Source organism: Periophthalmus magnuspinnatus, chromosome 2 (assembly GCF_009829125.3).
Source record: "Periophthalmus magnuspinnatus isolate fPerMag1 chromosome 2, fPerMag1.2.pri, whole genome shotgun sequence".
In the NCBI taxonomy this organism is placed as follows: domain Eukaryota; kingdom Metazoa; phylum Chordata; class Actinopteri; order Gobiiformes; family Gobiidae; genus Periophthalmus; species Periophthalmus magnuspinnatus.
Window position 1 is genome coordinate 13,269,626 of NC_047127.1, and position 288,358 is coordinate 13,557,983.

At 39.5% G+C, this 288,358-nt stretch overlaps 9 protein-coding genes across 12 annotated transcripts; 3 read left to right on the forward strand and 6 right to left on the reverse strand.

The window, feature by feature from the left end:
• Positions 1-1,369: 1,369 nt before the first annotated feature.
• Positions 1,370-12,143, reverse strand: ccnt2b (cyclin T2b). Of its 3 annotated transcripts, XM_033979187.2 has the most exons (9): positions 11,889-12,143; positions 11,298-11,379; positions 11,100-11,228; positions 10,565-10,625; positions 8,236-8,298; positions 8,109-8,154; positions 5,374-5,537; positions 4,527-4,597; positions 1,370-3,087 (listed from the first exon to the last, which is right to left on the reverse strand). In XM_033979187.2, exons 1-9 carry the CDS (start codon positions 12,044-12,046, stop codon positions 2,164-2,166), a joined length of 1,698 nt encoding a protein of 565 aa, XP_033835078.1. In that variant the 5' UTR covers positions 12,047-12,143; the 3' UTR covers positions 1,370-2,163. The 3 variants fall into 3 exon arrangements, 2 of the variants coding, with proteins under 2 accessions (XP_033835078.1, XP_055083221.1); XR_004542292.2 differs by lacking the exons at positions 1,370-3,087; positions 4,527-4,597 and having other exon boundaries at positions 5,408-5,537; positions 7,812-8,154; positions 11,889-12,140; XM_055227246.1 differs by lacking the exons at positions 8,109-8,154; positions 8,236-8,298; positions 10,565-10,625; ... (1 more) ...; positions 11,298-11,379; positions 11,889-12,143 and adding an exon at positions 7,812-8,050.
• Positions 12,144-15,595: 3,452 nt separating this feature from the next.
• On the forward strand, positions 15,596-82,143 carry LOC117384630 (transmembrane protein 163-like). The gene is made up of 8 exons (XM_033981814.2): positions 15,596-15,974; positions 18,130-18,249; positions 36,396-36,439; positions 36,522-36,613; positions 50,472-50,568; positions 68,535-68,646; positions 74,077-74,218; positions 76,916-82,143. The coding sequence occupies exons 1-8, from the start codon at positions 15,725-15,727 to the stop codon at positions 76,974-76,976; spliced, it is 918 nt and encodes a 305-aa protein (XP_033837705.1). The 5' UTR covers positions 15,596-15,724; the 3' UTR covers positions 76,977-82,143.
• Positions 82,144-85,301: 3,158 nt separating this feature from the next.
• mgat5 (alpha-1,6-mannosylglycoprotein 6-beta-N-acetylglucosaminyltransferase) lies at positions 85,302-176,248 on the reverse strand. The gene is made up of 17 exons (XM_033977695.2): positions 176,072-176,248; positions 165,371-165,713; positions 162,393-162,557; positions 145,917-145,993; positions 141,737-141,826; positions 138,077-138,148; positions 131,818-131,979; positions 128,781-128,950; positions 127,850-127,984; positions 120,359-120,492; positions 110,143-110,276; positions 100,756-100,905; positions 92,741-92,887; positions 91,867-91,983; positions 88,828-88,902; positions 88,254-88,411; positions 85,302-85,981 (listed from the first exon to the last, which is right to left on the reverse strand). The coding sequence occupies exons 2-17, from the start codon at positions 165,609-165,611 to the stop codon at positions 85,783-85,785; spliced, it is 2,226 nt and encodes a 741-aa protein (XP_033833586.1). The 5' UTR covers positions 165,612-165,713; positions 176,072-176,248; the 3' UTR covers positions 85,302-85,782.
• A 3,719-nt stretch (positions 176,249-179,967) lies between these two features.
• On the reverse strand, positions 179,968-193,153 carry clic5a (chloride intracellular channel 5a). 2 transcript variants are annotated; one of them, XM_033977718.2, is made up of 7 exons: positions 192,899-193,153; positions 191,454-191,764; positions 185,040-185,149; positions 183,369-183,494; positions 183,181-183,287; positions 182,058-182,224; positions 179,968-181,092 (listed from the first exon to the last, which is right to left on the reverse strand). In XM_033977718.2, the coding sequence occupies exons 1-7, from the start codon at positions 193,098-193,100 to the stop codon at positions 180,928-180,930; spliced, it is 1,188 nt and encodes a 395-aa protein (XP_033833609.1). In that variant the 5' UTR covers positions 193,101-193,153; the 3' UTR covers positions 179,968-180,927. The 2 variants fall into 2 exon arrangements, with proteins under 2 accessions (XP_033833609.1, XP_033833613.1); XM_033977722.2 differs by lacking the exons at positions 191,454-191,764; positions 192,899-193,153 and adding an exon at positions 186,694-186,850.
• A 1,615-nt stretch (positions 193,154-194,768) lies between these two features.
• On the reverse strand, positions 194,769-199,902 carry LOC117381023 (ly6/PLAUR domain-containing protein 6-like). Its single transcript, XM_033977860.2, has 5 exons — positions 199,864-199,902; positions 197,788-197,919; positions 196,835-196,933; positions 196,108-196,238; positions 194,769-194,985 (listed from the first exon to the last, which is right to left on the reverse strand). The coding sequence occupies exons 2-5, from the start codon at positions 197,900-197,902 to the stop codon at positions 194,806-194,808; spliced, it is 525 nt and encodes a 174-aa protein (XP_033833751.1). The 5' UTR covers positions 197,903-197,919; positions 199,864-199,902; the 3' UTR covers positions 194,769-194,805.
• A 1,147-nt stretch (positions 199,903-201,049) lies between these two features.
• On the forward strand, positions 201,050-212,054 carry enpp4 (ectonucleotide pyrophosphatase/phosphodiesterase 4). Its single transcript, XM_033977707.2, has 8 exons — positions 201,050-201,193; positions 202,905-203,151; positions 203,890-204,183; positions 204,601-204,705; positions 205,704-205,902; positions 207,269-207,442; positions 207,873-208,142; positions 208,950-212,054. Exons 1-8 carry the CDS (start codon positions 201,174-201,176, stop codon positions 209,045-209,047), a joined length of 1,407 nt encoding a protein of 468 aa, XP_033833598.1. The 5' UTR covers positions 201,050-201,173; the 3' UTR covers positions 209,048-212,054.
• A 7,175-nt stretch (positions 212,055-219,229) lies between these two features.
• Positions 219,230-232,659, reverse strand: LOC117382949 (XK-related protein 6-like). The gene is made up of 5 exons (XM_033980197.2): positions 232,088-232,659; positions 225,098-225,294; positions 221,570-221,987; positions 220,153-220,441; positions 219,230-219,445 (listed from the first exon to the last, which is right to left on the reverse strand). Exons 1-5 carry the CDS (start codon positions 232,657-232,659, stop codon positions 219,230-219,232), a joined length of 1,692 nt encoding a protein of 563 aa, XP_033836088.1.
• Positions 232,660-242,990: 10,331 nt separating this feature from the next.
• On the forward strand, positions 242,991-251,563 carry gckr (glucokinase (hexokinase 4) regulator). Its single transcript, XM_055228729.1, has 19 exons — positions 242,991-243,101; positions 243,560-243,712; positions 243,778-243,846; positions 244,324-244,392; positions 244,477-244,550; positions 244,645-244,711; positions 244,797-244,850; positions 244,924-245,018; positions 245,651-245,756; positions 245,851-245,969; positions 248,173-248,271; positions 248,343-248,440; positions 248,546-248,622; positions 249,648-249,744; positions 250,053-250,156; positions 250,252-250,296; positions 251,019-251,162; positions 251,238-251,372; positions 251,438-251,563. Exons 1-19 carry the CDS (start codon positions 243,060-243,062, stop codon positions 251,561-251,563), a joined length of 1,773 nt encoding a protein of 590 aa, XP_055084704.1. The 5' UTR covers positions 242,991-243,059.
• Positions 251,564-254,190: 2,627 nt separating this feature from the next.
• Positions 254,191-269,351, reverse strand: rp1l1a (rp1 like 1a). The gene is made up of 9 exons (XM_055228736.1): positions 269,124-269,351; positions 267,633-268,025; positions 266,325-266,547; positions 263,414-265,399; positions 260,889-262,681; positions 259,654-260,469; positions 257,820-258,485; positions 255,408-255,785; positions 254,191-254,220 (listed from the first exon to the last, which is right to left on the reverse strand). The coding sequence occupies exons 1-8, from the start codon at positions 269,349-269,351 to the stop codon at positions 255,450-255,452; spliced, it is 6,441 nt and encodes a 2,146-aa protein (XP_055084711.1). The 3' UTR covers positions 254,191-254,220; positions 255,408-255,449.
• Between the last annotated feature and the right edge of the window lie 19,007 nt (positions 269,352-288,358).

Here is a 288,358-nt window from a genome sequence, read left to right on the forward strand (position 1 = left end):
ACTACGCTCAAGTTGGTTTTGGTTTAAGGTTGGTTCTTGTTGTAATTTTATATGAAATTTGCAAAGTCTTGCTCAAATATAAATGTTTAAAGTGGACAGCTAGTTTCTGAAATACTGATAATGTGATAAAAACCTTTATGCCGAATAGTAGGATACATCTGTGTTCATAAAAAATGGTCTTTTTGTCTCTCTAAATTAATTAAAACATTTGACATACAATCAGGGAAGTAAGTAATTGCAAGTACTCGCTTTACTGTAATAGTAAATAGTTATATATAATTAAAATGTAAAATTTAAAAGTGGTATTTTTAGTAGATTTTTAAAAGTGTACCTTTTTAATAATTTTTTCCTGTTCATAAAAATGGTCTTTTTAATAATAATAATGGCTTACACTTGTAATGCGCTTTTTCAAAGCCTCTCAAAGCACTACACTATAGTCATTATTCATTCATTTCCACACTTGGTGATGGTAAGCTACTATTGTAGACACAGCTGCCCTGGGGCAGACTGACGGAAGCGAGGCTGCACCGCACACACACCACTTTCATACTAGGCAATGTGGGTGAAGTGTCTTGATCCTCCGACCTTCGGGTTGGGGGACCAACACTTTAACCACTGAGCCACTGTCGCCCTCTTTAAACTAATTAACGCATGAAATACAATCGGGGAAGGGAACTAAGTCATTGCAAGTACTCTATTACTGTATTTTTTTTATATACAAAATTAAAATGGTATATTTAAAAGTGGTATTTTTTGTAGATTTTAAAACGTGCACCTTTACTGTTATTTATTATTACTATTTATTTATTTATTACTGTGTCCACATAATTGTAATTGGCTGGATTTTAAAACTGAGTTATTAGTACAATAGAATTTTTTATGACCGATCTAAAATGCAATTAAAATACTATTTCTTTCATGCCAACTTAATTTTGACAGCAGTACTTGTCACAAAATCTTGGTACTTTTTCTTAACTGAATACAATTAAATGCAAATAGTTTTTACAAACGTCTGTTCAAAGTAACCACTGTATTTGATCATTATTATCTTAACTTTTATGTGTGTTAGTATTATTCTGCGGAACATTTCAGGCAAAGCAATAACATCGCCATAGAGACAAGCAAGTAGTAAACCCTCTGTCAGAAAAGTTACATTGTGCGGCTTTAAAAACACTACATACACAGGTTTTAACATGTTTATCCAACCAGCTGCTTGTTGTGCACTACTTCATCAAGTAATTGAGCAACTCTTGTCCAATTTTCATAGGATTAAAATAAAGCTTTAGAATGCACCAAAATGAGTGATATGGGCAAAAGCACAACTGAATTAGGAAATACATCGAAAACACCACACACAGTCCAGATGTGATTTTGAAGAATTAATTTAACACCTTTATTTGGGCTTCCAATACACAAATCATCAACACAGTCTGCTGCAGAAGTCATGATACACTGAACTAATCGTATATACATCTTTATATTTTTGAGTTTTTTCGTAACATTATATTGAGTAGCAATTGACAAGATACGATTATTACAAGGCCTTTTATAGTTACGATTTCAGCCAAGAATTGAAATGCACTTTTTGTTGAGCTAAATGCAATGTCGTCTGCAGCCTTGGTAGTTTGCAATACTAGCTTGTATCGTATTGCCTATCCTGTAAAGATTTAAATAAAGCAGACTGTTTAGTTTCCACGGCAGGCGTTACAACTACAACTGCCCGCAATGATGACGGGTAAAACCAACCCAAAGAAGGAGGATTCTTCTTAATTAAAAAAGTTCAAGACCTGAGATTTTAGTGGAACGACTCGTACAAAAAACATACAGAGACTGCCTTGTAAACGCGCTGTGATACTCTAGCTATGACATCCCTTTCAAAACATGCACATTAAAATCAGGTTCAAAATGTTTTCAAAATCGCCAATTAGCATTTCTGCAAGTCTTTTTTTTTAAAGTTTCGTGTTACAAGCTAGTAGTAATACACAGCTCTATGCATATACATATATCGACAGCTTTTAACGAGAATCACCTTTTTCAAATTAAAATCAGTGCGCGTGGACACGACTGACACGAAATTCAAGATAACTTAAGACAAATAAAAATCTCTTTAATTCTATAAATCAATAATACCTTAAAATCTTATCAACACTGTGTTTTTGTGAGTTATAAGTTCATTCCTTGGGCACTTAGTAGAGAGTCCAGCATATCGAAAGTGTTTTTGTAATCAGTGTGTTGACCATTAGGAGGCAGAAGTCCGTTGGTTCCGTCATGTCCGTGATTTGCGTCGGAAAAATGGGAATTTATAGACGCTTTTGAACTCCGACTGCTTTTCGACGCGTGGTGATGGTTGTTATGGTTACCGCCGTCAACATGAGCCCTCTTCCTCGAAACGGCGCTCACGTCGGCCCCTTGTGGTCGTATTAAAGTGTCCATGGCGCCTCTCCCGTTCACTGCGTATTGGTGTGAATGTTTCGAATGTCGATGGTGATCTTTGTGTTTTTCCTTTGACTCTGAAGATACTTTAATTCGCATTTTTAGCTCCTCGTTTGACGCCGAGCCGTTTTCTGCGAAGTTGTGGGAGATTTTGGGCTTTTTGGAGCTGGATTTCTCCCGTCTGCCTTCTCCCGATTGCCCACTGGGGTGCGCCTGTGAGCGTTTCTTATGGTGGTGATGGTGGGATGTTGCTATGGGTGATAAGGCGGGGTACATTTCAGTTTCACTTTTTAAACCATTTTGCAGCGCTAGTTCGGGCGCGTGCTTCTCTCTGTACTTCTCAAGTGTCAACACCTTTTGCGGTCTAGAAAAAGTGGTTCCATTGGCTCCTAACTGTTGGTGTTTTGACGATTTTTCAGGTTTGATCAAAGTGAAGTCCGAGTGGAGCGGCTGGGAGAACTGCTCGTACCCACAAGCCTTTGCTGCGTCGCCGCTCATGGGTTGGTAGGAGGCGAAGGGGGCAGTTAAAGAGTTCAAGGAGTGCAAATCCGCGTCGGAAGTGGAGGGGAAGAAGGAGCTGGAGAGGCTGTCTAAAGAGGAGGCACTGTCCACTGACTGTCCATCGGTCTTTGGCTTCTTGGAATTTTGAAAGGCCTGGAAAACAGGTACATTAGATCTTTATGCCTGTAGTTAAAGGTGAAGCATTTAATGTTTATCATGTCTTTATTTATGCTTCTTTAAAAAGCTCCTATATTACACAAAATCAAGTCTTGTGAGCTGTAAGACATGTTAATAATTACGCCATTTTCTGATTTGTTTTTTCATCAAAAACAGACCTGGAGTTGTGTTTTGTTTTATTCACACATGTCTGAATAACCCTTTTTATTAGTCTGTCTACATTTCTAGCTCTGTTCCACCTTGTGATGTCATGAAGTGGTAGTTTAAGTTAACAGCTCCTTTTCCCTTAGTTCAGTAGACATTGGCAGTTCTAGGTCTGAAATCATCCAAATTATTCTAGTGAAGGTGTGTGGAGTTTAAAAAGACAGTGAAGCACTTCCTGTATTATCACATGACATCACAAGGTGAAACTGGTGTCCCAAGGTGTGTGTTAAATGTGTCTAAATAAAACAACTCCAGCTTTGTTTTTGATGAAAAAACACATCAGAAAATACCCCTTTAATGTTTTTTATTTTTTTACGCTGGCAGTTTAGTTAAGTTAAGCAACTCTGGAAAATAATTAGTAGTAAATTACATCATGTTTTTGTTTATGCTCGTTTTAAATGTGGAGGGTCTTGTTGTTTCCATGGAGATGTTACAGGCCCTTTTCACTGTTCCACACGTCTGAAGCTACACGAAGTAGCCAGGTCGATCTTCACTTATAGTTGCTTCAATCTATGCAGGTATGTAAAATATTATAGCTCGATAAGATCGCAATCTACTGATCTGCTACTGACAACATGTTAAGACCTTCATTGGAGATGCAGGTGTTTTTGGCTCTAAACTAAAGCTAACAAACTTAAGAAAACTAATAAGGAAATAACCCCACAAACGTTACCTTAATATGACTAATTTAATTTATGTTAGCATTAGCTTAGAGACAAGCACTGACCTTTATAAACACAAATATCTCTAAGGAAGATTCTAATCGTGTTAAAACCTAACTTTTAGCTTTCTGTTTTTTAGTGAGCGACTGCTAATACCAGTGAAGATCTGTACTTCTGAGTCACCTAGGAGTAGCCAGACGGTATGGTGAAAAGAGCCTGCTGCTTTGCTTGGAATGTCTCACAGTTTTACATTAATTTAAGCAGATTATGCCGTTACAGAGCAGGTCTGTATTTGTAAATACCATACTGAGGAACATTCTAAGCTAAATCATCTCCATGGAGAAAAGCAGGCAGACTCACATCTAGGGAAGTTACACAGTGCACCTTTAAAATGTGTTAAATATGAAAATTGAACAGTGAAATATGATTTGCTTAACTACTGCACAAATCCCATGATTTCAAAATGTCGTCTTAACTACAGGGTTGGCAGGTTTTCACTACATAAAATGTTTTTGTCAAAATGAACACTGTCCATAAGCACAGACTTACCCTCCAGTTTCGTATCCTCTTCAGTTTACTGGGCGTCCTCTCAAGGATTTGAAGAAATTCATGAGTGAGGTCTGAAACACAAAACAGGAAAATGAGGGACTAAACCAGAGACTACATCATACCTTTGATGAACTACAGAGTGTTAAAATAACACACATTGCACCATAGACCGCTTAATTTGTGCCGAGGGCAGGACTGAGGACGGTGCCACACTTCACATTAAACCTGATTACATTACAGCGTGTGGCTCGTCAATAAAAGGGTCGATCGATAGAGTCCCGTCAACACTGCACTAAATGAATGGGATCAAAGGGCGGCCATAGAAGACACTTGTGACTGGACATAATCAAATACATTTACTAGAGTAGCTAGAAATGAACAGCACTACTTCACTGTCACAATAACACATTTTGATGTGAAATACACTGAGACCTCATTCTGAATGAAACTCTGTAATTTAAATGGACAAATATCTGTGACTCATTGTGCCATCTACTTCAAATATTAAAAGTTTCCCACAAGTGCTCATGATACACATTGAATAAATTACAGCTCAATATTTGTCTCAATATTTATCTTGATTCATAAGTCAGTATAGTGATTTTTGTGACAGGCTGATAAATGGATACAAGTACAAATGTTATTAATAACTCTTGAATAACAAGTCCGGCGAGATCTTAAAAAGCCAGGCCCTACACACACACTGCTGTGGTCCATATAAATCATTAGAATAACCGGGTTACCTGAAGTATGGGTGATTAAAGGCCTACAGTACTGATGCCCTGCACATGGTCCCGTTAAAAAACCCTGAGGCCAAAAGCATCAGGACAGCGTTAAAGTGTCTCACCGTCCAGCAGCTGCAGATTGACGTTCCGATCGACATATTCCCACCAGTGCTTCCCGTCGGTGGACACAGGGATCTCCCAGTTGGACCATTTACAGGCCAGATGGATACACACACAGGCCACGATGGTGGGCCGGTACTGCAGGCAGAAGGTGGTCAGGTGCAAACTGCAACGGCAAGCAAGAGGGGAAAAACAGAGAGGGGGGAATTTAGATTTGGGTTTAAGTCACAACAGTTTATTTTACATCTAAGTTACTTTATTGTCATTTTAGAGTTACTAATATGTTTTCTATTTTTTTATTGCATTTGAATGCACCATGGGTTAAATGTGCATAATACAAACTTTCTGGTAGAGGGTCTGCCACCTGCTAGTCTCCATGGAGACATCGTTGCTTTCCCTGGAACGTTCCACAGTATCTATGATGTTAAAATTAACACCTGTAATTGTAGAAATACAGGATATGCACCAGTATTTAATTCAATACTGTGGAACCTTCCAAGCAAAGCAATAACATCCCTATACAGGAGCAGGTGACCCTTCTACCAGAAAAGTTGCAAAGTACAGCTTTTAATCATAATCTTAAAGTACAAAGTTCACGACACAGCCACACACCCTTACCTCACTCCTTTGGGAATTATAAATCTAGGTTTGGTTAAAATGTGTTCCTAAAATGTCTGCTTCATTCAAGGAGGTGGTTCTCAAAGATTCCATGTTTTGGAGTTTAAATACAGATTTCCGGATGCTAAAATACTGAAGGACTATAAGGCCTAGCACACTGACTACAAGTTGCTATAAGGTTTTCAAACTGTACTGATGCTGAAAAGATTAAATGCACTAACAAAATGTAAACAATTCCCCCCAAACATAGATGTAAACAGAAAAGCAAAGTAGCTGTTTCAGGTATGTGCGTAAGAATGAGGAAACAATACGATTATAAGGCCAAATAGTTTTCTAAAGTTAAATTTGTAGAATTAGAGCTTTAGCACACAAACTGTATTGCAAACACTCATAAGCCGCTGCACATGGGGTTACGGGACATGACCACTGCATCTACAAGTCATTTACCAGATCATTTTCCTTTCCAACAAGAGTTACTTGAATGAATTGAATTATCAGTTTAGAAGATGACTACATAAAATATATTCACATTTTTGGCAATACTTAACCACAAATGAAACTGAAATGGAAGAATCTGTCATATTGTCCTGAATCAACACATTTTATTTTAACGTCAAACTGAATGATGTCAAACGATAATGCACTTCTCATGTTAATCCATTCATTTCAGATTCAAACATTGGAAAACATTCTGCTTAAACTTGACCAAAGTCCTCCCTGTTCTCACTGACAAAGCTGTGATCAATATGCACACAGTTATGAAGAGTAACTAGGCCTGTCACGGTCATTTTAAGAGAGAAGTATACAGCCACTAAAAATATACTCCATTAAACTATAGTATTGAAACTACTGTCTGGACTGACACAATAACCTAAAGCGGATAATCCCACAATTGACCAACAGAGTTAAAAACAGGATCTGCAACAATAACTACAAACAATAAGCATCTACACAAGTCAGTGATTTATTATAACTATTTTCATAATTATATTGTACTACAGGAGAGTTTGCCACTAGTGCAAAGACGAGGCCATAACACCATAAATATTAAGCCACAAAAATATGAGATCGACCGATTTTTTTTTTTTCATGGCCGACGCAGGTTTCAGAATCTAGAGCAACTGATTACCTCTGCACAAATGTAATTTTAATTTACAACAAACTCACCTACAGCCCTTTTTATCACAGTCAACAGAACAATCATGTTTTGCATAATTACCTATTGTTTTCAAACTAAAATGTGTATTCTTTAGGCAGCAGGTCAGCTAAAACAAAATATCAGCCTGTGCTTGAAATTTTAAGGCAGATGGCGGATTCATCAAAAAAAGCAAATATTGGCCCGATATGAATCCATCTCTACCAAAAATACGATTCCATCCATCAAGGCTGCAGCTAATGGTTATTATAGTTGTCGACTAGTCAGCAATATTTTCAGGTTAGTTGACTAAAATGATTTCCTTTGCATATTTAAAAAAAAACATCTTTTCAACCGTATTATAAAGGTCAAATTGTGTTAATTGTCTTCTAGTCTTCTAGAGAAAAAGTTTATATTGATGATAAAAAAGGCCATTTAGTTTCAATAATTCCACTGTTTCATGCTCTAAAACGCCTTAAATCATGTGTTTTACAGTCTGTGGTTCAGATAACAACTAGCGACTAATAAAATGTTCATTATCGTGACAGGCCTAATCCCAACTAAAATTTTCTACAAACTACTGAAGTCCACACACTTGATGTTTGCAGTACAGTTTGTAAGCTTTTGAGGTTTCGGGGGAAAAAAGCAAAAAAGGAAAAAGTACAAGTGACTGTAGGCTATACTTACCGTTAGCTCTAAAAGTTTAAGAATCTTTAGCGGCAATCTATATTCAGGCTACCAATGTGTTTTCTTAGACATATGCACTCTGTACCAAACAATCTGGAGAGGTATAGCACCACTACACTGGACATGTGCGTTCCTCCCCTCTGCACCAACACTGAGCCCCTGTACACTACACCGCACAGCAGCCCGGCCAGTACTGCCCCAGCGGGGTTTCCAAGGCCTGGGCGCAAGGGCATTGGTCACAGGAGGGGGGAAGCTATAGTGTGCCAATACAGTGCAATAGAGGAACAGGATAATAACCTGTTGGTAGCCATGAAATAGGAAGTCTGTGCCAAATCCTTGCTTGCTGGAAAAGGAAGAAATACTCAAGGTTAGCACAGAAAGTTAACATTGTGTTAGCATTTTGGAGTAGAGATGAGTAAGTTACCTCGAACTAGCTGGGTACACCTCACCACATCTGTGTGAGGATGATCTACAGTAATTTCAAAACCTGAAATAAAGATTTAATTAGATTAAGGGAAAAAACCCATTAAAACCTGACTTCTACATCTGAGATGGCAGCGGGTCTTATTTCTTCTTTCAAGCTGGTTAAATCTGTCTTTGTGTAATTCCTCAGTCGCCCAGGTATGATCCACAGCAAAAGAAAATTTCTAATTCTATCAACTGGAAAAAAGTTTCAGAGTGAAGACTTTTCCAAGCGGCTTCTTCAGTTCTGGTCAGAATGCTGGTGGACACTGCCTTAAATCTGTCTGAAAAGAGATTGTCCTTTGGGTGAACCAGCTTCTGTCTTAAAGTGCTTCTAGGTTGGACATAGACAAAAAAAATTTTGTCTGAAAATCATCCAGAGGATGTAGGAACCACTTGTGTTGTAATGTTCAAATAACTCAGTTTATGCTGCAGTGGATGGTGTGAATCAAACAGCAGGTATTGGTTGGTGTGTGTCGGCTTTCTGAAGACTCCTACCTGGAGCCGGTGGTCCTCTCCTAAAGCTACTGCACAATTTAAGAAGGCCAATTTGTTCTCCTTGGCCTCTTCCCGTGTAAACTTGATGTTTGGATCCACGACATTAATCCCCTTTATGTCCAGTAAAGGGTTCCAGATCTTGAATTTAGTCCAGTTGTCATCCATGTATCGATACCAGTGCATGGGTGGAGTGCCTGGAAAGGAGGCCAATGCATTCCGTTTAAACTTATATAAATGTTAGCCATAATAGGAAAGACCGGTGAGCCCATGGCACAGCTGTGGATTTGCCTGTAGAAGTTTCCTCTGAACTGAAAATATTTGGTATTTAAACACATTTCCAAAAGCTTGCAGATCTGGTCAGGTGACAGTTTGGTTCTCCCTTTTAACTTAGTACCTTGCAGTAGTCTCCTCCTTGCTGCCTCTTTACTAATGCAAGGATCCAAGTAAAAAGAGAGATCACATCAAAGGAAATCATTGTCTCATCTGGATCATGTTGGAGATGCTTGACAGAGAACAAATTGGCTTCTTAGATTGTGCAGTAGCTATAGGAGGACCGGCAACTCCAGGTAGAAGTAATCACGAAGCCCACACACACCAACCAATACCTGCTTTTCGATTCATGCACCAACTACAACACAGGGCTCAAGTGGTGCCTACAAGCACAGAGGGTAAGAACAGCACATGCAGAAAGCCCTCTCTGCTTGAGGAGACCCAAAACAGGCCCTCTGATAGACGTAAGAGAGCTACACACAAAGAAATGTGATCTACTCCATTCAGTGTAGTGAAGACTGTAGTGAGTGTTATATTGGAGAAACAAAACAGCCACTCCAGAAGAGGTTGTACCAACACAATCGAGAGGGCAGCTCAGGACCCCAATCTTCTGTACATTTCCAGCTCAAAGCCACCAACCACTCCTTTGAAGATAGTGCGGTACAGCTCTTAGCCAAAGAAAATAAATACTTTGAGAGGGGAGTTCAAGAGGCTATTGTTGTTAGGAAAGATGATCCATCTTTGAACAGGAATGGAAGGCCTTAGACATCTACCTAGCTTCTGTTTATAACTCCATCCTCAAACCTAAATCTAAACAAGGAAAAGAACAGTGATAGCCAGTATGCTCATAGGTGTAAGAGCACCGATTAGGGACCTGAACGGTTATGCAAAATATGACTTGGGCACAGTTCACACTTTGTCGGTTATGCCTGTTGAACTACAAACAGAAACAGTAAAAAAAAAAAAAAAGGTGTTAGTTTCAGTGTACGTCTTCATTCTAAAACTTTTGTCCAGATGTCTTCACTCCAACAACAATTTGTCCAGTTGACAGATTTAATTTTCGCATTTGCTATGGATCAGACCTGGATGACTGAGGGATTACGCAGACATTTTGTCCAGATGACATAATTTTTCTTTTACTATTTAATTTTATCTTGTTTATTGATACTGTTGCAGTGACACTGCTGTATATTATTGTTAAATTCCATGTTTATCTCTGGAAACACAAATGTGGCAATGTACAATATGTATGAGCTTGAAATTCGACTATTAATAGAATTTACAAATGATTATATACAGAGATTGTGAATGCTTAAACTCACAAGTTAAGCCAATGTTAAACCAATAGAGACTTTCAAATTTTAAGGGTTCAAGTATTCTGACAATAGAGTTTGATAAATGCATTTACTAGGAGTGTCTCAGGAGCTGTGGCTTTACATTGTTTTGGGTGATCAGTTTCACAAATAGTTTGTTCTTGATCTCTATTATCACATAAATCACTGTGTATTTACTACAGAACTCACCCAGCGTCTGTAGCACTATAGTTTCCAGTGCCACTAGCTCTTGTGCCTGTTGTTGGAATGCCTAAAACAAACATGTTATTAGAAATAGCTTTTTACTTCATCAATTTCAACGCAGTGTTAAAACATTCAGAGCAGCCTTTGTTTTGACTTTAACTGAAAAAGCATTATTAATTCAGACTAGGGTGGCACAATTTAGGATAAATGTAATTGCCATTTTTATTTTTGCAATAAGATTTGCCATAAATTAAGTTAATATTTTAAAAAAATTAAATTAATATTTTGTTTATCGCAAAGTACATTGTATTATGTTGACAATAGCAGCCTTTGCAATTTGATAACTGCCAATTCAAAATGCTATTTTGACTTGATCATGAGATATTGTGCAACCCTAATTTGACCAAGAGCAATGCAACCCTTGGCATCAGATTATTTACTGGTTTAGTTACACGCTCTATACTCAAAAACAAGCCAAATTCCCACAGTCGCCATGTTGCCTTTAGTGTAACTCGATACCACACAACCATAGTATACTTACATTGCTCTTTACGTCTATGGGAGGCTCTTGTGGGTAAATGTAGGCATGTGCTATTTTAATAACATGTTCCAGTTTGCGGGGTTGTTCTTCTACTTTTGCTGCAAGGAATAACGTTGTTTGCGAAATGATCTGAAAAAGAAAAACATCTTAGATCTGGTACTAACGATAATGTCAACGGTAACTTTGGATATTACTTACATTTCTGTGGAATTTGGTGAACGAATGGATCATATAAAACCTATGCATATAAACTATAGCAGTGTTGATGATCAGCTGAGAGCTGGGGACGCAAAAGTTAAGGATTTTAACATGAAAAAATGGGCAAATGGTAGTGTCTAAAAACGTCAACTCGCTCAATTTAATGCTACGTAGACAGCTAAGCGTCTGCCATATTGACGAAAATAAAACCTTGACAAATACATCAGGTTAACAACAAAATAAAGGCTGAAAAATACAACTAAAGACACGATTTTAATGTTTAACAATTGATGCTTTTGGACATCATGAAACCTGTTTTATTTGAAGCGCCGCTAACAAAGAATATGCGCATGAACAAAAGCTAAGCTAGCCGCTAGGCCGCAAGACGTCGCCTAAATAAAAACCACAAAATAAACTAAATAGATTGACTTTTTTAGATTTTTGTTGTGGTACTAATTGCGCAGAAACGTCTAATTTATGAAACAGACTTGTATGTGATGATTGTGAGTATACATTTGAAGCTACACCGGCTGTTTTCTAAGCTAACGATGCTAACACCAGACAACCGCTTGTTTTTTCGCTAAGGGATACACGTTGAGCCTCTGGCCGATGTCCTGGATGAGGTTAGCGGCTTGCTGGCGGTACGAGAGCTCCCGGTCGGCCTCGATCCCGAAGCGGCGGGACGGCGTGTTGTCCAGCTGCTCCCGGGTGAAGAGCCATTTCGTGGAGGGTCCCCGGTGTACCGCCATTACGCTCCCACACAGCAGCAGCGCAGCCTCAGCAGCAGCCAAGCCCGACGGCACGGCTCCTGCACCGGGAGGGAGAGCGGGGGGAGCGGGGGAGAGAGGCCGGAAAGAGGAGAGCTGCGGCGGGACAGGCTGCGAGGCGTGCCCCCTGCTGGATGGAGAGAGAAATGCGCAGAATATGACCACGATTTGAATTTAAAATAATACAATTAAAATTTTAAAAAGTAATATAAACATTAAAAAAATAAATAATAATAATAATAATAATAATAATAATAATAATAATAATAATAATAGCTAAACACAATAAAATAATACAAACAATAATGAATATACCCTCAATGTTTAGATGTAGGCCTATGTCTATATACAGTTTATGTAATCACTGTTTTTATTTTAAACAAATCAAATAATTATAAAAATAATAATAATTATTATTATTATTATAAAAATGAAAGCGTACATGTGCACACAGATACAGAAATGTTTGGAATGCATAGAGTGAATACATATTTTTTAGCTGTATGCAAACTTATTTCTACATGGTGCTGTTTATTTAATCACTGTATTATGGTATTTTTCTCCAAAAATGTACCATGGGTTAAACACAGCAACAGTATTTTAAATGACTTATAGTTGATTGGAAACATTAAAGTAATATATAAAAGCCTACATGTACATAATGAATAGAGATTGCATGAATATGTTTGGATGAAGGCCTCTCTAAAGTAGCATATTTCTACATTGTACAGTTTATTTAATTTCTTTCTTTCTTTATTTTGGCAGGGACCATCATACAAAAGCACCAGACTACTGTTACTTTCCATTTGCAGTCCCTGGACAGATGAGCACACATTAAGATACATATTTTATTTTATTTATTTTTTATTTATTTTTTATTTATTTTAAAATTTGTATTACTATTTTTTTATTTTTTTATTTACTTATTTATTTTATTTAACAATCACTGTATTTTGAAATAACATTTGAAAAGTCAACTAAACCACAGGATGGAAGAAGAATGAGAAATGAAATGACATAAGGTACAACTAATTAACTGTAGGCTTGCTTTAGTTATGTATTTTGCCTATTTAGCTAGTTATGGAATTAGATTTATTGATTAAAAACATATACACTGGGTCGTTTGCAGTTCTCCACATCTACCACAAGATGGCGCCAGACACCGACACCAGAAGTTCCATTTGATTTTATCTCTCCCTCACTAATAATGCAAAATAACACAGACAGAATATGTGTCTCAGGCGGCTCGTGAGCAAATATAAGCTCAGAGAAGTCCTTTGTTGACGCAGAAAGCATCACGCAGGTCTATTTTAAACTGCATTTAACAAGAAGTTTCCAATACATGCTATTTTACAACACAGACTTCATTCAAAACCAATGTAGGTTATTGATTCATTCAGAAGACTTGGGCTACATGAATTTGGTGGTTTTAAATGTAGTGTTTGCAGAATCCCCATGGACCTGCCTTCAAATGTGAGCACAGCTGGCTCTTTCTCCGCGCGCTGATCCTTATCTAAAATGGACCCCCCTTTATTGTCAATGGGCCACCCCCGTCTCCTGCGCATTTGTTTTACGCAGTGGACAATGTTCCGATGCTGCTCTGGGTGTGTCCTAAGCAAAGAAAGAAGTGCTTCAAATGTGGACAAACGGTGACAGAGAGTACGTGAGGCGCATCAGTGTGGTGTTTTTTTTGCCATTTGCGTGTTGTACGTGACTCAGGTGACGGGACTTGGGCGGATGGGGCGGGTGGGGTGTCTCTTGGGACCCCCTGAGCGTCGAGAGGAGGATGCGCATGCGTGTGGTGGGGAGCAGGTCTCGTGAGCCCCGTCAGCAGTGTCATAATTAGAGCCCAGGTGCTAGAGTCTCACCGCGGTGTGAGCTGGGGGTTTCTTGTTCTTGTTGTTGGTTTGGTTTTTCAGCCTTGGCTCCACTGTGCGCAAAGTCTGCGTCAAGTTGGTGAACACACCCGAACGACTTCCTGTCTCTCAAAATGAAAATACTATCTGTCTAATCTTGCCTTATCTTATCTTATCTTATCTTATCTTATCTTTCTTATCTTATCTTTTGAAGTTTATTTTCTTACTAATATACATGCTTTCATCTCGATTCTCTCATACGCCTTTTCCCTATGGTGCAATTCAAATCTAGACTTTCACATCCAGGGCTGTGTCGTGAGGGCAGCAGTCTAAGCAGGGACTCTCAGACTTCCCTCACCCCAGACGCTTCCTCCAGCTCCTCCGGTGGGACCTCATGGTGTTCCCAGGCCAGCCGAGAGACATCCCCTCACAGTCCCTCCAGCTTCTCACGGGTTTCCTCCCCAGGGTGGCATCCAGAACAGACGCCCGAGCCACCTCAGCTGCTCCTTTTGACGTGGAGGAGCAGTGTCTCTACTCCAAGCTCCTCTAGACTTTTTCAACTGGGATAAAGACATAACATATCTTCCTCTGCTTTTTTAATAACATGGACACATATGGACACATAGCCTGTTGTTGTGCAGTGGACTGGCAAAGTCAACATTTTATGCATTGGCCCTGAACTCCGTCTTTAGATGGCTACCAAACTTGGGGGTAGCTTACAGGCCTAATATCTATGTAATCCTTCAGTCATTCAGGTATGATCCAGAGCAAAAGCCGAAGTTAACTCTGTCAACTGTACAAATCGTTGTAAGAGTTGAGATGTTTCGCTGCTCACCCAAGCCGCTTCTTCAGTTCTGGTCAGATTACTGCTGGACACTGCCTTATATCTGTCTGAAAGGAGGAGCTAACGACGCTGAAACTGTAAATGCCTATTGTTTACAGTTTCTACTTCTAGCCCTATTCAAACTTTAATGGCGCACACAAACATTCCCTTTGTTTTTGTTTGCTTTGTGTCTGAGCATGCGATTATTTATGGGGGGAAGATTATGTCTGAGGCTCCAACTCCTGTTTAAGGAAGGATTCTCTTTCCTAACAAAAATATATTCTTTAACTCCTCTCTCAAACATTCTTTCCTCTGGCTAAGATCTGAACTTCACTATCTTCAAAGGAGTGGTTAGTGTCTTTGAGATGTAAATGGACAGCAGACTGGGGTCCTGAGCTGCTCTCTCGACAGTGTTGGTACATTCTTTTATGGAGTAGCTGTTTAGTTTCTCTCACTGCACTCTTCACTACACTGAATGGAGTAGACTACATTCGTTTGTTTATGTCTCTTGGTTTTATTACTTCACACAGATATAAGGCAGTGTGCAGCAGTAATCTGACCAGAACTGAAGAAGCCGCTTGGATAAGCAGCAAAACAGCTTCACTCCTACAACTTTTTGTCCAGTTGACAAATTTCAGATGAAAATAAGTAATAAAAACTAATAGATTTTTGTCCAAGGGCTTAAACGTGACTGCAAAACCATGCTGTAATAAAATAATATTGGCGTTAAGGTTAAAAAAAAGTTGAGTCTGGGGCTTTTATTGTTGCGCCTCTGTGCGTTTCCGCCCTCCTCCTCTCTCCTTCTCTCACTTGACCATCTTGAGCGCCGCATCTTCGGACTCTTCCTCTCTCTCCTCTCTCTCTCCTCCGGGCGCGCTGCTGTCGTGAACGCTCGCACCTCGCATCCAGGTGTGACATCTTCCGAGTTCTTCTGCTCTGAAAAAAAAAAGAAAAAAAAAACTTTAAAAAAAAGAAACAAACATGACGGACTCGGGACTTCCTCCGGACCCTACTACCACCACAACTACCCCCATCCCCATCCCGGCAGAAGGAGGAGCGGCGCAGACGGCCACAGTCAACGGGCAGTGCGAACCAGCAGCGGATTCACTCACCCAAACAACCCAGCAACAGCAACCCGCCCAAGAGCACCCTCCACCGGGCACAGAAACTCAACCAGAGGGCTTCAACATGGACCAGGAGATGAAAATCACAGACAGTATTGAAGACAGTGGTAAGTAAGGCTTGCGTTTTGTCAAAGAAACATCCAAAGTTCTGTGCGTAAAAGACATGTTCCAGCTGGTTACTGGTGATGCTGCTCAAATCAGAGGATCTGATTGGCTGGATAAATGTGCTACAGACAGGCAGTACAGAGATGGAGCTAAACTTATTAATAAATCATAAGACTGGCTTTTTTTGGACGGAGGAAATCAGAGCGAGGAGAAGCCATTGGACATGACAGGTAGATCTACTGCTCCAACTGGAAACAATGAACTAGGAGGTGTAGGCTGTGTTGTCCTACATGGAGAGGCGGCACACTTAATCCCCCCCAAAATGAACAATATGATAGTTAATAATGAGCATTTCAGTTTAGTTTACTAATCTGGCAACCAAAATAATACATTGCAAATCCATCTGTAGGTAGATAGGCCTACTTAGAGTCTAATAGGGGGTATATAGTTCTACTTATAGTCACATAGGGTGTATATAGGCCTGCTTATGGTCAAATAGGGGGTGTATATACCTACTTATAGTTAAATAGTGGGTATATAGGCCTACTCACTGCCTAATAGGGGGTATATAGGCGTACATATAGTCTAATGGGGGTATATAGGCCTGCTTATAGTCAAATAGAGGATATATAGGTCTACTTATAGTCAAATAGGCTGTATATAGGCCTACATATGGTCTAATAGGGGATATATAGGCCTACATATGGTCTAATGGGGGGTATATAGACCTACTTATAGCCTAATAGGGCGTATATATGTCTACTTATAGTCAAATAGGGGCTATATAGACCTACTTATAGTCAAATTGAGTGTATATAGGCCTACTTATAGTCTAATAGGGTGTATATAGGCTTACATTTAGTCTAATAGGGGGTATATAGGCCTATATATGGTCTAATAGGGTGTATATAGACTTACTTTTAGTCTAATAGGGTGTATATAGGCCTATATATGGTCTAATAGGGTGTATATATGTCTACTTATCGTCAAATAGGGAGTGTATACTTGTATTTGGCAATAGCTTGGCAACATTGTAAGTAGGCTATAGTTAGTTTTTAGCACTTCATACTAATAATTATCCATTTTGTTCCGCCTATCCGGGGCCGGGTCGCAGGGGTAGCAGTCTAAGCAGGGACTATCAGACTTCCCGCACCCCAGACACTTCCTCCAGCTGCTACAGAGCGAGAGAAATAATCCCTCCAATATACAACACAGTATTATCTGGAAAAAACTGGTGTATAGGCTTTGTCAAACTGGTTATAACAAAAATATTCTGGTCAATATTCTGTTTCATAACATTAACACATGCAATTTTATCATTAGGCCGCTTTTCCCCTTGTTTTGAAACAGTTTTGTGACGTTATCGTTGGGGAAAGTTCCTTATAAATCAATGAAATAACTATTCTATAGCTTTGCTGTTCGTCACACAACCAGCCTCACTGCTGCCTCAAGTCACTCCCATGACACCACCATGTTCACTTTAATTACTCAACCTGTGCTATGTGGTTTATTTTTATACTCGGAAGAAGTGCCTATGCTTTTCCAGATCACAAATATTCCCATAATTTAGACGAAATCTACATCACTGCTTCCAAAATACGATTATACGATGTTTAATCAAAATTGTGCAACCGTGTAGGCAGACTGTTTTCAATTAGACTAATGCGTTTGAGCTAATAAGCGTGACAGATGGGACGTTACATTGTTGTAGACGCACATTTTTGGTGCTGTGATCACGTGACCAGTTTGGGAGGCAGGTATTGGACAGCTGTGTAGCCTCTGTGAATGTAAAACAAGCGGAGTAAAGCGTTACGTTCTGTAGAAAATCACAAATGTCTGAATGGCCCTGCTTGCAAGTACTGCGCTGATTGAATTTGGTGTTTCGTGTTTAGTTTTAGTCCCATTTAAGGGTTAATTTAGTTGGATTTGGTTTAGTTCTAGATCAGATTGGTTTGATCCTGCTTAGTTTTCACTTTAGACTTTTGTTTTTGTCCTAGTCCTGGTTTAGTCTCCAGTTTAGTCCCAATTTTGATGTGATGTTTAGATAGATAAAGACATTATTCCTCCAAATGGAAAGTATAGCCATAAAATATTGGTTCTCCGTCCATTTATCATTGCGAGATAGGTCCATTGTGTTTACTACCTTGTCATTTCCAGGTCTGTTGGAGAGCAGCATGCGTCTGAAGCCTCATGAAGCGCAGAGCTACAGGAAGAAGGCTCTGTGGGTGTCCTGGGTGTCCATCCTCATCACTATTATCTTGGCTATCGCTGCTTTCAGTAAGGAACACTTTACTTGTTACTTTTTTATTTATTTATTGAGAAATATCAGATGCAGAATGGTAATAATACAACAACTGTGACGACAGACTCTAGACAATTGTAAAGGATGGGATTGTGTGTGTATGTGTGTATATCTTGGGCAGAAATGTAACCTTGCATTGTGTTATGTTTGTATTGATTACCAATGTCACCGCCATCGATAAATCTATAAGTCACACATAGATACGCAGATAAAGTGACACCGTAGGCTGTATAAAGAAGTGGACTAAGTGAGCGTCACCCATAGTGTTCGGCTTCAGTCAAAAGGAGCTAACTGAGGCTAGCGGTTATACAGGCGAATTTGGAGCTGATTTGCACATTTGGAATTCCGTTGGCGAGTATCATAGCAACCAAAGAGCCAATCCGGAGACAGGGTGTTGAAGGTTAAAGGTTGAACGCTCCCTTCCCACCCGCACCACTAGTCTAGCAGGGAGCGGGCGCTTAGAAATGGGGAAAGAAGACGCCTGATTTGTCTGTTATTGTTGTAACGACTGACAGGTGCGACCAAAGAGATAGAACTCGGGGAACAGTTTAACAATGTTTATTTTACAGGTTTTAAATGAGCGAATGAAGGTAGATTGATCAGATAGTTGAGAGCGGGGTTGTTTGCAGTAATCCAGGAGTAGATTGTGGGCAGCGGGGTCAGAGATGAGGTGAACAGTACTGGTAGAGGTGAGCTGGGTCGGAAGGTGTGAGGTTCGTACCGGTCGTGAAGAGCTGGGTCGGAGACAGAGGAGCTGAGCGGGTCCAGGGAACGGGATACTGATACCCCCCTCACTGTCATTTCTGCCTCTGTACTTTTGTGTGTCATTTGTAGTGGTTCAAAGTACTAAGTAACACTTTCTATTGTGTTTCCAGTCTTGTGACACCATCTGCTCTTGTGGCTGTCAAACAATCTGGTTTATTATAGTACAAAACTTTATATGGGCTATTAAAAACTGATTCATGATTTGGAAAATAAACATAGTAAACTTGCAGTCAAACCAGGACACATCTTTTCCCATGTCATTTAGATTTCATAGCCTCCTCCTTCCATAAATTAGCATAACTTGGATTAAAATGCTTGTGTGTGTCTCTGTCTCTTTCTTTCTGTCTAGCGTTCAATACGACCTTTTGTTTTGCTGTGGTAACCGAGGCGTCCTGTTGCTCACTTCCTGTTCTGATTGGGGAACATATAGTTTCCGTTGTTTTAATGTGCGAGGTACATGTGACAGCTGCATACCAGCGCTTATCTATGGCCCATATAAAGTGTTCCTCTAAGCGGGGCTAGACAAACTGCAGCCAACTGTATTTCACAGGTCAACACATTTTAACTTTCTAGTTTAAAGGTTATTTCAGTTCTTTGTGTAGCTCAGAACACTGACAGTTCTACATCAATTGTAAAGAAGCTGTATCACAAGCATTGGAACATTTTTGAGACATTTTAACCTGCCTGTGGTGTTACCTCTGTGTCGCCCTGTGGGACATGGACAAAACATTCATAAAAATGATAATATGTCTGTAGTGCTACTTTAATAATTATGTAAGTGTCCCATCTTAAAGAACATCTTTTTAACAATTAGAACTGTATTTTTGGCACATGTTCAGAACTTTTTATAAAAGCTGATTTTTTTTACAAAAATAAGAATATGATCATTACTTCTTTTGACTAATTTAAACTTTTAACCCCAGAGCGCCTCCTGGTTTTTGTGTCTTGTGATTGTGTGATTGTGTGATTCTCTTGTAAGACTGCAGGGCACTATTACACTATTACAGTATTTATATGTTTTATGTCTTTGTAGTTGTGTCTAAGACCAGGCTAAAACCTGGTTTAGACCTGTCTTAGACCTGTCTTAGGTTTAGTCCTTGTTAAATCCTAGTTTAGTTCTGTCTAAACCAGGCTAACACCTGGCATAGTCCTGGTTTAGTCCTGACTTAGTACTGGTTTAGTCCTGGTTAAGTCCTAGTTAAGACCTAGCTCAGTCCTGCCTAAATCAGACTAATACCTGGTTTAGTCCTAGTTTAGTCCTGGCTTAATCCTAGTTTAGACACAGTTAAATAAATAACTAGTCCTGGCTGAGACTTGGTTTAGTTCTGGTTTAGCCCTGGATTAGTCTTAGTTAAGCCCTCGTTTATCCCTGTCTAAATCAGACTAACACCTGGTTTAGTTTATATCTGTCATGATAATCACTATATCGACTTATCGTTCAATATTTTTGGGGGGTCAGTATTAATCGTGTATACATTTTCTTTGCGCTACTGGTAGATTTTTGTAATTTTTTGGCTCTATGATGAGATTTGAGCTGTAAAAGGTTGAATTAATAACTTCTATGACTCATTATAGATGCAAATTAAAGTACTAAGGTGTTTCATTCTGCTGTTTATTATTGAAGCTCATGATTTTTTTAAATTGTAGATTGGTTTAGTCCTGGTCTAGTCCTGCTTTACTCTTGATTTATTCTTGCTTTAGTCCATGTTTGTCCTTAATCCTGCCCATTAGCAGACCCCTTGTGTTCGTATCTTCGCTCTGCACTCCGCACACAGCAGATGAAACAGAGTGGTCATGTGACACACCTGGGGCCTGCAGCATTGATGTGACTGCAGCACCTGCTCTGCTCCCCGTCTGTCCACTGTCCCCACAGCCAAGTGTACAAGCAATGACTGACGTTAGCATAGTTTAAGTGTGAGAATTTAAGAGCGCAGTGACAGATGGAGCTATACAGTCTGCAGTGTCTGTTTTACAGGCAGGAAACAATATTATACAACACTTAGACGTGTTATGGAGCTCTGGCTTCAGAATAACATCGGATGGTTACTGACCACTGCAGAGAAGCACTAAACCAGGACTAAATCAGGACTAAACCAGGTCTAAATGAGGACTAAACTAGGTCTAAACTAGGTCTAAACCAGGACTAAACCAGGACTAAACCAGGACTAAACCAGGTCTAAATGAGGACTAAACCAGATCCAAACTATGTCTAATTCAGGACTAAACCAAATCTAAACCAGGACTAGACCAGGTCTGAACAGGACTAAACCAGAACTAAATCAGGTCTAAATCAAGACTAAACCAGGACTAAACCAGATCTAAATCAAGACTAAACCAGATCCAAACTAGGTCTAAATCAGGACTAAACCAAATGTAAACCAGGACTAAACCAGGAGAACAAAACCAGGTCTAAACTAGGTCTAACCGAGGACTAAACCAGCCAGAGCAAGAACATCCCACTGTACTAAACCAGGACTAAACCAGGACTAAACCAGGACTAAACCAGGACCAAACCAGGTCTAAACCACCACTGCACACCAGGCCAAAAGAGCTGCACAAAACCAGGACTAAAACCCTACCAATTTCTGTTCAACTTTAAGAACAAACTGTTCTCTTGCTCCTGTCATATCTATATTATTATATAAAGTAGTTGCAGCAGCTAGTAGTATTATTACAACTTCTATTGGCAATATTGAAATATTTAATAACAGTAAACAGTAGTAGTAGGCCTAGTGGCAGTAGTGGTAGCCGTTGAAGTTGGCCTAGTAGAAGTAGTCGTAGTAGCAATCACTTCTTGCTCAACTAAACTGTACATTATTGGACTTTTATTTGTACTTTTACTGCGTGCAGCAAACAAAGGGAAAACTGACCCAAAAGACATACAAAATAACTGCAGTCTTGGGCATTAGGGTTAATTCCTCTCCATAGTGCTGGGATTGTGCGAGTCGTCTGGAGCACTGACTAATGCGGCCATCTGTGTGTTAGCATTAGCGCTGACAGCTAACAACCATTCAGCGAGCTAATTGGGCGTCTCCCTGTTCATTAAAGGAGTCACCAAGAGCTGCGTCGCTAAGCTAACACGCGGTACCTAGATAAATGTCACGACGGAAGAGTGGATTTAACCTTCAGAGTACAACAAGTTTGACAAATCATTGCTAAAGTTTTGACAACAACTATAGGAAAGAGTGTAGGTTTACAAGTAGGATATATGTGGTATATAATGAAGATGTCTAAACTAGGACAAAACCAGGATTAATTACCAATAAAATAAAGTAGGATTTAAGAACAAATGTAGGTCTAAACTATAGGACTAAACAAAGACTTAATCAGGACTAAATAAGGGACAAAACCAGGATTTAACCAGGTCTAAACCAGGAGTAAAGTATCACTAAAACAGGACTACATCAACGTAAAATGGATCATTGGAGGGAAAAACCAAGAATAACCAGAACTAAACCAAGACTTGCAGTTCTAAACCGGTTCAAGAACTTCGGACTTATCAACAACTAAACCAAATTGATGTAAGAACCAGGACAAGTGACTAACTAGGGCTAAAATATAAACAAAATTAAGTTTGCGTTCACTCTTGCACATTCACCACATCAAAATTAGGACTAAACCAGGACTACACCCAAAATTAAGAAAACTGTAGCAGCTGTAGGCTTGTATTAATAATAATAGTGGTAGTAATAGTAGTAGTAGTAGTAGTAGAAGTAGCAGTAATAAACTTGAGACTTCCATGTAGGACAATAGTACCAACCAGGTACCAAGTATAAACTGGACTAAATACTTTTGCACATACCACCGTCAGTACCTAGACCACAGCTTGCGCACCACCACTCATTAAAATAAAATTGATGTTTCAGTTTCGCGTTGTAGCTTCAGTGAGTTTTGCGTACTTTTCCGGTGTAGTTGTATTCTCTATAGAGACTGCTGAATCAAGGCTGGGCTCATTTAGAATTCAGGACACAGCCACAGCAGCTGCCTCCTCTGCATTGACGGAACAAAAAACAGGAACAAAACTAGTCCACAGACCCAAAAGAGACAGTTGGATGTATACGCTTGGACATAAAGGTGCACTATGGAACTTTTTTTCTGTTAGAGGGTCTCCATGTTGTTCCACAATACTTCAACTTTTGCATCTAGGATAATTAGAGGTGTTTTAATGCTAAAGAAATACATTGAAAACACATACATTCTTACTGTAGGAGTAGGCTCGTCACTCCGCAGATCTGACCTGTAATTTGTACTGCTTGTCTCCATGGAGATGGGTAAGTTTAATGCCATGGAACATTCCAGTGGAACATTCCAGGCAAAGCAATAACTTCACCATCCACTACATCCATTATAAAACATGAAAATGAATTGTAAGTTTTTGAAATCGGTAAGGGAGGGCATCTGGCTTTAGAGTAACTCAATATGCATATTATACACAATGTAAATTATACTATTTATTAAGGGCTTATATTACGCAATTTTCATTCACACACATTTAACACACAAACCCTGCATATTTATACATCTTCTCTCAAACTGAAAACACTCTGTTCCACCTTGTGATGTCATGAGGTAATACAGGAAGTGCTCCACTATGTTTTTAAACTCCATACACCTTCACTAGACTCATTTGGATCATTTCAGCCTTGGATTTATTAATTTCTACTGAGCTAAAGGTAAAAAAGTAGCTGTTAACTTGAAAACTAGCGCTTCATGACATCACAAGGTGGAACAGAGCGTTTCATTTTGAGCTTTGGAGATGTACAGACTAATAATAAAGTGTTACTCAAACATGTGTGAATGAAACAAAACACAACTCCAGCATTACAACATGACTTAAAGCTCACAAGAGTCCATTTTGTGTAATATAGGACTTTATATCCCATCTTTTGAATAGTAACAAATCTTCTAAATGTTGCCAGATAGAACTGTAGATTAAGATAAACGGCAGAAAAAGTAAACACCCCCTAGAGGTGGTTTAAGGAACTGCGTGAGACAGTTACTTGTACTGTCAGTGGTAACAAGATTCCTGTGATATGCATGAAGCGGAGTCTAATGCTCCACTTTTGGGCTTGGCGTCCTTTCTTCTCTTGTCAGGTGATTGTGTTTGGCCCTCTCCCCGCTGACACCACCCTCGCTTCCTTGGGAGCCAATTATCCGACGCCGGGCAGCACGCAATTTCTGCTTTCTGTGTTCCTAATGAAGGAGTTAGGGGATAGGAGATAGGAGATAGGAAAGGAGTGAGAGAGAGGGAGGAATCTGGAGATGGAGCATATTTGTGGATGGGGAGACCTAGTTTGGGATGCTGGGAACTGATTGGATAAGCAAAAAGTCAACATGCCCTTATAACGGTGCATTATGCAATACTGTGGTGGGGGGTTGGTTACCGTGGAGATGTTACTGCATTGCCTGTAATGTTCCACAGCACAGCATTCTTCTTGCATTTTTTTACTGATCAATAACGCCTTAAAAAACCTGCATCCTTACTATGAGCAGGGTTGCCTTTGGTTTAATTCTTCGCCCTGGAACATTCTAGGCAAAGCAGTAGCATCTCCCTGGAGACAACGAGATGATGCAACCTCCACCGGAAAAGTTCCCCATTACATCTTTAACCTAAGTATACTGTATGGTCTAATGCATGTGGAATAGCCTTTAAAATGTGTACTTCCTCAGTGCTGTTCTAGTAAAGATATCTTGTTTTATTTGAGTGCTATTTGTCTGCTATTTGCTTCGTTTCACCAGCTGTCACCGCTTGTTTACAGTACAATACATCAACAGACACTGAGGCGTGGACCATTATTTGAGAAGAAAGTTGGACGATTGTAGTGGCAGCCATCTTAGATTAAATGCTGTCAGAAAGAGGAGGGAAAGAAAAGCAGACAGATACCTGTACTTACGGACGCCGAGAGTTTAAGATGCCGTGAGCTGATTTGTGCTTTTTAAATTGGCTCCCTTGTGCACTGCAGTGTCAACTCTGCTCGACACTTTGTAGTTCCACTTTTGTTGGTAGTAGTAATGAGGTACATTTACTCTGTTACATTTACTTGAGTAATGTTTTATTTATGCAGGTAAACAGTACTCTTTAAAAGTCTTATGCTGCGTTCAGACCGCGGGGGCAAAAACGCGTCGGTTGCCTCCAGTCGGGCTCCTCCAGTCGGGCTCCTCCAGTCGGGCTCCTCCAGTCGGGCTCCTCCAGTCGGGCTCCTCCAGTTGGATTGCTCTAGTTAGACGCCTTTACATTTGAGGGCAGATGCATCCGCCGCGCATTAGAGACGCTGTGGATATACGTCAGGTGTCTTTTGCGGCGTTGCGGCGTGTCTGGGTCCATGACTAGTCTTTAAGTGCGCCCAGCATAATTAATACATCTCTGAAGCTTGGTCTCTGATTGGTGCATCAAATGACAAAAGTTCAGCTTTGTCATCTCTGAGGTTTGACACTTTGGACGCATGAACAGAGCGTCCAACGAGTGAACAGAGCGTCTAATGCATGAACGTTCAAGATGTGTCAGGTCAACGCCAGATTCGCCCGCTCTGATGCTTGGAAACGCGCCGCAGAAACACAGGATCGAAGACGCGCATCCACCATAGACTTTGCATGTAAACTCGACGGCCATGACACCCGGGTGTGAACACGGCATTAAAATGACAAATCTTTAATTATAATTCACTTTTTCAAATCTGTATGTCCTAATCTTTGGAAATACCTGAAATTTTAATGTTTTGTTGCTTTGTTTAATTATTTTTACATAAAACATTAAGATTTGGGGAGTGGCGTTATTCCTATATTAATTTTCTTGTTTTCTTGCCATGAAATTAGGGACTTTAAGCTCATAGAATTATTTAATATAACTTTAAAATCTGGCTACTTTGGCACAGTTTTGCATTCAGCATCATTTACAACTGTGGGTGAATTTTATCTTCTGTTCTAATGTGTTGTCACAGTACTAAAATTTCAAACTCGATTTTTGATACCAATGAATTCACTCAATATCGATACTGATACTGATACCACAATGAAGATAAAAACGCTCCTTTGTTAGTAATAGAATAACATTTTCATAAACAAAATGACAGTACTTTATTTATGTTATCATATGGTCTTATATTTGTTCTGATGAAGCTCAAAATTACACTAAAACTGTTCAGGGTAGTTTTGATATTAGTTTTAGTATCGATTAATTGCAGTTGGCTCCACATTTGACAAGAAACCTTAACATTTAAAAGGTATTGCGGCCGCCATTTTGGCTCGGACGGATCCATAAGTCTTCATTACATTTAGTCAATTTGTTCACAGGCTCCAATTAACAGAGTGGAGGTTCTTAAGTGCTTTCTGCATTGGAAACCGAGGACTTTAAGATGTGCTGTTGGTCACTTTTCGAGCATCAGTTTCCCCGCAGCAGTGCAGCTCGCCACATGTGATCAAATATTCTCTCATTTCGAATTCAAACACCATTTATTAGTGCTAGTTTCAGCTTTTTCTCATTTTTCTAGTGTTAAATGACCAGGGAGCCGATGCCTGGGGGTAGCAGCTGATTCTGATAACAGACTAAGGGAGATGCAGTGTTTACAAGGAATTGTGGGTAAAAATAGTCTTGGTCAGACCTGGTTCAGTGGCGATTTAGTCCTTGGCGAGTCCCGGTTTAGTTCTGTTTTAGACGTGATGGTTTAATGATGGTTTAGACCCTGTTTAGACCTGGTTTAGTCCTTATTTGGTCCTAATTAGGTCTAGTCTAGTTTAGTGCTAATTCTGGTCTGTTTAACCAGTATGTAGACCTGGTTTGAATGTAGTTGATTTAATCCTGTTTAGTCCTGGTTTAATCCTTGGTAATTTCTCTTATAAAACTGATTTATTCCTTGTTTAGTAGATTTAGTCCTGGTTAGAAGGGCCCTGTTTAGTTTTGGTTAACTTTGTTGCCATGTTACAGAGTCGGTTCAGTCCTAGCTTAGTCCTGGTTTAGTCTAGATGTAGGTCTTGTTTGGTCCTGGTCAAGATGCAGTTAGTCCTGCTTTAGTCCTGGTTAAGACCCTGTTTGTTGACATTTTATAGTCCTGGTTTAGTCCTGGTTAAGACCCTGTTTGTTGACATGTTATAGTCCTGGTTTAGTCCTGGTTAAGACCCTGCTTGTTGACATGTTATAGTACTGGTTTAGTCCTGCTTTAGTCCTGCTTTAGTCCTGGTTAAGACTTAGTTTGTTGACATGTTATAGTCCTGGTTTAGTCCTGGTTAAGACTCAGTTTGTTGACATGTTATAATCCTGGTTTAGTCCTGGTTAAGACCCTGTTTGTTGACATGTTATAGTCCTGGTTTAGTCCTGCTTTAGTCCTGGTTAAGACTTAGTTTGTTGACATGTTATAGTCCTGGTTTAGTCCTGGTTAAGACCCTGCTTGTTGACATGTTATAGTACTGGTTTAGTCCTGCTTTAGTCCTGCTTTAGTCCTGGTTAAGACTTAGTTTGTTGACATGTTATAGTCCTGGTTTAGTCCTGGTTAAGACTCAGTTTGTTGACATGTTATAATCCTGGTTTAGTCCTGGTTAAGACCCTGTTTGTTGACATGTTATAGTCCTGGTTTAGTCCTGCTTTAGTCCTGGTTAAGGCCTAGTTTGTTGACATGTTATAGTCCTGGTTTAGTCCTGGTTAAGACCCTGTTTGTTGACATGTTATAATCCTGGTTTAGTCCTGGTTAAGACCCTGTTTGTTGACATGTTATAGTCCTGGTTTAGTCCTGCTTTAGTCCTGGTTAAGGCCTAGTTTGTTGACATGTTATAGTCCTGGTTTAGTCCTGGTTAAGACCCTGTTTGTTGACATGTTATAGTCATGGTTTAGTCCTGGTTAAGACCCTGTTTGTTGACATGTTATAATCCTGGTTTAGTCCTGGTTAAGACCCTGTTTGTTGACATGTTATAGTCCTGGTTTAGTCCTGCTTTAGTCCTGGTTAAGACTTAGTTTGTTGACATGTTATAGTCCTGGTTTAGTCCTGGTTAAGACCCTGCTTGTTGACATGTTATAGTACTGGTTTAGTCCTGCTTTAGTCCTGCTTTAGTCCTGGTTAAGACTTAGTTTGTTGACATGTTATAGTCCTGGTTTAGTCCTGGTTAAGACTCAGTTTGTTGACATGTTATAATCCTGGTTTAGTCCTGGTTAAGACCCTGTTTGTTGACATGTTATAGTCCTGGTTTAGTCCTGCTTTAGTCCTGGTTAAGGCCTAGTTTGTTGACATGTTATAGTCCTGGTTTAGTCCTGGTTAAGACCCTGTTTGTTGACATGTTATAGTCATGGTTTAGTCCTGGTTAAGACCCTGTTTGTTGACATGTTATAATCCTGGTTTAGTCCTGGTTAAGACCCTGTTTGTTGACATGTTATAGTCCTGGTTTAGTCCTGGTTAAGACCCTGCTTGTTGACATGTTATAGTACTGGTTTAGTCCTGCTTTAGTCCTGGTTAAGACTTAGTTTGTTGACATGTTATAGTCCTGGTTTAGTCCTGGTTAAGACTCAGTTTGTTGACATGTTATAATCCTGGTTTAGTCCTGGTTAAGACCCTGTTTGTTGACATGTTATAGTCCTGGTTTAGTCCTGCTTTAGTCCTGGTTAAGGCCTAGTTTGTTGACATGTTATAGTCCTGGTTTAGTCCTGGTTAAGACCCTGTTTGTTGACATGTTATAGTCATGGTTTAGTCCTGGTTAAGACCCTGTTTGTTGACATGTTATAGTCCTGGTTTAGTCCTGGTTAAGGCCCAGTTTGTTGACATGTTATAGTCCTGGTTTAGTCCTGTTAAGACCCTGTTTGTTGACATGTTATAGTACTGGTTTAGTCCTGCTTTAGTCCTGGTTAAGGCCCAGTTTGTTGACATGTTATAGTCCTGGTTTAGTCCTGCTTTAGTCCTGGTTAAGGCCCAGTTTGTTGACATGTTATAGTACTGGTTTAGTCCTGGTTTAGTCCTGCTTTAGTCCTGGTTAAGACTCAGTTTGTTGACATGTTATAGTCCTGGTTTAGTCCTGTTAAGACCCTGTTTGTTGACATGTGTTGTGCAATTTCTAATAGTAAAAAACTAAAAAATATATGAAATCAATAGAAAAATTGTCTTGAATCAAAAAGTCAGATGTACTAAATTAATTGTGCACAATTGTCAAAGAGCTGTTGTCCCTAATAGAGTCGTCTCGCCCTCAGCTGATAAATGAACATATCTAGTCCCAGTGACTCCAGGCTGCTTGTGCTAACAAACAAGAGACATGCCTGTGCGTAACAACAGATAGTATCACAAAGATTTGGTCAAAGAGAAAAGAGATAGATAACATTACGTATCAATACATATAGGATTTAGAAATTAGGTCAAACAGATAGATGACAATACATAGCAATACATGTAAAAATTTAGAGCAAAGAATTCCATAACACATGTCATAGTCCTGGTTTAGTCCTGGTTAAGACCCAGTATGTTGACATGTTATACGTAGTCCTGGTTTAGCCCTGCTTTAGTCTTGCTTTAGTCCTGCTTTAGTCCTTGTTAAGCTTTATGTTAAAAAAGAAAGAACAGATCCGCACTTCAGTTCTTTGGAGCTCGCAATTTTGTATTATGTTAATAGCACCACACTGAGACGTTTCGAGGTCAAGTCCTTCTTCAGACATGAAAGATTCAGTTTCACACATGTTTTATACAAGCCCATGTATCCACCTGACCGATCATGTGACAGGAAAGCTAATGACTACACGTGACAGTTTGCAATAAATATATGACAGTTGTTCGATGGAATCCTATGAAAGAAAGTATAAACAGATGCTCACTAATGTCGTTAAAGTGGCGTGTTAGTTTACCACAGCTGAATACACTTCCTCTATGTACAGCTGATATACAAATATAACATACACAAGAGCACAATATTAGCACAAACACTACAGCAATGGACGTACTATTCGATTGGAGCGATGATGTCAACATTTAAGAGAGTCTCAGAAAGAGCCTCAAATCAAAGTCTTCATTGAGGCCTTTAGGAGCCAGGGACCCCAGAGTAAACATCCAAAAAGCTTCTCTTTTCAATAGAATGTACTTCCCATCGCCATGTCGGCTGGGTTGTTTTATCTGTTCATTGCCCACATATCTGAGGGATCTTACACTGTGTAGCTTTAGAGTAAAACGCACTGGGACGGGGCTTCTGCGGTCATTGTTTCAGATGTTGGATCTGTGTTCGCCGATTCTTGTTTTTGGTTTTCTAGTTGTTTTATGAAAGTATTGCCAAACCACATGGATATTTCAACATATAGGCGTTATTGTTGGATTTTCTAAGGTTTACCAGTCCTGGGATGGCGACTGTAAGAAGTGGGTGGTGGCATTTGGCTCAAGTTTGGAGGGCTCTTAGATGTGAAGCTACTCAAAGCTGGATCTGATTGTAATAAATGCTGGTGTTTTTCAGTGATTTTTACCATTTCCCCGCTGATGGGTGAGTATTGACGTGCGCATCGGATCTTTGAATCTGTTTTGTCGACTCTGGTACACTGGAGGCAACTCAGCTTGTGTTATATCATTCAAACAACTCCGGGCGTGGTGGTGCTATTAAAACAAAAACAAAAAACAAAAAAACAAAAAAAACACAAAACTGGGAGCTCGAAAGAACTGCAGTGCGGATCTGCTCTTTCTTTTCTATAATTTTTGTTTTTGGACCCAGCATGCAGTCGGAACTTTTATAGGATGTGCTTGTCTCTATCTGCCAGTACTAAGCGCTATGTTAGACCAGGTTTAATCTTGGTTTAGTCCTACTTAATTCCTACAAAACAAACCTGGTGAAGTTCTATCTTAGTCCTGGTTTAGTCCTTGTTTAGTCCTGGTTTAGTCCTGGTTTAGTCCTGGTTTAGCCCTGGTTGTTAAGGTCTATGTTAGACCAGGTGTAATCTTGGTTTAATTCTACTTAACTCTTACAAAACCAAGTTGGTGAAGTTTTATCTTAACCCTGGCTTAGTCCTGGTTTAGCCCTGGTTTAGTCCTGGTTTAATCCTTGTTTAGCCCTCTGTTAGACCAGGTTTAATCTTGGTTTAGTCCTTGTTTAGCCCTGGTCAAGATCTATGTGAGAACAGGTTTAATCTTGGTTTAGTTCTACTTAACTCCTACAAAACATAGCGGGTGAAGTTCTACCTTTATCCTGGTTTAGTCCTAGTTTAGTCCTGGTTTAGTCCTGGTTTATCACTGGTTGAGATCTATATTAGGCCAGGCTTAATCTTGGTTTAGTCCTACTTAAGTCCTACAAAGCAAAGCCGGTGAACTTCTATCTTAATCCTGGTTTAGTCTTGGTTGAGTCCTGGTTTAGTCCTGGTTTAGTCCTGTTTAGTCCTGTTTAGTCCTGGTTTAGTCCTGGTTTAGTCCTGGTTTATTCCTAGTTTAGTCCTGGTTTAGTCCTGGTTTAGTCCTGGTTTAGTTCTGGTTTAGTCCTAGTTTACTCCTGGTTTAGTCCTGGTTTAGTTCTGGTTTAGTCCTAGTTTATTCCTAGTTTAGTCCTGGTTTAGTCCCGGTTTAGTCCTAGTTTACTCCTGGTTTAGTCCTAGTTTAGTCCTGGTATAGTCCTGGTTTAGTCTTGGTTTAGTCCTGGTTTAGTCCTGGTTTAGTCCTGATTTAGTCCTGGTTTAGTCCTAGTGTACTCCTGGTTTAGTCCTGGTTTACTCCTGGTTTAGTCTTGGTTTAGTCCCAGTTTAGTCCTGGTTTAGTCCTAGTTTAGTCCTGGTTTAGTCCTGGTTTAGTCCTGGTTTCCTCCTGGTTTAGTCCTGGTTTAGTCCTGGTTTAGTCCTGGTTTATTCCTGGTTTAGTCTTGGTTTAGTGCCAGTTTAGTCCTGGTTATCAGACTTAATCAGAGGTTTAATCTGTCTAAAATCAGTTTCTATTCCATCATTTCCACTACACAACTCACAAACCGATATCTCCCGCTCATAACATCCCTTCATTGTAACACTAAGGCGCTATAGCAGTGGCACATATGCGTTTTTTATTTGTTGCTGCAAGGAATCGTGGGTAAATAGATGGTCGGAAGACACACACAGCGACACCACATATTGTCTAAGATCAGCATGCAGGCGAGCTGGTTGGACCCTTGTGCGTCTGAGCTAAAAATAAACTCGCAAAAGAGGAGAGAGAGGATTCCTTCTGTGTCTTCTCTGCATATGGCTTACTTGCTTTTGTGCAACCGTCTTCGTCTTTGAAATCTGTATAAAAACATAATTAGAATTCGCAGTATATTTATCATTTTTAGCTCTTCTGACAGGTTCAAAACAAATAGAAAAATATAGGCCATCAGTCTTAGGCGCTAATTAATTGCCGCCCTGTGTTTAGTTTGGCATTTGGCAGAAATCTTGAGGCACACTTCTATCCAAACACACATTTACATCCTCATTAGCATAGCGCCGCATGTAATTAAAAGCCAAAGTAGGATTCGGCTCATTGGGCGTGGTCTAAGTAAAGTCTAAAAGGAGACATGAAAGAAACTAGGGGTGTTATGCAATGAGAAGTAATACAAAGGGTTTGATACTGACCAGGACTAAGATAGGGCTAACCCAGGACTAAATCAGGTCTGAGCCAGGTCTAAACAAGGATTAAATCAAGTCTAAACCCCGGACTAAACCAGGACTAAACCAGGTCTTCTATAAAGCATGTCTGATAGATACAGGTCACTGCAGCAGACTCAGAATACCCCATAGCTGCACAAAACCAGATCTAAACCAGGACTAAAACTAGGAATAAAGAAGGACTAAACTAGGAACCAGGATTAAAACAGGACTAAAACAGGACTAAAACAGGACTAAAACAGGACTAGACCAGATCTAACCCTGGACCAAACTAGGACTAAACTAGAACAAAACCAGGACTAAACTAGGACTAAACCTGGCCTAAACTAGGACTGAACCAAGACTAAATCAGGACTAAACCAGGTCCAACCCCGGACTAAACCAGGACTAAACTAGGACTAAATCAGGACTAAACTAGGACTAAACCAGGACTAAACCAGGTCTAACCCAGGACTAAACTGGGACTAAACCAGGACTAAACTAGGACTAAACCAGGACTTAACCAGGTCTAACCCAGGACTAAACCAGGACTAAACTAGGACTAAACCTGGACTAAATCAGGTCTAACCCAGGACTACTATAAAGTATATCTGATAGACACAGGTTACTGCAGGCCTGGAATACTCCACAGAAAATGTACTAAACCAGGTCAAACCCAGGTCTAAATCAGGACTAAACCTGCTCCTTTTCACTTAAACTTTGAGAATTAAACGCTCACTTGCTGCTGAAAAGTTCATTGGTAAAGTAAAAATAAAACCATATTGCTCTGCTTCATGGGGCCTAAATGATATTCTTAAGTTTGTATATGACCTAGTGGAGCATTTATATTTACGAGGAAAAGTATTAAAAGAAAATTGTTCAGGTGGCGCTTGGATCTTGTCCTCACTTACCTTTGGAGTTAATGTTCCAGTTCAGTTTCAGTTGTTATAAATATCTCGACAAACTGGTGGTTGTAGTTTTAAATCCTCATTAATTACTTCATATTTCACTTGCAAAAAATATTATGACGAGTTTATATCAACCAAGTAGCCTATAGCACCACTTTTCTTTTCACCATAAGCCGTGCAAGTTTGAATAAGTAACTTCTTTGAGACATTACAGATGCAAACTAATGACTAAAGTGTTTCATTCTGTGGTTTACTTATTGCTGTGGCATAGATTAGTTTCAATATTATCGTTTATCATCTACATTTACTTCAACGATATATATCAGGACTTCAAAATGTGCTATCGTTTTGCCTGATTCGCTGCAGTAGCAAAAACTTTTCCCACAATGCAACCTTTTCTATGTGAAATTGATCCACCTGAGCGAGGGGGAAGTTACAACGACCTTTAGAAATGCGCTGTTTGCTTCACTGAAATGTCACAAGGATTTGAATTAAGATGTTTAATCTGTCACATTTTGTTAATAAGACACTGTACGAGGCTATACAAAGACATTTAAAAGTCCTGTTCTAGTTCTGCTCTCTTTCTGCCAGGTTAATAATACTCTATATACAGTATGTAACTTTTCGAGGGTTTGTCACCTGTCTCCATGGAGATGTCACGCTCATCACTATAAACACTTATCATTCAATATATAAAATCAAGAACAATATATTTTAGGGCTCAGTATTTATCATGTGCACTTTTTCTTTGCAGCAGTGGGGAGATTTTTTGCCATTTTTATCTAATAATGTAAGATTTGAGCTGTCAGAAGCAGAATAAATAATACTATACATATAAACTATAAATAATACTATATATATAAACTATAAATAATACTATATATATAAACTATAAATAATACTATATATATAAACTATAAATAATACTATATATATAAACTATAAATAATACTATATATATAAACTATAAATAATACTATATATATATAAAAACTATAAATAATACTATATATATAAAAACTATAAATAATACTATATATATAAACTATAAATAATACTATATATATATATATATATAAACTATAAATAATACTATATTGACTTATCGTTCAACACATAACAGATATAGAAAAATGGTTAACAGCACAAATGAGCTCACCTCTTGTACTTCCAGCTAAGTCACTTCTTTCTGGTCAGATTGTGTTAAAACAAAGCTCAGATTAGTATCAATGGATCAACATTTCCTGGGGGTGTGATGCTAACTGTAGGCACTGCTCTGTCTGAGGCTTTGTTACTCAAGTTAGACTTTAATTTGAGCTTTGTTTTAATAAATAATACATAACTGCTATGGCTAATTATCAGTTGATTGTGTCATGTATGTGCTGAGCTCAGCCTTTTTAATGATACTTTATTTTAAAAATGTGTTAATAGGATTATCCTGCTTTGTGACATTAAGTAGTTTCAGTATAATCATTTATCGCAATATTCCTCTGTAGCAATACATTGTGCTTCAAAATGTGTTACCATGACAGGCCTACCTGGAATGTTCCACAGTATGGCATTAAAGAAATCTACTTATATGGTTATATGTGCAGAGCAGGGCCGGCTCTAACCTGCTGAATTTGGGTGGGTAGACTGAAAATAGCTGGAGCCTGGTTCTAAATGTACTGAATACATTTAGAACCAGGCAGATACATGGTTTTAATTCCATATTTATTTATTTATTTGACTGGGACAGTGCATGCTAATGAACAGACATGATACAACATGAATGTACACACACCGGATTATAGCCAAACATTAATTTCCATCCACTATGTGTATTCCATACTGTTGAACATTCCAGGCAAACTGTTACCATCTCCATGGAGACAGGCAGGTGGCTGACTGACCCCATCAGTTACATTAAGTCTGTTTGTACTCTTGACAAATTGGCTTATCAGTACAAAACAAGCAAATTATGTCTATGGGAAAACAGTAAAATGCATGAATAGCAATAACACTGTGTCAATCAATGGGTCAGACAATAGACTGTTTAAACAGGAAAAAAAACATTGACCGATCTAAGCTTTGAAGAGAAGAAACAGCAAGAGAACATCTGATATTACAATATGGATTCTAACGCACGTGTGGTTACTGTAGCTGTTATCAATCATCCTGTGTTTTCTTATCTAATACTGCACTTGTTTGCTAAAGAATGTAATTTACTAATTTACTGTTTAAAAATCTGTGTTGCTGAAAATGTATTTTAAAACCACCGTATGTAACATTTGACCAAAGAAAATAGACTAAAAAAAAAGAATGTGTTTTTTCTTGTTTAATTTTGGTTGTTTGCTGCATTGCAAACTCCACAAACCTGACTCTTATTTGGTCTGAAGGAGGGTTCCTACTACTCCTGCTCGTTTCCATGGAAATGCTGTTCTTTTGCCAACAATATTCCACATTACGGCATAAAACCTGTCTATCTCATAGGCTTGTCACAATAAAAAATTTTGCGGTGCGATATTTTGGTGAAGGTAATATGGACGAGAAACGATTCCCTCCAAAACATTTCTATTTGTACTGTATTATTAATAAACATGAGCTGCTGTTATTCAACCCTCATCGGCGCAAATCTTCTGAAAAATCTACAAAACGTTTCTCACTAGTCTATAAATATCGACTGTCAGAATGATTGTTCCATGTGTCATGTCCTGAACGATAAATCGATACAGTGTTTATCATGACAGGTCTACTATCTCCGTGAAGAATGTTCCAAAGTGGTATTAACTTTCTATTTCCATGGAAACACGCAGTTGACGTTCCACCCAACGTTGCAGACAATCATTTTATGTCTCGACTGGCAACAATTACATTTGAATATTACATTTTTTTTTTACATTAATCACTACGTACTTTCTAATAACGTACTTTGTGTTGTGTTTACTTGCAGCCGTCTCAATCATGCGACATAGCGCTTCTGCTTTTGGATTTGCTGTAAGTACAATTATTTACACTAAAATCACTACTAAATCTAGTATTTGTTGTTGATTAATACAGTTTTATATTTTTTTTACAGTTTGATGCCATCCTGGACGTCCTCTCCTCCGTCATAGTGCTGTGGCGATACAGTAACGCAGCTGCAGTCCACTCCGCCCATCGGGAATACATGTGAGTCGTCCTTATACTAACTGATACTTTGTAGTGACATCACGCTGGGGGGGGGTTCTGTATGTATGTATAAGGCGGAATGTTCAGCGCTTACCATGGAGACACAATGCGCGAATTAGCAAACGTCCAATCATCCATCAGTTTTTGTCTGAGTTTGTCTGAGGTTGTGTCGCGGGGGCAGCAGTCTAAGCAGGGAATCGCGTACTTCCATCACCCCAGACACTTCTTCCCAGGCCGGTCAATTACCAAACGCTGTCGAAAATGTTTAAAGATAGTCTGAAACTCAAGAAAAATAAAAAATAAAAAATGTAAACAACACATTTTCAGGAGCTTGTGATCAATACAGATGTTCATGATGATCACTGTATCGACTTTTTCAACACATACAGATGGAACAGTCATTTTTGGGGCTCAATGTTTATAGTGGGCACTTTGTACTAGTAAGAAATATTTTGTTATTTTTCTGCACTGCAATGAGATTTGAGCTTTAGAAGGTCGAATACATAACTTCTATGACTCATTATAGACACAAACTAAATACTTAAGTGTTGCGCTCAGTTATTTATTGCATTCTGTTATTGCGGCTCATGTTTTGTTTTTGTTTTTTTCCATAATATTGTACATTTAGAATACTTTTTGGGGATAATTCTGCTTTATGGTTTGGTTTCAATATTATTATTTATCATAACTTCATAACTTACACTTCAAAATGTGTAATCGTGACAGGGATAGAGGGTGACTCACTGAAAAACTATTGGCTAACGCTAGCTAGCTTGTGACTGTAATGCTATTAGAGAGAGACTTGTTTACAGCCCAAATCACCTCTTGTAGTTCCAGCTGAGTCACTTCTTTCTGGTCAGACTGTCATCCACATTCCCTCGCAGTGTGTCGCTAACTAGAGGCACTGCTCTGTCTGAAGCTCTGTTACTCAAGTTAGACGTTAATTTGAGCCGTTATAGCACAATTTGACCACAAAGAACTGAATTTGATTGAACCACAGGTGAGATGCCTTCTGCTGTTAAACAAGTCCCTCTGAAATAACGTCAGAGTTACAAGAATTGAACATCTGGTTCAAACAAACTCAAGTTATATTAGATAATCGTGGACTAAACCAACACTTAACAAGGACTAAATAACAGTCTGTACTTTTTAAAGGCTCTAAATTACACAAAATAGACTCTTGTGAGCTTTAAGGCATGTTATAATGTTGTTACTTCCTCAAAAACAGACCTGGAGTTGTATTTTGTTTCATTCAGTCTGTCTACATTTCCAAAGCTCAAAATGCTCTGTTCCACCTTGTGATGTCATGAACTGGTCATTTTCAAGTTAACAGCTACATTTGACCTTTTGTTGAGTAGAGATTGGCAATTCCAGGGCTGAAATGATCCAAATGATTCTAGTGAAGGTGTGTGGAGTTTAAAAACACAGTGGAGCACTTCCTGTATTACCACATGATGACATCACAAGGTGGAACAGAGTGTTTTCTGTTTGAGAGAAGAACACAGCCTAAATATGCATGATTTGTGTTTTAAACATGTGTGAATGAAACAAAACGCAACTCCAGGTCTGTTTGCGACGAGGAAACAACATTATAACACAGATCAGAAAATAGCGTCATATGGGCCCTTTAAATCAGTTACTTTTCTTTTAATTTTGCATACATTTAAAGAAGCAGTAGGTAACATTTCAGCCTGTCTGCATCAAATGTCTGTACCTACTCCACTGTTTGAAAACCATGACGAGTGTGAAGAAATGCAGCACCTGTCTATTGTGTGGGAGTGTGCCTCAGTCCTGTGGGAGCAGAGGCAGACGACACTGCACTATCTTATCTGTTTACAGAAGAGAAAAGAGAAAGAGGAGAGAGGGGAAGAGAGAAGAGAGCAAGAGGGAGAGGAGAGGAGAGGAGAGGGTGGGCAAAGAAAGAAGGATAGAGGGAGATAGAGGGGGAGAGAGAGAAGGGAGAAGTAAAGATAGAGAGGTAGGAGCGAAAAGAAGAGAGAAGAGAAGCTGGAGGAAGAGACAAGAAGAGTTGAGAGAGATAGGGAGGAGGGGGGTGAAGGAGAGAGAGAAAGAGAGAGGCCAAAGAGGGACAGAGAGAGAGAGAGAAAGGGGGAGGGAAAAGAAGAAAGGGGAGGGAGTAGGAGAGGGGAAGAGAGAAGAGAGCGAGGGGGAGAGACAAGGAGAGTTGAGAGAGAGGGGAGGAAAGGAGAAGAAAGAAGAAAGAAGGATAGAGGGAGAGAGAAAAGGGAGAAGGGAAGATAGAGAGGTAGGAGTGAAAAGAAGAGAGAAGACAGCGAGAGGAAAAGACTAGAAGAGTTGAGAGAGATAGGGAGGAGGGGGGTGAAGGAGTGAGAAAAAGAGAGAGGCCAAAGAGGGACAGAGAGTGAGAAAGGGGGAGGGAAAAGAAGAAAGAGGAGAGAGTGGGAGAGGGGAAGAGAGCGAGAGGGAGAGACAAGGAGAGTTGGGAGAGAGGAGAGGGTGGTGAAGAAAGAAGGATAGAGGGGGAGAGAGAGAAGGAAGAAGTAAAGATAGAGAGATAGGAGCGAAAAGAAGAGAGAAGAGAAGCAAGAGGAAGAGACAAGAAGAGTTGAGAGAGGGAGGGGGTGAAGGAGTGAGAAAAAGAGAGAGGGAGAAGAGGGACAGAGAGAGAGAAAGGGGGAGGGAAAAGAAGAAAGAGGAGGGAGTGGGAGAGAGAAAGAGAGAAGACAGCGAGAGACAAGGAGAGTTGAGAGAGAGGAGAGGAGGGGTAAAGAAAGAAGGATAGAGGGAGAAAGAAAAGGGAGAAGGGAAGATAGAGAGGTAGGAGCGAAAAGAAAAGAGCGAGAGGAAGAGGCAAGAAGAGTTGAGAGGGGGGGTGAAGGAGAAAGAGGAAGAGAGAGGGATAAGAGGGACAGAGAGAGAGAAAGGGGGAGGTAAAAGAAGAAAGAGGAGAGAGTGGGAGAGGGGAAGAGAAAAGAGAGTGAAAGGGAGAGACAAGGAGAGTTGAGAGAGAGGGAGAGGGGGTGAAGAGAGAGAACGAGAGAGGCTGAAGAGGGACAGAGATAGAGAAAAAGGGGGAGAGAAAAGAAGAGACAGGAGAGGAGAGAGAGGGAGAGGGGAAGAGAGAAGAGAGCGAGGGGGAGAGACAAGGAGAGTTGAGAGAGAGGGGAGGAGAGGAGGAGTGAAGAAAGAAGAATAGAGTTAGATAGAGGGAGAAAGATAGAGAGGGAAAAAGGAAAGACAGAGGTAGGAGTGAAAAGAAGAGAGAAGAGAGCGAGAAGAAGAGATAAGGAGCGCTGAGAGAGAAAGGACGAGGGGGGTGGCGAACAAAGAAGGACAGAAGGAGAGAGAGAAAAGAAAAGGAATATAGGAAAGGAAAATAGAGAGGCAGGAGTGAAAAGAAGAGAGCGGGGAAGGGAGAAGAGAGCGAGACGAAGAGACAAGGAGAGCTGAGAGAGAGGGGAGGAGAGGGGGAGCGAAGAAAGAAGGACAGAGTTAGAGAGAGTGAAGGGAGAAAGAAAGATAGAGAGGTAGACCTGAAAAGAAGAGAGAGGGCGGAGGAGAGAGGCAGAGGACGTGACGAGGCGAAGGGAACAGAGAGAGGGAGGTTGAAGAGAGAGCAAGAGAGAAGGGGAGATAGGAAGAGAGGGTAAGAGAAAGGTAGAGGGAGGGCGGAGAAGAGAGGAAAGAGAGAGAGGCAGAAGAAGAAAAGAAAAAAGCGGAAGAGAGATAGAGGACAGAGAAAAAAGAAAGAGACAGACAGAGAGGTGGATCCAGGTCAGGTGCCTTTGTGCAGCCTGTGAATGGGACCCAAGGCTGCCAGGAGGAGCTGAACGAGAGAAAGACGGAGACACAGACGGAGACGGAGAGAGTGTGAAGGAGCGAAAAATACTTTAATGAAATCTGGAGTTATTGTCGACTTGTCTGTTTGGGTCTATTTATTTCAACTTGAATGTTGTGAAGGATAAAAACAGCTATGCTCATCCACGAAGTAGTCAGCCTTTCCCTCTTTTTTTCACAATTATTCTCTATGTTTTTTGCTGTAAAACCCCTCACCACACACTTTATACACTTTTCTCACACAGGCGTTAACATTTTCTCACATTTCTCTCTTGTTTAAACACTCTCAAAGTTCAAACCTTCGTAGGCGCCTTTGAACGTTTCATCGACATTGTGGGTTTTGTCGGGGGAGAAAACTTGCAAACGTACAGCACTTCAGAGTCACACTGCGATTCTCGAGTCCGTATCATCCGGGCTCATCCAGTCCCAACGTTCTGTGGATAGATGCTGTTTAAAAAGCATCCCACAATGAACCCATTAACAAAGTGAATTACAGCGAGGGTATGTTTTATTTACCAAGACCCGACTATATTTAGCCACTGACGTTACTATGCATTTTCCTGATTTGAATAATACATAACACGTAGGCCTATTGAAGCAACATGCAGTACAGGGCTAATGTGGTAATAACCGGCATCTAACTCTATTAAACGCCACATTTAGACTTTTGGTGCCATTTCATCCACTTGAATTGATTAAACATGAACAAAGACTTAATCAGATCGTTAATTAATGATTCCAGATTAGTGACTCTATTTAAGTGCGGCTATTTTACTTCTGTGGGGTATTAACTGCTAACACATAACGTATTTAAATCACCGTGTTGCCTTTTACTGTCTTAAGAATGATATATTCAACCAAAAACAATGAAAACAACACTTAAATTTTGGATGGGCTAAGTCTCCCCTCCCTTTGCTCTCTGCGCTAAGTCACTCCCCCTTCAGAGCACCATCACAACACAATCAGCGTGCATCCCAGTAATGAAACTACTGCAACATCGCATCAAGTTTGTGAAGTTGTAGTGTTCAGTTTTATAATATTTTTATATATTTATGGAGAATTGTCGTCCGGGAGCAGGGTTAAGGAGGAAACTTGTGGGCGGAGAAATGCACAAAATCTTGCAGCTAACCATAAGGAGGATTCGAATAGGGCGCGGGAGAGATCACTAAATTACTCAAACATGCATGGATGACATCTAAAACCCCTTCAGACACGTTTTTGATAAGGGAACAACGTTATAACATGATAAAAAGCTTCAAAAAGTTGATTTTGCATAATCCCTTGCTTGCGTAATACTCCCTCTTTAAGGTTAGGAGTTAAGGTTAGTCTGTTATTAAACCTGAATCTGACTTAAATGTGCACTATGTAACTTTTCCGGTTGGGCAGCGCTACTTGCTTGTTTCCATGGATATGTAACTTTTAATTTATTTGACTTATATTATTTTATGTACTGTACTAACATTAATTTGGGTAATTTTTTATTTTGCATATTACTTTGTACTTATTTTTTTTTATTATATTATGTTTGGATGAATTACATTTAAATTCTTCATAGTAACATTGGTTCCTATTTTTGTTGCAGTACAGCGCAATTGGGGAGCGCACCAATAAATGTAAAAAGTGTGAACGTGCACGGGGAGCTTATAATGTTCCACAGTATGACATTAAACCTGTCTTGCATTTATTCAATTATAAATGTAATGAACAGTTGTGAAAATTGCTTATAAACTCATCATGGTGAATAATTAGGATGCTCAGAATGGATAAGTGAGGAACAACTTTGGACCTCTGCAAACTGTTTAAAATGAACTCGTTGAGTAAAAATCAGGTGCAGTATAATTCAGTATAATTCAAGTGTACAGTCTAGAGTTGCTAATGCTAACGCCGTATGAGTTAGCTGGCTGTGTTTACTACATGCTAATCCCCGCTGTATAATATACCAGTGTGCTCCTCTCTGTCTCATTAGTGTTGATTTGAATGTAATCTCACCTTAATACCTCCTCCTCCTCTCCTCCATGTGAGCTCAATTAAACTCAGTCTGCAAACTTCAGGAGGGCACTTAGGGAATTACCGCGCCCGCCGTGACCAACCAACACGTCTATTTTTACTCTACAAATATACGAAAAATAAAGGAAATGAGATTGGAAACTACTCTTGAGGCACTATATTCAATCAACCTCTTTGATTATTTTGAGAAGAAAAAGTGGATTGGTTCATTTCAAACCGTTTTTACAGCCCTCGTGTTCCTAGCATCCTAAATATTCACCATGATGAGTTTATAAGCTTTCAAGAGCAGAGTTTTTTCTCTCGTTCCCTCTCTTTCCATCTCTCCCCTATTCTCTCGCTTTGGTCTCTCATTCTCTCCTCTCTCTCCCTCGTTCTCCCCCCTCCTCTCGCTTTCCCTTTCTCTCTCTTCTGTCCATCTCCTCCTTTCTCTCCTCCTTCATCTAATCTCTCTCGCTTTCTTTCCTTTTTTCTCTCCTGCCTCTCTCTCGTTCCCTTTCTCTCTCTCACCCCCTCCCTCTTCTCTACCCCCTCCATTCTCTCCCTTTCCTTTTTCCCTCCCCCTCCTCTCTCTACCACTTCACCACTTCTCTAACCCTCGCTCACTCCCCCACCCACTTTCTCTTGTTCCCTCTTTTTCTATCTCTCCCCTATTCTCTCTTTCTGCCCCTCTATCTCTCTCCTTCCCCCTTTCACCCGCTTTCTCCCCTCCATCCTCTTGCTTTCCCTCCCTTTCCCTCCTCTCTCTCTCGCTCTCTCCCTCTTCATCTAATCTCTCTCGCTCTCTTTCCTTCTTTCTCTGCTGCTCCTCTCTCTTTCCCTTTCTCTCTTTCTCTCTCTCACCCCCTCTCCTCTCTCTCCCTTTTCTTCTTCTCACCCCCCCTCTCTTCTCCCTCATCCTTCTCCCTTTCTCTCTCCCTCTCTTCTTTTCCTTCTTTTTTAGGTTCTATAGTAGTCCTCTCTTTCTGTCTCTCCCCTATTCTCTCGCTCTCCTTCCCCCTTTCTCCCTCTTTCTTGCCTCGATCCTCTCACTTTCTCTCCCTCTCCTCTTCTGTCCATCTCCTCCTCTCTTTCTCTCTCCCTGTCTCTCTTCATCTAATCTCTCTCGCTATCCTTCTTTCTCTCCCTCTCCTCTCTTTCTCTCTTTGTCTCTCACCCCCTCCTCTCTCTTGCTTTCCTTTTTCTCTCCCCTACTCTCTTTTCCACTTCACCACTTCTCTAACCCTCTCTCACTCCCCTACCTGCTTTCTCTCATTCCCTCTTTTTCTATCGCTCTCCTATTCTCTTCCTCTCCTCTCTCTCTACACCTATATCTCCCTCCTTCCCCCTTTCTCCCTCTTTCTCTCCTCCCTCCTCTCATTTTCCCTCTCTCTCTTCTGCCCATCTCCTCCTCTCTTTCTCTCTCTGTTCATCGAAACTCTTGCTCTTTCATTCTTTCTCCCCTATCATCACTCTTTCCCTTTCTCTTTCTCTCTCACCCCCTCCCTCTTCTCTACTCCCTCATCTCTCTCCCCCTCCTCTCTCTACCACTTCCCTCTCTCTACCACTTCACCACTTCTCTAACCCTCTCTCACTCCCCCACCCGTTTTCTCTTTTCCCCTCTTTTTCTATCTCTCCCCTATTCTCTCCCCTCTATCTCTCTGCTTCCCCCTTTCTCCCTCTTTCTCCCCTCCCTCCTCTCACTTTCCTTCCCGCTCTCTTCTGTCCATCTCCTCCTCCCTCTCTCTCTCTCCCTCTCTCCATCTAATCTCGCTTGCTCTCTTTCTTTCTTTCCCTTTCTCTCTCTCACCCTCTCCCTCTTTTTACCCCCTCCTCTCTCCCTTTCCTTTTTCTCTACTCCTCCTCTCTCTGCCACTTCACCACTTCTTTAACCCTCTCTCACCCGCTTTCTCTCCTTCACTCTCCCTCTTTCTCCCCCCTCCTCTCGCTTTCCCTCCCTCTCTCTTCTGTCCATCCTTCTCTTCTGTCCTCCTCTCTTTCTCTCTTTGTTCATCTAAACTCTTGTTCTCTTTCCTTCTTTCTCTCCTGCTCCTCTCTCTTTCATTTTCTCTCTGTCTCTCTCAACCCCTCCCTCTTCTCTACCCCCTCCACTCTCTCCCTTTCCTTTTTCTCTCCCCCTCCTCTCTCTACCACTTCACCACTTCTTTAACCCTCTCTCACTCCCCCACCCGCTTTCTCTTGTTCCCTCTTTTTCTATCTCCCCTATTCTCTCTTTCTGTCCTCTCTCTTTCTGCCCCTCTATCTCTCTCCTTCCCCCTTTCCCCCTCCCTCCTCTCACTTTCCCTCTCTCTCTTCTGTCCATCTCCTCCTCTCTCTCTCTCTCTCCCTCTTCATCTAATCTCTCTCGCTCTTTCCTTCTTTCTCTCCTGCTCCTCTCTCCCTTTTCTTCTTCTCACCCCCTCCTCTCTCTACCACTTCACCACTTCTCTAACCCTCTCTCACCCCCCCTCTCTTCTCCCTCATCCTTCTCCCTTTCTCTCTCCCTCTCTTCTTTTCCCTCTTTTTTAGGTTCTATAGTAGTCCTCTCTTTCTATCTCTCCCCTATTCTCTCGATCTCCTTCCCCCTTTCTCCCTCCTCTCTTCTCTTTCCCTCCCTCTCTCTTCTGTCCATCTCCTCCTCTCTACCTATCTCTCTTCATCTAATCTCTCTCGCTATCCTTCTTTCTCTCCCTCTCCTCTCTCTTTCCCTTTCTCTCTTTGTCTCTCACCCCCTCCTCTCTCTCGCTTTTCTTTTTCCCTCCCCCTTCCTCTCTTTTCCACTTCACCACTTCTCTAACCCTCTTTCCCCCACCCGTTTTCTCTCGTCCCTTCTTTTTCTATCTCTCCCCTATTCTCTCTTTCTGCCCCTCTTTCTCTCTCCTTCCCCCTTTCCCCCTCTTCATCTAATCTCTCTCTCTCGGTCTTTCCTTGTTTCTCTCCTGCTCCTCTCTCTTTCCCTTTCTCACTTTCTCTGTCACCCCCCTCCTTCTCTACTCCCTCATGTCTCTCCCTTTCTTTTCTCTCTCTACCACTTCTCCAACCGACCCTTCCCCCTCTTTCCTCTTCTCCCTCCTCCTCCCCACTTCCTCTCCCCCTCCCTCCCCCCCTCTCTCTCTTCCCTCTCTCCTTTTCCCTCTTTTTTAGTTTTCATAGTGGTCTATGTGTGTGTACTAGTCTATGTGTCTTATACTTGTTCAAATGAGAGTATAGTTCCTCTCCCACTGTCACATTATAAAGTGTGTGATTCCTGCTCGTTTGAACCTCTTCATATCTTTATATTTGTACATGACATTTACCACACAGATCACAGAACATTATAAATATAAATCAAGCGTATTAGACCTGTAACATCTCAAACAGCTCACTTTATCTCTCTTGTGTTAATTGCGATTGTTACTCCTGCCGTGTTTTCTCAATGGGACACAATGTACGAGTTCTATACAAACAACTTATCCACGCACGCACGACACATGAGACGACACGGACGCGTTTCCCTGCCTAAACCCGGCAACCCGAACGTACGCGGGCATGTACTTTACACGCGCGTTTCCATGGCAACGGGACTCACACACTGCCCCCCCGCGCTCTGTCCGTCCCTTTCTCTCCGTCTCCTCTCTCTTAGAACGTTTCGAGTTTGTTTACCCCACGCCAAAAGATGGAAAAGTAGCGCGGTAATATAACCGAGGGGGATCGATTCTGCTGTCGTGGTAAAATAAAATAAAAATAAAAAAAATAATAAAAATGGACATGTCTGTGTTTTGTTCGAAGGTGAAAAATAAATACAAAAAAAACAAAAACCCAACGAATTGAAATGTGGCGGTGGTAGTGATTGGGTGTTGCCATGGTAACAGGGCCCGGCGATGTCATAACAAGATGAATTGGGAAGTTTCTGTTACTGAGAGAGATAGCCGTAAAAGATATTTGATCTTAGTTTGGGTGGTATGCGTCTCTAACTTTACTGTTTCTATGAAGATCTTTGAATGTTTCACAGTATGGCTTTAAACTCATATATCTAGTTCATTATAAGTAGCTGTATTGTTCAAAAATACCTTCAAAAACATATTCTTACCATCAGCGGTGTCTATTCTTCACAGATTGGACCTGTAACTTAGCCTAATGGCATTTAGTCTCCATAGAGATTGAAACATTAAAAGCCATACTGTGTAGCATTCCAGTCAAATCAATAACATCTCCATGGAGACCAGACCAGATGACTAACAACGAGCAGCTTTAATAATGAGTCACTGTTGGTGGTTCTGTTGTGTTAATGCAAAAAGTTGTGAAGCTATCGGCGCCCCCTATGGACAGATGCACGTCACATTAGCGAATAGCGGATGTTTTTTTTCAGTTGTATCAAAAGGACTACGCAACTGTGTCAATTTCTACACGTATCACATTAAGAAAATTACACTGAAAAACAAAATAAGTACGTCACAGTGGGCGTGTACCGGTGGCAGTGAAAATGGGGACTGATCGGCAATATGGCGTCTTGAAAGTAAGTGATTAAAGATGGCTCAAACATGCATGAATCACTTCCAATACAACTTCGGCGGGTCAACAATGACACGGAAAAGTGATTTGGACTATTAGTCATACAACTATTTGCCACTATTGCTATTTTGCCTGGCGATTCCACAATGATGTATTTTTTTTTATACAGAATGTCATCAGTTTTGAGCCAGAGCCAAACATAATCGTCCAATCAGATTAGTTTTTTTACAGTGACGCATGTGTAACGAGCTCATTGGTCACAAAATTCCATTTCTCTCACCTTAGACTCGCAGGGGTGTGAACTCCATTTCACCGAAGGCCACATCAGCAAAATGGTTAAAAAAATATAACTGTGCAACTGTGTATCTCCTGATAAACTGACATTTTAAGACAGTCATACATTTTAATTAACCTTGTCACGGGCCACATAAAATGACGTGGCGGGCCGCATTTGGTCCCCGGGCCTTGAGTTTGACACATGTAACGTAGAGTTTACTGTTTTACTCTTTGATTTTGCAGAAAGACATGATGTTTTTCAGCCCTCTGTGATATTTTTTTCTTTCTCTGATTGGCTAATCCACCTGTCAATCATGCCCAGTGTCCAGACTCACTTGTTCTTAAAGTATTGGAGAAGTGTGTTTTCTGCATCCCAGGCAATTCGCTACCACTACTTCTACTATAATACTACTACTGCATAATAACAACGACACATATGAAGTAATGGTTAAATAAATAAACAACAAATTCTCCATCTAAAAACATTCAGCTTAGAATTTCAACTAAAAGTACCACACTGTTCTTACTGTTGGTACACAATGTGCTGTTTAAACCTGTCAGTGGTTCACATGAATAACACGAGGAGGGGGTGCTCAGCTGGGACAGAGGCAGAGTGCACCCCGTCCTTATATGGGCGTGCGTCCTGCTGCGGACTTCCTGGAGAGAGCTGCCCTGTGTTGCCGTGGTAACCTCATCCGCTCGAATTCCCGGGGGGACGAAGGATCAGACGGATACGCGAACACGGGCGGGATTATACAGGAGGGATGGGGGCACGGTTTAGTACGATTTGCAGTGTAGAGTTCACTTTGACCTACTGTTCAGATGTTGTTGTTTTTTTTTTGCTGTTTTGTTTGGGTGTGATTTTTATCCTCTTATGTAAGTTTGAATATTTCCTGGCTAGACTTTATGACAGATTATAATTATATTGCCTTTTTTTTTTTACTTTTATGTTCAGTGTCATGTGTCCCCGCAAACTAAAAATATCAAAATTTACATAATTTGGGTCGTTTTTTTTAGCAATTATAGTTTTCTTTAATGTCATTTGTGGTCCCAGTGAGATGAACAAACAAAATACAAAAATTACAAAAACAAAAGAATACAAAAGAATATTCGGAGTGCCACAAATGTGACACGTTTAAAGGTGCACTGTGTAACTTTTCATCACTTGATTGTTTCATCACTTGCTTGTTTCCATGATGACGTTATTGCTTTACCTGGATTTATACAGTTCTACTATATAATGTTAAACCTATTTATCTGTATGGGGACAGGCAGGTGACACTAATGGGCCAAGTTACTGGTCAGATCTGTTGATAGGCGAGCCAACTCACACTAAAAATGCATTACTTTGTGCAGTAAGATTGGGTTAGGAAGTGATAAACTAATACAAGAGAACATATTTTTAAAGGTCTAAACTAGATGTTTCATTAAAAATGGTGCTGTATTTTTCTATTTTGCAGATTCCATTCTATTACCTAAGAAATTACAACCTTTTCATTCTCATAATTGTCTCATATAATCCAGCCTAGACATGCTAATATCTTTTCAAACCAAACCACGCCGCTCCGTCCCATCCCCGTGCAGGAGTTAGCTAAAGCAGACGGGTTTTTGAAGCGTGACCCTGGACTCGTGCGACGCTGTTTACGGTCCCTCCGAGGGGTGTAATTGGGAACAGGTGTTTGGAGGACATCTGTCGAGGTTACACGGAACAGGACAGGTGCAGCTGCCACCCTCATCAGCTAATCTAATCAAAGGAAAGCACCGTTATCATCGCACGGGGAGACGGGCATGTATGGAGTCTGTAGTGTACCGGTATTAAAGGGTCTATATTACGCTATGTTTGATCTATGTTATAGTATTGTTTCCTCGTCGCAAACAGACCTGGAGTTGTGTTTTGTTTCATTCACAAACCCTGCATATTTAAGCTGAGTTCTTCTCTCAAACTGAAAACACACTGTTCTACCTTGTGATGTCATTAAGTGGTAATACAGTTTACAGTTTGTACAGTTCTTTTTAGCTGTGCATATGACTGAAAGATTTTTTATTCTGCACTTTTCTGTTTTAATGCAAATTTTATGATGATTATTTGTGATTATTTATGTTTTGATTTGTGTTTGAATTACTTTGTGTAGGAATTGCGCTATACAAATAAACCTGCCTTGCCTCACAGGAAGTGCTCCACTGTGTTTTTAAACTGCACATCTTCATTTTGATCATTTCAGCTCTGGATTTGTCTAACATTGAAGTTACAGCTATTGTTTTAGCCTCTGTTGGAGACGTTCTATTGACAATCTCAACTGTATAAAAGGTAAAACAGCTATATCCAGGAATATATGCAACGACGTAAGGTTATTCTAGAGTACTGAAGAGTAAAGCAGTTCAATTGAGGATAAAAATAACTGTTAACACCTTCAAGCTACCACTAGATGACATCACAAGGTGGAACAAAGCATTCTGAGGTTTGGAGATGTAGACAGACTGATAATAAAGTGTTACTCAAACATGTGTGAATGAAACAAAACACAACTCCAGGTCTGTTTTTGAGCAGCATTATAACATGACTAAAATCTCACATGAGTCAGTTTTGTGTAAAATAGGACCTTTAAAGTACTAGCACTGTAAGGAATAAGTACTGTTACTTGAGTAAAAGTTGTGGTTGCTCTTCCCTCTGTGAGTAAGTCTACAGTGACTTGAGCTTTATCTTAATACGAAATGATTTGAACATTTGTGTTTCTTTCCCTGCTCCTTCAGATATGATTTAGTTTTTCTCATGTTTCTATCCTCTAAAAACACCAGATTTTTTACATTGTTTAACTTTTATATACTTTTTTTTACTCATTCTTGAATCACTACTTTGTACTTTTACTTACACGTGCTTGTCTCCATGGAACTGTTATTGCTTTACTGTGAATGTTCATGGTATGGCATTAAACTCACCTATCTATGGAGTGGAGACAAGTTGAGGTAAGAGTCAGGTCTGTGGAGAGGCGAGCCCACTTACAGAAAGTTGATTTGGTTTGAAATGTATTTTTGAGCAGTAAAACACCTGTAATTGAATAAATACAAGATAGATACGTTTATTATTATACCATAGAAAATTCCAGGCAAAGCAGTAATATCTCCATGGAGACAAAACAGTGGCAGCCCCCCCTCCAGAAAAGTTACACAGAATACCTTTAAGTAAAACTGTTTTGAAATACTATTACATGAGTACACCATTTGGCTGCTCTAACATTGTTGTAACACTATGTCATCTTGATTATAATGTGTATACCTCTGTCTTCCTCAGAGCGTGCTGTGTACTCGGAGTGGTCTTCATTCTCTCCTCCCTGTGCATTATGGGTAAGGCCATCCATGATCTGGCCACCAAGCTGCTGCCTGAAGTGGTAAGAACGAAAGTATCACTATAACACATTATATTATGAATGATATGTATTTAAGTTACTGCGTTACTACATCAGAACTACAAGAGGAACAGGACTAAACTAAGTCTACATCAGGACTAAACCAGGACTAAACCAGGACTAAACCAGGACTAAACCAAGTCTACATCAGGACTAAACCAGGACTAAACCAGGACTAAACGAGGACTAAACCAAGTCTACATCAGGACTAAACGAGGACTAAACGAGGACTAAACCAGGACTAAACCAGGACTAAACCAGGACTAAACCAAGTCTACATCAGGACTAAACCAGGACTAAACCAGGACTAAACCAAGTCTACATCAGGACTAAACCAGGACTAAACCAGGACTAAACCAGGACTAAACCAGGACTAAACCAGGACTAAACCAGGACTAAACCAGGACTAAACCAAGTCTACATCAGGACTAAACCAGGACTAAACGAGGACTAAACGAGGACTAAACCAAGTCTACATCAGGACTAAACGAGGACTAAACCAGGACTAAACCAAGTCTACATCAGGACTAAACCAGGACTAAACCAGGACTAAACCAGGACTAAACCAAGTCTACATCAGGACTAAACCAGGACTAAACCAGGACTAAACCAGAACTAAACCAGGACTAAACCAGGACTAAACCAGGACTAAACCAGGACTAGAACAGGACCGTCCTGTTTTAAGACCAAACATTTGTCTGAAATCCGATTGAATTGTTTTTATATATAATTTTCTATTTTCTAATCGTGTCCCATTAAAGACAAAATGTGACTACATCTGCAACCTGTGCCTGCCAATATCAAGCATTTTCAAACAAGCTCAATGTTTTTTTTTGGATCTAAAAATATCTAATGGAAATCTGGACAGAGACAGTATGATATTCTTGTCTTATTTTCTAGTCCTTATAGTCTGGTCCTTTAGTCTTGGCTTTTCTAGTGCTGTTTTAGAGACAGTTTAGTTCTGGTTTAGTCTTAGCTAAATCTTGGTTTAGTCCTGATTTACTCTTAGCTTAGTCCTGGTTCAGTCCTGTGTTAAGTTTGGTTTAGTTCTGTTTTAGTCCTGTTTTAGTCTCATTTTACACCTGGGGTAGTCGTGTTCTAGACCTGGTTTAGTCCTGGTTTACTTCAAGATAAGAGCTGCTGTCGTCATTTAAAAGTACTTAATCAAGTCTTCATGTGGTATTGGTTTTCTTATAAGACCCTTATTAGTCCTGTTTTAGTCCTGTTTTAGTCCTGTTTTAAACCTGGTTTGGTCCTATTTTAGTCCTGTTTTAGACCTGGTTCAGTCCTGTTTTAGTCCTGGTTTAGTCATGCTTTAAACCTGGTTTAGACCTGGTTTAGACCTGGTTTAGACCTGGTTTAGTCCTGGTTTAGTCGTGTTTTAGTCCTGATTTAGACCTGTTTTAGTCCTGATTTAGACCTGTTTTAGACCTGGTTCAGTCCTGTTTTAGTCCTGGTTTAGTCCTGGTTTAGACCTGGTTTAGTCCTGGTTTAGTCCTGGTTTAGACCTGTTTTAGACCTGGTTCAGTCCTGTTTTAGTCCTGTTTCAGTCCTGTTTTAGTCCTGGTTTAGTCCTGCTTTAAACCTGGTTTAGTCCTGGTTTAGTCCTGGTTTAGACCTGGTTTAGTCCTGGTTTAGTCCTGGTTTAGTCGTGTTTTAGTCCTGATTTAGACCTGTTTTAGACCTGGTTCAGTCCTGTTTTAGTCCTGGTTTAGTCCTGGTTTAGACCTGGTTTAGTCCTGGTTTAGTCCTGGTTTAGACCTGTTTTAGACCTGGTTCAGTCCTGTTTTAGTCCTGGTTTAGTCCTGGTTTAGACCTATTTTAGACCTGGTTCAGTCCTGTTTTAGTCCTGTTTTAGACCTGCTTTAGACCTGTTTTAGACCTGGTTCAGTCCTGTTTTAGACCTGCTTTAGACCTGTTTTAGTCCTTGATTCCCTCTCCATCCTGGTCAGACATGGACAGATGACAGACAGTATCATTTTGTTTTTTTCGATGCCATGTCTGAAGTGGCAGCAGATCTGATGCGTGTTGTGCGGTGGGTGAGGTGCTTGGTTGCTATAGTCGCTCGAGTATTTTGGACTGAACAGATGGGAAATGCCATAGACTTCAGGCAGCCCAATTACCAACCAAGGCTGTGATTTGAGTCCACAATTAATTACACGCTAAAGATCCTCGCGGCTAATGGCACATAGAGGGAAATGAGAGAGAAATTTGCTTTTTTTTTTGGTAATAGCATTGTATTAAGGTCCGTGGGGCGGTCGTGACATCCCAGCAGTTGATGTTATAATCTAAAATGGAGGGCTAGAAATCTATGCGAGAGTTTTGGCAAGAATATTTAAACAGAAAATCCAAAAATATTATAAATTGCAGTAGTTTTTAATGATCATATTTCAGATTCAAACCCGCTGAGACTGATATGTGTCGAAACTGAAGACTCGCTCGTTATAACAGAGACGCAGATTGGAGGAGGGAGGATTTAAATAAGCCACACAGTCACATTTTTAACGTTTTATCGCAGCTTTGGGAGGTGTTTGTGCTGGCTCGCGGTTCCTTTTCCTCGTCACGCGTGAGGAAGTGAGGATGTGAGAATCCTGACGGTGATGTGTACACTGCAAAATAATGATGAATCAAAGGTCTTATATTACGCAAATCGGACTCTTGTGAGCTTTAAGTCATGTCCTAATGCTGTTACCTTCTCAAAAACAGACCTGGAGTTGTGTTTTGTTTCATTCACACATGTTTCAGTCTATATCTCCAAGCTCAAAATGCTCTGTTCCACCTTGTGATGCCATCAAGTGGTAGTTTTCAAGTTAACAGCTCCTTTTCCCTTTTGTTCAGTAGAGATTATTGATTCCAAGGCTGAAATGATTCAAATGATTCCAGTGAAGGTGTGTGGAGTTTAAAAAAACAGTGGAGCACTTCCTGTATTATGATGACATCACAAGGTGGAACAGGGTGTTTTCAGTTTGAGAGAAGAACTCAATACCTTGTTGACTGACTTTCCTACAAAGAAGCTACTTAGTGCTCCTTCAAACGGGATTATTTATCTTGATTCGGTACATTTTGAAATATTTTGTTAGCTTTGAATTATCGCAGAGCTGTAGTTATTTAGGTAACAATAGTGATTTGGAAACAGTTCTGAAATAAACTTTAAGCACATAACTGCAGTTTAGATGCTGTGAGATGCATGTGTTAGCGGTTCATATTTCAGTCGGCTCTCAAATGTTAATGCTGCAAATGTTCATGTGTAAAATGTGCTGTGTGAACTTGTGAACTTGAAAACAGAAATTACAAATCGAATCAGAATCGCTTAAGATGTCAGAAAACAACATCCTCAGTTTGCCTGTAATTCTGTAAAAAATACAACATAAAGAGTGACAGATGTGTTGAACAATTCTACATCAGGAGTCGGCAACCTACGGCTCCGGAGGTGCATGTGGCTCTTTCATCTTTATACAGCGGCTCCATGTGGCTCGGGAAAATAGTAATAGTATTTAAAAGTGCATTTTATGTGTGTTTTTTCTTTTTTTAAATTGTAGTTTAAATTTGAAGATTATTTTGATCTTGAAATATTAAAATTGAATTAGATTTTATTATTTTTTGTCACTCAAAAAGTGTCACACTCGCGGAAAATTGCAAAACCCTGTGCATTTAGGCTCCGTGATACACTCCCAAAGCTCAAAGGTGATATAAGGATGACGGCTCATGGCATTTTTTGTTTGCTACATGGATCATTTAAGATCAGCATTTTAATTCATTTGAAAGAGACCTGCAACTCACCATGTTTTATTTATTAAAAAAAAAAAATTAAGAGTTCAAAATGTTCAAAATTGTGCAGTACATACATAAAATGTAATATTCTCTGTAGCACTTCATGGATTTCATAAGCAACACACTATAGTTGTTTAGTATAAAGGTAAAAAAAACCCAAACATTATATACAGGGTTATTTTCATTTTAGATGTCTGAAGTATTTGCGGCTCCCAGTGTTCTCGGGTGTGGCTCTTTGGGTGTTAAAGGTCGCCTACCCCTGTTCTCCAGCTACTTTTTTTTAGCTCAGCAGCTCAGTTGGGCTTGTCCCATAAACTGTATAAAGAAGTGGACTAAGTGAGTGTGACGTCACCCATAGCGTTCAGCTCCAGTCAAATGAAGCTAATTGAGGCTAGCAATTATAGCGGCGAATTTGGAGCTGAGTTCCAGTTCCATATTGGGAATTCTGAGTGTGAGTATCATAGCAACCAAAGGGCCAATCGGGAGCAGGCTGTTAAAAGTAATGTCCCTTCCTCCCCACACCGCTGGTTCAACAACACTCTAAATCAGTCCTGTTGCTAATGCTAGCGGGAACGACCTCAAGGAAAGAAGGTGCCTGATTTGTCTTTTATTAATGTTTCTATTTTGATTCACAAACAAAATGGTGAACTAAAAACACCAGGATCATGTAGAGCGGGTTAATACAAACATTTAAGACGAAAATGACAAGTCTGACAGCAGCAGTTAGAGAGAGAGGGGCCACAATTTTCCAATGTAAAGTGAATTGGAACCAAAGTCGATGGAGCTGGAATCACGCACATGATCACTTCCTATTTGAAACGTGGCAGCTAGCAGGTTAGCCATGTCCATTTATATATATATACACAGTCTATGGTTTATCCCACAGATGAATGCTGTCACTGTGTCCTTGGGTAAGACACTCATCCCCCCTCGCCCCTAGTGTCTGTGTACACTGGTGTATGAATGTGTGTGAAGGGTGAGTGGTTCCTTGATGTAAAACGCTTTGAAATTGTTGTTTTAGAGATGTGCACAGTTAGAATCTCAAGTATATTGTAAATAAAGAGACGGAAACATCTAACGTAATCTTCCAACGGTATAAACTGGTTACAACTGTTCAAATCAAGATACTAAATTAAACCAAACTGAGCCATTTTAAGCGGTTTTGTTTTGCAGTGCGCGCGATGCTAGCATACAGAGGAAATGTGTTTGGCTGCTACATGAAGAATGTCACAAATCTCAGGTGTGAAGACTGGAGCGCTCGCACTTCCTGAAATAGATCTATCACTCGGTTGCCGGGCAATAATCGTCTCCGTAGAAAAGAGGCGGGGACTTGGATCTGTCATAATAAAGTAATGTGGAAGATGAGTAAAGATAGCTGCGGTGTTTTGATGAGATTTCTTAGTGGATTCGGGTTATTAAAGGTCTTATATTACGCAAAATTGACTCTCGTGAGCTTTAAGTCATGTTATAATGTTGTTACCTCCTCAAAAACGTACCTGAAGTTGTGTTTTGTTTCATTCACACATGTTTCTGTCTATATCTCCAAAGCTGAAAATGCCTTGTGATGTCATGAAGTGTTCGTTTTCAAGATAACAACTACATTTTACCTTTAGTTCAGTAGAGATTGACAATTCCAGGACTGAAATGATCCAAATGTTTCTAGTGAAGGTGTGTAGAATTTAAAAACACAGTGGAGCACTTCCTGTATTACCACATGATGACATCACAAGGTGGAACAGAGCATTTGAGCTTTGGAGAAATAGATTGAAACATGTGTGAATGAAACAAAACACAACTCCAGGTCTGTTTGTGATGAGGAAACAACATTATAAGCGCTTTAAGTAAAAGTATTCAATGTGTGTGTGCGACACTTTGAGAATCATAATTTAAAAAGTGTGAAAATAAAAATAAACAATGGTAGTAGCAGTGGAAATGTAGAGCAAAAATATTCAAATTATTCAGTTGATTGAGTTATGAGGGCAATAACTCTTCTGAAAATGTAAGTACACTCGTAATATTGCAATACATTTAAAACATTTGAGCTGAATTGTAGTCAGATCTTTAAATAGTACTGTAGTAGTAGTAGTAGTATTGATGGTAGTACTAAACGCATAGTGTTTTTTGCCCATTCAAAACGTCAATAGTTTCAAGGTTAGAACTGGGCTAAATACCAACATCATAACAGCTCCCTTAAATCTGTTATGTGTTGTTTTTTGTTTTTTTTGGCTTCGTTGGGTATTATCACCTGCTTATTTCCATGGGGATATACGTTTAATGCCATACTGTGAAATATCTCAGACAAAGCAATATCATATCCACAGAGACAAACACACAGGGGATCCTCCAGCAGAAAAGTTATATAGCGGATCTTTAAGCTGTTATTATTGCAAAGTGTCACCCACTCTAAGGCCTGAAAGATTTGGGGAAAATGTCTAACTGTGATTTTTCTGACAAGCATTGTGATTTATGCTTTTGTAATAGGATTCTGTTTAAAGTTGACATTTTAAACCAGAAGAACTGACAAAAAGACTGAAATACGAGCTGACAAACTAATACAAGAACGTGTTTGTACCATCGACTGTATATATAAACGGACATGGCTAACGTGTCCCCTCTCTCTGTAACTGCAGCTGTCATTCTCGTCATTTTGGTCTTAAAATGTTTGTATTAACTCTTTTTTATTTTGCTATTGCATCAGTAAACCAAGATATTGTTGTAACGCTGGGGGATCAAAGATATAGACTAGGGGGGAAAGTTTGACAGAGTTTATTACAAACAAGGAAATGTGAATGTTTGTTGACGGAGCAAGTAGTAGAGAGCTGGGTCGAAAGCTGACGTCTTCGAACCAGTCGTTGGAAGATAGGTCGGAGGCTGAGGTGTTTGTACCGGTTGTGCAGAGCTGGGTCGGAGTCGGAGGCGCAGGGTGGGTCCAAGAAACTCGATGACGGAGGATACACTGATGAATAAAACTGAAGGACGACATGACGATCTGGCAGACTGTGTAGAAATCCTCAGCCCCTTTGTACTCCTGAGGTGGAGGCTTGATTGCTGATGGGCAGCAGGTGTGTAGTGGGTGGTGCCAGAGTCTCCGCCCCCCGCTTCAGACAAGGACAGAGAAGGGAGGGGGGAAGACAGCACAGAAACACAGGGGCAGACTGGGATATTGACAGTGCACGGAAAACACAAAAAACCCAAATCGTGGCAGATTTTAACAGTAATAACAGACAAATCAGGCGCCTTCTTTCCCCGAGATCGCTCCTGCTAGCGTTAGCAACAGGTTTGATTGACGGTGTTGCTAAGCGAAGTGAAGGGGAGTTACTTTGAACAGCCTCGCTCCTGATTGGCTCTTTGGTTGCTATGATACTCGCAGTCGGAATTCCAAATATGCAACTCGGCTTCAAATTCGCCGCTATAACTGCTAGCCTCGATGTGTTTGATTTGATTGAAGCCAAACGCTACGGGTGACACCACACTCTTAGTCCACTTCTTTAAACAGTCTAAACTACAGGGTTAGCAGTTGTTTTTTTTTAATGCCGAATAATACTTAAAAAATGTCCGTCTTTGCGATTTGCTGATTGCGTCCATTCAAATTTTGATTCCGACGCGATTAATCTTGCGGCCCTAATTCGTGCGATTATATTTTGATTGAACCTATGCGTTTTCCTTTAGCAAAATCCAATAGTTTGATAGTGGGCTGTAATGAGCGCTCCAGTGTTGCAGTGGTGCGGCTCTGGCTTCACTATCACGGCTCAAATTGCCTCTCTGAGTGGCCCGGTCTCTATTAGTTTTGGAGAGCCTTATTGATTTATCGGCCCGGCTGTTTTCCATTCCTTCATCTTTGCTCGAGGCAGAGACAGACGGTGAGGTGAGACTCGACAACGCTCCATTTTTGTTTTATTTAAAGGAGCATTGTGTAACATTTTTGCCGCAGGGTTCACCACCTGCTCGGCTAGACAGAGATGTTATTGTTTTGCTGGTGTGTTCTAAAGTATGGGATTTAATAGAGCAGGGAGATGCGGCTTAAAAGTGTTATCGTGATATGCAAGTAGCGATGTTACATGTTATTTAATTCAAGTTTATTTCAAAAGCAAATTTAAAAGAAGAGCATAATCGAACCAAAACCAAAAAACAAATATACAGATCACATGATACATAGAAAAAGAACAATAAAATGCCAAGATACTCTGTCTAACTAGTATTAAATGCCAGGGAGAAGAGGGTGGTTTTCAGTCTTGTCTTGGAGAGTCTTAGGCCTATACTCCTATCTCCATGGAAACAAGCAGAAGAGCAAGTTACAGTTCTGGTCTATGGAGCGATGAATCATTCACGTGTTTTTCCAAGGCATTTTTGAGTAATGAAAACAGCTATAATTGAATAAACGTAAAGTAGTTTAATGGCAGACTGTGAAATATTCCAGGCAAGACTATAACATCTCCACGGAAACAAACAGGTAACGGACATCCCCACCAGAAAGGTTCCATAGTACACCTTTAAGTCTCGCTCTTCCTTTGGTGACGCAGAGTTAAAAATAGCTTCAGATCTTGTTACTGGTGGAAGTTGGAAATCGGGTCTACACTCTCTTCCTCTGCGCTATGAAAAGTTAATAAGGTAGTTAGGTATGCAGCGATGGAAAGAGGAGAGAAGAGATCCAAGATGGCCGACGTTACATTCTTTTTTTTTGACACTTGCCGTTGCTGGTCCTGCGAGGCCAATTAATGTCAGTTAGAAAGGAAATGCACGTCGTCTAAGAGGAGCAGACGAGGCCTAAGATCCCAAAAGGCTTTTTCATGTTTTAAATGAAATCTTAGGTCAGCAAATTAGCAGCTGTTTGGAGAGCACTAACCACAAACGAGAAAGAATTCGACAGCTGGAAAACAGGGATAATGCTATTTATCCGCTGTATGGTGCGAGAGTTGAGAATTGCCTCTATAAATGTTGATGCAGTTTTGAAAATGTTCGCCGTTTTAGGCAAATTAAGTAGCATTTTGGTGTAGACCGCAGACCAAAGTTTGACTATTTGTTTCCTATTCATATTAGCATGTGGTCATTTGTTTATATTAGAAATGACACTTCCAATCAGTTGTATTACACTATGTTGTTTATGTATTATTTTGAAGTAATTCTGATAAGGTAATCATTAATAATTATAGCTAGATTATAAGGATTTATATGGAACAACAGTGAGTGAGTGAGTTAGCTGAAGATTTTGTATTTTTTGGTATTTATATGTAAAAAGGCAGATTAAACTTACGATTTAGTGAGTTATAATACATTGTTTCGTAGTACTTTTCCTGCGTAAATAGTAGTTTTTGCATGAACTCCCCCTGCAGGTGTAGTCTTGTGAGTGCAGTCTGGCTCAGATACACACATAATCATTTTTTGATCTTTGGCCACGCCCCCGTTTTTGTCGACTAATCGATCGGCGGGACTTGTCTTTAGTCGCCTGCAGCCCTGATGCTTGATCAAAGGTTTCGGTGAATAGTTTTACATTTCAAATAAGATTATAAGATTATTCTACATTTTGAACTAGAACTAGATCAGAAAGCTGTTGCCGTATTTCTAAACACAACTTTATCTGTACATTCTCGTCTATTGGCGGTGTATAAAGTCCAATCCAAGGCCACACAAACATGACGGAAGGAAACATGTACAAATGGTTTGCCATAGCAGCACGCCTCAATGTGAAATGAACGTGATTCTTGGATTAGTTCAATTTCAAATGAATGCTAATGACGGCTTTGCATGCGTGTCGTGGACTGAATCCTGATTTTCAAACATAGCGTGCAAATGTTTTCGCAATTACAATCCTTTTTCCATAGTCTTGATTCATGAAGGTGCAAGATTTTGGAAAAAAAATCGAAACAATTTATTAGAGATTCAGTTCAAATTGCACTTTTTAAGCATGTCTAGAAGCATTAACATTTGAGAGAAGACTGAAATATGAACAGCTTGACTAATACAAGTAGGCCTGTCATGATAAATAGTATATCAACTTATCGTTCAATGTATATGGTAGATGGAACAAACATTTTCTTTTGTGTATGAACTACGATTAGATTAGAGCGAGTTTAATTCCGAACTTCTATGACTCATTATATATACAAAATAACTACTTAACTGTTGCATTCTGTTATTTATTCATTGCATCTCATATTTTTGAACAATTTTGTACATTTAGAATACTTTTTGTGGGATACTTTATGGTGCTTTATGGTTTGGTTTCCATATGATCGATTATCGCCTATATTTACTTCAGCAACATATCGCACCTAAAAATGTGTTATCGTGACTGGTCTAAATACAAGAATCCAATGCATTTCAGAACATGTTTGTAAAGGTCCAAACTACAGGGTGAATTATAATACTCCATAGACACGCAGGGGCTTCTTCTGGTTATCTGAGAGGTCCAAGGAGGAAGACAAGCAGGGCATGGCCTTAGTCATGTCCCAAGTTGAAATGGCCTCTAAAGCTGCTCGGGGTTTAGACGCCAGAGAAAAACATCTGCTCTAAGAACTCGAAGACCTGAGGAAGCTTCGAGAAAGAGACAAAGAACAGCACCAGGAGGAGAAGTTAAAGCTACTGAGGAAAACAAAGATGATTATTCTCACTCATAAAACTCAGATGGTACAAAAGGACAGAGCAACACAAGAACTCCAGACTGAGCTGGACAAAGTCAAACAGGAGAATGGACTTTTAGTGAAAGAGATAAATCAGCTTGTGGAAAAGCATGAGGAGGACAAGTTAAAGGTCCTGAAGAAAACAAAGCTGATTATTGAAGCTCATAACACTGAGATGGAGAGAGCGGACAGAACAATCCAGGAACTCCAAACTGAACTGGACCAAGTGAAGGAGGAGGGAGGAGGACTTAGAGACCAGAGAGATGAGCTGAAATATGAGCTTCACTCCAAAGATGGTGAGATTGAGGTCCTACAGAAACAAGTCGCAGACATTAAAGAGATGCTGGAGAAAATTAAAGAAGATTCCTGCCAAAAAGGCGAAGAGTGGGAGACGGAAAAGCAGAATTTTCAGAAGGAGGCTGCTGATCTCAAATACAAACTGCAGGAACAATCTTTGCAGAATACAGAACTGATGCACAGGTCCAAAGATTGGAGAAGGAGAAGGACACCATTTTGAGGACCTGTCAGGTGCTGAAGGACAATCTGAAAAGGTCACAGGACGAGCACTCCCTGCTGAAGGACAGATGTAATGCACTGGAGCAGGAGGCGGAGCAGGACAAACATGGCTGAGCTGATCTACAGGCGAACAATGCTGCCATTTTGAGAACCTGTGAGCAGCTTACGACAGAGCGCTCTCTACTGGAAGAGAGATGTAGTGCGCTAGAGCAGCTATTGAAGACGTCACAGGAAGAGCGCTCCCTGCTGTTCGAAAAGAACAGTGCGCTACAACAGGACGTGGAGCAGGAGAGACAAATCAAAAGTAAAATAGAGGAGGAGACGGCTGCCATTTTGAAGACTCATGAGCAGCTGAAGGTAGAGCATTCTCTGCAGGCTGAGAGGTGCAGTGAGCTGGAGCAAAATCTGAAGAGGGTAGAAGAACATCGCTCCCTGCTGGAGGAGATGAGCAGAGCACTAGAGCAGGAGCTGGTGAAAAAAAAGAGGAAGTGGTACAGGAGGCTTCTGTGCATCTAGACCCTCTCTCAACCCCCTGCACCGTTCTGCACATGAACAATAAAGCATAACAAAAAAAAGTATTGTTTTATTATTTGTATTATAAAAGACCACGATTTTCATTCACATTTAAATTATACAAATATTATATTACTATACTGCACTATAATTACTCCTGATGGGGACAGCCGGTATAATAATCAATAAATCAATAAACAGATACTAATCAATATTAAATACAGATTGACCAATATGGGTTTTTTCATGGCCGATGCTGATAACAAGTGTCTAGAATCCAGAGAAACCGATGGCCGATATTTTTTGGGCCGACATGTAGGTCACATTTTGTGCAGTTATCTCTTCGCACTAGTGTTCAAATAAAGCTTCACTCTTTAAGCAGCAGGTTGCGCAAAACTAAATATTGGCTTGTGCTGGATATTTAAGGGCACAAAAAAGTGCAAATATTGGCTGGATATATCAACCAATCGATACATTGATCTACCTCATAATAAACTATTATGAAAACAAGATACTAATTTGAAGTATCAATAATGAAAAAAACTAACAAATAACAAAACATACATAAATAAAATATGTAATGAAAACATAAATAAAATAAGTAATAAAAACATAAATAAAATAAGTAATAAAAAAGGAAAAAAAAATCTTTCTCTTAAAATGAGGGGAGCCAACACTGAACCCTGAGGTACACCTTATATTTAATAGCTCCATTTCTATGTTTACTCTACGCTCACCATCTGCACTAAATATTTCAAAGTAGGTCACACTCATCTAAACTGACCACTGCTCCTGAATGTCATGACTAATGTAGGACACAACCCTGATTTAATGTGGAAGTGGATCTCTGTCGTTAGTTTGGCTTAATGAGCTAATTAGCTAACGACACTGTAATTAAGTCATTTGGACTTAAAACAGGTGATTTACATTTGTACATGAAGGGGTCTTGTGAAATAGTTTGAAACATCACTGGGCATTGCTGATTTACTCTGTCCACAAAATTTGAAAATATATGAACTAATTATTAGAGTGAAAGTGTTTTGCCAAAAGTTATACACATTTTATCAGTAAAATAATCATACATTGGTGCGGGTTTACTTATGTTATGAAAGGTCGATATGACGTGTATAGATTCTCAGTAGTGCTGGTTTTAGTACTAGTTTGATCCAGGTTTGGGCCTGGTCTATACTCTTGGCTTTAGTTTAAATTAGATCTCCGGGTTTGGTAATTGTTAGTAGTAATATTGTCCTACATTAGTTCTAAGTCCTGGTTTAGTTCTGGATAAGTCCTGCATAAGTCTTGGTTTTAGTCCTGGTTAAGTTCTGGTTTAGTACTGGATAAGTCCTGGTTTAGGTCTGAATAAGTCCTGGTTTAGCCCTGGTTTAGTCCTGGATAAGTCCTAGTTTAGTTCTTATAAGTATACATTTTAATTACGCCCTAGTTTATTCTAGTCCCTGGTTTAGTCCTGGTTTTGTCATGGGTTTGTCCTGCTTCAGTCCTGGTTTAGTCCTGGTTTAGTCCTGCTTCAGTCCTGGTTTAGTCCTGGTTTAGTCCTGCTTCAGTCCTGGTTTAGTCCTGCTTCAGTCCTGCTTCAGTCCTGCTTCAGTCCTGGTTTAGTACTAGATAAATCCTGGTTTGGTCCTTATAAGTAGTTTTATTCCTGAATACATTTTGATTAAGCCCTGATTTATTCCTAAAGTTTAGTTCTGTTTAGTCCTGGTTCATTTGTTTAGTTCTTCTTTTGTCCTGGATTAGTTGCTGTTTTGATTGTTGTTTAGTCCTGGATAAGTCCTGGTTTAGTTCTGGTTTGGTCCTTGTAAGTAGTTTTATTCCTGAATACATTTTGATTAAGCCCTGGTTTGTTTTAGTCCTGGTTTAGTCCTGGTTTAGTTGATGTTTGGTTATCTTTTATTCCTGGATTAGCTCATGTTATGAAGAGAAGACATTTGTTTTATGGTCAGTCAGAATGAATATTTAAAATGATCAAATGTTTGTTGAAAATACCATAATAGAGCTTTAGTTCTGCAGTAAACCAAAGTTAGTTGAAACAGAAGAGCAGTGAATCCCAGTATCTCATATCTCAGGGAATCCCTCCAGTGACCATGTTATCTGCATTCAAAGTGGATTCAGGTTTGACGCATTGAGGGGGAGGGCTCTGACAGCAGCTTAAGCTCAAAACAAACCCACCCTCCCACCCTCTCTCTTGCTCCCCCTCCCCTCCTCTCCTCCACCTCTCTCTCTCTCTTTCTCTCTCTCTCTCACATACACACATATATATACTCTCTCCCTTTCCTCTCGCTTTTCCTCCCTCTCTTGTCACCAGCCTCTCACTTTCTCTTTTCCCTCTTTGTCTCTCCCCTATCCTCTCCTTTCTGTCTGTCCCTCTATTTCCCTCCTTCCTCCTCTTTCTCCCTCTCTACTTTCTCTTTTCCTCCCTGACTCTCCCCTCCATTTTTCTCCTCTCTCTCTCTTCTCTTTCTCTCGCTCTCCTCTCACTTCATCTAATCAATCTCCCTCTCTCCCTCCTTCTTTCTCTCCCGCCCCTCTCTCTACCCCCCTCTCTAACGTCTCTCTCTCTCTTACCCTTCTCTAATCCCCTCTCCTCTCTCTTTTCATCCTTCTGTCTACTCTCCATCTCCTCTCCTCTCTCTCTCTCTCTCTCCCCATTTCCTCTCTCTCCCTTTTCTCTCCTTTCTCTTCATCTAATCTCCCCCCCTCCTTCCTCTCCCACTCCTCTCTCCCTTTCTCTCTCTCCCTCTCTTCTCTCCTATTCCTCACTCTACTCCCTTTTTAACGCTCTCTCTTTCTCCCCCCTCCCTCTTTTCTAACCTACCCCCTCTCTCCCCTCTTTTCTCTACACCCTCTCTCAACTCTTTCTCGCTCTCCCTCTTCTCTCCTTTCCCTCTCTCCCCCTCTCTGTTTACCCCCTCTCTAACTGTTTCTCTCTCTCACACCCCTCCTCTCTCTACCCTTTCTCTTTCTCTCTCACCCCCTCCCACTTCTCTAACTCCCCCCTCTCTCCCTTTCCTCTTTCTCTCCCTTTCCTCTCGTCTCTAACCTTCCCCCCTCTCTTCCCTTTCCTGCTCCTCTCTCTCTCTTCCTCCTCCCTCTATCGCTCCTCTCTCTCTCGTCTAAATTGTGCGTGGCCTGGTCTGACATTTCTATCTGACAGAGAAACGCCTGAACAGAATATAAAGTGGGGTCTGGTTATCAGTATCCTTCATAATAGTGATGGTGGATTTGTCACTTGTTTGGGGCATTAGAGCGGCTCATATTAACAAAAGACAAACTATTATTATTATTATTATTATTATTATTATTATTATTATTATTATTATTATTATCCCAATGACCATCAGACCATATAATCAAATCAGATGTAGTTATTTATGCAAACTATCAAAAAGCTCCAAAAAGGGAAAATAAACAGTCAAACTAACCACAAAAGTGTAAAAATATCTCCTCATACTAGATAATAGAATGTGATTTTCCATTATATTCCATGTGTCTTATATCTGTGTACTCCCTCAGTGTCCAGTAGGTTCATAGTGGTCCATGGCTGTATACTAGTCTATGTGTCTTATACTTGTGAAAGATACAGCTCAAGATCACGCTCTCTCTCCATTTCCTCTCTCTTTTCCTCTCTCTTTTCCTCCCTCTCTTCTCACCAACCCACCTCACTTTCTCTCATTCCTTCTCTTTCTATCTCTCCCCTATTCTCTCCCGTTCCTCTTATTCCCTTTTCTCTCTGCTCCTCTTTCTCCCTCCTTCCTTTTCCGACACTTTCTGCCCATCTCCTCATCTCTTTCTCTCTCTGTTCATCTAATCTCTCTTCCTCTCTTTCCTTCTTTCTCTCCTCTCTCTCTCACCCCATCCATATTATCTACTCCCCTTCCCTTTAATTTTTCTCTCCCCTCCTCGCCCTACCACCTCTCTAACTCTCTCTCTCACACACCCTCCCTCTTCGCCCTCTTCCTCCCCACTTTCTCTCTCCCTCCCTCTGTTTCTTCCCTCTCTCCTTTTCCCTCTTTTTAAAGTTCCATAGTGGTCCATGGGTGTATACTAGTCTTATACTTTTATACTTGTTCTGATACAGCTCAAGATCACTGTTTCTCTCTCCCCTTCCTCTCTCTTTTGTTCCTCTCTTCTCACCACCCTCCCTCTCTTTCTCTCATTCCCTCTCTTTCTGTTCTCTCCCTCTCCCCCTTTCATGCTTTTTCTTTCCTCTCTATCTGCCCCTCTCCTTCCCTCCTTTCCCCTTTTCTCTCTCTCTCCCTCTCACTCTTCATCTAATCTCTCTTCCACTTCTCTCTCTCATCCCCTCCCTATTCTCTACCTCCCCTGTCTCTGACTTTCATTTTTCTCTCCACCTCCTCACTACCACCTCTCTAACCCTCTCTCTATCCCCCCTCTTCTCCCTCTTCATCTAATCTCTCTCCCTCTCTTTCCTTCTTTCTCTCCATCCAATATCCTCAATGTTCAAATTTTACATATCTTCAAAATCACAATTTCCGTCGACAGCGTGTAAAGACGTTACTCCTCCTGATCTGCAAATAGTTGAACATGAATGCGATTATATTTGATTAAGAGCGAGGCCAAACGGACTTAAAGCAAATCAACGAAATCTTTATGCAAATGGTCTGTTCTTTTACCGCAGCTACAAAGACGTTACATAAGTCATGATTCCTTTTGAAATGCTAATTACGATGCGAAAACTAAGCGTGAGTTGGTACCGTTTTGTTTTGTATTAGCTAATTACGAACTCGTCTTATTATTGGGACTACAGCCTTGTGTTTATATATAAAAGTTCCCCAGTGAGCGACTTGACTTGCGTCGTCGTCACTTTAAAGTAGCTTTTTGAGGCTCCAAGGCCGTGATGTAATATTTATACTGCCGCAGAGGCCTGAGAGCTATAGTCCCACCTGCTCCACACATCCAGGACCGGCGTAGCACGAGCATTTAGCCGCCAGGAAATCAAAAACGAGGAATCGATATACATTACAGGACGTTCTGAGGGGCGGAGGAACAGATTATGATAAGTTTTATAAATTGCGTGCAGTATACAGGCTTTGGGCGTCAGTGGAACTTGGAATTTTAAATCGAAAGTGAGAATTTTAGACTTTCCTCAGACTAAAAAGTACTTGTGCCTGATTTTTACAGTGTTAAAATAGCTGAAAAACAGAAGGACTTGCGGTGGTCCAAAGTTATTCTGCACATATGCATTCAGAACAGCCTAATGATTCTCTGAGTTCACTGAGTGCAATGAGTTTGCAACTAGCATGCTAACAGCGAATTTATGATTCTTGTGTGTGATGCAGACAGTGGACTTATTTTGACCTCAAGAGCTTATAAAATATATGGAAATAACTGGATACAGACACTTTAAGTAGGTCTAGTGGTTTAGTTGTAGTGTTGTCCTGGTTTAGAAATGGTTTATTCTTTGTTTAATCCTGGTTTAATCCTTGTTTAGTCCTGAATTAATCCTGGTTTAGCCCTGGTTTAGTCCCGGTGTAGCCGTGGTTTAGTCCTGGTTTAGCCCTGGTTTAGCCCTGGTTTAGTCCTGGTTTAGTCCTGCTTTAGTCCTGCTTTAGCCCTGCTTTAGCTCTGGTTTAGCCCTGGTTCGGTCCTGGTTTAGCCCTGATTTAGTCCTTGTTTAGTCCTGGTTTAGTCCGGGTTTAGTCCTGGTTTAGTCCTGGTTTATTCTTTGTTTAGCCCTGGTTTAGTCCTGGTTCGGCCCCGGTTTAGTCCTGGTTCAGTCCTACTTGAGTCCTGGTTTAGCCCTGGTTTAGTCCTGGTTTAGCCCTGGTTCAGTCCTGGTTTAGTCCTGGTTTAGTCCTAGTTTTGTCCTGGTTCAGTCCTGCTTTAGTCCTGGTTCAGTCCTGGTTTAGTCCTAGTTTAGTCCTGGTTCAGTCCTGCTTTAGTCCTAGTTTAGTCCTGGTTCAGTCCTGCTTTAGTCCTGGTTCAGTCCTGCTTTAGTCCTGGTTCAGTCCTGCTTTAGTCCTGGTTCAGTCCTGCTTTAGTCCTGGTTCAGTCCTGCTTTAGTCCTGGTTCAGTCCTGGTTTAGCCCTGGTTTAGTCCTGGTTTAGCCCTGATTTAGCCCTGGTTTAGCCCTGGTTTAGCCCTGATTTAGCCCTGGTTTAGCCCTGGTTTAGCCCTCGCTTGAACCTGCTTTAGTGTTGTTGTTGTTGGACATTGCACTTGTCCCATCTGCTCTACACACAGATCCCTCACACAGGACTTAGCTTAGCATTAGCATTTAGCTGGTAGGAAATCAAATGAGGAATCGATAAACATTACAGTGCATTTTAGAGGCTGAGGAACACATAATGGTAGTTTTGTGTTTAGTTATGTGAGGTATATAAAGAGATATCCATTTTAAGATAAGGGTTTAGGAGTTAGGTTATTTTTTAATTGTAATGTGTCTTCAAAATACAGTAGTTGCTCTAAAAGTCCATTGTGAGTTTTGAGATTCGAGAGTATGATGATATAATACACCCAGATTATACTGACCTTCTTCTCTTGTGTCTTTAGGATGACTTCCTGTTCAGCGTGTCCATCGTGAGCGGTTTGGTCTGCGTCATTTTGGCAATAATCAAGTTCATGCTCGGCAAAGTCCTGACGAGCCGAGCCCTGATCACTGACGGTGAGTGCGTCCACCTTCTACACGCACAAACAGCATCATTTAACGACTACATTTTACCCCGCGCCGCAACCGTTTTACAACAACCGAACCCGGGCCGAGCTCCTGAACCTGCAGATAGACACACAAACGGGATTTTCTCATTCTCAGCGTGTACTGCAGCAATGGAGACGATGATTAATGATGGTGTGCAGGTGCTGGGGGTTTATTAGATGGTGCGGATTCAGATCAGAGAGACTTTTTAGGTTTAAACCGACCGAGAACGTGTTGAGATAACGACATAACTTGACCATCATGTCCACTGCTTTTGTAATTAAGAATAAATCAGGATTACAATTGTTATCATTAAACGTCAGTCTGTATATTTAGCCTCGTTTTCACTTGGGGCTGCGTTGGACCAGGCCGGTTTAAGGCGCGATGCGGGTCTAGCGAGACACACCCGCGGGCGTGACGTAGCGCAGGACGGCTATAAAAACACCGGTGCTACACGAGCATCAACGCGGATCAACAACAGTACAACAAAGAGTTCGCGGCGGTTAGGACTGGACACTGGAGGACCTGCAGTACACCAGAAGTAGCGAACGTGACATTTCTCTGATAAACGACAGACATAAACATGAAATAATAGTATATCCAGCTGGTTTTTGTTTATCAATGCGAGCCACATATTACATTATACACTGCACATACTACATTTGCACGGCGTAGAGGTGTAGATACATGAAATAAACGTAAAAAACAATGTTAAACAGGAATTAGTTGATTGTTTACGTTAGCTTTAGCGTTAGCCTCGTCTCACAGCCGCAAACTTGGAATACTACATGTGTTTTTGTGTTTTGCTGAGATCACTCTTATAAAAGGATAATTCAGGCGCGATTTAGATTGTATATATAACGTTAATATTAGTTATGTTGAGGTGACATGAGTTGTTCACGTAGCAGAGCCCCGTGTAGCTGTACCGCCCCGTTTGATTTAAACTTGAGGGAAAGATACATCATGTTTATGGGGTTTAAAATCTAAATCTCACACACTGTTGCTTTACTCTGCAGATACAGGACACAGGTTTATTTTCAGCTGGTTTTTTGACATCATGTGAGAATAAATCAGTATTACAGTTGTTAGTAAAATGAATGAGATTTGACCATGTTTATTTCACATCGCACGACGCCTGCAGGTATTTTTGTCGAATATTTAAATCCTACACACCCCCTGCCCAGTGGTGGATGAACTACGCAATTTACAGATACAGAGGTAAAAGTGACTCAAGTAAAAGTAAAAGTATCTCATGAAAAAATCTACTTAAGTATTAAATAGGTACTTTTAGAGTAAAAAGTAAAAGTATGTCGCAAAAGTGCTGTTAATTTGTTTAAGTGTTAAATGTGGTGATATTGATTAACATGTTTTGATCAATGGTAACAATTTAAATACATTTTTTACTTTTCAGTTCTGTTGAAAATGTAGTGGAGTAAAAGTATCCGCTGTAAAATTGACTTAAGTAAAGTACAAATGCCTAAAAAAATCTACTTAAGTACAGTACTTTCCTTCTTTTACTTTGTTACCTTCCAGCACTGCCCCGACTTTATTTCTTTATATAGATGTGTGTGTGTTTGTGTGAGTGTGTGCGTGTGTTGGGGTGTGTGTGTCTATGTGTGTGTATGAAAAGAATGACCTGGTCCGTGCATAAATATCACACTTCATCATGAACTCATTTTCTTACTTTCATTTGCACAAATTGTGGATCATTTTGTGAAGCCCAGTTAAATGTCATTTGGAGAGTTCATTTTAAAATAAAGACACAGCTTAATGTGAGGGTCAGTCCAGCCACAAGAGCATGTGAGGTTTAGTCCTGGTTTAGTCCTGGTTTAGTCCTGGTTTAGTCCTGGTTTAGTCCTGGTTTAGACCTGGTTTAGTTCTAGTATAGCCCTGGTTTAGTTCTAGTATAGTGTTGGTTTAGTTCTAGTGTAGTCCTAGTTTAGTCCTGGTTTAGTCCTGGTTTAGTCCTAGTTTAGTCCTGGTTTAGTTCTCAATTAGTCCTGGTTTAGTTTTAGTGTAGTCCTGGTTTAGTTCTCGTGTAGTCCTGGTTGAGTCCTGGTTTAGTTCTAGTATAGTCCTGGTTTAGTTCTAGTGTAGTCCTGGTTTAGCCCTGGTTTAGTCTTGGTTTAGTTCTAGTGTAGTCCTAGTTTAGTCCTGGTTTAGTTCTAGTATAGCCCTGGTTTAGTTCTAGTATAGTGTTGGTTTAGTTCTAGTGTAGTCCTAGTTTAGTCCTGGTTTAGCCCCGGTTTAGTCTTGGTTTAGTTCTAGTGTAGTCCTAGTTTAGTCCTGGTTTAGTTCTAGTATAGTCCTGGTTTAGCCCTGGTTTAGTCCTGGTTTAGTTCTAGTATAGTCCTGGTTTAGTTCAAGTATAGTCCTGGTTTAGCCCTGGTTTAGTCCTGGTTTAGTTCTAGTATAGTCCTGGTTTAGTTCTAGTGTAGTCCCAGTTTAGTCCTGGTTTAGCCCTGGTTTAGTCTTGATTTAGTTCTAGTGTAGTCCTAGTTTAGTCCTGGTTTAGTTCTAGTATAGTCCTGGTTTAGCCCTGGTTTAGTCCTGGTTTAGTTCTAGTATAGTCCTGGTTTAGTTCTAGTGTAGTCCCAATTTAGTCCTGGTTTAGTTCTAGTGTAGTCCTAGTTTAGTCCTGGTTTAGTTCTAGTATAGTGTTGGTTTAGTTCTAGTAAAGTCCTGGTTTAGTTCTAGTGTAGTCCTGGTTTAGTCCTGGTTTAGTCCTGGTTTAGTCCTGGTTTCATTATGAAACTCTTCCTGATCTCTGTGTCTTGCTTCGTTCTGCTCACTGTGGAGCTGTGAAATTGGCAGGACTTTGTAAAACTTCGTCAGGCCTTTTAAAAAACTTCGTCAGGCTTTGTAAAAGTTGCTCGGGCTTTGTCACTGTCTCTGAACATTCCTCACATGATCCCGGCCTTAACTAGATTGTGGAAAATCACATTTCAACATGACCTTTTCAGTTCGCTCCCACTGTGTCACATGCTGCCAACAAAAACGACACTCACGAAGGAGAACGGAGCCACAGCGCCGTCAGCTAATGGATAAATACACACAAGTAGTTGCAGTTTTATGAAGTAGTAGTAGGAGTGGCCTGTGTCATGGTTTTGGCATTTAAAAAGTACCTCTCAGGGCCGAACATGATCATTAAACTAAAAGAAACGGCAAAGAAAAAAAACAAAAAAAAAACAACACTTGGGAATAGAGAAACCTCGAGGAGAACCACTATTACTACTATTACTACCAGTACTACTATTACTTAGGCCGGTCAGGATCACAAATTTTGAAGCACGATATGTCGCTAAGGAGATTTACTGCGATAAACGATAATATTGAAGCTACTTTAAGACACTGACACAAAACCAGTAAAGTAGATAATCCCAGCGAAAGCATTTTGTAAATCGACTGTATCGTTCAAAGCAGCTCAAATGTAACTGAACTACAACAAAAATACTCCAAAATCTCCCCATTACTGCAAACACAATATCCACACGATAAATGTTGAACAATATGTCGATGTAATAATTTATGTGACAGGCTCAGTGCTGCTACGTGTTTACTCTCATAAAAAGGCATTTAATCCTCCAAAATATTAACATAATTATAGATTTTTAAGTTCATACAGAGTTATCAAATGTGTTTAAAATGTGTTTCAGTATTTTCTACTTCCAGCTGTATTAAATATTAAAGGGGAAAAAATGTGATTGTGATTTTTCAGACAGTAATGTGACTGTGGACTGTGTTTGGTGTTTTTCAAAAAATTACAATTAGATTTGATGTTGATTACATTTTTTTAAACCAGGACTTGCTCAATATATGTTTTGATTAATTTGATTATAACATGTGACATTATTCTCCAGAGCTCCGCCTCCAAATGCTTCAGTCTTTACTCATGAGCAGCACTGTCAATATTAAATGTTAGTGTTGGGATTACTATGTTAGCAATTTGTGATTATTCAAAATTATTGACATAAAACGACTGTTAAATTGTTAAGTCGCACTAAGATCACTATTCCTCTAGTACAGGGCTGTTAAACTCACACTCACACTGGGACAAAATTAAAAACTAAGACAAATTCACAGGCCAGACTCAATATTTATTGAAAAATTGACTGTACTTGATATGTAATGCTTATGAGAAATTAAATATAAATAAAGAAACATGAGAAATTAAAGACACATCAGTAGTACTCATTTGTTATTTAAATAAATCAAATAAATTATGTCTCTCTCTGTAGCAATTAATTTGGCCGAGGTGACCAGTAGCTTGTTTGCTAATGAGTGTCAACAGAAAAGGAGGGGCACTTGCCGGAATCGACTGCAGCGCACTAGTAAAGCATTCTGGGATTTGTATTATTAGTGGTGCATGTGCAATATACCGGCGGTTCAGCTCTAATGCACATTGGATATGATCTCACGGGCCAAATATAATTACACCGCAGGCCAGATTTGGCCCCCCGGGCCTGAGTTTGACACATGTGATCTCGTACGTGACCATTCGACCCGTCACCATCATCACTGTGTCCACTTATCATTCTGTGTATGAAAGATGGAACAATATCGTTTGGGGGTCAGTATTTTTTCTTTGCACTGCAGGGAAATTGTTTTGTTTTGTTTTTTATTTTTATTTTGGATGTACGAAAAGATTTAAGCCATAAAAGTTTGAATAAGTAACTTGAATGTCTCATTACAGATGCAAACTAAAGCACTAAAGTGTTTCATTCTGCTGTTTATCTATTCCAGCTCATGATTTTTCACAGTATTATAGATTTAGAAAAGTTTTGTGCTTTAAATCTGCTCTGACATTGTAATATCAGTGGCATAAATTAGTTTCAACATTATCGTTTATCGTCTATATTTACTTCAGCGATATATCAAACTTCAAAACGTGTTATCGTGACAGGACTAGAGACCAGTTTTATGAAATTAAACTTTCTGAAACATAAACAGACAGATAAAGCAAATTGTTTAGGTTTCGGAACTGAAATGACACATTTTTGGCTTTTATATATATATACTTTTAGTTCTTATGATTACAATAATAATAATCAAGGCCACTGATTTACCAAGTAGTGTAATTTTAGTAAAAGACTGTGAAAGATTAAGACGGATGTGTAGAGCTGAACAATATGAGCAAAAGATCTAAATGGGATTTTTCAGACATTGTGATTAGATTTATGTTTTAATATTGGGATTCAGTTCAAAGTTCACATTTTAAACCAGAAGAATGAGCTAAAAGCCTGAAATCTGACCTGACAAACGAACACAAGACTCACATTTCAGGATTTCCGAGCGTGTTTGTGCAGATCTAAACTACAGCCTGTGCAGTTTTTATGCAAAGTTCATCTCGGGGCCACGTGATTTTTGCAGTAACTATTGTTTTACCTTTTGTTCGTGCAGGATTTAACTCTATGGTTGGAGGCATCATGGGCTTCTCCATCTTGATCAGCGCTGAGGTCTTCAAACACGAACCCAAAGTGTGGTACCTGGACGGGACAATAGGGGTCATCATTGGGCTCGTCATTCTGGCCTATGGAGTCAAGTGAGTAGTGATAGAAAATAGACATTTGACCTAACGTTACCTTAAAGTTTCACTCTGTAACTTTTCTGGTATGGGGTCCTGTGTTGTCAGGAGATGTCGTTGCTTTGCTTAGAATGTTTCGCAGTATAGCTTTAAACCTATATCTTGTATTTGCTCAATTGCGGGTGTGTTTATTACAAAAAAAGCGCAGTGAAAATAACACGTTTTTACTCTGAGTGAGGTCGCCTCTCCACAGAACGAACCCGTAACTCGGTTTGGCGGCAACGGCAGCGGCGTCAAACAATTAAATAATGTCATATTGTGGAACATTCTAGGCATCGCGATGACATCTCCAAGGAGACAACCAGATTGAGGATGCTTCGCCGGAAATGTTACGCAGTGTACTTTAACAAATCATCATCAACAGGACTGTAGATTGTGACATTATTTTAAATCTAATCATATTTCCTTTGAATACACTTCTAGACACTGTATCTGTCTTGCAATGATAAAGTCAAAAGTCCTCAAAATGGCGCCTGCAGCTAGCATAAGTTACATTTCAGTCCAGTATTATTGTAGATCGTGACATTATTTTAAATCCTATTATATTTCCTTCGAATACACTTCAAGACACTGTATCTATATTGCAATAGTGACGTCAGAAGTCCTCAAAATGGCGCCTGTAACTACCATAAGTTACATTGCAGTGAGTATTATTTTTGAGCGGAGGTTCTGTACAGTTTTATCTTTGACGGGAAAAAAAAATAAAAAAAATTGCACTCTGATTGCGAAACATTGCTTTACTCGGAACCAGTGTGAAACTTTTTAATGATATATTTTCCTCCTTTCATAACAAACTTGACAGTTGCCATAGCTACGAGCCAAAATAGACAATAAAAGCGTTCAACTTTAGGTAACACGGTGTAATGTTGTGCTGATGCTGACTGTGCGGTTTTAATACACGGGTTAGTTTATTTTAATGAGCGCGTTAAACAAACGTGATTCAATCTCCGGTTTAATTGTTGCTATGAGACGACAATAGTTTAGTTTGTCCCACTGTGGAACCTCACCTCAGTGATTAGCACCGAAACAAGTAACGATTCATAACATGGAGCGGGCTGGTCTGACTGTGTACTTTTACAACTCATAAGTACAAGTAGAGTATAACAGCAGACCAGAATACAGAAATATGTGATACTGCAGCAGCCAGTGGTAGAAGAAGTACTCAGTTGTGTTACTTAAGTTATAAGTTAATTTATACTCAAGTTAAAGTATCTAAAAATGTACTTAAAAAGTCAAAAGTTAAAGTATTGCGTATGTAGATTTGGAGGTCTTATAAAGCCTCAAATGTAGTGATTTTGATAAAGATTTGTCTGACTACTATTATCATACTACTTTTACTATTACTATTACTATTACTATTACTACTACTACTACTACTACTACTACTGCTGCTGCTAAAACTACTACTACTACTACTACTACTACTACTACTGCTGCTAAAACTACTACTACTACTATTAACACTGCTGTACTGTTACTTAAGTAAAAGTACAGATATAGGGGCAAAAAAACTTAAAGTAAAAGTAAAAGTATCTAAAAATGTAAAGGTCAAAAGTTTAAGTATTTCATGGAGAAGAAGTCTTATAAGGCTTCAAATGTAGTGATTTTGGTAAAGATTTGACTACTATTATCATACTACTACTACTGCTGCTGCTAAAACTACTACTACTACTACTACTACTACTACTACTGCTGCTAAAACTACTACTACTACTATTAACACTGCTGTACTGTTACTTAAGTAAAAGTACAGATATAGGGGCAAAAAAACTTAAAGTAAAAGTATCTAAAAATGTAAAGGTCAAAAGTTTAAGTATTTCATGGAGAAGAAGTCTTATAAGGCTTCAAATGTAGTGATTTTGGTAAAGATTTGACTACTATTATCATACTACTACTACTGCTGCTGCTAAAACTACTACTACTACTACTACTACTACTACTACTGCTGCTAAAACTACTACTACTACTATTAACACTGCTGTACTGTTACTTAAGTAAAAGTACAGATATAGGGGCAAAAAAAACTTAAAGTAAAAGTATCTAAAAATGTAAAGGTCAAAAGTTTAAGTATTTCATGGAGAAGAAGTCTTATAAGGCTTCAAATGTAGTGATTTTGGTAAAGATTTGACTACTATTATCATACTACTACTACTGCTGCTAAAACTACTACTACTGCTACTACTGCAACTACTGCTACTGCTAAAAATACTACTACTTCTCCTACCTATCCTACTGCTCCTCCTCCTCCTACTGCTAAAAGTACCTGTACTACTACTACTGCAACTACTACTATTGCTAAAAATACTACCACTACCTATCCTACTACTAGTACTACTACTGCTGAAACTACTCCTATTACTCCTTTTCCTGCTACTCCTCCTACTACTACTGCAGCTAAAACTGCTGCTAATTCTAATATACATCATTTCAGAAAACATTGCAAAAAATGTAAAAGCCTATTTTTAGGAAAGACAAACTAATATAACGATCACGTTTCACAGAAGTACAGTAGTATTTGCAGTTTTTATGAGTCAGAGTCATTTGTGGATAAAAACACGTTACTTCAGAAATCGTCGCCTTTGTGATTTGCAATTCAAATTTCAATTCGATTGCGATTAACCTTACAGCTAACCTAATATTTTGTTTTTCTCGTAGGCTTTTGAAGGATATGGTCCCACGTGTTCGGCAAACGAGGAACTACGAGCGTTTCGAGTGACAGATCCGCACTACGGAGACGACCAGAGGATCCAATATGGCCGCCAACGGAAACGGGGGGGGGGGGGACATTTTCAGCTCGTTGTCCCTGTGTGATTCTTCCAAAGACAATGCCAGTACGGCGACGCCAGTGTCTGTAAATGCCTCCTATTTAAACAAACGGACTGTGGACTCTTGGTTTTACAATAGTGTATATAAATATTTATCTGAATTATTTACGTCTAGAATTGAAAGTTTACTGTGAAGTTTTACGGGCACCCCCAAGAAAACATGGTAATAATCGAGCACATTTTTGTATCGGATGTACAATTTTGTCAACATTTAGGCACAAGTACGACGACGCTATGCTAGGACGTGTTACAAATCAAGTTGACAAATGTAGCCAATGTAGCAAGATTAGCGCGCTGAGCTTTTTCCTGCTTTTTGACACAATTTGGAAAGGTTTTACGATACAATTTGGCAACGCCCATTCCGCCTAAGGATCATGGGTGATGTTTAGAGTAGACTGTTATAGTAAGTACTGTATAAAACCTGTATCCCCAAAAGAGATGCCAAAAATCGTCGAAAAATGCCGCGAATCTGCTGTCCTGGAATAAGATGCCAAAAATCGTTGAAAAATGACGCAAATCAGGCAGGTCCCAATATATTGCTGCACCTACAAGTATAGTAACACTGGTTAGTATGAATGGTCCACATAATGAATAGGAAATGCAATTGTACTTACATGCTAGCGCCATCTGCTGTCTGTATGAGGGAACTGTTTACATATCTGTGAATAGAGTACGGAGAGTCAATATATATTTCGATATTGTACTGTGAACGATTCGACTCCAGCTGTATTTTTTGCAGTGATGATGATTAATAATAATAATAATAATGATAATATGTATTTGCAAGTACAATATTTGGTGGGGTCTAGTGAGCTACTGTAAACTGATACTCGTTACAATAACCTCAGATATGAGTGAGACCAAAATATCTTACAATCTCGTCAAAAGCACATTTAGGAAGGGGTAGTTTAGTTGTTTCAAGGGAAGGAAAGTTACATATGAGTGTTTGGTGGTTTAGTCCTGGTTTAGTCCTGGTTTAGTTCTGGTTCAGACCTGGTTCAAACCTAGGTTAGACCTGGTTTAGACCTGGTTTAGACCTAGTTTACACCTGGTTTAGTCCTGGTTTAGACCTGGTTTAGACCTGGTTTAGACCTGGTTTAGACCTGGTTTAGACCTGGTTTAAGCCTGGTTTAAGTCTGGTTTAGAGTTAGTTTAGACCTAGTTTAGACCTGGTTTATACCTGGTTTAGACCTGGTTTAGACCTAGTTTAGACCTGGTTTAGACCTGGTTTAAGTCTGGTTTAGAGTTAGTTTAGACCTGGTTTAGACCTGGTTTAGACCTGGTTTAGACCTGGTTTAAGCCTGGTTTAAGTCTGGTTTAGAGTTAGTTTAGACCTAGTTTAGACCTGGTTTAGACCTGGTTTAGACCTGGTTTAGACCTGGTTTAGACCTGGTTTAGACCTGGTTTAAGCCTGGTTTAAGTCTGGTTTAGAGTTAGTTTAGACCTGGTTTAGACCTGGTTTAGAGTTAGTTTAGACCTAGTTTAGACCTGGTTTAGACCTGGTTTAAGCCTGGTTTAGACCTGGTTTAAGCCTGGTTTAAGTCTGGTTTATACTTAGTTTAGACCTGTTTTAGACCTGGTTTAGACCTGGTTTAGACCTAGTTTAGACCTGGTTTAGACCTGGTTTAAGCCTGGTTTAAGTCTGGTTTAGAGTTAGTTTAGACCTAGTTTAGACCTGGTTTATACCTGGTTTAGACCTGGTTTAGACCTAGTTTAGACCTGGTTTAGACCTGGTTTAAGTCTGGTTTAGAGTTAGTTTAGACCTGGTTTAGACCTGGTTTAAGCCTGGTTTAGAGTTAGTTTAGACCTAGTTTAGACCTGGTTTAGACCTGGTTTAGACCTGGTTTAGACCTGGTTTAGACCTGGTTTAAGCCTGGTTTAAGTCTGGTTTAGAGTTAGTTTAGACCTGGTTTAGACCTGGTTTAGAGTTAGTTTAGACCTAGTTTAGACCTGGTTTAGACCTGGTTTAAGCCTGGTTTAAGTCTGGTTTATACTTAGTTTAGACCTGTTTTAGACCTGGTTTAGACCTGGTTTAGACCTAGTTTAGACCTGGTTTCGACCTGGTTTCGACCTGGTTTAAGCCTGGTTTAAGTCTGGTTTAGACTTAGTTTAGACCTGGTTTAGACCTGGTTTAGACCTGGTGTACACCTGGATTAGTCCTAGTTTAGTACCACTTAAGTCCTGCTTTCAGTCTTAGTTAATTCTTGCTTAGCTCTGGCTTCAATTCCACGTCCTGGTTTAGACCTCTGTCTTTGATGTAAACCCCTTTTTGTTTAGTCCTATAAATAGCTCTGTTAGACCTAATGTAGACCAGGTTTAGTACTACTGTAGTCCTGCTTCAGTCCCGGTCAATCCTATTTTAGTTCTGGCTTCAAAATTGATATTAGCCCTTGGAATAATCCCACTGTAGACATAATTTAGTCCTTTTAAAAACCTGGTTAAGTCCTTGTTTAGCCCCATAGTCGGCTCCTGCTTGAACCTGGTTCAGTTCTGCTTTAGTCCTCGTATGTCCCTGCTTTGGATCAAGTATAGTGTTGATCAGCCCAGGTTTAGTTCTGGCATGGTCCAAAGAATGTGTCCCTGTCTAAAATATTTCTACTGTAGCATGAGTTAGACCTGGTTTAGTCCTGGTTTAGTCCTTGCATAGTTTTGTCTTAGCTCCTGGCACATTGTAGATCAGTTTAGTCCTGGTTTAGACCTGGCTTAGTCCTGGTCTAGTCCTGTTTCCTTCCATAGCCTGTGTAGACACGTCAGCGAGCTTGCATTATGTTTATATTTGTACTTCCTGTATAAGCGGCTCTCTAAATGCCTGCCCACTCGCGCCAAACCAAAAAATCAATACCTCTGAAAGCTAAAGCTAAACAGGAGCGGCACCTTCTATATATTTCCAATTATTGCCGCTTCAGAAGACCCCAGGCACGCTACAAATTATGTCATGTTCAACCCAATTACTACACCCTGCCCCTTTAGTATTAGCACATGTCGCTACATATGAACTTGAACCAAGCACAGTTTTACATTTTTAACCTTCATGTTTGTATCGTAGCCTTTTAACAAAAAAACGAACCCGATTTATTATATATTTCTAGAGATTAATCGCTGAAACGCCCACCCCCCTCGCCGCGTAGGTTAGCACTTTGTAATTCCATGTTTTTAAAAGTCCATAAACGCCACTTGACCTGTTTTAATTACGTTCCAACACTAACTACTACTATTACCTCATTACTTTTAGCGTCATTCAGACTACTTCAATTTCCAACACACCAGCAGATACAGTTATAGCGCGCTCTGCTGATGGCGTCACGAACGGCACGCGCCAATTTAAAGCTGCAACATGTACGTGTGTTTTATAGGGTTGATTTGCCTCCTCTTGGTGGTTTCCATGGAGACGTTATTGCCGTTATTCACCGGGGGGGTTCCACAGCACGGCGTTAAACTCGTCCATCTGTGTTAAAATCCAATCGAAATATACGCGTCTTACATGTTCCTGTGCGTGCGCTCGCTTCTCTATAGATCTAAGCTGTATCTTGCGCCTCACGGAGATAGGGAAATTTAATGCCATGCTGTGGAACATTCTCGACGGAGTATCTAAGGATGATCGTGTTGTTTTTTTGACAGCTAAACTACCCCTGAAAGCTTAAAAAAAAGGGTCGTCATGTGGTTAAAAAGTACTCATTTCTCCCGGCATGTTCGTTTCGGTGTGTACACAGTGAGAGCAGTGTGGGAGTGCGAGGATAACGCTCTATTTAAGACAATACAATGTACAGTAATATACAAAAACGATCACACTTCACCCATACCGTTTCGTTTTGCCGTTTTTTTCATTCGCGCTTAACTCCAAAGCCTTAAGTCATCAGTGTTTTGAATGTACTTTTCAGGTCACCACTTGCATTACAGTGATACGACGGAATTTCAATGTTATTTTTTTTAGTTTTTATCAAAGTTCCGGTGCATGGCTGGACAGAAGCTACATTCAGACTTGAGTTTTTAAGATAATTTCGTGAGGGGTGAGAAACTGGACGTGTAGGTGATGTACGTTAACGGGATTGGCAATGGAGAATTATTACGCAAAACAATAGGATCGCCCAGTTATGTAAATAATTGAATAAACCAAGTGAATACCGGTGTATATATAATGTATTAGATTGATGTGTGTTTGAAACTGGGACATTGTAAAAGGTTTTTGACAAGTGTGACCAAAATTTGAAGAGTTATCAGAGGCGACCATGAGGTTTTGTCTGATCATGTAACAACTGAAACTGTAAAAATGTGTTGTGTCATATTTCTGTCCTTATTATTCTGTCCCTATTTTATGCTTAGTAAAATTTGAAATCTTAAGTAGCTTGAAATCCCGACATTTGCTTCGGATCAATGTATTTATCTGGATCAATGCGACACACTTAAAAACATTAACTGAGAATAAAAGCATTGTGTGACCTTAAATATTTCATATATTTCGACTTAAAATGTTAACTATTTGTCTTATATCCGAATAAAATAGTCAAATGGAAAAAAAGATGATACATTTAAAGCCACAGTATGTAATTTTTGCCAAAGAATAGGCTAAAATAAAAGCATGTTTCTCTTTTCGCTGTGTATATTGCACTGAAAAACATGTGTCCTTACTCTGAATAGGCTTGCATCTCCACAAACCTGACTCTTACTTGGCTTGGAGGTGGGCCTACACCTGCTTGTTTCCATGGAAATGCTGTTCCTTGGCTATAATATTCCACAGTATGGCATAAAATGCATCTATCTTCATGGAGAATGTTCTAAAGTTTGGTTTTAACTCTTTATTTCTATGGAATCATGCAGATGACGCACCGCCTCCAGAAAGTTACATACTGTACCTTTATTAAAGTTAAATGCTGATTATTTAAAGCACAAAAACAGCGAGAATGTTACTGTGAGCCTCTGGTTTCTCACCCCTCCTCCTGCACAGACGCACATAGACACAGGTGTAAATATAAAAGTGTATTGCTGTGATGTAAACAATGTTAAACAGAGCCTTTGTCACAGAAAAAATGTTTATTTAAAAATAAAGTTATATCCCTCGTACTGCTTTCGCCTCCTCCTTTTGGACTACAATCACACAACAGATGCAAGAGTCACATTAAAAAGCAGAGATTGGATGACCTTGAGTTTACAAATATATTTTTTCCTTTTTGTTTTTTTCTTACAACCGGCGATAAATGCGCAGATATGAGCGACGCGGCCATGGAAATCTCAATCTGAAAAATCAAATAAACAAAATGATAAGGCTTAGATGCACCGGAGTCACAGCTCATCTCAAAAACCAAAAGTGATTTGTGTTAAAGTCTGTGTCTCTATTAAACAATATGCACTTATGAACAATCAAAGGGTCTGGGCCTGAAATGGTATGTTTTAATTCAGGAAAAAACATGTTAAAGGAGCCATTTGTGGAAAAAGTGACTTACAGTAATGCCGAATTTGTTTTTAAATGAATTTTGTTGGATGAAAACCACAAGGAAACTGTCTGATTAAAATTATCTATTGTAAATTTGCGGGTTTTAATCAATTTTGTGTGCATTTTAAGATTTGAATATAGACAATTTCTTCATCCAGTCACAATTTGGACTTAGTTTTATTTAGTCCTGGTTTAGTACTTGGACTAAACGAGACTCAAATCTGTTCTGAACCAAGTCCAAACTAGAGCTAAGGTATTGTAATAATTTAATTTTGGTTTAGATCTAGTTTCATCCTGGTTTTAGTCCCAGATTGATCCTGGTTTTGTTTAGTCCCGGCTCAGACCCAGTTCTTCGTTTAGTTCAGTTTTAGACTTGGATTGTATCTCGAATCAATTATTTCGAACACAAACAACAACACAAACAAATCAACTGTAAAAAAAAAAGGCACGTCATATTTGAACAAACTAAAATTTGGCGATAGATTTGAGAAAAAAAAAAAAAAAAAAGTACAAAAATAAGGTGACGCTGTGAACACCCAAAACCCTAACACATTTTGGGTGAACTGAGATGAGACGAAAAAGCACAAAAAGTATCAGCTGGTGTTGACGAGTTTTCTGGATATGGTGAATTTAGAGGCAACAACGAGAGGAAGAGGAAGAAGAGCAAGTGTCGTTTTATAGTTCGATTTATAAACCCATTAATTAAGAAGTGAGAACAGCTCAAAATGCGTACAACTCCTATCTAATAACCTAAAGCCGTGCTGTTTACCGGGTTAATTTACACTATATTTTCAAAGTAACGCAGACCCTTTTAAAGAATATTGTCCTCTGAAGAACCTCAAACTCCCAAAACTCCAGGTCCCAAAGTACCCACCCTTTGCTTTGTCGACAGCGCTGCAAACCCTTGTCCTTCTCCCAACTGCTTTACCCATTGTTTCTCCCAAAGCAAAGGGTAAAGGCTATTTTCAAGAAACTAAAATGCAAAACAATTTCATTTGTTTTCGTTATTTCACATGTGTGTTCATTCCATAGACTGTATATACATAAACTTCTTCACTTCTTATATACAGTCAATGGTTCATTCATAGTTTTGACGCTTTCAGTGAGACTTTACAATGGAAATAAAGAAGAAACAAATAAAAAAGTTCAAGCTTTTGACTGGGCAGCTCACAACTCCATTATGGATTTTTAAAGAAACATTCGTCGCTAGTTTTAGGTTAGCGTTTGGTTATTTATCGCTTGAATGAGCTCATCTTACGTTCCCAAGATGCATCTACACACTGGTACATACATCTAGATTTGCCATGACGAAAGTTGCCATGACAACCACTCTAAAACTCTAATAAACTTCCTCTCATTATTGTCCAAATTCAAACACTGACAAATATAAACTTCCTTTGCCCGATATTTTTACATTTTGTATTCCCTTAAATTACTCTCCATAAATAAACTTTATAAAACAAGAAAAAAAAAGGCAACCCTTCTATAAATAAAAAACAGATTTCCAGCAAAACAGAAAGGCTTGTGTACAAAATAAATACAAAATTCAAAACAATATGAACAATAATAATACAGTGTTATCAATAGTTTTAGATTAGCGTAGTAGTGCAATTCCCATTCACCACAACGAACACGTTTTCTTCGTAAATCCGCAGGCAAATTAACATCCCAACAAAAATGAGGAAGTACAAAGTAGCATGGTCCGAAGTTGGTAGAGTAGTATTCCGTTGCAGTTCATTGATGTGTAGGTTTCGTAACTGTTGAAAAATGCCACAATAAATCCAATAACTTTTAGCTCTACGCACAAATGCCAAGCTAGCTACGTTCTCTATATGTAAATGTGCGCGAACGTTGAACAGCTCCCCCTACTGGCCTTTTTTCCCCCGTAGACGAGCGTCTTCTTGTTCGCAATAAATAACCTTTAAAAATGTCTCTTAAAACGTGTGCAAATCAGGTCTGGGTGTATGGAAATCTGCTTTTTCTAAGTCGACACAAAATGTTTTCTCCATAAAAATCTAGACTTTCGTTGAAGTTTTGTACAGTGTAAAACATGGATCGCAACACGGTTTAATGGACCAGATAACCCCAGCGTACAAGGACCTGCTCGTCATGTTCAGCTAGATCACAAAAATGGATTTATTTTTCATTACAAAAACACTGCACATGATGGCAAAGTGTTAAGTTATGTTAGAATTTGGTGTTTTGGTTTAGAACTATCCAATCAGAAAGCAAAATGAGCCTCACATGAGTCTCTCATTTGGGTTGCCAGTTTCAATGCTAAACTCCAGTTGATTTAAACCTAAAAGCTTCTCTCTGATTTCAATCCTCACTAAACTCCAAAACCTGCAGCCAATCATCAATCAGTGCCTTTACTGCTGCAACATATGCTGCAAAACAGTTTAAGGATCTGACAACCCAGGTTCAGATGTGATTGTGGTACCTTTTTCAAAACTGTAAGTGCTTAGGCTACATACACTTCCTTTAAATCAGGAGTCTCAAACTCGCGGCCTGGGGGCCAATTGCGGCCCGCGAGATGATATTTTTTGGCCCGCAGGACGATGTATATCCATAAAATCCACAAGAAATGGCATTTTTCCTCATGTAGGTTGAAAAGAGCGATGACTTTTGATAAAATTTTAACAAAGCTTTTTTTGTGGAATACCTGGTCATACCCAGACTCTGCCTCCTGCGGCCCCCGGCTAATTTGAGTTTGAGACCCCTGCTTTAAATGTTGAGTTTTCAGTGTATTTATTCTTCCTGTGTAGATATGCTTTACAAAATATGATGCTACTCAGGCTGTACTTCCTCAATACATTTTGATCCCGATGTTTGAACAGGGCCTAATTTAGTGATACTTAAGTGTATGCTGGGGTTATGGGCTCATCATCGTGCCAGTCCAGTGCAAACCTACCTAATATACAACATAGCCTCAGATTGACAGAGCTGGAGTTGAACTTGGGGCCTTACGCAGGGATGAGACGCTGCAGCGCTGGCTTGATTTTGCCTAAACAAAAAAAAGCAGTCACTATATGAACCACTTCACTGTTCTACAAAGTCTGTGTCGATTCAAGTATTCTGAGATGTTGCTGCAGCGCCCCCTTCTGTCCAAACGCAGTCACTGACCCCCTTTTTTGCGTAATGTTCTTTTTCCTTCCAGCAGCTTGAAAAAACAATAAATATGAGAGCGTGTATAAGTCATGTCTCTAAACGCACACCGCTCGATAGCTGCGCCTCCGCCTGGTGGTGAGTGTTTGGTACTGCGCCGGCTGCTATAGGCAATCCTTGCACAGCGCCACCTGGCCCTTCTTGTAGTCACGACAGGGGCAGACGCGTTTCAGAGTGGGGTGAGCGCCCGCACAGCTGAACAGGAGGAGGTCCGATTGGAAAATGCAGTGTCGACGAGCCTCGCTGTACGCCGGGACCACTGTGTCAGCGCTGGACTCCACCGTCAGACAGTCCAGACCATATCTGCAGAGTACACAAAGAGGTTAGCTTATTTTATTTTATTTTTTTTATTTCAACAAAAAATAGTCAGGAGCTGGACCAGAACTTCACCTGGAACAAATCCTAATCATCACCAATGCCAACACCACATCAAAAATAGAACAAAAACCTAAAACTAAAACAAGGCCAGGACTAAACCAGGATTTCATTTCAAGTTTTTGGTCTTTTTAGTATAATTTCTTTATCTTCTCGTTTTAAAAATCATTCTGTGAAGCACCTGAATATATATAAAGTGAATTATTATCAAAGGTGTATTGTGTAACGTTTCAGACAGATTGGAGTGTGCTACTTGCTTGTGTCCTTAGAGATTTTATTCCTTTGTCTAAAGTGTTTCAGAGTCTGGCTTTAAACTTATGTAGTCCATGGTGACAATCAGGCCACGTCACAGGTCAGATCTGTGGAGAGGTGATCCTGCTCACAGTTAGAATGAATGTTTTCAAGGTGTCTGTGTAATCCCTCAGTTGTCCAGGGATGATCCAGAGCATAAGAAAAATTAAACTCTGTCAACTGGACAAAAAGTTTTGACCTAGCCAACAAGCAGGTGTGTTAGCTTCAGCGTCGTTAGCTCCTCCTTTCAGACACATATAAAGCAGTGTCCAGCAGTAATCTGACCAGAACTGAAGAAGTCAAACGTCTTCACTCTAAATCTTTAGTCCTGTTGACAGAATAGATTTTTTTTCTACTTATAATCAAATAAATGCAAGTGCACCTGCCACCAGAAAGATTACGTTTTTCACCTTTAATTTATTAATGTATTTCATCATAAACGTATTCAATTGTTTTAAAATCTAATTAATGCCCAGTATCAAATGACAGGACAAAAAACAAAAAAAAACCAAAAAACAATAGGCCGCATGTGCATAATTTGAAATCTTAAAACAACTCACAATGGAGAGCAAAATTAGCAAAACAGTCATATAGTTATAAAAAAAAACAAAAAACTATTCAAATGTGTGTTATGAAACAAACCCTTTATGTTATGCTGTAATTTCAGATAATTCACACTTTCACATTATTTGAACATAGTCATTTTCAAACTTACTTCTCCAAAGAACTGAAAAGTACCAACTTCCAATGATGCATGATGTATATATATATGTGTATTTGAGCTGAGTTCTGTTTTGGCAGTGTACTCCAAACTACGTAGGAGTAAGTCAATAAAGGCGAGACTACAGCTCCTGAGTGTGGAGGAGGCCTGACCCTGCTCCTGGGTAAAACACGCACAGAGTTTTACAGTGCGGGGGCTGGTTTTTCACAACAGGAAAACAGACTGCACTGAACCGTCGATATGTGTCACGCCTCAAATACATAACTCAATGTATCGTGTTGTAATTGTGTTTATGGTATCACTGGGAAACAGCAGACCTCAGACTTCAATGGTCCAGAAATCAACCTACTGGTCACTTTATGTACAAATGCAAATGTAAATAAACAAACCTGAAATTAATACCTTCATTAGAGCAATACATGATTTGGTTTAGAGCTACAAGTCCTAAGTGCAATAATTCTAATTTAAAATGAAGAAATCAGACTTCTCTGGTTAAATAAAGGTAAAAAAAAAGAAAAAGAAAAAAAAGAAACACACACTCACACCGAAAACTGTAATAGATGGAGACAAATACCTGTGTATCCTTGTTGTACTGTGCCAGTCCATTAATTTTACTGCACAAACACTGCCCCCTGGTGTTATGACCTATTCTCTGCGGTCCATTGCACACTGCATGATGTGAGTGTTAAATGCAGTAACTCAAGTCGGCTTTAAAGCGCCATCTACTGGTCACGAGCTCAATGAAAGATAACAGGGTTTGTACAATGTCTTCTAATGTTTCTGATAATACTTAAAAACTGATTATTGCAATATTTCCTGGTTGGACATGGGCAGCAGATGCGATATACGCAGAGGTAATTCTGTAACAGTTACCTAGCAACCATAGCGTTTACATATCTAAATTACACAATGGTTAAGATTAGACTAGTACAAATAAATAAGAACACCTTTATTTTGTTTAAATAAATGTTTTAAGTATCAGAAAAATTCCTTCCTTGTGTAAACTGTCTGCACTTTGGATGAAATTTGATGATTCGTTTTAGAAATCAGTGCTACTTCCTGTATTTTTGTACTTTTCTCAGTTTTTTTCCACTTAACTGATGTAAAACTATTATATTTAGCACAGGTACTATCCGACCAAACCAAGTCATAACTAGAAAAACATGAAACACTTTCGACGGCACTAACCTGGCGAGATCCTTGTCTTTGTTGAGGTGCTGGAAAAAGGAGGGTTCACAGATGAGCTGCTCCTCCTGACACACCTGTTTACACGAGCGTCCAGGGTCGGCCATTTTGACCTGGAGCGCGCCCAGAGGAGGCCACATCACCTGACCATGACAGAAGTCCTGCGGAGAGAGGGGGGATCACATTTACTGTATAATAAGTGTTTCAAAGATATATTTAACAAGACTATGTAACATTCTGGAGGTGGCTCGTCACCTGCATCATTCCATGGAAATAGAAAGTTAAAACTATACTTTGTAACATTCTCAGTGGAAATAGATGCATTTTATGGCATACTGTGGAATATTATAGCTAAAGAAACAACATTTCCATTAAACAAGCAGGAAATACAGGTCAGGTTTGTGGAGATGCAAGCCCACTCACAGTAAAGACTCATGTTTTCAGTGCATCAGGCAGCTTATACATGAGATATAGATATATTTAGTCATATTTTACTTTACTTTACTTATACTTATCATATTGTTTGCCATGACGACAGACTGAAATAAATAAATGCTGTTTATATCTAAAGTAATACCTGGTTTTCGATGAAGGCGTTGACCCTCTGCAGCATCCCCTCACAGGTGAACTCATACGGCAGGTACGGCTCAATCTGAACGAGACACAACGCACAATGTGGATTTTCAACACATAATGAAGCAGTAAAGTAGGATTAAACCAGGGCTAGACCATGGAAACCAAGATTAAACAAACATTAACCAGGGTGAGTTGAACCGGGAACAAGAACAAGTCAGGAGCTAGACCAGAACTAAACCCGGACTAAAACAGCAATTCAGCATGTACATATAAATCTGGACTCCTGACTGTCACTGACGCACCGCAACACACCAACACTGGGACAGACGGAAATATGCCAGAACTAAACCAGGACTAAAGCAGAACTGAACCAGAACTGAGCCGGGGCCAAAGTTAAACCAGGACTAAACTAGAGACTAAACCTCATATGATCTTGTGGCTGGACTGATACCGGACTAAACTAGAGCTAAACAAAGACTAAATCAAAACCAAACCAGGACTTAAATAGGACAAGTTAGAACTAAGCCCGGACTAAACTAATGCTAAACCAGATCTAAACCAAGACTAGAGTCAAACCAGGACTAAACTAAGAATAAAACAGGACTAAACTAGGACTAAACCAGGACTAAACCAAATCTAAACCACGACTAAACCAGGACTGCATCAGATCTAAACCAGATCTAAACCAGGACTAAACCACGACTAAACCAGGACTGCATCAGATCTAAACCAGGACTAGAGTCAAACCAGGACTAGAGTCAAACCAGGACTAGAGTCAAACCAGGACTAAACCAGGACTAAACCAGGACTAAACCAGGACTAAACCAGGACTAAACCAGGACTAAACCAGGACTAAACCAGGACTAAACCAGGACTAAACCAGGACTAAACCTATGGAGTGAAACACCTTGTGCAGCTTAAGTTGTATTTTAAATGTGCTATATAAATAAAATTGAATTAAATCAGCAGTTCTAAAACCAGATCTAAACAAGGACTAAACCAGATACAACTAGAACTAAACTAGGACCAATCGAGATGAGGACTGAACTGGGACCAAACCGGGACCAAACCCGCACTACAGTACAGTGCACATACAGCACGTTACATAAGAGCTGGTGAAATATTAGCCTGGCGTGCTCTTTGTACCAGAGCCATAGGACCTGACTGTAGAGACCTGCATCAGCCAAAGACAGACTTCAAACAAGACACACAAGAACGGCTTTGTGTAAGTCCAAGTCTGCTGAGGAGGACTTATGGAGGAGAGAAAAGAGGGAGAGGAGGATGGAGAGAAGAGGGCAAGAGAGAGAGAGACTGAGAGAGCGAGGAGGACAGAGAAGGAACGAGAGAGAGGGGAAAAGAGAGAACTAGAGAGAACAATGGTATATGAGAGGGAAGGAATGAGGGAGAGAGAGATGAAAGAGTAGAGAGAGATACTTCAGAAGGGAGACAGAGAGAGAGAGAGACCGAGGTGGAAAGAGCATGACAAGAGAGAGGGGGGAGACTAAGGTGGGAGAGAGGAAGGAGTGAGGGATGGACAAAAGAGTAAGAAGAGAGAGGGAGAGAAAGAAATAGAGGAGAGAGATGAGGGAAAGGGGGAGAGTGAGGAGAGATGAAAGATGGGGATAGGGAGGCAAAAGAGGAGGAGGGAGGCAGAGTAAGAACAGAGGAAGAGGGTGAGACAGCGAGTGAGTGAGGAGGGCAGAGATGGAGCAAGAGAGAGACAGAGGGGAAAGAGAACTAGAAAGAAACGAATGGTATATGAGAGGGAAGGAATGAGGGAGAAAGACATGAAAAAGTAAATGGGAGGTGGGAGGGAGAGGAGGAAGGAGACGGATAGGTAAAAAGAGGGGTGGGGATAGAGAGATACTTCAAAAGGGAGACGGGGGAGAGAGCATGACGAGAGAGAGGAGGGCGACTAAGGTGGGAGAGGAGAGAGTGAGGGATGGACGAAAGAGTAAGACAAGAGAGCAGGAGAGAAAGAAATAGAGAAGAGAAAGAGAGAGAGCCAGAGAGAGATAAGGGAGAAAGGGAGAGTGACAGGAGAGAGATGAAAGATGGAGATAGGGAATGGAAGAGAGACAAAAGTGGAGGAGGGAGGTAGAGTATGAATAGAGGGAGACAAAATAAGAGGGAGAGAGAGAGCGGGAGGAGGAGAGGAGGGTGAGAGAGAGTAAGAGGGCACACAGCCAAAGCATATGAGTCTCCACGGGCCTGTCCAGTGAACAAAGGCTTTGTCCTGAACTACAACGGCACAAGGTCCCACACTGGAGTTTAATATGCACAGTGTCACGATGGAATACACTGACTAATGACATCTGACCAGTCCAGACATCTCTCTGAACACAAAAGAAAAGACAAACTTGATAATAGAATCTTGACTATTCATTTTCAGACAGAACCGGCGCTAAACCAGAACTGTGAAATAAAAACCAGGGCTTAAAAAAACGTGAAAAAAAACAGGACTAGTTCATTGTAAACCGTTTGATGCGGTCTAAAGTTATTCCTCATTTAACCTTATGCATCCTGAGCATCCTAAGTATTCACCATGATGAGTTTATAAGCACTTTTCACAGCTTTCAGAGACCAAAGCAAAGATTGGACAATAAAATCCTATATAATAATAATTAGATGCAGATAGTACACAGCAGACAAGAGCTCCTTATACAATATTTCTGTACTGGAGCAAGATGATTTTTGCTCAAATACATAGGGAAAACCCCCCCAAAATCAGGCATTTAAGTAGGACTAAACAAAAACTAAACCAGGATGAAACTGGGAAAGCGTATGCATCATATTACTCAAAGGTTAATACCAAGATAAAACTGAAATCTACACTAAAACTAAACTAAAGATGCCGATATTAAATCTAATGCACGAGTAGGTACTGTAGCATATCTATGGGTTTGAGAATAATAAAAAATAGCACCAAATCATAACATTCTATCTTTTGAATGGTGAAAAGTCCTCAAAATGGCACCTATAAACAGCAACCTGAAACCTCTGATAATGATTTGTATCAAAACATGTCTTAAACCCTGACCTTTTGGTTGAGTATGGAGCGAATGGCCCGCTCCACTTCTCCTGGTTTCTCAATGTCCACGGTCCAGACGTGAGGAGGGCCGATGTACACTTCTGCGTAGGGATGCTGGGACGTCAACTGTAATAACATGAAGATAAGACCGTGAAAACAATACATATGCAATCAAAACTATCAAAATCAAAAAAGGATTGAACAAGTATATCGTTTTGGAATACTCCTCAGAACTAGTACAAGACCACATGATAGTATTAGTTACATATTATTAAAACATAGTATTTTCATTTTGTTCATTGTGACAGTAGGGATTTCACAATATCAAAGTTTAGTGTTGTTATTATTTTGAGAAGAAATACACAAATCAATTACAATTATTCACAATTACGGACACCACGACCAAACAGAAGTCAAATGTTTACGTCTCTTTATTAATTTAGTCTAATATAGCACCATTACTTTATGTCATAAGACTCATGAATCAAACCTTCTGAATCATAGTGATAATTAATTAATGTGGCATGAATCACTTTACCCTGTACTTTTTTACTTTTTGGGAGTTTAGATGAAGTGGTCTTACGATTATAACGTTTTCCACAGGTTTATACTGAGACTATGGTGGCACAGGTAAGTCTTGTATTAATAAGTGTACAGAATAAATTTTTTAGAGTAAATATGTCGCTTATTACCTCTAAAAAAAGGACTGGTTAAAGATTAAATAATGTTACTTCTATACATTTATCATAACACCACTGTTTGGTAACGTTTGACTATGGCATTAGACAGGTACCATAGTCTCCTGTGTTACTGGGAAACACATGGGGAGTTCAGGGAGTAGTTTTGCACCTAAGAGCAGAGATAGAGTACATTTATGTCTCACCTCTCTCAGGGTGGGCTTGCCTTTGAAGAAGTCTGTGTTCTTGCTGCTTTTCGGTGGGTTGAATTTGGGGTTGAGGAAAGCGCAGCCGTTAGCGATGGCCTCTAGCGGAGCGGGACCCTCGTAAGGGAAGGAGAGGCCCACGAACAACTGAGAAATAAAGACAGATGTATACATTTACGTCATGCCATATGAGTACACGGATAAATAATACAATACACGGCAAATATACGACTATAAAAACACTAATAATGCTGTTAGATCCTGAAAGTTTGGTCGTATTCAGTTTCTGTTTACACTGAGTTGTGCTTTTGTAGGTGAAGTCTTGCAGGAGCAGGCTTGCATCTCCACAAACCTGACTCTTATTTAGCCTGGAGGAGGAGGAGGCCCTGCTCGTTTCCATGGAAATCGTGTTCCTTTGTTATAATCTTCCACAGTACAACATAAAACCTATCTATCTAATGTTCTAAACAATGGTTCTAACTTAACTCTATTTCCATGGAAACACACTTCCCTTGACAAACGACAAAACTCCAACAAAAGCCAGCGCTGCGTGGAAGTCACTGAACAAAGTTTGTGCCAGTTGCTGAGGGCTGCAGTTAGTTTCAAAACAAACTTACCAAACTACCTTTTCATCAGCACAAAATAAAGCAGAGGAAGCAGTTCTGACTTTATAGAAGCGTTCTAAAACAGCAGGGAGGGACGCTACAGGATACGAGCGAGAGAGGGAATATCCAGCGGACTTAATGGAGGTGTACGACATGGACTTGTGTATGAAGAAGGGAGGAGGGGTGGAATAACAGGTCAGAGAGGAGAGCAAATATTTGTGAGCGGGCCACGACGAGAAGGAGCTTGTACAGAGAGAGAAGAGAGAAGGAAGGGAGAGAGAAGAGAGGGAGAAAAAGAGGGAGAGAGGGGTGATAAAAGAGTCATGAGAGAGGGGGAAGGAGGAAGGATGAGGAGAGCGGAGAGAGAAAGAGAGAGGGGATGGGGTGAGAGGGGGGAGATAAGAGAGTGAAGAGGGTGTGAAAGGAGAGAAAAAAGAAAAATAGGAAGGAGAGAGAGCGAAAGAGAGAGGGAAAGCAAGGGAGAGGGAGGGAGGTCTAGTTCTCCGTGGTCACTTGGCCCGCGCACAATGAACCGTCTGTTTGTGATCACAGAACAGCGAGGGCCCATACACTTTTGTCCTCCGCACAACGCCACAATACAGCTTCAATGAACACTTATTATCATTAAACCCACTCACGCCGCGTGTGCCACGGCCTGCAGGGGGCAGCACACACGGCTTTAGGAAAAGATGTGAGGGAATTCAATGATAAGGCGTGGATATAAAGACTTAAAAATACAATTATGGCTATTAAACAAACAGTAGTGCGGTTATGACCAGAGGGGGCAGTATTGTACATGGTTTAATCGTTTGTATACTCTATGTCAGAGGTACCACATAAAAATATTTGGCCTTCCAAGTGTCACTAGATCCCAACCAGGTCTAAACCAGGACTATTCTAGGTCTAAAGAATGGCTAAATAAGATCTAAAATAGGAATAGACAACTGTTATACGTATAAACATGGACTAACCCACATGAGGACAAAAATATGGAGACACACACTCGAAACCCAGCAAATATTTGAACTACAAATGAAGCCGTGGATTAACCTTTACTACTACAAATACAGTTTTCTTGGTAGTCGATTAGAAAGCAATAAATTTTTTTCGATTAGTCAAATGATAAGGTTGACATATGGTGAGTGAACCTTTCTAAACAAACAAAGCGTAGTATTGACATTTTGATTTCATATTGACGTTGTGTTGGTTATAAAAAGCTCTGTGTATTTAAGAGGCTGTATAATCCAGATAACGACGGATTTTATAGTCCCCATTATTTGATAAAGCTTTGCAGCCCTAAACTATTCACTAAATTTAGTAACATTATTGAAATCACAAGTGCCAATTTTGCAGTTTGTTCAGGTACAAAAAAAGCTATTGTCATGAAAAGCACAGTGTATTTGTACCAGCAGGTGGCAGCAGAGCCTATGGTTTTTTCCACTATGAGGGTTTGTGTGAAAGCTCCTGTGAGTGAATGCAACTGCTCCTTAAGGCTGAGAAAAAGACAACCACTATTTATAGGGAAGAGAGAGAGAGGGAGAGGAGGGAGAAGAGGAGAGGGGAAAGCAGAGGAGAGAGAGGGAGAGAAGAGGGAGAGAGGGGAGAGAGGAGTGAGGGAAAGGGAGAGGAGAGAGAAAGAGGAGAAGGGAAAGAAGAGGAGAGAGGGAGAGGAGAGAGACAAAGAGAGAGAGAGCGAGATAGGGAGAGCAAGGGAAAGGGAGAGGAGAGAGGAAGAGAAGGGAAAGAAGAGGAGAGAGAGGGAGAGGGCAACTGGGAAGGGTAGAGAAGAGTGAGAGGAGAGAGGAAGAGAGGGGTGAAAGAAGAGGAGAGAGAGGGAGAGGAGAGGAGAGAGAGAGAAAGAGAGAGCAAGATAGAGAGAAAAAGGCGAGGGAGAGGAGAGCGAGGGAAAGGGAGAGGAGAGAGAAAGAGGAGAAGGGAAAGAAGAGGAGAAGGGAAAGAAGAGGAGAGAGAGGGAGAGGGCAATTGGGGAGGGTAGAGAAGAGCGAGGGAGAGGGAGAGGAAAGAAGAGGAGATAGGGAGAGGAGAGGAGAAGAGAGCGTGGGACAGGAGAGAGAAAGAGGAAAGGGAAAGGAGAGGAGAAAGAGGGAGAGAAGAACGGAGGGGATAGCGAGGGAGAGGAGAGAGAAAGAGGGGAGGGGAAAGGAGAGAGAGGGAGGGGAGAGGAGGTGAGAAGACAAGAGACACTGGGAGAGGAGAGAGAGTGAGATAGAGGCTGAGAATGAGTTACTTCAGCTGCACTACGTAAATCCACACTAGAAATCAATGGGTGTTTTATAAGAGGCTGCGCGGTTACTTCACTGTCTGTGTTTGAGAGTAGGACGTTTGAGACACAAGGGGCATTTAGTGAACGTTAAATCAACAATTAAACCAGACAATGTGAGGTTTGGTTTGTCCAGAATGCATTTAACAACAACAAAGACTGGATGGTTAAAGGTGCACTATAACTTTTGTGCTCGTTTCCATAGAGATGTCATTGCTTTGCCTGGAATGTTCCGCAGTATGGCATGAAATTGTTCCATCTAGCATGTATTCAATGACAAGTGTTACTATTGTTAAAAAAAAACTTGATCTAGTGTCATCAGTGGAGATAGAAATGTTAAAAGCCATACTGTGGAACATTCTAGACAAAGCAATATCACAGTGCACCTCAAGGTTTTAGTAATTGCGTTTTGAAAAGGCAAACCATTTGATTATTGTTTAAGTATATGTTATTTTACTACGTTTAAGAGTTGTAAACATGCAGCTAATTCCCATTTAAAACTAATTATAATGCTGTTTAACGAGTTTGCTGCGGGCACCATTTTGAGGACTTTTCACCCGACGTCATTGCTTTTTACCATTTAAAGGACACGAGGTCTAGTTTTAAGAGATAAGAGCGAACAGCTATTTCTCCTACAGCGGGGAAATACCAGTGTTGCAAGGCAGAGTGCAAGAAGGGAACATGAACGGACTCAAAGATCAAGATGAAAAAATATTAGAAAATAGACTCTCTGCCAGGACAACAGTCTGAATTTTGTATAATTCTGAAGTGCATGTGTAGCAAGTCTATTCAGGCAATCTTTGAATCACAATTTGGTGTATACACTGGGATTGTTAAAAGTATCGATAAAAAAAAAGTATCAAAACTAGATAATCGTTTGAGCAATATCGATACTAAAAAAAAAGTCACATTCATAAGACAGAAATGAAGCTTTCCAGAATAGCTTTAGACCAGGAGTGTCCAAACAAAGCTGAGGGCCGATTGAGGACCATAGACTGATCGTGAATACAGTGAATACTTCAAATCTGTGTTATTATTACAAGTTAGACTGAACCACTAGACTTTTACTCATGCTTACATCCTCAATGGGACGCATGAAATATTTGCTATGGCCTTGTTAAAGTAGATTTTCAGAAATGTACAGTAAAATGTAGTCTATAAAATAATATGGGCCAATTCACCTGGAAGCTTGAGGGCCAAGAAAAATTGGTCTGAGGGCCGCATTTGTTCTCCGGGCCACAGTTTGGACAGGCCTGATTTAGAATGATCTTGAGCTGTTTCAGAACAAGTATAAGACAAATAGACTACTATACGCCCATGGAACCTACTGGACACTGAGGGATTACACAGATGTCCTTATATCTGTGTGGACATGGAAATATTAAAGAAAGTACTACCATTTAATGCTGAAAATCACATTGTACTGGCTAAAGAAAGAGTGTTTTTTTTATACCATCATCGTGGGATTGCATTCGGTATTCAGCATCAAGCCGATTCCTTAGTAACGAAATTGAGTTTGAAACGTTAGTATCGCGTCAACACTAGCGTTGCCAATCATTTTAATCTAGAACAAACACAGTTGATGGCGGAAATCATTAAAGTGAAGTGAATTTGAATACAAGAAGTGGTTGACACAGATCAGTGCTGTAACATCCTCTTTCTTTCATGGTTTGAATGTAAAACGTGTCACACAAGTTAAACACTGGCAGCACATTCTGATAAGTTCATTAGACCGGCTTTCGCATTCCAGCGTTTTCGTTTTATGCTAATTGAGCTGCCACTTAAAAGCGGCGCGTTCAGTCAGACGGCCCTGGTATGTGCATAGATTATGATTTATGAAACCTGAGGAGATAAAAAATAAAGTTTGGAGTCGGGCTGCGGTTAGTCACAATCTAATGGATATTACCGTTTGAATGGCGGCTGTTGGCAAAAAAAGCAAGGACTGTTTATTCAGGTTATATAATTTCCTCTGCGGAGAACTACTAAACTACTCTACATTCGGTTTCGAGTATAAACGTCCTAACCCTAAATTTAACACCTCTGCAAACATGTTCTGAAATGCACAGGAGTCTTGTGTTAGCGTAGCAGCCCCATGTTTCAGTTTTCACGTTTAACACGTCGCACTGTGGACTGAATCTTGATTTTAAAAAAATAATACAATGCAAATCTGATCTAATACTTCAAAGATTTCAATCGTTTTAACCCTAACCCGAGTAGGAAGTTGTATAACGCGATTACATGAAAATTTAAGCCGGCATTTCAAGCCGAGAAGCTCCAAACTGAAACAAAGTAATCCAAAAACAAAGGCATTTTTGTTCAGTATTCTGTTTGCAAACTCGATACCAGAACTTTGACGGGAATTTTCGACCGTATGGCATTAAATCCCCGTGAAAACAAGAAGGTGAGGCTGCAGGGAAAGTTACAGGTCTGATCTGTGGGCAGGCTAGCTCTCTCACAACAAGAACGCATGCATTTCAAGGTATTTTCTTCTTTCTTCTTCTTTCTGCAACTGAATAAATGTATAAATGTCATATATTTCAGTTTGATGCCATACTTTGAAACGTTACGGGCAAAGCAATAACATCACCATGGCGACAAGTAGACGGCGTACCCTCCACATAAGGACTATATTAGAAACAGGAAATCTGGCTTGATCAATGCCCTGTTCACCTCACAAAACAAAAAGCTATTTAAGGAAATCTAAAAAACACCAGAGCAAAAATAAAGACATATCCAACGTGAGTAAGCAGCTTGACTCCTTTGCAAGTATTTCTATGACGCCGGTTCAACCCCATGAGACCAATTAGCTCAGAATGCGTGTATGTGTGAGCGCGCGCGCGCGTGTGTGTGTGTGTGAAACAGCGAGGGGGAAAAAGACTAACTCCCCACGGTTTAAACGCCTCTGCAGCTAAAGTGTTGTTATGTTGTGGGAATGAACAGCATATCAACAGTACTCAAGGAGGGTTGTGGATCTCAAAGGTATAGCCACTCAGATTCCACTATGGTTAACTATCTGTGTGTTATGTGCTGCTAAAATGACAAATCTATCATACCTTTTGGACGCTTAAAGTATCTTCGTGTGGCTTTATTCTACTGCTGTTACTACTTAGGAAACGGGGGTGACCGGGCTGCAGAAAAGAAATTGTTGCTCGACTAAAGACATGTCCTGTTGATCGATTAGTTGACTAAAAAGGGGGCGTGGCAAAAGCTTTCAAAACGATTAAACATTTCTATGCATCTGATCCAAACTGCACTTACAAGACTACACCTGCAGGGGGAGCGCATGCAGAAAAAAAGTGCTAGGAAACAATGAAGAAGAACTTATGAATCATTTATATGAAGAATTTATGAATCATTTTTATGAGGAACTTATGAATCAGGAGTTTAATCTGTGTTTTTTTTACATAGAAATACGAAAAGTTCCAAATATTCTGCTCACTCGCTCACTTCTCCTTTCTGCCATCGACCCGTTAATCGACTAAATGACAAAACGCCTATAACTGCTACTGGGTGAAATGTCCAGCCCGATGACACAACGTCACTACGCACAGGTCTAAACTGGAATGGAACCTGTCACTTCTATGTGTGTTAACGTCGTGGTGGTACGAAAATTGGATTTGGGTCAAAGACGATGATAGAATTGCATGTAAAGTTGTATAACGCGAGCCCCTGTTGACGTGGTTTATTAGGATTAGTTGCTAAGAGAAATGAAGCCTCGGGTCAGGACGTAACCAATGAGAGTAGAGGTCACTCATCTGTGTATTACGAAGTTTACTGCCGTCAAAGCGTGTTGCCATAGTTTGAATTTTATATCAGCGCTAACTCTGTGCAATAAGGATTAACCTGCCATGAGCCGCCAGGTTTGATTTTTCATATTTTCAATTGTTTTAAATGATATTCAAACAAAATAGGATGTGTAGAAAGGATGTATTGTTATGTAGAAGTGAGTGATATATTGTCTGAATGTAGTAATGGCACTGGACATACATTAGATCTACGGTGGGTAAAGTATATCTGGCGTAAAACAAAAGTGCATAGAACAGGTTAGACCACACATTTCACAAACATGTAGCTAACATATTATAATTGTACATCCTGGTTGGACACAGCAGCAGTAATAACATGTAGAGGTAATTCCATAATTGTTACCTAGCAACCATAATGGTAAACACGTGTCTAATTTACACAGTAGTTATGAGGTAACGCTTAAAAATACACAACAAGTACAACAACACCTTTATTTTGATCCATGAATGTTTATATTGTCAGAAAAATAGCTTCCTTGCACATACATTTTGCTGTTGATGACTTTCTCAACTTTTTTCCCACAATCTGCCTCTTAACTGATGTAAAACTATGACAAATATTTAGCACATATTTAGGTACTCTCCCATCAATGCAAGTCATAATTACAAAAACATTAAAACCTGTCATATGCACTTTCAGTCAGCTCAAGTTCCTCAGGTTAACATAACTTTTTAATATATTTACCACATATTTAAGGGAACCTTTGTAAAAAATACAAAACATAAATACAAAACACTGTCATTAAAATGGGTCAGTTCAAAACAGCCCTGAGCATGCTGTTTATGGGTCTCCACTATGGGCTTTTTCTGCACACGTCTAAATGAGACATGAAAACACAAAACGCTTATTATTTTTAAGAACTGTTTGTGCAGCTCTGTGGATTTTTATTGGGTCAAATTAGGGCTCCGATTTTGGAAAAATTTGATTTTCCTGCGATTAGATAAGTGATATATGTTTAAAAAGTCGGGTTCTGTTCAGAGACACATTGTAAAGACCTTCAGGACCATTATCGTTAGAGAGAAGACCGATGTATGGACTGATAAACTAATACAAGTCTCACATATATGTCAGAACATGTCTGTAGCGCCCAAACTAAAGGTGCAACTACATTTTAATTTAAAAAGTCACAATATTTTGTTCTTTGTAGACGACACTCTATAATCTAAATAATTACAGACTTGATTAACTGTGCCAACTCACACTGCCATTTCAATCTGACTGATATATTATGCAGCCCTAGGTCAAAAGTCTTCAAAATAGCGCCTGTAATAGGTAAAAGTAATAAATCAGAAGCACGCAGGTGTTTTTGGTGCTTGTCTCACCTTAGTCTCTCGCAGTAGAAACTGCAGGTCTCTGCCGCTCAGGATGCCGTGGTTCTTGACGTAGCTCGGCAGGTGGATGGTACTGGTCCCGTGCACTGTGGCGTGGACGTCCATGTAGCTGTGGATGATGTCCAGATACTTCTTCTTGTCCTGCAAAAACAAGAGAAAAGGATAAGTTAATACAATATTCAAATACATTTGGGAAACACACTACAGACTACACACTGTTTCCAATAAGGCATTTCTGCACTTGAGCGCCCTCTGCTGTCAGCAACTGGAATAAACAAACTAAACAATTGAAGTCATTTTTCTCTGTGAATAATATACTAAAAGAGCCATGAGTTTGTTGTGAGCCCAGTTAGACCGCCAAATGTGGCCAGTGATGGTTTATGGGCTTAAAACTAAGTCTGGAGTTTTATCTATGACGCAACTAAACAGGCAAAATGCGAACTGAGCGTTTTTGAGGCTCAGAGAAGACGACTTTCAATTTATGGATTGTAATTACGCAGCAATGACAGTTAATGTTGTAGCTGTATGAGACTTTGGTATAGTTATATTCATTTCAAAACACATGTTTAAACACACCTTTCTTTCACATTTTTACATCAAAAGCCTTTTTCAATGCAAAAAAAAAAAAAAAAAAAAAAATTGTCTACCCACACACACTCATTTGTCAGATGGCCTGGTGAACTTTTGCCTCTGTGTACCTGTCTGACCATCTGCCAACCATCACAGCCAGGTTAAAAATAGGCACAACACACACACACGTTTACTTTAGGTATTGATTTGGGCCATCATGTCCTTTATTTAAGACACAATTCCACCTCATTCACACTGGACAAGTAGAGCTAAAACAGAGAACGTCAAATAGGACAGACTGAATTATTGAATAGATACCAGTTATTTCTAAATGACTTAATGTCCTTTAATGTAGTTCTATTACTTTTATCATGACTGACTATACCTGTGTCCTGTACTTTACACTTGTACCACACAGGGGGGTAGAATGATGCCACCAGACCAAGTTCCTCAAATCTGTGGAATGGAAAGTCTGCCTGAAGTAAAAATGTATCCCAGCCGAAGAAATTATATCTCCGTGGAGACGAGCAGGTGACATAATGCGGCTTTAACACTGCAGTGATTCTTAGGAGAGTGAGTGTGCCTATCCCGTCTCAGTAAAGACACCTGTGACTGAAAAACTGCAAGATGCCAAACCGTTGAGCATTTCAGGCAAGGAAATGATATCTCCACGGAGACAAGCGGGTGGCACAGTGCGGCTTTAACACTACGGTTATTGTTAGGCGAGTGTGAATGTGTCTATCTCCTCTCGCCTATTCCTCCCGGCTCTTACATTTCAGGTAGCGCTCGTCGTGGTCTCCGGGGGCTGCCTATCAGATGCCTGGGGCCGGGCAGCTGTAACTAAAGAAGCCCCAGTGTGGATGTCCGTGTGCAGAGAGCCACAGGACAGGGGCCTAATTAGACGCTGAAATCTCTACCTCCTAATCTCCTCACTGCAGGGATTTACACTGGACAGCGTGAAGGGTTTAGGACCAAGACAGGTGACCAAATATGAGGATTAGCGTCGTCGAAAAGTATCAAAAACCGGATACTAAAACTGGACACTCATTTGAGCAAGTATCGATTCTAAAAAAGTCACATTCACGGGACAGAAATTAACCTTTCCTGAATATGTTTAGAATGACCTTGAAGAGAATAGCCTGGACTATATTTAATGGAAATCTCTAGTCTCTAGTAGTGGCAGTAATAGTAGTAATAACAGTAGTAGTAGTAATAATCATAATAGTAGTAGCATGAGCAGTCGTAGTAGCAGTAGTCATAATAATAATAGCAGTAGTAGTAGCATTAGTAGCAGTAGTAGTAGCATTAATAGTAGCAGTAGTCAGTAGTAGTAAGTAGTAGCAAGTAGTAGCACCAGTAGTAGTAGTACCAGTTGTAGTAGCATTGGTAGTAGTAGTAGTAGTAGTAGTAGTAGCAGTAGTGGCAGTGGTACCAGTAGTAGCAGTAGTAGTAGTGATTTTGAGTGCAGACCCTGAAGCAGCTGCCACACAAAGCTTCACGGTCACAGGACACGATGGACAGATGCTCCACTTCACAGAGTACATAGACAGTAGAGGAGAGGGAGGAAAGGGAGGAGAGGGAGTAGAGGGAGGAGAGAGGAGGAGAGGGAGGAGAGGGTTGGGAAGAAAAACATGACATCATTTACAAATGAATAAACTGGTAACAGGTGAATGGACTGCAGTGGATTAAAGACACGCTCTGCACTAAAAAACGAAATGATCCGTCTTTGATATTACACACTTGATTTTAACACCTTGTGATTGGTTGATTCATTTATTTATTTATTCAGCATTCAATGTCAGTCCAAATTATGTTTTTGAATTTACATTTAAAGCTGTGGTATGTAACCTTTTAGCCAAAACGCTTAGAAAAACATGTGTCCTTACTGGGATTGCACTCGCATCTCCACAAACCTGACTCTTATTTGGCCTGAAGACTGACCTCTCCTGCTGGTTTCCGTGGAAATGTTGTTCAATAAACGTACCGACTTCCATGGAGAACGTTCCGTACGGTTTTAACACTGTATTTCCACGCCACCTACAGAAACTTGGATGCAGTACGTTTAAATTAACACAATTTACTTGGACGCTGGGGTCTATTTGAAGCCTTTAGCGTTTCTGTTACGTCAGCTAGCATAACATGAGACACTGCGTGCTCTGTGACATCCTGCTAGCTCGACATCTTTGGACAAACCGATGCCTCTGTGTCCACAATGGGGAGTGTGTGTGGGGCCTATCGAGTAGCATTAGCTCCCATAGTGATAAAAGAGGTGCGGTGCCAAAAGGCCTGATTAAAGGGGGGGAGGTGGTGCGTTTTATGACCTTGTAAATCACAGGAAATTTGTAAACGCTGCCGAGGAGTGGGAGCAGACTGAAGCATGTGAGCGGGAGGGAGTGCAGAATATAGAAGAGGTCTGTAATTTAAACGGGAATTCGAAATCGCCCTGAGAAAAAGAGTCATGCGCTGGGCAGGGGCCGTGCTGCGAGGGCTGATGGGAGATTTGAGCGTTTCAGCGTTTTATTTTGACAGGTAGCAGAAATAGAAGGACCTAGGGGAATGTGCGGGGTTTACAGTAGATTTCGACAATATAACCTGGAGCTACCACTTAAAGGCCCATGTACCCAATTTCTCCCAAGTATCTGAGCAAAATGTGTCTTGCCCCAGTACGGATATATTCTACAAACAGCTGAGGTCAAAATACGTCCACTGCGTTCTGTAAATATAAACAGTTTTTTTGTCCAATAATCAGAAAGTGCACGCTTAGCATGCAAGTCCTGGTGTAGTATTGGTTTAGTCTTGGTTTAGCTCTTGTGTAGTCCTACTTTAGTCATGGTTGATCCAGTTTTAGTCTTGTTTTTGTCTTGGTGTAAAATCCTAGTATAATCCTTGTTTAGTCCTGGTTTAGTCCTTGGTTAGTTCTGGTTTAGACCTGGGTCAGCCTTGTGTGACAGTTAATGCCAAAGTCATCCATGTAGGAGTGGGATTATGTTTCCAGTTAAAAATGTTCCTACTTGACAGAATTGTGATATTTTTGAACCTTTATCAAAATTCAGAGAGGTGCTCCACTTTTCACTCCCACGACCCTCAGCTCAGACATCAAACACACCGTGATATGGGACATTACCCATCGCTCCAATATCATTCCAGCACAGCTTCAGCATGGCTCCAACACCGCTCCAACACCGCTCCAACACAGCCCCAACACAGCCCCAACACAGCCCCAACACAGCCCCAACACAGCCCCAACACAGCTCCAACACAGCCCCAACACAGCCCCAACACAGCCCCAACACAGCCCCAACACAGCCCCAACACAGCCCCAACACAGCCCCAACACAGCCCCAACACAGCCCCAACACAGCCCCAACACAGCTCCAACACAGCTCCAACACAGCCCCAACACAGCCCCAACACAGCCCCAACACAGCCCCAACACAGCTCCAACACCGCTCCAACACCGCTCCAACACCGCCACAACACCGCCACAATACCACCCCAACACCGCCCCAACACCGCCACAATACCACCCCAACACCGCTCCAACACAGCCCCAACACCGCTCCAACACAGCCCCAACACCGCTCCAATACAGCCCCAACACCGCCACAACACAGCCCCAACACCGCTCCAACACAGCCACAACACATAGAAGTAGTAGTTGTAGAAGAAGTGGTAGTAATTAAATCGATTTAAAAATACAACTCTAGAGCAAGGACTAAACCAGGATGAATCTAAAACTAAACCAGAACTAAAATATATAGTAGAATATAGTATAAGTAGCAGTAGTAGTAGTAGCAGTTATTGCCCTTACTAAACCAGGTTTAAAAAAATGATAAGAACTATGCCAGATCTAAACCAAGGCGAAGCTTGGGGCCGACTAAAATCAAGAGGTGGAGATGGTAGTAAAAGTAGTAGTGGAATCTAAGTATAGATAGTATAGAGGTATTTGTGTAGTAGCAGAAGCAGTGGTAGTACTTAGAAGCCTAAATGACCTTGTACTTGAATAGGTTAACTTGTTGTTAACTTGTTAATAACCAGAACTAAAGTCTAGATACACGAATGACCCAAACTAAAATAAAACGTTAGTGGCTTGTAGGTTGTGGCTTTCATTTTAGATTTTCTGGAACACACATTATCCGCAAATTGCACAGAACCAGGTCAGAGCAGAAACGAAACTGAGCGTGGTCGCAGAGGGCGTGTGGCGTCATAAACAAAAACGTCATAAACCAGCTGAATGGGGCAGGAAACTTCTGTTCACATCCTCCTCCAACTTCCAAGAAACAAAAAAATAACCTCAAGAGGGCTGTCGGATTATGGAGAGAAAGTTAGAATTATAATCACAGATATTTTAGTAACAATTCAAGTCCTGATTTCAAATGAATGTTAAAATTAGCCAGTAGAATAAAAATAAATAGACTTTTCAAGTATTAGTCAGATAGAGTTTAGTTTTCCCTAAATTTCACAATGTTTGAAATTAACTGGACCAATCCCAGCAATTGCAATTAGAATCAAATTAATTTCGTGGCCACACATAAAAATAAATCTTTATTTTAGCGTAGTCTTTTAGGAAACTTAACCACTTTAAGCTGATATACAGTTACATTTTTTTACATTTTAAAATCAACTACAGGACATCAGTTGCGTGTAGTCAATCAGGAAATGAACTTGCACTTCTATCTTGTCGGGCGACTGAATACTTGAAGTACTTCCCATCATAGAAAGCACATATTTTGCATACAAGTCTATACAACGGGACTTTAGTTACTCTTAAAGTTTCCGAATGACCTCAGGTCTTCACCACATCCTGTACTGAAATGTTTTTCACATCCTCTTAAAAATAAAAGGTTTTCTATAGCCCGTAACAATAGAAGAGTCATTTGAAAGTGCTATACGTCGCAAGTATTTTTAATCAGTCATCATAATGCAGTGTCTGAGCGCTGACTCATTCTCGCACCATTGTATTCATTCTATGCATTGTTAGATTGACAACCTCAGACTATACCTGGCAACACCTTTTCAGTCTGTGGAGGCCCAAAGACAAGGCTATACATTACTTATCCGTATAAGTAATGTATGTTATGTTAGGTTAGGTTATACGTCGCTTTTTAACGTCTGTCTAAAGAAATAATATACTATGATTACCCACAATGCCGCGCAGAGAGCACACACTTAGGCCTTTGAAATGGTATAAAACGAGAAATCGGCTGGGGTTTAGTTGCGTGGCAGCCAAGATGATATGATTTTCTTGTACTTTGCGATGTTCTGATGGGCGTGACTGACAGGCGGATTGACCAATCAGAGAAACGTGTGGTCTGTTAAGGTTGAAACAAACATGGCTGCTTATGAGTGCACAATCGATTAGCTAAACGCTGTTAAACTGAGATGAGACAAGTTGATTTGGACTAAACCAGATTTAAACCAGGAGTTGCGTGATACTGGAAAATTTGACAATGTGTGATATGGTTGTTAAGACAGTAACTCAGGTGGTAGTGTTTGTCCACTGATCCGAAGGTTGAGAGAAGTTATTGATTTTTTGTGTTAAATGGCACTGATTAAATTGATTGTTTATGTTCAGAAAATCCAAACTTAAACCGAAAGCCATTTTATTTTGTATCTGAAAAGACTAAATCAAACCTAAACGAGATCGAACAATATAAGGCAGAAAATCATGAGCAATTTGTCCCCATCCCCTTTTAATTAATTATTGAAAATACACTCGATATTTTAATTTTGCAAATCTCCAAAGCATCAACTGCGATACTATGCATCTCCTGGCTCTAGTATGGACGATGAGCAGCCAGTCTTTTCTACATTGTGTGAATTCGGAAGGGTACCACGGAGCTTAAAAACCAACAGAACTAAATCTATCACTTCCAATACCTGAATTGAAGATGAGGTTGGGGCTTAGATTGTTGATTCTGCACAAATCTGCTGTTTCCTAGTCCTTTTTTTCCCCTTCCTTTTGTTTGTTTTTGACCTGAATGAAGCATGCATTTCTCTGATTGGTTAATCCACCTGTCAATCACGCCCTCTAGAATCGGGGTGTCAAAACGATTGGTTTTGGCTGGACAAAATACCACTTTATACTCTAAAATATAAAATCTTACAGCGTTTTTGTATGGAACGAGGTGAACGGCTTTAAACCACTATCCAGGTTGTAAATAATATTGAGTGAAGTGTTCCTGTCTGAACTGTTACTGTGACTCTGGTTTATTGTGTTGAACTGAAGCCAAAACTGAACCGTAATAATGATAATATACGATCAGAGGTCAGATCCACTGACTCGTAGGTTGGCGGTGCGACTCCAGCTCCCGCAAACGACCCCCCCCCCCCTTCGCCCCCAGTGTGTGCGTACACTGGTGTATGAACGTGTGTGTGACTGTGTGAGTGGTTCCTTGATGTAAAGTGCCGTGAAGATGGAAAAGCGCTATATAAAAATGTGTCCGTTTACCATGTGACCAAGAACTACAAACATTTCAGTTATAATAAAACAAAATAAGGAAAATCATTCATAATTTTATATAATTTAAAGTATTCTTTTAAAAACATTTTGTCAGATGGCGAACCTCGGTGTGTTATTGCGATATATTGAGTATATTGCAATATCGCTACAAACCGCGATTAATTTTGGTCTAAATCAGAAGAACTAAAACAGGAAAAGATAACGACACGACACAAATAATAAAAGACGTTCATTTAAAAATATAATGTTGGGATATCGTTAGGGCTGCGCAGTGGATCAAATTTAAAATAGTGATTTCGGTGATTACGCTAAAATGCTAAAATGTTGCGATATTCTTGTAGTTTCACCTTACTTCACCCGCTGTAACCATGACGTGCTGAAAGGCTATATTTGACATTCAAAACCAGTGTCTCGCTTCCTTCTCACATAAACTCAGCCCGACTACACTGTGCATATCCATTTGAATGCAAGGGCCATTAACATTACCAGCACTGGCGATCAAGAATATATAAATGCAGAAAAGATAACCTTATACTGTGGAACATTCCAAACAAAGCAATAACACCAGAAAAGTTACATAGAACAGGTTTAAGTCTTAGGTTTGGGTTGTCAAAAGTATCGAAAATCAGATACTAATCAATACCTGGATGACTGAGGGGTTACACAGACATAAGTAAAACAAAGTAGTACCATTTAATGTTGACAATCACATTCTATTGTCTAAATAAAGAGTGTTTTTTATTATCGTCGTGGTATCAGAATCGGTATCGTGTATCGAGTCTATTCCTTAGTATCAAAATCAACAACACTAATTGATATAACTTTCAAAGAGAGACAAAATTGCACAGCCATGTTTCTATTTTAAATACTGACTTCATATATTTACATATCAAGCCTGTTAAGCAAAGAGGAAGAGGCACAAAAAAAAGAGAAACCACAGGATGTTAAAAGGAGGAGAGGAGGCTCGTTATCGCACGGCCTCAAAAAGTCCCTTAATTAAAAGCAGAAGGTAATGGAGAAAGAGAGAGGCTGATTAGCGGCTAATGCTACATGCTGTGAGCTGTCCCTTTGACTGCGGGCATTAGAAAGCTACGGCAAAGTAATACATGCTGGGACTGGGACTTCCAATGTGATTTTCGGAACTTGTGTTGTAGTTTTTTAAAAAATGTTCTATATTTTACCTGCTTTTGTTGTATGTTTTAACTAAAGGTGAATATTTTGTATCTTTGCGTGGCCAGTCGACAACATCTTTACAAGGAGAATGTCCGAAAATATCATGGAACGGTTCATTTAAGAGATGGAGATGTTAGTGCTTTGCCTGGAATGTTCCACAGTATAGCATTAAACTTATCTGCACAGAGACACGCAGGTGACAGGTCAAATCAGTAGAGACGTCAATGCATGTTTTAGTTTTTTTTAATTAAATGCCTGTAACTGAATAAATGTAGAACAGATAGGTTTAATGCCATCTAGCGGAACATTCCAGGTAACACCAAACCATCTCAGAAAAGTTACATAGTGCACCTTTAAATTCCATTCACAAAGAGACTGTTCTATTATATTTTCTGGCATATTCTTGTAAAGATAAGGAGGGCTTTGGTTGACTGGCCGTGCGAAACTACCCCATTTTCAAAGCACTCCGCGGCATAAAACCCTTTGAGGAACACTAAAAAATCTAAAAAGTTTCAGCGAGAAAGTTAATCGGACTCTGGTTTAGCAGCTCAAATTCAGCTTATCGCCCTCTCTCTCACTTTTAATATATTCAAATGTATGCCCACACTGCGGCAGAAGGGCCCAGGGATTACAGGATCCTACACAAAAACAACTTGGAGACTTTGGACAGATTTGCACATTGTTTGCGAGCCCTGGATACTTGGATTATTTCACAAGACTTCGCGGACTTAAAGCTGACACAATTTCTGGATTTCTCTCAGCACGATGTAAAATGTAGGAGAGGTAGTCAAACGTGGTTAAAGGTATCGCATCTAGCAATATACATCTCATAGTACTTTATCACATTTTAAAGGTACACTGAGGAACGTTTGTGGTAGAAGTAGAAGTGCTGCATTGTCTCCATGGAGATGTTCTTATTTTTACTTGTTTTCAGTTTCATAGGAAAGAGGTAATCTATGGAAGTTACTCTGTTAGTGGTCATAAAACATAACATTATCCCTGCAAAGGATTATGGTCAATGTAGTTCATTTGTTTTTTTTTCCCATTTCACTGAAACAAAATAATGTAATGTAAAAATCAACATATTCCGTGATTATTTGTATGGTTTCTTTACTTCTACCTCATTCTGTACAAGCACAAGAGCTAAATATGACCCTGCGCGGCCTCCGTACCTTCCAGAAGTTGTCGACTTTTCCGTAGACGAGGGACTGGTTCTGTCTCTTAATGTCGTCGATGTGCTTGATGTCGCTGGCGTTCAGATGCTGCTCCACCACGAAGCCCAGGAAGCTGTTGTCTGGAGTGTGAGCTACAGAGAGGGACAAAACAGAGATTAGAACCAAAATAAACAAGATAAAACCCCGATAGTTTAACCCAGAGCTGGAAACAGGTCAGAATTCTATGGTAGAATTCGCCGTTTAACATCAGATTACAGATGTGTTGACCTGGTTTAAGGTTAATATCTCTGTAATTACTGGACCTATCCATGTGAAACTAAAACTGGCACAAACCTTCTTCTCTGCTATCATAAATAAACAAAAGTGAAATTATTATTCCACTATTCCAATCCCAAACACAGTACTTTCTGTCACACCACAAAATAATCTCAACAATCTTCACCAATGCTTTAATTCACAAGGTATGTTTTCTAAAAGATGTCCTTCCTCACACAGCCTCGCAAGAATAATGTGTGGCTTGATTTGTTAAAGCGTTTAATAGATCATTTTGGAGCTGCATCAGTCTCACGGCACAGTTCTGCGCTCCTTTTTTGTCCAGTGATGGTTGCTATGGAAACGTGAAGATGAACGGGTCAAGAACAGACACTGCAGTAAAAAACAAAAAAAACAACAACTTTTAACTCGCTGCCATCTGCTTTTCACAGCAAATGGTTTGACAAGTACTAGATGTGTGGTTTTAAAATAGGGGACAAAAATTAATTATAGAAACAAAACCAAAAAAAACCCAAACCGCTATTTCAATTCACAAAGGCTGCGATGTCCTCTGCAAAGAACACAATACGCAGACTTAACAGGGTCTTGTTCTGTATAAAACCTGCCACATCTGTAGTTTAGACCTCCACCAACATGTTCTAAAATGCATGAGATTCTTGGAATGTTCCACAGTATGGCATTACATTGATTATACGTGTTATTAGTGTTAAAAGAAAGAAAAACTGGAAAAAAACACAAAAAAACCCACACGCTCTCTTGCTGTGAGTGGGCTCGCTTCTCCACAAACCTGACCGGTAACTAGCCTGGTTGCGTCGCCCGCTTGTCTCCGTGGAGATGGATCACCGATGACACAAGCGGGTGGCAGAAAAGTTACACTGTTCATCTTTAATTGCAAAATCATTATGAGCCAATAAAAGGCATGAAAAGTGACAGATTTTTTTGTTTTTTATCTCACAAACCTATGACTAATAATCACACGTATAAAAGTACTTTGATATTAACACAAAAATTAACTGTGTTTTAACTGCCAAAGCACAAACGCACAGTGAGAGCGAGCGGAGACGCGCTGCTGAGACCTGTGCGGTTAAAGTCTTTACCCGATGGGGATTCTGTGGTCAGCGCCCATTAAACTAAACCACTATGTCTGATACAAGTAATTATGTTCATTTGTCTGGCTGAAGGGTCAAACAGAGGGGGAGGGCATCTGCTTGTAAGCCAAACAATGAGACTCTATTCAGAACAAATTTGGAACAGATACGACACTGCCTGAGGTTAAGAATAAACACTGCACACAAAACGTAGAAATACAATAGGCCCGCAGGTGTAGGAGCTATACGGTTAAACAATAGCGGGAAAATATCAAATTGCAATTTTCTGACAAGTATTGTGAGTAGATTTATGGTTATGCATTATGTTTTGGATCGTGCTTCAAGTTTATATTTTACAAAGGAGAATTGGCATTTTAAAGTAGATTGAGATATGGTAAAATGAACTGAAGAAGCGGTGAATGAACAGGGAATCGTCTTCACTCCTACGACGTTTTGTCCAGTTGACAGATTTAACTTTGGCTTTTATGGATCAGACCTGAACGACTGAGGGGTTACACAGACTGAAATATGAACTGATTAACTAATACGAGAATCTGTACATTTCAGAACGTGTTTGCAGAGTCCTTTAGCACAGGGTTCGCAGTGTTGGACTAGATGATTTGTTGTTTGCTTAATTACTGCAGTCAGATTTGCCCATGTTCCTCTATACTGTATTGAACTATTTTGTAATCTGACTAGCAATAATATCATCTATGACAGTTTTTCATTTAGTATACTGTGTTATGTAATGATTTTGAGACAGCAACAGTCAGCAGTTGGAGTAGAACTAAAGATAGACGATTTTTGCACTTCTTAGCGTATCGGTTATCGACCTTCAATCTCCATTTGGTTTGTGTGCACCAACTGTCTAAACATGTGTATAAAGCTTCATTTGAACGCTTTAGTCCAATGAGAATACTGCACAAAACGTGACGACAGCCCTCTGATCCAGTTTGTATTAAAACATGCATTCAAATTATAAACTTTGGGGGAGATTATCTAAATCGACTCCACGAATTGGCATAAAAATATCGGCGGATCTCATCGGTTGATCTCTAGGTAGAACGACTCAAAAGTGGTTCATGCAAAAATGTAATGTACCAAATCATTTCATCATCATGGTTAAAAGGTATATGGTTTATGCCATACTGTGGAATATTATAGCCAAATGAACAACATTTCCATGGAGACAAGCAGGAGGACACTCTCCTCCAGACCATGTAAAACTGTAAGACTCAAGTTTGTCAAACACGCTAAAAATAAAGATTGTGTTTATAGTGCTGACAAACCTATCAAAATGAAAAAAAAAAACAAAAAAACTCCAATTTAGTCCAATTTTCAGCTAAAAAGTTACATACTGTGGCGTTAACAGTAAGCTGAAATGTGCTTTAAATTTGATATAATGCAATATATTTAAAATACATCTATAATGAAGCCTTTGGTGATATAGTTCCTTAAAAGTAGGCCAAAACTAAATATTGGATCTGACAACTGAATTTCCTTATGTGCCGTCAGTACTATGCAATGTCAAAGTCCTATTATTTTAACACGCCATGAAGCGACATAAATACACTCATTCATAACAACACATGGAAATACTAGAGGCCCCATGTGTAAGCCTTTACCATTAAGAGTATTATATAAGACGGATGACATCGTGCGATGGAGATTCTCACATGGCTTTTGTTTATTTTTACTCCAGGAGGTTGGACGGTGGATTCTCCCATTTTTAAATGTGCTCCTCATCTCCTAATTCAAACCACATGCGTTTTGTTTTTCACTACAGAGCAATGGTAAAAGCATTAAGATGGAAGAAAAATATGCCTTGGAGATAGAGATAGTCGCTGAAGGAGTATATGTACAGGCTTAACACAACTGTTTACTGAAGTAACACCGGAAGCCGTAGTATCTTATTAAGCACTAATTAAGTTAAAGGAGACATGTTATTTTAACATGTCGTTATAACGTCGTTCCCTCATCAAAAACATGCCTGAAAGCTTTTTTTTTTAATGTCATCCATGCATGAGAAATCTTGCAATCTGTCCCAGGCCCTATTTAAAAAAAGGCGGTTAGCGTCAAAGACAAAATTGAAAGTAATCAAAAATGTTATATGTTGTTTTTGGTGAATAGTATTTTTGGAACAACAAAAAGCAACATGGTGATCTAAATATGTCACCTCATACAAGTGTAATACTGCCTCTTTAAGTTCACTTTGGAGATGTGATTCCCTGCTGAAAATGGCAATGCTGCCAATTTGTTTTTTCGCGATGCTTAACTCCCTACTGTTGCCAGCAGGGTGCGCCAGACACCTTATTCAAGCTTTGTGTGTGAAGATTAACGTTATATTAAGAGTACATTGCAAACTTTTTTGATTGATGACTAACGGCTTGTCTCCATGGACATGCAATTGTTTGCCTGAAATGTTTCATAGTGTGGCATTAAATGGATCTATATAGCATTTATAATAAATGGTATATAAAAGTATATCACACTATGGAACATTCAAGGCAAAGCAATAACATCGTCCTAGATACACACAGGTGCCACAGGTGGTGTCCCAAATGTTTTGAATAGCTCTTATTCCTATAGAGCAGCACAAAAAGATTTTATGGATAAAGATGAGACGATTACAGGAAAAGATTGAATAAAAGACTGTATGTCTTGAAAGTTTGTAACAATAAAAAAGTATGCTACTGTAACTTAAGCAACTTTTGTTTTATTATGTAAGACGCAAGCCTGGGAAAAAACAGAGCTAAAGACAAAACCAGGTCTAAAACTGGGTCAATGTCAGGATCCATGAACAGATGTTTTATAAATGTGACTTTCATTTACTCACACAATCAAACTGTCCAAATCAGATGTGGGTAGTACTCAGTTACACTTTTTAATACAATTACTTCAGTTTTAGTTTTGTTAATCAATAGAAATAGTTCTCAAATAGGACTAAAAGTTTTGCTTACTCTTCCAAAGTCTATGAGGGACAGACGATTAACGATTAATATTATAAAAATACGACTACCATTAGTTGATTATTGGTTGATTACTCGCTGCAGCCCTCGTTGACAATAATAAATCACCTTGTTTCCTACACGGCTATTTCAGATAGAATCTTGTTTTTCCCGTTTTTGTGTCCCTGCCTTTGAATGTGCCAGGTTTTGTGCAAACACCAGTCCAACAGTGTGAGCTACAGTATGTTAGCACTTAGCACATATTTGCTTTGTCCTTAGCTGTCACTCTCTCTCCTTCACCAAACTGTCCACTCCTAATGTCTCTCGTCAATCACACCTGTATTTACAATGGCCCAACAAACAGTTGAGCAAGACAAAGTCTACACTGGTGTCTATTGGCTTTCTAAGGTCATTGGAATTTATATTTGGGTCAGAAGTTAAAATACATTATATAAGAAGCCTTGCTGTAGTGGCACATTGAAATGTTAGTGTGCCAAGGAGCTCGTCAATGACACATTTTGCCAAACCGAAATTTTGTCAGTAAAAAGGAACTTATCAAAGGAGATAACATATATTAAAGTGAGCAAGTATACTGATCATGTTGATTAATAATATTTATATGGACTTAAGAGGTTAAACATTGCTTAGGTCCTCTCATAAAAACATGAAAAACATTTGCAGTGGTCCAAAGTTATTCCTCATTTCATGCTTTCAGACCATCCTAATTATCCATATCAGATTTTACTTAATAACATCCCCTTGAATATAAGAAATAAAATAGGGTGACATCTCATATTAAACTAAATATTTGTGATTTTGTCATTTGTTGCTTGTTTAAATGACGCAAATGAAATGTATTGTAAGGAAGAAAAAAAAAAGATCTTTCAACGTAGCATTTACTATAGTGACCCAATGTAATTATCCAGGTTTGGGACCGACACAAAGGCTGCCTCTATCCCTACAACAACTCAGGTAGTGCCATTATCACCAAATCAAATCACTATTATTGAACCATTTGTACCAAGTAAAACAAGCCTAACCATCTTTATTCTCAGATCCATATCCGGGACAACAGGGCACCCAAATATGATTAGTATTAGAGTATTAGATTACAGCCCTATAGAAAAAGCACTACAGAGGAGCATGTCCAGAGCCTATGGCACACACAGCTGGCAGAAGATGGACGAACTGTATTGATTTTAAACACTAATAAAGATGTAAAAATACTTAAGTGAATGGGAGAGACAGGGATGTTATCAGGCAATAGTCCGGGTCAGTTACAAGGTCGGTAATGGCCATCCCTGCCCATTAATCATCATTACTGGAGACTACAGGACAAAGCCAAGTGAATTATAAGAGCAGCACAAGCATTTCCTTGTTTTGTTTATAAGTTTCAAGTGCTCTGTGTAATGGGACAAGTAATGACAGGGAATCATTAACTGGCATGATTAAAATACATTTAAGTGCATTAAAATAGTTTCGGAAATGGGGATAATACAGGAATTAACAGGGTATTTTCATGGTAATTGTATTTATCAAACATGATGGTGTCACAAACATGGACAGTGTCATCCCTCTTTTGTCCAGGACTGGTCCAAAGTAGAAAAGGCTTTCTCATGATGCTATAAAACACTCAAAAGCATCCATCCATCTGTCCATCCATCTAAACTGGTCCTAACATTATGACATTGTGGTGTCCTTTAATTTTACAACCAAAGGACACGGTGGCTGCAGTTACATACACACTCAAAATTGGATTATTATCATAGACTGGACTAAGTGAGTGTGACGTCTTCACATCTACAACGATTTGTCCAGTTGATAGATTTAAACTTCGTCTTTTGCTGTGGATCAGACCCGGACGACTAAGGGAATACGCAGAAATCCAGAGCGAGGTCATCGAAGGTAACGATTCTTCCCGCTGCACCGCTCGTTTAGCAGGGGATGGGCACTTAGCAATGCTGTCAATCAAACCTGTTGCTAACGCTAGCGGGAGTGACCTCAGGGAAAGAAGACGCCTGATTTGTCTGTTATTAATGTTCATATCTTGAATCACAGACAAAATTGTGAACTAAAAACACCAGGATCATGTAGAGCGGGTTAATACGAACATTTTAAGACAACCTGATGAGTCTGACAGCAGCAGTTACAGAGAGAGGGGCGACAGCTTTTCAATGTAAAGTGAATTGAAGCCTGAGTTGGTGGAGCTGGAAGCGCACCCATGATCACTTCGTATTTGGAACGTGGCGGCTAGTGTGTTAGCAACATCCTTTTATAAAGCCACTACGATTTTTATCAGATTTTTGTAGATTTAAGTTTATTAAACAGACACGTAAACAGCAAAATTATCCATAATTTCTTTCTGATCATGGCCCCTCTGATACTCACATGACATTTGGCAGTTTGCACGTTATTTAAAACTCCAGAAATCGGATTATAATCAGATTTTGGTGCGCATGTGAACATAGCCACCGTCTCCACTGTATCCCACAACCACCTTCTAAACAAGAGGAACGCCAACCACTCTGCCGCTGCTCCCTTATTTATGCTCTACCGGTTATACCAAGCCAATCCCATCCAGCTGAATCGTTGCCCGGTAATTAACTGTGTGCATCTGATAACTATAGAAAGGGCACTGCTGTATTTCATTATTAACGACCGGTGGAGCTAAACAGTGGCAGGTGTGGGCCCATTCAAACACACACATGCAGAGGAGGAAACCCTGTCCTGTCTGAATCACAGATAAATGAGGTCAATTTGAACCGGTGTTGTCTCATTGGAACAGGGCCACATGCTGCTCCTGTTGCCCGCAGTCACTGATTCATCGTACAAATTTTAACACAAAAGACAGGCGATAAAAGACAAGTGTGTGCTAGTGAAATTAAGAAAGTAAAACATCATGGTTAGGGTGTGTGGGATCATGCGGTCTATTGTTTTATAGGGTACAGTTACGACGCAAAGGTTCACGAGTAAGTCACTTTTTCTGGGCGAGGACTGCTTGTCTCTAGGTTATATTACGTTAAATAACTAAAATAAATAAATCGCAGAAGGAACCGATACTTATTCAAACCTGTACAGCTCAAATCTTTTCACTTTTTCTCTTGTTACAACTAAAATAACAAAATCTCCCCATGTTTCCAAAGAAAAATTTAGTCGATATACTAATTATTGCGACTGTTATTGCTTGGCCAAGAATGTTCCACAGTATAGCACTGAACTATCTATTGATCTGTTTCCATAGGGACAAGCATGTGATAAGAAAGAGTGATTTTCAAGTTTGTGTTTTATCTTGTTTCAGGGTTTGTTTTTTTTGCAATAAAACAACTGTTGAACTGTTAACTGAATAAAGCGCAGTGACATTACCATGGCAACAGACACCTCACCTAAGCAGAAAAGTTACACTGTGCAACTTTAACCTGGTTTACATAACCCGGCATACTGACAATCACCTCATAGCTCACAAACATACACTGCCTGGCCAAAAAAAATAAAAGAAGTCGGCACCAAAAAAAAGGTCACACATTCTAATATTTGGTTGTTCCGCCTTTAGGTTTGATTACAGCACATATTCGCTGTGACATTGTTTCGATTTCACTTCTGCAATGTCACAAGACTTATTTCCATCTAGTGTTGCATTAATTTTTCACCAAGATGTTGCATTGATGGTGGTAGAGTCTGACGCTGCACAAAGCCTTCTCCAGCACATACCAAAGATTCTCAATGGGGTTAAGGTCTGGACTCTGTGGTGGACAATCCATGTGTGAAAATGATGTTTCATGCTCCTGAACCACTCTGTCACAATTTGATGGATCCATTGCTGGAATAACCTGGTCATTCAGTATATTCAGGTGTCAGCTGACCTCATTCTTTGACCACAGACTGTTGCTGAACCAACCGGAGGAGGAAAGAACCTATTTGCTTAGTTAAATCCTGGTGGCAATGTTTTTAGTGTATTTATTATAGCTAAACAACAACTAGTACTTTCTGTATAGCTCAAAGACAACAGTCAAACTACAAAGGGCTAAAATATAACTAGAATGGTGATTTTAGCAGAAACAATACAAACAAAGCTCATTAAACTGCATGTACTCTTCTGTCAGTAATATTATAAGTTGTGTAGCTATAGCGTGTCCACATATTGAGAATAACATGTCTTGAACCACCCAGAGGTTGTAACCCGCTGCCTGAGAGCCGTGTAGTACAATCCCAACAGCTAGTCTTTCAGCTCCCCTGCGGTTGGAAGTGATGCCTCTGGTTTTAACAGAAAGCCAAAGCTGATATCCATCTAACCTGCACGCTCTTAAGGCCATGGTACGAGAGAGACAGACACCGTCCCGAGCACAAAGGGGCTATTGATAAGTACCAGGATCCCGGACACGCTGGGAATCACCCCGCTGAAGGGACTATCGGGATAACATTTCACATTCTCTGAGCTAAAGGGAGAAGGTCAACCCTCAGGAGAGAGAGGAGAGGGGAGAGGTGCTATGGGGGATTCACCACAATACATGTGCGCGGGGATACTCGTGTTCAGAGAGGACGGTATGAAAAAGAGCTTTTTCTTTGCATTGATCGATGACAGTTTCAACTCAAAATTCATTCCACAAACAATATAGACCACTACAATTACTACTACTGTAACTACAACTGCTAATACTACAGCTACAACTATCACCCAGTACTTGAGTGATGACAAACCATTTCCAAACCATAACCTCAACACAATAGATGCAATGTAACGTGCAAATTCTTGTACTTTGTAAGATTTATATTGTGTAAGAAATTTCGTACTAATGAGCTACGGTGTCCAAATAATAATAAAGCCCTAGTGAATTCAACAAGTTTGTCTAATTCCAAGTAATTAGCAAAGTCGAGGTGCTCTGAAGAAAACAAATACTGTTAAAAATCATACAACTATCTATAAATGCAGGTGACACGGTTAACTGAGATTCAGGAGCAGGACCACGCGTCATCCTCCTCCTCCTCCTCCTGCTCCTCCTGCTCCTCCTGCTCCTCTCTGGCGAACCGCAGCTCACCTCAACCACGCCTCTAATTACCCAGAAGCCCTAGTTACACGAGCCTATCCTGGCAACACCGTCAGTCTCCGCTTTCTCGACCCCCTCCCTCCCATCTCGTGTCTCTTGTTCATCTTTCTGCCCGAAGACCTCTCTCCCCAGCCTCCACGTCTATCCATACCTGCAATATAAATATCTTTATCGTACACTATTGTTGTGGCGTGGTTCTGAATGTCAAAATAAAAAGAGTTCAAAGCTGTGACGGCTGCAGCAGGAGCAGTCCACATAACACCCTCATGTCCTACTTTTATAATCACTCAAAATGGACACTTTACTCTGGCCCATTACTTTGGCTTTAATCTGCCTGATGACTTTCCATTAAAAGCAACACGCTGGATTTACGACGACTTGTATATCTCACATTGTGTATTTATCTGGGACATAAAATCATTTGTAGCATTGTGTAAACCTGCAGATGCATCTTTGTTATTGCATTTTTACTTATTAGTCTAATCTGACGCGCTGACGTCAAACTTGAAATGAATAGAAAAAAATATCTGCGACATTTTAATAGCAGATTACACAGAGCAAAATATGTTATTACGCAAGTTTTTTTTTTTTGAGCAGATACCGATATCTAGTACTTGCTCTGGTTTGGTCTTTCTGTTGTGGCCAATGCCGATATTTGCCGATATTAATCCTTTAAAATCAAGTTACAGTAAAATATAGTATTGAGAAAAAAATATTTGTGCTACATTTTTGATATCGGACCAGCACCAATACCTGTAAGAACCATCTACATCACCGATACCACCGATATCTAAATGCTATCCATAGACTCACTTATTCCACGTCTTCATACGGTCTACGATGTTTTCCCAAGTGTACTTACGAAACATGGTGTTGAACTGTTGGGGGTTGAGGTTCCACTTGCCCCACGGCGTCTTGTGACCTTTGGATTGGGCGTAGTGGGCGTGGTTAAACTCTGGTTCTGTCCCAAAGGAGTCCAGCACTCGCAGCATGCACCTACAGCAAAACAAGAAGACACGGTAGTTTTATATATCCAACGATAACGCCGGCTTTTATACTTTACAACTTACACCCACTTTAAAATCAATAAAACCTTAACAGCTGCAATAAATCAGGTTTAAACAAACATATATAAGTCTGAACAAATAGAGTCACTGAATACAAGATGAAGAGATGGCACCTATTCACGAAAATCACTGTGCGGGGACTGTCGAAAGTATCAAAAATCAGATGCTAATCCATGGTAAAATAGTATTGAAACTAGATACTCATTTGAACAAGTATCGATGCTAAAAAGTCACATGCTAAAAGAACAAGTATAAGACACAGACTAGTACACACAGATATAAGGTCAAATGGGAATAGAAAAGAAATTTAATGTTGAGAATCATATTCTATTGTCCAAATAAATGGTGCTTTTTATTATCATCGTGGTATCGGTATTAAGTATCGAAATCAAGTTGTTATTTAGTATCGTGACAACACTAATGGGACACTTCCATACATCTGCTAATACAGTATCTTCAGCTAACAACAAAAAGCAATGTATGTAATCATAAGGAAGATCTTAGTAGTTAGAAAACATGTTCACAGAATCTCACCCCGCAAAAGTTTTCGTTTTACTATTTTTAATACTTTAATTATGTTGATTTCATAAATGTTTTGCTCTTCGTTATTATAATGTCATTTGTGAGCAAAGCAATTTCCCTCATGGATCATTAAGGTTTGTTGGAAACTTGCATTGAACTTCATTATTTAATTGTATTATATTGCCATTATGTCAACAGACAAATATTAAACAGTGTCTGAATAATTACATAACTCATGAACATGTCAATATTTCAACTTGGCAATTCTGTCTTAATTCCAGTAGTGCACGGTGACTTTTATGAGGAGGCCGCAGACGTGGGATGGACATCAATATTTAGTCAATATTAATTTAATAGCAACATTTTTTATACAAACTACATTGCGAATGAGTAAATGTATTTATACTGGCATTTAAATGTATATATACTGAGTCATTTGGGGTCAAACTAGAGAAGCCCAGGCCTACATCATTTATTCATATTTCTATATCTTGGACTGGTCAGACAGGGGCACTGGTCAGACAGGGACACTGGTCCACCCCAGCCACTCCTCCGCTCAGTCCGAATCCTCCATTTCACACAAACTAGCCCTGTCTGTATTTCTAACCAGCATCTAATCATTACAAACGTGACGCTACAATACTGACTTGTTGCTAATTGCTATTTTAGTCCCTTGTGTGGAAAGTTGGCGCTGCAGTTGTCGTCTCCTGCTGCACATGTGAACTTACTGGAAATCTGCTCACATATTTGATTCCTCCAGATTACTCTATGGGGTTTCTTCAGCACGGTTTGAGCCGGCTGTACACATGTGTAAGCCTCTAAAACAACCTGCTGGCCTCTCCGGTTGTAAAAGCTGTGGCAGAGTAAGGCACGACATGGCCGAACAACAACAGAACAACACATGTGAACGACACAGGCGAAGCATGGTAACTGCAGTGTGCTCAGTGGCCAGTAGGGTGTACTGATGGACATCATGACTTCAAACATGCTTCCAACAGGCTGAAGTGAAGGGAAATTGAGATTATTTGGATATATTTCAAAACTATTACATTTTTGACATGCAGTGATTTTAGATTTGATTAGACAAGCACTGTTTGCCAGAATTACCCTGACCTCACACAACTGACCGCACACCATTGCCTGATTCCCAGAACTTGATTTGCAGCTCCTTACTGGTTCTGGTAAATGTTTGCATATGGCCTACAGTTTTTGTATCACATTGCACCTGGACAATGTTGCATGGTAATTCAGTGCCATTTACTGGAGTGACATTAAAGTAATCAAGTCTAAAGCACACATACTGGTAAACATCTACATTGTCCTCTGTGGTTGGAAGGGCATCTGGTCTAAAAAAAGATTGCAATGTGACACGTTTACTGTAGCAACCATACATATAAAAACTATAGTTGCCAAAGTAATAAAATAAATCTCTTCTTGTTATATCAAATCTGTTTTAATGACTCTTCAGCAGGACGTTCTATTCTTAGAAGTTAAAGTTGCACTGCGCAACTTTTCTGGTGGAGAGTCTGCAGCTTGCTCGTCTCTGTGACCGAATGTTCCACACATTCCATGCATTACACTAATCGCCTGGAGATAGAGAAGTGGAGCCAACAGGCCAAGTTACAGGTCAGATCTGTTGAGAGGTGACCCAGATCAGAGTAAGAATACATGTTTTTAAAGGTAATTTTGAGCAATTACAACACATGTAATTGAATAAATGCAAGCCCCACCTCCCTTCTCTCTCCTCCCTCCCCTCTTTCTCTCTGCTTCCTCCCCGCTCTTCCTCTCCCTCTAAGCTCTCTCTGTCTCTCTCTCCTCCCTCCCCTCTCTACCTCTCCCTCTCTCTCTTCTATCTCTCCTCTTCTCCCTCTGTCTCTCCCCCCCTCTCTACCTTTCCTCCCTCCCCTCTTCTCCTCCCCCTCTCTGCCTCTCCTCCCTCCCCTCTCTACCTCTCCTCCTTTCCCTCTCTTCTACCTCTCCTCTTCTCCCACTCTCTTCTACCTCTCCCCTTCTCCCACTCTCTTCTACCTCTACTTCTCTCTATCTCTCTCTCTGCCTCTCCTCCCTCCCCTCTCTCTGTCTCTCTCTCCTCCCTCCCCTCTCTACCTCTCCCTCTCTCTTCTACCTCTCCTCTTCTCCCTCTCCTTCTCTCTCTCTGTCTCTCCCTTCCCTCTCCTCCCTCCTCTCTCTCCCTCTCCTCTCCTCTCCTCCCTCCTCCCTCCTCTCTCTACCTCTCCTCCCTCCTCTCCCTCTCTCTCTCTTCTACCTCTGCTGTGGTACAGATGTTGCCCTGCTGTCATTAGGCCGCATGCTTTTCCCTGACAGAGCACTGAGATGGAAACTCCTCACACAAACGCAAACAGCAGCCCGAGCCCCGTCTCCTCAGCCCTGGTACCTCCTCCAGACGGGACGCTAGCAAAACACGGCTAATGCCACTCAATGCAATGTGAATCAACCTGGACACAGCACATGAACAGTATTACGCCAGATAAAGTGCATCAGTTGGAATAAAAAGGCGTAAATAAGGTTAAACCAATAGAAAACCAGCTCTAAATTACATCTATAGATATTCCAAGCGAAGATCTTAACCAGGTCTAGTCCAGATCTAAACCAGGACCAGGAAAACTGTGGCGGTCACATATTTCCAGAGCCGTGATGGTTTGACAATGGTAGAAAGGAAAACACATTAAAACAGCACTTTGAGATTTGAGATGCTTCAACTCAACCTTAACCAACTTCCAAGGAACAAAAATCCATTTGCATTTCATATCCTGTTAGCCTTCAAGTCCTCTGAATCTTACACTGAACAGCCAAAATATTCCCAGATGTCCTATTAGTTAACCGTTATGAAAAGTGTAAGAATCTTTCCAGAGAAGAAGAATCTTTCTGTACGAGATTGAGACAAAGCAGATGGGATCACACACGCACAACTGATAACCAGGTTTATGCAAAAACGGCTTTAATACGGTCCTTATATTTGAGCTAATTACATTTTAAATCAATTGTGAGAGATACGAAATGCAGCGGTGTATTAGCCATTAGTGTTGTGACGATACTAACATTTCAAACTCAATTTCGATACCAATGAATAGACTCGATGTGTCTTATACTTGTTCTGACACAGCTCAACATCATTCTAAAGCTATTCTGGAAAGGTTCATTTCTGTCCTGTGAAAGTGGCGTTTTTAGTTTCAATTCCTGTTCAAACAAATGTCTAGTTTTGATACTAGTTTTAGCATCTGATTTTTAGCCCACGCAGAATGAAAGTGCGTTATTAGGAGATTTCCCTAGTTTCCCGAAATAGCACCAGCAAATTTGTAGCTATAAAAATCTTATTGGACTTGCTACTGCCTAATGAATTTTATGAGTGATATTGTCCCTCCGAAATGGTCTTTTGAGATAATTAAGTTTAACACATGTACCGCTAATTTATTCAGAAGAAACTGTGAGCAAGCTGACACATTTAGAAAGAGGAAACAACAAAAAAGAGGTGAAAGGCTGTGGCGAAACACCTTGAACCATGAAATGTCATATGTGGTAATGAAAAACAGAAGTTCTCTCATCTTTTATAATAGAGAAGCAACTTCAGCAATCAACTGTATTTAAATCAAATGCAGTTATTGTATTTTAATGACGTTGAGTGAGAATAGCTTCAGATTTGCTGTTTATAATATATATGGTTGAACGGATGATGGTTATTATTATTTTTATTATTGACACCTGCTCAAACGACTATCTACTTTCAATCGTTTCAGTATCAATTAATATCACATTTTAAACGCTTTTGACAACTACGTAACCTACATACTTGATTCATTTGCAGCCCGTGTGAGTACTAGCGCTGTAAACTGTGCTAGTGGAATACTCCTGACATATTTCTGGTGCTTCGCTAATGCAGATAAAAGTGCGGCGCCTCAACCCAATTATGTTTGAGCATGAAAGGATTAAATGCGATGGAACAATGAGGCAACTCAGACGAGAGTTAACAGCCTCGAAAAACAAAGCGCCGAGCATGTCCCATACAAATAAGGCGGCGAGAGTTTACGCTGCAAAAAGCTATAGACGCTAATTATACAAGACGGAAAAACATAATAGACTGATACTATATGTCATTATCTGCAAGCGATCGCAAAAATAATGCAATATTAAGTGTTCAAATACTGTTAAATAAAGGTACGCTGTGTAACTTTTACGCTGGGGGTGTGGTACGCGCTTGTCTCCGTAGGGATGCTATTGCTTTGCCAGGAATGCTACACAGTATGAAATTAAACACATCAATTGGACATTTATTCTACCACTGAACTGTTTTTATTCTGCAAAAACACAATGACGTACAGCGTTTTTATGGCAGGCACCTCGGTTTTCCACAGATGTGACCTGTAACTTCACCTGGCGGGGTTGTCGCGACGGAGCTAGATAAACTTTTAATGCCATTTTGTTGAACGTTGCGGGTAAAGTGGTAACATCTCTACATGGAGATGAGAAGGCGACATCGTGCACTTGTTTCAAAGATATTAACAGGCAGTTAGACTTTGACATCAGGTTTTAAGAATTTAATCATAGTTGTAGTATCCAAAAACTACTGCAAATATGATTTTAAAATGACCACTTATTATTTTAGGTTCAGTGTCTTGTGTCAGCGACATAAAGTTTCAATATTATCGTTATATAGTGCTTCAAAAAGTGTTGTCATGACAGGCCTAGATTCAGGTTGTTTTATTTTTCTATTTACACAATGTGACTAAAGCCAAGACTTCAACAGAACTGGTGCTAACACATTTTGCTAAAAGTTGGATGTATGAGAAACAGGATAAGGGAATATGTCCGTGGGGCTTCTTCTCAATGTGAAAAATAAAACCTCGAGAAGATTGGGATGGCTTTGCACGGGGAATAGGGGGATTTCGGTGGTTTAAGGCAACAAAGGCAATTGAAGACAAACATAATAAGAGACTTTGGGAGAGGGGGACCGGGAGCGGAAATAACAGCCAGAAAATGGATGGAGGGCGTCCTGGAGGAGGTGCTGTGGAAGTGTTTAGATGGATCTGAGCGCTTAGATTCAACAATGGGAAAGCAAGGGTCCACTGTAAAATGCTTAAGTATCATGATACAGTCGTTACAGTACAGTACAGTACAGTCGTTTGCAAATAAAATCAAAAAGTGAATGGAAAGTTTCTTACATTTTTGAATTCGAGCATCCATCAGAAAATACTGGGGCTATGGATGTTGCAACAGGTCTAACCCCAGATCTAAACCAGCTCTTAATTAGGTCTAAACCAGGATCCAAATCAGTGTTTCAGCCACCTCTAAATCAGTACTAAACCAGGTCTCAATCGAGTCTAAACCAGCTCTAAACCACTCAGTTGTTTTTTGGGTTTAAATCAGAATCTAAGACAGTACTAAACCAGGTCTGAAACAAGATTTTAGAAAGTTCTTAGAGAGGTCAAAACCAAAACCTAAGGCAGACCTAAACTAGAACTAAGCCAGGACCAAACCAGGGTCTAAACCACTTCTATACCAGGTTTAAACCAGGAACTAAAGTAGTAAACCAGGTCTGAACCGTGACCTAAGCCACTGCAAAGAAAGAGCTAAGAACAATTCCAAACGAAAACTTTCTACAAACAAGGTCTAATTTAGCTGAGATCTCAACCATGACCTGGGAAATGCATTGGCCTTGGCTTTGACAATGGCAGAAAGGAAAATGCATAAAAATAGCACCTGGACATTGCATTATGTTACAAATGAAACAACTTCCCAACTTCCTACAACTGACGGTCTTCCAAAGAAAAACTGGTGACAAGTCTAAGGAACGGGAAGACTGGGTAGACTGGGTAGGCGTATTGTTCCTTTTCTTTCCTGCTTAGAAACAAAAATGAAAACAAAAACCAGGAAGGCCTAGTGTGTAGTCGGTAACAGAAGCAAGGGGCAGCGTAAGGTCAACTGGACAGTGAATGCATCATTACAACAGATAAAGGTACGCTAGGACTGAGAGGTTAACTCAACTACAACGTCACCATTCTTTTTCATTATTAGCATTTTTGTTGAGCGCATTTGTATTGGAGAATGAAAGATTATTAATCACATTTTATTACAGTTGGCTGCAAATTGGTGCATTTTATGAATAATAGGAATGTCAATCAATTTTAAGTGGCCAAGTTTTTGGTAAATCGCATTTTTATATAGCGCTTTTCCACTTTCAAGGCACTCAAAAGGCTTTACATCAAGGAACCACTCACCCATTCACACGCACATTCATACACCAGTGTACACAGACACACAGCACAATGGCTTCAGCCCCAGAAAGGTTACATAGTGCACCTTTAATGCTGAAGTCTAATGAAGTGTGTGATCGGTATTTGAGACTTTAAATCTCATATAAGATAAGACATTCATAGTTGTAGGATAATATTGTGACTGCTCTGTGTGTGTGTGCAGTTTAATTGTGACTAATGCGTACTACATAATTTATATTTTTAGGAGTTGCAAAAGTAAATTGAATTCTGTTAGCTGAACAAAAGATTTTAAAAGCGAATACGTTTCATCACTAATCCCTGTGGTTTTATCAGTTCTGACAGGGTTTTGTAAGTCATTGTTTTATATCTGTCTGAGGGGAGGAGCTGATGACACTGAACCTAACACATCCAGCTGTTTACACTAAGAAGTATCTGTTAAAACATCGGTCCAGACTGAACTTGACTTTCTTTTGTGATAGAGCCGTCCTCCTGATTTATTGTGCAGGCATGTTTTAGGTACGGAAGGTCACTTACTGGTAGTGGACCCAGGACGGACCGAGTGTCTTCTTAAACTGTGTTAGTCCCACTATGTCGATGTAGATGAGCTCCACGATTTTGTCTCCTTGAGTGGGACAACTGGACTTGTTTCCCATCACCTTACGCATGATCCTGCACAAAAATATTTCAGACTCAGAACTCATGAAACATGAACAATTAAACCCAAGTAAGCAAGCTTTGTAGATGGGTAGATCATTGCAATCAAGTGCAAAATAAAAAGTACATTAACCTTGAAATAAGGTTTCGCCCTGGTTTAGCCCTGGTTTAGCCCTGGTTTAGCCCTGGTTTAGCCCTGGTTTAGCCCTGGTTTAGCCCTGGTTTAGCCCTGGTTTAGCCCTGGTTTAGCCCTGGTTTAGCCCTGGTTTAGCCCTGGTTTAGCCCTGGTTTAGCCCTGGTTTAGCCCTGGTTTAGCCCTGGTTTAGCCCTGGTTTAGCCCTGGTTTAGCCCTGGTTTAGCCCTGGTTTAGCCCTGGTTTAGTCCTGGTTTAGCCCTGGTTTAGCCCTGGTTTAGTCCTGGTTTAGTCCTGGTTTAGTCCTGGTTTAGCCCTGGTTTAGCCCTGGTTTAGCCCTGGTTTAGCCCTGGTTTAGTCCTGGTTTAGCCCTGGTTTAGCCCTGGTTTAGCCCTGGTTTAGCCCTGGTTTAGTCCTGGTTTAGTCCTGGTTTAGTCCTGGTTTAGCCCTGGTTTAGCCCTGGTTTAGCCCTGGTTTAGTCCTGGTTTAGCCCTGGTTTAGCCCTGGTTTAGCCCTGGTTTAGCCCTGGTTTAGCCCTGGTTTAGCCCTGGTTTAGCCCTGGTTTAGTGCTGGTTTAGTCCTGGTCTCATACACATGGGCAGCTACATAAATCAGGTCACCATAAAAGATTTTAGGATCATGGCTGATGGAGAGGGATGTATCTGGTCAGTCACTCACTCTTTGAGCTCTGCGATGGAGGCGGAGATGCGCACGTCGTGGCCGAGCAGATACAGGGTGGTGATGAGGTCGCTCCACTGCACCAGCTCACCCAAAGGACCCCCACTAAAGGCGTTCTCCGCAATCTTAAAGCCCGACTCTTTGGTCAGGAGCCCCAGGTGGACCAGGATCTAATGGATGAGAGAGAACAAAAGTCCAAAAATATTATTAAATGGAAGGATTATGCAAGACACAGGTGTAGTTAGTTAGTGTTACGATTTTACAGGCCAATTTTGGATGGTAAAAAAGTTGTAAAAGGTCAGTTTTATTTGGAGCTTTTCCCTCCTTGGTCACTCAAGTCTCAAAGCATTTATTTAATTTATTTATAACAAGAACAGTGCATATTAAGAGGCTAGTTTCCAGCTATATTCCTTTGCCAGAAAGCACTGTGGAAAGAGTTATGCCTCTGTCCAAACCGAGACGTAACTGTTAAAAGTCGAGATAGAGCAGCAGCAAAAGCAAAGATTAATATTCAACATGTTTTTCATATAATAAAGTAACATTTATTTTGGCCCAGAACATGCATATAATTGTTAGAGGACCAGGAAGTAATGCTGGTCTGCTGTTAGCATGCTAGTTGTTGTTAGCATTACCGTGATGGCCAAACTCTCTGGCCTTTGAAAACTCGGAAAAGCACTTATAAACACATCGTGGTGAATAACTAGGATGTTAGGATTGCATTAGTAAAGTGAAGGATAACTATAGAATAAATTAGATTTTTTTTTTAAATAAAATAAGATGATAATAAAATAAGAAAAAAGAAATAAGAAAATAAGAAAAAATATAAATAATAAATAAGAAAAAAAAAAATCAGGTAAAAAAACCAAAAACAAAACAAAAAACGCCTTTAAGATAACATTCACACATTATCAACACAGGCACTAAAAATCAGTGTATGCAGATGAAAGTATTTTGCCCAAGGACACAGTGGCAGCATACATTGTTAGAAGCAGTCTTTACAGATTTGCCAACATTTGCATTGCGCTTGAATGTATTTAACAATCATGCTACAGGACACAAAGCAATAACCTTCTTCCCTTTGGACTTCTCCTATTTTAGATATACACAACCATCAGGCCTGTTCTGATACAACTGTTGCCATTTCTCCAGGCTCGGAAGTGGCGAAAAAAGATATTTTTTACCCTCACTTGTGTCTCGTACTGAATTGTGCTGCAACATTGTCCAAATACCTAAAATCCGACGGGAACAATGTGCGAAGGTGGTGCAAAAACAGTAAAGAGCTGGAGTTATGATTTATTTGAAATGGGAACACAACGTCCCACAGAGCGCAGAACAAATGCAAGCGCTTGTTTGAAGGTGACAACGATTTCTATAGCTGGCACTTGACACGTATCCTTTTGAGAATATAGACAAAATATCAGATATGGAAATAAAAACCATGCATCCAGGCTTATGCTGTGCTTGTTCGACAGTGAAAGGTTAAATTAGACAGAGATGGATAGATACAAGGCCCTGTTCATTTCCTCTGCCTTGTGGTGTCGCGGGTTCTGAATTATTCACAAGCAGGGCGAAGCAGCCGCTCATTATTCAGCAGATATAGAGAAAGTACTACAGACACGGAATAACGCGAAATCCATGCCACGTTTGTCCCATTGGGGCATCCTTACCTCCGCTTGGAAGACGCCCAAATACGATTAGAGTGACAAAAGCCCTTCATCATATATCTATAAAGACGTTAAGTGTTGGGTTTTCTCAAGGTAGTTAATGGTTATGGTCGTTATTACCTTGGCTGGAGTTCAGTATAAGGCCGTATAAAGTAAAACGATATATGGAAATGTAAAGTTTTGTTGCTAATAATAAACGTCTTGAGATGATTTGATGGCGCAGTTAAGATTACACATTAAGGGGCTCGTGTCACAAACTGTAGTGTTGTCACGATGCTAAAGATTTAAAACTCTATTTTGATACTACGGAAAAAGCTGTAATTGAATACATGCAAGGACCTATTATACTATACTATACCTATATATACTATACTATACTATACCCCAAACTCTAAAATTTATGTTGACTTCTACTGTCTTATTAATGTAATTTTATACAGTGTTGATACTTATAAAATAGTATAATATTATTTATTTAGATATGATTTATTAATTTTATATATTTATTTAGATTATGATTTATTTATTTTATATAATTATTTAGATTATTATTTATTACATTTTATTTATTTATTTAGATTATTATTTATTTATTTATTTTGATTATTATTTTGATTATTTATTTTATTTAGATTAGTTATGAATTTATTTATTTATGTAATTATTATTATTATTATCATCATCAATTAATATGGGGTTAGGTTTAGGGTTTTAGGCATTTTACGTTTCAAATTTGGACGTCATACTGATTCTATATGGTAAAAGATAACCTCATTGGATCAATACAACTAAAACAATTGAACTTTTTGTGTTGTCTTGCCTTGTTTGGACTGTGTACTTGATAGTAACAAACAGTAACAGTTTACTGTAAAACTGAAACCTCCTCCTCCTTTATGTCTATGTTTATATCACACATGTTCATCGAGGCGTCCGGTCCAAATATCACGCAAATGCCAGGGTGTTTAAGTGGCGTAACCAGGAAGTCGATTGCAAACACTGAACCAACGTTGTGTTATTGCCTATAAACCTAAACCTAATTGCCTAATAAACAATTGATAAGAAAAGTACAAAAAGTGGAACTTAAGAAAAGTACAAAAATACAGGAAGTAGCGCTGAGTTCTACAACAGAATCTGCATCTGTCACCACTGAGCACTCCATCCAAAATTCTCAGTTTAAACCTTCATTTAATAATTACCTATACATATGTCACATCTGCTGGCTCTGTTCAATCAGGAAGTTAAATGATAAGCTTTACCAAAATAAAAACAAAACAGAAAAATAGGCAAGTTTTTTTAGTTAAATATGTTAATTGTGTTTAGTGAAATGAAATGTACATTATTGTGATGTATCTTTGAGCCCCTGTAGTACCCACCTTCTTGCGTCGCCTCTTGGTCAGGTTCTGTTTGTGGGCCAGAGAGCGGATGGCGCTGACCCAGGGCTCGGCCATTCGTTTGATCCTCAGCATCATCCAGCGAAACTCCTCCCTCTGAGACATGACGCGGTACAGCTCATCGAAACTCGTCCGGACCTCTGCCTACAAAAACAAAAAATTACAAACTCTTACTGAAGTTACTGAACATTTTGAGTTTGAGGAAATATTTTTTAATCTCTGAATTACATTATAACTATGTTAATTCATATTTTAAATCACAGACTATACTATGTTCAGTTATAACTTGATATAAAGTGCAAATAAACCAGAGCTGCACGCTGCTCCTCATGTGGACTCACACATACAGCACTGTAGATCAAAGGCAGCGCTGCAGAGCACGTGTTTTTTGTTTAGTCTTTTATTACACAGTTACCTGAGCAGAGGAGGATTATGGCCAACTTTACGTGGACTCGTTTGGCTGCATCTTCATGCATACATGTGTGGATGCACGCTCCACACTGGATTTTTACTTCACCACATTTACTTGAGAATTACACTTTTACCAGGACTGAGGAGGAGGAGGATTTTGGCGGCGTTTGGTTCATATTATGTGTTTGGCTTCAGCTTTATGAGAACACTGCAGATTATTACTACACACTTTGACTCTGGGACTCTGTAAAGGCCCCGCACTGGAGACTTGATGTGATTTCATGGTGTTCTGCTCCTCTGTTTTACAGATAAGGTGATAAACTGTGCTGTGTGTGGACACATGTAGGACTATGTTAAAACATGGGTGTTGTTTGTGCCATTCGTTTGTGGAGAGAACAGTCGTGATGCGTGAGCACCTGTGCTGCTGATACATCAGTGTGCTCTATGTATGGGCTGATTTAAAGCCAAGGAACTGAACAAATATATGTTTTCCAGTACCAGTACTTACCAAAAGCAGAGGGGACAGCAGAGGGGACAGCAGAGGGGACAGCAGAGGGGACAGCAGAGGGGACAGCAGAGGGGACAGCAAAGGGGACAGCAAAGGGGACAGCAAAGGGGACAGCAGAGGGGACAGCAGAGGGGACAGCAGAGGGGACAGCAGAGGGGACAGCGAGGAGGAGTAGACCCAGAGTGGGGACATGCAAACAGACAAGGAAGAGGGGAAGTTTTGTAGGTTTAACATTATGTCTAAGAGTCCTAATCCTCTTGGAGTCAGATCACAACAGCTCTGTCTTGTTCACTTTGTAAAATGAAGCCCTGTTCCGCTTTGGGGACATTTCAGGACATTTCGGGCTCTATGACCGGATGAGCTTAAGTGCCTCTAAGTTGAAAGAAGGTGGTAAACTTCTGCTCTTCCTGGCGGTACACTAGTGTGCCCTTGTGCCGCGCAGCCACATACACATGAAAGTGATTCTGAGCGTCCTGTCTGCACGTGCCTTTACACACAAACATATCTGTGGGATAGTGTCATGCAGGTGTTCCTTATAGTGGTCCAATCTCTGCTGTTTGCCCTGTTGTCATCTTAAAAATGCACCATGACAGAGAATCAGGTGTTTCAGATCGTGTCAGGCATTTGTCTTCCCATAATTCTGAGTAACAATGTGCCTGATTGGATGAAAAGAGTTAATAATATGTTAATTTGTATAATATGTTAGATTATATTTTACAGTCTCAACAGCTTCAGGAGCTTTTCCAATAGAATGAAATACATTACAATACATTTATTAAGAAAACTGCACTGGATTGATAGCCCTTTTTGGACACACACCATATTCATAGATAGGCAAAGTGGGAAAATGTCTTGCCCAAGGACACAACAGCCAAATTGCAGCAGTACCAAACTATTCCTGGTTTAGTACTGCTTTACTTGGCCATTTTCCTCTCTATGTATTACACTGTTACCTTTTTCATTGTAAAACTTGTCTGTACTAAACTTGAAGAGCTTATCCTTGTTGTTGTGTTTATGTGTTTAACATCTGGAGAGAAGCTACAGTAAAATGTCATTGTACAAACAACAAACTCTTGAGATTTAACCACGGGACATAAACATCAAGGTGCATATTGTAAATGTTTAATATGGAAACACAAACTGGAGGCTATTTACTGCAAATACCTCATTTACAGCCTGGATTAGACTGTAAACAAGGCCATGCTCTATAGATTTAATAGTTGACTTAATGTTATAGGGGAAACAATGAGGGCATTTTTTACCAATGGGCATTTTAGGGAGGGGAGTGTTATGCATGTCTTTGGATAATTACCCAACACAGAAACACTGGCCACGTTATTAGTCAATATTATTATATATTTTCCAAGAGTTTCCAAGAACCGCCAATGCATGGACATAGTGAAGGGTATGTTTACTCTTTAAAATCGGGACTTAACTGGAACCAGGGCTAAAACAGGACCAAACCAAGACTAAATTAGGACTAAACCAAGCTCAAACCAGGACAAGTATGGACTAAAACTGTACTAGAATTGAAGTAACTGGGTCAAAACGAGATAAAAAAGGACACTACTTAAGCGGGACTGTATGATTAATGAAATTGATTTAAATAAATTTTAAAAGTGAAAATAAAAAATACCACCAGCTTGTTCTAGCGCTATAGTTTGAGAAGTAAGTTGTGCGAAAAAAGGCCCATGTTTGTACCTTACACAAATATTATGGACTGAGCCGATGCGCCAATATTGAGAAATATACTATTCAAATACACAAGGTCTGCAATATTAAACACACAAAAAACATGAGGATTTTCCAAGGACGAGCCTGTGCACTGCAGTCAGGAGAGAGGGAGAGAGATAGAGGGAGGAAGGGAAGAGGAGGGGAGGAGGGAGAGAGGAGGAGAGACAGAGGGAGAGAGGGTAAGAGACAGAGAGAGGGGAAAAAAGGGACAGGGGTAAGAGACCGCGGGAGAGAGAGCGAGGGTGACGTAAAGGACAGAAGAGACAGGGAGGGTGAGAGAGAGAAGGGGAAGAGAAGGAGAGTGGGGAAAGGACAGCAGAAGGAGAGAGGAACTGTTGAGAGGGAAGAAAGCGACAAATAGATAGGTTGGATAAATAGATAGATAGACGGATAGATAGGGGGCATGGGAAGGGGAATTGTGGAGAAAGGAGAGACTAGATCGATAAATAGGAAGAAAGGGGCAGAGAGAGAGTGTGACTGAGAGAGACGGGGGTAAAAAGAACGAGAGCGGTGAATAGATGGATGGATGGATGGATAGGGAGCGGGAACAGTTAAAGAGATAGAGGGGAACGGGAGAGAGAAGCTAAAGAATAGGAGCGACAGAGAGGGAGTGAGAGGAATTGTGGATGGAGAGGAGGAGGAGAAAGATGGAGGTGGAGAGAAAAAGAGGAGAGAGAGGAAGAATCAGAAATAGAGGAGGAAGAAGAGACTTAAGTGGAAATGGAGGCTAATAAATAGATAGACAACAAGGGATAGAATAGAGAGGTAGAGTTCGGGGAGATAGGAGAGCTTAGATAGATGGGAAAGAGTGAGTGAATGGGGGGTTTAAAGCAAAATGAGAGAAAAGACGAGATAAATGGACAGAGAGAAGGAAGATAAACAGATAGAAAGAATCGTGGAGAGGCAGAGAAAGATAGAAAGGGACAGGCAGAGGAAACCGACAGCAGCCCAAAGCGCTGTGCTGTTACGAGCCGCTAACGCGATGAAACAAGGCTGTAGCGTAGCATTAGCATTAGCATCCCTCACCGCGACGACAAGAAATCACTGAACAGACTCGGCCATTTAAAATCAGGCAGGAATTAAAATGTGGAACGCCTGTCAAACACATCTGAGCCAGAGCTGTGGTCACATCAGGCCAGAGGACCAGAACGAGAGATTTATACAGAGCCAACAGCAGCGTGGAGAGAGGGAGGGAGAGGGGGAGGAAAGAGGAGGAGAAGAGAGGCAGAGACAGGGATCAAGTAGAGAGAAAGCAAGGATGAGAGAGAGGGAGTGACGGGAGGAAGAAGAGGAGAGAGGAGGAGAGGTACAGAGAGGGATGGAGGACAAAAAGAGAGATGTAAAGAGAGAAAGGGGGGATAAAGTGAGGGAGAAGAGAAGAGACAGAGGAGAGACAGGGAGGGAGACTGAGGGACAGAAGGAGGAGAAAGAGATGGGGGTGAAGGAGAGAGGGAGGGCAGAGAGGAGAGTTTGAAAGAGAGAGGGAGGCGGGAGAGGAGAGAGAGGTGAGGTTGAAGGAGAGAGGGAGGAGAGAGGTGAGGTTGAAGGAGAGAGGGAGGAGAGAGAGGAGATAGAGGTGAGGTTGAAGGAGAGAGAGGGGAGAGAGGCGAGGTTAAAGGAGAGGGGGAGGGGAGAGAGGAGAGAGGTGAGGTTAAAGGAGAGAGGGAGGAGAGAGGAGAGAGAGCTGAGGTTGAAGGAGAGAGAGAGGAGAGAAAGGAAAGAGAGGCAAGGTTAAAGGAGAGCGGGAGGGGAGAGAGGAGAAAGAAAAAAAGTGGAGGGAAAGAGATGGGGAAGGAGGTAAAGAGAGGGAGGACAGAGGAGAAAATGGAGAATGAAGGGATAGAGAGACAGAGAGCGAAGAAAGATAAAGAAAGAGGGAGAAAGAGGGACAGAAAGAGCAGTTAAGGACAAAGAGAGCGAGAGAGGATATAGAGAGAGGGACAGAACGAACAGAGTAAAGACGGAGGAGGGAGGAGAGGGAAAGAAAGCGAGGAGTGAAGGAAAGGGTGGAGTAGAGAGGAGGAGGAGAGGACACTGCTCCCGCGGGCCACAGACTTCCTCTTTGACAAACAGTTAGCAGCCACATCTGGTGTAAGCTATCGAGTTAGCATCCAAGATTGAGCACCAAATTAGCTGAAATAATAACATGACTCCGCAGCGTTCCTCTGTCGCGTGTAACGTGTCTCTACATCTCGTCTCAGAACAAATGCCACGGCAAAACATTTACTCCACGAATCATCTGTAAACATAACCATGGAAAGGGTGCTTGAACATCAAAGTTTATAGTGATTATAGTTTGATTTGCGAATAGTGTTTTCAGGAGCACGTTCTAATGTCCAGAATCAGTAACGTTTGAGAGAAGACTTGATATATGAAGTAATAAACTAATAAATGTGTTTCAGAGCATGTTTGAAGCGGTCGAAACTACAGGGTTCATATGTTTTAGATAAAAGCTTCTTCTCTAAAATCAAATTAACTGCACTTTGGTGATTTCACAACAGACCATTCACATTGGAGTTCTGATTCATTTGAGATCCCGTGCAGCCCGGTGTGAAGCTGTTCTGGTGGTGCAATGTTTGCCAAATAAACAGAGGTCACAAAAGTATTTAACTTCAAACCAGTGACAGCACCGCGCGCACGCTATTGACGATAGTGTAAAGCGGTGATGACGAGGAGACGCGCCACACCCGAACAGAAGAGACACACGAGGGCTCGGCAAACAGTTGGATAACGGCTGACTCTTTGCCCGTCATAAAAGTAGAGCTGTAGATAGTGAAAAGACATGTCCTGCAGGTCGACTGGTTGACTAAAAAGGGAGCGTGGCAAAAGCTTTCAAAACTATTTAACGTATTTCTGTGTATTTGATCTAAAGTGACTCACGAGACAACACCTGCAGGAGGAGTTCATGCAGAAATAGCTATTGATGTAGAAGAAAAGTACTAGGAAACGTATTTATAAAAACAGTTTAATCTGCGTTTTTACATATAAATACCAAAAAAAACACTAAATCTTTAGCTAACTTACTCAGTTCTCGTTTCTGCTGTTGTCCCATCTAAATCAACTAATACATATTTTGGTCATCTAAGTCACTGCTGACCGATTAATCGACTAAAGAACAAAAGGCCTAGAAACCTACATAGAACAAAAACAAATTATCTTTAGCTTAGACCTCCACCAAGGCACTGACACAGTACATATAACTGGCTGCAAACAAATACATCTTTTAAAGCCTTTTCCATCAAGGGATCATAAAAATGTTACACTTTACTGCACAAATAGAAGATACTGAAACTAAGGATGCAATATTGGCGCATTTTTAACACTATTAAATCAGTTTTACAGTAGATGTATATTAATGATCATTTTGCTCTGGCTCTGTCTATCCAACCGGAAATAATTAGTCTTAATCAGATTTACATGACAATAGTGATGGTACTTGATGCTTAATGGGAGTTGTGTACATGACACTTGGACGTCATTACTAATCCATTTGTTTTAGGAGTGAGAATGTCGTCTTATTTCTAAACGGTCAGGCTAAATACAAGTGTCCATTGTGTTTATTTTATTGACTAAACTGCTTTTCTTTACCTGTGCCCTCCGGTCCGACTCCTCGTTCAGGATCTTGAGTCTCCAAGGCAGACGAGGACACCAATTCTCCACCTTTAAAACATGAAACAGAAGAAAAGATTATCCGATTTCTGTAGTTGTCTGGTTGTTCATAACAGCGAAATCTGATTTGAGTAATCTGATTTCCCTCTGATGATGTATCATGTTGAGTTATTACATTACCAGTATGTAGATCTGAGGGAGTTACCATTGGACCTGGTTTATCTGTTATTATTCATATTTTTTATCTAACTAAAATGACAAGTGAACCTATTTTTATGCCTATGTTTTTTTTTCACAGTCCCTTTTGTATCCAGCACTAACTACACAACAATACGCCCTCAAACTGAGCCGAAATCCCAGAAGTTGAGTAGCATCTTGTCTCATGACTTGCTGCAGATGACACTGTATTACCATTATGAAAACCCTCTGAAAAGTCCATGAGGTTTTTGTTGCATAAGGAGTTGTTCTCGCTGCAGCTGCTTCACACAAAAAAAATACATGCATGTCGCTATGGCAACCGTGTGGTCATGTGACGAGAGGAGAGCAGACAGCTGTGAGGTTTCAAACGAGGCATCTGAACTAAATTATTACCAAAAAAATATGTTTGTTTTGGGGTTTTTTAAATACATTTTTGGACTTTATATTTCAATCATATGACGTTGATCCACTAAATATTTGCAGTGAATGTCCTGTCAATATGTGCTATCAAAACTAGAGAAAATAACATGCTTAAAAGGTGCACTATGTAACTTTTCTGGATGGAGGCTCTGCTACCTGCTTGTCCGATAGAGATGTCATTGCTGTTGCTCATAATGTTCCACAGTAGAGACTTAAATGCCCTTTATCTTGCATCGATTTAATTAAAAATGTTTTTGTAGCTAAAAAAAACCTTTCAAAATATTACATTCTTGCCTCTCCACAGCTTTGACTCGTAACTTGGCTTGTTGGCATCGGTCATCCAGCTTAATGCCTTACTGTGGAGCATTCCAGATAAGCCAATAAGATCGCTACAGGGACAAGCACGCAAAGTTACATAGTGCATCTTTATTTCTGACATTTTAGGCTGTATTTTTTTAACAGCTGTATTGTCCAGGTCGTATTTTTTTCAGTTATATTCTGAGTTTTAAAAATGTGTGATGAGGAAAACATAGAACTCATAAAAGCAGATGTACCAATATATTCCACTCGCAGGATCTTTTTGGATAAGATTTTTGGATACGGTTTTCAGTCTTATAAGGACTTGTACTTCGGCTCAATTAAAATCACTGTCAAACAATAACTAATAACTACAGTTTGTGCAACATTCAACAGTAGCTTTCACACATGTTCCTCTTCTGTGCAGTCTTATTTATGGCTGGTTTCTATGTGAGATTGTTGACATGTTTGTTTTATAAGTGTCGTATCGAGGTCAGTGTGGACTAAAGTCTCCTAATGGGTCCCTCTGTTGTCCGTATACCTCCATTTCCCGTCCTATACTCGCGCACAGAGCCTCCCCGCTGGATCCCATCTGAACTGCAAAGCTTTCAGTTCATATACAATATTCATGCCACACAACTGACCACTCAAAAGCCCCAAACACTTTACAAAGTTTTACGCAGTGAGGAAAATAACATTACTCCTTTTGTGGCACAAAAGGTATATATCTGTTTGAAAAGAATGGCTTTATAACGACAATTTTACTTTAGACTGAGCAAATAAAACCAGCGCTGAAATGTGCAACTGTCCAATTTTCGTCTTTGTGCTAGTCCCAAGTCTTGATAAATGGACAGGGAGGGCATCTGACGTAATACACACTATTTATTTATTAGGAAATACAGTTCATTGTGGACAGTTTTGAGCCGATCGCCATTAAAAGTAGTTACAGCTGAAGTGGTTGAATGTTGCAATGTTTAGATATTTTGTGGCTTTTTAAAGGTGCACTATGTAACTTTTCTGGTGAGGAAATTTGCCACCTGCTTGTCACCATGGAGATATTATTGCTCATGTCATCAAAGTATCTTCAATCTTGCATTTACTCAGTTACGTTGCACAAAAATAAAGAGAAAATCCTGCATTCTTACTTTGAGCATGGGTTGTTTCTCCATAGATCTGACCTGTAACTTGGTCTGCTGGAGTCACCTGCTTGTCTCTATGGAAATCGGCTTAATGCCATACTGTGAAACATTCCATGCAATGCAATAACATCTCCATGGAGACAAGCAAGTGTAGACCAATACCAGAAAAGTTGCATAGTGTAAAAAAATAATAATTATAATCCGAACACATGCTACAGGAGTTGGGCAGTTGACCCAAAAAAGCCACAGGACAGAAGTGCCTTTAGCCATTATATTCTCCATCAAATAAAAAAAATAATCCATGAGGTTTACCAGTCTGCGGCTATAAATATTAATATGATCGATGTTAAGACCTTTGGCAATGTTCAAAAATAAAACCTGAAGTGAAAGCCTCGCCGTGGTAACAGTAAAGCGCTTATATGTTGCCGTGTCAATAATACATGAACATCAGCTATAGACAAGAAGTGAGTGGAGGAGGAGGAGGAGGAGGAGGTGGAGTAGGAGCAGGAGGGCAGGAGTTGTACATCTCCTGCATCGTTACATTATCTATTTAACAAGTACCTCAGATGACTTGTTCTGTTGACTCATTGTGCTTCAGAGCCGCAGTGTGGTTGTGTTAAATGCAGAGCTCGGTGTTTCTGTGTTGTCATCACTCACGCAGGATAAGAAGTCGGTCACAAGTGTCAGAGCAGGCATGTTCATTTTACAACTATATATTCATTGTATATATATGATGAATTATGTTGGATTAAAAGGTGCACTACGCAACTATTAATTCAGAATGTATTTATTCACTGTCAGGCGTTTTTATTGCTCGATAGCACCTTGGAAATTATACATTCTCCACAGACCTGACCTACAAGTTGGCCTGCTCGTGTCCATGGAGATAGATAAGCTTAATGCAATTCTGTACAATACTCTTGGCAAAGCAATAACTTTATCTAGGTAAACAGATGTCAAGTAGCAAGAGCTTCACTAGAAAAAAGATAACCACAAGTTGAAGGTAAAACACATGTAGTAAGGCTCAGGGTTAATACCAGGACTAGATTTGGACTAAACTATGTCTAAGTTAGAAATAAGATGGACTTAAAGATGGACTTAAAGATGGACTTAAAGATGGACTTAAAGATGGACTTAAAGATGGACTTAAAGATGGACTTAAAGATGGACTTAAAGATGGACTTAAAGATGGACTTTAACTGGACTTTAACTGGACTTTAACTGGACTTTAACTGGACTTTAACTGGACTTTAACTGGACTTTAACTGGACTTCAACATGGACTTCAACATGGACTTCAACATGGACTTCAACATGGACTTCAACATGGACTTTAACTGGACTTTAACTGGACTTAAATATGGACTTTCACTGGACTTACACAGTGTGATTTTTTGGGATGATTTTATCCGTTTATAATTTGTTTACAAGTCATACGTTTATCTGAAAAAAAAAACACCAAGTATTTGTCATTAATCTAACACATTTTATATAATCCACTCTGTCTTCATTACTGTCCACACTCCCTTATACACTGGTTCTATATTTAGAGCTAGCACATGAGCATGTTAGCTTGTAGCACTCACCTCACTGAGATAGATGAAGAAGGAGCAGGTGGACCCATCGACTCCATAATTACCATAACAAGCATCAGAGCGCCACATCTCCTTCATCCACTGCAAATCAACAGGAAAAACACATTAGCAAATACACTCAATGAAGACACAGGGAAGAGGCAGGTCATTTTGATTAGTCTCATACTGAACAGGGCTGTAAAAGTATCGAAAATCAGATAATAATCGGTGCTAAAATAGTGTCGAAACTAGACATACTCATTTGAGCAGGTATCGATACTAAAAAAGTCACATTCACAAGACAGTAATGAACCTTTCCTCATCGTGGTATCAGAATCGGTCTTGGATATCAAATCTTTTCCTTAGTATTGTTTGAAATTGTACCACTACTGAAGCAAGTTTATAGTAATGTTGTGTATAAATGTCCTGTTTAATGATTTGAGGAAATGATCAGAAATGAAAATTCCAAAACACAACCATAACAAAAAACAAAAATATGTTTTCTAAAGTAAAATCTGGTATAAATTGATTAAGACGGCACTATATAATATCCCAGTGTGGGCCAGTTGTTGTACTCATAAAAAACTAATCAGTTTACTTTTATAAATATTGCGAGATATTTTGTTATTTCAGACTTTAAAGCCTCAGTACGTAGCTTTTTAGCCATAAATAGACTAAAATTAGGTTGTTTTGTTTTTTTATTGGACTGAAAAACGTAAAAAAAAAAACACGCATCCTTCCTGTGAGCGGGCTTGCATCTCCACACACCTGACTCTTATATGTCCCGCTTATCTCCATGGAAATGCTGTTCCTTATCTGTAGTGTTCCACAGTATGGCATAATCCGTATTTATATCCACGGAAAATGGTTCAAAATATGGTTTTAAGTTTCCATCGCGCGTGTGACGTTCCACCTCCAGAAAGTTACGTAATATTGCTTTAAGCTTTGACAAGAAAAGACGTGATCAGCTGTCAATCTCCCTTCAAACAAAAAAACACCCCAAAGTCAAGGATAACTCTCTTCTTTATTTTAGAACAGCAGTCTCCTGGGGCGCGCTCATTTCCACATTAGACGTTCGTTTCATCCGTTCCTTATTTATTTCACACTGACATAAGCTTCAGATTCTTTGCAGTTGATTTGGCAGAGGCCGGATCTTTGTTTGTTTTTAAAGGACAATCTTTGCGGCCCGAAGACGACGAGATCCCTGGCCTAAATCCTTGAAAATCCAATACTAAAATGCCCCCGTGATATTGCGCCTCCAGGAAATAGATTGTTGTGCTTGGCTGGTTTATTACGATGACCAAACACAACAGGCTCAGTATTACATTTGACAGATTTGTTGTGAGGGTTTGTCCGATGTAATAAGAAACGTTTGGGTCATTTTTTTTTATTCGGTTGCGAAATTGCTTTGCATGAAACACATTTGAAAATAAGTGCTAGACAGACTGTTCTAGCACTGGAAATGTGTACAAAATTATTGACCCCAAAAGTGATTGTTCCGTCTGTCCTGCACTGAACGATAAGTCCCTATAGTATTTACCGTGACAGGGCTCGTTCCCCCGCATGCTCGTCTTGTCGTTGCTTTGGAAACACGCGTGCAACGGCGCCTGGCCAAGATACTAGTCGGATCTGTTGGAAGGTAGATCCCCCGGTATCTATTCCTGTTTTGCGAGGTATGTTTGAGAAACACCTGTGGTTACATAAAGAGATACGTGTACAAAGACGGCAGACCATCCTTCTACTGAGCGGGAACCTTGTGAATGTGAACTTGCAGCATTTTGTGTTTTGAGTCATGTCTAAAAGCTAGAACAGCGTGTGAACTGGCAGGATTGTCATAGCTTTATGTAATCTAGAGGAGTTTCAGTTATATTTGCGCAACAAATACAGTAGAAGAAGTTAAATAGTAGACGTCTGAATGCCCGAAAAGGTGTGATCTTCCCCTTCTTAACCAGCTCATGATAAAATATAAATGACAAAAAAAGATAGGATTTGATAGTACAAGTATTATTTAAATAAAATGACAGTAGAAAAGACTTTAATAGATTACACTTTGTGACCTTTGTGAGTAAAAGAAAAATGCACAAACATGTCTTTCAGATTTGAGCATCTGGGACAGCACTGTACAAACATTTTTATGATTATTACCTCCACAACGAGGAAAACTAGACTGAATCAAAAAGCAGTTTCACAGATCAAGATACAACGTTCTCCCATAAGATAGATGGAAAAAAATGGCACTTTGACCTATCTGATAATGTACAAATGAGTGAAAGAATAATGCCTAAAAGAGTCATTCAAATTTGAGTGTAAAGCAGTAGGTAATATACACGACATGGAAAACTAGACCAATTCCAACTGGAAGGTCATTCTCCCATAAGATACAGCTTGGTTTTAATGTCAACAGTTTGTGTACTTTCTAGGTCATTTGCTGGATTTTGATTTTCGGAATAGACTCGATCCTCAATACTGATTCCGATACCACAATGATAACTAAAACATTCTTACTTTAGGCAACAGAATGTAATTTTCTACATTAAATCCCAGTACTTCCTTTTATATTCCCATGTGTCTTATATCTGTGTAATCCCTCAGTCGTCCAGGTAGTTTCCATAGTGGTCCATGGGTGTATACTTGTCCACGTGGTCTTGTCAAGATCACTCTGTCCGTTGAATATAACCATTTAAGCATCGATACCTGCTCAAATGAGTGTCTAGTTTTTTGGTACTAGTTTTAGTATTGATGAGTATCTGATTTTCCCTACTCCATAACAAGAAAAACTAAACTAAATCAAAACAGTAATAACAGAGAACGAGATAAACCTGAATGTTTTAATGTCAAGCGTATGTTGTGATCGTTGTTTGGTTATGTAAACAGTAAAACTTCCCCTTCGCTGCGTTCGCTCTCCTGTCGCAGCAGTTGAAAGAGTCCATTGTTTAGTCCTGGACTGTGTTGTACATGTGTGTGCGCTGTGGGGAGGGTGGAGGAGTGAGTGGAGAGAGAGATACAGGCCTATCATCAAAACGCACACAGCCACACACAACACACAAGGTTAAAAATGTACAGTACGGGACTTTCTAGAGCTGGAAAGTCACCTGCATGATTGCTTGGAAAGAAAAGTTGTCTCGGTAACAAATTTTGAAGTAAATACAGGCGGTAAACGATAAACCCAAGAGCAGGTTTAAACCACATACATTTTAAATCTACAATACTGTTAAAAACAATCATGAGCTGCGATAAATAAACAGCAAAATGGAACACTTTAGTACTTAGTTTGTATCTGTAATGAGTCATAGTTATTAATCCAACCTTTCACATCTTAAATCTTATCGCACTGCCAAAAAATAGCCCAACACTTCTTAGTAGAAAAAAAATTATAATAAAAGTTACAGTTCCATCTTTCATGTATTGAATGATAAGTCCATAAAGTGATTATCGTGACAGGCCAATCTACAAGAAGTGTTCTGCTCTGTTTTACCAAGATCTGATCCTCTGCCAGACAGACTTTAAACTGTACTTGAATAATGTGATGACCTCACGTGAATGGCACCTATGTGTTTGTGAGGGCTGTGAGCTCTCACAAGCTGCTCTGCTCCCCTTTCTGTTCCAAAACACTGAAATTAAAGCTGCAGGAGGTGATGTTGTCCTGCTCTGCGCATGGATGAGGCCGAGTGGGTGGGATTTCACTCACAGCACATGAACCAAAAACACTGGTTATGGTTCAGGTAGGTCACTCATATGGGACTCTTTTTTTAGGGCTGAATGATTTGGGGGAAAAAAATATTTACCTGGGATTTTTTTTTTGACAAGTATTGAGATTATATTTTATGTTTTAATAATTGTCAATTTTTTTTTACATGCGAACGTTGAACTAACTAATGCAAGAATCACATTTCATGTACATGTTTGTACAGATATAAACTACAAGGTTAGCAGTTTTGTGCAGAATGAGAGGATGTTTTGTTGTTTGTGGAGGAAATTATGATGCTTAAAATACTGCAGCCTTTGCGATCTTACCTTATTCTTTTTCAAATCAGCTGACGACATGTCCATTTTTACAACATGATAGATTGTGATTTCGATTCAGCTTTAATTAACCTTACAGCCCTAATAACCAGGGCTAGATCACAGATTGATTTTATAACGTCATATCACTCCTCACTAGATTTATGTGCCTTGTGTCGGTGTGGCTCACCTTGAGCTTGCTCTCGCAGTGAGGGAATCCATCCAGCGGGGGCAGCTCACACTTCTCCTGCGCTCCACTCAGCAGGTCTGATAAAAACAGAGCAAGAGACGCAAAATCGATCAGGTCAACAGCAGAGAGACGAGGCCGCTGTCTCCACATAGACTTACATAGAAAACACATTTAACAAGCTAAAACCAGTGAGCGTGATGCTAGACACTTTAAACTGTCCATATTATGCTATTTCTGATCTATGTTCTAATGCAGGGGTGGCGAACACGCGGCTCACAAGCCGCATGCGGCTCTCTGCCAATAGGAATGCGGCTCTTTGCCTCATCATATTTTCTATATACTGCGGCTCTTTGCATCGTTTCATGTTTCACTTATTTTTCTCTCTCTTAAAACACATTCAAATCCATCAGGGCTTATTACAACAAACAATATTTAAAAACTGATTTATCAGCTTTTTTTACGCTGCGTCTGACACGTGACCGCTGGTCATCTGCGCGGGTTACGTCTAATGCCGTGAAAATAAGTAAACACTTCATGCACGTGCAGACTGTTACCCTTGTCGTCAAAATGGCAAAATGCAAAACTAAACGAAAATATGAGGATGAACACGGGACATTTCTGGAAGAATGGGAAGATGCTTACTTTTTTTATTGAACAGAATGGCAAATCACTCTGTTTAATCTGCAATACTACAATATCACATTTCAAGGCTTCAAATCTTCAGCGTCATTTTAGCCTCTCCAGGCTCATATGGACAAGGAATTTGCCAAAGGTTCTGAACTACGCAAGCACAAACTGAGCACCTTGAAAAGCCAGGTAAAAAAACTGTCTCAAATGTTTCAGCAATTGAACAAGCATGGAGAAACTGACACTGGCATCCTATAAAGTGGCGTGGAAGATTGCCCGTGCTAAAAAAACGTACAGCGAAGGAGAGTTTTTAAAACAGTGTTTTGCGGATGTAATTGAAAACTTGGCTCCAGATAATACAGAATCCCACTGAGATTATCATCCCATCACTCCAACAAGGTAAGAAAATCTGTGATGTAGTTTGGAAATAACACCTGACTTATGCTTGTGTTAATATTTTAATAAGATAAGATAAGCCTTTATTAGTCCCACAGTGGGGAAATTCCAGTATTGCACCGCACAGTTAAAGAACAGAAGGGAAATGGTACATGCAATAAAACAAAAATAGATAAATAGCTTAGAATAATAAAAAAATAGACTTAAAAAATAAACAAAAAAGATTCCATCAGTTTATATTATACAGGCCCTACATTTGTTCCTGAAGTGTGTTCAGTAGTTGTGTGTGTCAGAGAGAGACAGAGATGAAGATAAAGAGAAAATGTGTGTGTTTGTTTGATAGAGCGAGAGAAAGAGATGCCTGTGTGTGTGTGTGTGTGTGTGTGTTCGTGTGTATGTGGGGGTATCTGACCTCTGGGGTAGGTGCTGTGTTAACTCTGGCTAAGCTGCATTTGATGTGTGTGTTGAGGGTGGACACTTATCTTGAAATGAACAGAAGTACAATGCTTGCTGTTGTTTTGTAAGGAGAGGAGTGTTTTATGGGAAGTAATGTGTGTGTGTGTCTGTGTCTGTCTGTCTTGGCAGGTCAGTGTGTCGTGTGGCTCTTTGACTCTTACGGTTGAAAATTTTGGCTCTTTGTACCCAACTTGTTCGCCACTCCTGTTCTAATGTTTCCTCATCACAAACATCCCTGGAGTTGTGTTTTATTTCATTCACACACGTTTAACACACAAACCCTGCATATTTAGGCCGAGTTCTTCTCTCAAACACAAAAAACCCACCTTCTATCTTGTGATGTCATATGGTAATACAGGAAGTGCTCCATAAACAGAATCATTTTGGATCATTTCAGCTGTGGAATTGCCAATTTCCTGAACAAAAGAGTAGCTGTTAACTTGAAAACTACCACCGCACGTTCCAAATAGCAAGTGAGCATGGGCGCGTTTCTGGCTCCATTGACTCTGGCTCCAATTCCCTTTCTACTGAAAAACTGTTGCCCTTCTCTCCGTAACTGCTGCTGTCAGGCTTATTATTTTGGTCTTGAAATGTTCATGTTAATCCACGGAATGTGATCCTGGTGTTTTTATTTCACTATGAACATTAATAAACAGACAAATCAGGCGCCTTATTTCTCTGACATTGCTCCTACAAGTGTTGCTAAGCGCCCACTCCCTGCTAAACCGGCGGTGAGGGCAGGAAGGGTTCTCTTCAACAACCCTGCTCAGGATGGGCTCTTTGGTTGGTAGGATACTAGGCTGCAAATTGGCTCCTGTAACCTTAATGAGCTTCATTTGACTGGAGCCGAACTCTGTGGGTGATGTCACTCTCACTTAGTCCACTTCTTTATACAGTCTATGGTTTTAGGCAATATACGAAATGTTATAAAAAGATAAATGTAATATACATGATTTATGCATGTTATAAGCAAGTTAAACAAAATATACACAGCAAAACAAGCATGTATTATAAACTTAACAAGGTCTTAATTAAAAATAAACTGGGACTAAACCGAGACTTAACCAGGACTAAACCAGGACTAAACCAGGACTAAACCAGGACTAAACTAGGTCTTCAAACTGGCACAAAGTTAGGTCTAAAGACAGACTACACTACAGTTAATTATTTATTGTCCATGCCATTCCATTTTGTTGGTCCTGTAAAAAAATACAAGGACTGAAACTAGTTCTGAACCAGGATTCTACATGGAACTAAACCAGGACCAAACCAGGTCTCAACAAAGACTAGACTATGCCGACACTAAACTAGGTATCAACTAGGGCTGTTAACCAGAACTTAACCAGGTCCAAAGTGACAGCAAACCAGCATTGTGAAGCATTAAAACCAGGTGTACTTAATAATAAGGCCACTGAGTAACCGTTTTCTAGTGAAGACACTTACAGGAGGATTAACACTTCCACAAACACTTGTACACATAGAAGGCTGTGGTTTTCAGAAGAATACAGAGGCCTTGTTTATGACTGGAAAGTGGCGCTATTACAACACAATGCTAAGCAATAAAAGGCAAACAATAGCACTAATTTCACCCAAGTGTTTGTCTTGCCTGCTCATAATTACACCACAGGGTAAGGGCCAGAGTAATTATACATTCAAAAGGTGTCATTAGCATGCTAGCATTCCATTTAGTCTCATATGTAATTAAAAGTGTGATTAAGTGGAACGGCTGGCTCGCTTTAGAAATTGACTGGGTATGTGTCACAAGTAGACTTTTCTATTGTATCAACTATTAATTAATCTTAAGGGAAACTTTTGCATATTCTGTTTGTATTACTTATTAACTGAAGTTATGGTATAGTTCTGTGCAAGCAAAAGTACTTCTACTAATAAACAAGCTCGCTATTAACATCTATGGTGCGATTGCTACTACTACAACCACAGGCTGTATATAGAAATGTATAAAGCTGATCATGGGCCTGCTTCTGGCTCCATCACTTTATATTGAAAAACTGTCGCCTTTCTCTCTGTAAATGCTACTGTCAGGCTCGTTGTTAGATCTAGTACTAGCAGTCGTAAATAGTACTAGTAGTAGTATCTCCCGCTCTCAAAAGCCAACTCAAAAGGCACTTATTTGATCCAGCGTGTTACGATGCAGTAGTTTTTAATGGGCTGCTATGACCACGACATTGATGTATTATCTCTGTTGTAATTGTGTGTTATTTTTATGACTTTTAACTTCGTGTTGTAAAGCGCTTTGTCAATTCCTCGTCTGTGAAAGGTGCTATATAAACAAACGTTGCTCTCTTGCTAGTATTAGTAGTATTGTAGTAGCACCATGATGTTCCCAAGGGTCAAAACTTGTCTAAATTACACAATAGTTAGGGTTAGACTAATAAATAATAATAATACTTTTGTTTTATATTATTACGATTATTAAAGCTGCCAAAAAAAAGTCTTCCATGTGAATATATCGTCTCGGCTTTTTGGTTAGAATTTCCTGCATTAATGGCATACGTATGGGGTATTCCAACTCTACTTCCTGTATTTTTGAACCTTAACTGCTACATATTTATCATAGTATTACATCACAGGCCCTATCGCAACAAACCAACTGATAATGACCAAAACATGCTAACCTTTCACGTGCACTTTGAGAGCTAGTGTAGCCTTTATTACATTACAGTTAGGGATCAGCGGTAGATTGCGGTTTCACCTTTGCCTCCGTAATCTGCCCTCTTCAAACAACTAAACCCACAAAGGTACGCCGGGACATATTCAAAACCATTTTCATTTCTGCGGGCTAAATCTCCCGGCTTTATTATCCCAGAAGCCAATAATACATTTGCGATTATGGGTTGCAGAGCTGGTTTGACTTTGACTTTAAGAGCACCTTTATGATACGGTTTCGTTCGGGATGTTGGCGTCATCGTTGCCACGCGCTGACCTCTCGGAATAAATAATGCATGGAGACAGTGAAAAGATGAAAGCAGGAAGCAGAGAGCATGCTGGGTAGTGAGAGGGCTGTGGGTGGGGTTTTCCCGTTGAAAGTCAATGGTACTTCAATTTCCTACAGGACTGGCCTCGGACGGCTTATGTTAAACGCCGATTTTATTTGATCATATTTTAATCATGAAACGCATTAGTGAGGAAATGAATTGGCTGTTGGGGGCTTTTTAAAATTCTGTCGATTCATAATTCAATTTTGACTTCGAATCACTCAAAATGTCACACATACATTTGAGTAATATTGGTTAAAACTGCTGCACGTTGGTCTGGATCACTCCGAAGAATAGCAGCTGTTAAATATTACCTACTTTATGATACTACGACCTAATACTTCACTGGGATACTTATGTGCAGCAATAAACCAGATCGAATACTGAAGCTCATAAATTCAATGAAAAGATTTTTTTATTATCTAAACCAGTTTTTATAATCTGCAGAGTCTTTTTTTAAAACATTATATCACAGAAGTATTGTTCAAAGGTACTCAGCTCTAGTTATGTCTGTACTGTGATCAAGATCAAATTGAAATGACGTACTTCTTTTGTAAGGTTTAAATAAAATGTAAAACATGTAAAAAGTAGACCTGTACTTTTGTCTACGCCAACTCACTGTGTTTTGTTGCTTGTAAATATGTCACTGTGAAGCCATTTCTCTGCCCTGTGACTTGATTTAATAGGATTAGCAACATATACAAGTATTGCTTCGGCCTTTTCCTTTTTTGGTTTAAAAGAAAGTGTTTATATGCTGCAAATAACAACAGAAAAATGATATTAATCAAGTATCAATCAATATTTACGTGTTGAAAAAATAAGATGGAGCAATGTCATATGCAGGGATGGGTAGTACTAACATTTACGTTAACTTTTGAAAGAAATTGTACTTTTCGGAGTGCTTTTCTAGCAGCATACTTTTATTTACTACTTGAGTAATATTTACTGAAAACAGTACTCTCATTTAAAGGTTTTGGTGACGCTTTCAACTGTAAGTCTGCAAGTGACAAAAGCTTTATGTCGACAATATGAAGTGAGGACCATTGTGTTTTTTGCAGTGCTTCTTTAGATATTATGCAGTTTTTCTCATATTTGTGTCTATCTTTTGAAAGTAATAAATTTTGTGGATTATTTAACGTTTTGTGTGTTTGTGTTTTTTGGTGTTATGTCCTGACAGTTACTCTTTAACTCTCTCCTCTACCCCCCTCTGGTCATATATAAGCGGTACTAAAACATGCATGATTTGGGGCTGTAGCGTTCCCCAGGTCTCACACGTCTCACCGTTGCGTCTGACTTGCACACAGCTCATCAGTGCGTCGGCTGCTCTGTTCAGACCCTTGACTCAGAAAAAGCCGCAGTATTATTTTCCTCATTGATTTTGTTTATTTGCGCTGTCGGCCCCGCTCTGCTCAACTGTTATAAGCCTTGTGTTTTTCAGGTGAGAGAGCAGAGAAGAAAACACATTTTACCAACACATTTTGGCTTCCTTCGCTTGGCACAGTCAAATGGAGAGATAAGAGCGAGGCAATGGCATGTGTCAGAATCCGAAGTCTAAACAACAGATGGAAGCAGCGGGATGCAAGTCGGAAGAACAAGGAGCGTCGGATCAATGTGACTGGATTCTGCTAAAGCTTATCGTCGTGTAAGATGGAGACAGAAGTACATATACATATTTAATTAAAAACAAAGGGACATTACAAGAGCGCTGTGTAAACTGTGTTCAGCTGTGTTACCATAGCAGCATTTCAATTCAACTGAAATACTAAATAAAGGCTTGACACTTAACGCCACATTATGTTTTTATAGAGTATATAGTTTCTTTAAAAGGCACAGTATGTAACTTTTTGAAGGCAGCACGTGGACAGCATGATTCAAAGGAAAAAGAAAGTTAAAACTATAAAAACATTCTCCTTGGGGATAGACAAGTTTTATGCCATACTGTGGAATTTAATAGCCAAAGGAACAACATTTCCATGGAAATAAGCAGGAGACAGCCATCCTCTGCGCCAAATCAGTCAGGTCTGAGAAAATGCGAGCCGGCTCACAGTAAGGACACACACAACCGAATTGTCAAAATACACTTACATTTTAGTTCATTTTGGCATCAAAGTTACATACTGTGGCTTTAATAATACCATGTGGTCTTAAACCATTTCTGATAAAAAAAATCTCATATTTAAGTGGATTTTCAGTATTGATTCTTCTTCAAAGTATCTAGTTTCAATACTAATACTGATATCGATAGACTTTTGGGTCTAGAAGCACACTAAGCAGCTGCTTAGGGCCCTGAGGCCACAAGAGGGCCCCCAAAAGCCCAGACATTTATATTTAAAATAATATAATATATCAAGTTTTATTGGACATGGGGCTTGTGTGTTTGCAGCATCCTAAATACAATTTTTTTAGCAAAATATCTACTGCTGCTACATTTGTTTTTTACCTGGGCAGAGGTGAGGGCAGCTATGTGTTTACACCGGTGCAAGGACCCGACATCAAGTAAATGTAAGCCCACTGTTGCCAACTGGAACACATTAAAATCCACCAGAAACGAAGAAAAAATGTCTAGAATTTTAAAACTCTTGACCCCTCTTACATGTTTGTGTTCTGTTCTTGTGACTATAGTAGCTGTGACATTCTGGATGTTTTCAGTCTGATGTTGGTCAAGGTGATGAGAGCAGAGTCATAATGTGTCAGATGTGAATCACCAATAGCTGAGCCAGGAGGCATCCACTGTCCGGGGCCCCAGAGACAAATTCAGCTTAGGGCCTCGTGAAAGCTAGAGCCGGCCCTGCTGACTGCCCTTCTGCTATGGCACTGCTGATTAAGACGCCCACTGCTCCTGACAGGCTGCCCGAGTGCCACTGAAGGGTGGATTTAGCCTTGGACTAATCAAAATGACCTAAAGCATAACATTTAAAATCTAACTTTTGAACTGTACAACAAAGAACAAAAAGGCTGGCATGATATGAGCTTAATCCCCAACAGATGTAGATTTGATTGGCAAGTTTGAGCAATGACTCTAGGAAAGTCATAGAAATATGCAGTTAAAGCTGCCACAGAAAACAGCATTGGAGTGAGAGGCTGACAGTCCGACCGCTCAGAGCCCTAAGAGTGTTCTGGCCTGTCCCGTGGCTAAGTCCCAGCAGGAAGGAATATTTTGGAATATTTCAGCGATGACATCAGTGGAGAGTGGATCCATATATAGGTCTATGGACATGCTGGACTTTTTTATGTTGGAACAGAAACATAACTATTGCACTTTTCAAGAAAATCATTTGAACCGTGACCCGCCCTTTAGAAGCAAACAGCAAATCCAATATATAAAGTAAGTTTCTAAAATGCTACAGAGATTAAAATCAAGTGAAAACAAGTTCAGAGACAATAAAATCTAAGTAAGTTTTAAAAGTTGCACCATCTGGCCAAATTATAGCTCAGATCTGTGGAAAGGCAAGCCCACTCACAGTCACAGTCTTTGTTTTTGCAATTTAACACATGTAATGAAATAAATACAACACAGACTAGTTGCATGTCACACTGTGGAGCATTCAGGCAAGCAATAACATCTCCATGGAGACAAGCAGGTGGAGGACCCCTGACAGAAATGTTACATGGTGCACCGTAAAGTTAAAAAAACATCCAAAAGATTGTGAAAATAAAAGTGTGTCTTGTATAGTATATAGCACACTAATTGTTTCCCAATACATTACAACAGGACAATGTCAAATACGAAATTACTTTAGTGTTTTCCAAAATCAAGTTGATAAAGTTCATTAAAAGTCAGACAAATAGACCAATGGGGTTTCAAGGTTTTCAATTCAAATGGCACATATATATTCAGCTATTCTTGTGTATTTATTATTTACTTTACTAAAAAGGGTTATTAAATAAACTGGACCAAGGTGAACCAACCAGGATCAGCTTGGATCAGATTTGGTCTTGGCACATGCATTGGCAGATTCCGTATTAATATGGAACTTGAACTGGGCTATTTCAGGAAGATTCAAGGCTACCTGAAATCTGAACCAGTTTACATGTACTATGACAGAACTAGAACTAAACCAGCTCTAAACTAACTCAACTCAAGAACTGGACTAGGTCTTAAGAAAAAATGTATATGAGTTAGTACTAGGACAAAGTGTAAAAGTGTTTTTCTACTGCCAGTCCCACACCCATGTCAAATATTTACATCCACTGATGCAAGGTGCAGATTAAAAGACACTGGTTCAGTGTTAGACTCCAGAACAATTCACCATCAGGTCCATAAGGTTTAGCAGTGATGTAACAGTGTGTGGTTGGTTTTATAAACAATATAAACTGGGATAATGGATCTAATCATCAAAACAAACACAAGCTTCAATATTTGTCATTTTTGTTACTATATAATACAAGACAAAATAACAAACAGGGATTACTAGGCTTCAGGTGGCATTTCTTTCAATAAGACGGAAACGATTGGTATTGATTAAATTTGTTTATATCACCTATACCTGAATTTTTTTTTTTTTTATGTATTAGAGAAAAATGTGTCTAAGCAGCTCTTGAGGTCAAAATACGTCCACTGTGCACAATGTACTGCATCTAATTATAAAGTGTTTTATTATCAGAGAATCAGGAAGTGCATGTTAACATGCCACTTATCGTTAGCTTTACCGTGACGGCAAAATGCTGCTCTGGTCTCAGAGTTGTGAAAAAACTCATTGTGGTGAATAATTAGGATGCTCTGAATAACTCTGGACCACTGCAAGCTGTTTGAAATGAAAGAGTTGTGTTTTTCACATTTTTGAAGACAGTAAAAATCAGGAACAGCACCTTTATGGCCAGGTTTGTGCATTTTCTTTTAAAATACTTGTCAAGCACATACCGTATAGTTGATTCAGGGATTGTTACCGTGTACAACAGTTGCTGAGATCCTAGAGAAGTTGTTTACTTTCTGGAGGTGGCACGTCTCCAGCAAGATTCCACAGAAATACAAAGTGAAAACTTTGGATCATTCTCCCTGGAGGTAGATACGATTTATGCCTTACTCTGAAAGATTACTGATACTTTACACAGTAACTTCGCTGGGGGTGTCCTGCATGGATTTCTGCGGTGGAATGTTCAGCAGTTACCACGGTGACACAATGCTCACATTAGCAAACACTGGCAAAAAAGTCAAAAAATACAAAAAAGATTTAAAAAACACATTTTCAGGAGCACGTGATCCATCCGAGCATTCACGTTCCTGTTCAGGTATTTGACTTTCAACAAAAAGCTGAGAGTGACTCACTGAAAAACTATTGGCTAATGCTAGCTAGCTTGTGACTGTTATTGAATGTTATTAGAGAGGGATGAATGTTATTCGAGAGGGAATTGTTTAATAGCATAAACCAGCTCTCCTATTGTAGTTCCAGCTACGTCAGCCCTTTCTGGTCAGATTGTGCTAAAACAAAACTCAGATTAAAGTCTAACAAAGTTTCAGACAAGATTTCCCTGGAAACAAGCAGGAGAAAGCGAAGACCATGTAAGAGTCAGGTTTGTGCAGATGCACACGGGAAAAAAAACTGATAAAACGTTACATACTGTGTCTTTAATAGCATCATAATGGACTTTGTCAGTAAATGATCTGTTAGTAGTTATGTGGACCTCCGTGTGAGAGAGTGACTTCACCGTATCCCTCCCTTGTATAATCTGAGAGCAGCCCTTCATTCTCTCCACGCTGCCCATTGTTTTTCAGTTAAAGCACTTGTGTTGTGTACGCCCCGGTCGCGCCGCAGTTTGAAACCATCCATCATCGAGAGGAGCGGAGTGCCCCGAGAAAGTCCAATCACACAGCTGTCATTCACTGTGAGAATGCCAAACGCCTGCCCACGTTTAATCAGGCACAAGAAGAAGCTGCTGCCATACACCGGCTAAATATAGCTCTCTTTATACTGGGGCAGCACACGTATCGCATTCAAATCGAAATCGCAATTTGAATGGGCACAGACAAAACTGCAGCTTTTGCGATGTGCTAAGTACCATAATTTCCTCCGCTAACAAAATCTCCGGTGTTACTCTGCATAAAACGGATCACCCTGTAGTTCAGATCTGTACAAACGTGTTCTGAAATGTCCCGGTGTGTCAGATGCCCTCCCTGTGTCTCCACGCTGTCTCATTCTGCATACAAACTGCTCACCCTGTAGTTTAGATCAGTACAAACGTGCTCTGAAATGTGATTCTTGTATTAGTTTGTCAGCTCATATTTCAGTCTTTTTGTCATTTCTTCTGGATGTGTTTAAAATGTGAACTTTGAACAAAATCTTATTATTAAAACAAATCGCAATGCTTGTCAGAAAAAAAAAAATTATAATAAAATCACAGACATTTTTCCCCACACTGTTCAGCCCCGCCTCACACTAGAGCTGCACAATGTCTCACAAAAATATATATACTGCCAGTTTTTGGAAAAGTATCGTGATAAGATTAACCATTTTGTGTTTTAATAGTGGGATTTATTCAAAGTGGACATTTTAACATTTGACAGGCTGAATGATGAGCTGATGTCACATATTGTTGTGCAGCTCTGGTTGTATCATGCTCACGTCATGCTCCGTCAGACACAGGGCTGGGAACATACAATAGAGTTATTTACTCTACAAACACACATGGCCATTGGAAAAAGCAGGTAGACACACGGCCTGGGGATTTAACTGATACTGAATGAGGGAAACAATGATCATTTCAGATAAGATAGTTTTGTTAGCAATACACTTCTGAATTTTAAGATTTATTTATTTAAAAGGTGTGCTGTGTAACTTCTTCATGAATATGTTATTGCTTTGCCTAGAATGTTCCACAATATGGCATTAAACTAATTTATAGAGACCACTAGGCTAAGTTACAGGCCAGGTCTGTGAAGAGGCGATCCTGTTCACAGTAAGAATGCATGGTTTTCCAAGGCATTTCTGAACAATAAAAACATTTGTAATTGTATAAATAAAGACTGAAGCAAGTGTTTGAACCGATATGTTCACTCCATGCTCCTTTAGGTAAAAAAAATAATAATAATAATAATAAAAACAAAATAATAATAATAATACAGATTTGTTAACACCTAACAGCAATTTAATATTGAAAAATAAGATATATCAAATGAAACAACAAATAAAATAGACAGATTAAACTGGTGAATCATGTTTGACCTGCTTTGTTACACAGAAATACCATAAAATACCAAAGCCTGAGACAGAGCAGTGCCTACAGTTAGCGTAACACCCCCGGGGAATATTGATGACATCAGCTGCAAAGCATCAACCGCCAAAGGAACAACACTTCCATGGAAACCAGGAGGAGAAACAGAAGGCCATGTAAGAGTCAGGTTTGTGCAGATGCAAGCCCACTCAGTGTAGGGACGACAACACAGAGGGGAAAAAATTAATTAAAAATGTGATAAAAAGTTACACGTTGTGGCTTTAATAGCGTCATAATGGACTTAACGACAGGCCTATAGTATTGATGTGAGAAAGTGCATCAGTGGTTTTGTGCGGAGGGGGGAGCTCGTTTCCTCGTCTTATGACCTCGTGTGTAATGAGGGCTGAGATGGAGAGGAAGTTCTATCATATTTGCCCTGAGAACAGACATTACACAGTTTTTGTATGTAAAACTTTTCAAAATTAAAAATAAAATCCATTGCTAGATACAATGCTAATGCTGTAGTTACCAATATAAACATGTAAACATTATTTAGCATGTTTTATGAGGTAAGTGTTTGTATTTTCCCACGTTTTAACACACTAAGGTTAAGATAGCAGATCGGACCACCACTTCCTGTTGTGTTTTCTGGCCGTTTCCATGGAGTCGGTTGAGGGTGAGAGAAACCGGTCGACCTTGAGGCTTTCGTTTCAAAGACACAGAGATCGTTTTTCACTGTCGATGGAGATACAGATCCATAAAGACTGAACACTCTCTCTCTTTACCAGAAAACTGCAACTCAATATCACACGGCTCTGGCTGCTGTTTAAGACTGAAGGATTTATAGATCCAATAAACCGTCAATGCTAATAACTTTATAACTTAATATCTGACTGGATGTTCAGTTCAGTACATTTAAAATTAGAAAAGGTGCACTATATAACTTTTCTAGTGGAGAATCTGCCATCAGTTTGTCTCTGTGGAAATAGAAATAGATGTATTGCTCTGTATGGAATGTTCAACAATGTGGTTAGACTTATTTATCGCCATGGAGACAAGCAGGTAGGTTTGATAAAAGTTTTGAAAAACAGATACTAATTGATACTAAAACTAGTATCAAAATTAGATACTCATTTGAACAAGTATCGATCTAAAAAACGGGTAGGTCCAGGTATCGCGACTACACTACAAGCAGGTGACGGCACCAGGTGAAGTTAAAGGTCAGATCTGGGGAGAGGCGAGCCCATGTCGGTGTAGAGGCACAGGGATCGTTCTGTAGTTTTTCATTGTTGGTTACAGTGATACAGTCTGGTTAAAGGCAGCGTCCAGCAAAATTCAAAGCAGAGTCAAGTGAGTAGTGATGTCTCGTGCAGAGTCTCGCGCAGAGTCTAACGAGATGAGATTGCACCACGGTTTTTGTCCTACTAGTAGAGTCAGGGGTTAAACATTCTATAGAAAAGAAATTTAAAGTCAAGTCGAACAAGCTGAGTGTTTTACAAAGTGTGATAAGAGGGGCTACAGATAACCAAACAGATAACCAGTATGACCAAAACATAGCTGTTATCTTCCCTTAGTGTGATATTTGACCACGGCTGCATGGGAAACAGAACGTTTTGCACCTTTGTAAGAAAGTACGCAATGTATTTCATTTGTATATTGTCCACACCCACTCATAGTGTTTTTCAAGCAAGAGATTGTTGAATTCTGGACAACTGAGGGATTACATATAGATATCTTTATTCCAGGTATTTCTGAGCATTCAGAATCTTAGTAAGTGAAGAAATGCTGGATAGATAATGTTAATTAACTGTAATGTCATACTCTGAAACATCCCATAATTTCTACACATTGCCTACAACAGCCATAATCAAGTTTTATAGCTGCAGTAAACTAAAATTCTTGGTTGACTAAAAAGATGTCCTGCAGATCGATTAGTCGACTAAAAACTACGTATCTGTATGTACCTGACCTAAAGTGCACTCACAAGACTACACCTGCAGGGGGAGCCCATGCACAAACAACTATTTATGCAGAAAAAGTAGGAAACAATGTATTTATATAAAGACAGATTAAACTTCAGATAACTCTCTCACTCACTTCTGCTTTCTGCTGTTGTCCTCTGTTAATCTTTATCATCTAAATATAATAATTAACACAAGTTTTGGTCGACTGAGACACCATTGAGCGATGAAGTAACTAAAGCCCTATAGCCCCACAGGTTTTGGTGTAAAAAATAAGAATACACATATAACATTTGAAGCATTACATCTTCAAGTCCTCTTCGATATGGGACTAAGGAAGCAAAAGCCCGCCACGGATGGTCTATTTTGGGAGTAAACATTTCGAAGCTACCATTTGATGGAGAAATAGAGATGGAGCTGAGCAGATGTGCACTTTTCTATCTGTGCTCTGTTGAACCAGGCGTGTTCCCATCATGCACTGCTCGGATTCTTATCTCTGTAATTGGCTTGAGTCGTGCTGGGGTGGGGCTGCCACCCACTTCCTGAGATAGGATGCACTGAGGTCCATGGTCTGTGAGGGGTTCTACAGCAAAGAGACTATGGCCATGGGTTTCAGAGTGATGAAAAATTATGCCAGTTGCTATGGTAATACTACCCCATAGTAATTAACAATTCAAAACAAAAATAACATTCAAATATTATATCTTTTGAATGGTGAAAACTCCTAAAAATGTCACCAATATCAGGAAGCTGAACTGAATGCCTCAAAAAAAGGTTTAGGAGTTGTGTTGCATCAATACTAAAATACAGATCCCAAGAAAAAAACACAATACTTGATATCAACAATATCACAACGATAATTCAACACTATTTTACTATATAACAGAACTGTATAGGACGAAACTACTACTAAACTCAGCCCCACTATCCATAGAGCTGACCTGTAACTTGGCCTGGTAGCATCTCCAATTGTTTATAAGAAAAAACACGACAAAAAACACTCAAGAGGACTTAACCAGGGCTAAACCAGGGCTAAACCAGGGCTAAACCAGGGCTAAACCAGGGCTAAACCAGAGCTAAACCAGAGCTAAACCAGAGCTAAACCAGAGCTAAACCAGAGCTAAACCAGGACCAAGCCAGGGCTAAACCAGGGCTAAACCAGAGCTAAACCAGAGCTAAACCAGAGCTAAACCAGAGCTAAACCAGGACTAAACCAAGACCAAGCCAGGGCCAAACCAGAGCTAAACCAGGGCTAAACCAGGGCTAAACCAGGGCTAAACCAGGGCTAAACCAGGGCTAAACCAGAGCTAAACCAGGACCAAGCCAGGGCTAAACCAGAGCTAAACCAGAGCTAAACCAGAGCTAAACAAGGACTAAGCCAGGGCTAAACCAGGGCTAAACCAGGGCTAAACCAGGGCGCATTTTTATGGTTTTACAAAAGGCATTACAGTCATAACTTGGTGTGGGTTGTCAGAGCCTTAACCTGCAGATAAAGGACAGATACAGTTATCCTGATAATTACAGATTGATGATTGGCTGCTGGTGCTGGATTTTATGTAGTGACGATTCAGATCAGAGAGAGGCCTTTTAGGTTCAAAACAACAGTGAAACTGGCAACCCAAATGTGAGACGCGTGTGAGGTTCGCTCTGCTTTCTGTCCAATGTTTTTGTAATGAATAAATCAGCATCAGTATTACTTCTTATCAGTAAAAGCTATATTTGATTTGAACATGTTTATCTCGTATATGGGGACGCAGTTGGGTCGTGTTTATGGAATTTAAAAATCTAAATCTTGCATACTGTCCCTTTAAGATCCAAGAATGACTTTTCAATGAGCCAAATGCATCAGAGGAAAAGCTGGCAGCAAAATCAATGGAAACCAATATAAGGGTCACGCAGTGTGAGCAGGGGGCTGAATCATGTCTGAGGATGTGGTCTACTCGAGACAAATGCCTTAAGTGTGAAAGATTATCAGAGATCACACGCATTATCAAGTCATGGAAACTACAGAAGCATTAAGGTGAATACAGGTGAATACATTTTGGGTATGTGTTACTAAACCATAACATGTTTTCAGTTAGATTAATAGTAAACCAATGGAGATTTGAAGATGTTAGCTACTGGGGTTAGCATTTTTAGCATCGCTTTTTGTATTGTATGGTTGTGGCTAATGCAATAAAGGTGTTAGATTTCTCCAAATGTTCAAGCTTTTCTAAACGTGTTGCAGGAATTTGAGAATGCTGCTAATACAGGGCAGTAGTACTATAATTGTTGCTACGTTTTTGCCTTCCAACCAGAAGATCTCAGGTTGAAATCTCGCTTCAAAATGGTGTCCTCTGTTCGCCCGTAGCTCCCGCTCTAGTCACAGTGAAACACTTAAACCCAAAAACAAAGCTCAAATCAACAAAAAGAATAAGTGGAAACTGTCGGTAGTTTATGGAGGAATGTTTGGAAGCAGCTGGACTTGGCCACAGAATCCGGCATGAGCCCAAAATGAACAAACAAATGAAAAAACAAAACATGCTGCTGGAGTTATTAAAGATTCATTAAGTCATTTCTCTAGCGGGGACATCAAGATTACTTGCTGTTGCGATCTAAATAGGAAGCGAGCAGGATAGACGCGTTTCCAGGTGCATCGACTCTGGCTCCAATTCACTTTCTATTGAAAAACTGTCGCCCATTTCTCTGTAACTGCTGCTGTCAGACTCGTCATTTTGGTCTTAACATTTCCGTAGTAACCCGCTCTACATGATCCTGGTATTTTTATTAAACCTATGATACGGGCGGAAAGGGGCGTTACCTTCAACATCCTCGCTCCGGATTGACTGTTTGGTTGCTATGACACTGCACCTTTAATTCGTGTAATCAATAGTACATTTGAATGGACTTACCTGCCACATTGACTTTCTCTGGATTGGTGGCGCTTGGAGTTGCTGTGCTGGTTCCATTGGTCAGGTTTCCCCCCGTCCCGTTGTAGATGTTTTCAACCTTGGATTCGAGTTTACCCAACCTCTGCATAATGTTATCCAAGAGCACTGCCAGGGTCTTCTTCAAGTCTACAAGGACACGACAGAATAAATACGCAAAATCAGGTCGAAAACAGGATGGAAACAAGAATAACACAGGACTAACACAGGACTGAAATGGGAGTAAACCAGGACTAAACCAGGACTAAACCAGGACTAAACCAGGACTAAACCAGGACTAAACCAGGACTAAACCAGGACTGAACCAGGGCTGAACTACAACTAAACCAGGACTAAACCAGGGCTGAACTACAACTAAACCAGGACTAAACCAGGGCTGAACCAGGGCTGAACCAGGGCTGAACCAGGGCTGAACCAGGGCTGAACCAGGGCTGAACCAGGGCTGAACCAGGGCTGAACCAGGGCTGAACCAGGGCTGAACCAGGGCTGAACCAGGGCTGAACCAGGGCTGAACCAGGGCTGAACCAGGGCTGAACCAGGGCTGAACCAGGGCTGAACTTGAACTAAACCAGGACTAAACCAGGACTGAGCCAGGGCTGAGCCAGGGCTGAGCCAGGGCTGAGCCAGGGCTGAGCCAGGGCTGAGCCAGGGCTGAGCCAGGGCTGAGCCAGGGCTGAGCCAGGGCTGAGCCAGGGCTGAGCCAGGACTGAACCAGGACTGAACCAGGACTGAACCAGGACTGAACCAGGACTGAACCAGGACTGAACCAGGACTGAACCAGGGCTGAACCAGGGCTGAACCAGGGCTGAACCAGGGCTGAACCAGAACAAAACCTGGACTAAACCTGGACTAAACCTGGACTAAACCAGGACTAAACCAAGTAATAACGCAGGACTCAACAAGGACAAAACCTGTATAAAATCAGGAATTAACCAACAATAACACAGGACTAACGAGGGTCTAAAACCAGACTAATCCAGGATTACACTCAGACAAAGCCAAGTCTAATACTGGACTAGACTAGGTCCAAAGAAAGCATCTAGCCCTAAAGAATTGAAACAGTGTAAAGAGAGTGTGCAATTGAATAGTACTACATACTCCCGTGTAGACCTCCAAGTACAGCAGAGCAGATGACTGAATTTTAAACAAATCAAGATCAAGTGTTTTCATATCTTCAATGATCAGCTCGGGGCTTCTTTGAGAGGTCCACAGCCAATTCTCTGTCACTAAGAGCATGTGCTTTGGAGCAGAGTTCAGACTCTGGAGGAAAACATTTGAGTATTTTTTCTGTTAAATTTTATGTCATGTCTGTGTTGTTTATGTTCATGAAATCAAAACTGTCAGAAAAGATCAAAACAGATCTGACTGACACTGCCCTACTTTACGGTATGATTTTAAATGCAACAGTGAGGGAAGTTCATGGTTATATTTACAGTTTTCTACCTTTAGGTGATAAAAATGCCTGTCTACCACTTCCTGATAACTTCTGGCATAGTTTAGCCACCTACAACAAAGTCATTACTCAGATCAGTGGCAGCATTGTATTATCTGAAGAAGGTAACCTGTTTTCTAAGGCTAAGGAGGCCCGAGGAGTGGTGGGTTGACAAAATTTTGGACCCCTACAGAACCTATTGGGACGACTGAAGGATTACACAGATATAAGGCCACATGAGAATATAAAAGAAATGGGGTTTGAAATGAGAAATGTGCAGTGAATGTGCATGTTTCACTGAAGCAGCAATCATGGGGGAGAAGTTAAAGGAATCATAATTGAAAATCTGGTTGGACAATATAAAAAAAAAAAATTAATTAAATAAAAAAAAAAAAAAAATCCTCATATTGATGAATCTTTAATTTTGATTTTTGTTTTTATTTTGACTTACTAAAAACAAATTAGTGTTTGCCATTCAACACAAAACATAGTTAAACAGTATTTCTCAAAACTGAACCAAACTACAACCCAGTCTAGTTTATATCATGGTTTTCATGCTGCTTCCCAACTAACAATATATTATTTAGGTGTGAAAATGTGACTATACAGTAAGCCGTTTATTTTTATAATTTAATTCACTTTTTAGCAGCATTTAGTCTGGTTTACAAATTCACTAATCAAATATTTTGGTTTATAAAATATACTGTCCAAGCCTAGTCTCGCTGTTTAATCTAAAATAACACAATGTTTGTGGTTGAATGGAGTAATATTTGTGATCACAATTCAAATTGAAATCATCACTGACATAAATAGATTTAAATGAGACTGGCCTGTGATCGGAGCAAGTGCTTTGATTTTTGCCATTTCACTTATTTATTTTAGCAGCACTTAGGTTGGTTTATAAATAACAATCCAATATTCAAATATTTCATATGCCCCAAACAACTTTTACTTTGATCTAATGCGGTTGATAAAATATATTGCCTAACGCTGGTTTCTCTGTTTAATCTGCACGATCTTTACTGTATCCAGTTGTTTCTGGAGGCATTACAGAACAATCAATTCCAATCTCAAGTTTCTAATGAAGCCTCCCATTGAGCCAAACACAGCTCTATTAAAGGCACCAATAACTTATCGATGTGTCTTCAGCCTGTGCTACAGCGATATATGCCATTATAGAGCAGAGCAGCTGTTTCTCCTCTGGTCTCTGCTCTGTATTCAGTTACGGGGCATTTCCGTCGGCTAAAACATTATGGATTCTTTTGAACGTATCCATATCTGAGACTTGTTACTCAGAATAAAAGCCTGGATTATTTGGTCCAACTGGGGATTTAATAAAATATGAAATTGTGATCAAGATTAGATTTGAAATTTGAGAAATGGAGGAACAAATGTGACCAGTTTTTGTAGCAGTGATTAAAAGTATATATTGTTAATGTTCAGAAACTGGCATGTATTTTCAGTCATAAAAAGTCCTGTAATTGAACAAACACAAGTGTCCCACACCCACCGTATGCCGTCATGCTGCCGACATAAGGCCCGTCCATCACGCTCTGGTTCTCCTCGGCCAGCGCTTTGATGTAACGTTTGCTCAGGTCTAGTATCTGCTGCTGTAACTCCGCGCTGCTCTCGTGAGTCACCCTCTGCTGGATGGTGAAGTGGAGCAACATCATGCCCCAGATGAAGCCGAAGATGACCAGGAAGAAGCCCAATTTCTGGGACGAGAGCTTCCACAGAAAAGGGGTGGCCATGGTTCTCACTGAGCGGAGATCAGGAGTTCAGAAGGGACATGGTGTAAAGGGTTGGGCTGGTTTTCTCCTTGAACGCATCCTCCCGACACACACGAGTCCAACCTGAAAGACGAGAAGGACAGTCATTACAAAACCAGTCCTACCGGTACGTTGAATAAAAGTGTGACTAGATTTGAGATCGACTGAAATAATAACTGACAAACGAATACAATAACCTCATTTCAGAACGTGTTCGTACAGATCTAAACTACAGTACTACCAGTTTTACGCAGAATAAGACAGGAGATTTTGTTTGTTGAGGAAATGATGGTACTTCAAAAACGGCAGCTTTGTGATTTGCCAATTGTGTCAAATCAAACTGCAATTTTGGTGCGATTTGCGATTATTATTGCATACGTGAAAAACATCAGCTTTATTTTAAGACTGAGATAAGGTTAAGATTAAGGTAGAGCTTATTGCGCATCTAGGAAAAACTGTCCTCTGCGTTTGACCCGTCCTTCAATGTCACTGGGGCAACCTGTCGATGATCCTGAGGTAGGACATATTTTGCATGTTTTGGGTTGATGGGAGAAACCATAGTGCTTGGAGAAAACATCTTTTTAATGCTGTAATTTTCACCCAAAAACTTTGAGATAATGAAACCCAGGATTTTTGTATATGGCCACATGGTAATATAAAAGAAAAATTACTTCTATTTTGTCTATATAAAGAGCGTTTTATTATCATTGTGGTATCGGGATCGGTTCTGAGTGTCGAGTCTATTCCTTAACGGCAATTACAAGTTTGAAATTTTAGCATCGTGACAACTTCCAAAAATCCAGTCCGCAGCCCGTTCATTCATAAAAGCGTTGAGTTTCGTCAGATATCAAACAGGTCTCCACTTGAAATGAGCTCGACTTCTATGGCTCCCATTGTGCAATAAATACGCAACACAACCTAAAGATATGATGAACTGCGACAGCTTGGTGAGTTCGTTTAAAGGTATAGTATGTAACTTTCTGAAGAAGGAATGAATGTGACCTGCATGACTTTGACACATTTTCCATGGAGATAGATAAGCTTTACGCCATACTGTGGAATATTAGAGCTAATATTTCCATGGAGACCAAAATAAGAGTCACGTTTGTGGAGAAGCAAGCCTGCTCAGGACATAAGAACATGCGTTTTTCTATGTTTGCAATAAACACAACCAAAATGGGGGAAAAAAACGTTAATTTTTGTCTATTTTATGGCCTTAAACGTTACATACTGTGGCTTTAAATAGATGATTATTTCAGGACCTTTGCACTGCTTTCCGGTCGGCTGCGTGTAGTGTCTGAACGCTTGTGTTTGTTGCCGGCGCCCTACAGCAGCGGTATCCAGTGCACTCGGTTTAATTGTTAAGCAGGTGTCACTTACAATGCTCTTATTATCAACTTAAGTACACTTTATATTTGAGCTTGGGTGGCTTTGTAGTGCAATAAAAGGACGTTTGGCCCCAAGTAACACAATCGGACAGCAACAAATATATCAAATATACCCTCGAACATATCACACGTTCAAATATTTGCTTTGGTAGTACAATATGTCATGTTGATATGGATACAGTTGACAGGATACTAACATTTAATACTTGATGTGGACGTCTCAGTTCTCGATAACGATTTTGATATCACGATGGGACTGGAAATAAAATATCTAACTGTGCTTCTTCTGACAAGCATTGAGATCAAATTTGCTACTTCGGTTTTCTGTTCAAAGTTTACCTAAACACGTCCAGGAAAATGGGCAAAAAGACTGAAATGTGAACAGATAAACTAACACGAGAGTCACATTTCAGAACATGTTTCTACAGATCTAAACTACAGGGTTTGGTTTTTACGCAGGAGAAGGCGACAGGAGATGTTTTAATTGCGTTCCGTTCAAATTCCAATTACTCTTGCAGCCCAAGTTATACAAGTTTTAACAGAAGACCGTACTAAAACTCTTCTTGAAAACACCTAATATTGTCCATTGTAAATTTCAGTATAAACGCTCGTTCAAATGAGCTTCAACACTAGGTTTTGTATTGAATCTTTATGAATTTTAGAGTGGGGCGTATTCCCGATGGCTTGTCCAAGTCTTTCCGCGCTGGCTGTACGAGTGCGTGCGTGCCACCGGGTCATTGGATCATGATGTAAATAGATTATAGAAACGGCGAATGGATTTAGCCTGAACAGTGACTGGCATCATTGTCTCCGTAATTGTGTAGTGGCTTTAATATTCATCAGTGCCGTCCTAAGCGCGTAGCCTTTGCCCTGGATCTGAGGAGAGCGAGCGGGCCAGATGGTCCACAAGTGACTCTAGACCTGCAGGTACGATGAAATAACATGGCGTAATGTGGAATATTAATAACAGTGGTGATCTTTCTCTTTACTGCGGTTTCAGTATGACATAAAGGGGGGTCAAACTCAACTTCACCGAGGGCCACATCAGCAAAATGGTTCATCTCAAATTTGCAAAGATATAAAAAAATATGTCTGTGTAACTGTGTAACCGACATTTTAAGACAGTCATACATTTAAATTTACCTTGTTGCGGGCTGTATTTAAAAAAATGACATGGCGGGCCGCATTTGGCCCCCGGGCCTTGACTTTGACACATGTGCAGTATGTTGAATAAATAAGTATTGAGAGTTGAATTTGATGATTATTTGTGATTATTTATGTTTTGATTTGTTGTATCGTGATTTTAATGTCTTTCTTATTCTGTAAATCACTTTGAATTACCTTGTGTATATATTGTGCTGTACCGTGGTCCCTCGTTTATCTCGGGGGTTACGTTCTAAAAATACCCCGCGAAGTATCAGCTTTATTTTTTACAATTATTCTATGTTTTGCAGCTGTAAAACCCCTCACCACACACTTTATACACTTTTCTCACACAGGCATTAACATTTTTGCACATTTCTCTCTTGTTTAAACACTCTCAAAGTTCAAACCTTCGTATATTATATCCCCTGCAGAAAGCTACACTATGGAACTTTACTGGTGGAAGGCATAGCTGTATTGTTCTGCCTGGAATGTTCCACAATAATACGTTTAAGTAATGTGTTATTGTGTTTTTATTGCCTAAACACCTGGTGGTGACAGCATCTGCTCTCATGCCATACTGTGGGATATTCCTGGCAAAGCAACACCTTCGCCATAAAAGTTACAAAGTCCATCTTTAACCAGGATTAAAAAGGAGATTAACCCGGACAAGCTGGACGAAAACTAGGTCTAGCCAAAGTGAAATGTGTTTTATGGGCTGAGGTGAAGTAGCTTGTTCAGTCCACAGCTGCAGGTTGAAAAAGGATCCTTGAGAGCTGAGGAGCATGGAGATTCTGGATATAGCCTCGCTCATTAAATATTGATCAGGCCTGAAAAAGTATCCATTTTGTCCTGGATAAAAACGCCTCAACTTCTCACATTCAGGTGGCTCAAGATTTAGCCGAGTGTGGCCTGGTTTTTCTACAAAAAAAAAAAAAAAAAAGAAGATTTCAAAACACAATATCGAAAATTGCAAGCTGAGTAACTTCCTGTAATGTGTCATTTGTGGTAGAATTATTGTTGTTAACTTGCAAATTTTAGTTAAAAATACTTGATCACTTGTGTTTTCCTTTTTGATATTTCTCATAAAATCAAGACAATGTTCATAGACGTGCTTAGAGTGATGAAATAAAGTGGTTATCCTCTCGTTTGTGGGCAAAGGTTTGACCCACTGCACCACCTATTTTGCATGTTTTACTGATGATATGAAACAAACCTTCTCTGTAGTCTCTGGTCTGGTCCACGGTCTAGTCCCACAGTCTAGTCCCACAGTCTAGTCCCACAGTCTAGTCCCACAGTCTAGTCCCACAGTCTAGTCCCACAGTCTAGTCCCAATCCAGTCCACGGTCTAGCCCCAATCCAGTCCACGGTCTAGTCCACGGTCTAGTCCACGGTCTAGTCCACGGTCTAGTCCCAATCCAGTCCACGGTCTAGTCCACGGTCTAGTCCCAATCCAGTCCACGGTCTAGCCCCAATCCAGTCCACGGTCTAGTCCACGGTCTAGTCCCAATCCAGTCCACGGTCTAGTCCACGGTCTAGTCCACGGTCTAGTCCACGGTCTAGTCCACGGTCTAGTCCATGGTCTAGTCCACGGTCTAGTCCACGGTCTAGTCCACGGTCTAGTCCCAATCCAGGTCACGGTCTAGTCCACGGTCTAGTCCCAATCCAGTCCACGGTCTAGTCCACGGTCTAGTCCCAATCCAGTCCACGGTCTAGTCCCAATCCAGTCCACGGTCTAGCCCCAATCCAGTCCACGGTCTAGCCCCAATCCAGTCCACGGTCTAGCCCCAATCCAGTCCACGGTCTAGCCCCAATCCAGTCCACGGTCTAGTCCTCGGTCTGTTCCCTCCTCTACTCCCCCGCTCTGGTCCCAAACCTGAGACCCTGATCATGTGTTGCTGCCATGGCGACTCCTGTGACTGTGCATCTTAATGGACTCCTTCACACTAACTCCTCCTCTCAATTATTTATCAGCCCCTGAGGAGACACCAGCACTGCAAAAAATTAAAAAAATACATAACAAATCATAAAAAAAGGACATATACTGGACGCCGAATATGAAGAGGATGCAGCAACTTTTATGTTTGTAGATTAAAGTTCAACCAGCTGAAGAAACTTGCGGCGCTAACTCAAGAGTTTCCCGGTGTTTTGTTCAAACGACGGTGGCATAAATACTTTCTAGATGAATACGTTTTTAGAGTTGAATGTCACTCTTGGCCTGTATTTCATATTTAAGCAGTTTTTTTATGTATGTGACAATCCAAGGAGCTGTAATAAAGCCCCGCCCAGTCGTGCTCAGTTTTGAATCGGTGTGATAGTGTGAAACAGGATGGATGAAGTGATGAAATAACGAGGAGATGAGGCGACACAATAAAAAGCAGCAGTGTGTCTCTGGTGAAGAGTTTAACGGTCACACTGGGACTGGGCCTCGGCGCTCGACAGATAAAACATGACCACGACCTGGACACAAACAACACGGAGCTGAACGGTGACCACGAACCTCTGGAGTAAAAAGGAAAAGTCACAATATAAGTGGAATATATTGTGACTTTTATTTACTAAAAACGGTCCTATATTATGCAAAATAGATTCTTAGGAGCTTTGAACCATGTTATAATGTTGTTATGTGATAAAAAACATACCAGGAGTTGTGTTTTGTTTCATTCACACAAGTTTGAGTAACAATTTATTATTAGTCTATCTACATTTCCCCTTGTGATGTCATGAAGTGGTAGTTTTCACGTTTGCAGCTCCTTTTACCTTTAGCTCAGTAGAGATTGACAATTCCAGGGCTGAAATTGTTAAAATGATTCTAGCAAAGGTGTGTGGAGTTTAAAAACACAGTGGAGCACTTCCTGTATTATCACATGGTGACATCACAAGGTGGAACAGAGTGTTTTCAGTTTGAGAGAAGAACTCAGCCTAAATCTGCAGGGTTTGTGTGTTAAACATGTGTGAATGAAACAAAACACAACTCCAGATAAGTTTTTACAAAATAAATCAGAAAACAGCAGAATAATAATAATAAAATTGCATTATTCTTCTATAGTGCTGCTCCTGGTTTGCGATTTTGAGCATTATTCATTCACTCCACACTCATTCAGACTAGTCAAAGTGGGTGAAGTGTCTTGCCTAAGGACACAGCAGCAGTTTTTACCCCACTCTGCTCTGTTTCCGAGGTGAGACGAGATCAGGCTTTGACAAGAAAGTGATGTTATATTTACAATTTACCTATGGAAAAATAAATTGAATAGACATTCTGTGGTTAAAGATTCTCTCACTCGCATTTCCAAAATTCACAAAACATTTGCAAAACACGACACAACATTGACATCTATTTAAACGAGATGCAAACGACCGAACCCCAGGTCAGTACGGAAGTTTTTCAGTTTAAATACACGATGTAAATAAAAAGACACGAGTGACGCAACGTATTCAAATCGAGATATTTAACCACGAACAACTCAGGAAGACGGAGGGCAAGTGTGGAGTTGGACAGTTCAAACGATGTCACGATATGTCGCTACAGAGATATACTGCGAAAAAAAACATAATACTGAGACCACTGATACAACAACAACGCGGGATAGTGCCGGTAAAAGTATTTTAAATTGGCTTTAACATTAAGTTGCATGAGGTGCGAGTTAGTTTTTCCACCCTGTACAGCTCAAATCTTATAATTTAACAGCAAAAATACCACATTGTACACATGATAAAGTACTGGGCCACAAAATATATAGTTCCGGCGTCATATACTGAGCGATAAGTGGATGTAGTGATGATCATGACAGGCGTAGTTAAAATAAAACAATGGAATCTCCTGCAGAAACATGACTGTACCCGGAGACGACAGGACGGAGGAGCAGCCGAAAGGAATTGTCTCAGCTGTTTTAAAAGGAAAATAAACACGCTGAATTTGAACGCAAACTCGGCCGACCGATCGAGAGTCCGCTGGTCCGAGGAGTTTTGCTTATATAAACATATGAAGGTGTGCTGGAAACTCCACCCTGTCCCTGCGTTGCGTAACACGTGGCCTAAATATCTCCATTATCACTGTGGAGTTCTAATGTAAGACGTCATGATCCACTCTGAAGGCGTCTCAGAGGAGGGTCCCCCGGCCGCTCGTCTCCATGGAGATGTTATTGCTTTGCCTGAAATGTTCCCAAGTATGAAGAAAAGCAGGTGACGCTACCGGGCCAGGTCAGATCTGTGGAGAGGTGAATTCAGTCATAGCCTAAATGCATTTTCAACATGGGACTGGACCGGGACTAAACCGGGACTGGACCGGGACTGGACCGGGACTGGACCGGGACTAAACCGGGATTGGACCGGGACTAAACCGGGACTGGACCGGGACTGGACCGGGACTGGACCGGGACTGGACCAGGACTGGACCAGGACTAAACCAAAACTAGAACAGGACTAGACCAGGACTGGAAGAGGACTAAACCAGGACTAAACCAGGACTAAACCAGAGCTAGAACAGGACTAAATCAGGACTGAAACAGGACAAAACCAGGAATAGAACAGCACTAAATCAGGACTAAATCAGGACTAAATCAGGACTAAATCAGGACTAAATCAGGACTAAATCAGGACTAAATCAGGACTAAATCAGGACTAAATCAGGACTAGAACAGGACTAGAACAGGACTAGAACAGGACTAGAAGAGGACTAGAACAGGACTAGAACAGGACTAAATCAGGACTAAATCAGGACTAAATCAGGACTAGAACAGGACTAGAACAGGACTAGAATAGGACTAAATCAGGACTAGAACAGGACTAGAACAGGACTAGAACAGGACTAAACCAATTCCACATCAAGATTAAACTGAACAACAACCAGACCCAAACCATGACAGCTGAAGTACTATCGCACAGGCACCTACTCTATTAAAATCTGAGGCGTGTACTCAGATGAGCTATACAGGCAGTGCCACGGCCGTTATGCAAGAAACAGTTTAATAGTTAATTGGCTAATCTGTGGGCATGTTTGCATCAGTCTAAATTGGTAATGCCTGGAGACCTTGAAATGCCATTAAGTATTTGCTAAAGTTCATATCCTTCTTTAGCCCAAAAATCTCTCAAAGTATGTCCCCAACGGCTCTAATTCCCAAGTGGTATGAGGAAGATTAGTGAGGTGGAAATGCCAACAGCAAGCTGCCTGGACTGCTGCAGCTAAAGACGTTTTAAAACTCAAATTCGACTAAATCTCAGAGCCTGGCATTAAATAACGCTCCCAATCACATCACATTAGGGATCGCTGGCTGTGGAAAGGCAGCAATTTTTGGCTTAGCGATCGGTAATCAAATCCACCGCGCGGATAGCAGCGAGGTGTGTGTGGTTAGGGGCGAAACAAGAGTCCTTTAATAGAGAAAGGCCAAAGGTTCCACACTGCTGCGTGCCAACCGTCCCCGAGCCAAGCCCACGGACAAAAACTACATTTAATCAGTTATATTTATTCAACTCAATCCCAAAACGTTACATTAGGGAAGAATCTCAACACAGATATTTTGTGCTAAGTTTCAGGTGGAACGTTTAACAGTTTCTCCTCCTGCATTTGACCCATTTTTCACTGCTGCTGGGGCAACCATCCGGGACCAATCTGAACATTTTCTATGAAGAATTAACTAATATAACAGTAAAAGTATCAAGAGAGGAAGAAATAAGGACAATATTAGAGGCGTAACAAGTTTATAGGTTGCCATGGCAGCGCTGAAGGATTGGTCAATTACAGAGGACAATTTTCCCTCCCATTTAAACATTTCTAATGGCCATTAAAGGCACATTAACTGCAGTGTGATGCCTTTTATTATAGACGAATACTTTTGAAGCAACAGTGAAAGTTCGTGTTGGTGCTAAAACATTCAAACAGACAAAAAGTCACTAAAGGAATTAACACCACATACATGACGACAAGTAGAAGGGAATATAGAGACGGAATCAGAACTGGGACTAAACCAGGAACTAGGACTGGAACCAGGACGAGACCAAGACGAGACCAAGACGAGACCAAGAGGAGACCAAGAGGAGACCAAGACGAGACCAGGACTAGACCAGGACTAGACCAGGACTAGACCAGGACTAGACCAGGACTAGAGCAAGACTAGACCAAGACTAGACCAAGACTAGACCAAGACTAGACCAAGACTAGACCAAGACTAGACCAAGACTAGACCAAGACTAGACCAAGACTAGACCAAGACTAGACCAAGACTAGAGCAAGACCAGAAAATGACTAAATCAGGACTAAACAAGGACAAGATCGGGGCTAAACCAAGACTATAAAAGGACTAAACCTGAACTAAACCAAGTCTAGACCAGGGCTAAATCAGGACTAAACCAAGACTAGAACAGGACTAAACCAAGACTTGAACAGGACTAAACCAAGACTTGAACAGGACTAAACCAAGACTTGAACAGGACTAAACCAAGACTAGAACAGGACTAAACCAAGACTAGAACAGGACTAGAACAGGACTAAACCAAGACTAGAACAGGACTAAACCAAGACTAGAACAGGACTAAACCAAGACTAGAACAGGACTAAACCGAGTCTAGAACAGGACTAAACCGAGTCTAGAACAGGACTAAACTGAGACTAGAACAGGACTAAACCGAGGCTAGAACAGGACTAAACCAAGACTAGAACAGGACTAAACTGAGACTAGAACAGGACTAAACCGAGGCTAGAACAGGACTAAACCGAGACTAGAACAGGACTAATCCAAGACTAGAACAGGATTAATCCAGGACTAAACCAACTCCACATCAGGACCAAACTGGACAATAACCAGACCCAAACCATGACAGTTAAAGTTCTACTGCACAGACTCTACTTCTTTGTGCAAACCCCACAAGAAGCAACCTAAACACACCACCACACAGCCACTATTTGGCCACAGACGCACGCCAGCAAATCTCCCTTAACCCACAATTTATAATCTAGAGACCTCCAGGTTTTAAAAAAATCCACTGAAAGACCCCTTTATACCGGCGAGGAAGAGGAGGAGGAGAAAGAAGTGGAGGAGAGGAGGAGGAGAGGAGGGGAGTCAATGCGTCACCTCTGGATGGTCAATCAGCCTTGTACACAGAAGCATTTCAAGAGGATATTAAACTGGTAAATGTCCTTGTAGTAAGAAAATGAATCTTGTAAACACAGCATGCAAACTGTCAAAGTGAAAGAATGAAGTTTAAGCACAGATTTGTTTGAGAATAGTCAAGTTTAACAGATTTTGGTTCAAGTTCAGCACAGGATAAACCACTAACTAACCTCACCAGCTCCTAACTTTGACACTTTAGCTTCGATTTAACCAAGCCATCCGTGTCCACAGACAGCTGCTTAGACCCACAGTTATTACAGTTTAATTGCACACTAGCATCTCCAAGAAAACACCTCCAAACGCAGAGTGATGGCACAGTTACTAAAATGTGGATTTACGCGTTGCGCATGGACACACCGTTACCAAAGCTATTCCCCCGGTAAGAGCCAAGTTTTATTTATTCACGTGACAAGATTTCAGTCGTAATTACCCCCCTGCTACTGTAAAATAAGCGTGGCTACTGTGTAATAACAGGGGGACTCATGCGCCCTCAGCTGCGCCTCATCACGCTCCCCAAACGAGCAGCTAGCACTAACGTTAGCTTTTCCCCGCTGTTTCACATCATATAAGCTGCTAGCCGTGTCGTAGCCGTTTGGTCTTAACAGTAGGCCTTTTTAGCATTGTTTTGAGCTTTAAAATAGCTAGCTTTGCCGTTTTCCAGCCGCGATATCCTCATGACAACAAAACGCACAGGAGCGCTACCGCCGCAATGACCACAGTCTACGCTGCGTCTCATCGCTGGAGCTTCAACAATAGCAGGAAAAAAACGCGTCCAGCGGCGTCAAAACGTAAAATCATGACTTACCGAGGCTCTGGTATAGAAAGGACGTGTAGGATTCGCGAATGCCCGGGTAAATGTGTGGAAATATCCGCTAGAGGAGACGGGGAAAGGCGTCGAGGTGTTGGAAAAGGACAGGAGCGGTGAGATTGTTCCAGGCGGAGAGCACGAGTGTAATGTACTGCCCACTCGACACGCGCAGGGGCCGGAAACATGTTAGAGACCCGCGTCAAAACGAGAAATGTAATGTACTGCACGCTCGATACAGTACAGGGACCGGCAACATGTTAGAGACACTTACGAAAACGAAAAATTTAATGTACTGCACGCTCGATACACGCAGGGCTCGGCAACATGTTAGAGACACGTATAAAAACGAAAAATGAATGCGTTATTCCAAGGACATCTGCAGTTTCTTTATTATTTTTTTCATTCTGCGCTCTTCTGTTTTAATGTTAATTATTTATGATAATTATTTGTGATTATTTATGTTTTGGTTTGTGTGATTTTAATGTCGTTCTTATTCTGTAAAGCACTTTGGATTCCTTTGTGTACAAATTGTGCTGTACAAATCAAATAAACTTCCCTTGCTTTGCCTTAAACTTCACATATTTTGGCTTTGTTTTAATAAGTTTCATATACAGCTGTCAACAAAAAATAAATAAAATCGTAAGCTGATTTAATTAGTCTAATTAGTAACTTAAAGCTACAGTATGTAACTTTTCAGCCAAATTCCAATGCAGCTCTAAAATAAAAGCATTTGTTTCTTCACTTTGGTTGTTTGTTGTATTGAAAAATCTCTGAGCAGGCTTGCCTCTTCACAAATCTGACTCTTGACCTGGAGGAAGGCCACCTCCTGCTATTCTTCATGGAATGTTGTTTCTTTGGCTTTCCACAGTATGGCACAAGACTCATCTATCTCTATTGGGAATGTTCCAAAGTGTGGTTTTAACCTTCTATTTTCATGGAATCAAGCAGGTGACATGGCACCTCAAGAAAGTTACATACTGTACATTTAAAGAGATTAGGGGCTTGTTTGGTATGATAATTTGCTTCTGGGGGACAGCTGAAATAATAGACATTTCTTCAAGGTCCTTAAAAAGCTTCTTCTAAAAACCTCTGCGTATTCACGTTTTAAATAATTAATATTACATTTGTCTGCCTCTTCCTGTACCCACTTTTTATTTACTCTATCCTGTTTTGTTAGGCTACATGTTATATAAGTGCAAAATAAATAAATATATAAATAAATACAACTGATAGTATTTGTTAGAGTGTACAAAAATATCAAAAAAAGAAAGAAAGAAAGAAATTCTTTATATATAAAAAATATATGTAATAATAAAGGTGAGGAAAAAGCAGTCGGTCCCTAACTGCATGCTCCTGAGGCTGACCTTGTAAATCCTGTAGCACTTACGCCATCTGCTGGCAGTGTTTAGTAAATACAGTTTAGTCCGGAATTTCTTGGAAAAAAAAACAAAACAAAAAACATTTTTTGTTAGTTACGTTTGATCGATTTCTTTTCATTCACACAGTGGAGTTCAACAGTGACCGCCTGCTCCAGTTCCATAAGTAAATTTTCCATTGATTTATTTTCGGTGGACTTTTCGAAAAATGTAAGAGTTTAAATACGTCGCCAGGGCAACCAGTCACGTGCTGATTCATATCATAATCTGCCGTTTGAAAAGCAACATTCAGCACAACGCTTTAATAACTCGGCGATTTATAAAGTTTCAGAAACAGATTTTAAATACAATGATAGGTCTTGTGGTCATTAGTCACCAGAAAGATGATTAGCCCTGAGCAAACTTTAGAACTTTTAATCTTTTTTTTTCTTTTTTTTCTCGAAAGTGTATGGTGGAAATTAATGAGAAATTTAATTCCGGGAGCTCCAGAGTCCTACGCTGTTTGTATATTTTACATGATAAATTCCATTTTTATTCCACATTTTGCAATCTCAATAATGTAAACTTATTTATGTATTTATTTAATTAATTATTTATTTATTTATTTTATTATTATTATTATTTTTATTTTATTTTTTACCTTGCTCTTAATTTATTCTGTATAAAGTATAAGACTGACAATAACCTCTTAGTTCAATTCATATAAGGACATTTTACCAAGTCTAAACTGGAGCCAGATTTGGTAGAAAAGCCAATATTATACTCAACTAAGAGAACATTACTTCAAAATAATCTTACTCAAGTAGAAGTACAAAGTAGTGGTCCAAGAAATGACTTGTACAAGTGTAAAAAAGTATTTGGGAAAACTATTAACTCAAGTAAGAATAGCTTAAAGAGTAACTGTTGGGATGTAACGTCTGGTTTATAATTTGAAGTTCATGTAATTTGAAGGACAAAATATTAACAAATGCAAAAAAAATCTGATATTTTTAAAGGATGGATAGAAAAATAAGACAAACTAAATCATACCTGACATAAAGCTTTTGTCACTTTAGACTTAATCACAGTGAGAAGGAACCAAAATGTTTACTCAAATAAGAGTACTGTTACTTCATTGAAAAAATACTCAAGTAGGAGTAAAAGTATGCTGTTAGAAAAGTACTCTGAAAAGTACAACTCTACCCACCTCTGACTGGAGCAACAACAACAACAACAACAACAACAACAACAGTAAGTCCTACATTTACTCAATACTTCGTAAATACAATAATACAAATATGTGAGAAAATAGATTTATTACGCAAATAATCATCATGTACACAACAGCTTCATGGTTCTATCATTGCAGATTTCGAAAAGCGTGTTTTACACAGTGTTCTGATATCAGCCAGGTACCTGTCTATTATTCATAAGTTACCTTTTACATCCAAGTTACATTTAAACATATATAATTTACAGGCTACGGGCTAATATAGAAAGTAGGCTATTCCCAAAACAGCATCATACAGCATTTGTTAAACACATCATTAAAGAAGCATTTTAAATTCACAGAAATCTGATTATTGCAGCAAAGATTATAAAATGAGCTATAGACAGAGGTGGAGGAAGTACTCAATTTTGTTACTTAAAATTTTACTTTAAGAGTAAAAAGTAAAAGTATTAAATGTAGGGGTGTGGATTAAAAATGAGATATATTTTGGTCAACAGGAGTAGTACAAATCAATTTTATTTTGTTTACTCAAAGCCTAAGTTTGAACTCTGAATGTTAAAAATAACCCCTCAAATCACATGAAAAGTACTTTTTAACTTTTCAGTCCTGTTCAAAAATGTAGTGGAGTAGAAAGTACAGATAGTAAGTAAAAAGTACCCACTGTAAAGCGTACTTAAGTAAAGTACAGATACCTAAAAAGTCCAGTACTTTACTACTTGTACTTCATTACCGTCCACCTCTGGCTATAGACACACAAAAATAACTGTGAAGTGTCCAATATAAGATGAATGACTTTGGCTAAGCCGGATATATTCAACAACTGCAGCTCTGCAATTCAGAATACAACCAATATATCACAGCAACAAGGGAATTACAAGTCTGCAGTACTGAGGAGAAATATGTTTGTTTAGGGCAGTACAGAGTAAATGGACTATGGAGGAAGAGAGAGAGGAAAAAAAACTGGATTTTTAACCATTTTACAGTGATATAAATGAGTTTTGAGACAATATTGAAAGGCTACTAATAGTGTTGTCAAAAAAAGTAGAATTGGAAAAGTATCGATATGAAAATTAATAAAAATAGGACAAATTTTGATCGTTCCTGAAAGTTTTAGAATGATTTGGATCTACAGTGTATCCGGACAATTACAAGGCCACGTAATATTATTTTTAAAACTTCTGAAACTCCTTTATGAATTATTTTGATCTGAAAATGTCCATCTATAAAACCAAAAAATACTATTATTATTATTATTATTATTATTATTATTATTATTATTATTATTATTGTTATTATTATTATTGTGGAAATCGGAAAGCCAACCCAAAACCTTCTGGCTATAAGGCTGGACTGAACCAAGTCTATATTTGGACCAGAAAAGAAGAAGTATGAACGCACCCTAAGACAAAAAATAAAATGTTCCAGTGGTCATCTTTAAAGTGTGTATGACAGGTTAGACTATTCATTTCATTAAAACATATCTGACATAATTACAGTATAATTAAGATTTTACTAAATATCTTGCCTATTTCTTTCTTTCTATTTCTGTTACCTAGTAACCATAATGAAAACAAGGGCCAAAACCTGTCTATATCCCACAGTAGTTTAATTAGAGTAATACAAATGAATGACAACACTTTTATTTTGTTAAATGAAGGTTTAATTCTGTTACTGTTGTTGTATTTTTGTACTTTTCTTCTCAACTTTTTTCACAACTGATGATAAATGTTTAGTACTATCCCACCAAACCAAGTCATTAGAAAAACATGAAAATCTGCCATTTGCACTTTAAATTCATTCTTGTTGTGGTTTAGACTCTTGTGTACTCCATTACTTGGTTTGGTGGGATAGTACCTGTGCTAAATATCTGTCATACACATCACTTTAGTGGCAATTTGTAAAAAAAAAGTTGAAAAATACAGGAAGTAGCAGCGAGTACCTCTACTTTTTCTGACAGTTTAAACCTTCATTTAACAGAATAAAGGTGTTGTTATTTATTTGTATTAGTCTGATCATAACTATTGTGTAATTTAGACACGTTTTGGCCCTTGTTTACATTATGGTTGCTAGGTAACAGTTATGAAATTACCTTTACATATGTCACATCTGCTGCCTGTGTCCAACCAGGAAGTAAAACGATAAACTTCACCAAAAGAACTACAACAAACTGGACTGGATTTTTCGTTAAATTTGAATATAACGGAATTTTCTATGTTTTAGTGAAGACGTGTGGTCTAAAATGTCGTACGCCCTGTATTGAATCCTCATTATTTCCCCAGCCTCTTGGCCACGTCCTTGTAGGCCAGTTCTATCTCTGCGTCCGCGGGACATGTGTTGGTGAACTCGTCTCGGCTGTTGGCGTTGCTAAGGTAACGCAGCACCCCTCTGAACTCGGACGGGATGGTGTAGTTTCTGTATTTCTTCGCCACGACCTAAAAATAAATAAATGGATAAAAGGATTAGCCAAAACATTCAGATGACTTGTGTGTTGTATTAAAGATGGAAACTAATGTGGCCTCCTTAGATTGATACACCACAAGAGCTGAATTATGACAGGTCTAAACCAGGACTAAACCAAGTCTAAACTAGGACCAAATCAGGACTAAACCAAGTCTAAACTAGGACCAAATCAGGACTAAACCAAGTCTAAACTAGGACCAAATCAGGACTAAACCAAGTCTAAACTAGGACCAAATCAGGACTAAACCAAGTCTAAACCAGGACCAAATCAGGAACAAATCAGGACTAAACTACATCTAAGCCAGGACTAAAGCAGGACTAAATCAAGTCTAAACTAGGACCAAATCAGGACTAAACCAAGTCTAAACCAGGACCAAATCAGGACTAAACCAAGTCTAAACCAGGACCAGGACTAAACCAAGTCTAAACCAGGACCAAATCAGGACCAAATCAAAACTAAACCACATCTAAACCAGGACTAAAGCAGAACTAAATCAAGTCTAAACCAGGACCAAATCAGGACTAAACCGAGTCTAAACCAGGATCAAATCAGGACTAAACCAAATCTAAACCAGATCTAAAGCACCTCTAATAGATACTGATTATTGCAAACCAGGAACACCCCACAAGAGCCAAACTAACGTAGGACTAAACCAGGACCAACCCAGGTCTAAGCGCAGTCTAAACCAGTACTAAATCAGGTCTAATGCAAATCTAACCAGGACTAAACATGGTCTAAAGAGCTTCTGACAGATATGGATTACTGAAAACTAGGAACACTCCACAAGACTATCCTAGGACTAAACCAGGACTAAACCAGGACTAAACCAGGACTAAACCAAGACTAAACCAGGACTAAACCAGGACTAAACCAGGACTAAACCAGGACTAAACCAGAACTAAACCAGGACTAGAATAGGAAATCTGAGTGTTTCACCTTGAGCACATGGAGTTTAGGGAGGAGGTTGCAGTCTGCCAAAGTGAGGTCATCTCCGTCCAGGAATTTTCGATTGGATTCGCGACCGCAATCGTCCTCATCGGGAAGAGGACTGATCAGATACTCATCCAGTTTAGCCAGCTCCTTGTTCAGACTTTTCTCCAAAGCTAAACAAAAACAGAACGGAGTTACACACAGAACCAGGATCAAGTTGACCAAGTTTCAAGCTATTCTTTTTACATTTATTATAATTAAAATAGATACAAATCATTAAGTAAAAGTACAGATACAGGAGCAAAAAAAATACTCAAGTAAAGGGATCACATGAAAAAAATCGACTTAAGTAGAAGTATTAAAGTACCTGTTTAAAAATGTACTTAAAGAGTAAAAAGTAGTGTTGTTAATTTGTTAAAATGTTAAAAGTAGTGATTTTGATTAAAAAATTAGACAGATTAGATTAAATTAGATCACTTTCTTAATTTTTCTCATTAATTTTGTGTATTTATTTTTGTTCGCTCAAAGACAAAGCTTGAACTTGAAAACTTTAGTCAGGATGTTACTACGAATATGATAAAAATATCCCCTCAAATCACATGAAAAGTACTTTTTATTTTTCAGTTCTGTTCAAAAATGTAGTGGAGTTGAAAGTACAGATACTGCTCTCCAATGTAGTGAAGTAAAAGTAAAAAGTATCCACTGTAAAATCTACTTAAATAAAGTACAGATACCTACAAATTTTACAGTACAGTACTTTTTACTTGCACTTTGTTACATTCCACCACTGGAATTAAACATATCTATCTAAGAAAACAAGCAGGTAACACAAGTTTTTTCTCAATAAAAATATTATTGAACAAATGTACGATATGTAGGTTCAGTACCAAAAGGTGAAACTGTCCAGGCAAAGAAATGAACCACTGAAAAATATATCTTACTCAAGTAGTACTGCGGAGTACAGTTACAATCACTGCCACTCCGCTCATATCCCCCACAACAGATACAGTCACTAATGCTACTACTCCAAATGCTACTGCTGTCATTACTGTTTCTACTGCAACTACCACTACTACTACCACCGCAACTGTACTACTACCACAACTACTACTATTACTGATTACTTTACCTTTGTGCTTATCGGGCCGAGTATTTTTGACATACGCTGAGAATTTTGCAAAGACATCAATCCCCGCTGAGTTGGATTCCCTGTTTCTTGCTGCCAGTCTTGGATACCTGAGGAAAACATAAGCGATCAGCAATACCTTTTCGTATAGTACATAGTTCCTGCTTTACTATTGTGTACTTGAGGCGTACTTTGGTGGAGCCAGCATGGTCTCCAGATACTCCTCGATCTTGTTGACATCAGTGAGGACCTCTCCCTGGAACGTGAGGAACGGAGGGTGTGTGCCTGGGGCCAGGTTGTGCAGGTCTGCTGGTTTTCTGTTGGCAAGAAAATGAAGTATTATGTATAGATTGTGGTTTGATATAAGCTCAGACTTGAACTAGCAACCCAGATAGTGAGTACCCCTGTATATTATCCTGAATACCTTTTGTACAGCATTATTTTGTAGAGTAAACATAGAGTACATTTTCTATATTTATCTGAGCAAAAAACAATGTAGTAGCTCAGTTGGTTGACCACTGAAACACAGGTTGGCGGTGCGATTCCAGCTCCCACAGATGCAGGCTGTTGTTGTGTCCTTGGGCAAGACACCCATATCCTCCCCAAGGTCTGCGTCTGACCATTTACCACCTTCAAGGCACTCAAAGAAAGCGCTTTACATCAAGGAAACACTCACACATTCATACACCAGTGTACGCAGACGCTGGAGGGGGAGGTGGGTTAAGTGTCTTGCCCAAGGACACAACGACAGCATTCATGTGTGGGAGCTGGAATCGCACCGCCAACCTGTGGGCCAGTGGATGTGACCCTGGATGCATTGAGAACCTTATACTTATCAAGGGAAGAATATGCACTACACGTTTGCATTATATAGTATAGTATTGCCCCCATTGCAGTTTAATGAGGAGATACCCAATATAAATTTCAATAATAATAATAATAATAATAATGCTAATAATAATAATAATAATAATGTTAAAAAAAAACATTTTTAAGACAATAGAATGTAATTTTCAACACAAAATAATTGTCTTTTCTTTATTTTACCATGTGGTCTTGTACTGTTTCTGGCAAAGATCAATCAACTTCCAGGAATGTCCTGTTTATTTATTCATATTTATATTCAAATGAGTATCTAGATTCAATACCAGTTGCAGTATTGATTCGTGTATGATTTTCGATACTTCTGACAGCCCTAATCTGTATGAAGAAGTGGACTAAGTTCGGCTCCAGTCAAATGAAGCTCATCGAGGCTAGTAGTTATAGCGGAGAATATGGAGTCGAGTTCCACATTCTGAATACCGACAGTGAATATCATAGCAACTAAAGAGCCAAAGAACGAGGATGTTAAAGGTAACGCCACTAGGTTCCCGTCCACGCCACTGGTTTAGCAGGGAGCCGGCGCTTAGCAACGCTGTCAATCAAACCTGTTGCTAACGCTAGAAGGAGCGACCTCGGAGAAAGAAGACACATGATTTGTCTGATATTAATGTTCATATGTTGAATCATGGACAAAATAGCGAAATAAAAACAGCAGAATCACGTGGAGCAGGTTAATACGAAACATTTTAAATTAAAAAATGACGAGGCTCACTGCAGCAGTTACAGAGAGAGGCGTGACAGTTTGTCCACGTAAACCAGGTTAGCTATGTCCATTTAAATAATCAATCTGCGTCTGTAATCTACAAAAACACACGGCTCATATGACCTGTGACCTGTATTGTCCAGCTAACAGCCCCGACCCGGTTAAATCACAGCATCGTTTGACCTTAACGCCGCTTCCTCTATAGGTAACATAAGCTCGTGTAAGTGCCGCTGGCCTCTCCGGTGTGTCCCCTGTAACTCGATGAGTGCTCTGTCACCTTTTCAGGTCGACCGTGGTGACGTTGAACACGACCCCTTTAAGCCACAGGATCATGAAGAGACGCTGAGAGAAGGGACAGTTTCCGATGCTCTCTCCATCGCTTCCTGCCTGAAAACGACAACATAAACAAACAACGAACATGAGGTTATTTTTTTCGTTATATTTTAGCACAGTTTGTCTTGCCCCAGTACAGATATAGTGCTTATAAACTCATCACGGTGAGTAGTTAGGATGGTCAGAACGCATTAGTTAAGTGACAATTTGGACATTACAATGATACAACCTCAACAGGTCCAGGTATGGGGTTATTTAAATATACATGCATTAAAATAGGAGCAAGACAAGTAAGTACCAAGCTAACAAACAAATAAATAAGTATGCTAGGTCCACAGAAATCAAAGCAAAAAAGTTCTTAAGAAAAAGTACTACTAAAATTCACTATTTTTACTTACTTTTCATACTCCACTACTATGGCAAACGGTCAGTGTTTGCATTTTTATATAACGCTTTTCTACTTTCAACCCACTCTTACATCAAGGAAACACACACACGTTCATACACCAGTGTCTTGCCCAACGACACAACAACAGCGTTCATCTGTGGGACCTGGAATCGCACCGGCAACCTGTGGGTCAGCGAATTTAACCGCTCAACCGATGATGTTTATGTTTAAGAGCGGGATCCGAACAGTGGACATTAGAAACACCTGTATAACTTACTACTTCCTCTACTACTACTACTACTACTCCTCTTTCTATTACTACTACTATTACAACCAGTAGTTTTTTCTTACTACTAATACTTCCTCTACTACTATTTCTGCATCTAATTATTCATGGCGACTGCTTTATATATGTAGAAACTAACTGCACGTCAGCAAAAAAACAAAAAAACAAAAATACTTTCCAGAGATACTACTTAAACTTCATATTATTCTGTACCACCTTGAAAACAATTAAAAAACACATGTACTTTTCACCTCAGATTTTGTGCAGTTACTCATCTACGAACATGAAAACCTAGCGCTACTACTACTACTACTACTCCTACTACCACTGAAGTACTTTGTTAATATTATGATGACATTACTTATATGTAGAATCTCATTGTTGTGCGTACACAGTTGCAATGGGAGACTGTAATGAGATCCCACGTCCAACATGAATAATCCACAACGCTTCCATTAGCCGCTTCACTGCACATTCTGATATTTGCTTTGGGTTTTGTATCAAACTGTCGACGCACAACTTCACAAAATCTACAGTAACGCTACAGACTGATTAGAAACTTCATTATTAATATTTATCATCATATAAGCGGTTTTAATGTCAGTTTTTTATGCTAATTTGATGTAGTTATGGTTCGTGTTGTGGTAGCGTGAGGTGTTTGGGTTTATAAAGTATCAATATTAACGCATTGATCATAAGTTATTGATAAGGAGAGAGAAAAGGAGGGATTTGAGTGCGCACGTGGGTGTCAGGTTAACACATGGAAAATCGGCAACAACAACAAGGCATGTGTCTTAAAGGGCCACCAACCAAAACAAACACAACTTGAGTTATAACAGAGTCTTAATAATCGAGGAAGGAGTGTCATTTTAAAGCTAAAACTGCACAGAGTTCAGAATTTTAAAAAACTAAATAAAATCCCACCTTCACAAACAGTTCGATTTCTGGATCCTTGTCGCCAGTATCCGTCATGGTTTAAAATCTAAATCCTCAAAATGAATCTAAAAGAAAGTCCGGACCAGGTCTAGTCCAGTTGGTTCCATAGTAGCAGCAGCAAGTCCTGGTTTAGTTCTGGTGTAGTCCCAGGCCACTAAGAGTGTGAGTGTGAAGTGTGACCCGGGTGCAACTTGTACCACAGTGGGGCGTGACTGGACAAAAATAAACCCCAAGAAGAGGGAGAGAGAGGGGGGAGAGAGGGGGAGAGGAGAGAGGGAGGGAGGTGGGGAGAAAGAGAGGGAGAGGTGACAGAAAGAGGAGAGAGGGGGAGAACAGAGAGGAGGGAGGAGAGAGAGAGGAGAGAGGAGGGTGAGGGAGGAGAGGGAGAGAGAGAAGGGAGGAAGGTGGGGAGAGAAGGAGAGAGGGTTCGGATAGAGGAAGAAAGAGAGAGGTGGGTGAGGGAGGACAGAGAGGGGGAGAGTGAGGAAAGGGGGGGGAGAAAGAGAGAGAGAGGAGACAGAAAGAGGAGAGAGGGGGAGAAGAGAGAGGAGGGAGGAGAGGAGGAGAAGAGAGAGTAGAGAGAGGAGGGTGAGGGAGGAGAGGGAGAGAGAAGGGAGGAAGGTGGGGAGAAAGAGAGGGTGAGAAGGGAAGAGGATTCGGAGAGAGGAAGAAAGAGAGAGGTGGGTGAGGGAGGACAGAGAGGGGGAGAGTGAGGAAAGAGGAAGAGAGGAGGGGGGAGTGGGAGGGAGGTGGGGAGAAAGAGAGGGAGAGAAGAAGACAGAAAGAGGGAGGGAGGGGGAGAAGAGAGAGAGGAGGGTGAGGGAGGAGAGAGGGAGAAGAGAGGAGGGAGGGAGGAAGGTGGGGAGAAAGAGAGGGAGAGAGGGCTCGGAGAGAGGAAGAAAGAGAGGTGGGTGAGGGAAGACAGAGAGAGGGTGAGTGAGGATAGAGGAAGGGAGGAGAGGGAGGGAGGTGGGGAGAAAAGGTGAGGGAGAAGAGAGTGAGGGAGGAAGGTGAGGAGAAAGAGGAAGAGAAGGAGACAGAGGGAGGAGAGAGTGAGGAGAGAGGGGGAAAGAGAGAGAGGTGGGTGAGGGAGGACAGAGAAGGGGAGAGAGGAAGGGTGGAGAGGGGGGAGAAGGAGGAGACAAAGGAAAGAGAGAGGGGGGAGAAGAGAGAAGACAGAGGAGAGAGGGGAAGAAGAGAGAGAAAGGTTAGGGAGAAGAGAGAGGAGGGGTTAGGGAGGAGAGAGGGAGAAGAGAGGAGGGAGGGAGGTGGGGAGAAAGAGAGGGAGAGAAGGAGATAGAGGGAGGAGAGAGGGTTAGGAGAAAGGAGGGAGGAGAGAAGAGGGGAGTGGGGAGAAAGAGAGGGAAAGAAGGAGAGGGAGAAAGAGAGGGGAGGGTAGGTGGACGAGAGGAAGGGGGAGAGGTGGGGAGAAAGAGAGGGATGGAGGAGAGAGAGGGAAAAGAGAGGAGAAAGGGAGGTAGGTGGGGCAGAGGGAAAGAAGGAGAGGTGGAAAAGAGAGGAGGAAGAAAGAGAGAGGGGGTGAGAGAAGAGAGAGGGAGAGGTGGAGTGGTGGGGAGAAAGAGCAGGAGAGAAGGGGGAGGGAGGAGAGAGGGAAAGAAGAGAGGAGGGAGGAGAGGGGGAAACAGGGTGGAGGGTGAGGAAAGAGACAGATAAGGAAGGGGAAGAGGAGGGAAGAGTGGAAGATGAGAGGTAAGGGGAAGAGAGCGTGGCAGAGAGAGAGGTAGATGAGATAGAGAAACAAGAGTTGACAAAGAGTGAAAGAGGGAGAGAGGCAGTGGAAGAGAGGTAGAGAGAGGGGGGAAAGAGAGAAATAGGAGGGTGAGACGAAGTCAAAGAGAGAGAAGACAGGAAGAGAGGTGAGAGGAAGACAGAGAGAAGCAAGGGGGTAGAAGAAGAGAGGAGAGATAGAGAAGGGAGGTAGAGAGGAGAGATAAAGAAGGGAGGGAGAGAGGAAAGATAGAGAAGGGAGGGAGAGCGGAGAGATAGAGAAGGGAGGTAGAGAGGAGAGATAGAGAAGAGAGGAATAGAGGAGAGATAGAGGGTGTGCCCCAGACGACAGAACCAGTTGACTTTGAATCATGGAGAGTCACTTGGAGCGAACAGCGTCATGTAAAGTTCAAGTGTCCATGATGTGTGTGAGTGGAGCAGGAAAAGCTTTACTCAGACCTAAAGTCATATCTGAGCGGGTCATCGCTTATTGTCAAGTCTGAAATGAAGTAATGGGACATGGATGACATCGTGTGAACTCATTTTTTTAAATGTCTAGCCCAGAAATAGCATAATCGAGACTGCGCTAACACAGATCAGAAATAAATAAAGTAACAAAAGCACAAAACAAACCTCACGAATACAATTTTGACTTAAAGCAGATTTACTGTGGTGTTTCACTGTCATATCTGTTCAGCTGTATAATGTCATAGATAACTGTTTATCTCAGTTATATTAGGCAATTGTCAACTGAATCAGCAAATTAAATAACATTCAGAACTGTAAGAATGATGTATGGAAAAATAAATAAATAAATAAATAAATAAATAAATAATTAATAAATAAATAAAATTGTTTAATTAAATATTAATGATAAAAAATTACTTTTTATACTCAAAACTAATTGTAAAAATAACCTTGTTTGAGATGCCATTATTGTAACTTGAGTGTACAGGATGTCCATAAAGTCTCTATAATTTTAAAATTTTATTACAACAGCAATTGATAAGATATCCTAATTACATTTGTTCTGCTGTATTCACTGGTTATAAAAGTTTTTAATCACATTGCATTTTTGGTCAATTATTGGTCCTTTTTTCTTCCACGAGAAATCAATTACTGCAAACGTCTACCTTGACCTTTTGACTAAACACGTGGTGCCAAAGCTGCAAAACCTTTAACCAACCAGCATTTTCCAGCAGATGGTCCCACCGCACTGGGGTCTGCATGTTTGTGAGTCCTCAATCAAACATTTCCAGACAGATTGATTGAAGGGATGGACCAATTCCGTGACCACCAAATTCACTAAATATCACACCTCTGGATTTCTTTCTGTGGGGCTATGTTAAAGATTATTGAACAAAGATACGAGACATTACTGAACTAAAGCGAAAGATACAGATGCGATTGAACCATTGATGAGGCTCTGCTACAGCGAACACGGCAAGAAATCGAATACCATCTTGATGTACTTCATGTGACTAATGGTGCGCACATAGAGGTGTATTAAACTCTGGAAACCACTGAGCACAATAGAACAAAAGTCTGATTAAGATATGTTATCAGTGGCCTTTGTAATACATGCTTTAAAGTGTAAAGAGACTTTATGGACACCCTGTATATAAAAAAAATGGACAATTGAATGCAGCATAACGCAACTTTTAAAAATACATTCCTATCTCCACCTGTGTCCAGTTTACACCCACAGACAATCACAGCCAATCTGGAATCAAAGTGTGAGATTTATGACCTCACTTTATAACTTATGGACCTTGGATTCTGTCATGCATTCACATAATACACAGTGAGCTCGCAGATTAGCGTCCAGGGCTATAGGGTAAGCTGTGAGTGAGTACTGGACAGTAACAGGCACATGCTAGTTAATCACAAGGACATGCAAAAGGAACCATCCCATCACTGACTAGCGAGTGGTCTATTTATATTCAGACAGGAACTAAGCCCCCACCCTGTCCCGTGATAGCCCCTCCCACCTGTGAAGCTTGGACTAAAATAGAGTGGAGGTTCCCAAACTGTGGTACAAGTACAGCGAATGATAAATGGGAATGACCTGGTGCATTTTGCGTTCTAATGTCCGGGCTTGGACCTAGTTTAGATCTAATTCAGATTTGGTTAAGTCTCTGTTTTGTTCTGGTTTGTCAGATTTGGTTTAGTCCCGTTTTTTTTTTACATCTTTTATCCTCCAATTGAAGTCGTCTAATGATATTTTTTTGTCTCATGTTTATGAAAAGAAATGATAATACCAATTGTACATGACAGTAAAAACTAAACTCTTTTACAGACAAGTGGAGGTTAATTTGTGCATTTGTTTTCAGTGAGTTCAGTTAAAAATCTACGCACGGCATTCATGATTTTAGCGTTTTATCTACGACACAGGTAGGGCTCTTACATGCACTGCACCGTGATACACCGTCTCCGATGAAAACGATCAGATCTTAATAAGTAATTAAATGGAAACACTGACTGATGAAATACGCGCATTGTGACAGGGATGATGCAATTTGTTGGTTCACATTTTCACCCCCTCATTATTAACTCATTATTCACACTCGTTATTGTGTCATATAAGCGGCCTGCACGGTTTAAAATGTACTGCAGTCAGAACTGGAAAAACAGTTGCCAGAGTCTTAAACTGCAGATAGAGGACACATGTTTTCTCAGTCTCAGAACCTACAGAATTCACTCACTCACTGGTTCATGATTGGCTGTAGGTGCTGGGGTTTACTGAGTGACCATTCAGAACAGAGAGAGGAATTTTAGGTTTAAATTGACTGGATTTCAGCTTTGGAACTGGCAACGCAAATGAGAGACTGATTATAACAGCATTACGATTGTTATCAGTAAAAGCAATATTAGATTGGAACGTGTTTATCTTGCTAGGTCACAGCTAGGTCACGTTTACAAAATTTAAAGTCAAAATCTGTCTCTGTCTCTTTAAAAGTTGCACATTAGGAGGACTGAAGTGAACTGCAAGCGACTCTTAAAAAGTAGACAAATCTCACCTTTGTATAGAGTGTGATTTGGAGGTCGGTGTCTGGCTCCTGTGTAGTCTCTTGCTCTTTCTCTGAAGCCGATGAAGAGGAGGATGAGGATGAAGACCTGCGGGACATTTCCCCTGTATTCACCTCGTCGTGGCCCTTGTGCTCCCAGGACAGATCCAAGTTGGCTGCCTCTTTCTCCAGCTCTTCCTCCTCCTCCTTGGTCCACTCCTCTATCCCCAGGTCCTTCGTCTCTTCTCCTGCCTCTGACTTGGAAGATGAGGATGAGGAGGATGAGGAGGATGAAGATGAGGAGGCACTGTCCCGTCTCCGGTCTAAGGGGAGCAGAGGGAGATGGATTCAGTTGTTTTGTTTTTAAAAGAGGAGCCAGCTGAGGTGGCTCGGGCATCTGTTCAGGATGCCTCTTTGACGCCTCCCTAGGGATGTGTTTCGGGAATGTTCCATCGGGAGGAGGCCCCGGGGAAGAGGGACCCCAGCGACTGGCCTGGGAACGCCTTGGGGTCCCACCGGAGGAGCTGGAGGATGTGTCTGGGGTGAGGGAAGTCTGGGAGTCCCTGCTTACACTGCTGCCCCCGCGACCCAGCTCCACATAAGTAGAAGAAAATGGATGGATGGATATACAAAAATGAAAAATACATTTAAGTATGTAAAATGAGTGCATTAAAGCCACAGTAACTTTTACCCACATTTTTTTTTTAAAATTGCACTGAAAAACTATGCATCCTTACCATAGACTGTATATAAATGGACATAGCTAACATGCTAGCCGCCGTGTTCCAAATACGAAATGCTCATGGGCGCTGCAGTGAGCCTCGACATTTTGGTCTTAAAATGTTTGTATTAACCGCTCTACATGATCCTGGTCTTTTGATTTCACTATTGTGTCCGTAAATCAAGATATGAACATTAATAAGAGACAAATCACTTCTTTCCTAGAGGTCATTCCCGCTAGCATTAGCAACAGGTTTGATTGACAGTGTTACTAAGCACTTGCTCCCTGCTAAACCAGCGGTGTGGGCGGGAAGGGGCGTTACTTTCAACAACCTCGCTCCAGATTGGCTCTTTGGCTGCTATGATACTCGTGATTGAAATTCCAAATATGAAATTGCTCCAAATTATAACTGCTAGCCTCAATGAGCTTCATGACTGGAGCCGAACGCTATGGGTGATATCACAATCTCTTAGTCCACTTCTTTATACAGTCTGTGGTCCTTAATCTGAGCGGGCTTGCATCTCCTCAAGCCTGACCTGGCCACCTCCTGCATGTTTCTATGGAGATTTGTTCCGAAGTATGGCTTTAACTTTCTATTTCTATGCACTTCTGTGAGACTTTGGATGGAAAGAGAAATAGAACTTTCCATCAGTTTTGTTTCATGTGGATAGACAAAGTAATTACAGAGATATTAGCCATAAAAAAGGTCAACAAATGTGCGGTTTTGTCTACATACCTGTGACTGGGGGCTGGGGCGGGGGTAGCGATGGGGGGTCCGGTATCCCAATATGGCGTCCTGTGTTCTCATAGCGAACTCCCATATCGTTTGCCTCTTCATAGACAGGATCGTAGACGCCAGAACTGTGCTCCAGAGACACATCGTAAGTCGCCTCCGCTGTGGTCAAGTCGTCCGGGTTCTCGTACATGGTGTCGGCCATCTTGGGAAGGTCAAACAGGGAAGGTAGAGGTGCAGACGGTGAAGGGTGTGATAGCCAAGGTGGAGTGGTAATAGTGCCAGCGGTGCCTACCTTATCAAAGATGACTCTCCAGGAGGACTTTGAACAGGGATCAACCATGACAAAGAGATAGAGGGGGATTCTTAAAGGAGAACGCAGGATAAAGGTTCATGGAATGCTAGTGCAGGTTACGCTAGTATAAGTTCAGTATAAACATTACACTTTTATGTTTGTTTTTGTTCATTCTAAATAAAATATATATATATATTTGATCATCGTAGAAAATTCTGATGTAACAGTAGGAACATAAGGAGGAGGAGAGCGCAAAAGAAACAGTAAAACGCCTTAGTATCAGTGCTACGCTCTTTGTACTTCTGCCTCATCAGGATGAAATTAAGATTAAATAAATAACTCATATCAAAAAGTTTAGGTAATGGTTGTTTTAGTGATGGTATAGCAGTTGAAATAGTAGTAGTAGTAGTAGTCATAGTAGTAGTAGTCATAGTAGTAGTACTCGTAGTAGTAGTAGCAGTAGTAGTAGTAGTAGTAATAATAGTAGCATAATATCTATAATTGGTGGTAGGTAACTGGAGTTAAATGGTAGTAGTTTTAATAATGGTTAAAACAGTAGTAGTAGTAATAGTAGTTGTAGTAGTAGTAGTAGTAGCAGCAGCATTAATAGTAGTAACAGTGGTATTAGTAGTAGTAGTAGTAGCAGTAGTAGCAATAGTAGTATTAGTAGTAGTAGTGGTAGTAGTAATAGTAGTAGTATTAGTAGTAGAAGTAGTTATTGTAGCATAATATCTATAACTGGAGATAATTGGTGGTAGTTTTAGTGATGGTTATAGCAGTTAAAATAGTAGTAGCAGTAGTAGTAGTAGTAGTATTAGTAGTTGTTGTTTTCTAGTCTCTTTAAAAAACAATATTTTTCTATAGTGATTGGATACAGTTCTTTAAGTGTTCCAGTCCATATGCAGATTGAGTAAAATGCCAAAAAAGTACCTACAAATCAAATATCAGACAACTATTAAAAGTACTGGTACCTAGGCCACAAAAAATAACAAAATGAACCTAAGTTTTACTCATATTATGAAGTCTCCCTAACTCCAAAACTCTCAGCAGAGCAGATCAGAACATGCACAAAAGGTTTAACAGGTGTATTTGATTAACCTTGTATAGATAGTAAAAGTAGTAAAAGAGGAGCGGCTCTCATAAACCTGAGAGAGTGACTGAGGCTGAGATTCAAAGAGATTACAAGACTGAAGCAACAATAAAACTTCATCTGAAACGTCAACAAATAGGAGCTGTAATATATAACTGGCATTTACGACCATATTAACTCCACACCTGGTTTGACTGCCCTCTAGAGGTCATACGCGTAATAGCAGAAGTGGAATCTCTTTAAATTTGTCAAATATAACAAGTTTACTTTTCAATTCTTGCTCGAAAAATAATAAAAAATACATAAACGTTTTAAGAAGCACATCTAAAATTGCTTGGGATTTAAAGAGAATAGTACAGATAGTTCAATAAGAATACTTAAAAGTTACATACCGAGACATATTAAAATTGCATGAAAGTCCAACTCATAAATATTAAATGCTATTAGAGTAAAAAAAAGTCATTATTCTAGTTAAAATTGGGGTGTAAACATGTTAAGTACGTTATATATATTCTCTTTTGCTCTTCAGTCTCTTGTAAATGTCCAAAGGCTGATTAAAATAATGACACTATTGCTGGTTAAAATTGCAGGAGAGAGTTTGTTGCTAGCGCCGCGCAGAGGAGAAGTGGAGGAGAAAATGGCGTTGCTTTCATTTCGTGGGACCCAGAGGTTACAGATGTTCCCCTCACAGCACGAAGAGCAAACCTTGGAAAATGAAATTAAAGTTAGTTACGTTTCAATGCAAGATTTTGTGTCTGGACATAAAAAAACAAAAACAAAACCTCTCCCATGTATTTGAGCAATATTTGTACAGATATATTGTGTAAGCAGCTGTTGAAATCAAAATAAGTCTTCTGTATCTAATTATAAGGTTTTATTGTCAAAGAATCAGGAAGTGTGTGTTAGCATGCTAGTTGTTTTTAGCTGTACAGTTCTGTTTTTCACATTTTTAAGACAGTAAAAATCGGGTACAGCACCTTTACACTGATAGGAAACATATCTTTTATATAATGTTGTATAATAAGGTTTAATAAAACATTTATTTAAGGAGACATGGAAGTAATTAATAACTTTTATAGAATAGTTAGTTAGTTAGTTAGTTAATAGATGTTTCCTCATCACAAACAGACCTGGAGTTGTGTTTTGTTTCAGGCTGAGTTCTTCTCTCAACCAGAAAACACTGTTCCACCTTGTGATGTCATCATGTGGTGATACAGGAAGTGCTCCACTGTGTTTTGAAACTCCACACACCTTCACGAGAATCATTTGGATCATTTCTGGATTTGCCAATCTCTACTGAACTAAGGGTAAAAGGAGCTGTTAAACTTGAAAACTACCACTTCATGACATCACAAGGTGGAACAGAGCATTCTGAGCTTTAGAGATGTACAGACTAATAATAAAGTGTTACTCAAACATGTGTGAATGAAACAAAACACAACTCCAGGTCTGTTTTTGAGGAGGGAACAGTTTTATAACATTTCTTAAAGCTCACAAAACCTTTACTAAACATTTTCAACAGATTTCAGTTAATTACGATGCAAATTGAAGGTACATTTTGTCACGTATTTGGTAATAACAATGAGAGTAGTAATAATACAGTATTTCTAATGATAAAGTATTGCCAGAAATCATAGTCACATTTGGTCATTTGTAATGTTTGAAGTACAAATGATGAGATGAGACAATAAGAATGGCACCTGTTCTTCTTATCTTCTTACATGTGTGTGTGTGTGTGTGTGTGTGTGTGTATGGGTAGGTAAGTAATTAAACAAAAGAAATAAGAGGGATATAGTATAATCCCTTGAGTGTTATGTTTGGACTGACCTGCTGTTCATTTTGAGTGAGGGGAGCACAGCCAGTGAAGCGGCACTCGTCCAAACTGGCACAGCGTTTGGATACAGACAAACTGTTACCCGCAGAGTCCATGACATGAAGAGTATAGCAGTATCTGGTCTCTGGAAACATACATTAAACCTTATCAAAAATGTAAAATGAACAGGGGTGGAAGAAGTACTCATTTTGTTACTTAAGTAAAAGTAAACAAATAAATTAAAAATAAAAATAAAAATAAAAGCACATGAAAAAATCAGCTCATTAAAGTATTAAAGTACCTGTTTAAAAATGTACCTAAAGAGTAAAAAGTAAAAGTATTTTGTGCAGTTTTATGAGGCCCTATAAAGCTTCAAATGTAGTGATTTTTATAAAGATTTGTGCTGAATTTGGTTCAGCAGAAACAACTGAATTAATTTCTTTTTTCTATCTGAGTTTATCTGTAATTTTTTTGTTTGCTCAAATTACAAAGTTGTTAAAAATAAACCCTCAAGCAATAATATAAAATACTTGTACTTTTCAGTCTTGTTTGAAAACGTAGTGGAGTAGAAAGTACAGATACTGCTCTCAAATGTAGTGAAGTAAAAGTAAAAAGTATCCACTGTAAAAAGTACTTAAGTAAAGTACAGATACCTAAACCTTTTGCTACCTTTGCTCTGTTACGTTCCACCACTGCAAATGAATACTGTAAATACAAGAATGGAGTTAATATTTGTTTAACCTTTGGGGCAGTAGAGATCAGGGGCCCAGCGGTTGCAGTCGTAGTTGTCTCTGGCTTCTTGGCAGGTGAAGCACTTGAACCCGCCGGGATGGGGAGTGGCTGAGGGTAACAAAAACGACTAGATAAACATAAAAATGAAACATGACAGAACGTAACACTATAAAACGCTATTCAAGATGTGACACTGTGTACTCAATTTTAAAGGTATACTACATAACTTGCTCGTCTCCATGGTGATGTTATTGTTTAGCTGTGCATATGACTGAAAGGTTTGTATTCTGTACTCTTTTTCAGTTAATTTTCTGATGATTATTCACATTTGCATTTGTTGTATTGTGATTTTAATGTTTTTCTTATTCTGTAAACCACTTTGAATGACTTTGTTTACGAATTGTCCTATACAAATAAACTTGCCTTACCTCATTGCTTTGCCTGGAATAGTCCACAGTATGGCATTAAACATATCTATTTCCATGGAGATGTCCAGGTGGTGCAACCAGGCCAAGTTACAAGTCAAAGATATATATTTTTTAAGGCAGTAAAGGCAATGAAACACATGTAATTGAATAAATGCAATAGGCAATAGGTTATATTGCCATATTGTGGAACATTACAGCGAAACTAATAATAAACCAATAAAAGTTATATAGTACCTTTAAGCCATGTTACATATTTAAGTTACTGATTAGTCTATATTCACATACAATAAGTTCTGCAGTATTGTAAATTAGCATTCAAGCTATAACCAGGCATTAGCATCTGTCCCTGTACTAGCACTGTCCCTGTACAAAAGCATAAACTAAACTAGATTTGCTTATTTGAAAGTGTTTCTGACCTTTTTTCACCATTTGCATCTGTTGTGTCTCATATATAGTATTTTTAACGCGAGTCTGCACATAAAATTGCAAACCAGTTACTCTCCAGGGACATGGAGAGTTTGTGTGAGTTCGTACTTGAGGGATGTAAGTGAACGATGTCTTTTGTGGTGAAGTCCCGAGCTTCAGTGTTCTTGATCCATTTGGTCAGAGTGGACAGCAGCAGGACACAAGCCACCGGCCAACACGGCATTCTGGCACTTCCAAACACTAAAGGAAAGCATATCCACGTGATAAAAAATAACATAAAGACAAGAGAGATCATGTTTAATATGCAATAGTACCATTTTTTGTCTCAAATCTGACTTGATGGTGCTTATTTATATTTTAAAGGGCCCATATGATGCCATTTTCTGATCTGTATTATAAAGTTGTTTCCTCATCACAAACAGACCTGGAGTTGTGTTTTGTTTCATGTACACGTTTAACACACAAACTCTGCATATTTAGACTGAGTTCTTCTCTCAAGCAGAAAACACTCTGTTCCACCTTGTGATGTCATCATGTGGTAATACAGGAAGTGCTTCACTGTGTTTTTAAACTCCACACACCTTCACTAGAATCATTTGGATAATTTCAGCCCTGGAATTGCCAATCTTTACTGAACTAAAGGTAAAAGGAGCTCTTAACTTGCAAACTACCACTTCATGACATCACAAGGTGGAACAGAGCATTTTGAGCTTTGGAGTTGTAGATGAACAATAAACCAACAATGTGTGAATAAAATAAAACACAACTCAAGGTATGTTTTTAATGAGGTAACATTATAACATGACCAAAAGCTCACAAGAATTTTTTTGTGTAATATAGGAGCTTTAAGTCACAGCACGTTTTAATTTAAAATATGATTAAGCATTCAATTTCAATATATTGTGTAGCTCTTATTACCCTAAGCCACACACAACCTCACTACACAGACAAGGATTAGGACACAAGTGAGCATTGTCAGTGGTAGGAAATGGACCCGGTTACTGGACAAAAATATCTACCAAATTAACACATTTAATATTATTAGAAGCAATTTCCTATTCTGCTCAGGAAACAATGCACATTCTTTAAGCAACCAATAGTTGGCAGCAAAGACTACATGTCAAATAACAGGAGCAGATTGCACACACGGATAGACATGCACGTTATTGGGGCGTGGATAATGCAAAGAAAACTATCATTTAGGAGCACACAGCGCCCCCGGGACACGACACATAATATGAAAAAATGAAGCATCTCCCGTTAACGCATGAGATCTGCACTGGTCCCAGTTCAGAGGCAAACCAGGTCACTGGGTTTGGCCCATATTAACTCCATACATCTATGTCAGAGGAGCCGTAGTAACCTTCCACACTACTCCACTAATGGGCAGTCTCTAAGGATGCATCGTAACAGCATGAAAAATAGTCTAGCTTATTATAGTCAATTCAATTCAATGTTATTTACGCAGCACATTTAAAATACAACTTAAATTGGCCAAAGGGCTTGATGTAAAGACAAAAAAAGCAGATATAGCCTGCATATAATAGAACACCTAGGCAAAGAACAATAAAAAAATAAAACAATAAAACAATAAAACACCAAGATATCCTGCCTAGCTGCAAGAAGAGAAATTATAAATATATTTGCTGTGGATTTTTGTAAACAAATATTCAAAGAGTAAAATATTGTAGTTTTTAGTATTATTCCGAAGTCCTAAATCTCATATATTAGTTGATTTATAGGCAAACTGTATTCAGTATCAGTGTTACCATATTTATGTTGTATGGTCTATTCTCAATATCTTGACTAAATCCAACTGGAGAAAAAAGTATCCATATTCTAACATGTATAGTACTGTAATTTTGATTTTATTTTAGTTAAGATAGTCTTATTAACGTTTTGGTGTTATATAGTCTACAACATGGATTTATTTAAATATATATATATATATATATATATATATATATATATATATATATATATATATATATATATATATATATATATATATATATATATATATATATATATTCTAAAATAGCTACACTAAAATTCCAGTGTGGTTTGGATTGAATTAAATTAACAAAAATGTGGCCTTGCTAATCCAGTCTGCTACTTGTGTTAATTAAGCTCCTTACAGTGGCTTGGCTGTTGCATGGCTCTACTGTATAAAAGTGAGATTACCTTTGAACCAGAGTTTAGACCAGGACCTCAAGAGCCGGATTAGCCCCAAAATCAGAGCCTTTCAATGGGGGAGCCTTTATTAAGACCTGGCTTCACTCACAACCAAGTTCCCTCTTCAGATCCTGGGGTAATTGAAAGGAGAGCAAAAGTAAAAGACTAAATCCTTCCATGACAACAGTGAAATAGGTTAATTAAAATGTGATGAAGGCATGCGTTATATACCCCCCAAAAATAAAAAGAAACTAAAAATTACAATTACAAGATATTAGCAAACCAGACACTTATTAATAGTTGATAAGGTTGTGTCTATTTCTAGTTGCAATTTGCAGTCTATCCAATTACGCACGTTGCGCACAGAAGCCAAATGGTTTTACGCACATGAATAGCCTGATAATTAATGTCTAATGTCAATAGTTGATGCTGTAAAGTGATGTTTTTTTCCCCCTCAAAATGCATTAAATTTGGTGTTGTTTACATGCTGCAAATCTATAAACCATGCAGCTCTAATTAATCATTATGAAAGAAGTGGGCAAAATGCGCATACAGGTTTATATGACGATTTACATAAAAAACACAACGTAGGCTATAATAAGGTGCAACGTATACAATCAAAAATAAACTTGCCTGATTTTATGCGGCTGGTTTGGGTGGATTGCCAAAAAAAAACTGTCGCGTGGAAGTGGTAGTGGTCCTGACTCCTTTCAAGTCTGCAACGGATTGTGCTTCTAAAATACTCCTAAAAATATAATTACATGTGTTTGATCTGTGTTCTTTTAGCGTCAAATCTCCCTCACAAAATATCGATTTCAATGCATCGCACTGAGAGAGCATAAAACATTGATTTCTGCATTAAAAGCCACTAAATAATTCAATATTCTTATTAGACCCGCCTCCAACCAGTTTTGTACACGTTGATTGGCTGCGGGAGCTGTCAATCATGTTCGCACGTTAGGCGTTTGCTTAGTTAAGGTACTTTAACGAGAGCGGTCATTGTTTCAAAATAAAATACAAATGTTAATGCTTATTGTTTGATTTTACTTGATATTGTTGGAATATGAATAGATTAAAATTAAATATATTTAATTTATACAGCATAAAGTTTGTGTAAATACCCATAAAATTAAACTTGGTGCGTTAATGTTTGACAAACCGGAAATTCAAAATACTAACCGGAAATTATTGTTACATAGTTGGTTCGCTTGATAGCGCTTCTTTCTCGGTTCTTGTTGAGGAAGTTCATTGACAATGACGTGAAAAAAGCAGTAGCGAAACTGTAGAATTGTTGAAGACGGCTAGTTTGGAGGACTTTAATGCTCTATCCCATTAACAGGTGAGAATATAAGCGCGAGTGTTGCTATATGCTACTAAAATTAGCTAAACATGCTAAAAGTGTCCAGTCGCAGCAGGTGCTAACAGTTTGTTTACATCACTAATATAGACAAATCAATAATCACTAATTCTTAAGGCATCAACAGTCGTATTAGATCGATTTTTCTGCAAATATGATTATGTGCAGCAAAATCGAAATTCATTAATAATAATATGATTTAATGACTTCCTGTAATTTGTTGTTGAAAGCTGCAGCTGCTGTATCTGCGTCATGTCATTGTTATAAAGGGAGAGTTTTTTCTTTTTTTAAATAGATTTGAAACGACCAAACAAAGTATTATTAGTTGCAATAGAGGAGATAAACTTGTAAAATCCATGTAATGATATGTACATTATAATAAACCTACTATTACAAATTAAAATCTCCTTATTAAGTTGGATATCCAGTAGTATGGTTGCTTTAAGTTTTTCTTTTGTATTCTCAGTATTATCAGGCAAGTTATTAGATTAATATGGTGGACCTTTACTGAATGTGTCATACCTGTTTTTGTGTTTTCAGTTCTTATTAATCTAACCCACGTTTTATAGAAATTGTATTATAACACACAGTGGGAATGTTCTCTATTTCAAAACCTACCTTGTGATTTTTAGCCATCACAAAATCACAATATTGGCAAAACTGGAAAATACGCAACTACCATTTAGACCTTGTTTGGGTAAAACTAGGTTGCTTAGTTATATTGCCTTGACTACTATGTTGTATTTGAAAATCGCTTTGTTTATTTATTTATTTATTTATTTGTTGGACAAGAGAAGCACGCAGCTGTCATATCGGGTAACCCAAAACATTTTTGAGGAAATTACCCGTTCATTTTAGTCGTCATTCAAAACCACAAAGGGCTACTCATTTGGCACTTTCAGTTCCTCAAGGGAAACCTGGTACTTTCTGTCTAGCTTTTGATTGAGTTTTGCATGGGTGAAAAGTTTAGTCATGTTGCACTTTACATATATTTCTTTAGTTTACTTTCAGTTTATTGCATTATTAATGAATATTTGACATTTCTGTGCACTAACCCCTATCCATTTACCCTAATTTATCATACAGCATTTTAGTTTTTGTAGTAGTTCACACATACAATTTACCCACTATACTAATAAGAATGTGTAGCATAGTTACACAAGTCCAAATTAAAGCTGGGCGATACTGACAAAAAATAGAATCTGATTCAACTTTTTCCCAAGAAATATGGCTGTAAATGTTTATGTTGAGTTTGGCATGAAAAGTGAATGGTTTGTAAATACGCTTGTCAAGATAATTACTATATCGAGTATGTGTATATTTTTTGCAATATTGAGAAGATTTTTTGTTATTTTTGCTGCCGCAGAGGGTTGAAAAAGTAACTTCTCTGGATAATTATTATTTAATTATGCAATGTATTTGTTTGAGCCCATCTATTTTAATGGTATTGTCTACTGAAAAATGGTACATTGGGATTATCTCACTTCCATTTTCTATATCTGTTGTGTCAGTGGCATAAAGTAGTTTCACTATCATTGTTTATCGCATTATTTCTCTGTAGCGATATATCTCGGTTCAAAATTTGTTATGATGATAGGCCTATTTGTAAAAGTAAAAGTGCAAAAAAGCAGAAATATGACCTCATCCAAATACTGAACCACCTCTTTTACAAACCTGTGTTGTGTTTTTTCAGGATGTTGCTGCGTATTGAAAAACTGTTGTGTTTCATGTACGTGGTTGGAATTGTAGCCGCAGGCACAGATGAAGCAGGTTCGACTGGTCCTCCTCCACTGCTGCTCGTGTCCTTTGATGGTTTTCGTGCGGATTACCTCAAAAGGTTCCCCATGCCCAACCTGAAGAACCTGTACACCCAAGGGGTTCTGGTGGAGCAGATGACCAACGTTTTTATCACGAAAACCTTTCCAAACCACTACAGTCTGGTAATGCTAGACTCATCTATTGTAAAAATAGATAATGCATTTTATTTATAGGTGCACTTAAACAGGGCATGGTATTGAGTAGGATGTTTATAGGGCTGCAACTAATGATTATTTAAGTAGTTGACTAGTCAGTGATAATTTTTCAGTTAGTTTTTCAGTTAATTTTATTGTAGTTTGCGATTTTTAATATTCTTTTTACCAAATAAAGGTTGAAATATGGTGACTAAAGACTTCTAGATAGTAATATTTACAAATAAAGTGGATTACAGAGCAAAATCAGAAATAGTTTATTATTTTTTGACATTCTGCTTTTGTATTTGTGTTTGTATCATCCAGATGAAGATTACAATTATTAACATGCGATCGCTCTAGATGGATAAGGCCCAAAGCGAGGCTAAAACAGGAAATAATTTGTCCAACGATTAACAATTGTATTAAAGCTTTGAGGGTAGGGCAATATCACTTTAACTCTGGTCATATGCTGGATTTTTCTTATTTTATCTAGCCCTATTGCAAAGTGGATTAGTTTAAAACATGTTTCAAAATGGGTTCATAATTCATTTGCATATTTGTTATAGAAAAAGTAGCATTTTATTGTTCAGTTTATTAAAAAGTGGCTACAATATTATAAGGATAAATATTAAGCCCCAAATATCCACCTATCATTTATAGAAGTTGATACAGTAAATATTGTAACAGGCCTATATGTTCTATCTATATCTTTGTCTTTGTTTTCAGGTCACGGGGCTGTATGCAGAGTCACATGGTATCATTGCTAGTAACATGTACGACCCCGACACCAAAAAGCACTTCCGCGTTTCAAACAACACCGACCCGTTGTGGTGGAACGAGGCCGAGCCCCTCTGGATCACAGCTCTGGACGCCGAGTACAAGACGGCAGCCATGATGTGGCCCGGGTCCGACGTGCTGATCCACAACCGCACCGCGACACACTACCTCCCCTACAACTCAAATATGACCTTCAGAGAGAGGATGGGCAATGTGACCAAATGGTTAACTGGAGATGGAAATGTAAGAAATGTACACTGTGTAGATGCATACTGGGATGTGTTTGTAGTGGTTTTAAAATATTTGGTTATTTATTTAGTTTGTTAGTTAGCTTTTTAGCAAGTTAGCCACTTAGTTAGCAAGACATTTATTTATTTATTTTATCTCTTGTCTATGTAATCCCCCAGTTGTCCAGGTGGAGTCCATAGCAAAAGAAAAGAAGCTACTTGGATGAGGCTCAGAATGTATTCACTCTTAAAAACCTTTGTCCAGTTGACAGGATTCAGTGTTCCTTTGCTAACGTGCATATTATTGCTGTAATTAAAATATGTATTTTGGTACTTATTTGCATAAGTATTCATGCTACATACAGATAAAAACAATAAAGTAGTTAAAGTACATTTACAAATTTCATTTTTGACATCTTGCTTTTTGCCTCAGGAAGAAGGGGTCAAATTCGCAGCTCTGTACTGGGAGCAGCCGGATAGTTCTGGGCACAAATATGGGCCTGAAAACACCACGATGATGGGCCAAACTCTCAAACAGGTACCGACCATAGCAGGCTGTAAGATAGCATTTAGTAGATGTGGGGGAATATGCAAAAATGTCAACTCCTACTACTATGACAGCTGCTACTTTGACTACTGCCAATATAAATTCCAAAGTTTCTATCGTACTAATACTAGAAAAGTGACTTTGAAAACTACTCCTAATACTACTACTACAGTGACTAATATGGCACTATAAATTGTTTTCTTCCTTTTGTAATGTGTGGTGGTGTGTTGCTCTATTAAAAATGGTCTGATCACTGTGCCCTGGATTGTTAAATGATCGGGCATAAGTTTAAGGTCTTGTGGAGTGGTTGTGTAAGTATACTGTACCACTATAATGGGTCTTGTCACTAATAAGATTCGAGGCATTAATTATAATAATACCATATTTACCATATGTTATTGACATAGGATTGCTGGCTGTTTTTCTCATATGCTCAAGCTCCTCACTTTTGTATTCAAGTCCCTCCATAATCTGGCCCCCACCTCTTAGTTCTCTTCCACCACCACACATCCACCCGTGTTCTCTGATCAACTTCCGGACTAAACATAAGACCCGGGGGGACAGGGCCTTCTCCGCTGCTGCCCACACCCTCAGCAACTCCCTGCCCAAACACATCAGAGACTCATGCACACTCACCATCTTCAAAAAAGCCCTGAAAACTCCCCTGTTCAAAAGTGCCTTTGCTGTTTCTTTCATTTGCGTTTTGTCTTGAACTGTGTGAAGTGCCTTTGAGTGCCATGAAAAGCGCTGTACAAGTGTTATGAATTATTATTATTAATATTGTTATTATTATGATTATTATTGCTATTAGTAGTAGTATTTTTAATTTGTATTTTGATAGGTGCATAATTTCTTTTTAAGCATTTTAACTTGGTTTTCTGTTGTGACTTTCTGTGAAGCGCTTTATAACTTCAAAAAAGTGCCATAAAAATACAGATTATCATTACATTATGAGATTCTGCTCATTATTGGTTGGTATTTGCCTGTAGGTGGATGATGACATTGGGCTGCTGATGTCTCAGCTGAAAGTGGCCGGTCTTTGGGGGCAGATAAATGTGATCATCACCAGTGACCACGGCATGACCCAGTGCTCCCCCGACCGCCTCATCCGACTGGACAAGTGTCTCGATCCAGATAACTACACTCTGGTTGACGTCACTCCTGTGGCAGCACTCATCCCAAAACAAGGTACTGGTTAAAAGTCCACTGTGTAAATTTTTGGTATAGGTCTGCCACCTGCTTGTTGATGCTATTCATTTGCCTGAATGTCTTTTGTAATTTTATTGATTACAGTTAGACAAGTTTAAAGCTGGATGTGAAACCTGTTCCTCCTTCCCACTCACCTGGTCTTTGTTCAGGTTCACTTGTGCTCTGTGGTTTTCTTCTGCCAGGCCAAAGCTGGCACACTATGAGACAGCAGTAATGTAGATATGTGAGAATGCAACATAATCTAATTACAAATGGTAGATTTAATTTGAACATCCCTGGTAATGCAGTAACATCTCTATGGAGACAAGCAGTGGCTCATTGTATTGAAAATTCATGATGTTGCCTACTGAGGTATCCTCAAAGTCATGTATAAAGCAAAGTGCAATGTAAACCTGTGCAACCTATAAACATTCAAAGACTCTTTGAGATGAGAGCACGTCACTACAAACTAAACCCAGATTCAGAACCATGATTATGACACAAAGCACTGCTGTGAAAGGAAGTGTTGCAGAATTTCTACAAGCAAAACAACACTGTGTCAGTGTCAGGACATACAGCATATTTATACCATACACATAAGAATTACATAAACCAGAAAACCTATGAGCACAAGGCTGTAAAACACTTGGTGTACTGGATCTCGAGGTCAAATAACTTATAATTGAACCCTTGAGACACTGAGACAAAGAGAGACAAAGTACAAAGTTATGGAATAGTATTGAGATCACAGAATTGACAGAAATCAAATAATCAAGAACAATACTGACATTTAAGAAATACATATAAACAGCTCATTAAGTCAGTATGAAAAAGAAAAAGTGCAGAAATCTGTTTGCAATGGATTCATGTGATTTAAATGATTTTTATTTTTTTTAAAGCAACAATCAGTGTTAAAGTATTGTCTGAAAAAGCAGATAACATACAATTACTCTTCTTTTTGCTCTTTTTTCATTCATCTCTGGTATGTTGAACTTTTGTCTGACTTTTTATATTTTATGAATGAAACAAACAAAGCCCCCACCAGAAAAGTTGCATGATGTAACTTTGACACAACACTGATTTAGTTGTTTAACTTTGGATTACATCAATACTAAATATTTTTTCTTTGTCCTCACATGATTTAGTTCTGAAGATATTGTGTTTAGTCCTAGTTTAGTCCTGGTTTAGTCCTGATTTTTTACTTAACGCTGATATAGTTGTTATTCAGTCCTGGTTAAATCCTGTTTCAGACATACTTTATATTATATTAAAGATATGTATTGTTGCAAAGTTGGAAAATCACTTGCACATGATCCAAAAATAAGCACCTCCTTCATTACTAAATAATACTTTTTTCTTTTCCCAGACAAAACAGCAGTCTTCAATTTACTGAAAGACTGTCACCTTCACATGACCGCATATTTAAAGGAGGACATCCCAGAGCGGTTGCATTATCGGAACAATCGCCGCGTTCAGCCGATTATCCTCATCGCTGACGAAGGCTGGACCATTGTGCAGAACGGGAATGTGCTGCCCAGACGTACGCTTTATATTGTTTGACTTGAACTAATGTGGCATGGACTTAGGCAAAGAGCATATGCAAGTTTCTCTGGTTTGTCTTTTCAAATTTAAATACAAAAAAAAACATTCAAACTAATAATTTTCCACTTTATCCTTATTATTCGAAAAAGTTTATTATCCTTATTATTAAATTAAAATACTAATATATGTATAAAAAAGTGAGTTGAGTTATTTAATTTCATGGTTATTATTTCTGTGTGCATGTTAAATATATAAAGTGTTAAACAAAGGAAAAAAAACAAAAAAAACATGAGTAGTTGTGTCCAAACTTTTGACTGGTTGTGTATATCAATCTTGCATTACATCTGTATTTAGGCTAATTTATTCATATCTACTTGGCTACTAAATAAGCAATAACAAATCTAATTAACTACTGTTTTGTGTTTTAGTTGGTGACCATGGCTACGACAATTCCTTACCCAGCATGCACCCCTTCCTGGTAGCAGTGGGTCCCAGTTTTCGTCAGGGACAGCGGATCAGCTCCATCGAGAGTGTAGACGTGTACCCGCTCATGTGTCATCTCCTCGCCATGAACGGGAAGCCCAACAATGGCACGCTAAGCCGTACGCGGTGCATGTTAGCTGGGGAGAAGTGCTGGGATGTGCCCCTGGTCATCGGTCTGGTGGTGGGGGTGCTGCTACTGTTGACTACTGTTACCTGTGAGTTACAAATGTCTCTATTAAAGGTCCTATATTACGCAAAATTGACTCTTGTGAGCGTTAAGCCATGTAATAATGCTGTTATCTCCTCACAAACAGACCTGGACCTGTGTTTTGTTTCATTTACACATGTTTGAGTAACACTATTATTAGTCTGTTTACATCTAGGAATACATATAGGAAGTTTTCATGTTAACAGCTAATTTTTACCTTCAAGTTCAGTAGAGATTGGCAATTCTAGGGCTGAAATTATCCTAATGATTCTACTGAAGGTGTGTGGAGTTTAAAATGCAGTGAAGCGTGTCCTGTATTACCACATGATGACATCACAAGGTGGAACAGAGTGTTTTCTGTTTTCAGAAGAACTCAGCCTAACTATGCAGGGTTTGTGTGTTAAACACAACACCAGGTATTTTTTGATGAGGAAACAACATTAGAACATAGCTCAGAAAATTGTATTGTATACGCTGAAATAGTGCTGGGTTTCAGATGACATCACAATATACTATAGGCCAGTAATCAAACATTTTTGGGAGAGGTCCTCCAGCTGGTTTCCATGGAGATATTGATTGTTTTTTACAAATTGACCTAGCTTTTTACAAGAGTAACTAGAAAGAACATTGTGAAGAAACATGTGAAGAAAATATTCACATGCCCTTGTTCAATCGTTTTGTTTTTTTTCCTGCAATATATAAAATGGTCAGTTTAAGGTGATACTTAGAAACTAAAATGTTTCCTAGAGTTAGGTGTGAATGTATTTTGTAATATATTTTTGACATTAACATCATTTTCACTTTTTTTTACCAGTTCTGTTCAGATTCCTGGGCTGGAGACGTCCTCGCTCCATCCAAGATTTCCAAAGACTAAACGAAGACGAGGATGACGATGATCCACTTTTGGAATAACTGTGTAAACTGTCGGAGGTATGAAGCAAGTTGCACTTTACTGTCAACAACTCCAAAGTTTTTGACACTGGATACAACAGTTTTAAATGCCTTTGTGACTGCTGATGTTTGCGAATCTGCTGCTCCAAATGTTTCTGACATTTATTTTCACTTGAGGGAATACATTACAGGAATTCTATATCTATTGGGAAACTGAGGGGAAAATAATTTTAGGTGCACTGTGGAACTTTTCTGGGGGAGGGTTCTCAGTCTGCTTGTTTCCATGGATATGTTACTGCTTTGCCTTGACTATCCCCCAGTGTGGAAATAAAACTGGTTATCACAGTGGAGTCAAGTTAATGGTCAGATCTATGGAGAAGCAAATCTACGCCGCGTAAATTTTTAGCTATAAAACACTTGCAAGGCAGATATGTTTAATGCCAAACTGCGGAACATTCCATGCAGAGAAATAATATCTCCATGGAAACAAGCATGCAGCGGACCCCTCTTTAGAAGTTCCATTGTGCAGCTAAGGAAGACAATCATTTCTGATGATTTAACTTGTTTGTTACTTGTTGTTTGTTATGTTGCCAGAGGAGGGCGCTATATATCCAAGTTTTGCGCTATCTCAATTATCTCTCAAGAATTATAATTTACTTGAGGGAAGACATTTGAGGAATTTTAGTTTTATTTGGAAATTAAGAAAAAAAATAGTTTGTAATCTTAAGTTTAGCTAAGGGAGCCAATTATTTCTGATTATGTTTGTTACTTGTTGTTTATTATGTTGCCAGAGGAGGGCGCTATATATCTTAAATTTTGAGCTATCCCAAAATCTATAAAGAATAATTCTTAGTAAAACGTGAAATGAACACTTTCAAGAATGGAAAATTTATGCAAGATTTTTTTTTTTTATATATTATCAATTTTGTTGCTTTAAGTTTTGCCAGATGTTTTATTTGCTCTTAATTTTAAACCAAAGACACTTCCATAAATGACAAGAGTGAATATCTGAAGGGCGTTTGATAGAAATCATGTTATTTAAATATATGTGCATGTATTATGTGTACACAGTTATATTTGCACTGGGAGTTCATTTCGTTGCTTCAGGTGCTGCGTCTCAAGGTCACACTGACACATATAAGAAACAGGAAAGAGCCATGTTGAAACTTCCGTCCTGTTTTTTTTTTATTATAGATCTTAATATATGCAACAAACAGAGTGAGGATATATGCTACTGAGGATATATGCTACTGAGGATATATGCTACTGAGGATATATGCTACTGAGGATATATGCTACTGAGGATATATGCTACTGAGGACAATCTGGTCAGAATGTTACCTGTGAATGATGTGTATATGCAGTTTGGTCCTGATATAGACCATAGTTTGATTCTGGTCTAGTCCTGGTCTTTTCCTGGTCTAGCTCTGGTCTAGCTCTGGTCTAGCTCTGGTCTAGCTCTGGTCTAGTCCTGGTCTAGTCCTTTTCTAGTCCTGGTCTAGTCCTGGTCCAGCTCTGGTCTAGTCCTGGACTAATCCTGGTTTAGCCCTGGTCTAGTCCTGGTCTAGTCCTGGTCTAGTCCTGGTCTAGTCCTGGTCTAGTCCTGGTCTAGCTCTGGTTTAGCTCTGGTTTAGCTCTGGTCTAGCTCTGGTCTAGCTCTGGTCTAGCTCTGGTCTAGCTCTGGTCTAGCTCTGGTCTAGTCCTGGTCTAGTCCTGGTCTAGTCCTGGTCTAGTCCTGGTCTAGCTCTGGTCTAGCTCTGGTCTAGCTCTGGTCTAGCTCTGGTCTAGCTCTGGTCTAGTCCTGGTCTAGTCCTGGTCTAGCCCTGGTCTAGTCCTGGTCTAGTCCTGGTCTAGTCCTGGTCTAGTCCTGGTCTAGCTCTGGTCTAGCTCTGGTCTAGCTCTGGTCCAGCCCTGGTCTAGCCCTGGTCTAGCCCTGGTCTAGCTCTGGTCTAGCTCTGGTCTAGCTCTGGTCTAGCTCTGGTCTAGCTCTGGTCTAGCTCTGGTCTAGCTCTGGTCTAGTCCTGGTGTAGTCCTGGTCTAGTCCTGTTGTCCTACTTGTTCCAGAAACTATGGACTATATTATAATCTTAATCCATTTGATGTGACTTGCATGTTTTACGTTGTCAGATTGAAAAGTAATCATTCCTGCTAGCATACATTTTTTTCTTAAAATAATTAGATTCTCTCTACTGAATTTGTTAAAAGGAGGTCATAGTTCAAATACTTCATCATTGTTGTTTGGGCCATTTAGACATCCATGTTACTGGGTTATTATGACAATTCATGGTTACTTTTACTTTATTCCCCAGTGGAAACACTTTACATTTAGCCATATTTTGAATGCTTGTATGATTATGTTGAATATATTTGTCACAAATTTTGCAACTTTCTACTGTCCTTTAGTGACTTTTAAAGGTCCATATTGCACAAAATGAACTCTTGAGAGCTTTAGGTCATGTTATAATGTTCAAAACCTGGAGTTGTGTTTTGTTTCTTTCACATGTTTGAGTAACTCTTTATTATGAGTCTTTCTATATCTCCAAAGCTTAAAATGCTCTGTTCCACCTTGTGATGTCATGACGTGGTAGTTTTTAAGATAACAGATAACTTTGTTCAGTAGAGATTAGCAATTCCTCAGTTTAAATGTGCATGGTTTGTGTGTTAAACATGTGTGAATGAAACAAAACACAACTCCAGGTCTGTTTTTGATGAGGAAACAACATTATAACAGATCAGAAAACAGTGTAATACGGGCTCTTTAACTATATGCAACAGTTATTTTTTGTGAGCTGTTACTGCATTTTGCCTTGACAATCTAATCATGTGTTACTGAAAAATTTCTGATAAAGATGTAACTGTTTTGTAAATCTTATACGCTGCGCCAATGAGCTGTTTGTACTACTCTTGCGATTTTGAATGTTACTGCCTTCTGCACCCCTTGCATTCTGTCACTATGCAAATAAAAATGGCCATTGAAAGAAATCTTTGCCACAGTTGAGATTTTAAACAAATAATAAATGAATAGAAATAACCGTTGACGATTTCTGTGTTTTATTAAATCAAAATATTTAAACGTGAATGGCAACTCCACACAGACACACATTTTGAAAAATTAATTTATATATTATTTATCTCATCGCAGTCACGTTACAATGTAGTAAATATAGAAAACTCAATACTGACGCATATAGTACATCTTTCTACCATGTTCAAAATCTGTCATAGCTTCTGTTATTTGTAATATTGTAAATTCTTCACAGATAAATAGATTTCTGGAGGTAACAAAAATAACACGTACATTTGCTAACACTGGCCCCAAACAAAATACCTTTTTAAAAATATCATCTTTCCTAGACACATATATTTTACAGACAAACTTGAGATATTTCTTGCCTTGTGTATTCGGAAAATTGATTTTTGGGAACATTCTGAGTGACTTGGGAATGTTGTGTCAATTCCCGGTTGTGTTTTTGATGAGTTTATGCAGGAGTAGTTTAAATGATGACCGTAGCCATTGTAAGATTAAAACGCCATTGGAGAAGAAAACCAGGCGGCCATTTTGAAATCGTGATATAACGACGAGCGCTCAATACTTTACTCAAGTCAAATCAAGTCATAATTTGCATTGATTGGCCCTATGCTAGACGTTAATAGGAAACTTTCTATCATCTCAACTCAAGAATATAAATTATAAAAATTAAATAAATTCTGTATTATGGTTTTGTTTATCATGGAAAAAAACTAAAAAAAATCTCAAAATAAAAAAAAAAATCACTTTCAACATAAAATTCCAAAGTTAATAGAAAATGTTTAGTCTATTGCTAATATTATTTCAAATCTCTTGCCCAATTTGCCATAAAAATCACATTTGTTCATATCAGTGTGCAGCTTAATAACACAATTTCCATGTGTTTTCTTTGGAATAGCTCAAGTTTATATATATAACTCTTATTTTTGCGTTGCGTTAACCTACATTTTGTGAAAATACGATTCCAGATATCCACTAACTCGGATCACAGTTCAAAATGGCCGCCTGGTTTCCCTCTCCGTAGACGTGCAGTCGTGTCTATACATCTATTTGAGTGGTTCTACTCAATGACGACACAGTGGCACAGACTCCTACAGACGACACAGTCACTGCTCGGGTCATACATTCTCATATTAATTATCAACATTTACAAGTGGCACCTTTGAACAAAAACGCAACTATAAGCCAACAAATATACAAAAACGTATTTATACAAAAACGCCACAGGAACTTAAACTTTAGCACATACAATTTCTACCGCTACTTGTTGCATTTCAAAATAAAAGCTTTTGCTAGAGAAAGAGAACATCCATGACTTGTTTGACCTGTGCTTAAAGTTTTCCAGACCTGAGCCGAGTTGCTAAAAATCCACGTATTTCAAGTGGATTCAAGCGGCAAAGATTCAGATTTGGGTGAGGAAAAACTGGACGATGGACTATGTGAAACTGACATCGATTTCGTTTGAATTTTAACACGGTAAAAACATATTCGTCAAACATTGCGTATAGTCGGGAAGTTGCATCCATTCATTGTTACCCTGTTTGGCCACCCCGACTAAGTTAGACAAGCCAAAATTTAAAGAAACAAAACATTAAAAACAATGTTGACATAGATATCGTAATGTTAGACTCTATAATGACAAGATAGACAGTTGATATCAAAAGATGCACTGCGTAACATTTCTTACCGGGTATTTTCTGCAGATTCTGTGTTATTTCTTTGCCAAAAATGTTCCGCAGTACGGCATTACGCGTATCTATGTTCGTAAAGACGGACGACGAGTTACGAGTGTAGTATTTCTGCGCAATACAAACACGTGTAATGAAATAAATGTGAAATAGATATGTTTAATGCTATATCGTGGAACATTTCAGGCAAAGATATATAATTTCCATGGAGACAACCAGAAAGATTACGCAATGCAGCTTTAACTTGAAAGAAAATACAAAAAAATAACATTTAAAATTGCACATAAACTTATTTGGTTGTGTCACACCTGATTTGTTTAACCTGATAGACTATAATGCGAGGAATGATTGTTTCGAAGATCATAAGTCAAAAAACTGACATATAGAAGCGAGCGGGGCTGCTGCTATGCTAAGCTAAAAACAACCTCCCTTTATTTTATTTATTTATATTTTTAACGAACAATCTAGAAGCAAAGCAGTTCCTACGGGAGCAGACGTGCCCTTGAATCTACGACATTCATGCAAAATATTCACAATTAGTGTTTCTAGATGGCACATGTGCTGTCACAGTACATGTAGGTTGGGTTTTTCTGTTTTCTTTCAATGTACAATGCAATCAATGCCGGTTGCTTAAAGCGCAAGTAGCCTGGCCGGTCAACCAGTCATAATCACGTGTCTAGAAAAAGGGCGGGGTCTCGGATTGGGTTTCAAGATGGAAAAAACGTTATCCAAATACATTTATGAGTACGTCCAAGTGAATGCTTTAATATCTCCACGCTGCAAACCTACTTCCTGATTGGCTAAAGTTTTATCCAATCATGTTTAGTCTTACTTAATTAGTCCCGCCTCTTGGTAACACAATGCTAAATGATTCGGTTTGCTCGCCAGGCTACTTTGCAAAGAGTGAACAAAAGCACGCTAACTCCATGGCATATATTGTTGACATTTTTACACTTTATATCGAGTTGATAAGGCAATTGAAATCTTGCACGGGTAAAATAATAAAAAAATCGCTGTTTTTGTTCACTCTCATCCCACTAAAACCATTTATTTCCCTTCCTAAACGTACAATTTGGCTAATATCTCCACGACTGTACAAAACCATAGCACCATTTTGAATATTGTTCCCACATTGTAAAGGGGGAAAGGACTATTGGGCGTTTGTGTATATGTTGCAGTATGTACGGTACCTATGTGTTGTGTAGCTAGCATTAGCATATCTCACTTTTGGAGACTTGCATAGCTATAGCAGGACCAGGAAGAGCAAGTTTTGAATGGAAACTTTGGCACAGCCTTGGCAAATGGTTTCGAAGGCAGTACTGAAGTTGCACCATAGGTTTTTAAAGAGAAACCAGCCCCTCTTATTTGCACCATAAGCACATGTCGGTCTAACATGTTTGCACCATAAGAGATGGGTTAGCAGCCAATTGAGTTAGCAACGCTGTTTAAGAGGACTGAATCCAACGCGGAGGAATTACAGGTATTTTGGTGGTGAAATTGTTTAGCACCAAAAACGCAAAAGTACTATAAGGGGTACTTCAACATGTTAGGGTATGAAGAGCGATTTAAATCTTATATGAAATCGAATGAAAAGGAATTATTTAGTAATAATAGTAACAATATTTGTTAAATTGTCAATTAGAGGCATACTTGTAGCAAAATGCTAATTGGCCTATTAGCCAATGCTAATTGGCTAATAGGCTAGTTTTATTCATCAAATTTTGCAAACAAATTTTTAAAAATGTTATTTATTTATTTTTTTTCATATGTAGTATTTGTAGAAGTTGTAATTGTCTCTTATGCAGTATTTCATGTTAAAGTACCCATTATAATCCTCTAGTGTTTTTTAACGTGTTGCCGCTCTGTTACTATAGAGACCTGCCTTTATCCAATCAGAAAACACCTCTTGATCACATGACTGAGTACTCTGTATATTGTAATCACCATGGTTTATCACCTTCTGCCCTCCTACTTTCTTTCTCTCTCCTCCCTCCTCCTCTCTCTCTCTCTCTTTCCCTCCTCCTCTCTATCTCCCTCCTCTGTTTCGCTCTTCCTCCTCCTCCTACTCTCTCTCCCTCCTCCTGTCTCCCCTTCCTCTCTCTCTGGCTCCTTCTCCCTCCCCCTTCTCTCTCTCTCCCTCCTCCTCTCTCTCTGTCTCTCTCCCTCCTCTTCTCTCTGTCTCTCTCTTCCTCCTCCTCTCTCTCTCTCCACCTCCTCCTCTCTCTGTCTCTCTCCCTTGCTCCCTCTCTCCTACCTCCTCTCTCTCTTTCCCTCCTCCTCTTTCTCTCTCTCTCAATCCTCCTCTCTCTCTCCCTCCCTCCTCCTCTTTCTCACAATCCTCCTCTCTCTCTCTCCCTCCTCTCTCTCACTTTCTCCCTCCTCTCTCTCTCTTTCTCCCCCCCTCTCTTTCTCCCCCCCTCTCTCTCCCTCCTCCTCTTCTCTCTCCCTCCTCCTCTCTCTCTCCCTCCTCCTCTATCAATCCCTCCTCCTCTCATTCTCTGTCTCTCTCCCTCCTTCTCCTCTCCCTCTCTTTCACTTGCTCCTTCCCTCTCTCCTCCTCCTCTCTCCGTGTCCCTCTCTCCCTTTCTCCCTCCCTCTCTCCTCCTCCTCCTCTCTCCGTGTCCCTCTCTCTCCCTTGCTCCCTCCCTCTTTCCTCCTCGTCCTCCTCTCTCCGTGTCCCTCTCTCCCTTGCTCCCTCCCTCTCTCCTCCTCCTCCTCTCTCCGTGTCCCTCTCTCTCCCTTGCTCCCTCCCTCTCTCTCTCCCACCTCTCCCTCTCCATGTCCCTCTCTTTCCCTTGTTCCCTCCTCCTCCCTCCTCCTCTCTCTCTGTCCCTCTTTCCCACCTCCTCTCTCTGTCCCTCTCTTCCTCCTCCTCTCTCCCTCTCTCCTCCTCTCTCTCTGTCCCTCTCTCCCTCTCTCTCTCCCTCCTCTCTCCTCCCTCCTCTCTCCTCCCTCCTCTCTCTCTCCTTCCTCTCTCTCCTTCTCTGTCTCTCTCTCCCTCCTCCTCTCTCTCTCTGTCCCTCTCTTCCTCCTCCTCTGTCCCTCCTCCTCTCTCTCTCCCCCTCCTTTCTCTCTCTCCTTCTCTGTCTCTCTCTCCCTCCTCCTCTCTCTCTCCCTCCTCCTCTCTCTCTCTGTCCCTCTCCTCCTCCTCCTCCTCCCACTCTCCTCCCTCCTCTCTCTCTCTGTCCCTCTCCTCCTCCTCCTCCTCCCTCTCTCTCCCTCCTCTCTCCCTCCCCCTCCTCTCTCTCTCTGTCCCTCTCTTCCTCCTCCTCCTCCCTCCTCTCTCTCTCCCCCTCCTCTCTGTCTCCTCCTCTCTCTCTCTGTCCCTCTCTTCCTCCTCCCTCTCTCCTCCCTCTCTCCTCCCTCTCTCCTCCCTCCTTGTTTCACTGGCCCCCCGATGGCGCGTGTGACCACCAGCGATGACTGATATCGCGGCTCATTCGTTTGTCATGTGCCAATGTAACAGCTTGCATCACAGGCATAAAAACAAACAAACCATATATAAATAATGAACCGCACATCGCAGCTAACCCGTGGGTGGCCCTGGAGGGGTTGGATGTGTTACAGCTAGTAGCCACCGGGGGGCAACGGCGAGAAAAGCCCCAAAAGTCTTTAATGACTAGCCCCACACTGTTAGCATTGGATTATGAACTGACAAAACATGCCAGAAAAACTGATCAAAATAATTAGCTTTTCCTTTGGGCTTTGATTTGAGAAATTTCTGGACTGGATCAATTTGCCAATTTGCTAGCATAATTGTTTTAGTTGTAGTTCCAAGACTATCCCAGAAAGAAACAAGGTGAATCTCATTTCTGTTCACTTGTCTGTCAACTTCCTGTTTCCTAAATGAATAAACAAGAGCAAGAGCCAATAGGAAACAAGTTGCCGCTTTGCATTATGGTTCTGTGGCTGCGTCCCATTTCTCCTTGACTCCTCAAATCCTTCATTGTAAGTCCCGCCCACTAACCTCCGGACTTCCGATTGGCTGGATCGACAGCTCAAGGATTGTAGGAATTGAAGAAACAAGACAGGAAGTGAGTATAAATGGGATGCGGCCACTATTTTATGTAAAGTTTTGAGGAGCCAAGAGAACAGTAATGAGATGCAACCATAGTCTCCTTATTACGACGTCATAAGTAAAGTTTTTCAGTTAATTTTGCTGTTACTTTGTGCTATTGTTGTGTCTTTGAGCAAAGCACTTCACCGACAAGCCTGATGAGTGTAAACACAGACTGCCAACCACCCCTCAGTCAGCAGGATCTTACAAATATTTGCTTATGCCGTGACCTAAATCCAATGGAAAGGCGTCGTTCTACTGAAGCAACAAACCTGTACGACGCAGACTTATGACATCATAATAAGGAGACGTAAGTAGTAAGCAGAATACTTCTACGGATTTTACTCAAACAATACATCGCCCCAATAGTTTACAATAGTCCAATCGTACCTGATCATTGAATTCGTTTAAGTTCAATGTGTTCTGTCTAGTCCTACCGACGTTTTGTTCCCTTTTTGACATTAATAAAACAATAAAAACACCTCTTATGTACATACAAAATATATACACAATCTTTTGACTGGACTTACGACAAAACGCTCACGAAATCCTGACGTCATAAGTGACACGTTGGACTTTAGTGTCACGATTTTTTTGTTGTTGGAAGTTTGGCGCAATGTCGACAGCATGCATGGTGTTTTTTTTTGTTTTTAGTTTTTGACACTGCAGGGGATGGGGAAGAAAGTGACAACGACATATGCTGGGAATGGATGATATAAGTATGCAGACGAGACGAGATAGACAGTAGAAAAAATGGGTCAATATACACCAGTTTACATCATTTAACAGATGCAATTTTGATGATACATTAGAGTCAAGGATACAGTTTGTAGCTGGCTATGTATGAGATTCGATTTCTAGTTTATAGGTGCCATTTTGAGGACTTTTGACCATTCAGATGATACTATTTGAAGTTACCACTTTTCATATGCCCCTTGAAAGGTGGAACAGTGTAATTTTAATATACTGACTGGTAATTGTAGTAGGCTGATTAAAAAATAATAATAAAATAAAAAATAATTTAAACCTATAGGATAAAGTTTAGAGAGATTTACTGTATTTTTATAAACCATTCTATGAATTTTAATTTGAATATTTGAAGTTTTGAAAAAAATGTTTTTCTGAAATTGGAGTGAATGATTTTTTCATAAATTTGAGTATCATTTTTCGTAAATTTGAGTAGGATTTTTTGTAAATTTGAGTAAGATTTTATTCGTAATTTGAGTAGGATTTTTTTGTAAATTTGAGTAGGATTTTTTTCGTAAATTTAAGTATGATTTTTCATAAATTTGAGTATGATTTTTCGTAAACACTGATCAGCCCATATCTTTCCACTGTCTGCTACAAGGCGGTTTGTGATGTATTTTATGTTGTCATTTACATGTATCCCATGGTGCACCAGTGCTAATGTGTGAGCGCATGTTTTTGTGTCAAAGTGAGGACTCGTACTGCAATAGTTCGTACAGGAGAGGCCCGTCTCGATAGCGAATGCCCACTGCGGCTGGGGTAATGTACTGCAGTATGTTTATAGTCCTTCGCAGACGCCGGTCCACGTAGTGAGCATCCCAGGCAGGGTACCTCTTCCGGGGCATGTCGATCTTGATGAGAGGGCCCTCTGGTTTGGAAGTGGGGGGAGAAGACCTCACCTGGAAGACAACATGTGAGAAGGTAATGCAGTATGTTTATGAGTATACATATTGTACATTTGAACTTGTGGCAAAATAAAGTGACAAGAACTGAACCAGGCTTAAACAGGACAAGACTGCAGACTTCAACCAGGTCTAAATATGGACTAAAACTGCTCTGACCTAGGCAAACTTCTAGGTCTTAACCAGGACTACACCAGGTCAGACCAGGGACCATACCAAGACCAAAGTAGAGGTAAGTCAAATTTGTTCTAAACCAGATCTATAGGGGTGGACGTAAAAAAAAAACTTTAAAAAAAGCAGACATTACAAATTAATTTCATTCATGCAGATAGTACATTTTATGTTGCCTGGTAACTAAAGCTGTCTGCTGCTTCTGAGAGTTCTCACTTAACTGCGGTTGGTTGAATCCACCTGTCAATCATAGAGAATGATAGAGGCTGACCAATAGGGGGAGTGGGTGGGAGCAACTTCATGAGCAACAAAATCAACAAAATTGCTTATGGTTACAGGGATCGGATCACAATGGTTTGTTTTGTTTTTTTATCAGCACATCCCCCCTGCCCTTACCTAAAGTAGGCTAGCTCAGGACTAAATCAGGAGTAAACCAGTGTTATGGATGGAGTAAACTAGGACTAAACCAGAACCTTAATAATTACATAACTAAACTATAAAAGTATCAGTACTAAACCTGTATTTCTCCTCACCTGAAACACAGGAAGACAAGACTCAGCCACGTCTTCCTCTGTCTGTGATTTGGTCATGTGAGCTGGAGTGGGTGGAGCGGTGGGCGGAGCCGAGGGGGGTAAGGGCAGGCCCCACAGAAGCTGAGCACAACAGGAAGAGGCGGGACTTGGGTGCAGGTGCGCGGTTGCCGGGTGGAGGAAACCGTAGTACAATAACATGATCAGCACCCCCCCTGCGAATGTGAGATAGACCCCACACAGCACTGGGACTGCATAGGAGTCAGTCTGAGCCGGGTCTCTGTAGGCGTACCTGCAAAGGACACAACAGTCACATACACAATAGGACCAGGTAAGTCATGTTCGCAGTGTAATAAAAATACATTTGGAGTTTCATTGCCTGAAGGGTCTAGAACCGGACTATAGAGAGTGAAAAACCTCTGTTTTAGCTTGGGACAATCCATTTTGGTATCTATAGTGTGTCTATATAGCACATAGCTGCCTCATATAAAACAAAAAAACAAATACAGATCACACAATACATAGGAAAACAATAAAACACCAAGATATCCTGTCTAGCTAGTGTTAAATGCCAGGGAGAAGAGATGAGTTTTCAGTCTAGTTTTAAACTGTGTTAAAGACTGAGAGGATCTGACAGGCAGAGGGCGCTGTTCCATATTCTGGGCACTGCCACAGAAAAGGCTATGGTCTTGAGCTTGTTTTTGGGCACAGCTGATCTCAGGGCTCTGGGTGGAGTATAGAGCTGCAGTAATTCCCTAAAATAAAGAGGACCCATAGAGTGCACACATTTAAAAAATAAAGGACCCATAGAGTGCACACATTTAAACATAAAGGACCCATAGAGTGCACACATTTAAACACAATCAATAATATTTTGAATTGCACCTGATATGAAAAAGGAACCAGTGCAGTGCCATGTGCCTCTAAAATCCTCTAAAATTCTCTTATAATTCAGAACAGGACATATCAGTTCTATTACATGAGATAAATTTGGTTCTTCTGTTGTTGATTCTGCAAAAATCCACACCGTTTGTCAGTCCTCTGCGTTATCTTTACCCCCATTTTACTCGTAAGCCGCCATGTTTATTTTGACACAAAGAGACCAAGTGTTTCTCTGATTGGTTAATCCACCTCTCTGATATTGGTGACACCGGATGCAGTTCCAGACCCGCACGTCTTAGTGAAGTTTTGTCAAAGTGTGTGTTTTTGCGAGGTCTTCTCTGTATTGCAGTTTTAGAGTTCACTTAATTTTTTTTGCCAAACCCCAAAAAGTACAGTACAAGTCGGTTCCTTTCCTCAAAAAACACAAACATTTATAGAGTTTCAATGTAATTTTGACACTTTTGATCGAGTTTACATGCTTCTAACACATCAAGTTAATGAAGAAATACCTGACTTTGTGTGTTGCCTTGTTACTCACCACAACCCGGTTAGAAAGGTGTTCTCCGCCAGCACCACAGTGTAGTACGCCACCATCCTATGTCTAGTCCTGCCTTCTTTCACATTGAACCAGCAGAAGATATAAACAATCCCCACCACCATGTTGAACAGCACCTCCTCCCATTTGGACATGCAGAAATCCGTCCCTCCATGCACCACCCAGAAGGCCATGGCGCACCAATGGACCACCACGAAAATGCCAAAGTAAATATGGAACAACGAGGCGAAGAGAGCCAACGAGAGGACGCGGGAGGAGATGGTAAAGAGACGCCAAAACAGGTGTAGCAGGGCGCCGCGGTAACTCATGCTCCGCTGGTCGTCACGGGAGTCGCGGAGGAGCTTGTGGTAAGAGGCGAGGACCCAGGCGAGAGAGAGCAGAGAGGCCAGAGAGGAGATGCCTGCGAAACAAAAGATACAAGAGGGGACAGTACTACATTGCTGCTTTTCAAATGGCAAATGGATTTAAGTGGTTTGCAGTGGTTCAAAGTTACACCTCACTGCAAGTTTATAACTGTTTTTCAACAACTTTCAGAGGTCAGAGCGCAGTTTTGTCTGACTTATGACTTATTTAGACCTCAAAAACTGCTTATACAATATATCTGTACTGGGGCAGGACACATTTTGCTCAAATACATGGAAATAAAACTGAATACAGGTCTTTCAACTGAGAAAAATGATACAAAATACAATCCTACTCTTACCTTGGGACGGTCTGATCAAGATTATGAAGCAAATTAATAACTTCAGTCAAGGAATACATTATCCAAATGACTTTAAAGGGGCACTATGTAACTTTTCTGAGGTTAGGGTCAGCCCTTATCTCTATGGAGGTGTTGTTGCTTCACCTGGAATGTTCCCAAGTATTGCATTCAATTTATTCTTTCAGACAAGCAGGAGACACCTTCAGGCCAAATTACAGATCAGATCTGTGGAGAGCTGACCCATGTTTTTGCATGAGTAGCTCAGTTGGTAGAGTGTGGTGAAGCGGTGTGAAGGTTGGCGGTTTGAATCCTGCTCTAGACATAAACAGCAATGGTAGAGACGTCGGATCTACTGACTCATAAGTTGGTGGTGTGATTCCAGCTCCCGCAGATGAACGCTGTTGTTGTGTCCTTGGGCAAGACACTTAACCCACCGCGCCCCCAGTGTCTGCGTACTCTGGCGTATGAATGTGCGTGTGAACGGGTGAGCGGTTCCTTGATGTAAAGCGCTTTGAGCCTTGAAGGTAGAAAAGCGCTATGTAAAAACGTGACCTTTTACCATTTACCCATCAGCATCACTTGTAATTGAATAAATTTACGATAGTTCATTTTAATGCCAAACTGTGGAACATTCCAGGCCAGTGGGGGTCAAACTTAAATTCACTGAGTTTGACATATGTGTTCCAGACCTATAAATACATCGCTCATCGCCATGGAGTTGCGCAAGTGGCAGAACCCCAACCATAAAAGCTGCATAGTGTACCTTTAAAATACATAGAGTGAGCAAACGTGAGCAAAAATAAAGTTGTCGTGTTTTTCTCCTAACCTACTTCCCAGCATCACGACCGGCCTTAGTTTAAATGTAGATTTTTGTGTTGATGAGTCATACTTTAAAGAGCTGGACACAAACGCACTGACTCACTACTTACAGATGTAACATTTTGGTGATGACAGAGCACAGCCTAAATATAAACGCCCCATCGTACCCCTCATTTAGGCCGAATGACCACATGACTGATAATGACTAATAATAATACAGTCATTTGTTTTGTATAACCTTATATAATCAAACTTCATTAAAGGTCCACTATGTAACTTTTCTGCTCATGGAGAAGGTGGGTGAAGTTTCTGCCGCCTGCTTGCCTTCACGAATATGCTATTGTTTGCCTTGCCCCCCCACAGTAGGGCATTAAACTTTTGCATCCACCGAGCCAAGTTACGCGTCAGATCTATGGAGACATGACCCTACTCACAGCAAGAATGCGTGTTATTAAATGTATTTCTGAGCAAAAAAAGTAAAGTAATTTGATAAATGCAAGATGGATAAGTCTAACGCCATACTGTGGAACCTTCTCTAGGCAAAGTAATAACATCACCATGGAAACAAGCAGCTGGTAAAAGTCACAACAGACTATACTTACACTTTTTGCTTTTTAGTAGAGGCAGTAACGATAGTAGTTTTATTTAGATTCAATCAGGAGTAATATTTTTGTTTGTACTTGATTCTGTCTGGTAAAAAAGTATTTGAAATCCCAGTCAACAATTGTTAATTATACAGAGTCGACTCTGATGCTAATTGCTAATTGTTGTCTATGCACCTATTCATTATCTTGTGCTCAAACAGGCTCCGAAAACACAGCATTAAAACAAGGACTAAACAGGGACCTAACCTGGAACTAAACCAGGACTACAACAGGACCAAGCCAAGTCTACATCAGGACTAGAATGGGTCCAAACCGAGTCTACATTAGGACTAAACCAGGTCTAGAACAGGACTAAACCAGGACTAGAACAGGACCAAACCAAGTCCACATCAGGAGTAGAACAGGACTAAACCAGGACTAGAACAGGACTAAACCAGGACTAAAACAGGACCAAACCAAGTCTATATTAGGACTAAACCAGGATTAGAATAGGACCAAGTTAAGTCTACACCAGGACTAGAACAGGACCAAACCGAGCCTAGATCAGAACTAAACCAGGACTAGAAAAGGACCAAACCGAGTCTACATCAGACCTAAACCAGGACTAGAACAGGACTAAACCAGGACTAGAAAAGGACCAAACCGAGTCTAGATCAGACCTAAACCAGGACTAGAACTGGACTAAACCAGGACTAGAAAAGGACCAAACCAAGTCTACATCAGGACTAAACCAGGACTAGAACAGGACTGAACCAGGACTAAAACAGGACCAAACCAAGTCTATATTAGGACTAAACCAGGATTAGAATAGGACCAAGTCAAATCTACACCAGGACTAGAACAGGACCAAACCGAGCCTAGATCAGAACTAAACCAGGACCAGAAAAGGACCAAACCGAGTCTAGATCAGACCTAAACCAGGACTAGAACTGGACTAAACCAAGTCTACATCAGAAATAAACCAGGACTAGAACAGGACCAAACAGAGTCTATATTAGGACTAAACCAGGATTAGAATAGGACCAAATCAAGTGTACACCAGGACTAGAACAGGACCAAACCGAGTCTACAGTGTGTGATGACAGACATTCAATAACACGTGTAGATATTGTGCAGTTGTGTGGTTTGGAGCAGAGTTCAGCCTTAAAAGCTAAGCTTTTCTATTTTTGTACTTAAACGGCATTAATTCAAAGCACACCTTATGTATGTTCATTGCTTTAAAGGTCCACTACGTAACTTTTCTGGTGGAGGACCTGCCAGCTAAAGTACATCCATTGCGGCCACAGTATGCAATAAAACGCCACTCATGTACGTGTAACTCAACAAATTCATGATAGATTAATGCAGTTTAATGCCATACTGTGGAACATTCCAGATACTCACATTGCAGCGTCTCGGCTCTGTTCTCCTGGATCATGATGCAGAGCTGTAGGACCAGTTGAGGGGCAGACTCCAGGAAGGTCTCGAGCAGCCGCAGCATGTTGACGTCCGCGTATTCAAACATCATGGCCCAGTACCACCTCCTCTGGTGCTCCTTCTGCCTCCGAGACATGATACCCAGGTACAGCGTGCGGATATACCTGCAAAAAGAGCGAGAAAGAGGGAGAAAGTCAGCCATCTTGGTTTTGAAACTTTGTTAACTTGAAATTATTCCTTCTACAAACAAAATCTCCTTTCTTATTCTGTGTAATCCTGCTAACCCTGTGCAAACATGCTCTGAAATGTGATTCTTATATTCATTTGTTCATATTTCAGCCGTTTTGTCAATTCTTCAGGTTTAAAATGTGAACTTTGAACAGAATCCTTTTATTAAAACGTAAATCACAAATCTGATCGCAATGCTTTTCAGATAAATCACAATTACGGTATATATTTTACCCAAATCGTTCAGCTCTAATTGACATAATATTACTGTTTTCAGGCATAACAATAATGCAATATGGGCAAAAACAAACACATTATTTACACAGATGTATTGTTTCATACTCAGGTAAAGTGCATATGGATGTACCTGGAAAAAGTGAGTCGCATTTTTATATAGCGCTTTTTCACCTTCAAGGCACTCAAAGCGCTTTACATCAAGGTACCGCTCGCCCATTCACACACGCAAGGACACAACACCGGCGTTCATCTGTGGGAGCTGGAATCGCACCGTCAACCTGTCGGTCAGTGGATGTGACCGCTCGACCAATGATGTTTATGTCGAGAGCGGGATTCGAACCGCCAATTGTCAGATTAGAGGATGAACACTACTGTAAAAGACTAGACGTGATTTTATGGAAATTTGACTAAGCGCAACAACAGATTTAAGGTATTTTTGTATTTCTTCAATCATTTCGAGATTTTTATTTAGAAATTGAAGTAAAACTGGCGTGTCAGTGAATCACAAGTCCAGCTGTTCTGTTCTAGGAGCGAACTATACTCTTTCTTAACTGTAATATGTCATTTTTAAATAACATTTTCAATATAATTCATTCATTTATTTTCTTGTTTTGTTGTTTTTTTTTGCTTTGTCTGTCGCACAAACAAAACAAGCTGGTATAAAGCCCATTTTGAGCATATATTTGAATTAAATTTCATTATGTAGATACATGTCATTTGACTAATAAAACAAAAAAAGGATTATTTTCTTTAAAAATCTATTTGGAAGTAAAAACATGTGGTACTAAACGGAGGCTAAATCCTGCTAGGTACATAAACATCACTGGTTGAGCGGTCACATCCACTAACCCACAGGTTGTCGGTGCGATTCTAGCTCCCATAGATGAGCACTGTTTTCGTGTCCTTGGGCAAAACACTTAACCCACCTCGCACCAGTGTCTGCGTACACTGCTGTATGAATGTGTGCGTAAATGTGCGAGCGGTTCCTTGATGTAAACCGCTTCGAGCCATAATAACCATAATATTAATTCAATCTTACCCCATATTTAACTATAAAATAAAAGCCGTCACCTTTACACTAAACCCGCGCCCTTCTTCCCTAATTACAAACATTTGCCATTCATCGTCGTAATAAATGAAGCCTCAAAAGCTGCGTAGGGGATCCAGATGTGAAATACATGTAGGTGGGATGTGGCTTCAATTAAAATGCTTGAAGGCAGTTGTGTGTGTGTGTGTGGGGGGGATGCTAACATATGTGCTAATGTAGTCTAATGAGTTTCCTATGGGCCTGTATACACGCCTCTCTCCAGTCCATAGTGTGTTAGCCGGTCTCTTGCATTATTCATTGTTTCGTGCTATTAGAGCCAGCTGGTTTTGAACATATATGAGAAATATTGTATAGCGTGAATGTTATAACGGAGAAGAACTGAAGGATTTGGGGAAAAAGATATGATTGTGACACGTTTGTACAGATCTAAACGACGGGATTAGTGTGTGTTTTATGCAGAATAAGAAAGAAGAAATGATGCTACTTCTTCAAAATAAAATCCTTCTACCTATAACTACTTGACCATAATCTTAAAATACAGCAAAAATATGTGTAATGGCACTAGGTTAACAGCAAAACAAGTCAATATTTTGGTCATTTTTCTCCCAGTAACCACCTCCACCATCCCCTCCCCCAATTCTTACTCTCTCCCCACGTTACAACGATCTATCTCAATCAGACTGTGCCATTTTTTTCTGAAGTATAAAGACCCAAGCGTTGTCCCCCTCCCTCCTTCCCTTGCGTTCAGGTTGGAGAGTCCATTTTGGCGGACGGCGGGGGTGGTGTGTATAGTATACGACGCATTACAGCGGTTGGTTGGTTGGTTGGTTGGTTGGTGGGGGGTGGGTTACAACCAGGGAGGGAGAGATTGTAAACATAGAAGGAGGAGAGGAAGAAAAGGGCCAGAGGCAACGCTAGGCCATTACAAAGCTCTGTATACAAAAAAGGTTTGCTGTGTAACTTGCGAATCCGCTGCGTGCTCGTTTCCGTACGTCTTTACCTGGATTGTACCACACTACAGCGTTAAACACATATATTTGATGCACTTGTTCAATTATGGTTGTTTTTATTGTTAGTATCACCTATTGTTTCCATGGAGAGAGTGACAATACTGCTTTGGTGTTGTATTTCTCAAGTCTAATCCAATGCGTAAGGGTCAAAGTTCAGGTTTCTAGCTGTAAGTCTCGGAATTGTGAGAAATTGGGACTGTTGCCATAGCGATTAACAGCTTAAAACAAAATATTATAGCTTCGGAATGGGGAAAAGTCTTCAAAATGTTGCCGAAACACGTAAATCTAAAAACAGATGCAGGTGTGAATGTTTATGTTAAATGTTTATCACCAGATTATAAAAGTGCATTAGTGGCACCAGTGTATCCAGTTTGAATTAATGAAATGCAAAATAATAAAAGATTTGTTTCCCGTTTCAGTTCGAGCACGGTCAGTTTTTACACGTAGACAATCACGAAGTCTTGTTTTAAAAGTTCCAGTATCAAAGTCCATCAAGCAAGTGAAATAATCAGGCAGTTTATCGCCGTAGTCCCACATAAATACATTTATACAGTGTTGTTCTCTTCTGACGGATAGCGATGGCCAACCTGCTGTTATGAAACGAAGGGCTGAGTGAAAGAGTGTGTCTAAACGTTTCAAAGTAGAAGCTGAAGTCTGCATGTGTATTTAATGCTTGAGCTTCAAACCAGAAAGCATTGAATCATATCAACTCTCCCTAATTAGTTTACTTTATACAGAAGAGAACAGCTCCCTTTGCAGCTCTGAATATTTTTGCATCTTGGAGTAAACACAAATCCCAAATAAAATGGCCAAATAAATTGCACTGTCTGTACTACTAAAACTACTACACTACTGCACTACCGACGTCCTGAGTATCATTTTTATTTCAAATTTTCCTAAAACGAATCATTTACATTGTATTTTGTGCTGTGTAGCCTTTATATAGAGAGGCTGCTTCCTGCTTTTCTTTATGGAGATGTTAATGATTTTCCTGGAATGTTCCACAGTCAGTTACGGGAAGTAACTGAATCCATGCACTGAAAGTACATATTGAGATTACTAATTTTGAGTACAGTTGCTGTTTTGTTGGTGGTATTCAGAGTACAGTTACTTTCCTACATTAAAAGCGAAGTGACTATACTCTGACATGTAATTTTGGCTTTGAACTGTGCATAGGTGAGGCAAAAAATCTCTCTAAATGGATATAAATTGGACATAAATGAATGCATAACAAACAAAAATGCAACAAAAATACATCTGTTTGTAAGTTTATGTCATGTTTTATACTCTAATATAATGTGACGCTGTGTAAAAGTATTCAAAGTACTCAGAATACAGTACTCTGATTGGACAATGTAACGGAATATGCTACAAAATACATGATTTATGCAGGTTTTCAGGGTTCTGTAACTAAATAGCTTATCTATATCCATGGAGACCAGCACGTGAATCCACCAGGCCAAGTTATGCTAAGTTACAGGTCAGATCTGAGGAAAGGTGACCCCACTTCAGGTAAAAATGATGTACAGTATTTCAACGTATTTCTACAACAAACCTAATTTAAATGTAAAAAATGCAAGATAGATACTTTTTCTGTCATATTGTGGAACATCCCATGCAAAGTAATAACATCTCCATGGGGACAAGCACCAGAAAAAGTACACAGTGCATCTTTAAGCTTAGATTTTTTTTTTTTTTTTCGCTAGTGTCATGATACTAAAATTTCAAACTCGATTTCGATACTAATGATAAGGAAAAAGGAATCTAAAAGCTCTTTTTTTTTTTTTTTACACAATATTGTAATTTTTAACACATTTGTTTATTTCATTTGGTCTTAAAGTAGCTCTGAAAAAACTCAAGATGAAACTATTGAGGTAAAGTCAAATTTGATCCACTTGTATATTTTTTTTTCTTTTTTTCCAGTATCAGTAGTTGCTCAAATGAGTCTAGCTTCGATACCACTTTTATTATAGTAACCGGTCACATTTTTATATATCACTTTTCACACACACTTTTACGTTAAGAGCGGGATTCGAATCTCCAATCTCGAATCACCGCACAAACACTCTACCAACTGATTCTTTTAAGGGCACTCAGCACAACAGTATCTTTTATGAAAATCTCTGCCACCTTTTTTTTTTCTTTTTTAAATCTTATCACAACAATTATCACCTCCCCTCCCGGCCCGTGTCTCCCTGACCGGGCCGGCTAACGCGGTGCCAGCAGCGCAGATGTCTCGTGGCTTTGTACTCCCCGTGCTCGCTGTTAGAGGAGTCAGAGAGGTTCTAACACCATTTTTCCACTGGTCTCACACTGTAGCACGCTCCAGCACACATGCAAAGCCCAGCGCATACGCCGTACTAACACCACCGCTGCCGACGTTTAAGAAATGATCATGTCCGCGGGGGATGAAGACGAGGCGAGGGAAAAGAAGAAGGAGCAGTCTGTCACAACATAGACATAGACAGGCGGTAGTAGTAGTAGCAGTAAGAGTAGGAGTAGTACCAGGAGTAATAGCGATGTCATTTTCAGGATCGCTTGAGTGAATAAAATCATTAACCTGATACTAGTAGTAGTAAAGTAGTTTTAGTAGTAGCAGCAGATGTAAAATCAATTGCAATACGGGGACAAGTACAAGAGGAAAGTGTATTACCACATAGGAGCTAGGTATTAGTAGTATTTGTTGTAGTAGTAGTAGTAGTAGTAGTAGTCATCATCATGGGTGCGGGAGTCAGAAGTAGAATCGAGTAGTAGAAGTACTTCTCGTGGTAGCAGCAGCAGTAGTAGTAGTGGTAGTAATAGTAATAGTAGTAGAAGCAGTAGTAGTAATAGTAGTAGTAGTAGTAGAAGCAGTAGTAGTAGGAGTAATAGCAGCAGCAGTAGTAGCAGTAGTAGTAGTAGCTGTGGGAGTAGTAGTTGTAGTATAAGCAGTAGTAGTAGTAGTAGTAGTCATGGGAACAGGAGTCAGAAGTGGGATCGATAGTATAAAGGTACACGTTTAATAGGGTGAAATAGTAGTAGTTGTACTTCTCGTAGTAGCAGCAGCAGCAGCAGCAGCAGCAGTAGTAGTAGTAGTAGTGGTAGAACAGCATTATATAGTGCAGCATTGAACCATAACCTTTAGTTTTATCTAAGTACGTTTCTTCAAGTAATGAGTATAATGTAAACTGAAAATGTTAGCTTTACATATATATTATAGAAGTGTGTGGAGAAGTAGTATCAAGATAGTTCTCCAAAATCAGCAGTAGAAGCATGGCAGTAACATTATTAATACTTAAGTAGGAGTAGTAGTAGTAGTGGTAGAAGTAGTAGTAGTAGTTGTCATTGTAGTATTGCTGTTGCTGACAAGTGCCTTTGTGGATGCTCTTTCTTTGCAGTACTTTCTATTCTCCGTGTGAGTGGTGATAAACAGTTGTAATAGGTTGTGTTGTATGACTCATGCCAAAACTGTAGCTTGATAATTATAACATTTACTAGGGGCCTTGCTCTTTCTCCAAATATTGATTGAACGGACACAGAAAAAGCACTGGTGAGTGTGTAGGGAGCCTTCACTTCCTGATTTGATTATCTGTCAAAACACCCTCTCCATTATTCTTAAGCTGTTTTGTATTTAGTTCTGTACCATGACTCTTGAGGAACTGACCGTGGTGCTGAAATAGACTCAATGTATTTTACCTACGTCTCTTCTTGTTGTTCTGTACAACTTGTTGCATTAATATTTGGTTAACACATTTATGCCCAGGTTAAGTTCTAATGTAGGTTTAGTTTGGGCTCATTCTCGTCTTGCTTTAGTCCCTGTTTTGACGGTGCAAGTGTGAACAGAGCCTTAGTCTGTTTATCTGGCCCAACTGTCTACACTGATATCAGGTGCTAGACTGAAAACACGAGCTGAAATGTTGTGAGGTCACCCAGTTTATTTCAGTGTTCCCCTCCCTTTCCCTTAAACCTGTCATCATGATCCCAGCTCTCTTTTCTCCCTGTTACATTGTCTAGACATGCCATAGCAGCTATTAAAGAGGAACCACTGTCTGAGGAATGAGGAACCGTCCTGTCAAAATATAGGCACGTACTCCGACAGTGATGGAGACTTATAACGAGATGCTGAAGTCTATTCTTGTAGCACATTTGTAACTTTCTGCAGCTATATTCTCAAATGGGATGTCCCAACAAGGCATAACAGGAAGACAGAAAGTCCATGGTAAATGTGTACACTTTTGTATTCTGTTTTTAGAAGTAATCATCTGAGAATCCTCTGGAACTACACGACCGCAGCCACACCCTGACCACAACAGGAAGTGTGAGGTTAAGGGCTGCAGTTACTCATGTAGAACTCTGAATGGGGCCTGGAGCCAGGGGCTCATGTAGTGAGGACCAGTTTAAGTCTTGGCTAAACTTAAAGTGGAGTTATGTTACATATGAGCCAGTGGACCCTACCTCCAGACCTGCCCCAGCTGCAGGATGTGGATGGTGGCCTGCCACAGCCAGATGGACGCCAGCTGCATGCGGTCCTTCCCGGGGTACAAGCAGCCCAGAGACACGGCGCCTCTCTTAGTGAGCCCCTCCACCTCCCCCAGCCCTCCCCCGGTGTAGTCCTGCACGAACCAGCGGAAGCTCAAGATCTGGACCAGCACCGAGGGCACGAGCACAAAGAAGAGCGTGAGTCCAAACCACAGGTAGTCCTGACGCCGGTAGTAGTCCACGGCCAGGCACAGGTCTGTGCCCACGTCCCAGAAGAACACGAGCAGGGCCAGGATGATCCAGAGGCAGTCGATCCACAGCTGTTCCCTGGGGGGGCAGTGGGTCTCCCGGATGCCCACTCCGCTGGCGGGCTGGCCCCCGCCCAGCAGCTTGCCGAGGCACGCGGAGCGGCAGCCCCAGTAGCAGGCCGAGGTGCGGCAGCACTGGCAGATGTGGATGGCTGCGGAGTCCAGCGGCTCCTCAGCGTCCACATCGTACAGCTGCGCGAAGCCCACCGCCGCCTTCCCCCCGTCCGACTGCGCGGGCATGTCCCCCTTCCCGCTCCTGCCCTCGGATAAACACGGCACACGCACGGTGCTGGTGTGTGGCGGGGCCCCGAGCCCCGCTGTCCCTGATCCTGAAAAGCCGCGGCTGAATCTCGCTCTCGCCCCGGGCGCGAGCGGCCATCAGAGCCGGTGACCGCGCGCTGGCGGCACCGCTGCTTTTACCGGTCCGGTTCCCGCCGCCGGGCGCCAGCGGCCAGCGGCAGCAGCGGAATGGCCCTGCATCGTCCCGTGCCGCGCGGTCACCTCGGTCGACTCCAGGCTATGACGTAATGCATCTCCCGTGGTCCTCGAGGCGTGAGTGAATGTGCTCCACCTGAGTCCCCTGAAACAGCTGCAGACCGCACTCTCTCCGGCGCAAACTCCCACTTTTCCCTCTGCTCCTACCCGCTCTCAGGCTGCAGGTGCCCGGCTTCAGCTCTTCCCCATGTCCGCTCAGGAGCTCCTCTCCCTCTGCAGCTCCTTTCCCCTCTCCTCTCACACACGACTCTCCCCGTCACTCCGCCCTCTGCCGGAGAGCAGCCCCCAAAACACCCCCCAGCACACATCTGCGCACGGGCACGCGCACGAGCACAGCAGTAAAGAACCAAATGAGATCTGCTGGAATGGATCACTCTGCAGGCAAAGAGTACTGTCAATGAGAAGAGTGAAATGATTCATTTTGGACGCTGAAGACAATATAGTAAAGATAATGACCCAGGAGGACAGGGGGTTCAGACATGTGAGCGGCATAAACAGGGAGTCACTCGTTCAGCCTATAGCCTAACTTCTTTGTATTGCTGAATCCATCATGTTCATCTCCACTGCTCCCCCCGCAGCCTCCTCCTCCTCCTACTCCTCCTCCTCCTCGTGACCGGGGCTGTGCTGTGCCAGGCTAATCATCTGCAACATATGTGCCGTCCACACCAGGCAGAGCAGATAGAGAGCAGGGGTGTGGAGCCCTTACACCGGCCAGCGCATTGTGGAGCTGTGAGCAAGATAAGGCATCAAGGCTGGATTTGGGAATTAGAAACGGGATGAACGAGAGCGAGAAGCGGGATGAGGGATCAAGGAGTGAAGGATAGACTGACAGGATGAGTGGAGCGGAGAGCATTAGGAGGAGAAAGTGTCAAAGATGGATGAAAAGAAGATGCAGTGAGAAAGTTGAGTTGTACATGAAACCACAAACCAGTGCACTGCCCCCAAACCTGTAGAAATACTATTGTATACGGAGGGGCATCTGATGTAAAATCTAATTACACATAACTGCATACTATTGACCAGGGTTTCGGGTTGTCATATACATATTTTCAAATGTTATGAATGTTCACATCTTGCAAAGACTATAGTGCACTCAAAAGGGGTCAGAACAAAAGGTTTTAAAGACCCTTTACTTTGATATTCTAAAGTTATTACAGTATTTAGGGCTGGTCTGTGCCTTTTCAAGTTCTAATACAGACTGCAGTGCGTACATTTCTTCATTATGATACGACTATTGCTTCAAAACATTACATTATCATCCGGCTGCATTATTAAGCACAATCAGATGACGAGCTAACAAGACCGAGGGGGTAGATCAAAAGATACAGAGGGAACGTCATGGAAGAAAGGAGAGTTTTATTTTTAAACAGCAGTGGAACAGCACAGACTTAATGATGTAGTGCAGGGAGAGATGTTCCTGTGTTGGTCTCGTGAACCCCGTCAACTCTCCCTGCTTTTTTTTTTTTCTCTGTGGAAGGCTCCATGCGTCTTTCCCTCCTTCCACACGTGCTCTCGGCTCCGCTCACGTTTTCCTGATGCCAGCGCTTGCACTTTTTCTCTCTTTTTCTTCTCTCTCTCTCTTCCCCCTCAGTCCCTTTCTCTCTCTATCTCCCTCTCTCTCTCTTTTGCCCCCCTCTCTCGCTCTCTTGCTATCTTTTTCACACCCTCTCCCTCCCTCTTTTTCTCCCTCCACTCTCTCTCTATCTCTCTCTTTCTCCCTCCCTTTCCCCCCCTCTCTCTCTCTCTCTCTCTCTCTCTCTCTCTCTCACACTCTCGCTCTCTTCCCCTCTCTTTATCTTTCTCTCTCTCCCCCATTTCCCCCTCTCCCTTTCTCTCTCCATCCAGTCTCTCTTTCTTTCTCCCTCTTTTTCTCTCTCCTTTCCCCTCTCTCTATCTTTCTCTCCCTCTGCCTGTGTCTTTCGCTCTCCCTTTCCCCCTCTCTCCCCCTCTTTATCTTTCCATGTCCCTCTCTCACTCTCTCTTTCTCCCCCTCTTTCTTTTTCACTCCCTCTCCCTGCTTCTCTCTTTCTCTCTCCCTCCCTCTTTTTTTTCTCTCTCTCTCCTTCCCCCTCTCTTTCTCTCTCCCCCTCTCTCTATCTACCTCTGCCCCTCTCTCTTTCCCACTCATTTTTTTCTCTTTCCCCCTCTCTCTCCCACTCTGTATCTCTCTCTCTTTTTCTACCTCTCTCTATTTCTCTCTCTCCTCCCCCCTCTATCCTTCTCTCTCTCTGTTTTTCCTGTCTCTTTCCCTCTCTTTCCCCCCTCTCTCTTTCGCTCTCTCCTCCCCCCTCTATCTTTCTCTCTCCCTCTCTGTCTTTCCTCTCGATTTCCCCCCTCTCTCTTTCTCTCTCTCCTCCCCCCTCTATTTTCTCTCTCCCTCTCTGCCTTTCCTCTCTCCCTCCCTTTCCCCCCTCTCTCTTTGTCTCTCTCCTCCCCCTCTATCCTTCTAGCTCCCTCTCTCTCTCTTTCCTCTCTCTCTCCAGGCTCTCTCTTTCTTTCTCTCTCTTTTTCTCCCCTCCTCTCTCTCCCTCGAATCGTCCGCTGGAGATTAGCCTTTCTGTTGTCATGGTGACCGAGGCTAGGCTGAAGGACGGTGTTGTTAGGGTTGGGTTTGGTTAGTCGGGTGTAGACTAAAGTGCAGAAGATTGAAGATTTTTCTAAAAAATAAACACAGAGTTCAAAAGTTAGTGTAAGTCTAAGTATACGAAGATCTAACCAAAAGATACTTTACTTGTATCGCTAAATTAGTATTCAAAATATATCTAACTATTTGGATCATGAATATACATTATACAACATACAGAATTGTCATGGTCGTCATGGTTACTCAGAAGGCAAAGAAGTACTCCAATTCAAAGTTAAAGTATTGTCACTGTCATTTTCATCTAATAAGTACAAAGCTACAGCCATATTACTACTGTGTTCATTCATTGGCAATGGGTGAAGTGTCGTGCCAAAGGACACAAAAACTGTATATCCTGCTCAGATCTGGGTTTGAACCACCAACCTTTGATTACCTTCCTCTATTCACTCTGCTTTTACAACCAAATATCATTACTACAGTCATTACAATTGACACACTTTTGAAAAATAATTGAAAAATACTTGCTTTTCAAGAGTCACATAGCAGTTAAATAAGTAGCCCTGTTCTAATAGAAGTTACACAATACACATACTCTCCCAGTAACCACACTGTTAGTATCACTACTTCATGTCCGATTGTATAGCCATCTTTTTTTTTTTTTTTTTTTTTGCAGAGTCAAGCTGAAATGAATGAATATATAAAGATCAGGCAGTGGACAGGGAGCTGACATGTACAAAACTACACAAACAAAATAAATACTTCAGCAGAGGACACTTCTGAATACACAATACATTTTACAAAAAGGGTATGATGATTTTCATTCAGCAACAATTCACTCATCAAATCACCAGCCGTCCTCTTTCTAAATCAGGGGTGTCAAACACATTTTCACCAAGGGCTACATCAGAAAAATGACTATCTCAAAGGGCCAGATGTAAAATAAATCAAACTACTTTTTTTTACTTGTTAATTATCTGTTTCTGTATTTATTACTTATTCAAGTTACAAATATTGCATATGCATTTGCCTAGATGTAAAAATATGGCTGTGTAACTGCATATCCTGATAAAATGACATTTTAAGACTATCAGACCTTTAAATTTACCCTGTCGAGAGCCACATAAAATGATGTGGAGGGCCACGTTTGGCCCGCAGGCCTTGAGTTTGACACATGTGCTCTAAATGACGCAAGGGTGCAGCTGCAGTCCTACTCTGCTCTATACGATACAGTGTGATCCAATGGGTTTTGTAGACAGATTGGCCATTTTGGTACATTTTTAGGCTCTTTAAATCAAGGAACCACTCACATATTCACACACCAGTGTACAAAGACACTGGGGGCGAAGGTTTAGTGTCTTGCCCAAGGAGCTGGAATCACACCACCAACCTTCAGATCAGTGGACAAACGCTCTACCAACTGAGCTACTGTCACCATGGTATTTAAAGTATTAAAACTGTTGTTCTAAAGTCTATAACTAAGTTTGTTGTAGCATTTTGGGCAAAACCTTTACCCCTGAACTAAAAGATCTCTGGTTTTAGTGCAAGTTTTGGTACTACTATGGTATATCTTTACCATTGCGGGATAGGGCTATTGCTATTTACTGCTGCCACTGCTGCAAACATCAAGACAATATTAAGCTAACCATATAGACTGTATACTAACACAATAAGTCTATAGGTGGGTGTTTGCAAAGTCTTTTATTCATGAACTCTAGCTCCAGCACATCCTAATGACATTATGAACCTGCAGAACAAAACAGCTGCTTAGTTTCAAAGGCGATGACTAATCCACACGTATTCACCAAAACCAGCTCCGACCTTCTTTTTCTAAAGCATCAAAAGATTTTGTGACCAAAAAAAGCCCCGAAACCTGCTTTTTCCCTCGCTCCCTGAATGCAACGCTTGCTTTTTTTTTATATATCTACTGCATTCCCAATTATGATTACGCCAAGAACCTCTTAGTGTTGATGAGTTCTCTTTCATATGGAGGGTGATTTATGAAGAATTAAGAGGCAGGCGAGGGTGAGGAGGAGTATATAGGAAGCAAGGAAAGGAACTAGGAAAGGCACAGCACTTTAAAAAATGTATTTCTAGGTGTTATGTATTTGTCTAGAAATGGCTGACCAGATTTTTCAAAATTCAAATCTGGGACACACCCGAGTTGAGATGGTTGGTATAAATAAAACTGTGAAGAAGGTGCATGACCATAGACTCTCTATATAAATGGACATAGCTAACCTGCTAGCCACCGCGTTCCAAATAGTAAGCTTCTGGTTCCATCCACTCTGGCTTCAATTCACTTTACAACGAAAAACTTTGGCCCCTCTCTCTTTAACTGCTCCTGTCAGAATCATAATTTTGGTCTTAAAATGTTCGTATTAACCCGCTCTACATGATCCTGGGGTTTTTATTTCGCTACTGTGTCTGGAAAACAAGATATAAACTAATAATAATAATAGACGAATCCGCCACCTTCTTCCCCCGAGATCTCTCCCGCTAGAGCTAGCAGGGCCTTTAATTGACAGCATTGCTAAGCGCCCGCTCCGTGCTAAACCAGCGGTGCGGGCGGGAAGGGGCGTTATCTTCATTGCCTCTTTGGTTGCAATGATACTCACGGTCAGAATTCCAAATATCCAACTCGTCTCCAAATTCACCGCTATAACTGCTAGCATCGACGAGCTTTATTTAACAGGAGCCGAACGCTATGGGTGACGTTTAGCCTTTATGTGTGACATTGTCCACTCTCGACCGACTTGTGTGGGTATATAATCTCAAGAAGTTGCATGGGAACATTTGTTTTGCCTTATTCTCATTTTCAAGCATGGTTTTCTGTATTTTACCTAAACAAATGACAATATAGTTCCTTCTTTACTGTTAGCGGGGATCAAATTGGTAAAAAATAGGAACGCTTAGAGCATTTCTTGAATAAAACTGTGGGACAAATCAATGGTTTTGGACAGGGGGACAGAGGACACAGGGCTCAAAACTGTCCCAGGTAAAAAGGGACATCTGGTCACCTTAGCCTAGAATGCTCCACAGTATGGCATTGATCTCATCTATATCCGTGGCGACAGCAGGGGACACCAACCAGGCTGGCTAAGTCACAGGTTAGATCCGTGTAGATGTGGGCTCGCTCATCGTTTTTTAATGCTTTTTCAAATCTATAAATGCGTATCCGACGAGACGCAAGATAGATACGTTTAATGTCATACTGCGGAACATTCAAGCCACGCAATAACATCTCGGAGACAAGCTGTAAGTGACATATTCTACAACACATAAGCGATTATAGCTCATCTAGTCAAAACCACTCAAATTTAGATTAAAAGTCTGAATTTTAGACGTGGCTTTTTATTTGTATTTATGTTTTTTTTTCAGTGTAGGAGCTTGCTCACATTGTCGAGACCTTTTTGGGGTTTGTAGTCAAGGTCATTGTGCAGTGTATCTTGGCACGAGCGGGATGTTGTGAAGACAGGGGTCACGGGGTCATAGATGTATTATTGATGAAGATGTTTGGTGGAGACAGGAAGACTAGAAGGACAATAACATAATATAGAACGTACACCAAAAACATCCTCCAGTTCGGTTTTACTGACCAAGATCTGGATCCCTACTACATTAAAATATATCTTACCTTACTAAATATTTACATTAAACTACACTCCCTCTGAAAACTGTGAAAAAGTGCATATAAACTCATTGAGGTGAATAATTAGGATGCTCTGAATGTATAGAGTAAATGAGGAATATCTTTGGACCACTGCAAACTGTTTAAAATGAACTACCAGTAATTTGTTTTTGATGTTTTAAGGCAGTAAAAATCCGGTGCAGCGCCTCTGAAGCTGAGGTACCCAATTTTATTTTTGTAAATGAGTAAATGTTGTGTTTTCCTCCATAGAGTATATTAAAAAGTATATAAAAGCAACACTTTTTTGACAAAATCAGACACTGCTCGTTGTTTGTAACTGATTATAAAGCATTTCATTTATAGCCATAAGCAGTGGTAGAATATGAATATTAACAGTGTGCTAAAGGGTTTGAGAGAGCTAAGAACCATGTTAGATCATTTAAATACATATTCAATTCAATTTATTTTTGTAAAGCCCAAAGTCACAACAGCAGTTGCCTCTTGAGGCTGAATGTGAACATTTAACCAACAGAAAGTTAGAAAATCAACAATGAAACAGACACTGGTCAATGGACATGCTCCCTCCTTTTACAGTTTGAGAATAGTGCACCTTTAAAATGTATATATCTCATAGTCGTAATATACAGCATTCACTATGAACTGCAGTGGGGCCAAAACCAGCCTTAGGGTACACCTTATTTGGGTCTTGTGCTGAAAAAATTCCCCCATTCCACCACAATACAATTGCTATGTGTGTTTTTGTCTATTTAGATTACAATTAGACCAAAGGTTAGTGCAGACATGTGCAACCTATGGCCTGGGGGCCACACACGGCCCTTTGGGCTTATTAATCTGGCCCAACAAACATGACTAAATTGTATTAAAATAACTAAGGGTAAACCTTTTTCAATTTACCTGTTCAACAAGTTGTTGAACTTTTGGCACTTGATAAATGTGAGTTTTTCTGCTGTGTTTATTTAACTGAAATTTAATACATGAATTATTAATTTAATTAATGCATTTGGAAAACAATTTGTACAACGAGCCTCGCATATTCATGCTTTGTTACATGTTACAGGCCAAATCTCTAATCTAATATAAAGAAATATATATCCTGGCCCGGCCCCTCTGTCAAATTTTTGAACCCACTGTGGCCCATGTGTCAAAACGTTTGCCTCGGTTAGTGTCTTTGAGCAAGACATTTCACTTACATTAACAATTTTCAGTGTAGTTGAAGCATGGACTATATTTTTCATTTTGCTATTATGTTAGAGGATATTAATGTTGAGTTGATAAAAATCATCTGAACAAGACTGAACTAGTTAAAGGTGGATATTAAACCCACGTATGCAGGTGAGCCACGTAATCACTGTAAAAGTGTTTTGAGCCTGGATACACTGAAAGCACTAAACTAAGAAGGGCATCTGACATAAAGCTCACGCCGTATCCATCAATCCATCAATCCTATGACTAAATATACCCACACACAACTAACAAATGCTCCCTGATTCATAACACTGACACTTTTATTTTAATAGTCTACATGGCGGTACATCTGATACATTGGAATAAGTAGAGCAGATTGCGAGCAGGGTTCTTGCACTGTCTGTCCACTTTGACTGTAACAAAACAGCTTGACTCACAAATGTCTCACAGTGAATAAGAATGACCAGGGACATCTGAAGCACTACTTAGTCATTTTAACACATACACTCAACACCCAGCACCAACTGCCAAGCAGCACTACAGGACAGTCACTCCATAACGTGGAGTATTATAAACTATTAGGTCTATGTTCATTTATGTTCATTACTTTACAGCAGTGGTGTCAAACTCAAATCCACAGTGAGCCAAAATTAAAATCTAAGACAAATTCACAGGCCAAGCTCAATATTTATTGACAAATTGACTGCACCTGACATGTCATATTTAACCTTATCATACGGAAACAAACTTTAGTTTTGCTTAAACACAAAATCTCTATCCCAAACCTAACTCAAGCTTGATATTATAAACATAGGAGAAATTAAACTTGAAATAAAAGACACATCAGTAGTATTCATGTCTTATTCAAATACATAAAATAAATAATGTCTCTCTCTGTAGCAATTAATTTTCAACCCAAGTACTCAGTTTTAACTCAAGTACTAGCTCTGTTAGTAAAGTATTAGTCCACTGATCCAAAGGTTGGCGGTTCAAATCCTGCTCTTGACATAAACATCATTGGTGCAATTCCAGTTCTCATAAATGAATACTGTCATTGTGTCCTTGAGCAAGACACTTAACCCACCTTGCCCCCAGTGTCTATGTGTGAATGAGTGAGTGGTTTGTTGATGTAAAGTACTTTGAGTGTCTTGAAGGTGGAAAAGCGCTATATAAAAATGTGACCTTTTACCATTTAGGCCTAAACTAGTACAAAAAATACTATTATTGGTAGTTTTAACAGTAGTACTTTTGTGACGGGGGATACTTCCAGCAAATTTGTAGCTTTTAACTATGCCAGTATTAAACTACTTACTACTACTACAACTGTGACTATTACTAAGCTATAGCAGTAGCAAATGGTAGTTAAAATATACTACTAACAGTTGTAGAGTAGTTGTAGAGGTATTTCACATTGTAGTAACTTATGATAATAGTTGTAGCTGTCACAATAAGTATAATTAAACATGAAATATAACAATAGGCTTTTTGTAATGTCTGCCAAATTAGGATCGTTGCCATAGCGATTACAGAATTAAAACTAAATATTATATAGTTTGAATGAGAAAAAGTCCACAAAATGTTGTATATAAGGAAACAGAAACTCATGAATAGCTGCTTGAACCAATATCAAATCACCATATTCATTCAAATGGCCTTGACCTTCCATCTTCTCCCACACAGCACAAAGTTAGTGGTATAAAAATAACTCCAACTCCAACAATTTTGCGTCATTTTAACAAGTGAACACAAACTCGAAATGCGTTCTGCCCGATGTATTTTTAACTAGCTTTGAGTGATGCTGCCTGTTTATGCGGTGAAACAAGGTCTCTGTCTAAAAGATTAATATAATGAAAGCAGTTTTAATATTCAAACATGGGGATGATTACTTTGAGCTGTTGCAAAAGTAAATGTAGCCACAACAATATTCAATTTATAGTAGCCTTTTTTTGGCTAGCTGCGGTACAGGGTTATATTGGTACGCAAATAATTTTAAACTTACTTCAACTAAAATGAATCAGAAGTTGTGTTAATACTGTTACACGATACTAAAACTTTTTGCTTGGATACTAAGGAATAGACTCGATACTCAATACTTATTGCGATACCACGTTGATAATTTAAAAAATGCTCTTTATTTAGACAATAGAATGTGATTTTCAACATAGTACTTTCTTTTATATTCCCACGTGGCCTTATATCTGTGTACTCCCTCAGTCGTCCAGGTCGGTTCCATAGTCGTCCATGGGCCAAGTGTTGATTAGTACCATATTTTCCAAAGTATAAGTTGCACTTTTTTTCATAGTTTGGCCGGGGGTGCGACTTATACTCAGATGCAATTTATATGTGGAATATATGTTTTTTTCTTCTTTATTATTAATTTTTTTCTCTGAGGCAACTTTTACTCCAGTACAATTTATACTCCAGTGCGACTTATACTCAGGTGCGACTTATACTCCAGTCTATACTTTTGACAACCCCAAAGTTTTTTCTGTATTAGGACTAGATGCTTTGGTCCATCTTAAGATGTTTCTTCTATGGAACCCTATATTTTCCTTACAATATAATACAAATAAACACTGCACTGTGCCTTTAAGTGAACTTTGAACTTTAGATAACTTGCTACTTACTTGTCTCTCTCTCTCTTGTCTGGTACTGCAAAGGGCATTTATTCATTTCGACAAAGTTTATGACAAAATGCACTTGTAAATCTGTAACGTATCGTGCAAAATGGCTGTAGCTGATAGAAATACGCTAACACGAGCCTGGGAGGTAAGAAACTACAAACTCGACTAGACTGTTTGTAGGTTATATTTCCCTTATAAACCATATATTTTTACATTATGCTAAAAGGCTACATGCTAAGCTATCAACTTAAAAGGACTATATAACAATTCTCGTGGAGGGGATGATATTGCTTTGCCTGAAATGTTCCGCAGTATGGCTTTGAATGTTCTGTCTCCATGGTGGCAAGCAGATGTTGTCACGAGTTGAAGTTACAGGTCAGATCTGTGGAGAGGTGAACTTTCATTGCTGCTTTTCAGTGCTTTTTAATCATAAAAATACCTATAACTGAATGAACTGTAAATAAATGATGAGTCTAATGCCATACTCTGGTGCATTAAAAAGGCAAACCCTCTCCAAAGGTCTGGGGTTCAATTCCTGGATATCAACCTAAACCATGGATAATATTTAGTTAGTTTATGTCACCAAACTGTTGTTGTTTTCAGTCCCTGGACTACGAGCCCTCACTTCCTGTTTCAGAGAAGTCCAACCCCCTGAGCCGGGACTTAGACAGAGCGTCGGCCAATCAGATCGTGAGGATCCTGCAGGCCTGTGATATGCAAATGTTTGAAAAAGAAGACTGCAATGGACATTACCAGGTACACTTTGGAAATTAACTTAATACATAAACATATTGATTTCTCTCAAACTGTAAATCTTTCAGAGGATTTTGAGTGACAGTGTGCTGAAAACTGTGATGGAGGTTGCCCTAAGAGTGGAGACAATTATCAAGGTTAGTAGTTGTAGTAGTAGCAGTAGTAGTAGTAGTAGGAGTAGTAGTAGTAAATGTAGTAGTAGTACTAGTAGTAATAGTTGTATATTTTATTTATTTATTTATTTCAATTTGGGGTAAAGGACTTCTTTTTGATTACTTATGTCATATACCTATAGACCTAGTTTAGACCTGGTTTAGACCTGGTTTAGACCTGGTTTGGTCCAACTTTAAATCTTGTAGTGTGAATTCAGTCCTGGTTTAGTTCTTAAGACATGACTTAGACCCAGTTAAGTCTATTTTAGTTCTACCTATTAAGAAATGGCACTCAGAAAACTATGTTTCCCAGATTTTATTGTGCAGTAAAAGCACAATTTATCAAACTTTCTCAAATTTGAACCCAATTTGGGCAGAAAATGTATACTATATTCCATCCACAGATATAATGAGGAATATATGATATATTTCATGTACTTGTACTTTATGTTTCATATTTAGGATCCAGAGAACAGTCTTGTGGTGCTCAGTGGATGTGGAACTTCTGGCCGATTGGCTTTTCTTATTGCGGTAAAACCTTTTCAAAAATAAACACTGAATAATTTCGCTTCACCAATTTCATAATTGAGTAAGTCTATATGTCTGATTTCATAGACAACTTTTAACAAAGCACTGAAGGAACTGAACAAGCAGCCAGTGTATACTTACACTATCGCAGGAGGAGACAGGCAAGTGCTCATAATGAAATGTATGTATACTTATGTACATATATATGTATGTAAATATATACAATGAATGTACTCTGTTTTGCATTGTTTCTAGAGCTCTTTTCACCTCACAAGAAGCACCTGAAGACGACCCTACACTGGGCATGCTCTGTCTAAAAGAGGTCATAGTAGTATTAGTAGTAGTAGTAGTAGTAATAGCAGCAGCAGCAGTAGTGTAGTAGTAGCAATTGTATTTTTTTCTTATAGGTCTGTGAAGGAAAGAAACATGTCTTGTATATTGGCATCTCTTGTGGTTTATCAGTAAGTTGTGGGAGAAAGTTTATCAGTACTGTAGTGAAATAGTATATTCTGAATACTCTCTTTTATATTCCAGGCTCCGTTTGTGGCTGGTCAGCTTGACTTCTGCCTTCAGCATCTTCAAGTCTACACTCCAGTTCTGATAGGCTTTAATCCAGCCAATCAGGCCAGGTAGAAAATACTCATTATAAACTCCATACAGTATTTAGTATTTAAAGAAAAGGTACAGTGTGTAACTTTCTAGATACCTGGCCTACATGATCCCATGGAAACAGGAAGTTAAAACCATACTTAAAACCATACCATACAGCATTCTTCATGGAGATAGGTAAGTTTTATGCCATACTGTGGAATATGATAGCCAAAGGAACAACATTTCCATGGAAACAAGCAGAGAGAAACCCTCCTCCAGGCCAAATAAGAGTCGGGTTTGTGGAAATGCAAGCCTGTTTAGAGTAAGGATGCATACGAATTTCATCCAATAAACAGAATAAAAACAAAACAAACAACACACACACACGTTACATACTGTGGCTTTAGCATTATTGACTGGACAAACAATTCATCTAAATAAAATAAAATGGCTTTAAAATAGTAGGGAATACTATTAAAATAATAATAAGTGCTATTTGCAGTTTTTTTATGCGTCTGATGGCTAGTTTTGGTGAAAAAAACAAAACAAACTAAAGTTACTAGATTACAATAAGAAAAAAGTAGCTATCAGGCAGCCATTTTCAATTCATCTGTCCAAGTTTGTAAAGTTGCTGTGTATAAATGTGAACCCAAGTACCTTTTCGTTTTAGATCAGATCCAATCCAAGGCAGCACATTCACTTTCTACGACATAGTGCAGAGGATGCAGGCGGCAGCTACACACCAGAAGGCTTTCCTCATCAACCCTGCAGTGGGGGTCAGTCACGTACTTACACCTCCACAGTGTGACTATGCAGCTCTGCGTACAGTGTTTCATGTGTATTCACTCAAACATGATGATCCCCCTGCAGCCCGAAGCCGTCAGTGGCTCCTCCAGGATGAAAGGGGGCAGCGCGACCAAGATCCTCCTGGAGGTGATCACGCAGGCGGCTCACGGTGCTGCCTTTGCACAACGACCCATCACTCTACAGTAAGTGCAAGTAGAGGCTCAAATTCAATAATGTGAAATTTAAAGAGTGGATAAAGGCACATTATGGCAGGGCACCTGGGCTAAAAATGTGTCAAATCACTGTGTGTATCACTATAGCAACCCTTAACGTAGCAGCTGAATAAACACATTACGCTAACTTAAGAAAATATATTAGTTTTAGTTGTAGTTTAGGCCCTGTATATTCTGTTTAGGTCACATTTTTATATAGCACTTTTCCACCTTCAAGTGTTGTATTTCAAGGAATACTCCACACACTGGGGCAAGGTGGGTTAAGTGTCTTGCCCATTGATACAACAACAGCATTCATTTGTGGGATTCGTACCACCAATTTTCTGAGCCACTGTCGTTCCATTTATTTGTGCAGAGTTCTGTTCCTGTTAGTAAAGAGTGTAGAACTTAACACAGAAGATGTAGATTTTTGCATTTTGTCAAGTTGGTATTCGGTATTTTTGGTATTTGACTTGATATTTTCGCTGTGGTTTAGTCCTAGTTTATTTAGTCCTGGTTTAGATATACCCTATTTTCTGGAGTATAAGTTGCACCTAAATATAAGTCGCACTGAAGTATAAGTCGCACCTGAGTATAAGTTGCACTGGAGTAAAAGTCTCAAAGGAGTATAAGTCGCACTGAAGTATAAGTCGCACTGGAGTATAAGTCGCACCTGAGTATAAGTCGCACTGGAGTATAAGTCGCACTGGCCAAAAAATGCATAATAATCAAGAAAAAAAAATATTTCACACATAAATCGCATCTGAGTATAAGTCTAACTATGAAACTATGAAAAAAAGTACAGAAAATATAGTCGTCATACACAGTGCTTTGGTCCCGTTTTGTCCATGCGGTTAATATTCCCTCAGAAATCGAACATGTCGCCTGTTAAGTGTTTCTATGTGTCTGTAACCGCCACTGGACCTGCCAACATGGTTTTTACATTAGACACTACAATTCTGGTCTTGTTATATACAGACGGGAATCAATATATACAGTCTATGGGATATACGTGTGATTTTCTGTACAATCTCTGTAAGGGACAAAAGAAACAAAATGACATTTTTGTATCAAATAACTAAGAACACATTGCCATTTGGATTATTATTGTTCTTGTTACTATTGTTACTAAAATCTCAAATAATAAATAGCATAGTAGCATGAACAGTACTACTATAAACAGTGGACGAAGAAGATGTACTCCATTTTGTAACTTAAGTAAAAGTACAGATGCCAGAGCAAAAAAATACTCAAGTAAAAGTTAAAGTATCAGATGAAAAAATCTGCTTAAGTAAAAAGTATTAAAGTACCCCTTTAAAAATGTGAAAAAAGTACAAGTATTTCACACATATTTTGTGGTTTTATAAAGCTTCAAATGTGGTGATTTTGATAAATATTTGAGACGAATTAGATTGATCTGTTTTTGTAGCTGTTTTTATCTGGATTTTATTTTTTTTGCTCAAATTATGAACGTGTTAAAAATAAACCCTCAGCCTTTTCAGCAGGTCTCATAACAAAAAATACTTTTACTTTTCAGTCCAGTTCAAAAATGTAGTGGGGTAGAAAGTACAGATACCTGCTCTGAAATGTAGTGAAGTAAAAGTAAAAAGTATCCACTGTAAAATGTACTCAAGTAAAGTACAAATGCCTACAACTGCTATAAACTACTACTATTACTACTGCTCAGACATCCCCATTTAATACTATTTCAAATGCTCCTATGACTACTACCACAATTACTATCACCAGGTTAACTATATTACTTGCTTGAGCAATACTGAACATCGTCTGCTATTGGTACTACTACTGCTACAACTACTCCTCTCTCCACTCCTCTCTACTGCTCTTTACTACTCTCTACTACTCTCCACTCCTCTTTAATCCTCTCTACTCCTCTCTACTACTCTCTACTCCTCTCTACTCCTCTCTACTCCTCTCTACTACTCTCTACTCTCCTCTACTCCTCTCTACTACTCTCTCTCTCTCTACTCCCTACTCCTCTTTAGTCCTCTCTACTCTTCTTTACTCCTCTCTCCTCCTCTCCACTACAGTAAACCTTCTTGTCTACCATAACTTCACCTGTGATCAGTTGTACTTTGCTGACCCCTAGAGGGCACTACAGTATTACCTTTGCTGGTCAGAATTCAGAATCCAATACATTTGATCTATATTCAGTTTTCAAAAATATGCACAGGTCTATACGTGATCACATGGACGTGTACGTTAAATGTTTGGATGTGACTTACGCCCGACCTGAACACATGGCTGCAATGATACAATCTGCTGGGGAAAGGTAACCAAGACACACTCATATGAACAAGTTTAATATTTGAATTTAAAGTGATTTTGTGGTATATATTTTAGTTTACAGAGTGGCAGATGCGTGTGCTATCTCGGATGGGGCCGTCTTGGTGTACTCAGTTTGATTGACGCTAGTGAGTGTGTCCCTACGTTTGGAGCAGGTATGGAAACATTAATATTTCATTAGTATTTGCATGATTATGTTGATTCTTGCAGTGTTTATAACAGCGTAGTATCCGTAACGTAAACCTTTGTTACTCTTTCAGGCTGTGACGATGTCCGAGGTTACATCAGCGGAGGGTACAGTGCATTAGACAACAAAGAAGGACCCCTGACTTCTCTCGTGAGTGAATTTGCTTTGAAATTATGAAATAAAAATAAATATTACATTGTTGTTTTGAAATGTGGACAGCTCTATAGCACCTACATGCATTAGCCAGTTATACATTTGCAAATTAGTGCATAAATATATCATAAAATGTGCTTAAATATGTCATAAATGTAGAGGGACCACCATCAACTTGTCTCCGTTTAAGTGTTATTTCTTTGCCCAGAATGATTCATAATACAGCATTAAACACAGTCAAACGCTTGGACACATTGCTTTGCCTGGAATATTCCACAGTGTGACATTATCTATATCTTGCATTTATTCAGTTTCAGGCATTGAAAAATATGTGTATGTACTGTGGTTGGGGTCTCCTCTCCATAGATCTGACTTGTGACTTGAGACATGGCCTGTCTCTATGGAAACAGATCAGTCAAAAGTTTGGACACACCGTCTCATTCAATGTTGTTGTTTTTTTTTTGTTTTTTTTAATGCTTTCTACATTTTACATGCATAGATGACATCAAAAATATGAAGTAAGATATATGGAACTATAAAGCAAAAAAAAAAAAAAAAAGAAAAAAAAGTGAAATAACTCTACTAAATATTTTTTGACAAAGCAAAACGTGGCTAACTTTTTTTTTTTTTTCTTTCTTGCTGCCTAATTCCTTATAGCTTCTTTCATATATTTGATGTTTTCTGTATGTCTCTAAACACAGAAAGAATGAGATAGCATGTCCAAACTTTTGACCGATAGTGTATCTGTTTCCATGGCAACACTACCAGGCCACGTTACAAGTCAGATCTGCGTAGAGGACCGCACTCACAGTACATACACACATATATATATTTTTTTAAAGGTAATTTTGAGCGATGCCTGAAGCTAATAAAAGTTAAAAAAAAAAAGGTCATACTGTGGATTATTCCAGGCAAAACAATAATATCTCCATGGAGACAAACGGGTGACATACTCTCCACCCGAAAAGTTACATAATACACCCTTGAAATTTAAATAAAATGTACTTATTGATGTTCCACAGGGGTCTGATTTTTACATCTCCCATGAAGACTTCTTGAGCACAGTCCTGCCTTCGCTAAATGACAAAGATACTGTCATTTTAATCTACACTGAGTTTGGTAAGGCAAAAGTTCAGTGAAAAATCAATCAAAATGTTCCACAGTGTGCCATTAAACTCACTTATTTCCATGGAGACAAGCACATGATACTACTGGGCCAACTTCCTGGTCCGATCTGCAGAGCAGTGACATTCCGCACAGTAAGAAAGTACAAAAACACTGTAAATGATTAAACGCAGCATGTGTAGGTTTAATGCCGTACTGTGGAACATTCCAAGCAAAGCAATAATAACAGGTGGCTTGACTTTCTCTTCCCCAGAAAAATTACACAGTGCACCTTTAAACACTTCTTTCTTTACTTTTGTCAGATGACCAAAGTGAAGTATCCAAGATGGCTGCCAGAGTGAAAGAACAGAACTGTAAGCTTCACATGATTGTACACCGGACTGAAGAGGGCGCTGCTGTGGAAAAAGTAGGTTAATCAATCAACTAATCGATCAATCAGCTAATCTATCTTAACACCCAACTGTAATTAACTTTAATAAGAGAGAATACTGATTTTTTCAGGTTGGAATCAATATTTCACGTGGTTCAGACACCTTACAAAGAATGGTATGTAGAAAGTTGTAGTAGCAGTAGTACTAGCAGTAGTAGAAATAGTCAATGGTAGAAGTACTCAGGTTTGTAACTTAAGTAAAAGTATTAAAGTATCTGCTTAGAAATATGCTTAAAGAGTTGTTTTGAGCTTTTTATGACGTCTTATAAAGATTCAAATATAGTGATTTTGATCAAGATTTGTGCTGAATTTGTCAAAATTTGTCAAATTAAGAAGTTGATAAAAAATAAACCTTTAGCTTTTTCAACATAATAATAATAATAATAATAATAATAATAATAATAATAATAATAATAATAATAATAATAATAATAATAATCCATTCCATTCCTGTTCGAAAATCCACTAAAAAAATACAGATACCTAAACATTTTATTAACTACAGTACTTTACTTTACTACTTTTACTTACACTGCACCACTGAAAATAGTAGCATAGTAGACATTTAATATAACTTTGTAATATAATACTTGTAGTAGTTATTTGCAGGTCTGGCAGTATTTAAAGGAGAAAAAAGAGTTGCAGAAATAGTATTTGTAGGATTAGTTCTCACTATTGCAGCAAAAGAAATAGTAGTGGTTGTAGTCGCAGTAGAAGTAGATTTTTACTTTAGTAGTAGTAGTAGTTGGCAAGTCGTTTAAGTAATACTCGCAGTGCAGCTATCAAGTATTTTTGTGTACATTTAGTCAAATATTCCTTGTATTTTTGTATTGATTAGCAGTGGGAGCTAAGCACTAAACTAATGCTGAACAGTATTAGCACTGGAGCACATGTTCTGAAGGGAAAGATTTACCAAAACTACATGATCGATGTGCAAGTCACCAACAGCAAACTGTACCAAAGAGCCACGCGATTACTGCAGGTACAAGCTGGATTTTTGACTTTTTAATGTTAGATTTCTGTAAATGAAAAATACCGGTAGTTGTTTTTGTTTCAGAAATTTTCTGGTCGTTCTGAAATCCAATGTCAAGAAGCCTTATTGAAAGCCGTTTATGCAAAGGAAGAACTGAATGACAGTATTGCTCTGAAGGATGTCTGTGCTCATGCGAAAAGAGCCTCAAGAAGAACAAAAGTAAGAACATGTAAGTAATAGGAAACATGTTGGGAAATGTATTATAATTTGTACTTAAATCGCAGGTTGTTCCTCTGGCCTTGGTGTGTCTGCTCACTGGCTGCTCATTGGTCGAGGCGGAATCAAATTTGGAGAATCAGCCAATCATAAGAGACGCAGTGACAGCGTGTCTATTACAGAACACAGTCTGATTTTTATTTTTATTTTGGGACTGCTCATACTCTCACATTTCTGGAATGACATACTTTTGTTTGTGAATAGAAAGCTTGATACAAACCGACAACTTAATGCAAAAAAACATGTACTTTTAGTTTTTTTCAGAAAAGATATTGCATCCTACTATAAATTTTCTAGCCAGAAACCTCAATTTGTTGTATTTCAATCACTTTTATCCTCTTATACAAATTATTTAAATTATTGCACAAACAAGCTCTATGTACAGAATTCAAAATATGAAATATAAAATGTAATAATGTATTTATTTTTTTGTCTATATTTGTTTAATACATAATACCCCTGAATGTGAATATAAAAGCTTAAGCCTCTTGCACAAAAATAAATAAAATAAAATAAAATAAAATAAAATAAAATAAAATAAAATAAAATAAAATAAAATAAAATAAAATAAAATAAAATAAAATAAAATAAAATAAAATAAAATAAAATAAAATAAAATAAAATAAAATAAAATAAATAAATAAATAAATAAAAATAAATAAATAAATAAATATGAATAAATAAAAATCTGTGGCCAAATGGGGAATAAAAATAGCCTGTTATCACAGTGTGGCATTATAAGTAGTAATTGTAATTGTAGAAGCAGTTTTTGTAGTACTAGTAGCATTAATGATGATTACTGAAGCTTTTTGAGCCTCTGTAAGTTGTAATTCATAATTATTTACAACTGTAATAAAGATGGCATACTCTAATACAGACGTAATAGTAGATGTATCTAAAAGTTATGGCAATTGTAATAGTAGTGAAAGTAACAGTAGTAGCAACATGATAGTAATAGTAATTCGTAGAAGTAAAAGTTGCAGTTTGTAGTAGTGGCAGAAGTATGGCAGTTGTGATGATAGACATTGTTTGGATTTGTAGTAAAAGGTTATAGTGTTGCTGCAGTAATGGTAGAAATAGTATTAGGTCAGTAGTAGTAGTACTAGTAGCAGTTGTAGCAGTAGTAGCAGTGGTGGTGCTGGTAGTGGATATTTTTGGCATAAGTATTGGAATAACTGGTGTTGGTAAAAATCAATAAAATCTGTAACATTTGCCATTTAAGTAGTAGTAGTAGTAGTAGTAGTAGTAGTAGTAGTAGTAGTAGTAGTAGTAGTAGTAGTAGTAGTAATGGTAGTAGTAGTAGTAGCAGTACGTGCAAAGATATCCATGGATTTCAGGGTGATGAAGTAAAAAACAAAATATTCTATCTTTCTTTTTGAATGGTGAAGTCCTCAAAATGGCGCCTATAAACAGGAAGTGGAAACACAGGAAGAAAAAAAAACATACTATCTGAGCCAGAGTGTAATAATAATAATGTTTTAAACCATTATTTAAAATGATAGATTATAAACAATAACATTCCCCATGACACAGGCAGGTAGCGGATGCTCCAGCAGAAAAGCAAAGTTACATAGTGAGTCTTTAAATAAACTGACCTTTAAATGAAACAGTTCTTGGGTGATTTGGGAGAAGAGGTCATGCGTGATGTAAACCAGCCTCAATCCCTCGCACAGATTAGTGACGTGTGCACCAGACGCTTCTGAGCCAGCGCAGTTTCAAAAGCGCATCATACAAAAAAATGGAGATACTTTTACATTTCAAATATATTTACCAACTTTCAAATCATCCTAAGTCAGTGAGTGTGTTACTTTTCACATTAAAGGGGTCGTTTTGGAGTCAGATTAAGTTTACACTATTTCCAAAAATCCTTCAAATTGAGTAAACTTATTTTCTGTATCACTATGGAGGCCAAATAGTTTAATTAGTGGCAGGAATTGAACTTAAAATAGCAGTAGCAGTCGTAGTACCTGTAGTAATAGTAGTATTATTTGATATATTAATAATAATAGTAGTAGTAGTAGTAATAACAGCAGTATTTAGAGTAGTGGTAATAGTTGTAATGATCCGCAGGGTGGCTGGGCGCTCCTTTAGAGATGGGGCGAGGTGTCTCTCGTTTGGCCTGGGAACGCCTTGGGGTTCCACTGGAGGAGCTGGAGCACGTGTCTGGGGTGAGGGAAGTCTGGGAGTCCTTGCTTAGGCTGCTGCCCCCGCGACCCAGCCCCGGATAAGCGGAAAAATATGGATGGATGGATGGATGGATATTGGACTAGTTGTGATAGTGATGATGGCAGTATTAAAGATCGATTGTGTAAGTTTCCTGGTGAAGGTTCCATTACCTTCTTCCGTTCATGGGCTCATGTTGCTGCTTTTATTTTGTTATTACTAAAATGGCATTAAATGTACACAAGTAAGCTATATGGAAGTATGGATCAAAGTAAAAATGTTAAATGTTTGCATCTAAAATGTAGAAAGTAGGAAAAATAAAGAAGAAGAGTCACCATTTCACAAATCTGGCCTGTAACTTGGCTTGGTTGTCCCACTTATCTCCACGAATATAACTCAATACATCCAAATGATAAGCAACAACCCCCAAAAATGATCTTTTGTTGTTTAATTTAAATATATACATTTACATTCAAACAGTCACAGACCTCACATAGGCACACCTCAGGCTCCAAACTACGCCATACTTTTTTAAAAAATTTTTTTTTTTAACCATAGTCGTCCGCATCGCCGTGGAGACAGTAAGGCATCGTAAAAACCGCTTCACGCTGTTGCTCGACATCGCCACCTACAGCATATAACACAACTAAGGACGAATATAATGCAAAGTAGCAACACACCAACGATACTGTGTAAAAGGTTCAATGACGTACTGTATATTTGAAACGAGGGAAGGAAAATGACTATTACCAAAATGATAATAATAATACGTCAGTTTTCGAGACTCAACATTGCGTTTACGAATTTGTGCATTATTAATTCACTCGGAGTATGAAATCTGGGTGAAGTTTTTTGCCCATAAACTGTATAAAGAAGCAAACTTTGTGAACGAAGACGCTTTTCTTTGACATTTGCACAGGACTATTATACGCTTTCTATGCAAAATATCCAAAATTCTTACACATTAATCAATCGTGACATAAGTGAAGTTACGCTGCAGCAAGTTAGGTAACGTTTGACCTTGTTTTTGTAACCCTGAGACTGTTGCACTGTTACACAAGTCAGTACATAACACACTGATCAATGGCTCTATAAGCAAAAAACAAAAGCTCGTCAAAATACTTTGTGTCCATTCCCGTAGAGTTATAATGGGAATCTTCACTTCAAAATGTCCCACGACTCAAAATGGTCCTCCTTCTGTAGTGAATAAAGTGCTTCAAGTGTGATTTTTTATTTACTCTAGCCTAAAATCGCTGTAAAAAGTAATTACTAGATGAGTTAAAATGGTTTGAATTGAGACTATGTTATTTAGATTTGAGTAGATTTGACTTAAGCCATGTTATAATGTTGTCACCTCATAAAAAACATACCCAGAGTTGCTTTTTCATTCACACATGTTTGAGTAACCCTTTATTATCAGTCTGTCTACATCTCCAAAGCTCAAAATGCTCAGTTCCACTTTGTGATGTCATGAAGTGGTAGTTTTTAAGTTAGTTGCTAGGTAGTTTTTACCTTTTGTTCAGTTCAGATTAGCATTTCCAGGTCGGAAATTATCCAAATTGTTCTAGTGAAGGTGTATAGAGTATTTTATTAACAGTGTTTTCTGTGTGTTAAACATGTGTAAATGAAATAAAACACAACTCCAAAACACAACATTACAACATAGATCAGAAAATAGCACAAAGTAGGTCCTTTAGAAAGACTTATGTTGCTTATATAGATTTTTTCCACTAGTAGTTCATTTCACTTGTTAAATCTACTCAAATCAATCAACATATTCTTAATTCAACACATTTTAACTTACCTAGATATTACCTTTTGTAGAATGAATGTAGAATTTTGCCTGAGATTTCGGACTTAAACGTTGTCCAAATCACTGTCACTGTTTTTAGCTTTACGATGTTTGACTCTAGCTGGTGATCTGCTCCTCTTCTGGCTCCTCCCGCCAGGAGATGCTAGTTTCCGTACTTCCATGTTTGTAGTACTTGTAGTGATGTCTTCCAGAGATCCAGACTGGGACTCCACGGAGGTCTTGGTGAACTGGTGGAGAAGGGAAGTGTCTGGCTTTTTCTCAAGTTTCGGTTCAGTGTTTTCGGTTTTATTTTCTGCCTCGTGATCAGACTTTTCCTCTGTTCCCGAATCCTCGACGTCGGCATCTTCTCCTTCGGTCGCGCTAACAGCTGGTCTGCTCTCCTGGGAATAAAAACAAAAAAATATTGATTAAATACATATGCTTAAGATGTCTGTGTAATCGGTCAGTCATCCAAGTACGATCCAGAGTAAAAGACACATTTTTGTCCTTTTGACAGAATAGAATTTTTCTTTTACTATATTTATGTTTAATTAATCCAATTTATTTGTATTGTTTTATTTTTGTGGCTTTAAAAATGTTCTACCTTGATGTCACCCAATCACTAATATTATCCTATTAGAGCATAATGACTGCACACGGCCAGAAATTGATTCAATGTAGGATTTTAACTTAAATGTGCACAATGTAACTTTTCTGGTTGAGGATCTGCTGTCATCTGCTTGTCTCTATGGAGATATCCTTGCTTTAGCTGAAAGGTTCCACAGCACGGTGTGGACCCAGGGCCGGTCCTAGCTTTCAGGGGGGCCTACGCTGAATTTGTCTCTGGGGCCCCCGACAGCAAATGCCTCCTGGCTCAGCTATTGGTGATTTACCTTTGACACATTTGGACTCTGCTCTCATCATCTTGACCAATTGTATTTGTGTTTATATGACCAACATTGGACTGAAAACATCCATAACAACTACCACAATCACAAGAACAACACAAACATACAAGGGGGTCAAGATTCTAGAGAAGTTTCTGGTGGATTTTAATGTGTTCCAGTTGGCGACAGTGGATTTAAATTTACATTATGCCAGGTTGGTAAACACACAGCTGTCCTCACCTCTGCCCAACTCAAAAATAAATGTAGCAACAATAGATATTTTGCTACTATAGATATAAAACAAATGTCATTGTTTAAGAAGGATATTTAGGCTGCTGTAAACACACAAGCGCTGTGTCCAATAAAACTTGATATATTACATTATTTTCAATATAAATTTATTTGCTCTTGGGGCCCCTCTGCTGGTCTCGGGGCCTTCAGTAACTGCTTAGTCTGTTTATAGTCTGGGCCGGCCCTGCATTGACCTGAGATCTGTGTAGAGGTATCCCTTGCTCACCATAACAATGCACGTTCTTTAGTTTTCGTTAGTTTTGTAATTCAGTAAAACATCTGTAATTGAATAAATGCATGAAACATAAGTAGATAAAATAAACCTGTATTTGTCCAATAATGGTGAAATTACAGTGTTGCAACACAGCAGGAGAATAAGAACATGCTATCAAAATCAATATAAATAACTATAAAAGGACATAACTATAGACATAAAATCACACCAGAGTGAAGCTTATAAGGTTTAAGACAAGCGAGTGGCCGACCCTCTAGCAGAAACGTTACATAGTGCAGCTTTAAGTGTGACGTAAATGGCGCTTGTTGATGTGTTCTTGTGTGAAGAGCGGGACTTTGGTGTGGCTGTCAGCTCACAGATTTCAGTCAGTGTAATTGGATGAGATTAGTTTGTGTGGGGCTTAAACTAGAGGTTAGGCGACACAGGGACAGGCCTCCTTTAGCCTCTGGTCAGGTTCAGGTTCCCACTGGGATTTAAAGGTACTGTTATATCAGTGTGGCCAAAATTAGCGAGAAAGAAGAACGGTTGTTACTATGCGTTGCTGCTGATTTGATTATGTTTTCCAATTAAATATAATGAAACAATGGAGGGGCAATAAGAAGCCAAAATAATTAATTTGCAATGTTTTGTAAGAAAAATTGCCCTTTTTTTTCTTAATTTGAAACAAAACATTAATCCATGAAACAAATGAAATTAAATTATTTTGGCAGCTTTCTTGTATGTAAATCGAAAAAACAAAAATAAAAATTCAAAATATCGTTACAATTTAAAAAAAAACCATAAAGTGTTGGTTATGCCATATATACCATGTAATGTAGATAGTTAAAAATAGAAATATAATTCATCCTCAACCAGGGATTATTCTAATTTTGAGATCTACGTTATTTGTTTTAATTAATGTTACTGTCACGTAATCACGGCAACAAATAGGTATCTGAAATATCACTATTAAATACTTGCACAGTATCACTTTTCTGTTAACTTCCATTGACTACACAGCTACATACTTAGTAAACTGTTACCTGCTCTGAAGTTCTCTCCTCCGTGGATGCCTCCTCGCTCATTTCTCCGTCGTCTTCCACTTCCCCCTCCTCCTCACTCTCTCCTCCATCCTCCTCTTCCTCTCCTCCCTCCTCATTCCTCGTCTCCTCTCCTCCGCTTGTCTCCCCCGTCGTCTCCTTGAATGAAGTTCTTTCCTTAACCGTCTCTCTGTCGCTATCCTCAGTCTCTTCTTCATCCTGGTCTTTACTACACTGACATTGGCACTTGGCTTCCTCTGCTTCCTCCTCCTCTGCACCCTCCTCCTCTGCATCCCCTTCCTCTGCTCCCTCCTCCTCTGCACCCGCCTCTTCTGCACCCAAATCCTCACTAGTTTCTTCCTCCACTACTTCTAAGTTCCTCCCGTCCTCCTCGACTACTTTTTTAGCTTCTTCTTGCTGGAGTTCAGTCTTTTTCTGAGTGCCTGGAGATGTTTTGAATAATAAGATTTTGAGAAGGTCGAAGTCTTTGTGCACTGGGGCCTGGATAGCGTTCGGGTTGGTTTTGGGAGGAGGGCGGGAGGCCATTTTCTTTGCAATACAAGCCTCGCAGGGACAGTATTCGTCGTCACTGCGCTGGTCGCTGTTTTCGCCGGTTAGCTCTCCTTCACTCACAGAATCGCCGGTTTTCACAGAGTGGTTTTTCATGACCTGCAAAAGCAAATGACAGCTGTGATTTACAGAAAGTAATTACCCAAAATATTACAGATATTTTACACTATATGTCGCTAGGCCTGTCATGATACTTACTATATCGACTTATTGTTCAACACATGATGGATGGAATAATAATTTTTAGGGTTAATATTTATCATGGGGACTTATATTTTCCACCAGTGGGAAATATTTGATAGATTTTCTGTACCATGATGACATCTGAGCTGTAGAACTTCGAATTACTAACTTCTATGACTCACAAACTTACTTCTGAGGGATAATCGCTTTATCATCTATTTACTTCAGCAATATATCGCACTTCAAAATGTGTTATCGTGACAGGCCTATGTATCGCAAAAGAAATTAAATTCTGTGAACAAGACAAAACTATACAGAATTACATTTTGTTTTGTAATGGAACCACCTTGGATGATGAGGGATTACACAGACATCTTTAACAATATAGTAATATAGTAGTGGCGGAATTTTCTTACTTTAAGTGGCCCTAAGTTTTACGTCAGATGCCCTACCTCAGGGGTGTCAAACTTATTGTCACAGAGGGCCACATCAACAAAATGGTCACTCTCAAAGGGCCAGATGTCACTGTATGATGTCACTAAATGCAACCAAATGTAATCTAAAATAAATGCAACTACTTTTTAATCTTGTTAATTGACTGTTTCTATATTTATTACTTATTCAACTTACAAATATTGTATATGGATTTGCATGGACATGAAAAAATGGCTGTGTAACTGTATATCTAATGATAAACTAACATTTTAAGACAGTCATACCTTTAATTTACTTTGTAAGGGGGCCACATAAAATGACATGGCGGGCCGCATTTGGCCCACGGGCCTTGAGTTTGACACATGTGCCCTACCTGATCCACAATCTTCATAATCCAGATTTGGAACAAGAGTACACTGGCTTAATGCTTAAATTATAACATATTACATGGCTGATCTTTGGAGGATACTTTTTTGTTAGGTTTTAATTAGCAATTATTATTTGTATATTTTGACCATCTGTTGCTTTTTTGTCAATTTGCTAAATCCTTTTAAAAATTAGATGAAACATGGACAATAAAAGCGATGAGAAATCTCCACCAGTACAAAGTGTAGTTAGTTCAAACCAAAATGGCATTGAATGTATTTACCTTGAGTAGTCGTCTCCGTTTCTCTGTCATGACGGAGTCGGTGGACTGGTTGCCCCCTAGCGGTGGCCGGGGGACTCTTTTCCCTGCTCTGCCTTGGATCTTCTTCATCTCCCTCTCCACGCTTCTCTCTATCCTCTGACTCACCTCATCCTTCAACTCCACTATCATCCGATCTAGTATCAAACTATCCTCCAGGTCCCATTTGACTTTGAAATCCGCCATAGCAGTGACATAGTGGTTTATAAATTGCTTTTCCAGCTTTTTGAGGAGACGAAGGACCCACATTGGATCAGGGTCCTGGGATTGACGCTTGGAAAGGGGGGCTTTCAAAACTGTGGGTGGGCTTTCCGAGCTGGAGCCTTCTTGTGTGTCTTCTTGTGTATCCAAGTCATTATCAGTTGGAGTTTTGGAATTTTTATCCAGAGACGACGGATTTTCTGTCGCTTTCGCATCGTCAGGACTTTCCGAAGCCTCTTCTGTTTTATTTTCTTGCTCTCCGTCTTGTCTTGGCTCGTCTTCCTGGTTGACATTGTCCTTCCCTGACCCCCCAGACCCACTGCTCATGTCCACCCCAGACGAAGACCTAGGTGGGGAGATTTGATCCGTCCCGTTGGGGTCTTTGGGGTCAACTATCTCCCCTGGTTCGGCCAGCCAAAGGGATTGAAGAATAGAAATTATGTCTTCGAATTGCGGGCGTTGGTCCTTCTGTACAGAGTAACCCTGGTTTCCTGTTGGTTCGATGAGTTGGAGCTGGGTCAGGCAGTCTAGTAGCTGTCTGGCTGAAGCACTGAGTCTGCGGCCATAAACTGGGGAAACCTATAAGACATGGAAAGTAACACAATTCAACTTTTTGTTGAAAAAATGATGTACGAATGTCTAAGGAAGGAAGGATCAGGAAGGATAATAAAAGCCTTTTCATATAATGCATTACTGCTTCTATTAGGCCTGTTTATGGGTCTCAGCTTCAGCTTCCAGGTATATGCAGAACTTTGAAGACTTTTTGCCACTCAAAAGATCGAATATTTTGGGTTAAATTGTTAATTGGTTGGCAATGGTCCTAATGTTTCATCATTCTGAAAACCATGGTTCATTATTTTTTCTCTTGTGTGTGTTATTGACGTGCATTTTATATACATACCGAATATACAATTCTATGGTGAAGAAAAATAATATTCCGAATAAGGTTAGAGGGGGATCTATGCCTCAAATGCAGGGTTCAAGTTCTTATATCTTACCTCGGGCATGCTTCGACATCTTCCCACAGATGAACTAAGTAGCACCTTCATCACAGCTGCAGATGAGTGCCAGCTTTTAGGTAGTGACGTCTCGGTCACCATGCCAACCTGCCGGATCTCAAATGTCTCCACTTTTCCTTCCTCCTTTGCTCCCGCCTTCTCTCCCTCGCTCACTTCAGTCTTCACCTCCTCATCTTCACCTTTGACCTCTGCCTCTTCACCAACACCATTCCCTCTTTCAACATCTTCAACGCATTTGTCTTCGTCTTCGTCTCCTAGCGCTAGCATGTTAGCGGGAATGCGGTTTAGCCAGTCGCTCACAACTTCATTAGGGGATGCGTTCGGTAGACAGGATGGGGTTAGCTCTTGCTCCGCCTCCTTCTTGCTTCTTTGACTCATTGCGCTCTTGTTGACCTTTGACCTTGAGCTTTCAGGCCGTTCAGTGGCTTTTGTTTCCTTGGCTAAGTCCGCAGCAGAAAGGGAATGAGATAGGAGGCTTTCGCTGCATGTATCGCCCTTGCTAGCTGGTATGGAGTGATTTTGTGTACTTTGTGATTTAGCATTTACTTCCTTCTTTTGTGAACTTTCGGCAGATAGCGCACCATTTTTAACCTTACTTGAATTTGTAGACCGAGTTGAGCCAGATATTGGCTGCAATCTACTGGGACTTTTTGAGTTAGTCCTAGCAAGAGTATCATCTTCCACTTTAGTTTCGCTAGCTTGTTCAGAACTTTCTTCACTAGCATTATCATCATCTTCATTTTTAGCTAACTTTCTTTGATTTTTCGCACTTGCGGTTGACATTGCCGATGTTGTCCTATTATCTGGAGCTGTTAACTGGCCGGTCCTTGTAGTTGCAATTGATTTAACACTTCCAACTGGGCTAGCCGTACCGTTAGCAGCTTCTTGCGTTGTTAGCTTACCACAGTTGCTACAAGACTTTTTAGATTTTGTGCTTTTAACCGAACGAGTGCTTTTGGTTGAACACGAGCTAGCCACTCTGCTCTTCTCATCGCTAGCGTCTTCATTATTGTTACCTTGTCCTGGTGTTTCAATAGTTGGGATATTAGTTGCATTGGGAGTGGTTGGACCTACATCTGCTACATTGACAGGACTTTTGGACACTTCAGGAGTAGATGTTTTGGTTTTATTTCTATTAGATGACACATTAGATTCGCCACTTTCTGATTCCTGATCATCTGGTAAAACAAGAGAGACTGATGCAAATGAGTCTTCATCTGCATCGTCTATTTTTTGGGAAGGAATGCTCGCAGCCACTTCTGAGTCCTCTTTGGTATCATCGATGTCTTTATTTGTTTCGCCACATGTACATTTTGACTTCCCGGATTTGCCAGAGCGGACAGACAATGAGCTAGTTCCTCTCAGGTCTGTGCTTTCTGGCATTAACTCTTGAGTACAATTCGAATTCCTGCTTTTTGTAGCTTGGTCTTCCAATATTTTTTCATTTCCATTATCATTTTCAACAGCTGCCTTTTTGTTTTGCTTTGAACGAGCTGAAACATTCGATTTCTCTGTTTTATTTGATGCGGAACTGGCCGATCTATCATTACTGACAACTTCAGGTGTTTTTATTGTGATTACATGAAATCTTGAAGACTTGTTAGACTTGACAGACACAGGACTAGTCACCCTGTCACTTTTATTGTCATTTTCCCCATTGACGTTGATAGAAATTACAGTTTGATTTGACTTTTTGGACTTGGCAGAAACAGTTGAAATATGGGTTTTACCAGAAGTTGCGCTCACAGCTCTTTCTCCTTCTTGATCTTTGGCTGGAGTTGCTAATCTTGAACTCTTATTTGTTTTGCTAGATTTGACAGATAGTACCGATTTACTAGATATCGCACTAGCGGCTCTTTCCTCTTGTTTTTCTTCCCCATTTTGGCCAATTTCATTACAATTCAACTTGCTGGACTTTCTTGACTTACTTGACAATGCACTTTCTCCTCTTTCCTCTCCATCCTTTTCAACATTTGACTTCGGAGACACTGATCTTTTTTCAGTTTGGTTAGTCGCATTTGACGCGGAGGAGATTGCGCTAGCTGGTCTTGTTTCCTCAACATTCTCATTGTTACATTTTTCAGAAGCTTGTGACTTGCTAGATTTGACAGATAGTACACTAGTAGGTCTGCTTTCCTTGGCTGATTTTGATTTTACAGAGACTACGCTCACTGGTCTTGCGTCTTCATCAGTGTTTTGGACTTCACTTTTGGAAGACTTTTGAGACTTGGTTGATTTGACCGATATCACACTTGCAGGTCTACTTTCTTTTGCAGATGCACTGGAAGTTACCTCAACATTTTCATTATTTCCTTCCATGTTTTGTGCTTCATTTTTAGCTGACTTTACTGAAAGATTAGACTTTGTTGATTTAGCCGTAACATTTGATTTGACTGAAATCACACTTGCAGCTCTTGGTTCTTCTTTAACATTTTCAGATTTTTTAGAGGCATCTGACTTTATAGATTTGACAGACAAGACACTAGCAGGCCGACTTTTATTACCATTGGATTTTACTTCTAGATTTTGTAGTTCATTTTCAGAAACTTCGGACTTGCTTGATTTGACCGACATTGGACTAGCTGACCTACTTTTGTTCGACTTCACTGATAAGACACTGGCTGCTCTTGTCTCCTCTTCTGCATTTTGAGATTTTTCAGAAACATGTGATTTCGCACTAGCTGGTCTACTAGTGTTAGCAGATTCATTTGATTTTACTGATTGGACACTAGTAGCCCTTGTCTGCTCTTCTGGTTTTGTTGATTTGGTACTATCGGGCCTATTGCTTTTTGCAGATGCATTGGACTTTTCTGATTGCACACTTGCAGATCTTGTTTCTTCCTCCTCTGTTGTAGGAGCTGTTACTTTTATACTTGATTTAGTTTTAGCCGAAGTACTGGACTTAACCGACATGGCGCTAGCTACTCTTTCTGAGGCATCGTCCCCGTCTGCTGCCTCTCTAGCGATGGGATCAGGAACTGCACTGCAATTTGAGTTTTCCGATAGTGCAGAAATGACACTTGGGCTTCTAATTTCAACTGTTTCATTATTTTCGCACCCAGATTTGCGTGACTTGTTAGATGTTACACTGGTAGCTCTGGCCTCCTTAGCTTGTTCTTCCTCTTCCGGTTTGGACATTGCACTTGCCGCTCTAATATCTCCATTGGAAATCATAGAAACTTCTCTGTGATCGGTCAGATTGCTCGTATTTGAAAGCGTTGACACATCAGAACTATTATCGTCTTCATCTATAGCCGAATTTCCAGTTGTTGGTCTTGGTGATTTGTTATTTGACCTGTTTGAAGCCCTACTATTGCAACCAGAGGCAACCTTGAGTTTCCAGCCTCCACAATTAGAGCATAAAGATGTTCCAGATTTCCTTGAACCTGCGGACAATCCACTAACAACTGTTTTAACTTCTTCAACGTCATCATTTGCAGCTTCTTTGGTAGATTTAAAAGAACCTGCTTTGGATTTAGCCGTAGATGTGCGTCCATTACCCTCTACTCCCGATGCTGAAGGACACCGACAAGTCGATCCTTCTTCCTCCTCATTTTGTTTAGCTGAAGCATTGCTAGCTGGTCTGTCATCATTTTGCATTTCAAATGTTTCCAATGCTGCATCGTCACATCTTGATGCGCTTGGTGGTAATTCATCGTCATCCTCTTTGAGCTCTTGCAGAACATGTGAAGAAGCACTAATAACTGACATGGGGCGTTCAACTTCCTCTTCGCCTGATTTGGAACTCAAAGGTCGAACTTCATCACCATTAGCAAAAACTTCACTCTGGCTACAGCTTCGGCTAACCGTGCTAACTTCCTGTTCCACTACGTGCTGCTCTGTGACGCACATTTCTTCTTGGACGATTTGGCTATGTTCAGATCCATCTTCGCAGTTGGTAATTCTAGCACGACAACGCACTACTCTAGTTGAATTGCAAGAGGACGTTGAGCTAGAAGAGTGGGTTTGCCTTAAGATAGTATGGCTTTCTGTGGTGGAATGAGAAGGAGGGATTGGTTGTTTGTGGCTATGTGTTGGATTTTTCCATAGATCATATTGCTGGCCTTGCCTATAACAACACGGACACATATTTGTGTCCATCGCACATTGCGAGGAGTAATCAGCAATCTCCGGTTCATACGAATTGCAATCTGGATCTGAACAACTTTCATGCTGCAGATAATGCGATTGGGCTTGACTTGTAGAGCAACAATCATTGGTCAAAGAAGGTGATTTTTTGATTTGGGTCGACCACTGTAAGGTTTCATCGCTATGGAGACGGAATCGGACCTTCATCTCGACAGACAGGCTCCCATCTTTGTTGACGATCACGCGTTTTTCGATGTCGTCGTTCAAGATGGCGGCGTGGCCCTGGGACGCGGTGCTAAGGCCACAGGATTTCTCAGAGGACATGGAGAAGCGGGCTGAGCGGTTTGAAGAGTTGGAGCGAGGGTGGATGATGCTTTTCTTCGTTTCAAGGCCAAAGTTCACTGAAAAGACACAGAAAGATTGTTTGAGCTAGATGACGAGATAAAGATAAAAATCACTGCTTTTCGACTGATGGGTTCAATCTCATGTTAGAATTATATACATTACTGAATTGAACTGAAATGTTTTTTTGTTTTTTTTAATTGCTTAATTTTTTTATTTAGCAAAACTTTTTCTAAATATAATTAAGATTTGATGATAGAATAGATATGAAATGACATGGAAAAAGCTAATAGTTTATATGAAAGGTCATTGTGCCCATATTTTGATTATAGTTTAGTTAAGCTTCTTATTTTAGAATAATCATACTTCTTGAACCGCACTGGCTCGCTGAGTATGCTCTTATCTGAGGTTAACTTATAATTGATTTCAAATGAGGGCCAATCCCCAACACACCAGCACTTTCAACCAAATTGATTTGCACTCCATTTGCATCGCAAGTATCCTTGAACAAAGCTAGGCCTAAAAGAGCCCAATGTGAACAAGTCAAACTGTTTTGAATCAAGCACCGACAAACTTCTCACTTATACTGAGTCAACAGGAAAAAATACAGCACTAAATTCACCTAACAGTAAGTAACATTGGGTTTAAGTGGGTTTAATCCGTGTAAACCACTGTGCACCTACGCAACCATAGCTCAGAGCTGAACCAACAACCTCTTTTTTTTTCCAAATGTATGAAAATATATTCAGCAAAACAAATATACCAATATATAGTGTTTTCAAATGATAAGTCAATTTGCCCCATCAGTAACACTTTCTAACAACTACACTTTAATTAGCCTTAGCATGAACAAAGACCTAATTCATACTGAACAGCTATAATTCACTTTAAACTGTATTAGTAAAACTGTACAAAAACATTGACAAAGCATGACTTATTTACAATGATTTGATTCATAATTTCAATGTCATTTTTACAACTTACGCATGTTCTTCTTGCTGTCCTGGCCCTCGCTGTGCTCACTGGCCCGGGACTGCGCTCCTTGAGGGGGAGATCGAGCCCCGTTCCCAGGCGTCCTAGTCTCCAAACCAGGAAGTTTCTCATCTGAACTTTTCCGGATGTAATTCACCAACAGCGGACTGAAGGCCTCTCGTCCCACACAAACCAGCACGTTGGGGCAAGTCATCAGGCTTTGAACGTTGTCAATCTAGAGACAATACAGAAGAAGTGGTTTAGTTTTATTTAGGTATGAAGCATAACATTATGACTTTTGACACATAAAGTGAACTAACTATCTACTATGGCACCTTTTAGTATATAAAAGCAGTCCAAGAAAGAAACACAAGATAAACAAATGATGAAAAAATATGCCAGAAACGTATCAGGCATGCCCAAACTGTGGCCCGGGGGCCAAATGTGGCCCTCAGACCATTTTTTCTTGTCCCTCAAGCTTCCAGGTGAATTGGCCCATATTACTTTAAACAGTACTTTTTACTGTATGTTTCTGAATATCTACTTCAACAAGCCCTTATCAAATATTTAATGTGTTCCGTCGAGGATGTAACATGAATAAAGATCTAGTGGTTCAGTCTAACTTGTAATAATAACAAAGATTTGAAATATTCACTGTATTCGCTATTAGTAATTCAGTTAGATATTTCTATTATTTTCAAAATTTTATTATTTTGTAACGGTTGTTAGATGTTGATTTCCCAATTCTACACATAATTTTACATGGGTCAGTTGTTTATGTTAGAAAGCAGAATGAGCTCCTCACAATTCATAATATTACAAAAATGTACGAATAAATTGGGCTCTGATGTGATGTGCCCTCAGCATTTGACTGCTAATTGCATCAAAGGTCTTTGTATTTCTATTTGCATACAAGAGACCAAATGTTATAGGTATTTTTTTTATTCTAGATCTGAAAGCATAAGAAAAAACGAATACATTATAGTAGAGTTTCTTGTCTTCTGGCTGCGTATAAGGCAGGTACCCATTATGTTATTTTAGGATATGACAATTTTATGACAATTATCTAGCCTTGCTCAGTTTTCTAGTTTATTATGTAATCAGAAAGCAGAATGAGCTCTTCACTTTGGGTTGCAATAAACCCAAATGGACTCACAAGTGTAGGTGTGATAATAATCTTTTATGCTAGTGGGAGCGAATTACGATTAATTCTATATATGAAATAAAAGAATACAATGGACATGTGATTAGGCTGTATATTAGGTAAGTGGTCATAATGTTAAGGCTGATCAGTATATGAAACAATATATATTTGTTTACCTTGCGTCCTTCCACTGTGTACAACTTGCGCACATGAAACTGCATCACATCCGACGCTTCTTCTAAAAACGCCCTCAGACTCCGGGTCACTCTCCTGCTCAGAACCACGCTCCTCCTCATTGCAGGCTCTGTGTTTTTCACCAGCAGGAGGCGCCGCTGTCTGTACGGCACGTGTCCGGGGGGCGTGGCAGAGGTAGACTCGGGTCTGTGGGGTCTTCGGCCGTGGTGGGACCAGACTCCGGAGCGTTTGGTGGTGATGTCCATGTTGATCGGTTTGGCTTGGCGTCGGTCGGAGCAGAGGTAACAGCCGCCATCTTGGAGCTGTTCTAAGTGTCGGATTGTGTGGGTCCCGCGAGGGGTGGTCACTGTGCGCACACCGAAGGGCAACGGCACCTGAGTGTGGATAAAATATGATATAATTACAGTTTACAAACAATCAGATAGGATTCATTAAAATAAGAGTAATACACTTTTAAATGTAGCTGGTACTCAGATAAAAGTAGGTCAGGGAAAAAGTAACCAAAGAAAGCACTTTATGATAAATACTTCTGTGATATTTTCTCAAACTACTATTTATTGTAATACATTTCACAATTCTCGGATTTCATAATGCTAAAAAAAAATAGGACTGTTGCCATAACAACTACTGATTCAAATACAAAGCTATCCTCAAAATGGCACCATATAACAGGAAGCTGAATCCCATGAAGAGATTCAAAATTGTATAAATTTATGGATTTTTTCTCAATGTCTTAATGTACAAAAATCTTAGTTCTGCAGTGAAAGATACAATTGACATAGATAAACAGTAAAAACAGTAAAATTTAGTGTAAATAGACACTAGAAGAAACATAAAACAAAAATAAAAACTTAACAATTCTCTTAAAAATTTAAATAACCAATACTGCAACACCCTGTTATACTGATACAATATTTTAAATGATCATAGGAAAAATATTTTTTTTAAAATAATTTTTAAAAAACATGGTTTAACCCTTTTCATTTTTTCATATTCTTCATAAAAAGGTCACCAAAGCACTAGAGCTGCAGCCAACTAAAAAAACTCTTCAGCTAAAGATATGTTCTGTCAGTGGATTAGTCTAAAAAGGGGGCGTGGCAAAAGCTCTCAAAACTATTACGTATCTCTTTGTATCTGACCCAAACTGTACTCACAAGACTCACGAGACCACAGAAAAAGCACTATAGGAAACAAAGTATCGCTACAGAGACAGATTAAACACGTGAATCATGAATTTAATCTGCCTTTTTACAAATAAGTACCCAAAAAATAAAACTAAATCCTTATAATCTACATAAAATGATTACTGGACTAATACAAATCTTGATCGCCTAAGACACCATCGACCGTTTAATCTACTAAACACTACAAGCGTGCCTTTGTGAACACCTGGCTGCCCGCTTATAACCCAGATCCACTTTTCACTTCACACAATACGCTTCAAAAGGCTTCCTCCGTCCTGTGGCTCTGACCTTTTGGGAGAGATCATCCAGCAGTGCGTCGAAGCATTTGAAGCTGCGTTTGTGCACGGCCATCTTGACGCCTCCGAACTGGCTGTCTCCGCTCTTATAGAAGGTGATGCGCTTGGCCTGAGGAGCGTTTACGTGGGACGGGCGCGTCTGGGGCTGGTGGGGTTGGGCGAGGGGAGTGGCATGTTGTTTAGATGGGGGGTCCCACTTCCCGGCCTGAACAGACTGCATTATAGTGGGTTGTCATGTAGTCCTGGAAAACACAGACAAAGATTTTAAAAAAGGGTATGATGCGGATTTTACAATCTGAGGCTATAATACTCCCTACAATGGAAGCATGAGCAAACGTGAATGGACAATACAACCAAATGTATTGATGCCGTGTTTTCGAACCTAGTACTCATCATAGACTGTATATATAAATGGACATAGCTAACCTGCTAGCCGCTGCGTTCCGAATAGGAAGTGATCATGGGCACGCTTCTGGCTCCATTGAATCTGGCTCCAATTCACTTTACATTGAAAAACTGTGGCCCCTCTCTCTGTAACTGTTGCTGTCAGACTCGTCATTTTGGTTTTAAAATCTTCGTATTAACGCTCTGAATTACAGATCCAACACTCTCTTTAAAGTGTGACTAAACACCTAAGCTCCACCCTCAACCACATTGCAAATAGAGCTACTAAACGGCATAGTACCTGGGAGACTATGGACGGTGACTGGGGGGTATAAGGAGCAGTGTGATCAAATCAAATCAAATCAAACTTTATTTATATAGCACTTTTCATACAAAAAGAAGTAACACAAAGTGCTTTACAAAGCATTAAAATCAGTCCCACCCACCAAACCCACCCAGCCACCCGACAGCCCAACAACCCAACCCCAACACATCAATAATCATAACCAAACAACCCCCCACCCCAACACACACTCCCACCCCCCACCTCAACACATGTTAAAATACCTCAGTTTCATTTAAAATATGTTTAAGTGGAACAGGCTGGATAAAGATGAACCAGATGAGAGAGCGCCACCAGAGGAACCATGATTAGTCTAACGGGTATCCACACTTCAAACTCCGCCCCCGAGGTGTGTGTACCGTAATCAGAAACACCTGAGTGTAATCAGGGGAGTCATGTGTGGTGTCACGCAGTACTTGAAATAGCAGTGGCCACGGGAGCCAACACACTCTCAGTTTTTCATGGGTTTTTTTGGGTTTTTTACGCAAACCTGCAAATTTGCCTATCATTTGCTCTAAAATAGGCCTTAGGAACAGTAAACAGTGCTTTTAAAACTTATCAGCAGCCAAATGTTGTGTTTAGTTCCACTTTGTGTACTACTTGTTGTAGTACAAATAGTAGTATTGGTGATAGTAGTAATAGTTGAACCAGCACAGTCAGTTATGTAGTACTGGTAGTAGTTGTAGTAGTAGGAGTAGTAGTAGTAGTGGAAGCAGTATTATAATATTTTAAATTGAATGAAAACTAACAGTACTTCTAATTTAAGTACTTGTTCAGTGTACCCTTTTCCGAGTAAGCGAAATTTCTAGGTATTTTACAAAGATGATACAGAATACTTTCTTTGTTTTCTATGGCTTTAAACCTTCTTCAATTTACTGAAACGTTGGCTTTCATTGCAAAATCCTTGGAAAGTAATAGCTTGAGGAATAACTACCAACGATTCTTCAACCTTCACAGTACTTCAAAGCGCTGAATAGGAGAGATTAATTGCAAACCATGTCTCAAGGTAAGACATTGTACTAACTTAACATTTTAGTTCAACGATGACACATTTGCTATAGTTTAGATTGTGAATGCGTACGCCTGGTTGGAACAAATTAACCACAAATCCTTGAATACATAGACTGACAAATATACTGTATGCATCATTTACCATCAACTATTGAAATACACGGTGATACGAATGGTACGAATAGGCCGCATAAAACCCAATGCATTTTCATAGTTGCTTAAAAAAGAGAACTAGCGCCACATTACTATATTTAGTTATTTAGCCTCGCACACATACAGAAATCCTATTTGGAGAAGACGTAAAGATCTCTGGCCTGTTTCTAGGCGCTAAATATTCATGCTTGCATAATACAGAGAGCTCTAGACTGAAGCATTATGGGTAAATAGTCTGTTCTGTGGTCACAAAACACATGTATCGTATAATGGTAAATTCAGATGCTATTGCTATTTTAGACAGTGAATTTGTTCATTTATATCTCAAATACAGAATCATTTCAATGTAAAAGTAAGTTCATCTCAAAAACTAAACATATGCAGTACATAAGAGGAGGGTGATTTATCATGTATGAGACAGAAATTATATATTTTTTGGGGAAGATTTGTTAGAATTTGTGTATCAAGTCAATCAAACCAATATGACCCACTTATATTCAATCATAAATTATAGTGTTATAGTGATAGGGTTGCTGTGTATCTTTGCTGTTCTGTAAATGACCAAAAAAGTACTACTACTGCTACTACTGCTACTACTACTAGTACTAAAAAGCCTGTCAGTATTTAGAAATCAACCAAAAACATGCAAACAGAGCTGATCGGGCATATATATTGAATCTTATGGTATATTTTTCCAGTATCAATTGTTAATTCAAGAGTTTTATGGTTGATTTTTTCAGTCAAATTCTTAAGCAACGCTACTATACATTTACACACGCATATAAACTGAATTTATGTTAAGAGATGTTCATTTACTCAACCTTAGAAATGCTGATTTGCCAAACAGCAGGCTTAAGACTTTAGGCTTTTAGATATAGAGACCAACGTGACACTGTCTAATCCTCCTTTAGTCTGCTCTTTGCATCTTAAGGCAAAAATACCACCTGTTTTTAACTCTGTGGACAAAAATCCAACCAATTCCACTGTAATGCTATGCCTGTTTTCACTTTGATATCACGACCCATTTGTGCCATAGAAACTGAAAGCATTTTTTTCCCTACGCTTCCCTTGTACTGGCTAAAATAGCAACTTAATCCAATATCATGCAAGGTTACATTGTGCAGTTAATTTAAAAGCACTCAGAATATGCAGCATGGATAAAAACATGACCACGGTTATATATAGGCATAAAAGCACATGAACAACTGCAAATTAATACTTCAAATTTCTAAAGATCACTTACATATTCACAAAACATGGTCCAAAAATACAGAAAAAACAATGTTAATCTGTTTACGTCCTTTTCAGCGAGCGAATTTCCCCCAAAACAAGTTGATTTGAGCGCTAAAAATGTGTCACATAGACTTGTATTAGGTAGGATTCCTTGGCGCTGAGACTATCCTGTTAAAATGGCATCTAGTGAAGAGGGAGAAGTCTAAGGATAGAACCAAAAGCCTGATTAAGGGTAGACAGGGGAGGAGGAGGGAGGAGGGAGGATGGAGGAGGAGGAGGAGGAAGGTGGATCCAAGATGGCGGATAAGGCCAGGAGAGCTCTTGACCTGGAGAAGCGGCGCAGACTAATTACTCTTTTGATGCTTCGATTCACTTGACAACATGAAATGATCTGAGCTGCTTTTTATAGACCTGTTATGATTGTGTAATCTGTGTGTAATGCAGAGTGGATGAAGTAAATATAAACTGCACATTACGAGCTGTGTTCTAGCAATCCATCATCTCCACTTGCATATAGTCTATAGAATTACTAGAAAAAGTTCAAGCAGAAGGAAAAGTAGTTGTTGTGTAGTAGCATAAGTTTTCTTTAAATAAAATTGTACTTCTCAGAGTACTTTTCAGACATTATGCTACTAGAGTTATATATTTTTCAGTGTGACAATACTATGATACTAGAGTAATAGTAAAAAGGGTCAGTATTGTATTTTCTGGAGTATAAATCGCACCAGAGTATAAATCGCTCTGGAGTATAAATTGCTCTGGAGTATAAATCACTCTGGATTATAAATTGCACTGGAGTATAAGTCGCTCTGGAGTCTAAGTCGCTCTGGAGTATAAGTCGCTCTGGAGTATAAGTTGCTCTGCAGTATAAATTGCACTGGAGTATAAATTGCTCTGGAGTATAAGTTGCACTGGACATAGCTAACCTGCTAGCTGCCGTGCTCCAAATAGGAAGTGATCATGGCCTCAGCTTCTGGTTCCATCAACTCCAGCTCCATGTCACTTTACATTGAAAAACCTTCACCCCTCTTTCTATAACTGCTGCTGTCAGACTCGTTATTTTGGTCTTAAAATGTTCGTATTAACCCGCTCTATTTGATCCTGGTGTTTTTATTTAGCTATTTTGTCCATAAATCACGATATGAACATTAAAACAGGCAAAATAGGTGCCTTCTTCTTCTAGCATTTGCAACAAGTTTAACTGACAGCGTTGCTAAGTGCCCGCTCCCTGCTAAACCAGCGGTGCGAGCGGGAATGACCTTCACCGTCAACAGCGTCACTCCAGATTGGCTCTTTGGTCGTTATGATACTCATGGTCGGACTTCCAAATGTGGAAGTCGACTCCAAATTCGCCGCTATAACTGCTAGCCTCGATTAGCTTCATTTGACTGGAGCTGAACGATGTGGGTGACGTCACACTCACTTAGCCCACTTCTTTATACAGTCTGTGGTGCAAACATAGACCACGGTAATGTACTAAAACATGACTCAGCTGAAGGATTATTTATATAACCTGGCAACTACTGTATATATGACAAAAATGTGGGTTGCTTCTGCATATTTGAGTTAATATTGTTCATCTTAAATATATGACCTACAAACTGAATGTCTAAATCACAACATCACTGCAACTTATTTTATTTCAAAAGGGTTGCGTGAATAAACTTTTCTTTTAACATACTTAATAAACCCTGCTCCACTGACCCCTATAATGCCATACCCATTACTGTCAACAACCTCATCCACATATCACCATCCAAACAGCATATTTAAATGAACGCATATTAGATAAAACATATTGCGTGGTTGCATAACTGCTTTTTATGTAACAGCTTTTAACTAAATTTGTATCTGCTTCACGGGTCTAATGAGTGACGAGATACACAGCAGCGGTGAGTGGGCGTACAGATGGAGCAGGGGGGATTGTGGGTAGACAGGAAGTCACACATGAACAGGTAATGGACTGACAAAAGGGAGCCGGCTGGGGACGTGGGGTGTCCCTGGAGGGGTGATAAAAAAAACAACAAAACAACACAACAGCAATTTAGATAAAAGGTGTTTAGAAATTTGCGGAATGTGAATAAACTATGGGGATGTTTAAATCTCTCCTGTGGCCAAGATTGTAAAAGAATTGAAGTTATAAAAGTCCAGGTAGGTTCCATAGTGGTCCATGGGTGTATATCAATCTATGTGTCTTATGTGACTTTTTAGTATCGATACCTACTTGAATCATTATCTAGTTTCGATACTAGTTTTAGTATTGATTAGCATCTGATTTTCAATACTTTTGACAACCCTATATAAAGGCTGCTCAAATTTAAATGCATTTCTTGCATTATCATTCAAATAAACAGCAGTTACATGACAATAGTTTTAGATATTTTGTCTTCTTTGTACAATTTGTTCAGATTGCTCAAAGTACTTTTTCTTTTTTTAAACATTTAAGCAACAAAATGCCAAATTTTTCAAAATTGCATAATATAAGTACGGGGGTGCGACTTATACTCAGATGCGATTTCTATGTGAAATATATGTTTTTTCTTCATTATTTTGCATTTTTTGGCTGGTGCAACTTATAGTCCAGTGCGACTTATACTCCAGAAAATACGGCATTTGAATGTTTGGTATTTAGTTAGTTATGTTAAAGTCAACGTACAGTATAGGCTAACTGATTAATATTGATGTTGATTGCTTGACCTATTCTTTTTTGTGTTTTTTAAGTTATTTGTATTTATTCTCAGTTATGAAAAGTACCAGTTACAGTGATTTGAAATATTTTTCCCCATTTACTGTCTGTCTGTTTTGTCCATTTTGATCCTGAGGGTGAACTATATATTCCTCAAATATAAACCTAAAACCTAGTACAAATGCTTTCAAAACATCTTTTTTTCTCTCCAACCCGTCCAGTGTTATTGCTCGATGCGTGTAATTTTAAAGTCAGATTGGACCTCTCGTAGCGTCATTACACAAAATAGCTATACTTTTGCCCAATCAACAATGTCACAACTCAGTGGTTCCCATGGAAATGACACTCTTCAGAGCCTCGTCGGCCTTGCTGCACGGTGCTGTAGTGGCATGATACTGCACACAAGGCCACGCTACTTAATATCATGTAATCCCTCATGATAATTATAAAGGCACTTATCCTATTTGAGGATGTGTCAATCATTTTAGCAGATTTCATGCAACAGCTTAGAGACTGTGGTTACCAAAAGCATAGAAAAGCAGATACTAAAACTAGAGTTAGGGTTAGATAAATACTAAGATACTAGATACTACTCAAAGCTAAGATACTAGATCCTCATTTGAGCAGGTATAATACTAAAAAAGTCACATTCATTCAAGTACACGCCTATGGAAACTACCTGGACGACTGAGGGATTACACAGATATAAGGACACATGGGAATATAAAAGAAAGTACTACCATTTAATGTTAAATATCACAGTATATTGTTTTAAAAAAGAGTGTTTTTATTACCATCGTGGTATCGGAATCGGTATTGAGTCTATTCCTCTGTTTGAAATGTTTGTTACTATCATGACAACACTATTACAGACACTTGTAAAATATGGCATAAGCATAATATTACTAGTAACTAATTAAACTGCAGTCCTATAGGCCCGTAATTGTATTTCACTGCAAATTAATTCACTTGTCCAAATATCTGAGTTGGAGAAAAACATAGTATGACATAGTAGTACTTGACATAGTATCACTGCAAATCACAACTACCTGCCTAACCTCTCAAAGCCAAATAAAACAGACAAATGCAAAATGAAATCAGTCTTGTCAGTCTTACCAAATCAGAGAGGTGACGGTTGCAAGGACCGGTGCTGCCAAGACAACGACACACTTCAGAGAATATTTGTATACATGTGATGAAGTAGGCAAAGGTGTAGACAGCTCCATCAACCACAGTCAGAGAGAAGGTTCTGCGCACGGAGGAGAGGGACGTGCCAGGCGTGCGTAAAGCTCACCATAAGATTCACTCAGGAAGTACGCAGCTTGTTATTCGCTTGTGTTTTATATGAACTCTCAATTAGTCTGTGTTCTACAAAATACTATGTGTGTTTTATAGATGATGTATAATAATAAAATGTATTTGCCATATGCCATAACACTGTACTGTAGTCTAGGTATTATAAAAATATGGAACACTTTTTTGTTTTATTTTGAAGGAGCGCAGGAAATGCTGTAGAACAGGCAAGTTTAGGTGATAGATTCATGTTTAAGAGGATTGTAGGTGCTGACCATCTGCTGGCTGGAACAAAACACGTTATTAGGCCTGGATCAGATGCTTTCCTAATGAACATTTGTGTATGATCCACCTCATGTGACTGTGGGCTGTGAATTGGGACACAAGTATCTGGGAATCTGTATGCAATTGGATTTGGTGTCCCTGTTCAAGCATGAAGTTGGTTGGTCTAATTTTAACAACATTTTCTGGAGTAATTTACACACCATTTTACCTGTAAGTATAAGCTTTTAGGCATTAACAAAAATACTAGGCCTATTATTCTATTGTTTTATAATTACATACCAGACAACAGGACATTACGCACATCCAGGACTTTCGGAGACGGTTGCTACTGGCAACCTGTCACTTGACTCTCTCAAGGATTCCCAAACACAACAAGAGAGACTGAAGAAAACTGAAGGGTGATGATGAAAAGTCACAGTTATCATGCAAGCCAAATGAATGTATTTAGTTTGTTTGTATATTCTTTTAAAATATAATGAAGTTACATATTGTTTAGACTTGGTTAGGACTAGGATATTTCGTAAACATATTCATTTGGTACATGCATGTTGTTGTTCCACAAATTTTCCAGTGTCTTTAATTCCCTTTACTCAGAGAAGCCTTATGTATTCTACAGAGCACTCAGTGAAATGGACTATGATGTTTTTATTTTTTTATTCATTTATTTTTTTTAAATGTTATCATTACAACATTTTGCAGTGAACTGAACTGTGCTATTTTTATTTAATTTTTTTTTTTACAAAATGTTACAGTTTATTTATTTATTTATTTATTTTTAATTAAACGCTGCAAAGGACTTGACTGTGCTATTGAGCTGCAAGACTCTTGTTCAGTGCACAGCTAAATAGCGCCCTCTGTTGGTTATATTTCTTATAACATCAAAAATATCTGCTTTTTTAGTTTGATAAATGGCTGAGGAAGTTAAAAAAAAAGCCACACAACACATTGTTCTACTAGACCTGTGGAATCCTTAATGGCTACATAGAGCTGATAGTGATTTGTTTGGTGATCTTTTTACATGTAGGCTTTTTTATTTTTGATTTTTTTATGTTGTACTTTAAAGTGAATAAATGAGACCATTTAACAACAGTAATCAAGAGGTCAGTGTCATTCCTAATCTTCCACAGTTTAATTAACAGTGATTATAAAGACAAGCTGAACAAAGGACAAGCACATTTAAATCATAGTCTGCGCAAATAACACAGTTTTACGGAGACTAAAGTATATTCGGAATTGGATTATACTTTAGTCTACGTAAAACTAATGTGTTCTTTGCGCAGACTATGATTTAAATGTGCTTGGACTGGAATACAGAATCGTAATTCATAGTCCCGCCTCTTCAAATGTGATTGGTCAGTCACTAAATGCTCGCGTGTGATTGGTTTGCGAGTTTGACACAAGCGCACGAGGACGGAAGAAGACTAATTGGACACAGGCAGTGTACGTCACGCGCTGTTAAAATAACGGATACCTAAAATGTTCAGTTTCAAGTAGAATTTAACTTTAATAATACGCTCATAATCGATATATATTATAGTGTCAAATTTTAAAAAGTATATTTGTGAGTTGTTTTCAAATGCAGGTTGGTTGTAGAACATTTACAGTTGAGGTCAGATCTTAATTGGGTAAGATATAACGCTCATATATATGCTAGTTTATTATGCTAGTTTATTTAGATATGTTCACCTGCATGCTAGTTTATTTAGTTCATATAATTTTCACCTGCATGCTAGTTTATTTAGTTCATATAATTTTCACCTGCATGCTAGTTTATTTAGTTCATATAATGTTCACCTGCATGCTAGTTTATTTAGTTCATATAATTTTCACCTGCATGCTAGTTTATTTAGTTCATATAATGTTCATCTGCATGCTAGTTTATTTAGTTCATATAATGTTCACCTGCACGCTAGTTTATTTAGTTTGCAAAGTTATTTATTGATTTTTGTGTTTGTTATTTAACCCGATTGATGGAACTTGGAGGAACTTGGAGGTGACCTGACAGCTTTTATAAGACAAGGAAATAACAACTGCAAACAATTGAAGAGGTAAGTGTAACTGTAGTATACATTATATAATACACAAGATTCATCCTATTATGAGCCTGTACCAGTCTCAATGCAGAGGTGGAATGCAACCAAGGAAAAGAGGTAAAGTACTGTTCTTAAGTATACATTATTGGTATCTACTCCACTACATTTTTGAACTGGACTGAAAAGTAAAAAGTATTTTTCATTATTGTTTGAGTCCTGCTGAAAGCTCATAATTTGAGCAAACAAAAAAAGAATCCCCCCATATTTTGACGTTTTATAAGGCTTCAGGTGTAGAGGATTTGTGAAGATTTTGTGCTGGATTTTGTTCAGTAGAAACAATTATATATACCTGAGATTTATATACAATGAGGCAAATAAGTATTTGAACACCCTGTGATTTTGCAAGTTCTCCCACTTAGAAATCATGGAGGGATCTGAAATTTTCATCTTAGGTGCATGTCCACTGTGAGAGATATAATCTAAAAAAAAATCCGGAAGTCACATTGTATGATTTTTTAAATAATTTATTATAATTTATTTATTATAATTTATATTTTTTTTATTGTATATTACTGCTACAAATAAGTATTTGAACACCTGAGAAAATCAATGTTAATATTTGGTACAGTTGCCTTTGTTTGCAATTACAGAGGTCAAACGTTTTCTGTAGTTTTTCACCAGGTTTGCACACACTGCAGGAGGGATTTTGGTCCACTCCTCCACACAGATCTTCTCTGGATCAGTCAGGTTTCTGGGCTGTCGCTGAGAAACACAGAGTTTGAGCTCCCCCCAAAGATTTTCTATTGGGTTTAGGTCTGGAGATGGTCTGACTAGGCCACTCCAGAACCTTGATATGCTTCTTATGGACCCACTCCTTGGTTATCCTGGCTGTGTGCTTCGGGTCATGTTGGAAGACCCAGCCACGACCCATCTTCAATGCTCTAACTGAGGGAAATCTCACAATACATGGCCCCAGTCATCCTCTCCTTAATACAGTGCAGTTGTCCTGTCCCATGTGCAGAAAAACACCCCCAAAATCATGATGTTTCCACCCCCATGCTTCATAGTAGGGATGGTGTTCTTTGGATGGTACTCATCATTCTTCTTCCTCCAAACACGGCAAGTGGAATTAAGACCAAAAAGTTCTATTTTGGTCTCATCTGACCACATGAATTTCTCCCATGACTCCTCTGGATCATCCAAATGGTGATTGGCAAACTTAAGACGGGCCTGGACGTGTGCTGGTTTAATCAGGGGAACCTTCCGTGCCATGCATGATTTTAAATCACGACGTCTTAGTGTATTACTAACAGTAACCTTGGAAACGGTGGTTCCAGCTCTTTTCAGGTCATTGACCAGCTCCTCCCGTGTAGTTCTGGGTTGATTCCTCACCTTTCTTAGGATCATTGACCCCACGAGGTGAGATCTTGCATGGAGCCCCAGTTTGAGGGAGATTGACAGTCCTGTTTAGCTTCTTCCATTTTCTAATAATTGCTCCACCAGTGGATCTTTTTTCAAGAAGGTGCTTGGCATTTGCCCCTTAGCCCTTTCCAGCCTCGTGGAGGTCTACAATTTTGTCTCTTGTCCATTTTGACAGTTGTTTGGTCTTGGCCATGTTAGTAGTTGGAGTCTTACTGATTGTATGGGGTGGACAGGAGTCTTTATGCAGCTAACGACCTCACACAGGTGTAATTTAGGATAATAAGTGGAGTGAAGGTGGACTTTTTAAAGGTGGACTAACAGGTCTTTGAGGGTCAGAATTCTAGCTGATAGACAGGTGTTCATATATATATATATATATATATATATATATATATATATATATAATATTTTTTAATATAATATTATATATATTTGTTTCTACTGAACAAAATTCTTCACAAATGTTGATCAAAATCCCTACATTTGAAGCCTTATAAAACCTCAAAATACTTTTACTTTTTATTCTTTAAGTACATTTTTAAAGGGGTACTTTAATACTTTACTTTTAATCTATAATTTACTTTTACTTGACTGTTTTTTGCATCTTTATCTGTACTTATACTTAAGTAACAAAATGGAGTACTTCTTCCACCACTGTCTGACTTACAGCGTCTCAAATACAAAATATATTGAAATATATTGATAGTGTAGTTTAAATAATACACTAAATGTCCACCAGGTGGTAGCAGACTCTTACTAATTTCAGATATCAAAGAATGGGCCTGTTTTCCTGAAATGTTGCAGGCCTGAAAAATAGCCAAAATAAGTATGTCTATGTTTTGTGCACTATTTATATGTTTTATATTTATTTAATATGCAAACTCTTCCTTGTAAATGGCTTCTAAATAAAATCATATTTAAAATATGGTATTTGATATTAATGAAATCTGCCAATCTGTAAATTAAATAGGATAATGAACAACAATAGAAACTCTGTTACCATTTATACAAAACCACATGTGAGAAATATAGTACAAAAGGTTTAATTTTGTATCTGCGTTGCCGGGGAGTAACACCAATTTTTCATGTGTTCAGCTCCGATGGGCCACAATAGATGATGTATGTCTTATTGTTCATTTGCTGGAAGAGGCTGGTTTGTTTTTGCCAACCTGGACCAGTGCCAGATATCTAAATATGTTCAAAACACACTTCTGTAAGATAGTCCACCCTATTGTTTTTGCATTATTGATTTTTTTTTCAGGTATGGGATAAGATATAGAATGCTGTTGGTATGTTGTTTCTTTAATTAGAAGTAGATGGCAGTAGTTAATTGTAAACAGAAAATGATGTCAACTTCATATTTTGGCTTTAAAAATATGATTGTCTGTCGTTTTGGTGTAAGGAAAGATGCAGAATTTCTTCTTTGTTTATTTTCTGAACACAAGGACTACTCTAGGCCGTAACCTACACCAAAACAAGAGCAAAACAATAGCAGTCTCAACTCACTAGATCCAGTCTCCAAAACAGACCAGGAACTAATGATAGAACTTCACATCAACTTGTCGACATAGCAAGTGTCACATACAAAAGCAGTAACATTAATAGCAACATAAACAGGAACAAGAACAACAAAAGGTGTCAACTCTGAACTAGGCCTGTCACGTTAACGCATTTTGAACTGTGGTATATTGCTGAACCAGATATAGACGATAAACGATAATATTGAAACCAAACAATAAAACAGAAATATGATTCTAAATGTACAGTATAGATAAAAATAATAAATGAATAACAGAATGCAACACTTAAGTAGTGAATTTATGTCTTTAATGAGGCATAGAAGTTCATAATTTGACCATCTACAGCTCAAATATTATCATACAACAGAAAATTAACCAAATATTTCCCACTAGCGCAAAGAAAAAGTACCCACACCAAATTGGCCTCCCCAAAATGACTGTTCCATCTGTCACATGTTGAACTTTAAGTCGATATAGTGTTCATCATGTCAGGCCTACTCTGAAATAAACACGAAATATCAGATCATGACACTATTTTAAGATATTGCTTATTGCCTTGGACTGCCCAGCCTCTTATTGAGTTAAGTCTAGTTAAAACAATTACATCAATGTTATATTATAAGCATCCAAAAACATGTGTTAATATCAAATTGTCCTGTTATTTTCATTAGAATTCATACTGAACGAATCATATAACTGTCTCCCTTAATAACATGCTACTATATTAACTGCAGGCTAGTGGACTATTTTTTCCATTAACTTTACAACCTCATCTCTTTTAATTTAGCTGTTCCTGTTATGAAAACATTAGTGTAAAGACTCAAAGAAGGTCCAAAAATGTTGCAGCGAATCCCAGTGGGGTTGGATTTAAAAGCAACAAGCCTTGGCAGTCGAAAGGCCTGTAAATAGGACCGGTTAAAGGAACACGTCTCTATTAATTTAAAGTGTCTTTTTATTTTCCCTTCTACGCTACACGTTCACTGAGCCACAAATGATTCTCGTCCAACATAAACTAAGACTTGGGCTTTCATCACTACAGGGTTAGACAAGTCGAGGAGGGCTTGGATGTGGCCGCAGGAAAATATTAGGCAAAGGGAAAACAACAGCATATGGTAAGAAATGATCCAAATGTGTTTTATAACTGTTGTTTTTCATTTAAAGTAACTACAGAACAACTTTGAACAAATACAAGTTTAATATTTTGCAGTGTTTTGGGCCAACATTGTCCAGTAAACAATCATATCTATTTATAGACCAAAATGGAACTGACTGAACCAATAACTTGGAACCGATATCGATCCACCAAAACCTTCAATTTTGACGCTGATATCCAACTCCAGTCCGACTCCAATATCGTATTGGTGCATCCCTAGATCATACTACAGTTAAAAGTAGGTCGACAACAAATTTGAAACATTGGCAAAGATATAAGATAAGAAAACATTTATTTATGCTGCATTATGGAAATATGGGACCAGATCACCAGTTGTTATTCTATAGTAAACGCATTTTTTGAACAAACTTGCAATTTTGTACATTATTAACGTAGCTCACGCGTTTTGATCCTTATCCAGGTTTGATGCCTTTTGGACATTTTAATATATGTGCAGTATGTGGCAAGGCAAGTTTATTTATAGAGCACAATTAGTTCACAAAGCTTACAAAGGTACATTAACATAATAATACAAACTAATAAAAACATAAATAATCATTATGAAGTAGTATTGTCAAACTAAAATTTGGACCGATTTCGATACAAAAGACTATACCTGATAACGATTTTGAGCTCTTTTTTTTAGACAATATTGTAAGTTCCAACACAAGATGATAGTATTTGTTAATTATACCATGTGGACTCTGATAAAACGCAAAATGAAACTCTTCAGGAAAGGTTGAATTTGATTTTTATGTGATTTTTTTTTTTTTTTTCCTTGCCTGTTTAAATGAATATCTAGTTTTAATACTAGTTTTAGTATTGATTTGTATCTGATTTGTATTTGATTTTATTATTATAAAATTAACTTTAAAAGACAAGAGCTTTAGTGCTGGTTTAGTTCAGTTTCTTTGGCTCCATCTGTTTTTGTACTGGTCAAGCCTTGTACCATAAATGCATAATACTCCAAAATGTCGTACTTTCGCTGAGTAAAATCAATATACAGTAAGCCTGCTATTCAACAAAGGAGAAGTTGATATAACATTAAACAATTTTAGCAGTTGTACTTCCTTGAACTTGATCAGCAACAAACAAGCGTGCATAAAGAGACATTTTTGCTCTGTCCCCTTTCAGATAAATTAATAATGAAATAAAGAGACAATTCAACATAGTATTTGATGTAAACATAGCTGGGTTAATGCATAAGAAGAAGTCATACTATTGTAAACAAGTAATAAAAAGCTTGGGAGTCAGATTAGGCTCATTACAGCTGCCACAGGGGGAACGTTTATTTCTTTAAAAAAAAAAAAAACCTTGTTCGGGCATAATCAGAAGCAGTCATATAGATAAAACTGTAAACAAGGGAAAAACACAGTCCCTGTATGAGAACATAGCAGGGACCATTAGGGAATAGTGTCTGTGTGCGGCGGGTGAAGGGTTAATCACTAAACACTGAAGAGGTCGGAGGTCACGCTGTCGGGACCATGTGATCATGAGAGGTAATGGGGGGCGGATCTAAACGCAGGGGGACATGGGAGAAGATTTATCCGCCATGCAGTGACACAGGGACAAATTGTGCTGAAAGGTGAAGGCTGCGCGTGTAGAGTCCAGTCCAGATGATAAATAGCCTGTGTGCGCACCAATAGAATTCACTTATCACTTCTCTGCGAGCGCTCCTGCTGCCTATTACCAACTTGTATCTACACAAGGAATAAGACTATATCGTATTTTCTTTTCTTAAATCACACTATCTCTAAATATATTCATACTTTGCAGCTGGTGTCATCAACATTCCCTGGGGGTGTGATGCTAACTGTAGGCACTGCTCTATCTGAGGCTTAATTAGACATTAATCTGAGCTTTATTTTAACACAATCGGACAATAAAGAACTGACTTAGCTGGAACTACAACAAGTGAGCTGATTTGTGCTGTTAAACAAGTCTCTTTCTCACACAGAAAATTAGACTTACTCACACTCACTGTTTTTGTTTGTGTTTGCTAATGTGTGCATTGTGTCACCATGGTAACGCCTGAACATTCCACCATTCGAGATACATGTAGAACACCCCCAGCCTGACGTCACTGCAAAGTATCAATAGGCTTGTGTCTGTGAAGTTCTTTTGCACACTTCACCTTGTGTTTATGTAATGTGCTCGCAAATCGTCATAAAGTAAAGAGCAAGATGCAAATGAAGCTATTCTTTTATAATAGTCCTGGGTTAGAACTGGCTTAGTTCAGGCTTAGATCTGGTGCATCTAACTTTCTGTTCAAGTATTAGTTTAGACCTGGTTTAGTCTGCTCTAATCACTGTAGTTACTTGGACCAATTTCAGAAGTAGTCCTGGGTTAAACCTGTGTTGGTATTTGAGATATGCTGCTTTAGTTCTCTTTTAGTCGGGCTTTAGTCTTGATCATTTGCATGTTTTGTTCTTTCTTAGGCTTAGTCAAGACCTGGTTTAGTTCTGGCATAGAGTCCAGACCTGACCTTGTATTGCTCACAAGTTTTATAAAATAAGATAAGATAGCAAGATGAGAAAAAGCTACTGTTTTGAAATAGATTAGATCTTTTTATGTCTTTATAGTCTAGGTTAAGCACTCATCTGGTTTATTGCCCTGCTTTAGTCCCAGTTATGAGCATGTTTTATAAAGACGCATCGATCCGATACTAAAAAATTTGCTGGATTAGATATCAGCTTTCAGCAAATTGTTCAGCCCACCTTACTTCACGGTCGGAATATAAAACGACCGGAATAATGTACAGTATTTTCCTATAGCTGTATCTTTAACACTCTCTATGGCCTTTTCTCCTCCACCTCTCTCTCTTTTCACTCCCTCTCTCTCTCCATCTCCCTGCAGCCTCTCCGCTCCATATTACACCGGTAGATAAGGCAACACTAGGGCCCAGGACTGACACAAACCCCAAATTAATTTACAAGAAGCCTGAGCTCTTTCTGCGCTGATAGAACAGTCTTTATACAATATACGTTGGGACAGAGAGGTACCTCAGGGAAGAGCACTAGGCCCGCTATCTTTGTAATTATAGGAGCAGGCCTGGATCCTGTCTTTTTCAGCCTCAAACCGTTCAATAATAAATGTGCAAGACCAATCCTTACTCGGGTTTAAGCAATAAAGAAATACATGTTCTTTTAAAAATAATTGTTAATACTTTTCTCAAAGCAGAACTACGCATAAGTTTTGTTGATAAGAATGACTACACAAATGTGAGAAAAATAGTTTACATACATTAATTGTACTGATATAAAAAGTGCAATAAAGATTTAAGTAAACAACAATGGCAACACGTAGATGAATGAATCAACAACAATACACAAATTGACACACACATTTCTTTATTTTGCGTAAACCTGAGTAAGGATTGGTCTTGAACTTTTATTATTATAAGGTTTGAGGCTCAAAAAAGACAGGAGCCAGCCCTGTTCCTATAATTACAAAGATAGCAGGCCTAGTGCTCTTACCTAAGGTACCTCTCTGTCCTGGTTCAGTCTTGCAGTGGTATAGCTATAATGCGTAAACCTGGAGTTCATATAAAAAGTTAAATGGTAAATGCCCTTTTCACTAAAACAAAATGCTTTGGGTGTAGTGTAAATATATTATATGTTTTTGTCCCCATAGGGTAGTTTTGCCTCTGCGTTTGACCCATCCTATATTGTCACCGTGGCAACCTGTATGGAGCAGTTGACAAGCACAGTGCAGCGCCTGGAGACCCAGCTTCAGATCTTCAGCTTCCAGTTTTAAAAGGTACAAAGATAAAGAATGTATCATTTACTAATACATTTCTATATCTTTGGTCTCTGTATCAGAGTAGTACAAATACACTAACCCTATTCAATTCCCAAGTCTCAGATCTAGTAGTTTGGCCTTTACTACTCTGCAAAATCTACCTAGCGAGACTTGAAATCATAATTTTAATCTGGATTTATTTTTGTCTAGACTAGATGTATTGTTGTTTGGTATTTCTAACTGTTCTCACAATTAGATTAGACGTTGAACTAAGGTCTATTAAGTAAACTAAACTAGTCAAAACTCAAACTAAGATTAATATAAAAAAACAGGTAATTTAACTAATATTCTTATTAAGGACACCAAAACTTAAAAACAAAAAATGCCATGATATTAGCAATGTTACCTTTTGGAAAAAATGTCCCTATATCGGCCTGTCATGATGATCACTATGTTAACTTATCGTTCAACACATAGAAGAGGGAACAATCATTTTCGGGCATCAATATTTATAGTGGGGACTTATTCTTAGTGCTAATTGGGAACTTTTTGTTATTTTTCCTGTTCTACGATTAGATTTTAGGGTTGAATAAATAACTTGACTCATTATAGATGCAAACTAACTACCAAAGTGTTTCCTTTTGTTAGTTATTTATTGGCGTTTTTTTTAACCATATCGTACATTTGGAATAGTTTTGGGGGGTCAATTCTATTTAAGAGTTATGTTGTCAGTGCTATAAATTAGTTTCAATATTATCATTTATTGTTTATATTTTCTTCAGCGAAATATCGTGCTTCAGAATGTGTTATCGTGACGAGCTTATCCCTATGGCAAATATAAAAGAATGACTTGGCCGCCTCTTCCCTTCTCTGACACACTCTCACTGTACTGTATATAACACGGTATAGCTCACAGTTGTGCCACAGTTGTCTCTGCCTCCCACTCTGCTTTCAACACTTGCTGCATGATTCTCCACACTCCTATGACCTAATAGGCTTATTGCACACACAGTACAATCTAAAGCAATGTAAGTGGATTAGGCAAATCAGCTGTGGCCCTTTGATAATTCATTCATTATTAGCCGCCGTGCCAGGACGCGACGACGGACCCAAGCCGCTGCTATAGGGACTTCTTACTCATGGCTTTTGGCACTATGATCCCCCGACAAAAGCTGTAAATTGAGAGAATAATTTAAAGTCCTGTGGCTGTCATGATACTGTGAGAAGAGGCAACATCTCATTTACATCTTATATAGGAGGCAGAATCGATGCATTCTCACACGTATACATAAATAAAAGTTATACATTTAGAATTAGGTATAAAAGCTAATAAAATGGGTAATGGTAATAGGTAGTAGAAGGGGTGTACTAGAATATTGAAATATCTAGACTGATACTACATTTTGTGATACTTATTCTGTGCTGCTGTATCAATACTAAGGAATAGACTCAACACTCAATACCGATTCTGATGCCACAATGATGATAATCGCATTCTATTGTCTAAGTAAAGTGTGTAAGAGGTTTTTTTTCAACATTAAATAGTCTTAAATAGTATTTTATATTACCATGTGGCCTTATATCTGTATTTTTTTCTTAAATTTTATATTAAATTTGTGCTGTTAGTGGTTTCACAAAGAAATACTGTTGTTAAAATGTATTATTGCGATCACTATATTTTGAGAACATGTCATTTACGATACATTTCATAATCAATATATCTTGCACAATTGTAATATTATTGATATTAACTGTGATTGGTCAAATTCAGCTGTCACTCACTCAGACATTAACCAATCGGAGAAGTGTGTGTTTGAGCAGACAGCTGCATTAAATAGATAAATGGTGATTCACAATATGACTATATGACCAAAATAGAATCCCAGGGATGAGATCACAATTCAAGTTTTATTGCCCAGTTGCAGAGCTGTGATTAAGGGGCTTTACCTGATTTTTACAGTCGCAAAAAC

What these genes read in the sequence shown, in the direction of transcription:
- mgat5 (XM_033977695.2), bottom strand. Translation starts at nt 165,611, where the DNA reads ATGGCCACCCCTTTTCTGTGGAAGCTCTCGTCCCAGAAATTGGGCTTC. An exon ending in AGTCGGACCGGAGGGCACAG is followed by an intron (nt 131,980 to 138,076) that starts GTAAAGAAAAGC and finishes TTGTTTTTGTAG; the next exon opens with GCAGAGGTCCGGACGAGTTT. An exon ending in TCCATCGCAGAGCTCAAAGA is followed by an intron (nt 127,985 to 128,780) that starts GTGAGTGACTGA and finishes ATTTTTGTGCAG; the next exon opens with GATCATGCGTAAGGTGATGG.
- rp1l1a (XM_055228736.1), bottom strand. Translation starts at nt 269,351, where the DNA reads ATGCAGTCTGTTCAGGCCGGGAAGTGGGACCCCCCATCTAAACAACAT. An exon ending in TGGATGATCTCTCCCAAAAG is followed by an intron (nt 268,026 to 269,123) that starts GTCAGAGCCACA and finishes ATCCACACTCAG; the next exon opens with GTGCCGTTGCCCTTCGGTGT. An exon ending in GGACAGCAAGAAGAACATGC is followed by an intron (nt 265,400 to 266,324) that starts GTAAGTTGTAAA and finishes GTGTCTTTTCAG; the next exon opens with TGAACTTTGGCCTTGAAACG.
- clic5a (XM_033977718.2), bottom strand. Translation starts at nt 193,100, where the DNA reads ATGGCCGACACCATGTACGAGAACCCGGACGACTTGACCACAGCGGAG. An exon ending in GCCCCAGCCCCCAGTCACAG is followed by an intron (nt 191,765 to 192,898) that starts GTATGTAGACAA and finishes TGCTCCCCTTAG; the next exon opens with ACCGGAGACGGGACAGTGCC. An exon ending in ACCACGGTCGACCTGAAAAG is followed by an intron (nt 183,495 to 185,039) that starts GTGACAGAGCAC and finishes TCTTGCCAACAG; the next exon opens with AAAACCAGCAGACCTGCACA.
- enpp4 (XM_033977707.2), top strand. Translation starts at nt 201,174, where the DNA reads ATGCTCTATCCCATTAACAG. An exon ending in ATGCTCTATCCCATTAACAG is followed by an intron (nt 201,194 to 202,904) that starts GTGAGAATATAA and finishes GTGTTTTTTCAG; the next exon opens with GATGTTGCTGCGTATTGAAA. An exon ending in CGGGAATGTGCTGCCCAGAC is followed by an intron (nt 207,443 to 207,872) that starts GTACGCTTTATA and finishes TTTGTGTTTTAG; the next exon opens with TTGGTGACCATGGCTACGAC.
- LOC117382949 (XM_033980197.2), bottom strand. Translation starts at nt 232,659, where the DNA reads ATGCCCGCGCAGTCGGACGGGGGGAAGGCGGCGGTGGGCTTCGCGCAG. An exon ending in ACCTTTCTAACCGGGTTGTG is followed by an intron (nt 220,442 to 221,569) that starts GTGAGTAACAAG and finishes TGTCCTTTGCAG; the next exon opens with GTACGCCTACAGAGACCCGG. An exon ending in CTTGTCTTCCTGTGTTTCAG is followed by an intron (nt 219,446 to 220,152) that starts GTGAGGAGAAAT and finishes GTTGTCTTCCAG; the next exon opens with GTGAGGTCTTCTCCCCCCAC.
- ccnt2b (XM_033979187.2), bottom strand. Translation starts at nt 12,046, where the DNA reads ATGGCGGTACACCGGGGACCCTCCACGAAATGGCTCTTCACCCGGGAG. An exon ending in ATCGGCCAGAGGCTCAACGT is followed by an intron (nt 11,380 to 11,888) that starts GTATCCCTTAGC and finishes TTGCGTCCCCAG; the next exon opens with CTCTCAGCTGATCATCAACA. An exon ending in CAATCTGCAGCTGCTGGACG is followed by an intron (nt 4,598 to 5,373) that starts GTGAGACACTTT and finishes TTTGTGTTTCAG; the next exon opens with ACCTCACTCATGAATTTCTT.
- gckr (XM_055228729.1), top strand. Translation starts at nt 243,060, where the DNA reads ATGGCTGTAGCTGATAGAAATACGCTAACACGAGCCTGGGAG. An exon ending in CAACGACCCATCACTCTACA is followed by an intron (nt 245,970 to 248,172) that starts GTAAGTGCAAGT and finishes AAATATGCACAG; the next exon opens with GTCTATACGTGATCACATGG. An exon ending in ATACAATCTGCTGGGGAAAG is followed by an intron (nt 248,272 to 248,342) that starts GTAACCAAGACA and finishes TATATATTTTAG; the next exon opens with TTTACAGAGTGGCAGATGCG.
- LOC117384630 (XM_033981814.2), top strand. Translation starts at nt 15,725, where the DNA reads ATGACGGACTCGGGACTTCCTCCGGACCCTACTACCACCACAACTACC. An exon ending in CTTCTGCTTTTGGATTTGCT is followed by an intron (nt 36,440 to 36,521) that starts GTAAGTACAATT and finishes TTTTTTTTACAG; the next exon opens with TTTGATGCCATCCTGGACGT. An exon ending in TCCGCCCATCGGGAATACAT is followed by an intron (nt 36,614 to 50,471) that starts GTGAGTCGTCCT and finishes TGTCTTCCTCAG; the next exon opens with AGCGTGCTGTGTACTCGGAG.
- LOC117381023 (XM_033977860.2), bottom strand. Translation starts at nt 197,902, where the DNA reads ATGCCGTGTTGGCCGGTGGCTTGTGTCCTGCTGCTGTCCACTCTGACC. An exon ending in CGTTCACTTACATCCCTCAA is followed by an intron (nt 196,934 to 197,787) that starts GTACGAACTCAC and finishes TGTTACCCTCAG; the next exon opens with CCACTCCCCATCCCGGCGGG. An exon ending in TGATCTCTACTGCCCCAAAG is followed by an intron (nt 196,239 to 196,834) that starts GTTAAACAAATA and finishes GTATGTTTCCAG; the next exon opens with AGACCAGATACTGCTATACT.